The sequence below is a fragment of the Mustela nivalis genome, assembly GCF_964662115.1.
Source record: "Mustela nivalis genome assembly, chromosome: 11".
Classification (NCBI taxonomy): Eukaryota; Metazoa; Chordata; class Mammalia; order Carnivora; family Mustelidae; genus Mustela; species Mustela nivalis.
Window position 1 is genome coordinate 101,135,121 of NC_139030.1, and position 288,358 is coordinate 101,423,478.

A 288,358-nucleotide genomic window follows, 5' to 3' on the forward strand; every position below is an offset into this window, starting at 1 on the left:
ATGACCTTGGAAGTGGATGCTACAGACGTAACCATGTTCTTTACTTTCTCTATGGATTTATAATCTATATTTAAGATAGAAGCAAAAATAGAGTTCACATAGTATTTGATTTAATGATATTTTCTTTGTGTTATTTTGCTATTAAAATTTCCCTTATTTTTATTTTTTTAAAAAAAGATTGATTTCTTTTAGAGTGTGCACATTTGAGTGCTGGAGGAGGGCAGAGAGAAAGAGAGAGAGAGAATCAACTGAATGCAGAGCTTGACATGGGGCTCAGTCCCATGACCCTGTGGTCATGACCTGAGCTGAAATCAAGAGTCGGACACTCAATGGACTGAGCCATCCAGGCAACCCTAAAATTTCTTTTATTGTAATATATTGGTGTAGCATAATAACAGCAAAATGTTGGACTGAATTATCTTTTTAAAGATGTTGCTGATTTATAAAATCTGAATATATGAGAACCACTGCATTATAAAGTGGTGTAATTGGGGCACCTGGTTGGCTCTGTTGGTGTAGTGTCTGCCTTTAGTTCAGGTCATGATCCTGCAGTCCTCTGATCAAGCCTGGCATTGGCGGGGGGGGGGGGTCTCTGCTCAGTGAGGAGTCTGCTTCTCCCTCTCCCTCTGCCTGCTGTTTCCCCTACTTGTGCTCTCTCTCTGTCAAATAAATGAATACAATCTTTTTTTAAAAAGCTATGTGATCGGGGCACCTGGATGGCTCAGTGGGTTAAGCCTCTGCCTTCCGCTCAGGTCATGATCCCAGGGTCCTGGAGTCGAGCCCCACATCGGGCTCTGTGCTCAGAAGGAAACCTGCTTCCTCCTCTCTCTCTGCCTGCTTCTCTGCCTACTTGTGATTTCTCTCTGTCAAATAAATAAGATCTTAAAAAAAAAAAAAGCTGTGTGATCATTTTAATGAATAATATTCTATAGTCCATGGTTTTGTGCAAGTGAAGAGTTTAACTCTTTCAATAAGGAATGTAATAACTGACAGATATTGAGGGTCACTTTTTATGATAAAGGATAAGGGTACAAATTATTTTTTAAGTCCAGTTTTCTTAGTTTTAAATATTTTCTAGTCAGTAGTGATTAATTGGTAGCTTGCTTTATTGATATATTTTCTAGTTGCTGGATAATGATGATAAGAAAAGCCTGACTCTACCAACTCTGATCCCGTCAAATCAAGATAATTCAAGGGCTGTTGCTTCTGAAAGTGATGAGTCAACAAAGCAAACAGATGAATCAACAAAGCAAACAGACGAGTCAACAAAGCAAACAGACGAGTCAACAAAGCAAACAGACGAGTCAACAAAGCAAACAGATGAATCAACAAAGCAAAATGAACCAACAAAGCAAACTCCATGGCCTGTCATTCCTATCCTGACAATAACAGACCAGAACCAAACATCACCTCTAGAAGAATACCAATCAGAAGCTGCACCAGAGGGGGGGGAAAATATGTTCTTAACACCAGATGTAAAATGGAAAGATAGATATCCAAAGCTTTTAAAAACAGACTCATCTTCATCAGAGGTAAAATTGAAAACTAGCTATATATATCCAGGTAAAATAAAGTGGAGGAACTTAGAGTCATCACCAACAGAACTTAGATGGCAAAGCAACAATTTAAGCTTAGCTAGAAAGAAGAGCACAAGCTTAGTTTCCCCAGATTCAAAATCCAAAGGTAGGTCTCAAACCCAAGATCCAGAGGAAGACCTTGTATTAAAAGTATAAGACTAGGGAAAACAAAATAATTCATTTAAAAACAACAAATAAATCGAAAGTGCATTCAAAAGTCCCCAAGTGGAAGTGTGTCTAAGTATACTAAACATTCCTACCCTACTTAGATTCAAGTAAGGAGGGAAAAAAACCCTTGAAGGAAAAGCAGAGTGATGTGAGATACCCGTAGTACAGACTACTCTCATGGATGGGTATAAAATTCAGCTGAAAGTGTAACAATAGGGAGATGTAAATTCAAAGGAAATTCAAAATCTGGGGAAATTATTTCAGTGGAAATTTTTAATAAAACTGTTAGAGAAAGTAACATTCTTATTACAAATAATTTTATAGTTTAAAATGAGAATGCTTTGAATATAAATTCAAAGGGTTAAACCACTTTTCAAAATGACAGTTATTCTACTTAGATCTTTACTTCTTATTTGAATTACTATTATACGTAGCTCCTAAAGCAGTGTAAAAATGTATACTAGTCAATGGGTAAACAATCTGAATTCTAAGTAAGGTTCTACCTCCAAATACTTAAGCAAACTTGGGCATCTAAACCTCTAAACCTATTTCCTCATTGTTGAATGGTAGATCATATCAGGTCATTTCTAAATCCTCTTCCAAATTGTAAGATGATTTCATTAAATATCTCTAGTTGGGGAATTATTCTTTTTTAAATTTAATTAGTTTGATAGAGTGTCTGTACAAGCAAGGGACTCGAGTGACAGGCAGAGGGAGAGTGAGAAACAGGTTCCCTGCTGAGCAAGGAGCCCAGTGCAGGCCTGGAGCCCAACATGGGGCTGGAGCCCCATGTGGGGCTCAGTGCCACACCCCAGAGATCATCAGCTCAGGTCATGATCTCAGGGTCCTGGGATCAGGCCCTGAGACGGGTTCTCTGCTTGGCAGGGAGCCTTCTTCCCCCTCTCTCTCTGCCTCCCTCTCTGACTACTTGTGAACTCTGTCAAATTAAAAAAAAAAAAAAAGAGCTAGGCATGGAACAAACACAGGGTCATTTCTACTGAATTCTGTTAGTTAAAGCAAGTCTCATGCTCAAGCCTGATTCAGTATGGGAAGGGACTGCAGAAGGGCAGGAATCTTAGAAAGTGATGTTCATTGGGGCTCACATTTAGAGAGATAACTGCCACAAATTATCTCTACCCACAAATCATTCATGTGCCTCCCACATGCAAACTATATTTACTCCCCTTCTAAGATCCTTGCCTCATACTATTGCTGCATCAGGCTTGGCCTTGAAGTACAGAATTTGAGCATCTCAATCAGATCCAGGTGGATGAGGCTGCTTAAGTATGGCACCTCTCAGTCTTAAAATCTGAATTGAAGAGACCAGTTATCTGTGTCCTGTGTACACGGTGAGTAAGGAACAGGAAAACACATAGGCACTTATATTCCAAAGGTGGAAAAAGGGGAAAGTGAAGCGTACAGCAGTGAGTGAGTGAGTCATGGTAATTTTGAAGCTCTTGCCTCTACCCTCGTGACTTGGCTTTACCTTCTCTTTTCATGAGAAAGAGCTTATATTGGTAACTGAGTAACTTTTCAGCCTCTGTCTTCTCTGTAGAAAGCCGAGGGCCCAGGGTTCAGAAACCTCTTTCCATTTAAATTGTCTCTGTTCCTGTCCCAGATGCTATGATTCTTAAAGAATTTGTGATTTCCTGTATTATCAAGTTATGATCTTAGCCAACTGTTACACTTCTGAATATCTTTAAGACAAGCTGTAGCTGTAGTTTACCTTTGGTTGAGAGCCAAGGTGCTGTAGTACAATATCCTTAAGAATCATAGAGGCTCAGGGTGCCTGGGTGGCTCAGTGGGTTAAGCCTCTGCCTTCAGCTCAGGTCATGATCTCAGGGTCCTGGGATTGAGGTCCTGCCCGGGGTGGGGGGGTGGGGAGCCTGCTTCTCTGCCTGCCTCTCTGCCTACTTGTGATCTCTCTCTCTCTCTCAAATAAATAAATAAAATCTTTAAAAAAAAAATAAAAAAGAATCACAGAGGCTGTCCTAACCAGCCGAGAGGATCTAACAGGCTATCCTAAGATACTTAGAATATATTTTGTTTAGTTGAGTGGGTCTGTGAAACATTATCTTAAAACATTTTGAGATCTGGGGGCACCTGGGTGGCTCAGTCAGTTAAGCGGCTGCCTTCAGCTCAGGTCGTGACCTTACAGTCCTGGGATCAAGACCCATGTCAGGCCCCCTGCTCAGCAGAGAGCCTCCTTCCTCTTCCTGCACCTCTGCCCACTTGTGCTCTCTCTATCAAATAAATAAAAATATTTACTAAAAAAACCTTTCTGAGATCTGAACAAGAGAACTTACAGTCACACCCTTGTGATCTTGACTCTGAAACCACATTTTCCTGATTGGAACCCAATCAGTGAAGTCAGGAGGCAAGGATTTCTGTCATTGGTTCAATGGCTTAACAATGTCTTTAAAGACCAGGAACAGGCTCTTACCTTTCCTCTTTTTCATGTTCATGCTTGTCACTTTATGATCACAAGATGTTTGCTCTAGTCCTAGGCATCATATGTAAATCAAGGGAGGTGAAAGAATGGGAGGTTGAGCAATCATGTTCTAGTGCCTACGGAAAACTAGGATTAAGGAAGATGAAATTGGGTAATGTGATACCACTAACCTTTTATTAATTTGTTGAATTTAACTGCCTTCCTTATGCTATCAATTTCATTCATGAAATGTAAACCCTTGCATGATGATTGATGGAACTGGTGGGAAATATTCCATGATCTCTCAAATTCATTATCTTTGCTAATTCTTCTCTTTGAATCAACCCAACTCATGCATATATGAAATGCACCTTTACAATTAGTTTATCCGGTTTCTTTTTTAACTCAGTAATTTTTTTCACCTAGAAGTTTGTCTAATCTAATTCATCTGTGAATTCTTCAAACTAATTAAGACTATAAAAATAGAGATAAAAAATAGTTTCCATGATTTTTGGAGTAGGAGAACTTTTCCAATTAATCAAAGTAGACCTTCTTTTGAAACAGGTAATTTTAAAATTTCTCATCATTTTTCTCTGCTTTTATTGTTCTCTGGAAGATCTGTTTGTCCAGTAGTATCTGAGATGGATTTTGTCAGAGGTAGTTGACTTAAATCCTTCCTTTCCAGAAAAAGAAAAAGGAGTCATTTTATATTTTTAATGGCTTTAATATTGCTTAGGCTTTTATTTGCCTATGAGGAACAGAAATATATATATAAAATTAGAAACAATACATATCAGAGAACATCACTAAATTTTCAGTGTTTTCATATTCATTGAGCCAACATTCCTTGACTTAGCTGGGCACCCTAGACTAATTGCATGTACTACGAGCTTGAAGAAATGTGTGTCTCTACTGAGGAGCAGAAGGTTCTGTCCACTTTCTTCCAAGTCAGTCTTCACTTGAATATGGTAAATTACAGTTTCGTTAGTCTTTTAATCTGTTTTCATCTTGACCATAATAGAAACACTTTTGGACAGTTGAGCACCCGTGCTTATTTTCTGTCTGGTCCCCACCTAGGTCTGCTGTCTGCCCTTCTTTGTTTTATGCCCCAAGATGACGACTGCTATGGAATGCCTTATGAGACTGTCATCCTGGCTGATTTCTTGTTAGGTCCGGGAAATGGCAAACACTGGCAGAACATTGGAGGTCGATAGGGAAAGAAAGGTTGAGTTTTTCCGTCCTACTGTTTACCTGCCTTGCTGCTGTGGTTCTGACAACAAATTTTCCTTCATATCTACATCTTCAGCTGAGTGGCCCCAGCTCCATGACTACAGCTATTACCAGACTTTGCCTGGAGTGGTAACATCTTTTCAGTGTTTCCCTCAACATTCATTATTGGTTCCTTATCCATAAATACACTTTCATTAATAGTAGGTCTTTTTTGGTTGAACCATTTTAGAGGAATACTAATTCCTGCCCTAACTCTAACTAGTAATATTCCCAGTTTTCTGGTATGCATGCATATTTTCCTCTATTTTTTTAGCTCTGAAATTTTTTTTTAATTTGCAGTATAGTTGATACACAGTTTCCCGCGTTTTTGTTTTTTTGCTCATTTCACAGCAGCTTTGTATTGAAACGTTCATTTTGATCTGAATGTTCATTATGCATTTTTAAAGTACAAAATTGAAAATGATGTGTGCTTATTATTAAAATTCAAGCAATCCCCCCCCTCAAATGTAAGAAAGAGCCATAATTCTACCATCCAGAAATTACCAGTTTTAATATTTGGTGGCATCATTTCATAAATCTTTGCATATTTTTGGGAGACATTCTCCATGGTGCTTCTGAGAGGTATAGGATTCTTTTCCTGTAACAGTCAGTTGCATGTGATCTTGTTATCTGGCTCACTTTGCATTACTTTGGGAATCAGGCTTAGGGAACTGATGCAAGAATGCTTATACTCTGGCTGCTGTGATTGCTCTGAGTAATAAACTTTTGTTTCTGATCCAGGAAACTCATTTCTTCTATCAGCCTCCATGAAACTGTGGCAAGCTAAATAGTTAGCTTACAAGCATGGTACATTCTTGACAGCTTTGGTGACAATATGGGATACTGAATGAAGGACCAGAACCTTGTGGTCTGATCAGTTGCATTTGGGGGAAGCCCACAGGAATTGGTGGAAAGTGATGATCAAGTTGTATGATCAGTCAGTCAATAAATAGTCCTTAACTCTAGACTATTGAAGAGATGGTTGCAAGTTAAGTGTTGGAAATTAGGCTTAAAAACAGCTGCCTGAACAGTTCCCTGGATATTGCTAATTATCCTCAAGTAGGGAGACTTCCTTGCCAGTCTGATGATCCACCTCAATATCTGTCCCATTTTAACAATTAGTCCTAAGGTTAATCCTGAGTGAGCAGAGGATTCTGCTCTTAGACAACAGTTACAGAGTTGCATTCCTACACTCAGGATCATTGAGTAGAAATTCATGACTGTTATGGACAGAAACCAAGCGAATCATTAAAACTTTGGCTGGTTTTCTTGGGAGATGAGGATGTAGGCTATATAATATCTATAACAGAAGGATGGCAATGGCTGGGCCATCTTAGGAGGGTAAGTATTCCTGAAGTATATGGTGATAATCTTGTACCCATTCCGAAATAACAGTGAGAGATCTCAGTTTTTTGTCTTGAGTTCTGGCTGCTAAAAGATTTGTCTATCTTGAGACAGACAAACCCTGGTGGGAAATCATAATAGGCATTGACTAGTGCTTGGGCACTTACTACCTCAAATTGTGTACACAACACTGATGACGATGATCCACTGCCTCAAAGCAACAGACCCAAAGAAATAGAAATTCTTGAAGTCAGCTCTGGTGCTGTGGACAGCTCCCTCAACCCTTATGTTGAAGCCAGGGAAGAATTTGAGATGTCATCATGGTAAAGGGACCGCAGATGCCCTCGACTGAAGTGGACTTCACACAGTGCATCATTACTGTGCAAGCCAAGCAAGCTTAAGTCATCTGAGGACATACACACCTCATGGACCTATCCAGAAAGCAGTGTGGCTACAGCTCTCAAATAAAATAATTCCCAAAGGCAAAGTAGATGGTGTCAACTATGAAGACCTTGTTGCCTTATATAGACTGTTCGACAGACCAGCAACATTAGAAGTTCATTTGATTGAACCGCGAGTTGCTATTACACCACTCCAAACCGAAAGTAAACGTTGAGTCTTATTAGATGGCATGAAGTGGCCTCCTACTTCTGAATACCTTGTGTAGTAGATAGCTTTCCTCTTAACCTGATCCCAGATGCGTTAAAGAGAAACATGATTTAAGGTGGAGCCAAGATCTTCCTGTCCCTAAAGGGGATAGAAGGTTCTATGCAGCCACTGCACTGGGGGAATTTCAGAGAGGTTAGGGACCCAATGTTTTATGGGTTTGTTGGTTATGAATGTTCAAGTCTCTATCTTATCCAGATCTATGGAAGAAAAAAATAAGCTGGATTCAACTTACAGGGTTGGGGCAGTGTTTACCATAGAGAAGGAAATTAATATTGCCTTCTGGATGGGTCTCTGTAGGCCAATTGAATGTACTGTTGTTTCCACATCTGAATTTGTGGTAGGAATTATGTTATATACTTGTCTGTCTCCATCTTATAGAGCCACATGTAGAGAAGTGCTGGTGGGACATGTAAATTGCTACCCAACTCCTCTCCCTGTGCCCTTTCAGATGGTCCAACAGAAAGACTAAAATCCTAGAAGGAATAGGGAAATCACAACCTTCGTTAAGAATTTAAAGGCAGCAGGGAAAGTAAGTGCTGCATTATCTCAATACCCCATCCCTGTATGGCTAGTGAATTCGCATTGAAGTTGGAGACTTAGAGTTATCACCAGCTGAATCCACTTGTTGCATCTGTGTCCCAGCTGTTTCAGATATCGTGATTATAGCTATCTACTACACAAAAGTGATGGCACTTGGTATGCTGTGTTGTACACTGCCAACACCACCGTTGCCATACCACTGACATTTGAGGGTCAAGCTAGTTTGCATGTGATTTTCATACTTAGCCAGGATACCTACTTACCTGCTACTTTCTACTGGTGAGTGGGTCTGAGCTCCTGAGCACAGACGCACTCTGAAAGCAGGATGGTGCATGAGGGAGGTGGGGGTTCTGATGTTGAGATAAGATAAAGGGCCTAATAGAAACAAAAGCCTTCTAGGAACAACTGGGTAGCCTAGACAGATAAACATTTACTCTTGATCTCAGCTCAGGTCTTGATCTCTGGGTGGTGAGTTCAAGCCCCACTTTGGGCTCCTACTTGGAGCCTACTTAAAAAAACAAGAAACAAAAAACCTTCTAGTTGCTCTAGATGTCCTCCATAGGCTAGCCTCCCTCACACCCTTTTTCTTCCAGTGCTCCCAATCTGGAAATAATAATTTTCTGATGGCTATTCTAACTGTTGGTAGCCCCTAACATGAAGGAAAGTCTGTATTACAGGAGGGGAAAAAAATACCTGAAATCAGCTGAGTTTGGGCAAAACTTGCAATGGGGGAAATAGTTAAAGTGACCTAATGGGCAGGACCCTCTCTGCTGATCCAATGTACTGTTATAGTGCTCACCACTAACCATATAATGAAATTAATGTGTTGCATGCATAGCATAGACACTCACAGATTGTCAGAAGACATTCTCCCATTCAGGATTACTGCCACAGATATAGAAGTCCTTGTCATTTGCCACAATGGTGGATCAGGATATATGTGAGTGCCTCCACCCTCTGATTTCTAATGATGTTCTGCTGGTTAGCAAGTCAAAAGTCTCTGTCTCAGTGGCTCAGTTCTCACCCATGGCTGCCTACAGGGGTGGCTGATAAACCCTGAAAAATTCAAGGACCTGCTTTCCAAATAGATCTTTTTTGGGACTATGTGGACAGATTCACAGTTCTCAATTCTTTTGGCAGTCAAAGAAAAAGTGCTGTTGTCCAACCACCTATCACCCAAAAGGAGGCCCACCATATTTTTAAATTATGGGTATGAGACACTCTATATACATCATTAAGCATTCAGCATGCTTTGAGTGGGGCCTATAAACCAGTTGGTTTTACTGGCCAAGTGGTAGTAGTATGTTAGAGGGGTGCATCTGACTTGGTCCTAGCATCATTCTGGTTTTGCATGAAAAAGTAGAAGCTACTGGTTTTGACCCCAAACTTACCCTCCATTTGCCACCTGAAGCAAAGCCAATGACTCAGGGGAGCCCTGGGATTCACAGAGGTACCCCCATATACCTAGGCAAAGTTCAGGGGTGGCTGATGGGTCAGCTAATCTGAAACCTGATGGTGTCAATTAGCTACTATGGCTATTTAAGGGTCAGCTATGCAGAAGCAAAAATGGATGTGGATACTTGACTCAGTTGGGCAGAACTCTGGCCAGTACAACCCTTAAGAACCTTGTTATATTTTTACTTACTTCTTGGCTATGCCAATGGCTTAGCTGCCTGGTTCATCATTTGGAAAATCACATACTGCCAGATTGAAGATACTTTTCTTGGGACTGCAAACTACAGAACTAAATTACTACTATGAAAAGAACCACTTAGGTCACTTATGCAGATGTATACAGTAAGGGCATGTTCTTGATGAGACTGACCGGAGTCAAGCTGCTGATTGAACCTTTACTCCCCAAGTTGCCACCTTTGTTGCCTGGAGTTATTGTTATACTGGATACAGCAACATATCCACCTTCATAGCTGGGAACAAAGTAAAGAAGTCAACTTTGGTGAAGTTTCTGATGTGTAGACTAGGCTACCACTGAATGCCCAACTTGATTCCTTCCAAATGTTGACCCATTTGTCTTATGGTAGGAGAGCTTACATTGCAAGTATCCTACCTCCTCTCAGCATTGGACTTTGAGATACCTTTGGTGGTAATTGGTTGATAATTTTTCAGGCTATGATATTACTTTCAGTCCAGTCAGATGACTCCAGCTACATCCACATCATTGTAAGTGGCAAGATTTCATTCTTTTTTCCTGAAGAATAATCCATTGTGTATGTGTGTGTGTGTGTGTGTGTGTGTATTTTGTGTGTCTGTGTATATACATATATATGTAGGTACATATATATGTGTGTGTGTACACCACATCTTTTTTGTCCATTCATCAGTCAGTGGACGCTTGGGCTACTTCCATAATTTGGCTACTGTCGACAGTGCTGCTGTAAACTTCATGTATCCCTTTGAATTAGTATTTTTGTATTCTTTGGATAAATATCTTGTAGTAAAATTGCTAGATCATAGGGTAGTTCTATTTTTAACTTCCTGAGGAGACTCCATACTGTTTTCCATAGATGTTGCATCAGTTTGCATTCCCACCAAGACGGTACAAGTGTTCCTTTTTCTTTGCATACTTGCCAACAAGTGTTGTTTCATGTGTTGTTGATTTGAGCCATTCTAAAAGGTGTGAGATGATATCTCATTGTAGTTTTGATTTTGTATTTTGCGTGATGTTGAGCATCTTTTCATGTGTCAGCCATCTGTATGTCTCCTTTGGAAAAATATCTATTCATGAAGTCTGCCCATTTTTAATTGGATTATTTATTTTTAGGACATTGAGTTTTATAAGTTCTTTATATATTTTGGATACCAGCCCTTTATCAGATGTGTCATTTACAAATATCTTCTCCCATTCTATAGGTTGCCTTTTGGTTTTGTTGATTGTTTCCTTTGCTACACAAGAGCTTTTTATTTTGATGTAATCCAAATAGTGTAGTTTGTATTTGTTTTCCTTGCCTCTAGACACTTATCTAGAAAGAAGCTGCTATGGCTAATGTCATAGAAATCACTGCCTGTGCTCTCTTACAGGACTTTTTTTTTGGTTTAAGGTCTCACATTTAGGTCTTTAGTCCATTTTGAATTTATTTTTGTGTATGGTGTACACACAAAAAAATTTATTTTGTGTATGGTCCAGTTTCATTCTTTGCCACATTTTAGGTTTTTGCCACAATTTACCTCTTCTAATATTGTGAATCCATTCATAGATTATTATATAGTTATTTTTAATACTTTGTCCCTTAACCTTTAAACTAAAGTTAAGTGATAATATACCTTCATATTATAATGTTAGACTGTTTCAGTTTTGGCTGTATACTTACCATTACCATGGTTTTATATTTTCATTTGTTTTTTATGTTATTAATTAGCATCCTTTCATTTTGAAGAACTACTTTCAGCATTTTTTGTAAGGCAGATCTATTGATGATGAACTCCTTCAGCTTCTGTTTCTCTGGGAAAGTGTTTATTTCTTTCATTGCTGAAGGACAGTTTTTCTGAGTAAAATATTCTTGGTTGGCAAATTTTTGTTCTTTCAGCACTTCGGTTGGCAAGGTCTCTGCTTATAGCCTTATGGGGATTCCTTTGTATGTAAGGAATTATTTTTCTTTTCCTGCTTTTAAAATAGCCTCTTTGTCTTTGATAATGGACAGTTTTATACTCCCCAGATCCATCCATGTTGTGGCAAATGGCGAGATTTCATTCTTTTTTATGGCTGAATAATATTCCATACATATAAATATATATACGTTACCCCTTTATCCATTCATCAATTGATGGACACTTGGGTTACTTCCATTATTTGGCTATTGTGAATAATGTTGCAATAAATATAAGAATGCTTAAATCTTTCTGAATTAGTGTTGCCATGTTCTTTGGGCAGATACCCAGCAGTGTGATTACTGGATCACAGAGTAGTTTTATTTTTAACTTTCTGAGGAACCTTCATACTGTCTTCCATGGTGACTGTACCAGTTTGCATTTCCACCAACAGTGCACAAGGGTACCCTCTTCATCACATCCTTGCCAACACTACTTGTTTCTTGTGCTTTTTTAATTTTAGCTATTTTGACAGGTATGAGGTGATTTCTCATTGTGGTTTTGATTTGTATGTCCCTAATGATGAGTGATGTTGAGCATCTTTTTATGTGTCTGTTGGCCATCCATGTGTTTTCTTTGGAGAAATGTCTTATGTCTGCTGCCCACTTTTTAACTGGATTATTTGGTTTTTGGACATTGAGTTTTATAAATTGTTTATATATTTTGAATACTAAGCCTGTATTGATTTTGCCATTTGCAAATATATTCCCTTTCTGTAGGTTGTCTTTTAGTTTTGTTGATTGTTTCCATTGCTGTACAAGCTTTTTATTTTATTATATTTTTAATTAAAGATTTTATTTATATAGTTAAGAGAGTGCACGAAGGGAAAGGGAGAAGCAGACTCCCTGCTGAGCAGAAAGCCCAATGTGGAGCTCAATCCTAGACCCTGAGATCATGACCTGAGCCAAAGGCAGATGCTAAACTGACTGAGCTGTGTAGCACCCCAAGAAGCTTTTTATTTTGCTTGTAGTCCCAGTAGTGTATTTTTGCATTTGTTTCCCTAGCCTCAGGAGACATATCTAGAAAAATGTTGCTACAGCTGATGTCAAGAGAGATTAGTGCCTGTGTTATCTTCTAGGATTTTTATGACTTTGGGTCTCACATTTAAGTTCTTAATCCATTTGAGTTTATTTTTGTGTACGGGGTAAAAAAGTGGTCCAATTTCATTCTTTTGCATGTAGCTGTCCGGTTTTCTCAGTACCATTTGTTGAAGAGACTGTCATTTTCCCATGGGATATGCTTGCCTCCTTTGTTGAAGATTAAGTGACCGTATAATTGTGGCTTTATTTCTTGATTTTCTATTCTATTCTGTTGATTTATGTTCTATTTTTGTGTCATAGCTAATTACAAATTATCTGAGTTCACAGATTCCATGTTCTCTACTGCATTTTTCATTTCACTTATTCTTCAGCTTCCGAATTTATTTGGTTCTTTTTTATGACCTATTTCTCTATGAAACTTACCATTTTGTTTTTATATTGTTTTCCTGACTTTGTTGAATTGTTTGTCTGTGTTTTCTTGCTGTTTGCTGATCTTTCTTAAAGCAACTATTTTGAATTCTTTATTTGGAAGATTGCAGATCTCCATTTTTTTGGCCAGTTACTGAGCCATTATTGTTTTCCTTTGGTGTATAGTGTCACATTTCTGTGATTTTTCATGTTCTTTGATGTCTTGCATTGCTGTCTTAAAAAAAAAAAAAGATTTATTTACTTGAGAGAGAATACAAGTAGGGGAAGGGGTGGGGGAAGGAAGACTCCCCACTGATCAGGAAGCCAAATGCAGGGCTCACTCCCAGGATGCCAAGGTCATGACCTGAGCTGAAGTCAGACACTTAATGGACTGAGCCACCCAAGTGCCCCTGCCTTAGTTTACTTTTGATATCCAATTTAGACTAGTTTTATAGAATGAGATGAGATATAGTCTTACCAAAAAGCAGCAGCAGAAGGAGGAAATAGAGGTGAAGACAGAGAAGAAGAAAAAGGGAAAGGAAAAAAAAAGGTGGATGCAGGAGAGGAAATTAACATACACTGAAAAAAGAAAAAGAGATCTACAATTTAATCCAATTAAACTTGTGATAAATGCCTATATTAAGAAAAAAGAGAAATTGCAAGTAAAACACCTAACTTTACACCTCAAGGAACTAGCAAAACAAAGAACAAACTAAGGCCAAAGCAGAAAAAGGAAATAAGAAAGATCAAAAAGAAATAAGTTAAATAGAAACCAGAAAAGCAATAGAAAAGATAAATGAAACTAAGAGCAGGTTTTTGAAGAGATAAACTAAGAGAAGACTCAAATAAAATTGGAATCAAAAGATGTTACAACTGATATCACAGAAACACATAGACTCATAAGAAACTCTTGTGAACAATTATATGCCAACAAATTGGATTGCCTAGAAGAAATGAACTAATTCCTAGAAACATACAACTTACACTGAATCATGAATAAATAGAAAATCTGAATAGACTAATAATGAGTAAGGGGATTAAAAATAACCAAACCCTCCTGACAAAGAAAAGCCCAGGACCAGTTGGTTTTACTGATGAATTCAACCAAACACTTAAAGAAGAATGAAAAGAAATCCTCCTCAAACTCCTCCAAAAAATTAAATAAGAAGAAACTCCCAAACTCATCTTATAAGGTCAGCATTACCCTGACACCAAAATCAGATAAAGACGCTACAAGATGTGATCCATATACACTATGGAGTATTATGCCTCCATCAGAAAGGATGAATACCCAACTTTTGTAGCAACATGGACAGGACTGGAAGAGATTATGCTGAGTGAAATAAGTCAAGCAGAGAGAGTCAGTTATCATATGGCCTCACTTATTTGTGGAGCATAACAAATAGCATGGAGGACATGGGGAGATAGAAAGGAGAAGGGAGTTGGGGGAAATTGGAAGGGGAGGTGAGCCATGAGAGACTATGGACTCTGAAAAACAATCTGAGGGGTTTGAAGTGGTGGGGGAGTGGGAAATTGGGGGAACCAGGTGATGAGTATTAGAGAGGGCACGGATTGCATGGAGCACTGGGTGTGGTGCAAAAATAATGAATACTGTTAGGCTGAAAATAAATAAAAAATAAAATTTAAAAAAAAAAGATGCTACAAGAAAAGAAAGCTGTAGACTGACATCCCTGATGATTGTGGATGCAAAAATTTCTCAGCAAAATCTTAGCAAACTGAGTTCAATAGCATATTTTAGTGATCATATTACCATGATTATGTGGGATTTATCCTGGGGATGCACAGGTGGTTCAATATAAGCAAATCAGTAAATGTGATATACCACATTAGCAGAATTAGAGATAAAAATTATATGATCATCTCAATAGATGAAAAAAAAATTTCACTAGAAGATCTTCCATGATAAAATATCTTAACAAATTGGGTATGGAAGAAACATACCTCAACATAATAGAAATCAAAATATATCAATCCCATAGTTAACATCATCCTCACTGATGAAAGTTTAAAAGCTTTACTCTAACATCAGGAATAAGATATTTTTACCACCCTTACTCAATTTGTATTGGAAGTCCTATCCAGAGAAATCAAGATAAAGATAAAGAAATAAAAGGTACCTAAATCAGAAAGGAAGAAGAAAAATTGTCTTTATTTATAGATGGTAACATTTCATATGTAGAAAATCCTAGAGTCATCAAAAAAACTGTAATTCAGTAAATTTGGAGGATATAAAATCAGTACACAACATCAATTGTGTCTATATATTAACAATGAAATATCTGAAAAAGAAATAAAAATAATCCTATTCATAATAGCATCAAAAGCAATAAAATACTTAGAAATAAATTTAACAAGGTGAGAGATCTGTGCATTGAAAGCTGTAAGACTCTAATGAAAGAAATTGAAGAAGATGCAAATAAATGGAAAGATATTCTATATTCATTGATCAGATAAATGAATGCTGTTCAAATGTCCTCATTACAAAGCCATCTATTGATTCAGGGCAATACTTATCAAACTTCAAAAACATTTTTCAGAGAAAAATCCTAAAATGCATGAGGAACTACAAAGGACCATAAATAACCAAAGCAAACTTGAGAAAGGACCCAGCTAAAGGGCCCCCACTTAATAATTTAAACTGTATTACAAAGCTATAGTAATCAATATAGTGTGGCTTTGACATAAAAACACATGCATAGACTAAGTGAATAAAACAGAATCCCCAGGATAGGAACCAACACAAATACAGTCAACTAACAATTGGCAGGCAACCAAGAATAGCAGTACTATGACAACCAGATAACCACATGCAGAAAAATGAATTTTATACTAGAGTTAAGTGATAATACACCATCATATTACAGTATTAGACTGTCCTAATTTTGACTGTATACTTACCATTACCAGTATATTTTATATTTTCATATGTTTTTATGTTATTAATTAGTATCCTTTCATTTTGAAGAATATTTTCAGCATTTTTTGGTAAAGCAGGTCTAATGGTGGCAGTTGCTGGCCACATACTGGCAATAGAGATTCTCACAGGCCCTGAGCCTGTGACCCTCCATACTCAGCTGCCCATTATGCCTTGGTCGTGGAATTAGCACCTGGCCAACTCACTCAGCACAACCACCAAAGCCTTCTTGCTAGATGGAACCAAAGGTGGGTCCTCTGTACTCAGTCCCTTGCCAGGTGCCACAGTAATGGAGGAGATCACCCCTCTCCCAAACCATTTGGTTACCTGGGTAGCCCCTTGAGATCAACTTAGTAGTGAAGAATGGTTCTCTCTTTATAACTACTTCTTGATATTTTCATTATTATGTGTGTTGGTGTGGACCACTTTGGATTGATTTTGTTGGGGTTTGCCATGCCTCCTGGATCTGGGTGTTGGTTTACTTCCCCAGATTCTACAAGTGTTTTAGCTTTTATTTCTTCAAGTAAATTTTTCCCTCCTTCTTCTCTTTTTTGGGGCCCCTATAATGTGAATGCTATTATGCCTGATGATGTCGTTGAAATCCCTTAATCCATTTTCATTTTTTATTGTTCTTTTTTTTCTGTTCCATATGGTTGTTTTCTATTACTATTTTTTCCAGCTCATTAAACCTTTTTCTGCTTCCTCTATCTATGATTTATTCCCTCTAGTGTATTTTTAGTTTTAGTTATTGAGCTCTTAATCTCTGAATGGTTCTATTTATATATTTTCTATCTCTTTGTTGAAAGTCTGAGATCCTCTACTCTTTTCTCAAGTCCAGTATCTTTATGGCCAATACTCTGAGTTAGTTCTCTGGCATATTGCCTATAGCCATTTCATTTAGCTCTTTTGCTGACTTTATTCTGTTCTTTCCTTTGGTACATCTTCCTGTCTCCTCATTTATCTCTCTGTATATGTTACCTTGTATTAAGCAAGTCAGCTACATCTCTTGATCTTGAAAGTAGTGACCTTAAGAAGAGGGACTTTGGTGTCCTGTAGTGATGTTCCCTCTTCACCAGAACCAAGAGCTTCAGGGGTGTCTCCTCTTTGTGTTGCATGTGCCCAACTCTTGTGATTGAACCTGTTTGCGTCCAGTCCAGTCAGCTGCAATGGCCACTTAGTCTATTGTGGGCAGTGCTGTTAAGAGGCTATCTCGGGTTGCCTTGGGCTTGTAATTTAGTCAAACCAGATGAGTGCCCTCAGCCCATTTGCCAGGACTGTGGTCACACCAAATGGCAGGGTGTTCTTCCTGAATTGTCCCCTGAGAGTCTTTCATTGTTGGGTGAGTCCGGCACTTAGATCCAATGTCCAACTCTAGTACATATGTTTGGGTTTCAGTCAAATAAGTGTATGTGGTTATCTTCCCCTCTTCCCAGGGTAGGAGTCACTTTGGAGTAGTGTATTAGAAAAAGAAATTAAACCTTCTACTCATGTACCCCATGATCTTTTCAAACTGCTGCTCTAGTGTTGTTATCCAAGTGGGGTTGTTTGTTATACTGGACCTTTAAGGTGGGGCTCAGCTTCCGGTCATCCTCTGGCTTTCTTAGAGAAAAGCCTGCTGATTTTTAAAGTTTCCAAAGTTAAGCCCCACTGACCTTAAAAACTTGTGAAGTTAAGGTCCTCTGGTTTTCAAAGCCAAATGTTATAGGGATTCGTCTTTTAAGTGTCACCCTTGCCTAGGGTGCCTGGGGTGGAATCTGTTCTTCTTCCTTCTCTGTGTTTGTGGTGTCACCCTTTTGTGGTTAATCTCTGTGGGTGTTTGGACCCCCCCCCCCAATGTCTGTCCTTTCTACCCTTCCTCATGTGGACTCCTCTCTATGATTAACTGTAGAGGGTGTATTCTGCCCAATTAATAATAAAATAATGGCACTTTCTTTTATGCTTACCATTTCCTACCTCAACAACCTACTAATACAATGTTTCAGCTATGCAAGTTATCTCACCATCTCCAGTTGCACTGGAGGTTAAATTGTAAATGAATTCTTTTCCTTAATATAGTAAGGCCAAATGGTAACATTAGATCTCATTTTATTACTTATAGCCATCAATAATGCTGTTTAAAAATCATATTGATATTTAGTTACTTTTCATTCACTTTTCTTTGTTTTTTATTTCAGAGTCCTCATTGTTCTACTAGCACAATGAATGAAAATATAAAACTTCCTTATACTGTAGGTAAGTTATTATTTGTATATATATTATTTAGATTTTCAAATATTCAGTGAAATAGAGACTATGAACTCACATAAAGTTATAATTATCAAGACTTTCCTCCAAAATGTAAATTATGCTATGATGCTTTGTGGTTATTTGCATGAAAAAAACCTATGGGAATTACAATATTAAGCAAAGCAAAATAAGGATCACCTTAAAATCCTGGATAATACTTACTTTACATGATTATAATTTACTAAACATTTTACTTGATTTATGTGTATTTACAAACATTTTATCTACCCTGTAAATCTACCTAATGAAGATATTTTTCTTATTGAAGATGTTCAATGATATCATTATGAAGACATATTTAACATATCAATAAACCCAAAGGATACAATCAAAATATTTAACAACCATTACATACATAAGCATCGAACAACCAAATTTGGGTTAGAGTTCTAGAAGGACCCCTACTGTGCTGTACTGGGATTAAGGGAAATGGTAGATTTCTAAGGGAATCAGGTAACCAAAGCAATGAATGTAAGGTGGCATTTGAACATCGTGAGGCAGCAACTTTTATAAATTAGTACAGAATGTTTAAATATTTAACAATTGGAATAGTTATAATTGTGTAGTGATTGAGTATCCATCCAGAGAGATTACAGTAATCTAATTAAAATGAAGAGAAAATAAGATAACAAGAACTCTTGACAGAAAAAATAAGCAAGCAAGCACATTTCTTTGTAACAAGCAAAATTTCTCCAACACTCCATCTTATGGGCTATCTGATGAAAATGTGATTGACAAGTATGTTTTTAGAACAGAGATTTTCCCCAAAAGGGAAACTTTGCTTATTTGAATAGTTGAATATAATGAAATAAAGATGATTAGAAATTAATACTTTAGGCATATATGTTTTTGTGTTTATATATATGTACACTAATGTATATGTATTTATACATTTATTCTATACATCAATAGCAATTCTAAGAATATATGTTGGGGTGCAGGAAGCTATTTTAAAGCATAGGATGTCAGTTTCAGGAACTAATATTTTAAATGTCAGCAAAGTTTTAAAGTACATCTAAATTATTATTTATTCTAGAAGAAAAATGATTTGGATTAACATTCAGGAGTAATAAGACAACTTGGGAGTGCCTGGGTGGCTCAGTCATTAAGCATCTGCTTTTGGCTCAGGACATAATCCCAGGGTCCTGGGATTAAGTCCCACATCAGGCTCCCTGCTCAGTGGGAAGCCTGCTTCTCCCTCTCCTACTCCCCATGCTGTGTTCTCTCTCTCACTATCTTTCTCTGTCAAATAAATAAATAAAATCTTTTTTTTAAAAAAGGACAACTTGGGAGAGTGGGATGCTCGAGTATTCATATTTTGTAGGATTCCCACAAAACTTTCATCCTAATGCCCTTTGGATTCTTCTAATCATAAAGAACCGTTGGGGTAAATCTGATACAATTGCAAACAGGTTCCTTATTCTATTATTTCAAACTATTCTTTGAAAAAAAGAAATACTCTATCAAATAATAGAAAGTATTAATGAGGGGGTAAATTGGACCTTACCTCTGCCTTGGTACTAACTCTGCAACCTTAGGGAATCATTTGTCTCACGAAAAACTTAATTTTCTCATTTTCAAAACAAAAGTGCAGAACTAAATACTAAGAATAAATGTTTTAACACTTTCCTTGCCATTGCCTGATATTGCCTTATTTAATCTTCATAACTTTTAAAAATGCTTTCCATATATTTATTTAATTTTCACACAACTGTGTAGGGTTCACACTACTATCCTAGCTTTACAGATGAGGCAACTGAGGCATGGAAAGGCTGAGTAATTGGAAAATTATGTAAAAGAAGTATATGAGCCAAGTCAGTGATCCAGTTATCTCTGGAGGGTAAATAACCTTTATAAGTAGTGTCAAATCAAATACAGGATTAGAAAGAACATCTGTATCTTTTTTTTTTAGATTTATTTATTTATTTGAGAGAGAGAGAGAGAGAGAGAGAGAGAGAACAAGCTGGTAAAGGAATAGAAGGAGAGGGAGAGGGAGAATCCACAAGAAGACTGCCCACTGTGCATGGAGCCTAATGCGGGGCTCTATCCTAGGACCCTGAGCTCATGACCTAAGCCAAAACCAAAAGTCAACTACTCAACCAAATGAACCACTGAGGTAACCCTATAGTATATCTTTTTTTTTTTTTAATAAGTAAATTCTTAGAAAACAGGACTTATTTCCTTATTGCTGACTTCTGTCTTGCTCTTGGGCAGGTCATTAAGTTTTCTGAATTTTTCTCATTGTTAAAATGGGAGAAATGGTTTTAAGATGATTGGGTCTCCTATTACTCTTTGAGTCTCTATTCCTAAATTCATATTGAATAGAGCCTTTAAGAAAAAACTAAGATTCCTAAATATACATTTTATTTGTTTTTATTTATTTGAGAGAGAAAACAAGTGGAGGGAGATGCAGTAGGAGAAGCAGGCTTCCTACAGAGCAAGGAGCCCAATGTGAGACCCAATCCCAGGACCTTGGGATCATAACCTAAACCAAAGGAAGAAGCTTAACTGACTGAGCCACCCAGGCGCCCCTAAATACATTTTAAATGGTTTTGTTATACTTTCAAAACAAACAAGGATGAGGCACCTGGGTGGCTCAGTGGGTTAAGCCTCTGCCTTCGGCTCAGATCATGGTCTCAGGGTCCTGGGATTGAGCCCCGCATCGGGCTCTCTGTTCAGTGGGGAGCCTGCTTCCCCCTCTCTCTCTGTCTGCCTCTCTGCCTACTTGTGATCTCCCTGTCAAATAAATAAATAAAATCTTTAAAAACAACAACAACAAAAAACAAGGAGGAAAGAAACAAATCAAAGAAGACAGACTCTTAAACATAGAGAACAAACTGGTGGTTACCAGAGGAGAAGAGGGTGGGGAAATAGGTGTAGGTATACTTACTGTAATGAGCACAGAATAACATATAGAATTGTTGAATTGCTATATTGTACACATGAAACTAAAATAATGCTGTATATTAATTATACTGGAATTTTAAAATAAATACATAAATCAAGAAAAAATGGTTTGTTGTACTTTGAACTATAATTTTCAGTTTACTCATGCAGACCAGTCTTACATAATTAACCCAGTACTTTTAAAAATACTTTATATGGTTCCCCTTTCTCCGCATCCTCACCAGCATCTGTCATTTCCTGACTTGTTGATTTTAGCCATTCTGACTGGTGTGAGGTGATATCTCATTGTGGTTTTGATTTGTATTTCCCTGATGCCGAGTGATATGGAGCACTTTTTCATGTGTCTGTTGGCCATCTGGATGTCTTCTTTGCAGAAATGTCTGTTCATGTCCTCTGCCCATTTCTTGATTGGATTATTTGTTCTTTGGGTGTTGAGTTTGCTAAGTTCTTTATAGATTCTGGACACTGGTCCTTTATCTGATATGTCATTTGCAAATATCTTCTCCCATTCTGTCAGTTGTCTTTTGATTTTGTTGGTGGGGGGAGGGGATTTGGGAGAAGGGGGTGGGATTATGGACATTGGGGAGGGTATGTGCTTTGGTGAGTGCTGTGAAGTGTGTAAACCTGGTGATTCACACACCTGTACCCCTGGGGATAAAAATATATGTTTATAAAAAATAAAAAATTAATTAAAAAAAAACTTTATATGAGGGGGGAGCTAAGATGGCGGCTTAAGTATGAGGACCGTAGGCTTGCCTCAGTCCTTGGACACAGCTAGATAACTACCAAATCATTCTGAATACCCAAGAAATCGACCCAAGGACTGACACAACAAAGTGCACATGTAGAGGGAGAGAAGAGGCTACATTGAGGAAGATAGGAAGTGTGGAGACATGATTTGGGGGAGAAATGGATCACAGGTGCTATGGTGGGGAGGGAGCCCTGGTCAAGGAGAAAGGTGAGAGGGAGAGAGGAGCACAATTCCCCCAAAGCCACTGGCTGGGAAAATGAAAGGGACTGTTTTTGTGTTTTAGCAAACAACAAGGCTCAAAGTTTAGAGTTTTAGATGCTAGTTGGCTTGGCTGGAATAGAGACCTGAAGGTGCTCCCCTAACCCTGGAGAGAAGGCAGGCAAGCAATCCCAGGGCAGATGGTATGATCTGAGGATCACCTAAGGCACACAGGGAGAGAGACTTCACTCTACTTGGAGCACATCTGTGAGAGGTGGCATTCACAGAGTTGCCTATCTGAGGACAAATGAATGGGCACCATGTCCCTCCCCCATCCCCAAACATAGGTGCAGAGACACCTGCTGAAGGCAGTGAACTCAGACACTGGCTATCAGCCTGCTTCCTCCAAATCCCATGTCTCTGAACTCTAGCATGACTTCCCTTCTTGGTCAAACTTACATCAGTTCCAGTGCAGTGAGACCTGCCCCCAGAAGACCAGTGCATGTCTCCACCACACCAGGTCCCTAAAATTTGGAGTTTTAAAAGTTGGCAGGTTCGACTGGTATTGAACCCAAAGTGGCTCCAGGAAAGCAAGCAACCCAGAGACAGATAACATGAAAATAGCAATCTGAAAAACATCTGGAACACACATGGGGGAATTATTCCCTCTTCTGGAAGTGCTTTCCTGAGAGAAGCAAGTACAAAATCCCAACTCTGGGGACAAAGCAACTGGCTGGCGCCATTTCCCTCCCCCTTTCAGCATAAACAAACTTCAATAAATAGCACAATGCCAACACTGGTGCCTCACCTGCTTACACCAAGTCCCACCTCCTACACTCTGCTGGTGCTGCTTTTCTTGGATGAGTGTGCCTCAGAATGAGCATAGCAGGCCCCTTCCCCAGAAGATCAGTAGAAACCCCTGCATGCAGCACATCTACCAACCATAGAGTTCCTCAAGACTTCAGTTCCAGTGGAAGTAGCATTAGGTCTCATTTAACAAGCAGATCAGAACACCCCTAATTGAAACTCGCAAAACTCTGCCCAACATCTAAATATTCCCCGCTACAGGCAAGGAGAACCTCTTCAGATGAACTAACCTGTGGAATAGAGAAGCCAAACCACAGCAGCAGAGTGCACACAGCACACACAAGAGACATTCCCTGAAGTGTCAGGTCCTGGACACAATATGACCTCTTTTTCATAAAGCCATTACTCTAAGGAGCAGGAAACATACCTGGCTTTTCTAACACAGGAGAAGACAAGAGACCTAGACAAAATGCCAAAAGGAGGAATTCATCCCAAAAGAAAGAAGAAGAAAAGGTCAAGCCAGAGATCTAATAGAAGCATATGTAAGTTTTATGTCTGATGGAGAATTTAAAGCAACAGTCATAAGGACTGGACTGAGAAAAGCATGGAAGACATCAGGGAGACCCTTACCTCAGAATTAAAAGAATTAAAAAAAAAAAGAAAGAAAGAAAAATGCAGTAACTGAGATTTGAAAAACTGGATGTAATGATCACAAGGATGAAAAAAGCAGAGGAAAGAATAAATAATCTAGAAGATAGAATAATGGAAAATAATGAAACTGAACAAAAGAGAGAAAGAATTATGGATCATGACAGTAGACTTAAGGAAATCAGAGATTCATCAAATGTAGTAACATTTGTACTTTAGGAGTCCCAGAAAAAGGGGAAGAAAGGAGGGGGCAAAAAGGTTTATTTGAGGAAACAATAGCTAAAAGCGTCCGTAAGCTGGGGAAGGAAACATACATCCAAATGCAGACAGCACAGAGAACTTCCATCAAAATCAACAAAAGCAGGCCAACACCAAGACATATACTTTAGTTAAATTTGAAAAATACAGTGATAAACCCTAAAAGCAGCAAAAAACTCCCTAACTTATAAGGAAAGACCAATAAAACCAGCAGATCTATCCACAGAAACTTGGCAAGCTTTAAGAGAGTGGCATGATATATTCAAAATGCTGAATGGGAAAAACCTGCAGCCAAGAATACTCTATCCAGCAAGGCTACCATTCAGAATAGATGGAAAGATAAAGAGTTTCCCAGACAAACAAAAGCTAAAGGAATTCATGACCACTAAACCAGCCCTGCAAGAAATACTAAAGGGGACTCTGGGAAGGAAAAACCAAAAGTGACAAAGACTGGAAAGGAACAGAGAAAATCTCCAGAAACAATGACAAAACAGGCAATAAAATGGTACTAAATACAGAGCTACATGTATTTATTATCAATAATTATCAATAATTACTCTGAATGTAAATAGACTAAATGCTCCAATGAAAAGACATAGGGTGTCAGAATGGATAAAAAACAAAACAAAACTGGGCCCATCTATATACTGCCGAAAGACACCTGCATATTGAAAGTGAGGGAATGGAGAAACATTTATCATGCAAATGGACATCAAAAGAAAGCTGGAGTAGTAATGCTTAAATCAGACAAACTAGATTTTAAACCAAAGACTGTCCAAGAGATGAAGCACACTATATCATAATAAAGGGGACTGTCCAACAAGAACAATTGTAAATATTTATGCCCCCAACATAGAGGTACCAAGTATATGAAATAATAACAAACATAAAGGAACTAATGATACAGTATTAGTAAGGGACTTTTAACACCCCACTTACATCAATGTACAGGTCATATAAGCAAGAAAACAGTGGCTTTGAATGACATGCTAGACCAGATGGATTTAAATGATACATCCAGAACATTTCATCCTAAAGGAGCAAAATACACACCCTTTAAAAAAAAAAAAAAGATTGTATTTTTTTTATTTGTCAGAGAGTGCATGCACAAGCAGGGGAGTGACAGCCAGAGGGAGAAGCAGCTCCCCACTGAGCAGGGAGCCTCATGTGGAACTCCATCCTAGGACCCTGGGATCATGACCTGAGCTGAAGGTACATGCTTAACTGACTGAGCCACCTAGGCATCCTGCAAAGTACACATTCTTTTCAAGTGCACATGGGACATTCTCCAGAATAGATCGCATACTAGGTCACAAATCAGGCCTCAACAAATGCCATAAGTTTGAGATCATGCCATGCATATTTTCTAACTACAACGCTATGAAACTTGCAGTGAACCACAAGAAAAAAAATTGGAGTAATTTGGAATAAACAACATGCTACTAAATAATTAATGGATCAACCAGGAAATCAAAGAAGAAATTTAAAAATACATGGAAACAAGTTAAAATGAAAACACAATGGTCCAAAACTTTGGGGTTACAGCAAACATGGTCATGGAGGGAAGTATATAGCAATACAGGCCCACCTCAAGAAGCAAGAAAAATCTCAAAGAAACAATCTAACCTTATACCTAAAGGAGCTAGACAAAGAACAATAAACAAAGCCTAAAGATAGAAGAAGGAGAGAAATAATAAATATTAGAAAAAATAATTGATGTAGAAGCTAAAAAAAACAAAACAGTAGAACGGGTTCTTTGAAAAAAATAATAAAATAGATAACCCCCAGCCATATTTATCAAAAAGAAAAGAGAAAGAATGCAAATAAAATAATAAATGAGAGGGGAGAAGTAACAACCAACACCACAGAAATACAAACAACTATAGAAGTATATTGTGAAAAATTACATGCCAACAAATTGGATAATCTGAAAGTAATGGATAAATTCCTAGAAACATATAAACTACCAAAACTGAAGCAGGAAGAAAAAGAAAACTTGAACAGACCGATAATTAGCAATAAAATTGAATCAGTAATCAAAAATCTCCCAAAAAACAAGAGACCAGGGCCAGATGGCTTCATAGGCAAATTCTGCAAACGTTTAAAGAAGAGTTAATACCTATTCTTCTCAAACTATTACAAAAGATAGAAATGGAAGGAAAACTTCTAAATTGATTCTGTGAGTCCAGCATTACCTGCTTCCGAAACCAGACAGATACTCCAACTAAAAAAGATAACTACAGGCTAATATCCCTGATGAACACAGATGCAAATATTCTCAACAAAATACTAGTAAATCAAATCCAACAGTACATTAAAAGAATCATTCACCATGATCAAGTGGGTTTTATTCCTGGGCTACCAGCATGGTTCAGTATTCACAAAATAGTCAATGTGATAATACCATATCAGTAAAAGAAAAGATAAGAATCATATGGTCCTCTCAATAGATGCAGGAAAAGCATTTGACAAAGTACAAAATCCGTACACAATAAAAACCCTCAACAAAGTAGGTTTAGAGGAAACATACCTCAACATAATGAAGGCCATATACAAAAACCCCATAGCAAATATCATCAGTGGAGAAAAACAGAGATTTTCCTCTGTCATCAGGAACAAAACAGGGATGTTCATTCTCATCATGTTCATTCATCACACTATTGGAAGTCCTAGCCACAGCAATCAAACAACAAAAAGATATAAAAGGCATTCAAATTGGCATGGGAAAAAAAGAAAACTGTCACTCTATGCAGATGACATGGTACTCTATATATAAAACCAGAGAGACTCCACCAAAAAATGGCTAGAACTGATATAAAAATGCATTAAAGTCATGGGATACAAAATCAGTATATAGAAATCTGTCGCATTTCATCTGAAGCAGCAGAAAGAGAATCAAGGAATCAATCCCATTTATAATCACACCAAAAACCATAAGATACCTAGAAATAAAACCAACCAAACAGGTAAAACATCTGTATTCTGAAAACAATAAAATACTGATGAAACAAATTGACAGCGATACAATCGGATAGACATTCCATGCTCATGGGTTGGAATAACAAATATTGTTAAAATGTCTGTACAACCAAATTGTGGAAGGATCTGAGATGTCCTTCAACAGATGAATGGATAAAGAAGATGTGGTTTGGGCGCCTGGGTGGCTCAGTGGTTAATCCGCTGCCTTCGGCTCAGGTCATGATCTCAGGGTCCTGGGATCGAGTCCCGCATCGGGCTCTCTGCTCAGCAGGGAGCCTGCTTCCTCCTCTCTCTCTGCCTGCCTCTCTGCCTACTTGTGATTTCTCTATGTCAAATAAATAAATAAAATCTTTAAAAAAAAAAAAAGATGTGGTTCATATATTCAATGGAATATTACTCAGCCATCAGAAAAGATGAATATCTACCATTTACATTGACATGGATGGAACTGGAGGGTATTATGCTAAATGAAATAAGTCAATCAGAGAAAGACAGTTATCATATGGTTTCATGCATATGCAGAATAGAAGAAATAGTGCAGAGGACAATAGGGGAAGGGAGGGAAAACTGAAGGGGAAGAAATAAGAGAGGAAGACAAACCATATGTGACCCTTGGCTCTGGGAAACAAACCGAGGGTTATGGAAAGGGAGTTGGGTAGAGGGATGGAATAACTTGGTGATGGGCAAAAGGAGGGCATGTGATGTGATGAGCACTGGGTATTATACGCAACTAACGAATCATTGAACTTTATATCAAAAACTAATGATGTGCTATACACTGGTTAATTGAATATAAATTTTTTTTTAAATGTCTATACTACCAAAACCAATCTACACATTTAATGACAGGGAACAAAATACAACCAGCATTTTTCACAGAGCTGGGACAAACAGTCCTCAAATTTATGTGGAACCACAAAGGACCCCGAATAGTCAAAGAAATCTTGAAAAAAGAAAAATGAAGCTGGAGGCATCACAATTCCAGACTTCAAGTTACATTACAAAACTGTTGTGATCAAAGACAGTATGGTACACACACAAAACAGACCTATAGATTAGTGGAACAGATTAGAAAACTGAGGAATGAAATGACAACTATATGGTGAAACTAACCTTCAACAAAGCAAGAAAGAAGACTGTCTCTTCAACAAATAATGTTGTGAAAACTGGACTGCAACATGCGAAAGATTGAAAATGGACCACTTTCTTACACAATACACAAAAATAAATTCAAAATGGATGAAAGACCTAAATGTGAGACATGAAGCCATTAAAATCCTAGAGGAGAACACAGCCAGTAACCTCTTTGACATTAGCCATAGCAAACTTAGACAATTAAGTAAGTCTCCTGAGGCAAGAGAAACAAAAATAAAAATAAACTGTTGGGACTTCATCAAATTAAAAAACTTCTTTACAGTGAAGGAAACAATCAATGAAAATAATAGGCAACCTATGGAATGAGAGAAGATGTTTGCAAATGACATATTGACATATGGAATAATTGAATAATTTGTATGACATTATGTCATGCAAATGACATACTGACATATTAAATAATATGACATTGACATATGAATACCCATGAATACACTGACATATGAATACAATATGACATATTGAATAATGTCCAAAATATATAAAGAACTTCTACAATTCAATACCCCAAAACCAAATGATCTAGTTAAGAAATGAGCAGAAGACATGAATAGACACTTTTCCAAAGTAGACATGCAGATGGCTAAGACACATGAAAAGATGTGCAAAATCACTCATCAGCAGAGAAATAAATCAAAACTACAATGAGATATCACCTCACACTAGTCAAAAAGGCTAAAATGAACAACACAAGAAACAATAGATGTTGGTGAAGATGCGGTGAAAGGGGAACCGTCTTACACTATTGGTGGGAATGCAGATTGGTGCAGACACTCTGGAAAAAGGTGTGGAGTTTCCTCAGGAATTTAAAAGTAGAGCTGCCCTATGATCCAGTAATTGCACTACTACATATTTACGCAAAGAATAAAAAAATACTGATTCCCAGGGATACATGCACCCTGATATTTATAGAAACATTATCAATAATTATCAATAATACCAAATTATGGAAAGAATATGTACGCACACACACATACACACAACAGACTATTAGTCTTAAAAAAGAATGAGATCTTACCATTTGCAATGACATGGATGGAGCTAGAGAGTATTATACTAAGCAAAATAAGTCAGAAAGTGAAATGTGTATCTCATATGTAGAATTTAAGAAATAAAACAGATGAACACAGCGGGAAAAAGGAGGACAACCAGGAAACAGCCTCAACTAGAGGAAACAGAGTTACTGGAGGGGACATGGCGGGGGGCGGCGGTTAAGGGGGATGGATTAAGCAGATGATGGGTTAAGGAAGGTACTAGTATGAGCACTGGGTGTTATATGTAAGTGATGAATCACTAAATTCTATACCTGATACTAATATTATATTGTATATTAACTAATCAGAATTTAAATAAAAACTTGAAAAATTTTTTAAAAATAAAAACAAAAGCACAGGTTAGTTTTGCTTTCACAAAAATACATATCTATACATACATTATATAAGATGAAAAGCAGTACGTTTAGAGTTTATTCTTTTTGAATTCCTTGATTTATTATTATCTACAAACAAATTAGAGGAATGTGCCTAGCCCCATTACTTTGGAGCTGCTTTTAGTGATACTGTTCATCCTTGAACATGAACATAAATATTTATATATTTCAGTCTAGCAGCATTAATCATTGAAGACCATAGTTGTTCCATTACACACACTTTATACATTTTTTTAGTTTATTTCATAAAATTCTCTTCTATGGTCATGAATTCTTGAGGAAATACAGAATTATCCATGGAAGCTTTCTAGAATGTAAATTGTCAGTCTATACAACTTTATAGAGGTAGATATGTTTAGGAAATGTGTGATGGAAGTTTACCCAAATGACTGCGAGAGGATAGGCTAAAAAGGTGCTCCTAGAAGGATGAGTAAAACCAATCTTTTAAGCATTCAGTAAAGCACCACTTTGAATAATGTGCATAAAATTTAACAGCCACAAAAACACTTAGAACGACTTAGAGTGCAATGATAAGTTGTTTTTTGATTTTTTAGTTTTTACTTTTTGAACTAGCATTAAGAATCACAAAAGTAATACTCCATACAAACATTTACTCTCATATGACTAAAAGACAGTCTTTTATGTACATAAAAATCTAGGTCATGATGACATTTCATTTTAATCACTTAATGTATGTACTTTAACAATACTACTGAAAATCTAATTGGACTTATTAGGTGACAAACCCAAGGGTACAATGTGTCAGGAGTCAGAGTACAGGGAGTAGTAGTGATAGTAACAGAAACAACAAAGCTTGCATTCATTTGGTGCTTATTATGTCCCAGACCCAGCGTTACATGCCTTAGCCCTTTAAGTCACACATTTCTCAGACATAGGATCTTTATCCTTTGACAGATGAGGAAACTGAGACAGAGAGCCAAGATAACTTGTCCAAAGGCAGATCGTTATTTGCAGGGACTATCTGAGTCCAAGCAGTCTGACTCCAGAGCCTATCCTCTTAATTGCTTTGCTATACCATCGTTAGTTAGAGATATGCCTTTGGAACATGTTTGTCAAGTGCCACCTGTGCCAACTTATTTTTATAATCTTTTTTTTTTTCAGATTATCCCTGTGGACAAAAAAATACAAATAAAAAAGGAAAATCAGTAAGTAGATTGATATATCCCTTAAAAATCACTATTCTTTTTTTATTGTTTTGAATTAATTTTTACTGACATTCTTTCATCAAGAAAGCATATACCTTATTATTATGAATTTATTATAAATGAAATTTGTTAGATATTTTATAATAGTTTATTTTAAATTTATAAATTATTATAAAGCAATATAAACATAACATTAACTTTAGCAGGCTACACTTTTGAATTCTTTGGTTCTGCCTCCTCCCATATAGCTATTGCTTAGTGCAACTCACAGTAGCACTAGGGAAGGATAGATTTCTTTGCCCATCTATCTTTTTTTATTAACATATAATGCATTATTTGCTCACAGGCCTGTGAATCATCAGGCTTACATATTTCACAGCACTCACCATAGCATATGCCCTTCCCACTGTCCGTAACCCAGCCACCCTATCCCTATCTCCCCACGCCCCAGCCACCCTCAGTTTGTTTTATGAAATTAAGAGTCTCTTGTGGTTTGTCTCCCTCCCAATCTCATCTTGTTTCCCTTTTCCCTCATACCCCCCAACACCCCCTTCCCTGCCTCTCAAATTTCTCATATCAGAGAGATCATCTGATTGACTTATTTCACTAATCATAATACCCTCTAGCTCCATCCACGTCATTGCAAATGGTAAGATTTCATTTCTTTTGATGGCTGCATAGTATTCCAGTGTGTGTGTGTGTGTGTGTGTGTGTGTGTGTGTGTGTGTGTACCACATCTTTTTTAATCCATTCATCTGTTGATGGATAAGTTCTTTCCATAGTTGGCCATTGTGGACATTCTGGTGCATGTGCCCCTTCAGATCCCTACATTTGTTGCTCATCTATTTTGATATGAGCAATTTTAAAGAATCCATTCTCCTCACCTCATTTGTCCATTAATACTTGAAATTAAGTATACTGGATTCTTTTCTTCTACATCTTGAAAACTTTCAGTTGCTTAAGATTCAGCTGTTTAAATGCCATGCCAGGCTAATAATAAATATTTCAGAAATGGGACAGGGCTTATGTGGCTTGGAATGATTAGCAAGAAAGAAAGACTGACTTCAAAGGTGAAAAGAGAAAGAAAAATTTGGCTTACTTCATATTTTGCACTCAGTAGATAAGAACCATCTCTCACTAAGGGGAGAATTTAAGTGCTTTTCTTTGTAATTTAATGAATAACTGACTCCTTAATCCAAGACATTAGAACCCCATACTAATACTCTTTTGTAGATGGTAGAATTTGATGTATGGATATCTTGAACTCCATGCAAAAAGGTTTAGTTACTTTAAAGGCATCAATCCCAACTGGCCAGGGCATTACTGATTCTAATATTCAATCTGGTTGTTCCAATAAACCATCAAAATATTGGATATTTTAATGATTTGGAATTCAAACTACCTCTTCCGGACTGATTCACGCATCTAAAAATAGCACAAAAATCCCATCTGATTACTGGCCTAAACTTTTATTTAGGAAATAAATGGCATAATATCTACAAGACATCCTACTGTTACAGAAGAACAAGATTTTGAGTCAGAAGACTTGAATTCTGGCAGGAGTCTTTTCACTATTGGCTGAAGGTTAAAAGGGGATTAATTACAAAACATTTATTGAATACCCACTAGATAAAAAGCACCATGGCTAATTAATAATTAATGATAATATGAATGGGCACCTATTAAGCATTTTGTATGCATTATTTTATTTAATCCTCACAATAAAGTAGGCATTGTTATTGTTTATATTTTGCAGATGAGGAAACTGAAGCTCAGTGAGATTAGAGAAATTGTATCAGGTCACATAGTTAGTTAGTAACGCAGTTGGGATATGGCCCAGAGCACATATAATCAACCACCTTCTCCTCTTCCCCTGACTTTGAGTAACCAAAAATATATTAATGAATGTATCAGACATAAAAGTAAAGAGGAATTATAATATAGCATACTAGATTAACACACAGGGTGCATTGGGAATATTCCATGAAAAAATGTACTTTACAGAGACCTGGGGCAGAAAAGGAGGGTAGACATGGGTAATGAAAGGCCTTTTTAACCAAAGTTGTGATTCAGTGAGATAATATATATAAAATACTTTCTAGTGCTTTACACATACACATACAAATGCATTTTTGCATTGTATTGGTTGAAATGAACTGAACCCTCATAGCAGTAGTATTACCAAGTCCATTCAAACAATTCATATTGTGATAAAATCAATGAGCTAAAGAAAGAGAGATTTTATGTCTATCTAACTCAAGGTATTTTGATGAAGATAAATTTTATCAGAAAGATAAATTTTATCAGAAATTTATAGCCATAAGGGTCTCCAAGGGACTCAGAGACTCTTAACCCACTGAGCCACCCAGGCGCCCGGTGCCAAGGGACTCAGAGACTCTTAAAGCAATGTGCAAACCACCTTCTAAATGCCAGGGTAGATAAGATCTTTAACCATAACTGTCCATCTTTTCTACCTGAATGTAAGGATATTGAGAGCTGAGATATTCTGTGTCTTATATTCCTTTCATCTGGAACAGTGTCTGAAACCTAGGCACTTGACAAATACTTTCTGAATGAGTACCTACTATGTACTAGGAACTATGGATACAAAAATGAACAGAATATAGCTCTTGGCTCAAAAGATCTTATAATGAGGTAGTGGGAAAGACTTATTGGGATAAACCATTATATTACAGTAAATAATTGTTTTAAGTGAGATAAATTTACAAAGTACAATAGGCATAAGCAAAGTAGCACTGACAGTTAAAGATGATTTGACAAATAGCTTCAGATTGAGCTTGATTACTTTAAGTGCCATTTTAGCCTAATACCACCAAAAGAAATATCCCATCCTTTATAGCTGATGGTATAACCATAGCCTTTACTACACTGGGATAAAGTATTTAGCGTATCTTTCTTTCTTCTGGCACCTGGCACAGTAATAAAAAGTAGCCACCAACAGATGTTATATTTTGTCTATTTGTCATGTAGGTTTTGGTTTTTTGCTGTTATCACTAATAGCTTCTATCTATTAAATGCTCTGTGACATCCCTCCAAAGGTGTTGGTAGTGTGTTAGGTAAATGACCACAAGCATACTTTATATTTTTTTACTCCCAGGTGTACTATGCTCTTCACCCCCCTCTAGATCACTTGCAGCCAAGGCCAAAGATCACCTGTGGATGTGAGGAACTACATGCCACAATTCCCAAGGATCTAGATTGGAGGAAGTGAAAGTTCATGTGGGGAGAGGGATATTCAACTTGGCTAAAACCCTGCAATTTCTTTGTTAGAAATATGCACAAACACATACACACAAAAAGTTCACCATTTTGAAATATATTCACCAGGCTGGCCCCATTCTACCTCTCAACAGGGTAGAATGAATGAATGAATGAATGAATGAATGAATGATTATATAATCATTTATTCATAATCATTCATATATATAATCATTAATTCATATATATGTATATAATCATTCTTATATATATGTATACAAACACACACACACATCTATCTATCTATCTCTCTCTATATATTTTTTAAAGAATCTAGGGTCTCATAATATAAGATTCCATGCATCCAGGATATGTTTGAAAATTCCTTGGCATACCAAGAACCAGGGAAATCACAACATAAATGAGAAAAGATAAAGAAAAGATGCCAACATCAAAATGAATCAGCTGCTGAAATAACCAGACAAGGATTTTAAGCAACCACCATAAAAATACTTCATCAAACAATCAGAAATTCTCTTGAAACAAATAAAAATTATCAGCAGAGACTCAGAAGTTGTAGAAAAGACCAATGGAAATTATAGAACTGAAAATGACAATAACCAAAATAAAAATCTCACCGTTTGGGCTTCATAATTGAATGGAGATGACAGAGGAAAGAAGCGGTGAACTTAAGAAAATATCAATAGAATTTACACAGTCTGAACAATAAAAAGAAAATAGACTGAAAAAAATTAACAGAGTTTCAGCAAAAGAGTAAACATTCATATTACTGGAACTTCAGAAGGAGTGGAGAGAGACAGGGAAAGAGGGAGAGGAAGGAAAAAGAGAAGAGCGAGAGGAAAAGGAGGAGAAGGGGAAGATGGAAGGGGAGAAGGAGGAGAGGAAAAGGAAAATACATGATAGAGTAAGAGAAGATATTTTAAAAAATAATCGTGAAAACTTCCCAAATTCGGTGGAAGACATAAATCTATAGATTCAAGAAACTATTTCAAGATTTCAAGTTCAAAGAGTATAAATCCAAAAAAATCACCAGGTCACATCATCATTACACATTTGAAAACTGAAAAAAAAAATTTGAAAGCATCTGGAAAGAATGCATGACCTATAGAGTAATGAGTAGGATAATAGGGTAAAGGATGACTGATTTTCTCATCTAAAATCACAGAGGCCAGAAGGATGTGGCACAATATTTTTTCAAGTACTGAAAGAGAAGAACTGACATATGTGAAATTATACCCAACAAAAATTTCCTTCAGGTGTGAAGGAAAAATAAAGACATTCTCAGATAAAGGAAAACCAAGAGAATTTGTTGGTAGCAAACAGATTCTTAATGAATGGCTAAAGGAAAATCTCAAAAAGAAAAAAAAAGAACAGAATGAAGGCTTGGGACTTCAGAAAGAAAAGAGCAAGAGAATGGGCAAATATTACAGACTATCCTGCGTCTCATGAGTTTTAAAATAATATGAGATGGTTAAAGCAAAGATTATAACACCATCTACTGTGATGCACATTGTAAGTAGAGAACATGCTTAAGACAATTATATTTTAGGGACGCCTGGGTGATTCAGTTGGTTAAGCGGCTGCCTTTGGCTCAGGTCATGATCCCAGCATCCTAGGATCGAGTCCCACATCGGGCTCCTTGCTTGGCGGGGAGCCTGCTTCTCCCTCTGCCTCTGCCTGCCACTCTGTCTGCCTGTGCTTGCTCTCGCTTCTCTCTCTATGACAAATAAATAAATAAAACCTTTAAAAAAATTAAAAAAAAATTAAAAAAAAAGACAATTATATTTTAAAGATAAAGGGGCCTCAGGAGTGCCTGGGTGGTGCAGTGGGCTGACCAACTGACTTTTGATTTAGCTCAGATCATGATCTCAGTGTCATGAAATCAAGCCCCATGTCAGGCTCTGCACTCAGCACCTAGGCTGTTTGGGAATCAAATTTTTTCCTCCTGCCCTTGTCTGCCAATCTCTCTTTTTTTCTCTACAATAAACAAATCTTTAAAAAAAAAAAAAAAAAAGGAAGGAGCTTAAATAGAAGTAAGATTTCTGTACCTCACTTGAAGAGGTAAAATATCAATTATCATTGATTGTGATGTTATGTAAATATAATACATAGCACAACCACTAAGGAAACTATAAAAAGCAACATACTAAAAAACAGTATGCATGAATCAGTGTGGGAATTCTAAGAAATATTAACCCACAAAAAGTAAGAAAAAAGAAACATAGGAATGAGAAGTAGAGGGAATAAACAGAAAACAAAATGATAAAATGACAGACTTAAGCTCTAATATGTCAATAACTATTTTAAATGCAAAGGGTCTAAATACATCATTTAAAAGATAGAGTTGGCAGGGTAAATAAAAAATATGATCCAACAATATGGTTTCTATAAAAAATATATAAATAAAATATTTTGTTTTAAATATGAAAGTTAAAACAAAAGAGTGGAAAAAGATATGACATGCAAACATTAATCATAAAAAGCTTTATTAATCAGATATATATTGATTATATAATGGCTGTATTAATATCAGATAAACTAGATAGATTTCAGTACAAAGAAAATCACTAGAGACACAGAAGGATGCTATATGATAATAAAAGTATCAATCCACCAGGAAGACATAATAATCCTAAAGTAAAAGAGCCAAAATACATGAGGCAAAATCTGATAGAGCTTAAAGAGGAAATAAAATCCACAGTTCATTGGGGATGTCAACAGCCCACTCAGTCATTTATAGAAGTGCAAGACAGAAAATCAGCAAGAATGTAGAAGACCTGAACACCACAATCAGGCAACAGGTTCTTGTTTTCAAGTGCCCATGGAATATTTAGATTTTATGGACCACATCTTAGTTCAAAAAACCAAGTTAAGCAAATTAAAAATAATTAAAAATATAAGAAGTTGTATTCTCTGACCACACACAAGTCTTATTTGAGTAACAGTGTAATAGGTTTGCATGTAAGTGAAGTCCCTCACAGCACGAGACCATCTGGAGGCTGAGCACAGCTACTGCCACTCCGAAGGGGAGGACAGCAAGGAAATTTGTGGGGGACAAGGTTTTTAGAAAAGGTGTTGCATGTCTAGGTGATTTCATGCAAATAGCTCAGCAAGGACTCTTTGAGTCAGAGAAGTCCAAAGGCAGCAGAGGTCTTTATGTCCCCAGGGTTTATCTTATCTATGGATAGCATATGGTTGGCACAGTTTCATGTGCTATGCAAAGCAGGCGGGCTATAAATAGTTAAAAATATGCTTTCGTAGTAAAGCTTGAAATCAGGTAACATGATACCCCGTTTTATTTTTGTTTTTCAACATTTCCTTAGAGATTCGGGGTCTCTTCTGATTCCATACAAATTTTAGGATTATTTGCTCCAGCTCTTTGAAGAATACTGGTGGAATTTTGATCAGAATAGCATTAAAAGTATAGATTGCTCTAGGCAGTATAGACATTTTAACAATGTTTATCCTTCCAATCCAAGAGCCTGGAATGGTCTTCCATCTTTCTGTGTCTTCTTCAATTTCTTTCATGAGTGTTCTGTAGTTCCTCGAGTACAGATCCTTTACCTCTTTGGTTAGGTTTATTCCCAGGTATCTTATGGTTCTTGGTGCTATAGTAAATGGAATTGATTCTCTAATTTCCCTTTCTGTATTTTCATTATTAGTGTATAAGAAAGCCACTGATTTCTGTACATTGACTTTGTATCCTGCCACATTGCTGAATTGTTGTATGAGTTCTAGTAGTTTTGGGGTGGAGTCTTTTGGGTTTTCCATATAAAGAATCATGTCATCTGCAAAGAGAGAAAGTTTGACTTCTTCATTACCAATTTGGATTCTCTTTGTTGTCTGATTGCTGTTGCTAGGACTTCTAATACTTTGTTGAACAAGAGTGGTGAGAGTGGGCATCCTTGTGTTCCTGATCTCAACGGGAAGGACGCACAAAGCTGTGATCACCAAGACAGCATGGTACTGGCATAAAAACAGACACATAGACCAGTGGAACAGAGTAGAGAGCCCAGATATGGACCCTCAACTCTATGGTCAAATAATCTTCGACAAAACAAGAAAAAATATACACTGGAAAAAAGACAGTCTCTTCAATAAATGGTGCTGGGAAAACTGGGCAGCTATATGTAGAAGAATGAAACTCGACCATTCTCTTACACTGTACACAAAGATAAACTCAAAATGGATAAAAGACCTCAATGTAAGACAGGAATTCCTCAGAATCCTAGAGGAGAACATAGGCAGTAATCTCTTCAATATCAGCCACAGCAAATTCTTTCAATATATGTCTCCAAAGGCAAAGGAAACAAAAGTGAAGATGAACTTTTGGGACTTCATCAAAATCAAAAGCTTCTGCACAGCAAAGGAAACAGTCAAGAAAACAAAGAGGCAACCCACGGAATGGGAGAAGATATTTGCAAATGACAGTACAGACAAAAGGTTGATATCCAGGATCTATAATGAACTCTTCAAACTCAACACACACAAAACAGATGATCATATCAAAAAATGGGCAGAAGATATGGACAGACACTTCTCCAATGAAGACATACAAATGGCTCTCAGACACATGAAAAAATGTTCATCATCACTAGCCAACAGGGAGTTTCAAATTAAAACCACATTGAGATATCCCCTTACACCAGTTAGAATGGCCAAAATTAGCAAGACAGGAAACAGCATGTGTCAGAGAGGATGTGGAGAAAGGGGAATACACTGTTGGTGGGAATGCAAGTTGGTGTAGCCTCTTTGGAGAACAGTGTGGAGATTCCTCAAGAAATTAAAAATAGAAATTCCCTATGGCCCTGCCATTGCACTCCTGGGTATTTACCCCAAAGATACAGATGTAGTGAAAAGAAGGGCCGTCTGTACCCCAATATTTATAACAGCAATGGCCATGGTCGCCAAACTGTGGAAAGAACCAAGATGCCCTTCAACGGACGAATGGATAAGGAAGATGTGGTCCATATACACTATGGAGTATTATGCCTCCATCAGAAAGGACGAATACCCAACTTTTGTAGCAACATGGACGGGACTGGAAGAGATTATGCTGAGTGAAATAAGTCAAGCAGAGAGAGTCAATTATCATATGGTTTCACTTATTTGTGGAGCATAACAAATAGCATGGAGGACATGGGGAGTTAGGAGAAGGGAGTTGGGGGAAAATGAAAGGGGAGGTGAACCATGAGAGACTATGGACTCTGAAAAACAATCTGAGGAGTTTGAAGGGGCGGGGGTGGGAGGTCGGGGTACCAGGTGGTGGGTATTATAGAAGGCATGGATTGCATGGAGCACTGGGTGTGGTGCAAAAATAATGAATATTGTTATGCTGAAAATAAAAAATAAATTTTAAAAAAGTTAACTTCCTCAATTTGATAAAGCATATCTGCAAAAACCTATAGTTTACATTATACTTAATTATGAAAGCCTGAATGCTCTTCTTCCAAGATCAAGAAAGGATGCATGTTCTTACTACTCTTTTTCAATATAGTACTAGAAATTTTATCCATTGTAATAGGGCAAGAAAAGAAAAGTCACAGATTAGAAAAGAAGAAATAAGACTATATTTTTAGATGGAATGATTGTCTATTTAGAAAATACCAAAGAGTCTACAAACAACAACAATGCATACAAGAACTAGTAAGTGAGTTCCACAAGGTTGGAGGATGCAAATTCAAGATGAAGAAATCAATAACATTTCTGTATACTAGCAATGAACATGTGGAAACAAAAATTTAAAGCACAATAACATTTATATGAACTCCAGAATAAATTAAATACTTTAAAAATGTACAGGATCTGTATGATTAAAAACTACAAAATGTTTGCAGAAGGAATCAAAGGCCTAACTAAATAAATGGTGGGACATACCATGTTCGTGGGTTGAAAGACTCCACATAGTAAAGATGCCAGTTCTCCCAAGACTGACCTGTTTACTTAATATAATTTATATCTTTTAAGTTTTTATTTGAAGTCCACTTAGTTAATATGCAGTGTAATATTAGTTTCAGGTATATAATATAGTGATTCAACAATTCCATATACCTAGTGCTCATCACAACAACTGCACACCCTAATCCCCATCACCTATTTCACCCATCCCCACCCCACCCCACCTCCCCTCTGGTAATCATCAGTTTATTCTCTATAATTAAGAGTCTGTTTATTAGTCTGTCTCTGTTTTTTCCCCTATGCTCATTTGTTTTATCGTTTAAATTCCACATGTGACTGAAATCATATGGTATTTGTCTTTCTCTGAATGACTTATTTGCTTAGCACAATACTCTCTAGCAGCCTTATTCATAATAATCAAAACGAAAAGCAATCTGGTTTGTCCTTCAGCTGGTGATTGGCTAAACAAACTGTGGTACATCCATACTGTGGAATAATAGTAATAGAAAGGAACAAAGTATTGATATATACAACCTGGATGAATTTCTGGAGAATTATGCTGGTTGAAAACAATCAATCCCAAACTGTTATACTCTGTATGACTCCATTTATATAATATTTTTGAAATTATAAAATTACAAAACTGAAGAATAGATTAGTGGTTATTAGGCATTAAATAGGGAGTGGAGGTAGGAAAGTGGATGTGACTATAAAAGGACATTAGGGATTCTTATGGAAATAAGATCTTGACTATACAGTGTCAGTATCCTGTTATGATATTTTACTAGTTTTATAAAATGTTACTATTAAGGGAAACTGGATAAATGATATGTGGGTTCTCTCTTGTTTCTTACAACCCATGGAAAACTGCAGTATTTCAAAATAAAAAGTTTAGTTTTTATAAAGTAAAGAAAAAGAAATCTTACCTTAAGTATTTTCTTTTAGGGTGGTAGTCAGACCTTATATAAAATAGATAAAACTTAATTAAATTGAACAATATAAATCAAGTTGGTGAACCATAAAACATAGGTTATATACAATTTAACAGATTAAAAGTTTGAAAGAATCTATCACCTAGGGCAACAAGCTTGTAAACTGAAGACCTATCAGAATTCTAGAACAAATTCCTTAAAGTCTAAGGTAATTGCTTCACAAAGTCACAAAATCTTCAGAATTCTGTGGGGAAATAAAGTTTGAAGTTGTTTGAAATTAAAAGAAGAGGTTTTTTATAAACCAAGGTAGACAGTGTGTTAAAGAAATGCAGTATTTTGAGACAAACATCTGGAGTGCTAATCTGAATTGGAAAGGACTAACAAACATCTCTTTCAACTCATAGCTGATTCAGGTGACAGTCTTTCAATAGTTCCTTCACATTTTTAGAGCCCCTTCATAAATTAAGACTTTCAAGATATAATTAGTTTCTATTTAAACCCTGACCATGATGGGACGCTAAATCATTTCCCCAAAGGTCAGGGTGAAAGAAAAGTGGGGGAAAAATGGGGATTTTGATCTTACCTACCATTTAAAGGCATTGTTTGGCAATGGTATGAGAATTAGACTAATATAGTAAAAAGACCTTGGATTTTACAGACAGAAATATCTAGGTTCAAATCCAGATTCTTCCACTTCCATGGTCATATAACTATGGGCAATTTACATTTGAGTTTCAGTTTTGTCATCTGCAAAATGATTATACTATCATCTATTTCAAAGAATTTTAAAGGGCTTGGAACATAATAGTCACTTGCTAAATGGTAAGTATTGTCTTTATTCACGTGTACAAATATACCATAGGATAAATATGAGAAGTAGAATTGTTGGATCAAAATGAATGAGGATATTTAATTTTGATATCTATACTGCCAGATTATCCTTTAAACCAGATTTACTAATTTGCATTTTCACCTAAAATATAAGGAAAAATTCAGTATTCCATAACCTATTCATTTTAGTTTTTGTTAATTTTTCACACAAAAATGGTATTCCATTGTTATTTTAATTGGCATTTCTCTGATTATTAATGAGGGAACAATTTTCATGTGTTTATTATCTATTTGTATTTCTGTTATTTAACTGCTCTCATAATCTCTACCTATATATACAAATTGGGTTGTAGGTTTGATTATATGTGAGAATGCTTTATATATTTTGAATAACAATGCTTTGTGATCTAAGCTCTTTATTACCTATGTTTTTTAACTTCTTTGGGGCCCTTATAGCACTTTTAAATATTAATGTTGTCAAATCTGACAACTTTTCCTTTATGGCTGTTAGTTTAAATCTTTTTTAGAAGGTATTTCTCCTCCCCATGATTATGTCAGTATTCTCTTAGGTTTTTCCTAGTATATACTTTAATTCACTTGTATTTTTTTTCTGATATGAAGTAAGAATTTACTGATACTTTTGCTGAAATAGGCAGTTGCTGGGGCACCTGGGTGGCTCAGTGGGTTAAGCCTTTGCCTTCGGCTCAGGTCATGATCCCAGGGTCCTGGGATTGAGCCCTGCATTGGGCTCTCTGCTCGGCAGGGAGCCTGCTTCTCTCTCTCTCTCTCTCTCTGCCTGCCTCTCTGCCTACTTGTGATCTCTGTCTGTCAAATGAATAAATAAAATCTTAAAAAAAAAAAAAAAAAGAAGAAGATAGGCAGCTGTTTCAACACGATCGGCACCCTCAGAGATACTTCAGGTTTGGTTCCAGACCATCATGTGAATATCACAATAAATCAAGTCAAATGCATTTTTTGGTTTCCCAGTGCATATAAAAGTTACACTTACACTATACTGTAGTCCATTAGGTGTGCGATAGCGTTATATCTTTAAGAAGGTACATAACTTAATTTTAAAAATACATTATTGTGGGGGCACCAGGGTGGTTCAGTGGGTTGGGGCCTCTGCTTTCGCTCGGGTCATGATCCCAGGGTCCTGGGATCGAGCCCCGCATCAGGCTCTCTGCTCAGCGGGGAGCCTGATTCCTCCTCTCTCTCTGTCTGCCTCTCTGCCTACTTGTGATCTCTGTCTGTCAAATAAATAAATAAATCTTTAAAAAAAAAACACTTTATTGCTAAAAAATACCAAATATCATATGAGCTTTCAGAATTGTAATAAATGATCACAAATCACAAGTAAACTAATAAGAAGTCTGAAATATTGTGAGAATTATTAAAATGTAACACAGAAACACAAAGTGAGCAAATTCTGTTAGAAAAATGGCACTAATACAATTGCTTAATACAAGATTGCCACAAACTTTCAATTTGTTAAAAAATGCAATATCTGGGAAGTACAATAAAGCAAAACACAATGAGGCATGCCTGTACATTTTAATTGTCCATATACTTAACATATTTTTGTCTATTTTTCCCTTCTGGAGGGTATCATCCCTGTCCCAACTCTAATCCTGGGTGTAACTGGCAAACTTGACACTTCCTCTGTGGCTACAGGGATCACTACATAATTTGATATAAGAATATTAAGAGAAGTCTTTATTCTTTTACATCACGAGCCAGCAGTGATCTAAGAGAGAATAAATAAGAAAACCAACACAGAGGAAGAAACATATGGAGAGATCGTGACTTGGTCACATTGAGTCCCTGGAATCAGATCTCCTAGTTATATTAGCCAATTAATTTCTTTTTTTAATGAAGTATTTTATTTCTAAATAAATATATTTATATTTTTTGTTATAACCCAAAATGATATTGTTTATTTTTTGCATAAAATTTTCCAGCTTTGGCCAATAAGAATTCTTTCAGTATGTTCTTGTCCCCTTTGACATGCTTGCTTCCTTTTGTTTTTTGAGTACTTTCCTACTTTTTGTCTGTAAGATATTCCAGATTTGTCTTGTAACTTTCTTGCCCCAGTCCTAGAATCAATCATTTCTACAAGGAGCCCTGGTTTTTACTGGAGAATGACATTTTTAAACCAGGCTCTGGGAATTGGGTGTATTGTTGCTATTATGCCTAGGCCTTCTCAGCAGACACTTAAATAATATATGTGTGAATACAAACCCATGTATAAACATATATCTATACTTGTTTCTGTATATATCTGTCTCTCTCTATATATTTTGTTAATTATAAGTTTATACTGATATCTCTGAATCGGTTCCAATATCACTGAGTTTATTCTAACCCTCTTTTCTTGCTTGTATCTGTTGAAACTTCTCTTTCCCGCCGTGAGAAACCTGGTTGTCATTATTCCATTATTCATTTATTTATTTATTCCACCCCAGTATAAATACAAAGCAGTGTCAGAATTACTACATTATACTACACTCATGAAGTACAAACTTACCTACTAGCACACATTGTTTATATACAGTTTACTTTGTCTTTAGTCTTATAATTTCCAGTCAAAACATTACTTTCCAAAGTTACTAAGGTCACTCCCTTTTTTCTTCTACCCTTCAGTGTAGTTATAGATCTTACATTTGTTATAAATACAGGTGGATTAATTTGTCAATGTCTACATTATTTCTGGCCTACCGACATTGTTTTTTATTGTTTTAGTTTACACTCATTAGTGTTCATTCTTTGTGAAACACAGAACAATTGATTTTGGCAAATGGATAATCATGTGTTTTAATTATTTAAAATTTTAAAAAAAATCATTGTCTACTGAAGTTTTCCCATTCCATTTAAGTCAGTTTTGCAAAGACTTCCCTATATACCCCTGGCACTTTCCCAGACTGCTTATTACGATCACCTAATCATCTGTACCTTAATTTTTCATTTAATAACACACTGCTTATGCAACCCATATATCAATTTCATTATTTTAAGTGGCATAATGTTTTTATTTTAATAATAACCAGTAGTTTTTTTAAATTAAAGTATAATTAACATTAGTTTCAGATGTACAACATATTGATTCAACAATTCTATATGTTATTCAGTGTTCATTAAGTGTGTGGTCACCATCTATCACCACATGATGCCATTGCAATACCTTTAACTATGTTTTCCACGCTGTTCCCCCCTCTCTCCATGATTACTTATTTTGCAACTGGAAATTTTGTACATCTTAGTCCCTCCTATCTAGTTTGCCCATCCCCCCACCTGCCTCTCTTCTGGCAACCACGAGTTCTCCATATTTAAGAGTCTGGTTTTCTTTTTTTTTGTTTGTTTATTTTGTTTTTTATATTCCATAATTCATTCTTTTTGTAATAATACCCAGTACTTTCATTGCAAGTTCTTATAATAGTATCTTAATACATTAACTCATTTAATCTCCATAACAGTCCTGTGAAATAGCTATTTTTTACTTTATTTTTTATGTGGGAAATTAAGTCATGGAGCACCTAACTGATTTGTCTGGGGACAATCAAGTGGTAAGCCTGAGTCTTGAACTGAGGCAGACTAGCTCTGAAGTCTGTGCTGCAAACAACTGAATTCTACTGCCTCTTATTGTAAGCCTGTACAAAAATTATTTAATCAATGTCCTATTAAGAATATCCTTTGGGGGGGGGAAACGATGCCCTTCATAGTTTTTTGTAAATTTCAAGCTTTTATGTTTTCCCTCCCCCAGTTTTTTTTTTAATTAAAATTATACCTACACAGTACCCCCCCATCAGTCTGTGCAGAAGGGTATAAAATGAAAAGAAAAATGTAACCTTCTCCACCCATAGCTACACTATCAGCTTTGTTTACCCAAAACAACTACTTTTAACTGTTGGTAGTTCTTCTAGTACGTTTTATTATAGTTTTAAATTATGTAGTTCAAATTCTATTTGATTTACCAACTATTCAACTTCAGGTAGAAGTTGTTGTTTTAATGTTGATGTCACAATCTGAAAGATGATTTAGAGCATTTATAATGTTTTAAACCTTCCTTCTACAACTTTTATTCCCAGTTTTATTAATATTAGTTTTTATTTTTCTAATGGCTCTTTGTAAGGCTCCGATTAATATGTTTAAAATATTTCTTGACATGTAAACCAAGAGGTATTATCTACTAACTTCCTACTATGAAATATGAAAAGGTTTTTTAAAAAGTTTCATTTTCCTGTCTTTTCAATTTTGCTTTTGTTGTTGTTATTCCTGTAGTATCATTTCTTTAAGGTTTCTAATATGTTATATGGCTTTAGTTAAATCTCCCATGCTTTGTTTATAGATTGAGTCTATTTTAAACCTAAGAAACGTTAATTAATAACTGTTATAATATATATTATATATCATATTATTATAATTTAAATATAAATCTCTGCTGGAACAAATAATGTATGTGATAGATCCATGAAAAGTAAATGTCCAAATTCTGCTTCTAAATAAGATGGAGCTGGCAGAGATAGGATTTCTCTTTCTTCATTAAACAATAATAAAACCAGAAAAAATTATGGAAAAGTTTTTTTAAACATTGGGAAGATGACAGTATGGGACTGTGATTTCTTAGAAAAAAGCACAAAGTAAACCCTATAGTTGCACCAGTTTTCTGCACAGCAGCACCAGGAGGGAGAACCAAAACAGAGTTTGGAGTTATCACTGAATTTAAGAGATGGAGATTAGAGTTTGGTGGGCAGAGGCAGAATTTGTGGAGTAGAGTACCAGAATGGAAGGAAATGTGGAGCAAGAAAGCTCCAGATAACTGTGAAGGAGGTCCACTTCAGTCTTTGAGATTAATCTAAGTAGTTAAATACTGGAGGCAAGAAAAAGAAAGGAGTGGGTAGAACATTCTAGGAATTCACTGAAAAGGAGTGGGTAGAACATTCTAGGAATTCACATAGCTAGAAATAAACCATTTTCCTGTATGCCAGAGAGGAAAGATTCATAACACATGTGACAGCAAATAGAAGGCCATCATCTTAGTAGAGAGACTAAGTCAGCCCTACATTAAAGGCTTTTGGACAATATCCCCCTCACCGCCAATAAAGCTTAAAAGTAAACTTCGAAGGAGCCTGTTTCCAAGTATCTCAATATGTACCAAAATAAATCAAATACTAGATTAAAGAATAAACCCCAAAATGCAAAATTTATCCTTCTAAGCATCCAATTAGAAATTACAGACATTCAAAAAAAAGCAAAATATGACTCATAATACATGGGAAAATCAGTCAATAGGAATAGACCTAGAAATGACAGAGAAGATGGAAGAAACAGAAAAGAGGTTAAAAGAGCTATTACAAATATATTCTTTATATTCAAAATGGTAGAATAAACATAAACCTAATGAGGGAAGACATGGAAGGTACAGATAGACAAAACAGAATTTTTAGAGATGAAAAAGGATATAACAGCACATTAGGTGCTGCAAAAGATCAATGAACCTGAAGACATAGAAGTTACACAAAACACAATGAGAAAAAAGATATTTTTAAAGTAGAGCATCAGTAACTTGTATGAAAATATCAAGTAGTAAAATGAACATGTAATTGGAGACTTATAGAGAAGGGAAGCTGAAAAATGTATTTGAAGAAATAACGGTCAAAAGTTTTTCATATTTTATGAAAACTGTAAACCCACAGATCCAAGAAACTCAATGAACTCAAAGAGAATAGACCTTTAAAAAATTCTCAGACATATCATAATCACACTGCTGAGAATCAGTGGTAAAGAGAAGACCTTATGGGGAGTGGAAAGGAAGGCACATTTATAACAGAGGAAGAGATAGAAAAACAACAGACTTTTTGTTAGAGACTATGTAAGGCAGAAGACTATGGAATGTCACCTTTAATAGAAGGAAAAGCATCACCAGCCTAGAATACTTTAATCAGTTATAACATTTTTCAAAACAGAAATTAAAATATCCTTTCAGCAAACAAAAGCTGAGAGAATTCATTGCAAGAAGACTCCCAACATAAGAAATGTTAAAGGAAAGTGATATTAAAAAAACAACAAAAACAACAACAACAACAACAAAACGGTGGAAAAAACAGCTCCAAGCTCTTGTTCCTCTGAAAAATACTGAAAAAGCATCCAGAAGCTAGCTGAACCAGCTTCATAGGAGCTCTGGAAGACAAAGTTTTTGGCAACCAAGCAAATACCCAATGAGGAAAAAGTTATCTTCAAAATGGTAGGAAATTTCATGGCATTTTTACTCTTGCTCTACTCCCTCATTGGATGGCAGTGCTCTTGGTCTTGAGCAGTGGCAGTCCAGTTCCCAGTTACCTTCATTGAACTAGATAGAGTGAAGGAAGACCTTATGTGCAAATCATTGTGTATGTATGTTTTAACCTTGCTGGGTGGATATGTGAAAGACTGACCAGTTGATTTCTATCATAGGTAGGCAGATGATTAGGTTCCTGTCAGCTGAGTTTGCCTCTATTTTAAGATACTCCCTCAGAAAATTCTTCCAACAACTTCCAGTTATATGTAGTTGGCCAGAAACTTGTCATATAGTTACTCTTATAGTTACAAGGGTAACTCTTCAATGGAGGCTGGAAAATGTACCTTTTTAAAAAAATTTTTAAAGCAGGGAACATTTCCACCTAAGTGCTAAAAAAAATATGTTCTTGAAATAAAATATATTGTGGGAAGGCAATTATTAGTCTCTGTCACAGAAAACAAGAGACTAGTTAGGAGACTGTTTGGAAAGAGATGATAGTGGCTTGTGCTAGGTGGTAGTGGGGTAGTGGTAGTGGGGTTGTGGGTGAGATGTAATTGATATATTTTGAAGGCAGCAACCAGAAATCTTAATGCTGGATTAGATATGGTAATGAGAAGGAGAGAAATAAAGAGTGATACTTGGGTTACTAGCTAGTAGATGGTAGCACCAATAATTGAGATGAGAAAGGCCAAGGTTTTGTGGGGCTTTGGAAGGAGGGAGGGGAGAAGCATTTGTAATTCAGAACTTTTTTTTGTGATATGTTAAATTTGCAATGACTATTATATAGCTAAGTGGAAATCAATACCTTTTAGAATTTCTCAAGATTCTATTTAGAATCTTTTCCAAGGGTCACCCTCTCCTCACATTCCTCAGAAATCTCTCTATTTACTCTGAAGTTTTCTGTTTGCTTTTACTCATTCTTCATTTGCATATATTGATTTTCCTCATATATCTGGTAAATTTTGTTGGCTCATTTTATATTTGTGAATGAAGAAATATGTCAATTGTATAGGTATGCTCTGTGAGACAGGCAGGCTTCCCAGGAGTGTATATGGCGATGGTAGAGAGTAGGCAGGATGGCTGAGGACCCAACAACATTTCCAAAGAACCTATGTGTTTCTCTCCTGATGGAATTTTCTTTTTAAACCCCTGCTGTTATCTGATGTGGAAATGTCAGTGACAGCAAGCTTTATTCTGCTTCCCTATCAAGGCATGAAATTCACAGGATCTCCACCTGGACAGATGGCACATTTTCTTTGGAAAGCAATTTTTTACTTTCTAAATGATATACTGTATAGTACATCATTAGTTTTTGATGTAGTGTTTAATGATTCATTAGTTATGTATAACACTCAGCACATTACATTAGTTATATATAACACTCAGGACACATGACTTGTGTCCTCCTTAATACCCATCACCCTGTTACTCCCTCCCCTCTGAAACCCTCAGTTTGTTTCCCAGTGTCCATAGTCTCTCATGGTTCAAACTACAATGAAGTTTGATCAGCTAAGTTGAAATAAACTGAAATACTAGGCTGATATTTCACATTTTCCCCTTTTCTGCCCCCTTCAGATTTCCATCCCTTTGCCAATGGTCCTCTGTGCTATTGCTTATGTTCCACATATGAGTGAAACCATAAAATTGTCTTTATGGTTTATGAAACCATAAAATAGGCTTACTTCATTTAGCATAATCCCTTCGGGTTTTTTGTTTTTTTTTTAAATCTTTTGTGTGTCTGATTGGGAAAGACAACGCTGCCAACAGCATGTGCTCTGTGGGCTGAGAAAGAGAAGATCCAGCTGTTCTGAATGTAGCTCTCTAATTAATAACTATGACAACTGCACCATCACCTGATTCTCTTTGTATATGCTGTCCTTGAATTTTTTTGCTTCTCAGGCCCACCTGATTTCTGTAGTTCAAGGCTCTAATTTTCTTGATGCGAGTTTCCATTCAATCAGTCTCATCTGCTTTCATATTTTCTGAATTTTCTCAACTTTCTAAATCCTGGTGTCTCACCTGATTGATTACCAGTATTGCCATGGGACTTTTCTTTTTGAAATCTTGTTTTTTGTTACTTTACTAGAACCTTGGGAAGTGGGAAAGAAGAGAGCCCCATGTTTAGTCCATCATCCTGAAGCTCCTATATTGGTTTGTTTTATTGTTCTTTTCTAGCTTCATGAGAAGAATGCCTAGAGCATTTCTCCTCAGTATAAATGTACTACAGATTTTTATTCATAAAGTGTTCCATGTTCATTTAAATAATAATACAGAGTTAAACAATAAAAGTTAATAGTGTCCTGTTTCCTCTCTTCCAGGGATGTTAGCATTTTATGTCCTTTCACACATTCTTTCAAGCTTATGTTAGGGAAGAATTTTTTTTTTCTTTTGTGTTTTTTACAAAAAAGAGTTCATGTGGTTTTTTTGTTGTTGTTTTGGGTTTTTACTGTTCTTCTACTTCCCATATATATTTCATTTATTTTTAATTTTTATACTCTATTTATTTAAAGTAATGACATTTCAAATGTTAGAGTTAAAATTGTTTTTTAGGGGAAATTCAAGCAAAGAAAAAACAAGCAAAAGAACTGATGTGGAAAAGTCTGAGATGTATTTCAAGAACTCAAAGTTAGACACAGTTTGTCTGAAGGAGAGAAACTCTAATGGGGAAGACTGAGAAACGCATAGAAATTATTTAGTCAATGTGTTAGGGCAATGAATAGCAGCAAAAATGGGAAGCTGCTGAAAATTTAAGAAAAGTCATGTTATTAACTGCTTAATATTAATGTACACTTAAAACCAAAAGTATTACTTATGGAAAGATCATTCATTGAACTGTTATTTTAATTAATATGATATATAATGAACCTTCTGCTGTCTACAGGAGAGAGTATATTTGAAAGTAGTTTATAGTATTATGTACGCTCAGAGAGATGGTATCAAATTTGGTCTAGTTAAGAGGGCAGTGTGCATGCACGTTATGATGCTTCCAAAGCATCATTCTCAGTCACTGCAGTCTTGATTGTGTAGCAAAAGGAATATCAGATGAAAATTGAGGACACTTCGAATTTAGACTACTAATCATCTGGTTAACTTGGGACAACAAACTTGAACTTCAGATTCTTGTATGAAACAAGGAGTAGGATTGAATTATCTCTATACAGCACCTTTTGCCTCCCAAAATTCAGTGGTTCTCTGATTCTCTGATAATTGTTCCTATACACCTCAATCTAGCACCAAGTGTTTCCTTAGGCAGTGTTAAGTACACATTTAGCAATTACAGGTTAAGGAATTATTGAAAATGCTTTCTAGCCCAATACAATATCAAATGCCATTTTTTCCCTAGGGGTGGGAGAGGGGCAGAGGGACAGGAAGAGAGAGTCCCAAGCAGGCTTCACACTCAGCACATGAACCCATTGCAGGACTTGATCTCACAACCCTGAGATCATGAACTGAGCCAAAAATCAAGAGTCAGACGCTTAACCAACTGAGCCACTCAGGGGCCCCTCAAATGTCATTTATTATCTAAAGCATTTTACAACCTTTTAAAATGAGGTTATATTAATTCTGACAATTCCAATTCTTCTTTACTTTTGTTTCTGCTTGCACTCTTTTGATTTTATAAATTCAATAGTGTGAAAATTAGAGTATCAAGGAAACTAAGGTTATATTTGTAAATATATATGTATAGATGTCTTATAATTGGCAAAATAAATTATAGTAGCTATGAGAAAAATATTTAGGTTTTACGTTTTTTATGTCTTTAATAACTATTGAAAGAATAAAGTTACCTTGGGAAATATTCTTGTATTACAAGCAGTCTAAAATTAAAACTTCTTTTTTTATAAGGTGATTTTTTCACCAAAGGAAAACATTATACCGTATTTCAGACCAGAATATATAGAATCCAAACCAAATTATCAGGTGAGTCCTGAATTATCCTATCCCAGTAACAATTATATTTAAATACTAGGGTTCTCTAATACTTTATATAATTCAGTGGTTCCTAAACCAGACTACCCATTAGAAACATATGGCTGTCTTTGAAAAAATACATGTTCTCAGATTCTACCTCTGACCTGATGAATCTTGATCCGGAAATGGAGCCTGGGAATCTGTATTTCTCAGAAGAACCCAGGGGACTCTTATACTGTCATCTGGATATCAACTAACACTTGAAAAACAGATGTAATAAAATGTATCTACTACAATGAAGTTTGATCAGCTAAGTTGAAATAAACTGAAATACTAGGCTGATATTTCACATTTTCCACTTTTCAGCTGATTAATATAGAGGTTGTATGAACAAATATAAGAATATGTTTGAAACATTTGAATAACAGACTTCACCTCAAAGACTATTTCACTTATAGACTTTCTTGATCCCAGAGCTACAAAACTGCCCGTGGATATTACACTGAAATTTCACTATAATCCAGAACTTTTTTGTACTGCTCTCTCATAACCATTGTAAGGCATGTATGGTATTCATCAAAAAGTAAGATTCTACTGTGACATGCTAAGTAGTGGGTGGAACTTATTGTCATTGTTGAAATTCCCAGACTTAAAAGCAAATGATACATGCTCCCAAGTTAGTCTTTAGAAACTATTTGTGATACTTTTAATGGGATATTTACTACTTGCTTTGCATTTTAATTTTTTCTTGTATTGTCGCTAAAATGGTAAATACTTATAAGATAGGACTTAGATCCTGATGTTAGCCATTGTCAAAGTAAGTGTAGCTAACACTGGAAATCAAGTTCTTTAAAAAAAACCACACACACACAACTATGTAGGAAGACTGTTTAAGTATTTTAAATATTCTAGGTTATGAAAAGCTCTTGGACACAAAATAGTATCAGAATTAAGAGTTCTAAAATTTTACATTAAAATTTTCATCATTCCAATTTCAAGTATTTTAAAATAAAGTCAGTTTTCTCTTTGTAGAAGGTGGGTGAATGAATAGATAATTTGACCGATTGCTCAAAGAAAATTAACTAGAAAATTTATTATAAATTCAACTAAATACTACAGAATTTCTTACCTTTTGTTTTTAATATTACAGTTCCAGAAATTCAACCTTAAGAATGGTTTTGATCCTTTTCTAAGGAATATAAGCAACAAAACATCAGTCAGTAAAAGGAAAGACCAAGATATGTCCAAATATAGAAACACTTCAAGTGCAGAGATTATAGAGCATGAAGACCAAGATCCTCCTTACCCAACATACTCAAAAACTGCAACACCTACTAATAAAACCTGGCCCTGTGATCCTGGTATCACCACAGTAAAGACTTTAGACAACAAGACTAAGTTAAAGTCAGCCTGGGATCCTGATTTCATCACAGTAAAGACTTTAGACACTAAGAATAATTTAGCCTGTGATCCTAACATGACCACAATAAAGACTTTAGATACTAAGAATACGTTAGAAGAAAGACTACCAAATGTATCTCTACCTAATTTTGAAGGAGAATCATCAGTGACTGGAAATGTGAATACATATCGCCTCTCAAAATCATTAAGTCTTACTCCCCACCTAGAAAATTTAAAGCAATCAATGGTGCTCAAGTCAATTTTAAGTAAAAATCTGCAAGACCTAGCAGATAAATTATTTTCTGAACCAGAGATTCCTATGGACCCTGAAGCAAGAAAGAAAAGTCATAGTTCTCCACTTCTGAGTATTCCTGATGGATCACAAAGTAGTCTGGAAAGTAAAGTATTTGAAAAAGTCCAAGATTCAAATATCTGTCTTTCAGAAAATGACATGGTACATTCAAAGTCTCTTTTAAGACAAGTAACTAAAGATATTCTTGCAGATTTACTTGAAAGTGGACCATCACTTGAAGATGGACCAAGAAATTCTCCAGAGGTAGAAAGAGCACGTGTTTCACCTCCAGGTGATAAACACCTGGAAGCTGATGAGATCAATTTTCCACTTACAAAAAATAATCTCCAGAAGAAGCATTCAAAAATTGAAGTGTCTAGATCCAAACCAGGTGTAAGTGACATTGTAAATGACTATGTTATAAAGCAAATATTCACAGCACCTATCTTCTCAGAGTTGGAAGTAGGAGAGAAAGAATCGAGTGAGACACCAGTAAATTTGCAGAATCAATTACCCACAGCTTGGGAGAACTTATCTTCAAATATTCTACTTCATTATGAAGAAAATGATGATGAAATAGAATTGCCACAGGCCAAATCTGTCATAAGCCAGATAATACAAGCATTTCCTGTAGATACTCTTTTAGAATCTGGGATAATCAAAGTGATAGAGTTAGATAAAGAATATCAGAAGGGTTCTGTACAGGATACAGAGACAGTCTTTGCTGAAGAAGAGCCAAAGTATTCCACAGAGGATTATTCAGAAACCCAAAGAGGAGCAGAATCTCTTTCAGAGAAGAATACACTCCTCATTTCCAAAGAAACCACTTCTTTTAATAGCAATGAATATATGGATGAAGGTCAAAATATATCCTTACAAGATTCAAAATATCAGTCAACACCAGATAAAAAAACAGATACGCTAAATAATAGTCAGAGGTTGAATAGAGAAGAAAATGATCTAAATTCTGCTTTAGAAAATTTAAGTAACTCATTAATGAGTAAACTTAATGACTCAGATGTAATAATGTTAAAATCCTTTTTAAAACATATGTTTAAAATTTTTTTCAAATATAATCAGTCTGAAAGAAGACAACCAGGGAAAGAATTAGAAAGACTAATTCACCATCCTTTTCCAAATAACACAGAAGACCTGGAAGAAATTAGAGAGAATTTTGATAAAATAGATAAATTAGACAGAAAACCTATGTTGAGTCCAAAGCTGTGTGTATTTCTAGAAGAACTCTCGGAGTCAGAAATTAAAAATTTAAAATCTGAACTAAGTAAACATATCCAACATTACCTTGTAGAAAGACTTTTAGAATCTGGACACATCACCAAAGAAGATTTACCAAAAATCTACCAAAATCTGTATTTGATGAATGAGAAAGTGGAACCAAAAGGGCAAAATATTTTTCTGGAAAAATATTCAGAAACTATAAAAGAAATCATGTCTTTTGTAAATAATTTTAATCATCATTTCATAGATAAACATTTGGAAATAAAGCTAAGATCTTTCTTAAATGAAATTCTCCAAAACTATTTCCTAAAAAACCTTTCAGAAAGCAGTTTATTTAGAGAGACAGAATCTGAGACTGTCAACTCAAACATGTCTCTAAGAACTAAAAGTGCCTCTGTATCATTTCATGAGTTAGGACAAGATATTTCAAGGGGGAGTTTTGGGAAAAGACTTGACTTAAACATGAAATACCCTTTAAATAAATCTCTGCAAAACTATCTTATAGGTTTATCAGAAAATGAACTATTAAATCTAAAAGTTGATTTAAGCAAACACTTCCAGAGCCTTTTTATAGAAAGACTTTCAAAATCAGGACTAATCACAGAAAGGCAATTAGAGGGGCTCAACCAGCGTATAAATTTGATCAATTCTAGTTCCATACCATTAAAATGTATAAAGCCAGATTTATCTTCTAGAAATGAAAACCAATTCATGGAGGAGAATTCAGAAAAGAAAAATAAATATTCAAAAATTATTCAAAAAACTACTCTACAAAAAGTTCCTGAGGGGAGACTTGTAGAAACAGAACTAACCAAAAAGAAAGAAAAGGAATATTTTTCCTTACAGAATATTGAGGAAAATCCATCAATAATTGGGGAACAGAAAAGATACTATCCTAAAGAAGGAGCCAAACCTCTGAGATTAATTAAAGTACAACCTTCTTTCATCAGAAATACCCAAGTGATTCCATTAAATAAGTCATCAGAAAGACTTACAGACAAAGTGCTTAAGAAACAAAGGAAAGAACATGGTTTCATGCAGCTTCCTCGAGCAGAAAACTATTATTTTAAAACAGAAATTCAAGACTCAAAAGCAACTCAGTCAAATATTTGCCTTGAAAGGACACTAAAAATGAAGTCCCTTGAAAAAAGGGAGCATAATCTCTATAAACTGATGGCACAGGAAAAACCGGAAGCAGTACTGTCTTCATATCCAAGAATTCCCAATTACGAAATGTCAAGTGAAAATGAAGAATATATATACAAATATACTTTTCCTTCCAGGCAGAATAACATTTTAAGTTATTTCAGTTTAGAGGTTGGGGAGAAATCAAAGCTAGAAGACCAGTATATTCAGAGGTTGAAAGGAAATAATAATAATAATAAAAAACATCTAGTAACATTGGCACAATACAAAAAATTACATACTCTTTCTGTACAGACAAATGGAATTTGTCATGAAAAGCATGCCAAGTTCCCTGAATCACAGTCGTTTAAATACAAAGGTGTGGATGCTGAGAAAAACTCAAAACCATCCCTCTTCCCAGAAGTATTAAAGAGAGAAAATCTAAAGCTCAAGGTCCGAAAAGAAAGAGACCACGGCAACAAACAAAAAAAGTCCTTCAGCAAGATGGTTAAGATACTACCAGCCTCACTGCCCTCTGCGAGAATTCTAAGGAAATCTGTTCCAAGGACATTGCTTCACTGGACCGCGAGAACAACTATACATGTAATACTGTCTTTCTAAATCTTCTCCTTTTGCATTTGGCAAAGTTTGTCCATCATCTGCTTTAGGGTGTGTATGTCTGTATGCAAGTATGTGTGTAACCTTTGTTGTCCCAAGATACACAGACTGTCAAACTTACAAGAATTCTTTTGACATTCAAATTCACCTCACCCTGATCGAAATGAAGTCACCGAAGCAAGGGACTGCCTTTGTATGAAACAGATAAAGGGCACTCCTTCTGGAGCAGGAATCAGAAAAAGCCACCCTTTCCTCCAGGCAGACTCCGTAGAGGGCCGCAGGCTAGAGCCAAAGCCCTGAGCCCTGTCTATGGAGAACTGGCTGAATCTCAGCTGTGACTCAGCCCTAACCCCTGGGGCTGCTGGGCTAGCACAACCTATACAGCTCTTGGCAGGGGCTCTGTCCCATGGAAACATAGCTGGGATTTTGTTTTCGTGCAGATATAAGTATGAATAGTATTCTTCAGATTGCTAAATTATCTTCGTTTCAGTAAAGATATTATCTGCCGGTCATCCTGATAAGTATTATGGATATGCAAAATTTATAATCTATTGGATTATGAATGGAAAAAAATTTTTTTCAAAGATTTTATTTATTTATTTGACAGAGATCACAAGTAGGCAGAGAGGCAGGCAGAGAGAGAGGAAGGGAAGCAGGCTCCCTGCCAAGCAGAGAGCCTGACACAGGGCTCGATCCCAGGACCCTAGAATCATGACCTGAGCTAAAGGCAGAGGCTATAACTCACTGAGCCACCCAGGCACCCCATGAAATGAAAAAATTTTAATTTGACTTCACAAGTCTCTTCTATTCCCGTTGCCCCTCTGCTCTATGATGGGCTGAGGAACTTAGGAATTTAAACTTATTAACAGAAAACAATTAGGAAGGTAAACCTGCTACCAGACAGGTTAAAAACTAGGAATGGAAGGGACTTATTTTACTTTTCTGGACTACTGCTATTCTCTGTTTGTGTATATAAATAGGCATGCCCCACACCTGGGAGAACTCATAAATCCCAGAATGACATTACATTGATAATTTGATGCGCATAATCCTTTGAATGAGAAAAATAGTTCCAATTTAGAACAGTTGCTTTGAATTTGCTTTCTGTAGTAAAGCAAACATTTAGCTTTAGTAAATAGTAAAATTAGTAGCCGGAAAAATATTATCATTTTAGCTTATGCTCTCAACTTTGGATTTCTCTTTTCTATTTAAATTTGGTAATTTAGTATTGAGTGGTGTGTGTGTGTGTGTGTGTTGTACACATAAATGTGTGTATCCGCTAGGAACAAGAGGTAGAAGGGGGGTTCATAGTTCTGGGAACCGACTTTCTAAAGTTCCTTTAGACAAATTGAATCTTTAATGTCTGTTTTCAAAAAAAACCCAATAAATTGTGTTTGTATTGTATAATACGAGATCATAGAGCATCTCAGAAACTTTATCTGTCCTAAGAGTGGGTAGGAGAGATAGAGTTATCCTTATTTTCCTCTGTTAAACAAACAGTCCCTAAACTTTTCGCCCCAGTGAAGTTGACAAAAGAGAATTGAATGGTAGGAGGGCATTTTTCAGATCCTCAGAAAGACTGGCTCATCTGATTCGTTTCTAAAATCCAGGAATCTCCCAAAGGAATCAAAGTAGAACACAGAGAAACTGAACTGTAGGAGCATCCAGAAAAGTAACCAGTCGTGGGAGGGGTCTCCATGCCCTCCTATTGGTACTCTAGTAATCAGTTATTTCACCTGTGAAACAAGAACTATGTATTACTCACCAAAATAGCAGAAATTCCCTTAATAATGGGGCTTACCTAATTGTTGCCTGTACCTAAAAGGGGAGAGGGAGAATGTTTCCTTGCATTTTTGCAACCCAGGCAAAGATGTAAAGTAGGTACAACTTATCTCTAGATTCTTTATACCTTCATTTTTGTAAATCTTTCTCTTTTTTTAAAGATTTTATTTATTTGTTTGACAGACAGAAATCACAAGTAGGCAGAGAGAGAGAGGGAGAGGCAGGCTCCCCTCTGTGCAGAGAGCCCGATGTGGGGCTCGATCCCAGGACCCTGGGATAATGACCTGAGCTGAAGACAGAGGCTTTAACCCACTGAGCCACCCAGGTGCCCCCATATTTGTAAATCTTTCTTGCTGCCCTAATTCTCAGCCCTGTACAACCTCCCCCCACCCTCCAATTCTATTAATTCATTCTCACCTTCTCTCTAAACAGAGTAGTTTTTTCATTTTGTGTGGTCATCTCTGCAAAGTGTTAAGGGACAAGATGCTCATACTGCAGAATAAACTAGCTTAAACTAGTTTATGAATGATTAATAACTCCATACCCTCGTTGGGGTAATTGTAGGTTATTATAGGTTTACTATAAAACAGAGCCATATTATATAAATTTGAAAAAAGAAAAGGAAAACAAAGCCCATAATCCCACCACCCTAACCCAACCATCTTCTTTAAAAATTTAAAAAATTTCTTCTTTAAATTTTTTGGTGTACATCCTTCCAGTTATTTTCCTAAATGTTTTACTTCTTTACTCTCAGATTGTACATAACAATTTTTATTACTTTAATATGAATATTAGATTCCAGGCTCTCTATGAGTGTGTGAAAGTGTATTAAAGATGTTTATTAACTTTAAAAGAATGAAACTTTGGATGATATGAAGTATGAATCATGATTTATATTGAGTGTTGCAGAAAATATAATTTGGAGAATTCTAGAATAGGCAGACTGCCTTTAGGCGTCTGACCCTTAAGGACCCCTCTCCTAAGTGTTTCTGGTTTCCAGCTTCATATCTTCTATCCCTTGTAAAATAACAGATCCATTGAAACAACAAGACTTTTTTTTTTTTTTAAGCATGGTTTCTATGATAGTATCTAATAGGGAGCATTAGGTGTTGGGTCTGAATTTGGGGACTGCCTATAAAATATTTAATGCTCTCATTCTTTGTCTTTAACTATTGATATTCTACACTTGAGTTCTTGTAAATTTAAAATGTACTTTTAAGAAAACTAACTCACCAACCTGATCTTTTATTTTACTATTTAGGATTGTTCGGATAGATTTGAGGATATACCCGTGACCTCATTTAAGCATGTTGAGCAAGCAAAATCAAGAGCAAGGCTTTTAGGAAAAAGCCCGGATGATAACCATAATCACTTAAAACACTTTGCAAGACCAAATACCGCTCCAGAGGTTCACAAACGGCGAGAGAACTACCACGGAAAATTAACAAGTCCTCGAATAATTTCAGCAGGCTTAGTTCACATAAATGATGCAATCCCAGATTATGAAATCCAGAAAATGAGGCAAAAAAAGAAATTAAAAGAGAATATTGAAAAGTGTTCGCTCATTTGTGATATTATACAAATGTTAAAAGTTCAGAATAATATGTAAGGCCAACCGTCAATTTCTCTAATGAACAAAATGGTTTGGAGATCTGTCCTTCTGTGTGATAGATGTCAACAACCAAATTTCACCTTGTTAGAACCATTTTGTTTTAATTAAAATGAAAAAGAAGCACTTTTGATGTAAATGTGTTTTTGTTTATGAACCTTAGGGAACAGAGCAAGAAATATATATTCAGTTCATATCTATTAAGTTTTATTTCCCAGCTTTTCCCCCTTTTCACTATATAGCAGTATCACTCCAGTTGATAGTTCTCTGATTTCCCAAATCTTTGTTATTTTCTAAATTATTCCTGTCCACCCAGTTCTCAGAGTCTTTATTTGCCATTACTTATGTTTAGCCATTTGTTATGAATATACTCTTATACTTCAGCTCTAATTATACTATAAGACCCAACAGTATGTCATTTTCTGGGCTTGGAGAACATCTCTTAATTTTAGTTTCTGATAGTACAACTTTTACACTATAAATAAAGCTAATCAGATTTTTATAGTAATTCCTGAGACGACTCCTATACTGAACACTTTGAACTTACTCAAAACACTATGAAAGGGCCTCTTTAATAGCACAAAACATAGGAAACTACATAAAATGGTAGAAACTACATAAAAATTAGCAAAATCAACAGAGGATTTAAATCAGAGACCTCCTGGGACACCTGAGTGGCTCATTCGGTTAAGTGACCCAACTCTTGATTTTGGCTCTGATCGTTAAGGTGAGGATTATGAGATTAAGCCCTGCATTGGGATCTGCGCTGGGAGAATCTGTCTCCTTCTGCTGCTTCTGCCCACCCCACTATCCCTCTCTTTAAAAAAAAAAAATCAGAGAATTAATTGGTTCTACTCTTTTTTTTTTAATTCAAGTGTAATTAACATAGTGTTATATTAGTTTCAGGTGTATAATATAGTGACTCAACAATTGTATGTGTTATCAGTGCCCATCAAGGTAAGTGTACTCTTAATCCCCTTCACCTGTTTCACCCATCCCCCTGACCCACCTCCCTTCCGGTAACATTTGTTCTCTATATTTATGAGTCTGTTATTTTTTTTGTCTCTCTTTTGTTGTTTATTTCTTTTGTTTCTTAAATTCTACGTGAGTAAAATCATATGTTATTTGTCTTTCTCTGACTGACTTCTTTCCCTTAGCATTATACCCTCTAGATCCATTCATGTTGTTGCAAATGGCAAGATTTCACTCTTTTTTATGGCTGAATAATATTCCTCTGTGTGCGAATCTGTGTATCTTCTCTATCCATTCATCTATTGATGCACACTTGAGTTACTGGCAGATCTTGACTATTGTAAATGATGCTGCAATAAACATAAGGATGCATATATATTTTCAAATTAGTGTTTTTGTATTCTTTGGGTAAATACTCAATAATAGAATTACTGGATCCCATGATAATATTTTCAATTTTTGAAAAACCTCCACACTCTTTTCCACAGTGGCTGCACTGGTTTGCATTCCCCACAGTGCACGAAGGTTCCTTTTTCTCTACATCCTCACTTGTTATTTCTTGTGTTTTTTATTTTAGTCATTCTGACAGGTGTAAGGTGATTTCTCATTGTGATTTTGAATTGTACTTCCCTAATGATGGGTGATGTTGAGCATCTTTTCATGTGTCTATCTTTGGAGAAATGTCTATTCATCTCCTCTGTCCATTTTTAAATTGGATTATTTGTTTCTTTTGGGGCTGAGTTTTATAAATTCTTTATATATATTTTGGATATTATTACATATATCGTTTGTAAATACCTTCTTGCATTCAATTGGTTTTTGTTTTGCTGACAGTTTCCTTTGCTATGCAAAAACTTGTTATTTTGGTGTAGTCCCAATATTTTAATTTTGTTTATTTCCCTAGCCATAGGAAACATATTAGAAAAATATTTCTACAGCTGGTAGAAGTAATTTCAAAGAAATTACTGCCTATGTTTTCTTCCAGGAATTTGGTTTCTTACAGGTCTTACCGTTAGATAATTAATCCATTTGGGGTTTTTTTTGTACTATGTAAGAAAATAGTCCAACTTCACTCTTTTGCATGTAGCTTTCCAGTTTTCCCAACCCCATTTATTGAGGAAACTGTTATTTTTCTCATTGGATATTCTTCCCTCCTTTGTTGTAGATTAAATGACCTTTAAAGTATGGGTTTATTTCTGGGCCCTCTATTCTGTTCCATTGATCCTTTTTTTTCCTTTCAAATTTTTATTTAAATTCAAGTTGGTTCACATATAGTGTAGTATTTGTTTCAGGAATAGAATTTAGTGATTCATCAGTTGCATATAACACCCAGTGCGCATTACACCAACCCCCTACCTTAATGCCCTTCAACCAATTTCCCCTTTCTCCCACCCCTATATTTAAGAGTCTCTTATGGTTTGCCTCTCTCTCTGTTTTTAATCTTATTTTTTATTCCCTTCCCCTGTGTTCATCAGTTTTGTTTCTTAAATTCCACCTATGAGTGAAATCATATGGTATTTGTTCACTGACTCATTTCGCTTAGCATAATACACTCTAGTTCTTTCCACATCATTGCAAATGGTAAGATTTCATTCTTTTTGATGACTGAGTAATATTCCATCACATGTGTACGCGCGCGCACGCGCACACACACACACACACACACACACACACCACTTCTTTATCTATTCATCAGCTGATAGACATTTGTTCTCCTTCCAGGTTTTGGCTGCTCCACTGATTTATGTGTCTGTATTTGTGCCAGCACCATACCATTTTGATTACTACAGTTTTGTAGTATACCTTGAAACCTGGGATTGTGATTCTTTCAGGTTTGTTTTTATTTTTCAAGACTGGTTAGCTATTCAAGGTCTTCTGTGGTTCCATATAAATTTTTGGATTATCTGTTCTAGTTTTGTGAAAAATGCTGTTGGTATTTTGATAGGGATTGCCTTAAGTTTGTAGATTGCATTGGGTAGTATGAACATTTTAACAATATTGCTTCTTCCAGTCCATGAGCAAGGAATATCTTTCCATTTATTTGTGTCATTTCCAGTTTCTTTCATTGATGTTTTACAGTTTTCAGAGTAGAGAGCTTTTACCTCCTGGGTTAAGTATATTTCTACATCTATTTGGTTCTTTTTGGTACAATTGTAAGTGGAATTGTTTTCTTAGTTTCTCTTTCTGCTACTTCTTTATTAGTGCATGGAAATACAACTGATTTCTGATATGAATTTTTATCCCATGACCTTACTCAATTCATTTGTCAGTTCTAGTAGTTTTTTGGTGGATTCTTTAGGCTTTTCTTTTTTTATCTTATTTATTTTTTTATAATTTTTTAAGAATTTTGATAAACAGGGGACACCTGGGTGGCTCAGTGGTTTAAAGCCACTGCCTTCGGCTCAGGACATGATCCCAGGATCCTGGGATCAATCCCCACATCGGGCTCTCTGCTCAGCAGGGAGCCTGCTTCTCTCTCTCTCTCTGCCTGTCTCTCTGCCTACTTGTGATCTCTGTCTGTCAAATACATAAATAAAATCTTTTAAAAAAATTAAATAAATAAATAAATAAATAAACAAATAAAATTAAATAAAGAATCTTTATAAACATATAATGCATTATTAGCCCCAGGGGTACAGGTCTAGGAATCACCAGATTTACACACTTCACAGCACTTACCATAGCACATATGGGGTTTTCTATGTATAATACCATGTCATCTGAAAATAGTGAAAGTTTGACTTCTTTACCAATTTGGGTGCCTTTTATTTCTTTTTGTTGTCTGATTGCTGTGGCTAGGATTTCCAGTACCATGTTGAATAAAAGTAGTGAGGATGGACATCCTTGTTAAGTTCCTGACATTAGAGGGAAAACTTAGAATTGAGTGTGATATTAGCTGTGGGTTTTTCATACATGGCCTTTATTATGTTGAAATATGTTTCTCTGATATTAATTTGTTGACAATTTTTATCATGAATGGATATTGTACTTTGTCAAATGCTTTTTCTGCATGTATTGAAGTGATCATATGGTTTTTATCCTTTTTCATTTTAATGTGATGTGTTGATTTGCAAATATTGAACCACCCTTGCATCCCAGGAATAAATCCCACTTGATTGTGGTGAATGATTTTTTTAAATGTATTGTTGGATTCCATTTGTTAATATTTTATTGAGAATTTTTGGGTCTATGTTCATCAGAGAAATTGGGTTTTGGGTTTTTTTTTTAATACTGTCTTTATCTGGTTTTGATATCAGGGTAATTCTGACTTCATAGAACAAATTTGGAAACTTTCCTTGCTCTTTTTTTTTTTTTTTAAATAGTTAGAGAAGAATAGGTATTAACTCTTCTTTAAATGTTTGGTAGACTTCCCCTATAAAGCCATCTGGTCCTGGTCTTCTGTTTCTTGCGAGTTTTTTGATTAGTGATTCAATTTCTTTGCTAGTAACTACAGTGTTCAAATTTTCTATTTTTTTCCCAATATAGCTTTGGAAATTTTTATGGTTCTAGGACTTTGTTTATTTCTTCTAGGTTGTCTAATTTGTTGGCATATAATTTTTCATAATATTTTCTTATAATCCTTTGTATTTCTAGGTATAAGGTTAGGTACTTTGAAACTTTTCTTACTTGTTCAGGTAGGCCTATATTCTATAATATTCCCTCTTAGAATAGCTTTTGGTGCATCCCAAAGATTTTTGAACCATTGTGTTTTCATTTACATTTGTCTCCAAGTATATTTTCATTTCTTCTTTGATTTCTTTGTTGACTCATTCATTGTTTAGTAGCATGTTAATTAATCTCCATGTATATGGGTTTTTTTTTAAAGATTTTATTTATTTATTTGACAGATCACAAGTAGTCAGAGAGGTAGGCGGGGGGTGGGTAAGTAGGCTCCCTGCTGAGCAGAGAACCCAATGTGGGGCTCTATCCCAGGACCCTGGGATCATGACCTGAGCCGAGGGCAGAGGCTTTAACCCACTGAGCCACCCAGGCACCCCCATATATATGTTTTCTTTACAGATTTTTTCCTGTGATTGATTTCTACCTTCATAGTGTTGTGGTCAGAAAGATGTATGATATGATTTCAGTCTTTTAAATATGTTGACATTATGGCCTAACATCTATTCTGGAGAATGTTCCATGTACATTTGCAAAGAATTTTTAGAAAGAAATGTTCTGAATATATCTGTTAGATCCATCTGGTCCAATGTGTCATTTAAATCAACTGTTTCTTATTGATTTTCTATTTGGATAATCTCTCCATTTACTTAAGTGGGATGTTTAGGTCCCCTGCTATTATTGTATTACTATCTATTTCTTCCTTTATGAATATTAATAGTTGCTTTATGTATTTAGATGCTCCCATGTTTGGTGCATAAATGTTTACAATCATTTTATCTTCTTGTTGAGTGATTCCCTTTATAATTATATAGTATTCTTCTTTCTTGTTAGTCATCTTTTTTAAGTCTATTTTGTCTGATAGAATATTGTTACCCAGGAGGTTGGGGTATCAGGTGGTGGGTATTAGAGAGGGCACGGATTGCATGGAGCACTGGGTGTGGTGAAAAAATAATGAATACTGTTTTTCTGAAAATAAATAAATTGAAAAAATTAAAAAAAATATTGTTACCCCAGATTTCTTTTCACTTCCATTTGTATGATAAATGTTTTTCCATCTCTTCACTTTCAATTGCATGTCTTTAGCTCTGAAATGAATCTCTTGTAGGCAGCATATAGATGGATCTTGCTTTTATCCACCATTCAGTCATCCTGCTTTTTGATTGCAGCATTTCGTCCATTTACATTGAGTAATTATTAATACATATGTACTTGTTGCCATTTTGTTACTTGTTTTAGGGTTCTTTTTTTGTAGTTCTCTATTCTATTCTTGCTCTATTTTGTGGTTTGATGGCTTTCTTTGTGATATGCTTGGATTCCTGTTTATTTTTTGCTTACCTAGTATTGGTTTTGGGTTTGTGGTTACCATTAGGTTTATATATAATATCCTATGCATATAGCAATCTATATTAAGTGATGGTCCCTCAAGTTTGAACACAAATTAAAAGCACTAAATATTTATTCCCCCCTTCCATGCATGTTTTGTGTATATGGTGGCATATATTACATCCTTTTATCCTGTGAATCCCTTGACTGATTTTTATGGATGTAATTGACATTACTGCTTTTGTGCTTTGATTTCCATTCCAGTATCATTAATATACAGTGTTATATTCATTTCAGTTGTACAATACAGTGATTCAACAATTCCATATATATTTCAGTGCTCCTCAAGATCAGTGTACTCTTGCTTACTTCACCTATTTCACTCCTCCCACCCACCTTCTCCCACCTGCTCCCTTCTGGTATCCATCTGTTTGTTCACTATAGTTGATAATCTGGTTTTTACTTTGTCTTGCTCTTTTTTCCTTTGTTTGTTGTTTCTTAAATGCCGCATATGAGTGAAATTTTATTGCATTTGTCTTTCTCTTACTGGCTTATTTTGCTTAGCATTATACTCTCTAGCTCCCTCCATGTTACTGCAAATGGCATGATTTCATTATTTTTTTATGGCTGAATACTATTTAATTACATATATGTACCATATCTTTTTTATCCATTCACCTATCAATGGATTCTTTTTTTTAAATTTTTTAAATTTATTTTCAGCATAACAGCATTCATTGTTTTTGTACCACACCCAGTGCTCCATGCAATCCGTGCCCTCTATAATACCCACCACCTGGTACCTCGACCTCCCACCCCCCACCCCTTCAAAACCCTCAGATTGTTTTTCACAGTCCATAGTTTTCACTTCTTTGTGGAGCATAACAAATAGCATGGAGGACATGGGGAGATAGAGAGGAGAAGGAAGTTGGGGGAAATTGGAAGGGGAGGTGAACCATGAGAGACTATCAATGGATTCTTGGGCTGTTTCCATAATTTGGTTACTGTAAATAATACTGTGATAAACATATGTATCCCTTTAAATTAATGTTTTTATATTCTTTGATTAAATACCTAGTACTGAGATTACTTGATCATAAGGTAGTTCTATTTTTAATTTTTTGGGAAACCTCCATACTGTCTTCCACAGTTGCTGCTCTGGTTTGAATTCCCAAAAATAGTGCACTAGGATTCCTATTTCTCCACGTCCTTGCCAACATTTACTATTTCTTGTGTTTTTTTATTTTAGCCATTCTGACAGGTGTGAGGTAATACCTCATTGTCGTTTTGATTTGCATTTCCCTGATGATGAGTGATGTTGAGCATCTTCTCATGTATCTGTTGGCCCTCTGTATGTCTTCCTTGGAGAAATGTCTGTTCATATCTTCTGTCCATTTTTAATTGGATTATTTGGTTTGGGGATATTGCGTTTCATCAGTTGTCTATATATTTTAGATGCTAACCCTTTATTGGCTATATCTTTCGTAAATATCTTCTCCCATTCACTATGTTGTATTTTAATTTTGTTAATTGTTTCCTTTGCTGTGCAGAAGACTTTTATTTTGGTATAGTCCAAAGAGTTTGTTTTTTACTTTTATTTTCCTTGTCTTGGGAGACCTATCTAGAAAGATGTTTTATTGCAGTGTCAGAGAAATTATTGCTTGTGCTCCCTTCTAAAATTTTTATGGTTACAGTTCTCACCTTTAAGTGTTTAATCCATTTTGAGTTTATTTTTGTGTATGGTGGAAAGTGGTCCAGTTTCCTTCTTTTGCATGCAGCTGTCCAGTTTTCTCAACAATATTTCTTGTAGAGAGTGTCATTTTCCCATTGCATATCCTTCCTCCATTGTCAAAGATAAGTTGACCATATAATCATGAGTTTATTTCTGGACTTTCTATTCTGATCCATTGATCTATGTATCTATTCTTATGCCAACATCATGTTTTGATTTCTGCAGTTTTGGGGTATAGCTTGGAAGTCTAGAATCCTGCTACCTCCAGTTTTGTTTTTCTTTTTCAAGATTGTTTTGGCTATTTAGGGTCCTTTGTGGTTCCATACAAATTTGGGGATTGTCTGTTCTAGTTCTATTTTGATAGATATTGCACTACATCTGTAGATTGCTATGGGTAGGATGGATACTTTAATATTCTTTCAATCCATGAGCATGGAATGTCTTTCCATTTCTTTGAGTTATTTTCAACTTCTTTCATCAATGTTTTATGGTTTTCAGAGTAGAGATCTTTCACTTCTTTGGGTAAGTTTATGTCTAGATATTTTATTCTTGGTGCAATTATAAATGGGATTATTTTCTTAATTTCTCCTGCTGATGTTTCATTATTAGTAAATAGAAATGGAAGAGATTATGTACATTTATGTACCAGTTGAGACCTGATTTGTGATCCAGGATTTGATCTATTCTGGAGAATGTTCCATGTGCACTGAGGACAATATGTATTCTGTTGCTTTGGCATGGAATGTTCTGAATATATCTGTGATGGCCATCTGGTTCACTGTATCATTTAAAGCCTTTATTTCCTTGTTGATCTTCTGCTTAGATGATCTGTCCACTGCAGTGAGGGAGATGTTAAAGTTCCTATGAGTATTGCATTATTATCAATATGTTATTTTGATTCTGTTATTAGCTGGCTTATATAATTGACTGCCTCCATGTTAGGGGCATAAATATTTACAATTGTTAGATATTCTTATTGGATACACCCTTTAATTATGGTATAGTGTCCTTCATCATCTCTTATTACAGTCTTATTACAGATTGCCACCCCAGCTTTCTTTTGATGTCCATTAGGATGATAAATGGTTTTCCATTCCCTCACTTTCAATCTGGAGGTGTCTTTGGGTCTAAAGTGAGTCTCTTGAAGACAGCCTATTGATGGGTCTTGCTTTTTTATCTAATCTGATACCCTATGTCTTTTGATTGGGGACATTTAGCCCATTTATATTTAGGATAACTATTAAAATATATGAATTCAGTGCTATTGTATTACCTGTAAAGTGATTATTACTGTATATTGTCTCTGTTCCATTCTTTTCTGTGTTACTTTTGGGCTCTTTCTTTGCTTAGAGGACCCCTTTCACTATTTCTTCTAAGGTAACAAATTCTTTTAGTTTGTTTGTCTTGGAAGATTATCTCTCTTCCTATTTTGAATGACATCCTAGCTGGATAAAGTATTCTTGGAGGTGTATTTTTCTCCTTTAGCATCCTGAATATATCATGCCAGTCCTTTTTGGCCTACCAGGTCTCAGTGGAGAGGTCTGCTGCCAATCTAATATTCCTATCCTTGTAGATTACACATCTCTTGTCCCAAGCTGCTTTCAGGATTTTCTCTTTGTTTCTGAGATTTGTAAGTTTCACTATTAAATGTCGGGGTGTTGTCCTGTTTTTATTTATTTTGAAGAGGGTTCTCTCTGCTTCCTGGATTTTGATGCCTGTTTCCTCCCTCAGTTTAGGGAAGTTCTCTGCTATAATTTGCTCCAATATACCATCTACCCCCCTCTCTCTTTCCTCTTCTTCTAGGATCCTAATTATTGTAATGTGTTTTGCTTTATGGTATCACTTATCTCTCAAATTCTCCCCTTGTGATCCAATAATTGTTTATCTCTTGCTCAGCTTCTTTATTCACCATCATTTGGTCTTCTATATCACTAATTTTCTTTTCTGCTTTATTTGTCCTAGCAGTTAGAGCTTCCTTTTTTTTATTGCATTTTGATAGCCTTTTTGTTTTCTACTTGGTTAGATTTTAGTTCTTTTATTTCTCCAGAAAGGGATTCTCTAGTGTCTTCTATGTTTTTGGCAAGCCCAGCTGGGATCTTTATAATCATTATTCTGAACTCTAGTTCTGACATCTTACTAATGTCTGTATTGATTAGGTCCCTGGCAGTCAGTGCTGCCTCTTGTTCTCCTTTTTGAGGTGAGTTTTTCCATCTTGTCATTCTTCCCAGAAAACAATAGAGGAATGAGAGAACAAAATACTAAAATGGCAACAATGACCCCAGAGAAATATACACTAAACACATCAGAAGAGACCCGAAACAGGGAAAAAATAAAAATAGAATATTTTAAAAATCAGGCAAGTGAGCAGAATAGAATAATACACTGGATTCTGTGTGTATTTTTTCCTGCTTTTTAAAAATTTTTTTAAGAAAACTAGATTCCTAAAATTGTAAAGAAAGAAAAAACTATATGTACAAAAATAAATACAGTGAAATGATAGAATATAACTGTAAATATGGGAAATCAAAAACCAAGAAAAAACAAAAGAGAAAGAAACAACAACAACCAAAAGAGGGGATATAAACAGATTAGTGAACAGAACAGAGCAATACACTATCTCATACGTGTATTTTGGTCAGTTTGTTAGAAGAAATTACATCTCAAAATTGTAAAGGAAAAAAAAACTTACATGTACAAAAATAAAATTATGTGCACTGAAAGAATAGACTGTAACTTAAAGATGAAAATTATAAAACACTAATAAAACAAAAAAAAGAAGAAAAAGAATATGATCAGGCAAGTGAATAGAACAGAGTCAGTCATACATTAGATTTGGGGTATATTTTGGTCTGTTAGAAGAAACTACATCCCAAAATTTTAAAGAATTAAATAAATAAATAAATATGATTAAATATAATAAAGGGATAGAATGTGACTAAAAATGAAAACAAAAATTATTTTTAAAAAGGAGTTGATAGAATAAGGTTGAAAAAGGAAAGAAAAAAATTTTTAAAAATTAAAAAATTAAAGCTGAAAGTATCATAGAGAAAAAGCTATGAGTTCTATGTGCTGCATTTCCCTAGTGCTGGAGTTTTTCAGTTCTCATTGATCAGTAAACTTGGTCTTGGCTGGATGTTCTTGCTGATCTTCTGGGGGAGGGGCCTGTTTCATTGATTCTCAATTGTCTTTGCCCCAGGTGGAACTGTATTGCCCTTGTCAGGGCCCAGGCTAAGTAATCTGCTCGGGTTTGCTCTCAGTAGCTTTTGTTCCCTGAAGGCTCTCTCCGCAGCTTTAGAGGATGAGAATGAAAATGGTGGCATCCCAATATTGGCCAGGGCCGATTGCTTGGGGCCCCAATCCTCAGTGAGCCCTCAGAGAAAAGGAGTCAATCAATCCTATCTCCCTGGTCTCCATCTGCACTCTGTGCTCACCCTACCCATGACCAAGCATTTCTCTTTCAGGCACATGACCCCTTTTGGAGTTTCCAAACCCAGCAGACTCCTACAGCATGCTCCCATGTTGCTCCTCCCAGGGGATGAGGGGATCTCCCCAGTTCTGCCACTTCTTGGGCCCCTATTAGAGAACAATGCCCTGACTGTGCTGCAGATCATGGTTATGGCAAACCCAAGCTGAGACCCCACTCCCAGGCTTATTCTTTGCAGCTGGCTTCCCCATGCCAATACCTGGGAGCTCTGCTGCACTCAGGCACCCTATCTTCCTGTGACTCTGAAGATCCTGTAACCACAGAGTTCCAGGGAGGGTTCTACTCCCTGCTTAGCCACCTGAGCAAGGTCCCTCACTGGAACAAACTTCTAAAATTTCTGGTTTTGTGCTCTGGTGCTGTATCACTTGCCAGTAGCCAGCTGAGGGAGGCTCCCTCCTATGGTCTATCTTCCTATATAGCACTTCAGATTCACTTCACACCTCCTACCTTGCAGAAAGTGGTTGCTTTTCTATTCACAGAGTTACAGTTATTCTTTTCTTTGATTTCTGGTTGAGTTTGCAGATGTTCCCTATGGTTTGATATCTATCTGGCTGAATTCCTGGGACTACACAAAATTAAGGTCTCCTACTCCTCTGCCATCTTGGGACTCCCTCCTCCATGGTTTTTTGTTGTTGTTGTTGTTTTATACGTTCTGATTTATTTTTGTTGACCTATTCATCATTTAGTAGCATGTTAACCTCCATATATTGGTGCTCTTTCCAGATTTTTTTCTTGTGATTTCTAATTTCATTGCATTGTGGTCAGAAAAGATGCATGGTGTAACTCTGATCTTTTTGAAATTGTTGAGACTTATTTTGTCACCTTATATGTGATCTAATCTAGAGAATATTCCATGTGCACTGGAAAGAATGTGTATTATGCTGTTTTAGGATGAAATGTTCTGAGTGTATCTACTAAGTTTATCTTTTCCAGTATGTCATTCAAAGCCACTCTTTCCTTGTTGATTTTCTGTTGAGATGATCTGCCCATTGATGTAAGTGGGGTGTCCTCTACTATTATTGTATTGTTGTCAGTTCCTTTATATTATTAACTGTTTTATGTGTTTTGGTGCTCCCATGTTGTTTGCATAAATATTTACAATTGTATGTCTTCTTGTTGGATTGTCCCCTTAGTGTTCTTTGTCTCTTGTTACAGTCTTTGTTTTGAAGTCAATTTTGTCTAAGTATTGCTACCCCAACTTTCTTTTCATATCCATTTGCATGATAAATGTTTCTCCATCCCCTCACTTTCAATTGCATGTGTCTTTAGGTACGAAGTGATTGTCTTGTAGGCAACATAAATGGTCTTGTGTTTTTATCTATTTTATCACCCTATGTCTTTTGATTGTGTAGTCCATTTACCATCAAAGTAATTATTGATATGTATTAATTGCCATTTTGTTATTTGTTTTATGTTTGTTTTTATGGATCTTCTTTATTCCTTTCTTCTCTTGCTCTCTTTTTTAACTGTAAGTTGGCTTTCTTTAGTGATAAACTTGGATTCCTTTCTCTCTTGCATATTTGTTATTGGTTTTTTATTTGTGGTTACCATGAGGTTTGTAAATCACATCTACATATAGCAGTCTATCTACATATAGCATATTAAGCAATGGTTGCTTAAATTTGAATCCATTTTTTTAACTCTTCTCTTTGTATTTTAGGCATATGGTACCATACTTCATTTTGTGATTTTTACAGATTTACTTATTTTTACAGATTTACTTATTTTTCCTGCTTTTGTGCTTCTTTTTCTTACTCTTACATATGGTCTTTCCTTTCCACCCAAAAGGGTTCCCTTTAACACTTCTTGTAGGGCTGGCTTAGTGATCATGAACTCCTTTAACATTTGTTTGTCTGGGACACTCCATATTCTGAATGGTAGCCTTGCTGGATAGAGTATTCTTGGCTGCAGATTTTTTCCTTTCAGCACTTTGAATATATCATGCCCATTCCCTTCTGGCCTGCAAAATTTCTATTGAAAAACCACTGATAGCCTTATGGTGTTCCCATTGTATGTAGCTGTTTTCTTTTCTCTTTCTGCTTTCAAATTCTTTATCCCTGCTTTTTTGCCATTTTAATTACTATGTGTTTTTAGTGTAGACCTCTTAGGGTTGATTTTGTTGAGGGTGGGCATCTCTGTGCCTCCTGAATCTGAATTTCTGTTTCCTTCCCCAAATTTGGGAAGTTTCCAGGTGTTATTTCTTCAAACAAATATTCTGCTCCCTTTTCTGTTTCTTCTTCTTCTGGGATCACTATAATCCCTATAATGTTGTTATGCTTGAGAGAGTCATTGAGTTCCCTAAGTCTGTTCTCATTTTGCATAATTTTTTTCTTACCTGCTTAGCTTGATTTCTTTCCATAACTCTGTCCTCCAGGTTACTCATTTGTTCTGGGTCTTCTAGCTTGCTATTTATTCCATCTAGTATATTTTAAATTTCAATTATTGTGTTCTTCATCTCTTTTTAAAAAATCTGTATGTTAAGGGTCTCATTGATGTCCTCTACTCTTCTCAAGTCCCATGAGTACCTTTATGATCATTACTTTAAATTTAAAGGCATATTACTTATATCTGTTTCACTTAGGCCTTTTGCTGTGATTTTTCCTATTCTTTCACTTGGAGCATATTCTTCTGTCTCCTCATTTTGCATAACTCTCTGTGTCTATTTTTGTGTAGTAGGAGACTCAGCTATATCTTCTGTTCTTCAAGGGATTAGGTAGTATATGCACTTTTAACAAGATGGCACTCGTCCTCTTCCATAGGGGACATGCAGGTGTTGCAGAAATAAGGACACCCAAGACTGCTCTGTAAAGCATGCATGGGAGTGGGTGCACTTTTAACAAGGTATGTGCATCTTCCCTGGAAGTTGACAAGCTGCTGCCACCAGGTTAAAGGCCCTGCAAAGGGCACAGTCAGGAGATATGATGTTGGCAAGGTTTGTATGCTGGTCTTGTTGGGGAGGGCAACTGCAACACCAGGGCTGAGGTAGGCCTTGGTGGAAGGGGCAGATCCACAGAAGCACAAGGGAGGGTGATGCAGTTCAAGCAATTTAGGTAGTGAAGGCTCATTCCCATAGGTGGCTGTGGGTTTATGCTGGGGGACAGGGGAGGGAAAGGGTGCTTCCCTGCTCCTTTGTTAATGAAAAAGTCCCCCAGTAGACTCTGACATTAGCCAATAACTTTCCCTCTTATATGTTCCAGGCATTTTTCAAACTACTGGTTCTAAACTGTGTCTCTGCAGGCTGTGTGTCATGCTATCTCTTTAAGTGTAGGTTCTCAGCTTTCTATCACCTTCAGGGCTGTCCCAGAGCTAAAACCACTGATTTCTTAACTTGCAGCTTTTAAGTCTCACTGGTTTTAACAACTCACAGAATTTGGCTCCTCTAATTTTTGAAGCCAATTGCTTGGGCATTTTTTTTTCTCTGTGCAGCTTCCTCTGGGTGTAGTCTGTTTCTTGCCCTGGTCTGCACCTGTGGCTCCCTACCTCTGGCAGGCAGGCAGACCTGCAGTGTTTAACTCCCCACCCTATCTCTGGTAAGAATATGACCTCTTCTATACATTTAGTTGTGGAGTTATTCTCAGTGTTTTGGTCTTTTTCTGGGTTATAGTGACGAGTGTTATCTAATTGTATCCATGGGAAAGGTGAGTTTAGGGACCTCATACTCCCCCATCTTTGCCAGAAGTCCTCTGTCCTGATCTTATAAGTGATTTATCTACTACCTTTATTATGTTTGTATGTACCGATGGAGTTTTTACCTTTTCTAATTTTCTTACTCCTGTTTATGTTTTTTTCTTTCCCCTGAAATAATTACTTCCTTATAACATTTCTAATTAGGCTGCTTTAGTGAGAATTCCTTTCTCTTTCTGTTCTGAATGATAATCTTATTGGATAGAGTATTTTTGGTTGCAGGTTTTTTTTCTTTCAGCACTTTCAATATATCATTCTACTCTCTTGTGGTTGTAAAGTTCCTGCTGAAAAATCAGAAGTTAGCCTTATGGAGTTTCCCTTGTATGTAACTGTTTTCTTTTGTTTTTAAATTCTCTATCACTACTTTGTCCTTTTATTGTGTCTTGGTGTGGCCCTCTTTGGGTTGATTTTATAGGGGGCTCCCTGTGCCTCCTGTTTCTGGATGTGTTTCCTTCCATAGATTAGGGAGGTTTTCAGCAATTTTTCAAATAAATTTTCTTCCCTCTTTTCTCTTCTCCTTCTAGGATCCCTACAATGCAAATGTTATACTTGATGGTGTTATTGAGCTCCTTATTTTCATTTTTTATGACTCTATTTTCTTTTTGCTATTCAGCTTGATCACTTTCCATTACTTTGTCTTCCAACTTGCTGATCTGTTTTGCATCCTCTAGTCTACTATTTTTCTCTTCTATTTTTTAGTTTTTTGAGTTCATCTCCAACTGTTTTCTGTTTTGTTTTGTTTTTTGTTTTTTTTTCCTCTTTGTTGAGGTTCTCATTGAGATCCTCCTCTCTTTTTGCATGTCAATTATCTTTATGACCATTCCCTTGAATTCTCTATCTGGCATATTGCTTATATCCATCTCATTTAGCTCTTTGGTTGTGAGTTTGTCCCATTCCTTCATTTGGGGCACAGTCCTCTCCCCACTGACCCCCCACTCCACCCCATTTTGTCTCTCTCTCTCTCTCTGTTCTATGTATTGGGAAGGTCAGCGTCATCTCTTTATCTTCGAAGTAGTGGCCTTTGAAGAAGAGGTCCTGAGTGCAATGTCCCCTATTCATCAGAACAAGGAGTTCAAGGTTTTCTCCTCTGTGTGATTGTATGCATTCTACTGTTATGATTAAGCCACATTTGCCTTCTGCAATGGCTCTCTTTGCTTGTTGTGGGCGGGGTTTGGTCCCTGTGCTGTTAAGGGGCCAATCTGGGGCTGCATTGGGCATATAGTTGGGTTGGACCAGATGCTTGCCCTCAGCCCATTTGCTGGGGTTAAGGGTTGCATGAAACTGTGGGGCATTCTCCGAGTTGTCCCCTATTTGTGGGTGGTGATGGCATTCAGATTAGATGTCTGGCTCCAGCTACAAACTGGTGTGTATGGTTAACTTCCCCTCTCCCCAGGGTAGAAATAACTTTGAATGGCACTGGTCACTGTGGGGGCTGCTTGCAGGATGTGACATTGCGGGAGCCATTTTGGAGAGACTTTTCCCAGGTGGCATAGGTTGAATGAGGGCACATCCACAGCAGAAAGTAAAGGCAGGGTGTGGTGCGTTAGCAAGCTAGGTGGAGAGTGTTCATGATGTTTCCTGCAGATGTCCAACTATCTAGGCTGGCGGGCAATGAACAAATACTCCTGCCAGCTCTTTTGCCCTTGAACAAGTCTTCTCAAGATTCTTACCTCCCCAGCACATGTTCTGAGATTAGTAAATAAATCTCTTTCCTATGTACCCAGGCACTTTTCAAACTGCTGCTTCTAGGCTGTATCTCAGCAGGGTTGTTTGTTATGGCATACCTTAAGGGTGGGGACTCAAGTCTCCTACCACCCTCTTGCTCTCCCAGGTCTAAGCCCACTGATCTGTAAAGTACCAGGAGTTAAGCCCTGCTGATTGTAAACTCATCAAGTTAAGCCCCACGGCTTTTCAAAGCCATATGTTGTGGTAACTCATCTTCCTAGTGCAGGGCCCCGGTGTCTGGGTGCCTGAAGTGCGGTCCATTCCTCTCCTTTCTCTATGCCTGTGGTGTCCCTCCCTTTTGTGGTTAGTCTTGCTGAGAGTTTGGGTACTGACTTCATCTCTGCCCCTTCTACACTTTTCCTTGTGGCCTCCTCTCTACATTAACTATGGAGGGCCTGTTCTACCAGCCTGGGCTATTTTGGAGGTTAGGTGGACTTATGTGGCTGTTATCTAGATGTATCTGTGGGAAAAGCTGAGCTTAGGATCCTTCTAGTCCACCATCTTCCCAGGTTCCTATATGTTCTATTCTTATCAAGTATAATATTTGTATCTTGTCAAACTTTGGTTCACTCTTGAGAAAAACTTTGATTTATAGAATTTTGGTCAGTTTCTAATTTTCTACCATAAATTGTAAAGACTATGGGGCTTAAATAGAATTGGAAAATGGATTCTTGATCATTCATTTAATGGTATAATCAAGAGGTAGTAATTATTTTTTGGAGACCAGGAATTTCTGGTAGTCTTCAAGGTTTTCAGTATGTGTATTAATCAGAGTGTAATTGGGAAAGTAACTGTGCATCTTTCAAGTAGAAGGAACACAGGGAACTACTTTCATTGGTGATGGAACTAAGGCTGAGAAACCAAAAGGGATGGTGAGGCAATCCAAAGATTAGCAAGAGCAGGAAGTGACACCAGCCCTCAGATGGAAGGGACAGCAAGAAGTGTGACGAGAGTCCTAAAGTCAGAAGACAAGGAAGTTACAGCTGCTGCCAGAGACACCACAAAAAACAAAAACAAAAACAAAAAAACCAAAAAACCACAACAGGGAATTGGGACCAAAGGTAAGAAATAAATACATTTCTCCTGTTTCCTCTTATATTCTGATCTTCCAATGGTGCCTCCCTGGAAACCAGAGAGTGAGGGTGCATGGGAAATGTAGTTCTCAATGAAGCAGAGGAGGAGAAGAATGAATAAATGGATTTGAGAACTAACAGGCAATTGACCAGCAGTACTTGAGGAAAACTACCGACCTGGCTTATAGTAAAGGACATATTTACTAAATGAAAACTGAAGTCCCTTTACCTTACTAAACTTCTAAAGGCAATATTTTAACAGTGGCAATATTATAACATAGTGGCAATAATATAACATATTTAATAGTGGCAATATTATAACATATCAAGAATCAAAAATTTCCATAGAAATCAAAATTACCATGGACATCCCTCAGATTTTTTCAAGACCTTCTTTTTAAAACAAAAAACCCTCATAACCTTTATTCAAGGAAGAATTCCTTAAATAGATATTAAATGTCTACAATATGCCAAACACTTTGCTGAACACTAGGAATATAGTAGTGAATCAGACAATATTCCCAAGGAGTCCACAGTCTACTGGGGACATAAATATACAAGTATTTGTTCTGCAAGTGCTGTCCGGTGGAAGTATTATAGAAGCCAAGGTTACTGTACTAGTGTGGTCCTTCAGAAAGCAGACAGCAAGATGAATTTAGACACATGCGGTTAGGCAGAATAATGACTCTCTTCCCCCCTCCTCCCAAATATATCCACATCCTAATTCCTGGAACCTGTGATTATGTTACCTTACATGGCAAAAGAGACTTTGATGCTGTGATTAAACTAAGGATCTTGAGTTGGGGAGATTATCTTGCATTTTTGGAGTAGGCCCAAAGAAGAGTCAGTACAAGAGAGAGGCAGAAGGGTCAGTCAGAGATGTGATCACTGAAACAAAAGCTGTAATAATGTTGGTCCAAAGGCATGCAGGCAGTTTCTAGAAATTGGCAAAGGCAGATTTCTCCCTCGGGCTCCTAAAAGGAATCTGACCCTCTCAAGCCATTTGAAATTTCTGATGCTTAGAACTGTAAGAAAATAAATTTCTATTGTTTTAGGCCACTAAATTTGTAGGTAATTTGTTACATCAGAGATAGAAAATGAACACAACAAGCAAAGAGCCTAAAATTTAAGGCAAGTGATCTCAGGATAAAGCTATCAATATCTACAGTGATGGTCTATTTCATGTGTCAATTTAACTGGGCCACAGGAAGTCCATTTATTTGGTCAAACATTATTCCGGCTATTTCTGTGAGGAAGTTTTTTTGAGGAAAGTGACAAAATATGCAGACTGAATAGAGCAGACTGCCTTCCTTGATGTGGGTGGGCCTCATCAGTAAGACCTGAATAGAACAGAGACGTTGTTCTGACTCTCAAAGACTAGGCTGACTTTTGCCCGAGTATGACATAATTCCCTTCTGCCTGACTGTCTTCAAATGGGGCATCAGCTTTTTCCTGCCTTTGCACTCAAACATCAGCTCTTTCTGAGTTTCTAGTGTGCCAGCCTTTGGACTGGAACTATATCATTCATTCCCCCGGGTCTCCAGGATGCCCATTCACCTTCAGATCTTGTGACTTGTTAGTCTCCATAATAGTGTGAGCCAAATTTATTCCTAATAAAAAGTATCTTATTGGTTCTTATTTAACCAAAGAACTGTTTCTTTTGAGAACTCTAATACTCCTCTAATATACAGGAGATCTGAGCGGCACTGCTTTGTGGCTTCCAGACTCCATCTTTGTAACTAACTCTCCACCTAGGTTTTATGGTTCCTGTTAGCTCTCTTGCTTAGAGGAAACAGGAGGAGGTTAGTGGAATGAACTACAGCACCCACCACTACGGGTGATCTCAGGGCCTCAAACAGTATTCATGTCCTCTCCCTCTTCCACCTTGGCATGGCTTACTTGATGGAGTAACTTAAACATTCTTGAGGAGAGCTGGCCAATAAACATGAAAAGGTTTGTGTTTCAAATTGTCTATTCATTTTTGCATTATTTGTCTCATTGGTTTAATTCTTTAGTCAAGACAATAATCTGAATTTTTGTAATGCTCAATAAGACAATTCATTAACTGAGGTAGGCCCCAATTTACCACAGTTTAAACTATATATTCTTTGAGATACAACTCTCTTTTTTGCTAATAAGGTATATCCTTAAATTTTGTATCCCCTACAGGAGCAAGAATAATCATATGAAGTGCCAGAACATCTTCTGCCTCATTGAATACATACCAGGTTGTCTCCGATTCATGTATGTTATATAAATAAATCTATTTGAGAAGGGGCTTTCCTTGGCAAAACAAATTAGAATTTTGTGTTTTAGCTTTGTCAAATCGCAAAAAAATAAAAGTATAACTTCAATTCAATAAATCTTTATTGAGCTCCCACGGGGTGCATGAATTTAGAATCTATAATTTACAGAAGTAGAAAAGTGTCACTTTAGCCTCTTTTATGAAAAAAAAAAAAAAAAAAAAAAAGCAAATTACAACATCCCTATATATTTCAAGTGAATCATTTAATGTGAGGCTCAGTTTTATATTACCATAAATCAACAGACTAAAATGAAAAAGTATAAACATTTTTTCCCTCTATCAAAAAAGTGTTTTGATGCCAGGATAAACTAGCCTGTTGGTCTAACAACAGCTGATCAAAAAGGCTAGAGAATCTGGAAGTAAAAAATGTACTTGGAAGCACTGTCCTCTGAGGGCTCTTTCCCCTGAGGGCAACAAAATGCTGAAAAAATTAACTGGCTCAAAAATTATATTGAAAGATCAAGAAGGGGAGTTAGTCACAGCTTGGGGAAAAAACAATTGAGAACAGATGACAAAATGTAGCTAGATTCATAATTATGAAGTTTTCCTGGAGTTATTCTAGAACTCTGAGTTAACCAAATAGGCTATGAACTCATGTTCCTTTGAACAGAGTGGTTTTAAACAATGGAATCTCCAGTGCACCAACTGTATTTTCAAGTATAATTCTAGTATTTGTACCTAGCAATACAGAAGAAAAGCAGCAGGGAGAAAGTATCAAGTATCTAGGACATAAAGGATTTGGCAGCCCTAGAATTCCCAGCTTAAGTCTTTTTCATCAGGAAAATCACATTCTGGCTCAGTCCAAGGTGACACTGGAGACAGTGCTATTGATGGCTTAGGAGGCAACAGTGAAAGTATTGAATCCTGGCTTTCTTCTTTCATCTGTTAAAGAAACTCAGAATAAGGGTGTTGGCACATAAATTCAATACAGTAGCTATGTTAGAAATAAATGACTTTTTAAAATGTAAAAAGTGTTTAAAATTGTTTTGGGGCATTTTCACTAAAAATGCCTTTGATCATCTGAAAACAGGAGAAGTAATAACCAAATGAACTAACTTTTATCAGAATTATTTTGCCCCTTCATCATCTCTAGCCAATAGAAAACACTAAAATGTCTCTAATCAAAAACATTAATTAAGGACATAGTAGCATTTAATGATATTCTGTTTGTTTTTACTCATTTTGTTTTGCAGAATGGACGTATTTTAGAAAGTCAATAATTGCACTACCAAAAAAGTTTTCTTGTTTTTAACTTTACTTCGTGAAGGAATAATTATTAAGAATCTTGGTTATCAAACTGTCCCATTTAGCGAACAAAATGAAATGAATTTTTAATAGTACTGAAAAACATCTAGACAACAGAAGACAGATCAGCTTACCTGTTTGAAGAAAACATGGGACAATAAACTGCTTGCAGATGGTCTGAAATTTTTTTAAAAGTCATAAAAAAAAACCCTTGTATTAGAATGTATATTTTTAGGTATAAAAATATCTTAGAAATTAGTTTTAGAGCTATAAAACCCAATACTAAAAAACTGAAGTCCAATTCTTAGCTTCAACCTTGACTAATGGGAAGAATTAATTTGAGAAATAACATTTATTGGGCACTTACTAATTATAAGGAAGTATGCTAGGCATTACGAGGTTAAAAAAAGATAAATAAGACACATTTTATTTCTGAAATACTAATATGTAGCTATATAATAATTTATACTATTATTATGGCAACAACTAACATTTTTGTACTACTTGGAAGTTTCTAAAATGTATTAACATAAATGCATTAATTAATGTTCAGAAAGATGAAGTGATTTTTACAAGATAACTAGGTTAAGAAATGATACAGCTGAGACCAGAGACCACGTCTTCTGATTTCAGATCCAGTACTCTTTCTGTTTGCTCTTTGCCTCTACTTGTTTTTAGCATTGCTATTTTCTGGATTAGACTGTAATTTTTTTTATCAGAAGACTGACAGAAGAGATTTAAGTTTGGTGGGAGGGGAACACCACAAAGCTTCTATAAAATATAGAACTTTGATGCGATTAACAAGTGGCCAATATTACCTTTTCTCAGGATCTTGTTGCAAACAGAGCTGGACCAAGCTAAAGAAGGCAGGAGAGAAAGTTTTTGAGGATGGAGTTTGCAATCTGTCACTATTTCCTGTGCGAGTTCCACTGGAGACAAGTACACTTTCTCCAATCCCAGAGTCTACACCTGATCGGGAATTCTTCATTCTGGATTCTGACTGAGGGAAGATACTAACATCCAATGGACTATATGGAGGACCTTTCAGTTTCTGTAACAACATCTAAAAGAAAGAAAAAATTCCTTCAACCCTTTTCAGAGAAAACATTAAAACAACAACAACAAAGATTCTAAGAGCAAAGATGTTTAACAGAAATTCTCTAGATTGAATATAAGGGATCTTATGAAAGAAAGGTAGTTTAGGGCTTTTAGTAGCATTTACCTGAGTCCTATGCATGTCCTGGAAAGGTACCTGCCCACTGGCCAATTCGCATGCTGTAATCCCAACACTGTAAATATCTGACTTTACGTTATATCCATGTAAATCCTGTAGAACAATTAATTTGAAGTCCTTTAGTGAAATTAACTTAATAAAAAGTTATATAAATGTGTTTGAGAAAGGATGTTGAACAATGGAAAAAACTCGTAAGTGAGAAATCAAGATATACCTATGTGGTATAAACATTTTAAAATCCCTAACATAATAATTTTGACAAGAAAGAGGAAAAAAGTTTCGCAGTAGGCCATTCACCAATCCAATCTAAGGGCACAATTGTCTTTTAGTCAAGCTCAGAAGACACTCAAGATGCACAGACAACCCAATACGAAGGCCACACCTGACCTGTCTTAGTAGTTCTGGGCTCAGCCACGGCTGCACTGATGTGCTGAACTGTGGGAAATCATACACAGCCCTATGCCTCTGTCCGTGCTTAACCAAACTATGCAGGTGGGACAGGCCAGAGAGGGTCACTAGGCCATCACCAGAAATGAGGATATGGCTGGCTTTAATACTCCTAGAACAAAAAGAAACAATCCTAAATACTAGGAAATTGGCCAATGAAGAATAAAAAATCTGGTCAGAACAAATCCATGTATTCTCTTGGATAATAAATACTCTATAAAAAGTTATAAAATAGCACATTTATAAGTAAGTGTGCTTACACAAACACATACATACATATATATGTATACATCCACATATGAAATGTTTGGGAAATTAAGGAATCCTTTTCAAGTATTTAATACAGCATTAGAACAAGGGGAAATAAAGCTAGCTACATTTGGAAGGGATAATATTTTTTTTCAAACTAGGAATGGAATCAAATTATTAATTTCACTATTTTAGGATACTGTTGCAAAATACCCAAAGAGAAGTCTAAAAAACCAAGTAATATTTGAAGTATAAAGTTAGACTTTAAAGTTAAATTATTATTATTATCCAATTAAGGGCAGCCTCTCATGGTACTACCATCATTTACACAAGATGTCTTATATAAAAATTTCCTTTGTCAGATAAATTATACAAGAGCCTTGTTTTTCATCCAAAATAGTGAATTTGGAAACTAACAGAGTAGGATGGCCAACAGTTTGGTTAATTATAATAAAACCTCGATTAATTAGAATACAGTTTGTTGAAACTCCTCAGTTAACCAGTATGTTCCTAAAAATGAATAGTAAGAAAAAAGCTTTGAAGAGATTGAAATGAACAGTAAAAAAAAAAAAAAAAAAAAAAAAACAAGTTTATTTAAAAATAATTAAAAGGGAAAAAGTCCCAGTATATCATAGAACAATGTTTTTAACATTCAGCCAATTATTTCTGCTTCTATAGTTTAAAAATAAGAGAACTGATACTTAATATGATAGTTTTAAGGTGCTACAAAATATTTAAGAAATCAAAGAAAGGTTTAGTTCCAATTTGTACATGATATAAATATGACATAGAGCTGAAAAGCAGATAAAGAAAAACAAACGAGACAACCAGGATCCCCACCTATAGCTTATTCCCCAGGGTTCCACGAGGGCAGGTGCTCCACCAGAAACTGAGCACAGAATTTGGTAAAGACAATGTGGTCTGAACATTTTTGGTGAATGAACATAAAGTATAAACAATTACTGTAGCTACTAGCCCATTCCTTCCTCAACTTCCATTTACGAGTTTCCTATCTCTCCTAACACTCGACTTTTCTTCTTAAAATCTCCTTAAATGATTTATTCCACTTAAATCCTTCATTCTGTAAAATACAAATAAGTAAATACCTGTGAATACAGCCATTTTGATGCAGATAGCTCAACCCTCTCACTGCTCCAAAGAGAATGTTTCTTATTAAAGTTTCACTCATTCCTTCAGGAAAGTAAGTCTTCAAGATTTGACTTGCTGAACCTAAAGAAACACCTGAAATCTTTAATTGAACACTGCAAGTGATTTTGCTTCTAGCTAAGTTTTAAATGTTCTTTCAACCATAAACTAACACACACACTCCCTCTCTCTCTCACACACACACCCCCATTATGTTTGAGTCTAACCACTATCCTAAGATGCAAAGGTAATTTTCCTTCAAGAATCTGCAAAAACACCTTTCTAATGATAATCTAGAGATCAGAAAATTAACAATTTTCAGTATTACTAGAAAAATGTTGTGTGGCTTTATTTTTGAATCCAGAGGCAATTCACAAAAGTTGTCCCAAAAATCAAAGCTCTAGAATCCATTCATATTTATTGAATACACTTATTGAACACTTTGTGGGAGGAAATATATGAGCACCAAAAAGAAAAATACATGATTCTGGCCTCAAGAAGCTCAAGTCCAGTGAAATGAGACAGGAACACACACAGGTGTTTACCATATAGTAAAATAAGTAATTTACAATGAGAGAAATTGGGAGAGAGATTAGTATGCATAGGTGAAGAAACATTCTGCTTGAAGACCTATAGTGGCTTTCCATTGATAGAGAGCCAGGAAACTGAAGGAAAGAGATAGTTTGTTCAAAGGCATGGACTTCTTAGGGAAGCAGTAGTAGTTTAACTGATGATCAGACCCATTCTGCTTTTTTCCAAAGCCTAAATTCAACATGAACCTGATAGAGAAATTTATCATGAAATCTAGATGGCCACTAGATTTAGAAATTAAAAGTAGTGACTCATAAACCTAAGATCCCATTCACCCTTACAATTATAGCTTCCAGGCTAAACTAGGAGTTATTTTATCTAAGGTGAGTTTTCTTACCATAAGCCATAAATGGAGAAATAACCCAAAGCCAGCTGCCAACAGTGAAAACAGTCCAATAAGTTGTAATATTGGGGTGCTGGAAAAAGTGGGACAGAATCACTGCTTTCTAGGATAAACACACAAGAAACAAGACATTTAAAAACTTTGTCCCTCTTATGAAGAAAATAAAAGCAGAGGTGGCAGGAACGCTCGGCACAGCTTATTAGTACTGAGCGCTGTTCTCAGTGCTGCCGACTCTTTAAATGTCACCACCATGACAAGATGTATGTTATATGATCATTCCTATTTTACAGGAGAAAAATAGGATATAAGAAACTTAAAAGTCAGTCAAAAAGCACAAAATAAAGGAGTGGAAGTGAGATGTGAACTTGGTCTGACTCCTGAAGTCATACTTTTAATAACTCTATTATGTTCTTATTACAGAAACATTGAAAAATAGATAAAACTATGAAGATAATCACTTCTAACATTAAATCACAGAGACAACCACTGTTAACATTTCACTGTAATTTCTTTCAATCTTCTTTTCTGAGTAATATATACGTGTACATGAAAATACTTAAAAAATTGGGACAATATCAAAACAAAATGCCTTCCCTCTTTATATCGAAAATGATTAGTGACAATGAAGATGGTATTATAATATTCCCAAAATGCAATTCTGTTAAAATTCATCAATTCAAAAGTTGATTTTATTTAGCTGGATGAAAAAGAAACTGTTTTTGTTTTTTTCTATTTCCCTATATGACTATTTGTGATTAGACTAGGAGCACTGTAAATCTCCAGACCAGCATTTTGAAGATGATATTCATTTGAGGAAATTTATACTAGTTACCAAAGTTTGAATATATTTGTTCTTTCATGAATCTGGCTTCCAGCTATTATTTCTGACTCTGTTACTGTGTGTTTATTAGAATAAAGAAATCTAACTTTAACAGAAGAACTATAATTTGGGGGGGAAAAAATTCCTACAGATGTAATCCTGTCAAAAGACATTAAATATATCATTTTTCTCACATTGTTACCTGTAATGCTTTCAGGCGTTCATCAGTGCAGTTTTCTAGATTTGTAATTTTTATAGTCACCAGTGTTCCTGTAGGCGTATGACGGGCAAGATGGACAGTTGTCAAGTTGTCAAATCCTCTTCCTATAATCAGATGTAAAACTCACATTAGCAAACAAAGAAGAAAAAAAACTGGTAACTGGGACATCATCAAGAAGGAAAAAAACCTGGTAACTTGGATTCATCAAAATTAAAACCTCTGCTCTTCAAGAAGACACTGTTAAGAAAATGAAAAGATAAGCCACTGAATGAAAACATTAATGATACTTTTATCTGACAAGTTTACATCCAGCAAATATAAAAAATTCTTACAACTCTATAGAATTCTTAGAATTCTACACAACCCTATACTAAATTCAAAAATATGCAGATTAAATAGGCAATCCACAAAAGAAGATACAGGAATGTCTAATAAGCACATGAAAAATCCTCAGGGTAGAGAAATGCAAATTAAAACCACCATTACATATACTATTAACATACCATTGATATACTATTACATATCTATCATAATGGCTCAAATTGGGACTTGATAAACTAATTATGGCAAATTCAAACAATGGAAATTATTCAGCAATCCCTGGCCCACTGACGTGATCTAAAAGGCAGTCCTGAAAGGCTTCTTTCACTTAGCATAATGCTTCGGAGATTGTTCCCTATTGCTGTGTTTCAGTAGCTTCTATTACTCAGCAATAACCCACTGTATGAATATACCACAATTTATCCAACCTCAAATTGATAGATATTTGGGTTGTTTTCAGCTTTTGGTAACTATAAATAAGGCTGCCAAAATATTCTTTAAGTAGACATGTTTTCATTTCTCTTTGGCAAATACTTACAAATGCAAGGGCTGGGTCATGCATATTTAACCTTGTAACAAATTGCCAAACTGACTTGGAAAGCGGCTAAACTATTTTTATTCCCACATACAGTGTATAAGAGCCACAACATACTCATCAGCATTTAATGTCATCAATTTTTAAAATGTAAAACACCTGGAGTGGCACTTACCAATAAGCACCTAATAAATGTTAGTCCCTCCCTCTCTCCACAGTCACCAAATTGTGCCATTTATCTTTGAAAAGAAGTTAATCCCAAAGTGTCTCCAGTGTCTGCATGACTGCCGTAGTTCAAGTCTTATCCTCTGTCGCTGGTGGCATGCAGTGACTTCGTCACCGTGCCCTGCATTCTCAACGAATTACTGGGAAAACAATACTTCAAAAGCCTATACCTAAGTCCCATTCACCAGAAATTCTGACTCCACAGCTCTGTGATGGGATACAGGCACTGCAATTTTTAAAGATTCGGGTGCTCCGGATGGTCCTTCCGGGTGTAAATGACTGATCTTTATCTTCCACACTGCTGCCTGGAGATGCTGCCTGCTTTCCCTCTAACTTCAGCATTTTATCCATAGAAAGGTACTACAGTGCAGCACCTCTCCAATCAGAAAGGTTTGCTTTCAAATCACTAGCTGTAGCACTGTTACTTAAGTTCTCAGAGCCTCAGTATCCTCGTCAGACGAATGGCGAGCGGTAAAAGGCTGACATGAGAAAGTGCCCATGAAATATTCAGCACAGTGCCCGTTAGATGGGATTATTACCATTAGCACCACTCCACAATGCATCTCAAACATGGACAGGGTAAACCAAAATTGCTTTGAGAAATGAAGTGGGTAAGTTGTCAGAGTCTGAACTTCTAAATACACTGTAAGAAATCTTTCACAATGTGTTACAGACCTCCCTTTCCAGATTTGTCTCCTACCACTGCCTACACTCCCTCTGTTCCCACGGCCAGGCAAAGAGCATCTATGGGGTAGTTCCCTTCTAACCAGCATTCCTCAGTCATCTACTGAAGTAATTTTTTTTAACCTTTTGTAAATTGACGCCATGTGAACACCCTTTCTAATTCGGGGGCGCTATCCACCAGTGCTATTTAGAAGTGTGAGATCCTTATTTCTCTTGGTCTCCTGGACACTGGCATGGGAAGGTCAATGACGTAAGCTTAGCCAAATGAAGGCTGGAATTAGTGATAAACAGAAGCGGAGGCAGGCAGAACTCACGGCAGTGGGTTCCAGTATCTGGGATGTAAGTGATCTAACAGGTAGTACACTAACTAGGCTGTTCCTATGCCATGGTCCGGTCTCTGGTTCTAGTTATTTGGCTTTTCTTAGTTTCTTCCAAGTCTCTCTCTCTAGCCAACAATTGTGTCAGTTAGCAATACTGTTCAATACTGTCAGTTAGCAATTCCTCTCTTAATCTAGTCAGGATTGTTTTCTGTTATTGCAGCAAAAACCCTGAATAGAATATTTAGCAAACTTTTCCTCTTTTTTCAGGCTCCTGCTTAATTTTGTGACTTTTCTTGATTCTCAGTGCAGTCAAGATGGACGGTCCGATGTGCCATCTTTTCTATTCCCATAACAACACACCTCTACTATAGTACCCTCTAGCACATAAATAGGACTATCTTGCCTGTTCATCTTCCCAGAGAGAATATGGATTCCTCAAGTGTTTTACATGGTTTTATATCCCTAGACTCCAACACAGTATCTGTTTGCAGTGTGTAATAGCTATTTGTGATTACTCACAGCAAGTGTTTCACACGTGTATGGCTATTAATAGATCTGTCAGACACAATTAACATCTAGTTTTATGCTACAGGTGACAAAAGAAAAAGACCTGCCCACAAAACAATCTTTTTTTTTTTTTAACATTTTATTGATTTATTTGATAGAGATCACAAGTAGGCAGAGAGGCAGGCACAGAGAGAGGAAGGGAAGCAGGCTCCCTGCTGAGCAGAGAGCCGGATGCGGGGCTCGATCCCAGGACCCTGGGATCCTGACCTGAGCTGAAGGCAGAGGCTTTAACCCACTGAGCCACCCAGGCACCCCCAAAATAATCTTTTTGTCATCAATTTCATTTCTAATTATGAAGGGTCAATCCAAGATAATTACCTATTTCCACTTGGAGTTCATAGTGAGAAACGTTGGTGGAACAGATCACATCCTTTGCTCTAGTGGATGGAGGCAATTGGGAAAAGGTTGGCGCATCAACCTGCATTATTTTAAAAAGATGAGAAAAAATAAACTTTTTTTGGTCCCCCATTTTAGTCCTCTACCCTAATATAAAAGACTGATATTTTATTTTTAAACATGCAAGTGCTCATTAGGAAGGCACTAGAAGGTGGCTTAAGACACTGTTTCAAGATCTAGAAAGAGTTTAAAATTGCTAATACGTGGTTAAAAAGCTATCAGCATGTAAAGGGGGAGAGTGTGGGAAAAGCAGATTTATAGATAGCAAAGAATACTTTCCTGCACAATCTCTAGTAAGCATTTTTAGGAGTTGCTAGAAACAGCTATTAATTCTTCAGGGTACCTAATAAATACATCTACTACACATATAAGTACCTGCTCAGCTAAGGAAGGTGTTAATAAATCAAAGAAAAATTTCCACATTGCAGCCTATTAAAATTACTGATGTTTTTCACCAGATGAAATCAATCAGAAGGGAGGTAAGAAAGAAAAACCTCAAGAGATGGGAGAATAGGGTTCAGACTTCTGCAACGATCCAAGGTCTCACGGGGGTGCTTTAGCATCAAAGTCTTAGGTTTGCAGCAGATCCCAGGCCCAGTGAAATAACACGCCCACAGAAGAAAGAAGAGGCCGATACCACCAGTGTCGTCCGATAGCCAGGAGGGCCTCCTAAAAGACAGCCGTTCTCCAAAAGACACTTGGGAGGCTTTACAGGCACCAGCAGGTGGCAAGAATCTTGTTACTGCCTCCAAGGTAGAAGGAAGAAAGGGATTAGAAATGATATTACTGGGTAGTAGGAGTTGTGCTGCTTTTTATATTCTTGATTCTACATGGTCCCTAAACTTTTAAAAGAGCCAAAAAAATATAAGCTCACAGTTAAGGATGAATAAAGGTAAATATTATTCAAGAGGGGTGAAAGACTATAAAAAGAAACCCTACTATTACAATCGGAAATAATCCCAGTGAAGAAAAGAAATCCAAATAAGTCATTTCTTCAGAACAGGTAGTCTTAAAATTACCTCAGATTTAAAGAATACAAATAAGAGAAAGAAGAAAATATAACAATTTTTAAAAATCTTAAAGTGATAAACTACAAGCCTGTCAGGAAGGCTAGAGCACCAAATGAACTGAGGTTTACAGCTCACTGCTAGAGAAAAATGGAATAGGTTACCCAATAATGGACTGAAATCAGGCTAATCAACCTTTTCTTTGCTTCCATATACTCCATTAGGGAAATAGTTGTCCTTTTTTTTTTTTTAAATATGCTCCATGCCCAACATGGATGGGGCTTTAATTCACAACCCTGAGATTAAGAGTCATATGCTCTACCAACTGAGCCAGCCAGGCACTCCAGGAAATAGTTTTCTTTAAAACAGAAGGGGCACAACGCCTGTGTGGCTCAGTTGGTTGAGCAACTGACTCTTGGTTTTGGTTCAGGTCATGGTCTCAGGGTCACGGGATCAAGCCTCATGTTGGGCTCTGTGCTTAGCACAGAGTCTACTTGGGATTCTTTCCCTCTTCCTCCCCCTCTGCCCCTCCCCCGACTTGCAAGCACATGCATGCTCTCTCTCAAATAAATAAAATATTTAAAAAGAAAAAAATAAAGTAAGACAAATAGAAGGGGCAAATATATTGGAAATAAGCAACTGAAGTCTAAAACAAAGTGTTTTACATAGGTTCAAAGTTACAGGCCAAAGACAATTATACGTAGGATATTAAGTTTGCAAATATAGTAGAACTGAAAAGAGAAACCAGAATGAAAATAATCAAATACTGACCCGATTTTCAAAAAGTGTGAAAACTACAAAGAGGTAAGGCTTGATATACTTGCCCAGTAAAGTCTAAAATCAAACTACTAGATAGATGAATTACAGACACTTAAGAAAACAACATGGTAATTACAAGAAGACAACAAAGGTTTACTAAGAGTGAATCATCCTAAACTAAGCTCACTTCTCTCTTTGATTTGATGACTAGAGAATTAGAAAGCAAAAATCATGGCAGGGTCAGACTTCTAAGGAAGATGGTGGAGTAGGAGGAGCCTAAGCTCACTTCATACCATAGATACACCTAAGTAACACCCACATCAGTGTAAATAACCCAGAAAACAACCTGAAGACTAGCAGACTCTCTACAGTTAATCCTACAGAAGATACATCCAAAAAATGGTAGGAAGGGCAGACCTGAGATCTGGAACCAATGACCCACAAGACTGCAGGAGGGACAGACAGTACAAGCATGGAGAAGGGAGAGGAGCAGACCCCGTGCCAGGCAACACAATCATGGAGACCCGCAGTGGGAAGATAAATCCCCATAACATTGGACTATGAAAACCAGAGGGGACCTAATGCCTAGTAATTTAAAAAATAATGGGCTCAGCTCTGGGAGAGCCAGAGCATAACAAACAATCCTGCTAAGATAAAGTACTGAAGCAGTAGTTTGGAAAACACCTGGGGTTGTATACAAAACAAACAAAAACTCTAAGAAGAGACAAAGAAGAACACTACACAATAACAAAGGGGGATACTCCCGACAAGAAGACGTAATAATTGTAAATATTTATGCAAACAAAGGAGCACCCAAATACACGAAACAGTTAATAATATAAAAGAATTAACTGACAGTAATATAATAATAGTAGAGAATTTTAACACCCCACTTAGAACAATGGGCAGATCATCTAAATGGAAAAGCAACAAGAAAACAGTGGCTTTACATGACACACTGGTCCAGACGGATTGAACAGACATATTCAAAACAGTCCATCCTAACAGAATACACATTCTTTTCAAGTGCCCATGAAACATACTCCAGAACAGATCACATGTTAAGCCACAAAACGGGCTTCTACAAATAGAAGAAGATGAAAGTCATACTACTGACTTTTTCTAGCCACAACACTGTAAAACTACAAGTCAAGCACAGGAAAGTATCTGGGAAGAACACAAACACATGGAGATTAATTAACATGCTACTAAACAATGAATGGATCAATAAGGAAATCAAAGAGGAAATGAAAAAAATACATGGAGACAAAAAAAATACATGGAGACAAATGAAAAAACACAGTGGTTGAAAATCTTGGGGATGCAGCAACAGCAGTTTAAGAGGGAAGTTTACAGCAATATATAAACTCAGGAAGCAAGGAAAATCTCAAATAACCTCAAATAACCTAACCTTACACCTAAAAGAGCTAAAAAAAAAAGAACAAACAAAACCCAAATCCAGCAGAAGGAAGGAAATAATAAAGACTAGAACAGGAATAAATTACATAGAAACTAAAAAAGTAATAGAACAAATCAACAAAACCAGGAGCTGGTTCTTCGAAAAGTCAACAAAATTGATAAGCCTCTAGCCAGAGTTATCAAAAAGAGAAAGGACCCAAAAATCACAAGTGAGAGAGGAGAAAATGATAACCCATACCACAGAAATACAACTAGAGGAAATATAAAAATCTATATGCCAAAAAACTGAACAACCTGTAAGAAATGGATAAATTGCTAGAAACACATAATCTGCCAAAACAGAAGAAGGAAGAAATACAAAAATTTGAACAGACCAATTACCAGCAAATAAATTACCAAAAAACTCTCAAGAAACATAAGTCTAAGGCCAGATGGCTTCGAAGATGAATTCTACCAAACATTTAGAGAATTGTTTCTTCTCAAGCAATTCCAAAGAAAAAAGGAAGCATTTGACAAAGTACAACATCCATTCATGATAAAAAATCCTCAACAAAGTAGGTGTGGAGGAAACATACCTCAACATAACAAAGGCCATAATAAAGACCCATTGCTAATATCATTCTCAATGGGGAAAAACTGAGAGATTTTCCTGTGTGGTCAGGAACAAGATAGGGATGTCCACTCTCAGCACTTTTATTCTTTACAGTACTGGAATTCCTAGCCACAGCAATCGGACAAGACTAAAGAATTAAAAGGCAACCATATCAGTAAGAAAGAAAGAAAACTTTCACGATTTGCAGATGATATGATACTATATATAGAAAAGCCAAAAGACTCCACCAAAAAACTGGTAGAATTAATAAACGAAATCATTAAAGATGCAGGACACAAAATCAACATACAGAAATCTGTTGCATATCTATACACCAAATGAAGCAGCAGAAAGAGAAATTAAGGAATCAATCCCATTTACAATTGCACCAAAAATAATAAGATACCTAGGAATAAACCTAACCAAAGAGGTGAAAGACCTGTACTCTGAAAACTACAAAATACTGATAAAAGAAATTGAAGATAGAAGAAATGAAAAGACATTCCAAGATTATGGACAAATAGTGTTAAGAACAAATGTTGTTAAAATGTCTGTACTATCCAAAGCAATCTATACATTTAACACAATCCCTATCAAAATGGTAACAGCATTTTTCACACAACTAGTACAATCTTCAAATTTGTACAGAACTGCAAAAGACCCCAAATAGCCAAAGCAATTTTGGTAAAGAAAAGCAAAGCAAAGCTGGAGACATCACAGTTCTGAACTTATTGTATTACAAGTTGTATTACAAAGCTGTAGTGATCAAGACAGTATGGTACTGGCACAAAAACAGACACATAGATCAACAGAACAGAATAAAAACCCAGAAATGAACCCACAAATATACAATCAATCTCTGACAAAGCAGGAAAGAATATCCAATGAGAAAAATACTGTCTCTTCAACAAATGGTGCTGGGAAAACTAGACTGCAGCATACAAAAGAATGAAACTGGATGATTTCCTTACACCACACACAAAAATAAATTCAAAATGGATTAAAAACCTAAATGTGAGACCTGAAATTATAGAAACCCTAGAAGAGAACATGCACAGTAACTTCTTTGACATTGTCCAAAACAATCCTAGAATGGAGCACAGGTAGTAATTTCTCTGACATCAACCATAGCAACATTTCTCTAGATATGTCTCTGGAGGCAAGGAAAACAAAAACAAAAATAAACTACTGAGACTACATCCAAATAAAAAGCTTCTGCATGGCAAAGGTAATAATCAACAAAACAAATAAGTGACCTACTGAATGCGAAAATATATTTGAAAAGATGTATCTGTTAAGGAGCTAAGATCCAAAAATATAAAGAACTTATACAACTCAACACCCAAAAAACAAATAATCCAATTTAAAAATGGGCAGAAGAAATGAACAGACATTTCTTCAAAGAAGACTTAAGATCGCCAACAGATACATGAAAAGATGCTCAACGTCACCAATCATCAGGAGCTATAAGTCAAAACCACGAGATATCACTCCTATCAGAATGTCAGAATGGCTAAAATAAAAAACACAAGAAATGACAAATGTTGGCAAGGTTGTGGAGAAAAAGGAACACTCTCACACTCTTGGTAGGAATGCAAATTGTACAGCCACTGTGGAAAATAGTATGGAGGTTCCTCAAAAAATTAACAAAGAATTACCATATGATCCAATAATTCTACTACTGGGTATTTACCCAAGAGTATGAAAACACTAATTTGAGAAGATGTATGCACCCCTATGTTTATTGCAGCATTATATACAATAGCCAAAATATGGAAACAACCCAAGTGTCCATCGATAGATGAATGGATAAAGAAGATGTGATATAGGGGCACGTAGGTGGCTCAGTGGATTAAAGCCTGTGTCTCTGGCTCAGGTCGTGATCCCAGAGTCCTGGGATCAAGCCCCGCATCGGGCTTTCTGCTGGGCGGGGAACCTGCTTCCCTTCCTTTCTCTCTGCCTGCCTCTCTGCCTGCTTGTGATCTCTGTCAAATAAATAAATAAAATCTTAATAAAAAAAAAATCTTAAAAAAAAAAAGATGTGAGATATATATATATATATATATATATATATATATATATATTTTTTGTGATATATATATATTTGTGATATATATCACAAATATATATAATCACAATGTTTATTGTAGTATTATATACAATAGCCAAAATATGGAAGCCACCCAAGTGTTCATCGATAGATGAATGGATAAAGATGTGACATATATATATATATTGTTCAGTCATAAGAAATAATGAAATCCTGCCATTTGCAACATGGATGGATCTAGAGGGAATGATGCTAAGTGAAATAAGTCAGTCAGTCAGTCTTATATTCCACTCATATGTGGAATATAAGAAACAAAGCAAATAAACAAAGAAGAGACAGACAAAAAAACCGAACTTAAATATAAAGAACAAATTAGTGTTTACCAGAGGGGGAGGACTGGGGAGGGGTGAAATAGGTAAAGGGGACAAACAGCATACTTACCATGATGTATACTGAGTAATGTACAGAATTGCTGAATCACTACAGTGTACAAATGAAATATAACATTTTATTTTAAATATACTGGAATTTTAAAAAACTCAGGGCACAGTTCTGTTCCTATCAAACCTTTTAGAAATTCTAAAAATTCAGAAGACCTATTTAATGGAAAATCTGCCAAGATAATCATTAAAACATCAATCAAATACTTAGAAGTTAAACTAACCAAGGAAGTTAAAAAGGTATATAATGAAAACTATAAAACATAGCTAACCGAAATTTAGGAAGACATAAATAAATGGAGGCACATTTCATGTTCACTGATTGGAAGACTTAATATTGTTAAAAGCTCAAGGAACCCACAGTAATTCAAATCATTTTGAAAAAGAACAAAATTGGAGAACTCACTCTTCCTCATTTTGAAACCTATTACAAAGCAATGGTAATCAAAATGGCATGGCACTGAAATAAAGACAGAAATATAGACCAATGGAAGAGAATAAGAGCCCAGAAATAAACTGCCACATATATGGTCAAATGGCATTTGACGAGGGTGTCAAGACCATTCAATAAAGCAAGGACAGTATATTCAGCAAATGGTGCTAGGAATAGTGTATATCCACGTGCAAAGGAATGAAGTTGGACTCTTAACAAACATCATATACAATACTTAAATCAAAATGGATCAAGGGCCTAAATTTAATATCTAAAACAATAAAACTCTTGGAAGAAAAAATGGGACAAAGGCTTTGACATTGGATTTGGAGATGATTTCTTGGATATGACAGCAAAAGTATAAGAAACAAAAGAAAAACAAAGCCCACTTCATGTAAATTTTCACATTTTGTGCATCAAAAAATAACTAACAACAAAGTAAAAAGGTAACACACAGAATGGGAGAAAACATTTATAAGTATCTGGTAAGGTGTTAATATCCAGAAAATATACAGAACTCCTAAAACTCAACAACAAAAAAGGCAAATAGCCCAATTAAGAAAAGGGCAAAGGACTTGAATAGACATTTCTCCACAGAAGAGGTAAAAGTGGCCAGTAAGCACATGAAAAGATGCTCAATGTCACTAGTCATTAGGGAAATGTAAATCAAAATTACAATAGATATCACTTCATACACATTAGGTTGGCTACTATCAAAAAAAAAAACAGAAAATAAAGAGGTGCTGGCTAGGATGTAGAGAAACTGGAATTCTTGTGCAATATTGGTAGAAATACAAAATGGCAAAGCCGATGTAGAAAACAGTATGGCGGTTTACCCCCAAATTAAAATATCATTTCCATATGATGCATTAATTCCACTTCTGGATATATCCGAAGAAATGAAATCAGGTCCTAAAGAGATATTTGCACACCCATGTTCATAGCAGGATTATTCACAATAGCCACAAAGTGAAAGCAACCCAGTGTCCATCAAGAGATGACTAGATAAGCAAAATGTGCTATATACATATAATGGAACTTTTAGCCTTAAATAATAAGGAAATTCTGCAAAACGCTACAACACAAATGGACCTTGAGGACATTAAATGAAATATAACTCAGTCACAAAAAGACAAATACAGTGATTCTACTTATATGAGGCAGAGTAGTTAAAAATCATAGAAAATAGAATGGTGGTTGACAGAGGCTAGTGAGGGAAGGAGAACAGGGAGTTATTGTTTAGTGGATACACAGTTTCAATTTTACATGAATAAAAGAGTTACAGAGATGGATGGTGGTGACAGCTGCACAATACTATGAATGTATTTGATACCACTGAACTGTACACTTAAAAATGGCTAAGATGATGGGGCGCCTATGGCTCAGCAGGTTAAGCCTCTGCCTTCGACTCAGGTCATGGTCTCATGGTCCTGGGATGGAGACCCGCATCGGGCTCTCTGCTCAGTGGGGAGCCTGCTTACCCCTCTCTGCCTGCTTCTCTGCCTACTTATGATATCTCTCTCTCTCTCTCTCTGTCAAATTAAAAAAAAAAAATGGCTAAGATGGTAAGTTTTATGTTATGTGTATTTTAGCATGAGGCCAAACAAAACAAAATAGAAACACACACACACACACACACACACACACACACACAAACAGGCAGCAGCACGTGTGGAAGTTTCCTGAAGTTTAAGACCTCTCTCTTGGCAACAGCAAGGAGACAACAGCAGACATTTTACCTCAATCTGAAGGGTAATACTTGAATGAAAATTAGCACTGGATAATATATTCTATTGCATAAAAGAAAGAAGATTAAAAGACTTCAGAATATTAGTGAGTAAAAAGTAAAATGAGAAAAATGAAGACAAGTGAATATAGGATGAAGATAAACTTATAAGCAGGAATAATTGGGATTACCTTGTTCTGTAGGAAACAAGGAATTTGCAAGGCAGGTTCCGTTTTGTAGTAAGGATTGCAGAATAAAGTAAGGATTAAGAAAGGGAGGACCCCAGAGAAATATTTATTCCCTAGCATGTTTTTTAAAATATTACTTAATATATCATGCATTACCCCGGAGAAATACAGAAGAAAAACACAGGATGCCTATTTTATGGGAATCATGTTATAGTCAGAGAGACACGTATATCAATCATTGTGAGATAATACATACCAATTTCTGGGAATGTCTAAGATTTGTAGGAGAATAATAAACAAAAAGTACAAGAGGAAAGGCTTCAGATATGCAATATTTGAGCCCACTCTTCATGAATGAAGAAAAATTTTGTTGGAGGCAGAAAAAAAGAGTATATTCTAAGATTCAGTAGCAAGAAATGAAACTCAAAAATTAGACTTATTCCACACCACCAGGAGTCCTTATATTATGCGAAGAAGTTTAGGCTTTCCCACAGGCTGCAGGAAACCAATGAGAGTTTTAAAGCTGGAAAGTGACACAAACAGTCCCGTACTGGTAACAGGGCTGAATTCTGATCTGAGTGTGAGAGGAGGTTTATCAAGGAAACCAGAGGCAATGTGTCCTCCTCCAATTGTCCCAGGTAAGAAATGAGATTTGGGTAGCAGCAGTGTTGAGGTGAAGGAGGGTATGCACTCAACCGCATTTCAGAAACAGATACAAAAGACCATGTGAATAATAAAGACCAGGTGAATAATTAGATGTGGGGGGTAGAGGTAAGTGTCAGGATAACTTCAGAGTTTCTAGTTAAGGTGACTTAGTAGATGGGTTTTCATTAGTCAAAGAAAGAAATATAAGGGGTAAGAGAAGTTTGACAGATTAAGGTTTTACTCAAACTACATAGAAATGCCTTTGAAAAGTCTAATTGGAGGCATTCTGTAGATACTTCCAGTGCCCAGGAAAGAGTGTGGGCTTATGGGTAGAAATCAGGATCACCAGTCCTGTTGGATGCCAGAGTCCCCTCATGACCTGAAGGAAAACCCAAGGTAGCTACGGGACAGTCTGACATCTGAGCAACTGAAGCCTAGGAACAGGTGCCGCTTAGGGGCAGCCTGTTTGGGCAGAAGAGGTCTACTGTAGATTTCTGGAGAATAATCAAAGTGGAGGGAGAAACAATAAAAGATACTGTAAGAAAAAGAGATATGGAAGAACCAGCAATTACTTTCTGTACTATGAAACTTTGCTTTCTATACTACAGAAAGCAAAGGAGGAATATTAATTGTACTTAACCATTTTCTTACCAAGTGTTGATGGATACTGGTTTCAGATTGTTTTTCAGGTCTGAGTGATTCAACTTGTGTTCGTGAAGTGCAGAAACAATCCTGGAAATTCAGAAATGCATTTAATAAGTGAAAAATAAATCACAAGATAAGTAGGGGTGATGTGTGAATACAAAGGTCTGGTGACGGGGGTGAGGTACAGAGGGAAAAGGCAGCATGCAGGAACCTGGAATTACCAGGATTCACAGCACGGAGGTAGTATGTCAGGGAGAGAAGAAGAAGAACAAATTTCCTATCTGGTATAATTTACTTGGTATTGTCTATGATCCTTATCCTATCCTCTGAAAGTCATAGTATCAATTCACTTTCACTGCTGGTGTTAATTTGTAACACTTTAATCATCTTTGCGGTTTTGTTTTGAATATTTAGCTAAAGATTACTCTGCTGTACTCATTATAATCAATTTTAATCTTCAGATTCTGTTTCTTAAATGTAGGAACCATGTTTAACCACGTTAAAACTACACAATGAGTGTATCTGGAACCAGTTTTGTTTCTTAAAATGATAAACATCTTACTTCAACTGGAAGCAAATTAAAAGTAGGTAACTTGGGGCACCTGGGTGGTTCAGTCAATTAAGTGTTTGCTCTTGGCTCAGGTCATGATCCTGGGTCCTGGGATCCAGCCTCATGTCTCCTGCTCAGTGGGGAGTCTGCTTCTCCCTCCCCCTCTGCTCTTGCTCTCTCTCTCACTACTTCTCTCTAATAAATAAAATCTAAAAAAAAAAAAAGAGTAGGAGACTTAGTTTCATTATCGAAGTTTACATTTTCCTGCATTTTAACCCATGGTCCTATTATTATCACATATTGCCAATAATGAAATGTAACACCTCCCTGTGATTTATCATGTGGGGTAAAGCTGACCTTATTCTACTTAGGAAGAAAAGGTGTATCTAATGTATAAACAAATTGTATGAAAGAGACTTTTGTAATAAATTTTTTGAAGCATCTCATGAACTATTTATTTGTATATAAACAGTAAAGACACTAATATCAAATGAGTCTTAGATAAGCTTAGATAAGCTCACCCATATCTACCTAATGCCATAGTCACTTAAAAGTAATCACACTTCATTTAAAACAATGCCAGAATTTCTCACTAATCTAATCTGTCCTTTTTCAGCCTAAATCAGCCTACTGATTATTTTAAGATGAATTCCTGCAGTTTGTATACCTTTCCAATCTTATCACAATAATTTGATCTAAATCTCCACTGTCTTATGTAGAACTCGCCCTTGAAGAAGAGAAGCTAACAATGTCATGATAGCTATCGAATCATTTCCTTTGCAAAATTTTTATAGGTTTGTCTAGAGTGAAAAAAACAGACAGTGAAAAGTTTTTGAAGATACTTATTACTGCTGCTCATGGTGGTTGAAAACCACCAGTTAGGTCACTTACATACTATATTGGATATTTACCTATATTTTGTAACATTTACTCTGGATCATTCTATACAATGGTACTGCACAGGAAAGAGTTAACATGGCAGACTTAAAACTGCTATGCTTAGAAAAGGCTTGCCTGCCAAGCTGACCCTTCCTTGGCTGGTAACTGGGAACTAGGATTTGGGGAGGGTTCCCACCCTTCCCTGGTAAGAATAGATCATGTTCCTAAACATCGTAAACAATGTGGTTTCTGCTGAACCTCTGCTTTTTTTCCTGAAAGTCTGAAATTTTGTTACCTGTTAACAGAAGGTACCTACTTGACCAATCCCCAATAATGAAACTGAGAAGGAGTCTCCAATGAGCTTCCTTGGCAGGCAACATTTACATTTACACATGCTGCCATTCCCTGGGAGAATTAAGCACATCCTATGTGACCCCACTGGGAAAGGATTCTTAAAAAGTTTGAGCCCAGTTGCCTCTGAACTTTACTCCATGTACCCTTTTGCCTTACTGATTTTTCTCTGTGTTCTTCGGCAATGATAAATCTTAGTTATGACTACATGACTAAGTTTTGCAACTCCTAGTTTTGCAAATCATCAAACCTGGAGGTGGTCTTGGCGGGACCTCTAATACAGTTATCAAAATATGTTCAAACATAAAAAAGTCTTTCTAAAGAATGCCCATAACTTTTTTTTTGATGTAAGAGAAGTTAATTTAAGACATATTAGGCATATTTTTAGAGACACCAGATGCCAGCGTGGCACAGTCATTGAGCATCTGACTCAGGTTTCAGCTCAGGTTGCGGTCTCAGTGTCTGTGGGACTGAGCCCAGCGAGAGAGCACGCTCAGCTCTCAGTCTGCTTAGGACTCTCTCCCTCTGCCCCTCCTCCCTGTGCATGCACTTTCTCTCTCTCTCAAATAAATAAATAAATCTTAAAAAGAAAAAAAGACATATTGGACATATTTTTAAAAACTTATATTAAACCTAACTTATTCTCAAAATAAGAGAAGTGATCCATGTTTTTTGGTTTATAGAAATAGAGAAAACATTTTATAAGATAATATGATAGATCTCCATTTCATTATCTTTATATAGAACTTTCACAGTTCAAGAAAGTGATCACTAATGTGAAGACAGCTAAAACCAGCCAAGTTATAAGGCAAAATGTTTTTGCTGACCTCTCCTAAAAAATGTTAGTATGTTCATTAGCTGCTCAAGTTATAAAAATCATAAAACACTCATAGCTTATACTTCAAAACATTTCTATATCCACATTGAATCAATTATATGCTGGTGAATAATAGCTTATGAAAAATACACACATTAAGGTCTTCTAGGCAGCACAAATTATTTCAAACCATCCAGAAGATGCCCTAAAATATTTTTAGTGTAATTTTTTAATCCACTATCATAACAGCCAAATAAAAAATTATACCTAAAAAAGAATCTAAAGGAAAATATTTTACGTATGCTGCTCCTTTGTAAACACCATTTCTTAACTCTCCAACAGAGGGTAAAACTTGAATGGGGAGGAATCCTTCATAGGTATAAACATCAACTTTATCTCAGTTGTACAGATATCTCATTTAGGAAAATATTCAAAGAATTCTAAATATTTCATCATTACAGGAAGAGTAAAATTAAAATTATTAATGAACTGAATAAATTTAAATCACCCATTATTAAATTCTATTGTTTTTCACAAAATCCATAATTATAGAATAAAAGAATAAGATATTCTTTTTCCAAAATTCAGAAGCCCTGGGAATCCACACAGCCCTCTAAATCTCAGGATCTTCATCTATCAAATGCCCTTTTACATCTCATCCAATTTACAAACTGATATAAAATTGTTAATCTTAAGTAATCCTTTAGAAGAGGGTCCACAAGTCAGTCTGAGACACTACCTGTTGTAGTGAATAAGGTTTTACTTGAACACTAACTTACTCACTTTTATTTATGTATTGCTTATGCTTTCACACAACAGAAGAGTAATTTATTACAGGGACCATATAGCACACAAATACTATCTGACTTTTACAGAAAATGTTTGTTCATCTCTGCGTTAGAAAATGAGATGGGGGGACACCTGGGTGGCTCAGTTGGTTGAACGACTGCCTTTGGCTCAGGTCATGATCCCGGAGTCCTGGGATCGAGTCCCGCATCGGGCTCCCAGCTCCATGGGGAGTCTGCTTCTCCCTCTGACCTTCTCCTCACTCTCTCTCTCAAATAAATAAATAAAATCTTTAAAAGAAAAAAAAAAAAAAGAAAAGAAAATGAGGTGGGTATTTCATAACAACTATCTAGATAGATAAAGCTCCCCACCATTTTTTTTAAGGTTTTATTTTTTTATATAATGTCTACACCCAACATGGTGCTTGAACTTATAACCTTGGGATCAAGAGTCATATGCTGTACTGACTAAGTCAGCCAGGAGACCCTAAAGCTCCCTTTTTAAGTAGAAAAGCATTACTTTAAAAATAAAGTAAATGCATTCTGTATTTTTCATATACCAAACAAATCATACAATAAATCCAACGAACACATTCTGTATTTCCTCACTTTGTAGTTCTGTCTCTCAGACTTGGCAAATGATGGAGCAAATTGGCAGATACGAGTTTGAATCTGGCAATTCTTTGCCATCTTGGGCCAAACTCAAAATAAGGATTAAACCACCTGCCCTGCCATCACTTACACTTTGAAGGCTGAAAGAGATATAATATCTGAAAGTATTTATAAACTGAAAATCATCATACAAATACACCCATCACTTTTTAGAAGATAAGAATATAAAGTCAGATATTATATTATGGTCTATACAAGACATGACAGAAGACCTGAAACTACTTAATCTAAATAATATTTTCTGTAGGCTGAATATTTTTTTTACCATATGATTCTTGGTTCTCCATCTAGATACCATGGATCTAATATAAACACAAAACAAACTGGAATCTATACATCATATTATACATTGATCCAAATTTTTTTGTCTTATAAGAGGTTTATTTTTATATTATTTTGTTTGCCTTTGGTCTAATGGAAACTTGTGAAAGGGACTTTTGAAAGATTTAAGTATAAGGCATAGCTAACTAGATGGGAGAGGCATATATAAGTACAGTAAATGTATGAAAATGAGTGGGTATGGGACAAAGAAAAAGAATAATGAATGTATCAGAAAAGTAAAGGAGAAGCTCTTTTTTAAAGCAACAAAAACTCGGTGAAAATTTAACTCATTTCTTAAGACCAGAAGCCATTCAGGTCAAAATAACATCTCAGCATAACAATATCCCATCAGAACACACTTTCAATTATGGCTCTGCACTAACATCTAACTACTCTGATGGCACAAAATTAGATCTGTGCTCTTTTTTGTTTTTTACAGATTTATGTACTTATGCTATTTCATTTTATAGATTTTATTTATTTATTTGAGAAAGAGCGCACGAGAGCGAGTGCACAGAGGGAGAATGAGAGGGAGACGTAGACTCCCCACTAACAGAAGAGCCCAATGCAGGGCTCGATCCCAGGACCCTGAGATTGTAACCTGACCTGAAGGGAGACACTTAACTGACTGAGCCACCCAGGAGCCCCTTATTTATTTGAGAGAGACTGAGAGAGAGAGAGAAAGAGAGAGCCTGCGGTGGGGAGAGGGAGCCAGAGAGAGAATCCCAAGCCGACTCCTCACAGAACATGGAACATGACATGGGGCTTGATCTGACGAGCCTGAGATTATGACCTGAACGAAAACCAAGAGTCAGAGACTTAACTGACAGTGCCACCCAAGTGCCCTGAAACTAAATCTATGTTAACACACTTACCAAGAGAGACATTGAATCGTTTTAGTTCACAGAAAGTGTCAAAAATCCATCTACTCCAAAAAAGATTTTTGCTTTATCTTCAAGATGAAGAAATATCCTATTATAAAAAAGAAAAGTAAAATAATTAGATTTAATAAAAGTTCCTGGAAGAACTAGTTATCAACCCTTATGATATTTAGGCAGCTGTTCTTGGACGCAAGGATTAGAGACATTTCTGAAAAGTGTCTATAGAGAGCATTTCTGTTTACCGAACACTATTTGGGAACTGACATCACAACAGAAAAGCAGATTCTGAATTATTTCCAAAGACCAATATACCTGCATCTCTCTTTATCTTTTCTGTACTTTAAAGAAACTTAAGCAAATGTGAAAGCAATACAGAAAATTAGTGTTGGACCCACCTATAAATATACTCCAATAATTTCCAATTATTCTAGTTATAAGTAAATGTTCTATAGCTTCCTAATTGCATTAATTGCCTATTAAATCATTTGGGGTCCATGACTAAAAAATTTGGGAAAGAATCTGGATTAGTAACACACTAGGAATAACATTTTCTTGTTACCATATTTTTTTTTAATTTTTAAGATTTTATTTATTTATTTGAGACAGAGTGAGCGTGCAAGAGTGGGGGAAAGGGCAGAGGGAGAAGGAGAAGCAGACACCCCACCCCATCGCTAGCAGGGAGCCAGACTGGGGCTCAATGCCAGGACACCAGGATCATGACCTGAGCTGAAGGCAGGTGCTTAACCCACTGAGCCACCCAGGTACCCCTCGTTGTCATGTGTTTTTTAAAAAGAGAAATGTTTTCAGTTTTCACATAAAAATAATATTTTAGGCTGAATATTTTTTACCTCATGATTCTTAGTTCTCAATTCTATTCTCCCTAGAATTTGACAAGTATGAGATATAGAGATTATTATACAAATAATTCCTGCCCACTTTCACTAGTAGAGTATTAATCTCAATAGTTTATGAAGACACTGCAACAGATTCATAAGTTTAAAATAGCAACTTCTTCAGATTCAAGGAACTACAAAGGCACCACCAAAACATTCCAGATTTTTCCTAACAGAAAGAGTAGCAATGTTCTAAACTTTCTAGTACTGGGTGTTTTGTTATACCTAACCAATATCATCTCTTCCTTATTAATTGTGGTTTATTATTTCATTTTAATGAAACCCCCAAGTTTAATCAAGGTAAATATCTAAGCAAAATGAAAACGAAAAGGAAGACTTTGTAAGCAGTAGATATTATAGAGCAGTATCCAATTTTACTGCTAAGGAAAGATACGAATTTATTCAGGATATTCACTATAAACCCAAAGTAGAGAACAGGAGGAAGGAAAACCTGAAAGGTTATGATTATTTTGTCTCCTGCCATTCATTATAATCAATTTAAGGCAGTGCAGTGGCATTTGCTGTATTACAAAAGGAGGAAGCAATACCCGCCCTGCCCAACTTCCAGGGTGGTTGAGATCAAATGAGATACTTCATCTGAAAGGGCTCATAACCACCAAACACTGTACCAATATAAGAGCTTGAGTGGATGCTCTGAAAGGTACATTCAGCTGGAAAAGGTAAGGTTCAATCGGAAAGCAAGTTGGCAATGTTTCAATAACCATGAAAATACTCATACCTTTTGATGCAGTAAAATTCTCACCTCCCCTACCCAACTCTAAGGAAATGTCCAAATAAATGAAGAAACCATACACATGTAGAAAGTCTTTACACTGTTAATCTGAAGCAACCGAGTGTTCATTCCACCACGTGTTTAATAATGAATGACTACCATGGTCGGCACTGGGGACACTCACCGGTGATCAGGGTAGACAAGGCCCTAACTAGTTGCAGTTTACACTCCCACAAACAGAACGGTTAGGGAGGTCATGATTAACACAGTTTTCTGGTTTCTTTCTTTTTCCACTTCATATCAGTAAGTTCTTAAATAACAATAAAAAACTTTAAATTCCCTTACATTATCTGTATTTCTGAAAAACTCAGAAGGAACTGACACCATTTATGAGACTTGTTAGTCTAAAGAAGTTGTCCCACTGGGGTGATTTAATCCCACAGGTTTCTGCTTTAGATATACCAGACGATTAAGAGATAATTTTACCAGACATTTTGAGGTCAAGGGAGCAGCTGTACCTTGGGTTGAAGGGACAGATTCACTGTCATAATTTTCTCCTGCTTGCTCTTTCACTAGATACGAAGATACAATCTTTTTAAAGAAATCATACATGGGATCTATATTTTTAAATATATTACATCAGTGTGGTCCCTTGCATTTGTGTCTAACAAGCTAATTAGGGTAAAGCTTTGTAAATAATTTAAATTTACTCCATTATAGAATGGTTCGTCCAAAGGCCTCAACAGCAAAGATTAACAACGTCTGTGAAAATCATAGGGCGCATTTATTTACAGTACAGAATGGTTCGTACAAAGGCTTTAATATCAAAGGTTAACAATGTCTGTGAAAATCATAGGGCGGCATTTATTTTGCCGGATTTTGAATTAATTCAGGCATCCCACAGAGGCCATTGTTACAGGGAATGCAAAAAAACAAAAAACAAACAAACAAAAAAAAACGATTTAACTCTGCTGAGCCTTAAAATTACTGTAATTTTCAAAGGAATCTTGAGAAGCCATAGAGTCTTAAAAATTATAGCGACGCACAACTCCGTAAGATTTTCCAAACTTAGTATCGTGACTCACGCTTTCAAAACACGTTTACTGAGCGCCTACTGTGCGCCGGGCGGACTCTGTGCTGGGCAGACGCTGTGTCACAAAATCCTGACCAAGTTTTGAGGAAAAGGGTTATTTGACACAACAAATCCACGAGGAAAAAACACAACGCTGCGTCTAAATACCGAGAACAAAACAAAGCCGGACCATTTAATTTTGTAAGAGGTTCCTTCCGAGTCCTGCTTTGGGAGATCGCGACAGCGAACTCGCAGAAGGTGGGACACGGAGCCGCGGCCGGGGGTGTCCTCTGTCTGGAAACTGCTCCGGGACCCGGAGCGCTGCCAAAGGTGAGAGGTGGGGGCGGAGAGGACTCGGCGGAGCCCGCGCCCCGCGCACCTGGCAAGCCCCGCCTACCCCGAACGCAGGTGCCTCCGCCACCGGGCGGCCCGGGCTCAGGGGCCGCTCGCCCCGTCGCGCCACGCGGGACTCCAGCCACCGCTCCGCCGGCTCCCCGGGCTTGAGTTCGAGGCTGAGCGTCGAGTTCCAGCTGAGGCTTCCCGAGGCGGGCGCGGACCCAGCCGCGCTCCCTCACGTCCCCGACCCGGCCCTACACCTCCCCCCACCCCCGACCCCAAACGGCCTCCCCTCATTACCCTGGCGGCGACCACGACCAGCACCTCTCCTCAGGCGGCCAACGGTGCGGGGCCTATGGGCCCCGAGAGCCCAGCCCGCCGAGGGGCACCGCGAGCGCACAAGACCCGCTCCCAGCGCGGGCCGCGGGGCGCAGCAAGGCGGCGCGACCCGGACTGGGACTGCGGGCCTGGAACTCTGCCCCAGCCCCAGGCAGTCCGCCGGGACTGGACTCGCCCCAGGCTGGCGGCCCCGCCTCCCGCCCCGGGGCCAGGCGGCTAGAGGGCGGGGCCTTCTAGCTTGAGGGCGGGACCAACGCGCAACCACTCGGAAGGGTGAGGGGGCGGACGGACGCAAAACCACAATTCCCGGCAGGTCGCGCGCTGGCGCCGCGGAGACTGCCGGGAGAGTGGGTCTCGGTTCTTCTCCAATGTGCGGGGCTGCGAGGGAGCCGGCCGTGCTGCAAAACCGAAGTCGCCGAATGATGATGTTGTGAAGTCGCCTGGCCGTCCCTGCCACGCCCGGGCGGTTACTGCCAGCCGCGGCCGCTTCGGCTGCGGCTCTCGGGCTGCCGCCGCTTTAGATCCTATTCCCTGAGGGAGAGCGGGCGGAGGACGTCGGGCCATTCCCGTGAGTAACATTCCCGCGCGTGACTCGAACTTGCCCTTGCCAACTTCTCTTGAAAGCCGTGGAGCCTCCCCGCCCCGAGCTCCTCCCGGTCCTCGGAGGTCACGCGCGGACATCGGAGCCGGAGGCTGGGTATGGCAGGCCCGGGTCTTCGCCGGCTCGGCGCCCCGCGGTGGGGAGCGGTTTGTATCCCAAGTGTGGGTGCGAAGTGATGGGCGCTGGGCTCTGGTCTCCGGGGTCATCTCAGTTGCATCTTTGAGGATTGGCAGTATCTCATTCTTTGCCGGAGAGCATCCACCTGGAACCCCATCCCTGAGCGATGAGCGTCTTTAGTGTCTGGGCATTAAACCTTAAACCTCGGTCACCATCTGTGATGTGAGCGAAAGGAGAGGATATTGCAAAGAGCTCTTTCTATGCTGAGTTGGGCTTTTCTTGCGATTGATTTTGAGCCAGATACAGAAACGGTTAACTTTAGTTTCAAGCGTAAATAATAGATGTTGGCAGATGTCCTTGTTAGTATCAGCGTAAAGATAATCTCCTAAACACTTACAAGTGTTCTGGGTCATAATAATAATGGTGAACTCAGTTCATTGCCCACGAATCTTAGATTTAAAACCTGAAATTTCTGAGCCAGGAAAAAAAAAAAAAAAAGGAAAAGAAAGAAAAAAGAAGAAAACCCCAAAGCAGTAACTTTTCACTGGAAATTCATCAAGCTAGAATAGACCGTGGAAATAAAATGACATGTACTCTTCCAGTTTTTTTAAAAGGAAAATTTGTTCTGACCTTCAAATCTTTGCTGTAGAATTGGAAGTCCGAGTTACAGTGATCTCCAAATAGCATGGTAATAGCGTTGACATGACACTTCAGAACAAACTGTGAAGGACATTTGGTGGTGGGAAAGGGCAGGGATGAAGACACTTTATCATCTCAGCAGTTTTTCCAGCTTTCTATTTTTAAAATTAATGTTCAACAAGTCTCAGACATTCAGCAATCACATGTATGAATGATAGTGTCTTGTTATTTTACAGATTTGTATTCATATGTTGAAGAAGTCATAAGAAAGAACAAACATTTGAGTACATTTGACCCTGGAACAACAGGGGGGTCGGGGCACATACAGTTGAAAATGCAAGCTAGAAAAAAGAAAATGATAAGAAAATTATAAGGAAAACAAAATAACATTTATTGTACTGTATCAAAAAAAAATCTGTGTATAAGTGGACCCTTACAGTTCAAACCCATGTTCAAGACAGCTGTACTGTTAATCAGCCAGACACACTGGTCATGAGCTCTATATATGTTCACTCGATTAATCACCATAATAACCCTGTTGTGCTAATCTGATGCTCAGAGGTTTTGCTGAAGTTATCAGGGGAGATTCAAACCTAGATCTGTCTTGGGTCAAAGTTACAGGTCAGGTAAGTTGTACCTATGTAAGAAATTACTTACCTTAAAGTTTGGATGATTGAAAACTATTTTCCAGCATTATTTCCTAATAACTGGTTCCTTATACACCTTGACTATCTGGAGGTTCTGAACCCTTGCTTTAGTACTTTTGAACAAAGTGTTCTCTCTGCTTGCCATTCCTTTACCCAACAGAGCTGCTCATTATGACCCCAAAAGGCCATTCCAGATCCACCTCAGTTTACTTAAGGTCCTTTCTAGTTCAAAGGTTTAGTGATTCTGCAATTGAAAATATGAGCCAAAGATATGATTCTCCACTGGAAACTGGAAATCATGGTTAACATCAGTAGTCACGAAGAGTAGAAAAACTAGTTCCTTAAATATTTTACATCAGTACTCAAAATATGTTAAACACCAATATAAGGAATGAGACAGATAGTAGTATATAATTTCATGATTATTTTGAGCTCTTTATATTATTTGTAACAGTTTTTGAACCTCTTAGTTACAATCTTACTTAGTTGCTAAGAAATTTGAGGCATTAAGGTAATGCATTTAAAATGACTTAGTAAATGAAGGGACTAAATTATTCATGGCTTCCAGTCATATTTGCTCAGACCTGCAGTGTTCATGTAGTAATAGCAAACATTTACGTAATACTTACTACATTTAGATACTTACCTGTCTTAACATTTTACCTATATTACCCTCACAATAGCACTATGACATATTTTTGTAGATAGGCAGCTAAAGCGGAGGGTGAATTTACATGTCCAGGGTAATTCATGTACAAAGTGGTGGAACTGGGGTCAAACCCAGGCGCACTCAGAATTTTTAACATTTACTGAGCATCTGCTGTGAACCAGCCCCACTTCTAAATGTTTTTATTATAATTAGATCATTTATCAGTACAACTGCCTTAAATAGAATATAAGTTCAGGGGCGCCTGGGTGGCTCAGTGGGTTAAGCCTCTGCCTTTGGCTCAGGTCATGGTCTCAGGGTCCTGGGATCGAGTCCCGCATCGGGCTCTCTGCTCAGCAGGGGGCCTGCATCCCTCTCTCTCTGCCTCTCTGCCTACTTGTGATCTCTCTCTCTCTCTCTCTCTGTCAAATGAATAAATAAAATCTTTATAAAAAAAAAAAAAAGAATATAAGTTCAGCATTTAGTGACTGCCCAAAGCTACAAGTGAATGGTTGAACCAAGGTTTGAACCTACTCTTGCCTTTCTTCAAAGCCCTTCTTCTTTCTCCTACTTTCCCTTAATAACCAGATCTTTATTAAATATCTTTGATGGGCCAGACACTGTGCTAAGTGCTAGGGATTTAGCCCCTGCTCTTAAGAAATACAGTCTGAAGAGGGAGAGACAGTTATTAATAGTGTATTAATAGGATAGCAGTATCCAGAATGCAGCCTACAGAGGTAGAAACAGAGAAAGGGCAGTGAACTCTGTCTATAGGGTGGAAAGGCTTAGTCCAGTCTTAGAAAAACAAATGGGAATTAGCCTGGGCAAAGAAAAAGAGAAGGGGCTGTTTGGGATAGAATTGTGCCCACCAAAATTTTATGTTAAGGTCCTAACCCCTCTAACTTCAGAGTATGACTATATTTGGAGACAGGGCCTTTGAGGAGGTGATTGACTTAAATGGGGCATTTAGGGTAGGTCATAATTCATTCTGACTTGTATCTTTATAAAAACAACTGTAGAAACAAAAAGACACCAAGGATGTGTGCACAGAGGAAAAAATGATGTGAGAGCACATTGAGAAGGTGGGCATCTACAAACCTCAGGAGAAACCAAGCCTGCCAACACTTTGATATTCAACTTCTAGCCTCCACAACTGTGAGGAAATACATTTCTTTCACTTAAGCTACTCGGTCTGTGGTATTTTGTTATGGCAGTCCTTGCAAAGTAATTCAGGGATGTTCTAGCGAAAACGAATGACATACAAAAAGCCTTTGAGGTGTGCCAGGTGATTAGGTTTCACTGTAAGAAGTGTTGAGAGATAAAGCTGGAGATTCGGCTGGGCTCTGTTAGGACAGTTTTGTATGAAACACTAAGGAGCTGAACTTTACCTTAAGGGGATGGAATGGAGAGGGTTTCTAGCAGAGGAAAAATATTGAATATTCATTTTAGAAAGAGTACTCTGACCTTTGTGTAGGACGGATTAAAAGGAGTAAGACTGGAAGCAAGAAGATCAATTAGGTGGAAGCTGAACTAAATATGTTCTCAGAATATTGAAATGTCAAACTAAGACAGAACTATTGTTAACATAAGGGAGATTTTAAAGGGCACAGCTAACCCTGAGGGTAAACATGGAGAATTTAGGAGGAATTTCTGTGTACCTCTTAGTTCCTAGAAATTGGCTTTACTTTTGACATTTTGCTTTCCGTAAGTAAAGATTCAACTGTCATAGAATAATCAGTATTTTCCCATTAACAGACACTTTCATGGTGCTTACAGTGTTCTAAGCCAAATCCTTTGACAACCTTATGAAATATCTGCTATTTCCATTTTATACATAAAGATACTGAAGCGCAGAGAGGTTAAGTAACTCACCTGTGGTCGCACAGCTAATGACACTGTTACATTCAATCTTAAGCAGTCTGTCCTCAGAGTCTGTGCTCGTAGCCATTATATCACATGTTGCCATATATTATTTATCAAGATCTTCAACTACCTATGAGAGGAGGAGGGAGTGATACAAAAATAAATTGGGTATGTATGCTGTAGGGAGTATGTAATTTATCAGAGGAGATGAGGAATAGTTACATCGTTAAAAAATGTTTTAGAAAAAAGTGGAGAATATTGGGAACTAATCTTACTTCTGGGGCTTCTGGAAAATCTGGCATTGGGAAAAAGTAGCATTTGAACTAGGGTGTAAAGAATGGCTATACTGACTGAGGTAGCCAGGTGCCCCTCAGGTGTTAGAAACTTGTTTATTGTGGGGTTAAGTTCAGACTTTTTAACCGGAACTTGTCATATTCAAAGCTCCAAGTACTTTCCCAGTAATCATTCCCACTTAAATTGGTCTGTACATTGTTGCCAAACTGGCTCTGTCACCTCTTTGCTTGGGGGTTTCTTTTTCTTCCTTTGTCCTTGACCTACTGGTTATTCCCCTTCTCACTCTCCCAATCATTCCATCCTTGAGGAACGCACTTAAATCTTAACTGCTGTGTGAAACCAGACCATGTCAGCTAGAAAAGAACTTTCCCTCCGCCTGACTGTATAATTTAATACTCATGAAATATTTATTATCTAGTGGTGTTATCTTCTTCTCTTAGATATCCTAGACCATCAGATCTTAGATTTAATCTAGATCATGGAACTCGTTAGAGCTCTCCCTAATAGATCTTAGATTTCTTCGGTCTTTAACTTCCCTTAAGGCAGATTGTATACTGTTGTATGCTGTTGTATACTACTTTTAAATCTCTTTTCAGTTTATTGGACAGTTTTCAATAAATGCCTCTTGAATTAAACTGAAAGGGCCACCTTTGTGGCTCAGTCATTAAGCGGCACCCCTTTCAGTTTAATTCAAGGGGCATTTATTGAAAACTGTCCAGTGAGTAGCTGATTGACCAGTTATTAGCTCAGGTAATTTTATTGAAATTTCTTAGGTAACAGGCTTCTTAATATGTGATGTTCTAGCTATACTACTGACTCACATAACCTTGGGGATATCCTGTTTACACTGCATTATGATTTATTTGTGCTAGAAAATGAACGTACTCGAAGTATATAGGTATAACTAATCCATTTGTTAAGATCATTGAGGTCTTGGAAGCTTATCCATATATATCTGTCAGTGTTTGCCAAACTTCAAATTTTTTCTCTTTAGAAAGCTTTCTGGCAATAAGGAATAGCTCAAATAAAATTGGCTCTAATTTAAGAGTGTTACACTATTTGTGTAACAGTAGTGTTGATATATGTGTTAATGGTGAAAGAATTCACCCACCAATTCAGTTAATACTTCATTTAACAATAAATATGTGTTGAGTTGCTTAAACTCCTGCCATTATATTCTCATTCTGATCAGCAAGAAAGAAAAAAGGGAGAAGGTAGCACTTCCCCTTTGTTCCTGGAAGTAAGTTGTAATATATGTTGTGAAAGAAACAACTTAGATGCTGAGTTAGAAAATAAAGATGGCAGGGGAGGCTACTTTAGATCAGGTGGACTGGTAACTTCTCCCTGAGGATAATTTTTCAGCTGAGATTGGAATGGGGGAGAAATAGTTACCATATAAAGAACAAGAGAGAAGACTATTCCAGATACAGTGAACAGTTACAAAGATCCAGAGAGTGTGATGAGGAAGTTAAAAAGCCTGACACAAGACTGTGACTCTATGGCTGAGTCTGAGCAAAGAGAGGGGCAAGATGGAGAAAGAGAAATAGTCAGGGGCTAGACTACAGCAGATGTTTGGATTTTATCCTAGGTTTTTCATTTGTGGATTTTATTCTAGGTTTGTTTGTTTGTTTGTTTTTAAGGAGTTTGTTTTTATGTTTAGTTTTTTTAAAACATTTTCTTATCTTACAGAGAAGAGAGAAACCTAGAAATTGAGCACAGAGGCCTGTTAAGAGGTTGGTTCGTAGACTAAGAGACAATGTTGGGTAGAATTAGGATGATAGAAGAGGGGCTGAGGAGAAGTGGGTAAATCTGAGGTATTAGACTGTGCAATATTTACTAATAAGGATCAAGGGAAGGGAGCTGGGTGATCCAACGAAGGGATTTGAGAAAGTGCATTCACTGTTAAGATGTAGGTTTCAGGAGAGCCATTAGGGAAGTAGGAAGTAGGAAGTAGTCAACAGTATTGAACCAGAGATACTTAAGAGAACAACTAAGAAAGTACCACTGGGTTGGTTAGCAGGGCCTATTATTGACTGAAGAGAAGGTGTTTTTAGGAGAAACTAGGTTGTAGTAGGGTTGTGGTATGAATAAAAGAGGAGGAAAAGGGAGAGTAAATACTCTGAAGATGCTTGACTGAGGACAGAGGGCAGTAGCTAGCGGGGAACCTGGAGTTTCAAGGAAGTGAGATTTTTAAATTTTAATTTTATCCGTTTTTAATAAACTAGAAGATTTTGAGCATTGTAATAGGCCAAGGAAGAGGGTATGGCTAGTGGATAGGGATAACTGGTAGAGCAAAATTTAGAGAAGTAAGTAAGTCAGGAATAGAGACTTTTTTTTTTTTTTTTAAGATTTTATTTATTTATCTGACACAGAGAGAGAGATCACAAGTAGGCAGAGAGGCAGGCAGAGAGAGAGGGGGGGAAACAGGCTCCCCACCGAGCAGAGAGCCCGATGTGGGCCTCGATCCCAGGACTCTGGTATCATGACCTGAGCTGAAGACAGAGGTTTAATCCACTGAGCCACCCAGGCGCCCTGGGAATAGAGACTTTTGAGTAACATATTTCATTATTTTTTCACTGGATGGACATACACATGTAGACAAATTGAAAAATGATGAAAAATAAGCTGATCTTCCTCTTCTGTCTTCCAGCCACCTAGTTCTTCTAAGAGGATTGCTAAATTACACTCCCATTGAGTGTGCACATACGTGATTGAGGTTAATCTTATACTTAATTTTAATTCTCAGAGTTTGGAGAGAAAGCTAGCTCTAGACTATGTGGATTTATTGGTGGGAGGAATAAAAGTGAGAGAGACAGAGAACAGATGGGAGTTCAGAGATGAGTATGAAAGACATGGTATGGCATTGTCTCAGAAAAGGACTAAATTTAAGAGGCTAATGGAGGGCATGCCTATGGTGTGAGGCCCACCGGAGATGACCCATTTCCCATGGTTTTGTGACCTTTCCAGGAGAACTTAACTACTTCTTTATATTTAAAATGTGTGTCAACTTAGAAAATGAACTTTTCAAAAATTCATCACTTAAGTAAATACGTGTTAGAGGTCCAAGTGCCAAAGCTCTGCTTTCTATTCTTACTACTTTCAGTCATAGGCATGTTGTGTGTGGTACTTTGAGGTTATTCAGGCCAGTGGTATAAATCAAAACAAAGGGAAACTTGTTAGTTAAGAAAGAGCCTTCTCTGTCTGAAGGAAGAAAGGAAGAGGAGGAGACTAGAAATCAACTAAGATGTCTCTGAGATGGTACTGTTGTTCCTGAAGCACATAACAACTTAACAAAATTTTTTCAAGCATTTTTATCTCTTTAGCTAGTATGAAGCTAAACCACTGTCTTTTCCTTTGTTTTATTTTTAGTTGGCAGTTCAGAAGACTACAGAGGAGACTTAACAGTTGTGCGTTTTTTAAGAAGATATTTGATCATTTTCATTTGATGTGGGGCTTATTTTATTTTTTATGAGTTTATTTTGTCACTATATTTTTTTCCAAGTTTTTATTTAAATTCAAGTTAACATATAGTGTAGTATTGATTTCAGGAGTAGAATTTGGTGATTCATCACTTACATAGAACACCCAGTGCTCATCCCAAGTGCCCTCCTTTAGTGCCCGACCCCCATTTAGCCCATCCCCCACCTCCCATCCAACAACCCTCACTTTGTTCTCTATAGTTGAGAGTCTCTTATAGTTTGCTCCTCTCTCTCTTTTTATCTTTTATTTTTCCTTCCCTTTCCCTATGTTCATCTATTATGTTTCTTAGATTAACGTGGGCCTTATTTTAAATGTACCCATAAACAGCTGCAAATGCTGCTAGTAGAAAATGTGGTAAAACTAAGCAAAAGGCAAAGATTGCAATTTAGCCTTCCTATGACACTGACTAGTTCCTTTTAGTTTCTACAAGAAAAGTGGGTACTGTGTTATTGCTTTAGAAATAATAAAGCACCCTTTTAACAGAAAACTCGTAGCATTTTTCATAAATAAAATAATTGTTTTCTTTCAAATGTTCAATCTTTGCTTAATTTTCCAAGGCAATTCATTTAATTGATGTTGGACTGAAATATATTAGTAACCAGTTTTGTTCATTAAATTACTTCTGTAATTCAGTGTATTGACATTTTTCACATTTATGCTTATATTAGGCATGTATTGCAAGCCTACTGCACATCTGTTGCTTTTAGCTTTGGGGCATACAAAAATAAAATACCTTCATTCAGAGAGCTTACAGTGTTGTAACAAGAAAGTGAGCACATAGTCTTCTGATAACACCCAAGATGAGGAGTCAGTATGTACTGATTAAGGAATAAAATCATAATGAAAAATTTTAAGATTTCACTAAGCCATTTTTTCCCATGTTTGTAATCCACTATGTATTTCTCTGTAGCAATTAACATTAAAATTCTCACCAAGAGAGAAAAACCTATACTTTTCTTTGGAGACAGTAAAGAAGGGACAGAGTGTATTCTCATAGCCAGCCTACGGAAAAGAAAAAAGAACACCAGGTGAGAAAAGCACTTGACAAGATTGCTAAAGGAAGAGAAGCAAGCCAGCTAAATCCCATGTGCTGGAGGCATGAAAGAAAGAGGTACTAGAGGAACCAGCCAAGGGCAGAAAAACAGGTCCTAGGGTTCAGTCTCATGCCGACACCTTCTGGGTTCTCTGATAACCTGGTTATCTGGTTTCTCAGCCAACAGCAGGGCAGGAAGCAGAGAAGCACAGTGCATTAGCCAAGTGTCATCGCTGATAGCCTCCTGGTAAGGGGGAGAACAAAATGAGAAGTAGACTTAAAATCTCCCCCAAAGTAGCATTTCACACCATTTATTGTAGGAAAAAAGTACTGTGTAAGAACTTATAATCCTGGAGGTTACAGCTGTAGTCACTATGTTACAATGCAGTGATTGCTAGTCATAGTAATGACCCTGAGTCATCAGATTCTTTTCAGTCTGTTCTATCTAGGGGCTTTTTTCCCCCTCCCATAGCAGTTGGACTTTTCTCCTTCAACGTCTTAACTTGAGGGGGAAAATATCTTACTACCAATGTTTTTAAAATAAGAAAGCATGGGGGGGGGTTGCTATTAAATATTTTGTGGGTTTTGCCAATGTGTCAAACCCATCTCTAGGGAATGTTTGCAGCTTCTTTGTAACTGGTGGGCTTCATTGCCATAGCTCTGCCCATAACGAACATCTTCTATTGAAATGCATAAGAAGCCTATATAGCTTTTTATAAATTGGGCTAAGAAAGCCATCAATTTTCAAATGCTCTGACAGTCTTAGGTTTCTAATGTAGTTTCATTTTTCTCCCTACTACAGACTGCAAGGATGTAACTTGACGAGAGATTGATTCATTCATTTGCTAAATATTGAAGGGCTGGCATTTGTAAGATACTAAGGTACACGTGGACTTAATTTATTGGGATAAGGATATATTTTGGTCTATATTCTACTAATTTTAGCAGCTCAGAATACATAACAGAATTATTCCCAATTTACGGTAATACGTCTGCATTATTTTCTTGATACTGTAGAGCAGCCCTTTTAAAGCCTGGGTGGCTAAGGTTGTGATCCCAGGATCCTGGGATCAATTCCACATCTGGCTCCCTGCTCATCAGGGAGTCTGCTTCTCCCTCTCCCTTTGCCCCTCCTCACTGCTCGTGGGCATGTATACTTGTGTGCTCTCTCTCTCTCTTTCAAATAAATACATAAAATCTTTTTTAAAAAAGACAAAATCAAACTCAGATGTGGAGTTCTTATGGCATATGATATACATAAAAACACATATTATTTTGCTTCATTGTTAATACAGCCAACTTTGGGATCAGATGACTTTTTTCTAAAAGCAAGTTATAAACCATCTAAGAAAAAATTGGTGATTAAAAAAAATTTGGAGACCTGTCGTTTTTCTTTATTCATTAATCAGGATGTGTTTTTACAAAGCGATGTGGAGAGAGAGAATTTCTCAAACTACCCACATTCACTGTCCTTCACATTTCTAGTCTCTTACCAGCAGAGCTCAGAGGTTGGAGGTCCCAGCTTTGGAAAAACATAGTCATGGGTTTGATTCTGGGGCCTTCCTACCTTGGGCCAGTTAATTAACCACTAAGCTTCAGTTTTCTTATCTCTTAAATAATGACAATAATAATACATTGTGGGGTTGTTATAAGGATTAAAAAGGATCATATGCGCAAAGCATTTATTCCAATGCCTAGCACATAGTAAGTGCTCTGTCATCGTTAGCTATTATTGTTAGAAAAGACTGAATTTGGAACAGAATGGAGAATATATTTCTTTATCATATATTTTTCATTTGAAAAACAGAAGGTTCTTGTGTCTTTATTATCAATTGTTCAGCATTATAAACTGATCTTAGAAAACTATAGTGCTAGTTTTCTTGGTATATTTACAGTAAAATCATGAATTTAACAAAGAAGTTTGGGTTGTTTTCATTGTCAAAAGATATTGTCTGCTCAGGGCAAGTGTCACAGGACAGTGAGGCCTCCTATTCCATTGTTCACATCTAGAAGCTGAAGTTTTCTCGTGTACTCTATGAGTTGATAAGTCTGGAGGAAAATACACACTAAACAAACTCACTAAAGAAGAATCAATATCCAGGATGCCTGCCCTTAATATATCATAGAACAATCAAGTGAGCTGCATGTTTTGGTTTCCATAGTTACTATATTCTTTTCCCCTATAGGAAAATCTTGGGGAGAAACCAAGTTAATGAAAGGGGTGTGTGTGTGTGTGTGTGTTTGTGTGTGTGTAAGTGCGCACACACATTTAGACACGGAGGGCATCTGAAGCATGAGGAACAGTATCCTAAGTGAATGGGGAGGGGAGGGCTGAGTAGCAGTAGGCATTCCTGGAGACTCCCTGGCTCAGAGTAGAATAGAAAAGGTCTGAGGCTGAAAAGGTCTTTGGCTCAGGCAGCCAAAGAGAAGGGCTTGAACTAAGGCCATAGCAACAGGCTTGGAGTATACTTTGACAGGAATACGTGGAAAGCAAGTACTGAGAAGAAAGTTGTCTCTTGGAATTTTGGCTCTGCTGATCAGGTGACTGATAATAAACAATTAGTAAAGGAGGAAAAAACATTTCATGGGAGAAGGATATAATTTCAGTTTGGAAAGTGATGAATTTGTGGGGTTGATTGCAGGCTGATTTTGAGTTTCCATTTTAAAGTCATATGCCAATTCCGGCTCAAGGTAAAGACTGGGGAAGTAATTATAATATAATTGGAAGTTAAGGCCTTTGAAGTAGATGAGATTCCTTAAGAGAGAAAGGAGAAGGCCCATGATAAAATGCTGAGGAACTGGGACTACGAGCTATTAATAAGGCAGGTGGAGAAAGAGGGTTCCTAAATGTTCTCAGCTGCCTATTACTGTGCCCATCAAGTTCAGATTCTTCATTGTCTCCTGAGTGGCAGATAGTAGCCAGAGCTCAAAAAATAGATCTGTTCTTGCTTTGTTCCTGAATTTCACTGAAAAGCCAGAATCTCCATTACATGTCAGTTCTCCCCTTTATCTTGAAGTCCTGGAGTTAATTGTGACAACTGATTTGAAAAACAATGACTAATATTTAAACCTCAATGTAACTTGAACGTCTTTTTGCTTTGTAGAGTTATAGTACTGAAATGGTTATATGTATAGAAATGAAGAATTTTAGAAATCATTCTAGAGGACACCTAGATGGCTCAGTATGTTAAGTATCTGCTTTTGGCTCAGGTCATAATCTCAGGGTCCTGGGATCGAGTCCCATATCAGGTTCTCTGCTCAGTTTCTCTCTCTCACTCTTCCTCTGTGCGTACTCTCTTTCTACAAGAAATAAATACAATCTTTTTTTAAAAAAAGAAATCATTCTAGAAATATATATGTTTATAAATATGTTAATAATATTCTGTCTTAGGGCTCCTGGGTGGCTCAGTGGGTGAAAGCCTCTGTCTTTGGTTCAGGTCCTGATCCAGGGTCCTGGGATAGAGCCCCACATCGGGCTCTCTGCTCCACGAGAGCCTGCTTCCTCCTCTCTCTCTCTGCCTGCCTCTCTGCCTACTTGTGATCTCTGCCACTCAAATAAATAAATAAAATCTTTAAAAATAAAAATAATAATATTCTGTCCTGAGCACTCACCCCCATTTTATGTTATACCCTGTTCCTGGTCGTATAAGATTGCATGTCCTGGTGCCACTGATTACTTTGTTGATCTACTAGTAGTAGCTGTACTACTTTACAGTTTTCTTTTGGCATCTTTTAGAAACTTCTACTTTGAAAGGCTTTTAAGTATTACAAGTTTAAAATAACTGAAGGATTTAGGATCATCTTAAACCACCAAAAGCAAGTTTCCATTTGATTGTTAGAAGGGTCAAGAAGAAAGGAAGACACAGGTTCTCTAACTTTTATTATTTCTGTTTTTAAACTTTGTATTTATCCTCCTGCTGTGTTCAAATGGTGTTTCAATGGGTCTTATCTATTTTACTCCAAGGTAAGCTCTGAAGAGCAGATTATACAGTAATACACTTAAGTCTGCCGGCATGATTACATCTGTTCAGTTTATTCCTAATCTCCCGTGAACTCTGTAGGTTTTCAGGTGATGAAGTCTCTTGATTTTATCTACTACCTAAATTTTGCCAGTCAACATTGGAAGAAAATACTTTCTGATGTGTTGGGGAAGGATTTATTCGGTTCTAGAAATAGAGTACTTACCCTTTTGTGGAATCTGTTGTATAAAGTGTCTGTGCTCAAGATGCTTCCCCCTATTTTTTGTTAAGAGAACAGGAAATCCCAAACACTCTAATGCCATTTACTCTGCATTACTCATTTTGAAGACCTATAATTTTTTTCCTTTTTTTTTTTAATCAAAAGGACGTAAATTTCTGTTTTAAAAAAAGATTTTAAAATACAATAGCTCTGCTGATTCTATTAATTCTCAGAATATAGATTCTTGACATCAGTTGCTCTCGTGAACAAATATTTTAGTATGTCTATAACCCAAATATCAGCTGAGTGTCCAGACAGGCTCTTTAAAAGCTAAATGGTTGGTTTGAACCTCCAGTTTCCTCCATGTTATGGGGAAACCAAAACCCTCCCTAAGATTTCTGCAAATTCCTGGTGTTCTTGTGGCTTCTGAGCTACTGTCATCTAGATGGGGTTTCTTTCCCTTGCCTTCTCCCTCCCTCTCCAGAGAAAGAAAGAACAACTATTTCCCTAGTCTTATGCAGAACATCTTAGCCTTCCTTTTGATGCTGCAGGGCCTCCCCTTCCACAAGTGGCTTTTCTGTGTATTTTCTCAAACAAAAACATTTGATTCCTAAGAGGAACTTTGCTGTCATATATTAAGATGATGAAATGTGTACCTTCTTCGGTATAATATGATGATAATAACGCTTTTAGTCAATCTTAGTTTCTCCATTTATCAAATTTCCAAATATTTAAATAACTTATACTAAACTTAGTCTCCACTCATTAGAAATTCTAAGAAAACCCTATCCTGAAAAAGCTTTTGCAATATTGCAACTGAATGTACCGTATAACATCATGTAGCTCTTTTGCTAGATCATACAGAGAAGAGGGTGCTCTCCTAAAAGGATATAGGATTTCAGACAGAGTTTAAGTGTCAAGTTGTTTTTTTTCTTGGAGAAGTAAATCAACACTGGTTTGTGAATGTGAGACTGAAGTGTACCCTTTTGAGGTTTGCATTTATTTAGTATCTTTGAGCTATTTTCTATCCTGTTTTCTTTGACTAGACTGCCATATGACATCACTAAATTATTTTTGACTTCCAGATAATAATTTGCTTTGTTTTTTCATATTTCTAAGCCAGTTTTTTGTAGTTTTTTTTTTTTGTTTGTTTTGTTTTGTTTATTTTTGTTTTTGGTAGAAGTGAGTTTGAAAAAAAGAAAGGGTGATGGAAAGAGGCATAAAACTAGGGATGTGTAATTAGAAGGTGATTCTATCTTGAGGATTTTATATATATGCTATTTCCTCTGATACTTACTGTCATGCTGGAATATCAAGTAAAAGATGGGATTCCTGCCTAGTAGTAGAATTTTTAAAAGATGATGTTGTTAATGCTTATTCAGCTGTTTATTGCATTTTCAATAAAAGTTTGGGGTCATTACAGTTTTTTATTCTGGGGTACAAAATACCATGATTTAAGGTGTAGACCAGAGGTCAACCAACTAGAGCCTATGGATCAAATTTAGCCAGTTACATGAGCTAAAAATGGTTTTTACATTGTTAAAGGGTTGAAAAAAAACAACAAAGATAATTGGTGATAGAAGCTTTATATGGCTGCAAAGCCTAAAATATTTCCTATCTGGCTTTTTACAGAAAAAGTTTGCTGACCCATGGAATGTAGTTTATTCACTACTTTTAAACACTTGTCTTTGAACTTAAATGTTTTCCCCTCAAAGTTTTACCAGATAACCAAGCACCTGAAAATGCCAATATTGAGGCCCACTCTCACTTAAAAAAAAAAATTTCCTTAGTTGAAATTTAATTGCTTTAGAGTAGGTAGGTAGTATTATATAAAGCAAATGTTTCCTATTCAGGCACATGTTCAAACTTTAAGAATTGAAGAGACACAATAATAATTATATAGGTAGGGTTTCCATAGGTTTTTTTTGTTTTGTTTTGTTTTTTGTTTTGTTTTTTAAAGATTTTATTTATTTATTTGACAGAGAGAGAGATCACAAATAGGTAGAGAGACAGACAGAGAGAGAGATGAGGAGAAGCAGGCTCCCTCCTGAGAAGAGAGCCCAATGCGGGACTCGATCCCAGGCCCCTGGGATCATGACCTGAGCCGAAGGCAGAGGCCCAACCCACTGAGCCACCCAGGCAACCCCATAGGTTTTTTTTTTTAATTTCCCCTTTTATCCCATACCTTGCTCCAAATATCCCTCACTTTCCAGCCCACAAGGCAAGCATTTTGATGTGTCAATAAATTTAATGCAGAAAAAAATTTAATTTATTGTGGCAATGTCATTATGGTAGCTCTCTAATTTTGCTTCTTGCTTTATACCCTCAGCACTGTATTTCTAGGGCTGTGTTGCTCCATGTGTGTATCCACCACATTTTACCAATCTGCTCTTTTTTTTTTTTTAATGGAGATTTTATTTATTTATTTGACAGACAGCGATCACAAGTAGACAGAGAGGCAGGCATAGGGGCAGGCAGAGAGAGGGGGAAGCAGGCTCCCTGCTGAGCAGATAGCCCAATGAGGGGCTCAATCCCAGGACTCCAAGACCATGACCTGAGCCGAAGGCAGAGGCTTTAACCCACTGAGCCACCCAGGCGCCCCTACCAATCTGCTCTTTAGGAAGTAGGCCCTCACCTTACTATCACTAATAGCAATACAGGAGACAGTCTCCTACATGTCTCTTTATAGGCTGATAGGAGAATTTCTTTGACATAGGTAATTACCAGGAGCACAATTGCTGGATCTTAGGGTATGTATATACTTAATTTGACTACGTAGTTTTTGTTGGTTCCTTTGAATGGCTCTACTCCCATCATGCAATCTCACTGTGGGCTTTTTGAGGAAATTTTTGTAAGAGTTTGCCTAACACCAGTGGTTAGTGACAAGAAAGGACTACCTTAGGTTAGAATAATTGTTAGAACTGCAGTTCCAGGTGAGATACATAGCCATGCTTTTTATAAGAGCATGTGCTGTTTTGAGAGTAGAGCTGTTAACAATGTGGAAGGGTAGGAACTAATCTGAACTTGAATCTTCTATGTCTGGATAACCAGGTATCATGAAATGGTATTGGTTGTATTTTTTTAATTAATTAATTTATTTATGAGTGAGAGAGCAAGGGGTAGGGGCAGAGGAAGATGGAGAGAGAGAACCTCAAGCAGACTCCTCACTAAACGCGGAGGACAAATCCGGACGTGATCTTACGACCTGAGATCATGACCTGAGCTGAAATCAAGAGTCAGATACTTAACTGACTGAGTCACTCAGGTGCCCCGGTATTGTTTGTATTTTATAATTCTACCTCTTTATCTACTTAACTTTTAAATTATATTTAACACATAAATAATGTTTACTGTTCAAGTACTATTATAAATGCTTATAAATATTAACTCATTTAATCCACGTAACCTAGAAGAAATGTACTGTGATTGTCCCTATTTTATAAATGAGGTAACTGAGGCATAGAGGGATTAAGTTATCTAAGTATAGATTTCTCAGTTTTAATATTATTCATTAAAGTATATGGAGAAGGAAATAAGAATCTGTCAAAAATAAATGGGTTATCTAGTATGTGTTACATCATAGTCCATTACAAATACAAAGGTGCTAATCAACTTTTGAATACCAATATATGTAATTCATCATAAGGCCAAATAGGAAAGAGAAACATATCTACTATACATGTTTAATATTGTTAATATCATACTTCTAAGATTCAAAAATAAAATGCACCGATAATGATAACCTTTTATTAGATGCCATTGCTGGTACTCCAGCATATTGGATGTGTGAATTTGCCAGATGGGTGAAATTTGATTATTTAAGCACCATAAAATACTATCTTTTAATATTTTATTTCAAATCCCGTTTTTATAACTTCCCAAAGAGTAGTTATAGAGGTATGATTTAACATTTTCCTTGTAATTGGGGTGGTATTTTGCTAACTGTCATTGTACTTTGATGAGGATATAAATGCAAAATATGAAACAAAACGGCTTTTGATAATGATTAGACCTTGCTTCTTGAAAAAGCCTGTAATATTGTTTTGCTTTTGGATTATCTGCCTAACTTTATAAAAGGTAAAGTATGGAATGTGCAGCCACAGTTGTATAATGTGGCTGCTTTTCTGTGAAATTGATCATTGACTCACAAGTGTTTCCTTACCTAGAAAACCTTCTTCAGTGTTGCTGCAGTAGTTTTAGTTCTTAGTGATTTGAAGACCCTGATGAATCACAAAGACCTATTAACTGTGACATATTCTCTCACCATTCACTATTTGTTTAGGAAAGTACAGAGAAACAGTATCCCTTTCCACTTCAGTAGTTTGGGCCAGATTATTCAGAGGATATAAATTCATTATCCTTTGCAAACAAGACTCACTGAAATTTTCTTGAGACCTTTAATATTTGGCTTGAAATAAAATGCCAAGCATAAGACATCTAAAGTTCTGTCTTTAAATGTATAGGACAAAAAGCCCTGTTCTTGAACGATGTCTTATAAATCTCTTTAAATGCAAACTCCTCTGCTTAAAATGTATAATTTATAGGAACTTTCTGGCTAGGAACAGAGTATGCTCCAGAGCAGATTCAGCTCTGCTGATTGCTGTCAGATGGTCGTTTGCGATTCAGCCGTTATTGTTATTTGTAGCATGTTTGTTTTATGTATATGGTTTTGAGGTGTTTTATAAATATTACAAACCCCATTTTGTCCCTAAAAGCAGCGTTAGTGATTGACTGATGGACACAAAAGTGGAAATAGTGTAAAAAATTTAAAGTGAGGGGCGCCTGGGTGGCTCAGTGGGTTAAGCCGCTGCCTTCGGCTCAGGTCATGATCTCAGGGTCCTGGGATCGAGTCCCACATCGGGCTCTCTGCTCAGCAGGGAGCCTGCTTCCCTCTCTCTCTCTCTGCCTGCCTCTCTGCCTGCTTGTGATCTCTCTCTGTCAAATAAATAAATAAATCTTTATAAAAAAAAATTTTAAGTGAGAAAATTACACATGTTAAATAAAGGATGATTTTGAAGGACAAGTCCATGAAATACGACATACCTGTGCAAGTGACAGGCACATGTGAAGAAATGTGAATGTTTGAAATGGTTTGGGCAGAGAATCATTGTTAACGTGGGATGCCTATTTAGTCAAAGATTCAGTTAAAGTGAGGAGTTCAAGAATTTAAAGACTAAACATGGTGAATGCAAGGGTGGTTATGGAAACTTATCAAAAACCACAGATGGCACCGTGGTTCACCGTTTTCCCTAATCTGCAGGCGAAGCTCTGGTGTAGGTTCCTTTGCCGCCAAAGGTTCACTCCCTTCTGTTGGTAGAGATTGTGGCAGGGAAGGGTTCCCTTCCTCAGCAGATGTTTTTTGTAAACAAAACAGGGCAGTTTTTAAAAATGCTCAAAATACACAGTTAGGAGGAAACGCGGAACCCATAAGCCTAAATCTCACTCATGGTTTTGGACCTTTAAACTAATGGATTTAACAGCATTTTGGAATCCAACCTGTTTGTAAGTAGAGTTGCCTCCATATATTTCATATTCTGAAACCCTGATTTTTTTTTAAGATGTGTGTATGTACATATGTATGTATTTAAGAGAGAGAGCAGGAAGGAGAGACAGGGAGAGAGAATCCGAAGCAGATGCGACACTGATCACAGAGGCCAGCCTGGGTCTGTTCTCATGCCCCTGAGATCATGACCCGAGCAGAAACCAAAAGTTGGATGCTTAACTGACTGTGCCCTCCCGGTGCCCCAACACTACTGATCTTTAAAAAAGATCACTAAAAAAGAGGGACAAAGTATCTGCAGGGCATAATTCCTATTTCCTAAGGGTGAACGTTACAACTGCTGGGAGACCAGCTGTGCTGAATAGCCGTGTCATATGTTAGGGCACGTTAGTGCAGCTACACTTGGTGTTGTGGTCTCTGTCTTTGTGAGCTCTGCTTCTCACTCCTCAGGTTGGATTTTGGTGGTGACACACACACACACATACACCCTTTTTCCCCAACTTTCTTCTTCCTTTTCTTCTCCTCCTTCTTCCTCTTCTCCCTCTCCTTCCCCTCCCCCCTTCCTTCTCCTCCTCCTCCCCCTCCCCCTCCGCTCTTCCTCCTCCTTCTCCTCCTCCTCCTCCTCTTTCTTTTTCTTCAAGATTTTATTTAGGGACACCTGCGTGGTTCAGTTGCTTAAGCATCTGCATATGGCTCAGGTCATGATCCCAGGGTCCTGGGATTGAGTCCTGCATTGGGCTCCCTGCTCAGCAGAGAGTCTGCTTCTCCCTCTGCCTGCCAGTCCCCCTACTTGTGTGCTTTCTTACTGTCTCTCTGTGACAAATAAATAAAATCTTTTTAAAAAATCCTATGTTTACTTTAATTCTAGGTCTTGTGCTTCTGTTAAGATGAAGTTTCTCTTATTGTTTTAGCCTTTTCTGTAAGGCTGTTTTGGCCATAGCATGCTATTTTAAGGAAGTAGTAAGATTCTTTTTAAGGCACAGGGCCTATATTTTGGCACCCACTGTTGACCACTTTGTTCCCATGGCTAGGCTAAGCTAACTCATTAGACATGTTTTCTTCAGCAATATTTCTACCAATGACATGTTTTGGTTGTTCTTTTTAAGTCTTATTCTTATTTAAATAAGTCACTTGGCTGTTTTACTCTATTTTCTCCTACATGTGCATGACTTATAAAGGCTGGCTTCTTGTTAAAGAATGCATGCTTGGTTGATTGAAGAAAAGCAGTGAAGTTGTTCCTGAAAAGAGTGAATAAAGATCCAGCATAGAAAATAGTTGGTGCTCAAAGAAGTACTAAGAATATGTTGTACAAACTAGGAGGGGCACGGAAAATGTGTCGGTTGTGTTTGTCAGAGTTTGCCAGCAGTTTCTACTACATTTAGGACTCTGGCTCTGCAAGCTTTCTGTTTTATTCATGCTTCAAGAGGTAGAAAGAAAAATGATTCGTGGCACTAAACTAACATCCCTTGTTACAAGGCAGGAAATAAATGGGATTTCTTATGTTAAGAGAAGATGCCATTAAGTGGTTTACATTGCTCCCAACTTTGTATGAGGCACAAAAACAGTAAAGATAATGAAATAGTACTATTTGGTGGTGATAGAAATAATAACTAATATTTGCATAGCACTTACTGTAATGGAAGCATGTTGTTCTAAGAGCTTTTCACGTGTTAACTCATGTAATTCCCTCAGCGACCCTCTGAGGTAGGTGTTCCTGTGATTCTCCCATAACTCACTTACTCAAGTAAGTAAACCTTGTTATTAGTCCCGTTTTACAGATGAAAAATGAGATTAAGTAATTTGCCCAGCCCTACAACTAGTAAGTGGTGGAACTGGGACTCAGATATGGGCAGTCTAACTCCAGTGTCCATGTTCTTAACCACTATAGTAGGCTGACTAATGGCTGCCAAAGACTCCTAGATTCGAATCCCCTGGAACCTATGAGTATTACCTTATATGGCATAAGGATTTTGCAGAAGGGACTAAATTAAGGATTTTGAGATGGGGAGATTATCCTGGATTATCTAGTTGGACCTTAAGTGTAATCATAGATGTCCTTATGAGGGAGGTAGATGGTGATTTGGCAGAAGGTTACATAGCAATGAAGGCGGAGAGATTTGAAGATGCTGTGCTGCTACTGGCTTTGAAGGTGAAGGAAAGAGCTCTGAGCCGAGGAGTGCAGCCTCAGAAGAAACCAGGAAGTGTACTCTTCTCAGAGCCTTCAGAGGAAGCACTGTCCTGCCAGTACCTTGTTTGGACCCATTAAAACCACTTCATCCTTTGATGTCCAGAACTGTAAGATAATGAATTGGTGTTGGTTTAAACCACTAAATTTGTGGTAGTGTGTTGCAGCAGCAACAGGGAACTAATACAACTACTGTGCTACGAATAAAGGTACTAGTTATGGTTAAAGCTTCTATTATAGTAGCTCTTCCCCCGAATCCTTGAAGGAATAAGCTTCAGTAATAATGTCCCTCAAATTCTTGCTTTATAAGGCACTTGTCACTTTATTGCTTTGTCCTTTCCTCTTTCAATACGAAGACTTTTCAATCTTTAGCCTACATCTATTACATAAACAGGGTAGCTATTCTGAGCTTAGAGTTGGCTGTTGAGCCAGAAATTTAAGAAATATTAGACAGAAGATATTATCTGTTCTTCAGGCCTAAACAAAAGGGGGAAGCTGAAGGGAATAAGCATGTCAGTGTCTACTGTAATGTCAGGTACCAAACTAGGATTTTTTTTTTTTTTTTTTTTTTTTTTTTTTTAGTTCTCATACTTGACTCTCCCTCTCAAGAGTAGTTAATTAACGGGACGCCTAGGTGGCTCAGTTGGTTAAGCAGCTGCCTTCGGCTCAGGTCATGATCCCAGCGTCCTGGGATCGAGTCCCACATCGGGCTCCTTGCTCAGCGGGGAGCCTGCTTCTCCCTCTGCCTCTGCCTGCCATTCTGTCTGCCTGTGCTCGCTCTCTCCCCTTCTCTCTCTCTGATAAATAAATAAAATCTTTAAAAAAAAAAAAAGAGTAGTTAATTATCATTCCAACCTTTACAATGAAGAACCATTAATAATGTGGTCAGAGTCAGAAAACCAGTCAGTAAGATGAAAATTTAAGCTTGTCTAATGCCAAGGTGCATACATTGTTTTATACTCAGCATTGTTACTTCACACTAATCCTGCTGAGGAGCTCAGATCCAGACCAGGGCATATCCCAAGGGTTTACTGAGTTCTAAAGAGTCACTAGGAAGAGCATATCATTTGCAGATCATCCCTGATCTGGTGCACAGTTGTCTTGTAAGTCAGGTTCCTGGATTATCCTGGAGGTCCAGATTGTTTCTACGTGACTCTGAAGATGGACTTGGTTTTCTTTATTCTTGCCTTTAGAGTTAACACTAAACAGTTAATACTACCTCCAGAACTAATTAAAAAGCAATCCTCTAGAGTAAAGATCTAGAGTCCATAGTTTTTGTTTCTGTGTAATACATATAAATATTAAAAAAAGAAAAAATATGAATGCTAATGTAAATATTAAAGATTAAGCCAGCTAATGGGTAAGTGGCCGGCAGGAAGAATGTCCCAAGGCTATCATTATATTTTCACAATGGTCTTTGGTTAGAATATGGTTAGTTCTGTTTAAAAACCACTTTGGACCTGTAGGAGAAGCACTTGGCTTCTGTTCTCTCCCTTTACATCCCCTTCCTCCTCCCTCTACATCCCCTTCCTCCTCCCTCTCTTCTTTCTTCTTTACCTTCTTCGCTCTACTTCTTTCTTCATAAGCAAATTTGTAACTTGGTGCTTTTTAAAAAATGCTTTCTTAGAAATTGAAACAACTTTAAATACAGTTATAGGTATAGAAAGTAGAATTTTGTTCTTTACTGAACTTCCTCAAGAGGTAGTGATCTAATTTTAAGTATCTAAAAGGGTGAATTCCGTGTTTAAAAGTTGACCTAGGAAATCACTGATTTAGACAGATGAATTATTTTGTTACTAGATCAGTTGGCCAACTTTTTCTATAAAAGGTCAGATAGGAAATATATTAGGCTTTGCCTAACTGCAAGTTCTCTGTTAACAATTACCAAGCTCACCCACTGTACCATGAAAACAATGGATGGTATTTCAACAAATGAGTCTGGCTGTGTTCTCATTTATGACACTGAAATTTGAATTTCATATAATTGTCACATATTAGGAAACATTTTAACTTGGGTTTTTTTCAACTATTTAAAAATATAAAACTATTCTTAGCTCACAGATTGTACAGAAACAGGTGACAGGCCAAATTCAGTGTTCAGGCAGTAGTTTACTGACCCTGCACTAGGCCTGTTATACACTAGCATATTTATTCTTATATTTGTGTCACCATTCTGTATTTCAGGATACACTGCTGGGCTTATCTATAAATCCGGGTCTCTGGAGTGTGATAATTTTAAAGATCATGTGTGACATAAAGACTTGGGTAGTAGATGGTTTTGGTTGCCTACTCAAGAATTATCCCCGCCCTCACTTCTTTGATGGCAGAACCCCAAGTTGAGATTTTGTTCGAATACCTGGTGGTCATAAACTTCCGGGGAGGTTGTTTTCTTCCTCCTCCCAGTTCCTGGGTGTGGGGGTGGGCAGAGAAATCTCTATTGGTCTGATCCAATTTTAGTTCCATTCCCTTTGCAGTGGTTGATTTAAGAATGGCAATTTGGGAAATAAGGTACGTGGGGAAGACTTCAGTTGTATACACTAGACTGATTGTGGCTGTGAAAATGAATTTTTGACAACTGGAGGTAAAGTACCTAAAAAAATACTTTTGAGTATCACTTCATTTTGCACTGGCTAGTGCAGATTGCTGTTTTGACAGCAATCCTGACAATTTTATGTTTTACTTAAAAAATAGAATTTTTAAAAGTTTTTATTTATATTCTAGTTAACATACGGTGTTGTATTAGTTTCAAGTATACAATATAGTGATTCAACACTTCCATCCAGCACCTGGTGTTCGTTACCAGTGCACTCCTTAATGCACATCACCTATTTCACACGTTACCCCCACCCCACTAACCTCTGGTCACCCTCAGTTTCTTCTCTGTATTTAAGAGTCTGTTTCTTGATTTGCCTCCTCTCCCTCTCTTTCTCTCTCTCTCTTTTCCCCATTGTTCATTTGTTTTGTTTCTTAAATTCCACATGTAAGTAAAATCATATGGTGTTTGTTTTTCTCTAAATGATGTATTTTGCTTAGCATAATGCTCTAGATTCATCCATGTCATTGCAAATGGCAAGATTTCAGTCTTTTTTACAGCTGAGTTATATTCCTGTGTGTGTGTGTGTGTGTGTGTGTGTGTGTGTGTGTGTACATACCACATCTTCTTTACCCATCCATCTGTCGATGGACACTTAGGCTGTTTTCATAATTTGGCTATTATGGATAATGCTACTATAAACATCAGGTTCGTGTATCCCTTTGAATTAGTATTTTTGTATTCTTTGGGTAAAAACCTGGAGTGCAATTGCTGGATCATAGGGTAGTTCTATTTTTAACTTATCAAGGAACCTCCATGCTGTTTTCTGCTATGAGTGAGCACACCAGTCTGTATCCCCACCACCAGTGCACGAAGCTTCCTTTCTCTGTACGTCCTTGCTAATACCGGCTGTTTCTTGTATTGTTGATTTTAGCCGTTTGATAGGTATGAGGTGACATCTCATTATAATTTTGGTTTGCATTTCCCTGATGATGAGTGATATTGAGCATCTTTTCATGTGTCTATTGGCCATCTGTATGTCTTCTTGGAAAAATACCTATTTATGTCTTCTGCCCACTTTTTAATTGGATTATTTGTTTTTTGGGGTGTTGAGTTTCTTAAGTTCTTTATGTATTTTGGATACTAACCCTTTTACAGATATATCATTTGCAAACATCTTCTCCAATTCCTTATGTTGCCTTTAGTATAGAATTTAAAATTTTTTATTTATTAAAATTTTCTGAATTCAAATATAGAAAAATTAAATTTCTGTTATGTCAACATAAAATTACAAACTCCTTTTTTGGGAAGAACTGTTGTTTATTCCATTATGTCTTTTTCCTTACAAAAATGTATTTAAAAAAAAAAAAAGGCAACCCTGTGTCAATAACCTCAGAAGTTTTTGAAATTTTACTGGTCCATGTAAACCTGAAAGTTGGTATTGGAAATCCTGGGCTGTACTCAGTAAACTCCATTCTTACTGTCTTACTTCCTTACTCCTTGCAGCTTAGCTTTGGGCCTAACTTCTTGGCTGAATTGGTTTCTAGGAGGTTAATATTGATTTTAGGGTCCTAGTACCCCCTTTTTAAAATAAATCTCTCCTTTGCCTTTTCTGTAGTATTTAATTCTCTTGCCCATTTCATCTCTGAAACTGTCTTTCATAGTATTTACGGAGAGTGCTTTTCTCTTCTACCTCAGTGACCATATTTCAGTTGCTTTTAATGCCTTTATTTTGTTCCCTTCCATTTGGTGGGGGTGACTTTTGTAAAACACTGAATGTTTACAATGCCTATAAATAGTATGCATGGGAATGAGTTAGCCACAAATAGAAGCTGCAAGTTGCTAAGTAGAGACTATTTGGTAGAGACTGTCTTTTGATATAAAGCCAGACTTATAATTAGTATTAAACAGTTCTCCTAACTGGTAACAGTTTTTATCAAGTACACACACACATTTTATGCATTACATTTGTTTGTGTACCATTATTAAACCATTTCTTTGTGGATATTTTCTCTTCAGTCGTGTGTTTATGGTTTAAAAAAACACCATATGGGCATTCTTGTGCCTATATTTTGTCATACTTTGTGAGCATATTCATATTATAAATTGTTAGTGGTAGAATTGTTGAATTATTGTGTATGCACACTTTTAAAGTTTGGTAGACATTGCCAAATAGCCTTTCAAAAAGTTTGTACCAGTTTGCACTTTTATCAACAGTATGAGTGCTGCTTCTCCATACCCTCCCCAACAATGAATGTAATAAAACTCAATGTTTGCTGATCGAATAGGTGAAAAGTAGTTTCTTTCCATTTTTATTTAGTCGTAGGTGAGGTTGAACATCTTTTATATCAGTGGTTTTCAACTGGGGGTGATTTTGCCTACCAGGGGACATTTGGCAATGTCTGAAGATGTTTCTGGTTTTACATCTGGGAGAGGGTCTGGGGAGAGAGTTCTGCTGGCAGACTGCTGAACTTCTGCAGTGCACTTGACCAAGCATTATCCCCAAATACTAGTAGTGCCAGAGTGGGGAAACTATACCATTCATTATCATCTCCTTTGTTGGTTTATTATCTGTAATTCTTGAGTTATTTTATTGGTTGCTTTAGGGTTTATAGTATACATCTTTAACTTATCACGGTTTACCTTCAAGAGATATTTTACTATTTCGTGTGTAATGTAAAAGCCTTATAACAGTATATTTCCATTTTTCTCTTTCTGGCCTTTGTGCTGATATTGTATACATTTTACTTCTACATATGTTACAGACTCTGTATTTTTTGATTATTATTATTATTATTTTACTTTAAACATTGATTATCTTTAAATTTTTAAATATTATATAATTTATTTATTAGATTGCACCTATACGTTCTGACATGTATATAATTGTGAAACCACCACCACTTACCACAACAATGAATCTACTCCTCATCCCCGAAACATTTCTCCTGCGCCTTGGGACTCCCCTCCCCCAGCCCCAGGAAGCCACTGATCTGCTTTCTGTTACTGTAGATCGGTGTACATTTTTGCAATTTTATGTACATGGAATTAGACACTATGTATTTTCGTATTGTCTGACATCTTTCACCCAACATGATTATTTTGATATTTATCCATGTTGTAAGTATCACTAGGAAAACATTCTTAATGACACTTGATGTGTTCTTTGTTTTAGGTCATGACTCTCCAGGGTATGATAATCACATGAGAACACTCATTGCTGCAGATGTCATTTGACTCATCCAAAAAAAGCTGTTTTAAAGAAAATAGCAGTACAACCAGATCCATTTTGTTATTGAATGGCTTGATGGATTTCCTTTACTCTGATTCATACCAAAGCTGCCCTTGTCAACCAAAGCAAGAAAGGATCCTGCATGAATCAATCACAGAATGCCATTTTTACATCACCAACAGGTGAAGAAACCCTCATGAATAGCAATCACAGAGACTCAGAGAGTATCACTGGTGAGTCTGGTTTAATAAATTTTGAAGTGCAATTCCCAGCATGTAAGACCCACCAGGATGAAACCCTGGCCTCGCTTTCCAGCCTGATCTCCTGAGAGACTAACTGAATTAATCTTTCCTTCTCCCGGTCTCCAACTGAATTATCAAAATCAGCCTTACGTGTTGTGTGTTGTCTCTGTCAGATTGTCCTGCACCACGTGAGCCCTGGTCAGCAGGACCTCTTTGTCTTTCTTTTTTTTTTTTTTTAAGATTTTATTTATTTATTTGAGAGAGAGAGATCACAAGTAGGCAGAGAGGCAGGCAGAGAGAGAGGAGGAAGCAGACTCCCTGCTGAGCAGAGAGCCCGATGCGGGACTCGATCCCAGGACCCTGAGATCATGACCTGAGCCGAAGGCAGCAGCTTAACCCACTGAGCCACCCAGGCGCCCCCTCTTTGTCTTTCTATTTGTATCTTTGACAAGGCTTTTTCATACACCCTGCAAACACCGGACAACAGTTTGTGACACTTAAGAAGCTCCCAGGACACACAGGCTATTCAGACATAGCTGTAGAGCCCTTATCTATAAGACGAAATCAAAAACACTCTGTACACCCAAAGTTTGTTTCTAAACTTTGGTTCTAAAATTCATTGCACAAAACCTGACCTGTGTAGCTATTTCTAGACTTCTTTTACTTAGTGCTAGTATTTGTTTGCTGAAAATGTATTAATGTATTTAAATATGGGGTGCTGCTACTAAACCAGTTGGAGTTGTTATAGATCCTACGGTACACACATAGCCTTACACACATTTTCTAAAACTCCGAAAAAATCTGAAATCCGTCCAAACCCAAAGTTTTTTCCATCTTTTATTCAGCTTTATTGTAATCTCTTTATTAAGATAAAATAAAAGGTGCCCATTTCAGGTGCACAGTTTGGTTTTGACAAATATATACGCTCATGTAACCACTAGTACAGTCAAGTTGTAGGACATTTTTATTGTCCCTCCAAAAGTTCCTTGTACCCAGAGCACCCCCTCTCTCAACCACTGGCCCCTGGCAACCATTGATCTGCTCTCTGTCACTATAGATAAAATTTGCTTGTTCATACAGTTTCATACAAATTAATTTCAGAATTTCATACAAATTAATCTATGTCTTTTATGTCTGGCTTTCTTGTACAGCAAAATGTTTTTGAGATTTATGCACATGGCGGTATGTATCCGTAGTTCAGTCATTTTTATTGCTGAATTGCAAATCCTTACCTCTGCTATTGTAGCAGAAAAACAGCCACAGGCAAAATATAAAAGAACAAGTATGATTGTGATCCAGCAGAACTGGATTCACAAAATCAGGCAGAGGCAGCTGGCTAGAGCCTCCTGCTCTGCTGACCTCTGTCCTACAGCACTAGCACTTGGTAATGTCCGGTGTTTTTGATTGAAGCCACTCTAGTAGGTATGCCCTGGTATCTCTTTGTGGGTTTAGTTTTCCCTGATTGGACTAATGATGTCGACCATCTATTCACATGCTTATTGGCCATTTCTAGATCTTATTTTGAGTTGTCTATTCAAATCATTTGCCCATTATAAAATTTTTCTTACCATTGAATTGTAAATGTCTTCATTATATTCTAGATGTAAATCCTTTGTTAGATAAATGGGTTGCATATATTTTCTCCCATACCAGCTTGCCTTTTCATCTTTGCTGTTGTTGTTATTTTAAAATAATTTCCACACCCAGTGTAGGGCTCCAACTCACAACCCTGAGATCAAGAATCCTATGCTCTACCAACTGAGCCAGCCACGTTCTCCTGCCTTTTCATCTTCTTGATAATGCCTTTTGAAGAGCAAAAGTTTATATTTTGGTGGAGTCTAGTTTTCAGTTTTTGCTTTCATAATAGTTTGATTTTTGTGTGTGTGTTTCTAAAAAAAATCTTCACTTACTTCAAGATCACAAAGATACTCTCCTTTGTTCTCTTTTATTTTTTAATAAAGATTTTTTATTTATTTACTTGAAAGAGAAAGAGAGGACACACAGGGAGAGGGAGAAGCAGACTCCCTGCTGAGGAGGGAGTCTGACAGATTCTGGGCTTGATCCCAGAACACTTGGATTTTATTTATTTTTTTGAGAGAGATAGTGAGTTAGAGAGAGCATGAGCAGAGGGAGGGTCAGAGGGACTGGAGAGAAAATGGGAGCCGATGTGGGGCTGAATCCCAGGACCCTGATACCATGACCTAAACGGAAGGCAGATGCTCAAACTACTGAGCAACCCAGGCTCCCTGCTTTGTTTTCTTTTAGAAGTTTCCTATGTTTTGTTTTTACATTTAGGTGAATGGTCCATTTTATAGTTAATTTTGCACGTGGAATGAGGTTAGGGTCCAGATTTTTTTTCTCCATTGAATGTTTAGTTGTTTCTGCACCACTTATTGAAAACACTGTCTTTCACCCTATTGAATTACCTTAGTAATTTCATTGAAAAATCACTTGCATATGCATGTGTGGTTCTATTTCTGGACACTTCACTGCATTCCTTTAATCCCTAAGGCTATCTTTATATAAATACTACATTGTCTTGATTTCTGTAACTCTGTAGTAAATCTCAAAATCAGATAGTATAAATTGCCTTTGCTCTTTTTTTTTTCCCAAAAATTGTTTTGGCCATTCTAGGTTTTTCACATCTTTACATAAATTTTAGAATCAGCTTGTCAGTTTCCAGTTGAATGGAATTACATAGACTCTAGAGAATTGACATGTTAAGACAATTTAGTCTTCCAGTCCGTGAACATGATACATTTCTCCATTTATTTAGGTCTTTTTAAATTTCTTTTAACAGTATTTTGTAATTTTTATTATATAGGTCTTACACATATTTAATTTTAAAAATTGTAATTATTTCTCCTACTGTATGGCATTTTTTATTTAGTTTTATTCTACAGGTGTTTACTGCTGGTGTATAGAAACGAAATTGATTATATGTTGACCTTGTATTCTGGAACTCTACTTAGTTTTATTTTTTTATTAAAAAAAAATTTTTTTTAGAGAGCGAGAACACACCAGCAGAGGGGGCAGGTGCATGAAAGGGGCAGAGAGAGAGAGAGAGAGAATCTTAAGAAAGCTCCATGTTTTGCACAGAGCCCAGTGTGGGGCTCGATCTTATGACCCTGAGGTCAAGACCTGAGCTGAAATCAAGAGTCAGATGCTTAACTGACTGAGCCATCTGGGTGGCCCTTAGTTTTATTAACTTTCTTATAGATGCCTTAGAATTCCATCTGTAAACCACAATGTTGTCTACAAATGGAGACAGTTTTACATGTTCTTTTCATTCTGGATGTGTTTTATTTCTTTTTCTTGCCTTCTTGAATAAGACAGGATCTCAGTATATTTTTAATAAAAGTGATGAGAATATACATCCTTGCCATATTTCCGATATTAGAGAAAAGTTACAGTCTTGCCATTAATTTCCTTTAGAATGGCCTTTTTCAAATTGGAGAATTGTTTTTCTTTTCCTAGTTGGATAAGAGATTTTTGTCATGAATGGGTGTTGAATTTTGTCAAATGCCTGTTTTCCATTACTGAGATGGTTTTTCTTTCTTAGTCTGTCAATGTGGTGAATTCTGTTGATTTTCAGTTTTTTCTACTTTTGAATTTTTAAACCAACCTTGTGGGGGGAAACCGACACTTACCATGATGTATTATCCTTCTGACAGATTGTGGATTTGATTTATTAATGTTTTGTGTATATGTGCATGTGACCCATTCAAGAAAAGTATTAATTTGTACATTTTTTTCCTTGCAATGTCTTTGTTTGATTTTGGTATTACAGTAATGCAGGCCTCATAAAATATTCCTGCCTCTATTTTTGAAAAGACTTTGTATAGAATTAGTATGATAGCATTTTTCATCCTTTTACTTTTAACTTACCTGAATATTTAAAGGACATCTCCTGTAGAGAGCTTATGGTTAGATCATTTTATTTTTAACTCAGTTTGACTATCTCTACTTTATAATTGGGGTGTTTAGACGTTTTACATGTATATAATTATCAGTCTGGTTGAGTCAGTAGACTCTGTACTATCATTTCTTTTCTCTTTGTTCCATTTAATGGTTCTTTGTTTTTCCCTCATTCCTTCATTCTTTTGAACTGAGTTTTGGAGTTTTGTTTGGCTTGGTTTGGTTTGGTTTAGGATTCCATTTTAATTCCACTATTGACTGAGTAGGTACACCTCTCATTTTTCTAAGTGGTTGCTCTGTGTTTGCAGTTTGCATTTTTAACTTACTACATTGCATCCTCAGATAACATTATACTTGTTCATAAAGTGACATCCTTGCAACAGTATTCTGTTTCCCTCATCATCCTATGTGTTATTGTTGCCCTGTCTCTTACATCTACATGTTATACACATAATTAATTGTTATTATTTTTACTTTAGTCACTTATAGATTAAATAACAAGAATAAAGGTTTTATATAGTTACATACAGATTTGCCAGTTTTGTGGGGTTTTATTTCTTTTTATAGATCAAACTTTCCATTTTGTATCATTTTTGCCTGAGGAAGCAACATTTCTTGTAACAGAGGTTGGCTGGCAATGAATAGTTGCGCTTTTATGCTTGTCTGAAAAAAGTCTTTATTTCACCTTTTATGTGAGGTGTTTTCACTGGTACAGAATTCGGAGTTCACTTTTTATGCGCTTTAAGACATAAAAAGTGTTTGCTTATTCTTGTCTTTGTTCCCTCGAATGTAATGTTTCCTTTTTTCTTTCTCTCTGCTTTTAAGATTTTCTGTTTGGATTTTCTTTGTGTTATTCTGCTTAGAGTCGAACTTCTTTGAATGATGGATTTATAGTTTTAATTAAATTTACAAGATTTCAGCCATTATTTCTTCCAATATTCTTTCTGCTCTGCCTCTCTCCTTGTCTGTGACTCCAGTTGCGTGTATGTTAGACAGTTTGATACTATATGAAAAAAATCACTAATGATTTGTTTTTTCCCCAGTTGTTTGTTTTTCTTTATGCTTCATTTTAGATAGTTTCCATTGCTATGCCTTTGAGTCTACTACTTTTTTTTTTCTTCTGGGGAATATCTAATCTGTTAATGTTACCCAGTGAATTTTTCAACTTAGATATTATACTCTATTTCTACTTGGGTTTTATAAAGATTGATACAGCTCCTGTTTCTCTTTTCATCAAGTTTATGTTTTCCTTTTAAATCTTGGAGCATATTAATAATCACTGTTTTTAAATTGTTGTTTACTAATTTTATCATCTTTGTTGTTATTGGGCCTGTTTCTGTTGACTCATTTTCCAACTGGTAATGGATTACAATTTGCTTATTCTTTGCATATCAAATAATCTTTTATCAAATGCTTAATATTTTGAATGTTACATCATTAGAAGCTTAGATTTTGTTGCCTTCCTTGGAAAACTTAAAGTTCGTTCTGATGGGTCCTGAAGTTACTTGCTAATAAGGTCCATCCTTTTGAGGCTTGTTTTTAATCTTTGTTATGTGGGTCTCTAGATCACACTTTAGATCATATTGTAATGTGCTTTATTCTAGCATTAATTTAATCCTACTAAGAATAGGCCTGGCCTTTCTAAGATCTTTATTGATTATCCCAGATGTTCATAAGGTGTTTCTCCAATGACTAGATGAAATTCAGACCTCTTTTAGCATTGTATAGGAGAGTGACATAATTGGATATAAAGATACGGAGGAAAATTTTAGTGTTTTGAAGCTCTTCCAGAGAAACAAAAGGAGTCCTTGAATCTAAAGGGACACAATATGGCTAAAATTAAGTGAGCATATGGAGGGGACATTTGGAAGATAAAATGTTAGCAAGGGGGTTGTTAAGTTTGGATAATTAGGAGAGTAGTAAGTAGTACGTTATCAGAAATACAGAAGCAAATGGAGTGAGTCAAGGATATTTAATCTGCTAACCCTTGATCGTATATGCATTTTTTTAAATTTTATTTATTTATTTATTTGACAGACAGAAATCACAGGTAGGCAGAGAGAGAGGAAGGGAAGCAGGCTCCCCACTGAGCAGAGAGGATGTGGGGCTCAATCCCAAGACCCTGGGATAATGACCTGAGTGGAAGGCAGAGGCTTTAACCCACTGAGCCACCCAGGCCACCCTGTATATGCATTTTTTTTTTTTAAAGATTTTTTTTTTTTTAATTTATTTGACAGACAGAGATCACAAGTAGGCAGAGAGGCAGGCAGAGAGAGAGGAAGGAAAGCAGTCTCCTCTGCTGAGCAGGGAGCCCGATGCAGGGCTCGATCCCAGGACCCTGGGATCATGACCTGAGCCGAAAGCAGAGGCTTTAACCCACTGAGCCACCCAGGCGTCCCTGTATATGCATTTTTAAAAGTGCCTTTTGGAAGAAGGGAATTGGTAACCTTGAATTTTCACAGAACCTCATTAATGCATATTAAAAGACAGTTTCTAATTTAGATGGTTAACAATTTTGTTAAACATGTTGTGGGTTGAAGAGGAGGTGACAGGGAAGGAAATTGCAGCAAAGATTTTTAAATGTCATTCACACTAAACATTTGCTAAGCAATTAAAATGAAAGAGCTGTCATCTAAAATAAAACAAAATAAAAGATAGTTTATAGAGAATAAAAGCTCTTTTAATGAATGTTGAATTTTGTTCTTCATTTCCTGAATTGCCCACAAGCCTGTTTATAGCTCAGCATGTATTTATAGTCAACTTCTTTTCTTTCAAGTATTACACTGACAATTTGTATGTGATAAATTTATGGCAGGAAAAATTTGGATGATTGCATGGAATTGGTAGTAATAAAATTTAGTTGTATTTTTAGGGCTTTTAAAAAGATCTCCAAAGAAAAAAAAGGTCTGCTAAGGGTTGAGAGCTTCTTTAGAATCGTATTTAAGATTTTAAATGTACCTTATCTCTGTGATTCTGTGCCTTATCTTTGTGATTATGAAGTCACTGCTTGTCCTGGGTAAAGAGTGGTATGTGACATTGTCAGCTTACTCATGTTTGATTTATGGAAGTGTCATTGTTAAGGTCAAGCAGTAGAAATGTACTCTTTTAAGATATGCTTCCTTAAAATGAACTTCGTTGTTCTTTGACAGAGTTAGAATATGTTTCTTTATACCACCCACAAAGGAAATAGCAGATCTCTTTATAAAGTGTGAGAGTTGATATGACATCCTGTATTTTCTCTATTTTAAGCATGTTAAAAGGGATACATTTACTTTTTTCTGTAAACTGCTAAATTTGGTAAGTGTTAAAGGAGGGGCAGTATTTGGAACAGGAAGCCAGGGGCAAGCACATAAAGTCAGAGAAGCCAAGTGTGTTCAGAGATTATACGCAGGAGGTAGCTAGAGGTGCGTGGGCGAGAGAGTACCATGTGAAGGGTATTCAGGACTTCAAATGTACCACATCTTTCAAGTAAAAATGGTACAGTACTTATTCCAGTACTAGTGCTGGAACACTGTGCTGAAACGTTAGCATTACTGATTAACATTTAACCAATAAATGTTAATTTTTTAAAATATCTAGCTACTGTAAGAGTATACTGAAATGTAATTTTTCCAAATTTTGAAGACTCTTCCACAGCATTCAAATTTTGTTATTAAAGAATATGTCATTTTATTCCTTTCAAACTATTTTCTGCTCATTGTTTTGTATTGCCTTTACCCACCCCCCCACCAAGCATGTATGTTATTTGAGATCAGCTCTCTTTTAAGAAACATTAAATAGACTGATAAGGAGGAAATAAGAAATTTGTTCAAATTCATTTTAGTTTTTAAAAACATAGCTGTAGGGGCACCTGGGTGGCTCAGTGAGTTAAAGCCTCTGCCTTCGGCTCAGGTCATGATCCCAGGGTCCTGGGATCGAGCCCCACATTGGGCTCTCCGCTCAGCAGGGAGCCTGCTTCCTCCTGCCTCTCTGACTACTTGTGACATCTCTCTCTCTCTGTCAAATAAATAAAAAATACCTTTAAAAAATTTTTAAGATAAATAAAAACATAGCTATAGTCACCAAGCAATATATTTTTAAATAAAGTATAATTAAAATTCATGGTATTATCTTTATTATAGAAGTTTTCATATTAAAGAAACCTAGAGAAAGACCAACTGTAGACCAACACATATTAATAAAAATCACTGGAGAAATTATCCTGGCTAGTGTTTCTTTGGTTATCCTACTTTTGCAAACTAATTTCACTGTTTTCTCTGTAGCCTGGTAAGTTGGAATATTTTGGCTTCATTTACATGGACTCTCCTCTTTAGATGTCTGCTCCAATGAGGATCTCCCTGAAGTTGAGCTGGTGAGTCTGCTGGAAGAACAGCTACCGCAGTATAAGCTAAGAGTAGACTCTCTCTTTCTGTACGAAAATCAAGACTGGGCTCAGTCTCCACGCCGGCAGCAGCATGGGCCTGATGCTCTCTCTCCAGTCCTTGCTGAAGAGACTTTCCATTATATGAGTGAGTATTTTTTTTTTTACCCTTTTAGAGTTTGCCCATTGAGATCAAGATCATAAGCATCTCAGTGTTGACTTTTAAAACATTTGGCATCCGTAGACCTTGTTCACTGTGTACCTTCTTTAACTCAAACTGATTTCACAGCACAAAGACATGATTCTGTGTTATGTCTGAATGCTAGAGTTTGTCATTCTTGTGACTCTGAGTGTCTGGGGTTGGAAGCAATAATCAGATGTTTCCTGATATTTCACTTGATACTTTTATTTGATACTTTTCTCAGGCTGAATAGAGAAAGGAACCTAAAAAAAAAAAAGTAGTTGAAATTTTATTTGAAAATTTTAATGTCCCTTTATATCTCAAAACATTTATTATCCCAGTAGTTTGATATCCAGAGCCATCAGCTATCTTACTTTGTATTTCCTGTTTAACACTGTCACAGGAACGAGGTTAGTCACTAAGAAGCGTGGTTTTTGAATACTTAAGTAGCTTTAATAATTGAAGTAATGGAGACCTTTTTGCTTTTGACCTCATTCCAAACATCTGCTTCAGGATGAGCTGACTTTTTTTAATTCATTCACTATAAAAATGTTTTGTCCATAGTAGCTACTAGGATATATAATAAAAGTCTCTAAGTTCAACATTAGTATGTTGGTAAAATTCTTCTCATTTGGATAGATATGACATTGCATCAGTTCCTAAACCTTTTCACAGTGAGTGCTTCAGTGTCTTTCATGATTGTTGTGAAATACAAATTTTCACAGTAGTCATTAACTTGCTTTTAATAGTAGTTTTCCTAGAACCAGGTTATTTACTGTTCAGGGAAAAAAAAATTGTAAACATTGTTTAAACTTGAATTAGAATATCAAGAAGCTCAAATAAAACTATTTCTTCCTCAGTAATTCTTATAAGTAGCTGAATATTAAAGCTCTTAAGGTTTTCTTAACTTTCAAGCTTGAGAAGTTGCTTGCTTGAGATTTTCTGAGAAATGCTTGTTTTTTATTTCCAAGAAAATTCAAACAAATTTCTTCAGAATAAGTTTCGTTTCTGTCATTATTTTGATAAAGTGTCACAGAAAGTGCCCCTTAGTTTACTTTTTCTTTGTCATAAATGCCATTAGCGGATGGAACTGTAGCCAGAAAGCTGTCTTATCATAATTTCATGGAGTTACTTTTAGGAAGAATTTTAAATAAAAATAAACTTCTTTGGAAAATAAATTATAATCAAATTCTAAAATACTTGGATTTCCAGGACTTTATACAAAGTAAATCATGATGTTCAAGGGAGCAATTGAAAACTTAAGATTAATAGGCTGTTACAGACCCATACTTCCAGGGTCCAGAAAACTATCCTCATCCTTTAGTCTAAAGATACTATTTTCATTTCAACAATTTGAAAATTGAACTATGTATGATATACATAAGATTCTGAAGCAAATAAACTAGGATTGTAATTAGCCCTCTAATTCTTTATCTCTGTACTCTACCCCAATTTCACTGTTAATTTTAAAGATATCAATTCTTTGGGTTACCAGTTCACTCCAATATAAATACACTTCATTTTGAATTTGCATCTTATGAATGCAAAAGATAAGTGGTTTTCTTTATTTAGCAAAGTGATCAATGTTTTAAAAAGCCAAGCTACAAAACATTCTCTGACCCTTTTCAGCAGTTTTCTGTCCCTTTGAGATGCCAAGATCTGTGGTTGTGAATAATCATTATGCACCCTCATAGGCTGTCCTGGGGTTTAGCTCTCTGGTACTACTTCAGCCTCTTCTTATCCGTACTTCCCTCACATACCAGGAGGTACTCTGCTCCATAAAATGCATTTTAACAGCTAATAAAAAGAGGTGGCACAGGCAGAGGCACTTTCTTTTGTAACACAGAGAAGTAGAAAGAGCTGTGAGAAGAAAAATAAGTTTAGGAGGAAGCATGGGCAGGGATTTGCTTTGGGAGCCCACCTCGGATGGCTGCAAGGATACCGGGTGTTCTCTGGAGCCCTCACCAAATCAGAAAGAGATTGTTTACTTTTAAAATAGAACACTTGAGAGCAGTGGGTGGGTCCAAAAAAATAATTCCGTCCTAGTCCCTGCCATGTATAATTTTTAAGGTAATCAGAGAATATTTTACATACAGAACAAGTCATTTCAGGATTTCCTTAATTTTATTAAGAGAGAGACCCAGAGTGAGCTATGAGGGTGAGCAGTGCAGTCAGAGCACATCATTACAGGAAGTGCCATTTGTTCATGGAAAGGCTGAAAATAGAAAGAAGCCCGATCTGCCTTTCAGGGTATTTTTTATTTGAAAAAAGGGGATACCTGTACCACTTTCTAATGCATAAGAAAAAAGGGTTGGGGGGAAATTATTAGTTTTACAAGTTTTATTATTTATTTATTTTTTTTAAAGACTTTATTTATTTGACAGAGAGAGACACAGCGAGAGAGGGGACACAGGCAGAGGGAGTGGAAGAGGGAGAAGCAGGTTTCCTGTGGAGCAGGGAGCCCGATCCCAGGAGTCCGACCGGGATCATGACCTGAGCCGAAGGCAGCAGACATTTAACAACTGAGCTACTCAGGCGCCCTGTAGTCTTGTAAGTTTTAGTTAAGAGCTTGACATCACTTGGGGACTTGTTAGAAATACAAAATCTTGGGCCTCTACCCTAGATCTGCAGAATCAGGAATTCTGGAAGTGGAGAATAGCATAGTCTGTGTTTTAACAAGTCTTCCTAAGAGTCCTCCTGTTTTAACAAGTCCTAACATCTGAGAACTACCAGCACAAAGCATTGTCATCCAAAGCTATATGGCCATTTCATAGTGATTTTCATTGGAGAATTTAAGGAATTAGGAAGGGAGCGCAATTTTGTAGAGAAATACAGTTGTAGAAATAATTACTTCTGGTTATGCTTTTCCTCAAGGTTTGCTCCCAAAAATTATTAATCTATACTGGCAGGAAAAGAAATATAACTGATAACGTTCAGGAAGCAGTAGCTGTAAGTCAGATCATGGAGGTTAACATATTTATATTTCCTCTCAGCCAATTCCACAAAATAATTAAGTCGTATGCCCCAAGACATCTATTGAGTAGTATCTGTGGGAGTATTGAGAAAATTGTCTCACTCATATCATTGTATGTAGGGCTTAATTCTCCCCTGGAACCCTGTTGAGAAAGGCATTCCCAGATGGTGTAAATCACCAGACACTTTCTCTCTGTTCTCAGTGCTTTTGAAGGCCGTTTGTTGCCTTGTAGAAACATTCTCCATATTACAGCAGCAAGAGCGGCATCTTTGGGGTTGAAACCGGAAGTCCTGTCTGTAGTTACCAGGAGCTCTTGTGGCTTTGACTATGCCATGTGGGCCGTTGGTGTTTCATTTTTGGTTTTTGTTGCTTTGTTTTTGATTTTTTGCTGCAAGAGGGTTAGAGAGATTAGAAATCTTCTTAAATTGCAGTAATTGTAAAAACTCTAGACCTTGAAAAGAGACACATGAGAGACCTATCAAGCACCATCTCATGACAGAGAGCTCAAAATGGATTAACATGGGCCCTTCCTATCCTGAAAAATATGTGAGGTTGAATGGTCAATGGGAAATTATGAAGACTTAAAACTTAAAGTGAGGATTGATAAAGAACTTATGTATATCTCCCCCCCCCCATATTTTTTCAGGAACATCAGGTTCTCCAAATCTTGCACCAAAAATGTTGAACATTAATCAACTGCCTTTGAAAACCAACTTGCAAAATTGTTCTGTAAAAATGTTTATCATCTCCCCTAATATATAAAAAATTTTTAAGAATTAGGAGTTTCCTGTCTGTAAACCAGGAAGGTTGCTAATTTCTACCCTATGTAACATTTTTATTTTAACAGCTGAGAACTGATGGGCAGTTAGGATTTGATAGAATTGATTATAATAAAATCAGTCTGCTTGGCTCTCCCGTTTTTGGTTACAGAGTTACAGAGCAGAATTAGTGTCTCACTTTGGCAGCATTTAATTACAATGCTTAAATGCCAAGAGAACACTTAAGAGATTTGCCCTGAGTACTTTTGGAATCTTCCAAGCAACGCATCTACCAAGAGGACTGTGTTAAGGAAGAGAAGACAGAACTGATGGGCCTGCAAGGAGGAATTCATTGCATTTCTCTGTGCTTTGCGACTGACTGACGTTAATTGAGCTGCTCTGTGCAATTGAGGTGGCCCAGCTTTGGGGCTGAGTAGCACAGATAGACACTATTCCACAGACAACAAAAATTGGAGAATTCTGGTTGCCTTATCTAACTTTTTTGCCGTAACAAATATTTAAGCATTTGAAAATTCATTTTTGTTTTTGAAACCTCTGAACAAGAGCTGCTATTTTTTGATTGCAAAGATAATATTTATTCTTCATGGAAAATTTAGCAAAAGATTAAAAAAAGAGAGAGATCAACCATAATCTGTACCCAGAGATAACCACTATGATATTTTAACGTGTATCCTTCTAGCCTCTCTTCTATATCCATATGTATACAAGAGATGCTCACAATTTTAAAACAAAATTGGGATCGGTGTTGTTTTGTAACCTGCATTCATAGATGGATCCTGGTTATTCCATCAGGTAAAGGCCTTCTGGTCCTGGCGGGACTGTGACAGGAACAGCAGCATGGTGCAAAAAGCCCATTACTGAGAATGAGCAGAGCCAGGTTTTTTTTTATGACCCTGTGAGATGGAAGTTGTTACCTCATTATTCTCACTATTATTCATTTCTCTTCATTAAAACACCTTTTAATCTAAACATCTCTTTTCTGTATTACTGTGTCCTTTATTTTCTCTTCCCCTTTCTTCATGTGTGACTTACAACTCACTGGCTCTTTATTACAGCCTTAATTTACTTCCAAATAAATTTACCATTTTACCTTCAACTCTGGTCAGTCTTGTCATATCAACTATATCATACATTGTTCCGGTTAGTTTTATAAAAATTGTTTTTAACTGAGTCTCTAGGATTCCTGGTTCTTGCTTCGAGTGTTAACTTCTGAATTGGGAGTTTTCATTGCTAGCTCCCTGTCAGAACCCCTGGGTGTCTCTCACTTCCTGCATGTGCCCTGGGGCTCCTGCAAATCAATTAAATTAGAATCTAGAGATGAGTCCCACCACCCTAGGTTACATTTAACTTTGCAACCATTGGCTGGTTTTCTGTAATTAATTTAGAACATAGATATGATTTGATGTTTTTGTCTCATCTTACTGAGGCCAGAAATAATGGAGACCTCACACTGTAGGTAAATTGTGAAGATTCCTTTGGCCCAAAAGCCTGTTTCTCTTACTCCTGTGGTTAAAATTGTGGAGCCAGTTTTTCCTACGTATAAATATAGATGCTCTGGGGGTAAAAATGTTTCTACCCAGATCTTTTTAGTTTCCATCTCCTATTACTATTAATCCAGCACTTTGTTTTACTTTTAGCTAGGAATAAGATGTCATTAATAATTAAGTTCTAGGTAAGTCCCAGATTCATTTTAAGGAGTTTTGGTAGAAAGGAAAATAAAAAGCTTAAATAAAAGTAATACATATCCTGGGACGCCCGGGTGGCTCAGTCAGTTAAGCGTCTGCCTTTGGCTCGGGTCATGATCCCAGGGTCCTGGGATTGAGCCACACATCGGGCTCCATGCTCAGTGGGGATACTGCTTCCCCCTATCCTGCTCCCCCTGCTTGTGTTCCTTCTCTTGCTGTATTTCTCTCTGACAAATAAATAAATAAAATCTTAAAAAAAAAAAATCCCTCTTTTAGTATGCATCATTAACTTAAAAGGGTATCGCTTATTGTGACTGTGGAAATCATTGGGGTCATGCTAGTCATTCTCTTTGGAGCTATACTATTCAATGCATTGACAGTTCCTGAATGTAATGCAGAAATCCTGGACTTAAATTATGCAAATAATAATATAATATACAGTTTATCTTAAAGATTTATTTATTTATATGACAGACAGAGATCACAAGTAGGCAGAGAGGCAGGCAGAGAGAGAGAGGTGGTGGGGAAGCAGGCTCCCCGCTGAGCAGAGAGCCCGATGTGGGGCTGGATCTCAGGAACCTGAGAACATGACCTGAGCCAAAGGCAGAGGCTTTAACCCACTGAGCCACCCAGGCACCCCTGTAGTTTATCATATAGTAGAGACCAACATATGGTGGCAATTTTCATAAAGAGTTTTTAATTAAGCTAAAAAAGATTATGCTTCATAATGGAACTACAAAAAGGCCTACTAGTCCGTTCCTTGTTTATTGATATTAGCTCACATAATAGGTGATCACAGATGTTCAACATACAACAGAATTCTAATTAAATATATTTGTAATAACACAACCCCTCACTAACTTACCCCTTGGGAACTTTAGGCCATGACACAATCGGTGATTTAATCCATTCTTCAGGTCCACAGTCTCTAGTGTGAGTGGACCAAAGTTCTTACTGGAGGAGGAGGAGATAGTAAGGAAGAGACTGCCTTATGATAATTTGAGAACTTCATTAATTCATTGTATGATATACATTTTGGTTGTAATTATTGGTCTATTTCCTGAGTGTCTAATACATAAATATTTCTTTTCTTCCTTCACATATATTTTTATTTCCCCTGAATGACATTTTGTAAAAGCCTGGGTTTGTTGTTGTTATCTTTCAACTCTTGCAAATATTTAAAATTTTCTTATATTTCCAAATACTATAAACATTTGTTTTTAACTGTCTTAGTTCTAGGCACAGACAGAGTGGAGCAGATGACCAAAACTTACAATGATATCGACATGGTCACACACCTCCTGGCAGAGGTAAGAATAGATCTTCTCTTTCTCTGGCACTAAAACTGAACAATCATTTAAAATCTGTCAAGTTTGCGAGTCAAATGAAAAACAGTCATGTCTTTGCTCTGGGTTATTTTGTTTAAGGCTGTTATAAGTGGATGGAATAACTGGTATTCCAAAGTAGAATGGCTCCTGGAGTTTATTGTTAGGAAGTTGCAGAGGGTTTAATTTTTGTTGTTGTTATCATGGTGCTGGCTTCCCTATCCCTATCTTAAAAAGGGGGAAGTTTTGTTTTGTTTTGTTTTGTTTAATAAATCCTTGCTATTACCCTGCAGTAGAGGTGCCCATTCAGGGATAATCTCCATTGCAAATCAGTACCAGCAGTTCTTAGCATCTTCCCTTTTTTAAAAATTTATTATTATTATTATTATTTTATTTAAAAGATTTTACTTATTTGACAGAGAGAGAGAGAGAGAGAAAGCGCCCAAGTTGGCAGAGAGGCAGGCAAGGAGGGTGGGGAGCAGACTCCCCGCTGAGCAGAGAGCCTGGTGCAGAGACTCTATCCCAGGACCCTGGGATCATGACCTAAGCCAAAGGCAGATGCTTAACCAACTGAGGCACCCAGGCACCCCAGCATCTTCCCTTTTTTACTTTCAGCTCAGACTATTATTTGAGCTCAGTTTGTCCATGACATTTTTGATATGTACCATGTTTCTCTTCCAGCTGGCATTCTTAGAGGTGTCTCAGTATACGTCACCTTCAGTTGATCTTACAGAAACTTTCTCTTTGAAGTACCCCTTTCCCCTCTCCCTGCAGCCGCCTAGAATGATGTTGTGTATGCCACTTAGCCTATGCTGGCAATGAGATCAATGGGCCTTGAAAGTTTGGAGATAATTCATCCACCTGTTTTCATATGTTTTAGAGCAAAAGGATAGAAGCTGAATTTTATTTACAGTGATTAGTGCAAGTGGAACCCATGCTTGTACATAAGGCAGCTAGATGTGTATTGACAGTTTCCATCACAGAGTACAGTCCTCACCATCACCACGTAGGTGGGATTCCCACATGCTTGCTGTGTATCATGTCTACGTAGGAGTAACTCTTGCTTTGCTTGGCTTTTCTGTAGGCCTCCCTGCATCATTACCATCGACTTCTTTAAACTCCTTTCTTCATGCTTTAGCAGAACCTGTAGCCTCAGAACTTCTACTCTGTCAACTCCTCTTTTATCTCACATTATCATTTTTTGCAGCAATTGACAGTAGGGTTTTTAGTTACGCTTTCCTTTAAGCCTCTAGCTCTGAATACATAGAAACTTTGCCCTCATTGGAACTGTTGTCATCACACATACTATGTCCTTACTGTGCATAATAGGCAAATGCATTCAGTAAATATCTGTTGGACTTTCACTGTGTGCCAGGTCCTGTTTTCATTTTTTAAAGACCCTATTGATTTTTTAATTTCCCCAAGTCATAAGTTTAAAGACTGGGTTGTTTGATTCTAATCGGGTGATGAATAAATCTCACTTGAAAACAAATACATTCTTGCATTTATAACTCTGGTGGCTGCCCATTTGACCAACATATATTAAACACCACCAGTGTGGTCGGGTCCTTATTTGTGATATCTGGGCATTAAAATAAATCTTGATGCTTTCCAGGACATTGTTTTTGAGTTTAGGGAAACTGAAGAATTTCTAAACTACCATTTAATTTTGTTTGTACTCAAAAGATGTGTTTGGTGTTCTAATAGAGAGATCGTGATCTGGAGCTAGCTGCTCGAATTGGACAAGCTCTCTTAAAACGGAACCATGTCTTGTCTGAGCAGAATGAAGCTCTGGAGGAGCAGCTGGGACAAGCCTTTGATCAAGTAAGTCTTTGATCAAGTATTTGTAGCATGAAATAATTACTTCTTGGGCAATGAAGAAATTTATTTTTCTGGGTGCCCCTGAAGTGGTAACAATAGGTAGGTAAATAACACCACTGCACCTTGTCTTTGTTGGCGGCCATTGAACTAACCAGTAGAGAAATGAAGTGTTACTGTGCAGAGGTGAGCTCATGGGACTCGACCTTAGTCAAGGTACCTACCAAACATGAGGCACCCTGCTTAGATTCTAATACTGTTTCCTCCTCCCTTTATGTAGACTTTCTGTGTGATCTTACCTTAAATTTATTTTTTAAATAACCTTGAATAATAGATACCCAAATGAGGTATCTTTATTCAAAAATCCAAACAAAAGGAAAAGGTGAAGAAATTTATTTCATGTAATAAATATTCTTTCGTGAGAACTGATTTATTGTTAACTTGGAGGGTTACATTTAAAATTTCCTGTAATTTGTTATTTTCTGGTTTCATTTATATTTTATAAATGCATTATATTTAATAACATTTGAACCTTTAAGTTGAAAATATTTATTTTCTAAAACTAAAGTTAGGAAGTCATGCAGAGTTATACTTAAAAGCATAAATGAGACTTTGAAGGAAGGGTCTATTGTGACCTTTGAAGGGTTTTTAGTTTTGTTTTGTTTTTAAGTGTGAATGTATCATCTTATGTGAAATTTTCTTCTTACATTCTTATTATATTGAATATAAAAATTGGCTTCTCATCTAGCACAGAAGAAGCTATATTGGTTGAGTTAATGCTCTAACATTGTATCTTAGAAAGTATCTGAAGTTTGTTATTCTCTTTTTAACACTTTAGTCAGGAAAATCTAGCAACTGATTTTATGGATTTTTTTTGTGGTAAGAAACAGTTGCTCCATGAAATAAAAGCAGTGTTACATGGAAACATCTTATAGATCAAACCCTTTGATGTGCAGGTTAATCAACTGCAACATGAGCTGTCCAAGAAAGATGAATTACTTCGAATTGTCTCTATTGCTTCTGAAGAGAGTGAAACCGATTCCAGCTGTTCTACACCCCTCCGGTTCAATGAGTCCTTCAGCTTATCCCAAGGTTTGCTGCAGTTGGACATGCTGCAAGAAAAACTCAAGGAACTGGAAGAGGAGAATATGGCTCTTCGATCCAAGGTACGTACCCACTTTCCCACTAATTCCCACTTTCCTTTACCTTTAGATTTAGGTCCATGTAGTGCTGAGGTAAAATATGGCATAACTAAGGATTTGCTATTGACATTCCAATTAGGGGGTGACAGCCAAAGCGTGTGTATTTGCCTTTCATTGATACTTAGATCCCATTCATTGACGAGTAGATAATAGTAAGCTGATAGATGAAATAGAGAAAGCTACAGCATGGTATATATGTCTTATGGAGTTTACACAAAATAACTAAATAATTACAACTGTGATAAGAACTATGTTGGAAAATTACAGGGTTTCCTGAACTTGTATAACGGGGGGAAAATCAAAGTCCTACTTAATAAGTAAGTGACTTTTTCATGGAGGCTAGGGATTAGTGAGCCTGAAAAGTATGGAAAAGGGGAGCACCAGGGGGGAATGAGTAGTCATGTGCAAAGGCCCTGAGAGGAATAAGGGGAAGGTATTTGTCATATCCTGTCCCATAACTTTATTTTAGATAAAGCTTTTTGGATTTTGTCTTTCATTCAAATGAGAATTAAAGGTTTTTAAAGTTAATACTCTAAAGTCATTGGAAGATATTACCCAGACTGATTTTTTTTTTCTTGAAGGCTTGTCACATAAAGACAGAAACTATTACCTATGAAGAGAAGGAACAACAGCTTGTCAATGACTGTGTTAAAGAACTTCGTATGTATTAACACATTTTATTTCATAGTTTTGGGGCAGTTCTTTGGTGGTATCTCACCAACTCAGAAATTAAATCATTGGTTTCAGTAGAGGCATCTCAAGAAATAATTTTTTAAAAGTTACTGAAAATCTTGGAATATCACATTGAGCCCACAACTCTAAACAAAACATCGTATGTACTTTTAAGAAATATCTTTATTTCAAATTGCCGTCATCATTAAAGAAGGACCTAGATTTCTATCAGTTATAGCACATTAGAGTGAAAGGAACTGAAGCTTTTATTTCGTCAATGAGGAAATAGTCCTATAGACGATACAAAGACTATGGTTTGCCAAAGTTAGAAAACTGGTAAGTGGCAGAGCCAGGGCTTAAATGATGGCATAAAACTTGACATTTAATGAGTATTTAAGTGCCAGCTATATGTTTATAACAATGTATTTTGGTTTGATATTGTTGATTAAAAATAATTTGTAAAAATAAATCAGCTAGAAAAAGGCTTTACTAGAGAACGATACCTAATTTCTCTATAAATATATTACCTTTTATGTTGAAAGAGAAGATATGAAATATCACGTCTGTTCATCTGGGCCGTGGGCGTCAGAATGGGATAGCTTAGAATGACAGTGTTAGAGAACCAGAAAAAATGTCAATTGAATCTTCTCCATCAGAGCTCCATCATGCAACCTTTTTGCTCTAAAAAACCAAAGAGGAAATGACTTGCCCACCAGCTTAGGTCCCAGTCTCCTGCCTCCTTATTGCCCTCCTTTGAAATGTTAGAGACCTTCTGTCAATTTTTAAATAGTTTTATATAACACTGAGAAATAGTTTTGCCACTTGCGTTTGATGTCCGAGTTTTTACAAGCAAAATTTCCTTCTTCCGTGGAATTCTAAAGGTTCTATTTTACGTGCATGTATGCTAGGCTCCAGGGATTGCTTCCGAGGCTTTGCTCGGTTTGAGAGCAATCCTGGAAAGTCTGTCTTGTACAGAAGCATCTCCATAGCTTTAACAGATTGTGACTGATTCGTTTGGAAATGTTCCTTGTTCGATTTGTTAAGTTTAATTTTTGTTGCTTGTGGGAAATTATTGATGTCCCTGAAGAGTTCTCAGACACACATATGAGGTGATGTCGTGGTACTTCAAAATGTATAGAACCCACGTGTTTTCAGCCTTCCGACAAAGACTGCAACCCAAACCGGGAACTTGCTTGCCTTTACGCGTCCTCTCTCTTAGCTTCATCGTCGCCCATCCGGCCCTCCGCACTCGCCTGTTTCAGAAGACCCTTTATCTTCTTCTACTCAATTATCTGGGTTTATTTCTTAAATTTATGTTACAAGTCTATTTGTAATATACTCCAGTGCTTTTTACAAAATAGGATTTCGCCTACAGGACATCATTTGCCAACCCTTACCCTCCATTTATATTGAGTTTTGCATTTCTCTTTTGTTGCCCAGGTGAGACAAATGCTCAGATGTCCAGAATGACTGAAGAATTATCTGGGAAGAGTGATGAACTCATTCGGTACCAGGAAGAGATCTCCTCTCTCTTGTCTCAAATTGTGGATCTTCAACACAAAGTTAAAGAAGTACGTTCATTCATTCATTCAACAGATGTTTGTTCGGCACTGGCCTCATACCGTGCCCTCTGCTAAGTGCTAGATACATTAAGCAAAGTCAGTGTGCTCCCTACCCCTTTACAGTGCTGTAGTCCAACTGCTGGTGTAGGCTTTCTCATCAAGAAATGTATGAATAACTTCTTCTAAGTTACTATTTCTCTCTCTCAAGTGGGGTTATATTTTCCTTAGAAAGCTATGATATGAATTAGTGACTCATGCTTATTGACCTCTGAACATGTTAATTAAGATTTTATATTCTGCGCATTTATTGCTTTTATTTGGATTTTGAAAGGTTGGCTTTTTATAGGCCTCTAGACCTTACCGCTGAGATTTACTCTTAAGATGTCTTTAAAAAAGGTAGAGTAGGGTGCCTGGGTGGCTCAGTGGGTTAAGCCGCTGCCTTCGCCTCAGGTCATGATCTCAGGGTCCTGGGATCGAGTCCCGCATCGGGCTCTCTGCTCAGCAGGGAGCCTGCTTCCTCCTCTCTCTCTCTGCCTGCTTGTAATCTCTCTCTGTCAAATAAATAAATAAAATCTTAAAAAAAATAAAAAATAAAAAATAAAAATAAAAAAGGTAGAGTAGCCCATATGTTATATGGGAAGGCTCATTTTTCTCTTTTAATATGTTATTAGCATGTGATTGAGAAGGAGGAACTGAGACTTCACCTACAAGCTTCCAAAGATGCCCAAAGACAGCTGACAATGGAGGTAAGCAGCTCTTCCTTGGTTTTGTGCAATTTGGGGGCAGGGGGGGGGGGATAGTTTCTTTCATCTTAATGACCAAGAATGATTAAAGGTGATTACCAGATTTTAAATAACAACGAAAGAATAAGATTAAATTTTGAGATCTAAGAAGTAAAGCAGTTTAAAGGTTCTGTCCCTAAAATTAATGACGACACCTTTCCTGATTAATAGAGAAAATCTTGTCTTTTGTAAGATTCTTTAGGCATATGTGACCCTTTTACTAATCTACCTTAATCCAACAGTTTTTAAAATAATTTCTTATGATGAGTGTTTTTTCAGATATGTCAGGAGAAACACCAAAACTCTTTTACTTTTTATCTATATAAAAATTCTGTGTATTAGATATAATTTGGTGGTTCCCTAGGATACACTAAGAATAAGAATCACCTGGCAAAATTGGTTATAAATGAGATTCCCAGGTAGAGCCGCCAAAAGCTTCCAATAGAGTAGTTTCATAGTAAAGGTCTAGAATCTGCATGATCCACTCCACATACCACACTCGAAGAAATTTTTGAAGTTAAAATGTTCTCTGAAAAGGGCAGCTGGGTGGCTCAGTCACCTGAGTGTCTGCTTTTGGCTCTGGTCATGATCCCAGGGTCCTGAGATCCAGCCCCACATTGGGATCCCTACTCGGTGGAGAGTCTGCTTCTCTCTTTCCTTCTGCCCCTCCCCACTGCTTGTGCTCTCTCTCATTCTCTCTCTCTCTCTCAAAAAAAAAAAAAAAAAAAAAATCTTTAAAAATATATGTAAAATTCTGAAAGTTATATACTCTTTTACCATGCTCGTGTACCTAGCTATATAAAGAAGATTCTGAAACAAGGGAGGAGAAACTACTTGTTTGGGATGACTAGATCTTGTCATTTCGGAGTGTCATTTCAGAGCGACATATAAAAATATGCACATCTAACATTATGCTAAACCTAACTTGACCCATAGCTATTATTCCTCTGTAAGGTTGTGTGTGTGTGTGTGTGTGTGTACACAAACTGCTTAGTTTGTTTTAGGGCTTTTCAACAGAAATATAATTTCTGTTGAAATTATATTCATGAAGTTATCTAGCCCTCTGGATAAAATTAATCCCAGTGGGGTTTATTTTCAACATTGTCATGTTGAGAATATAATGAAGTACACCAATTACCATCCTTTTTTTCAGCTGCACGAGTTACAGGACAGGAACATGGAGTGTCTGGGAATGTTACATGAATCCCAAGAGGAAATAAAGGAACTTCGAAGTAGATCCGGCCCTGCTGCTCATCTCTACTTCTCACAGTCATATGGAGCTTTTTCTGGGGTGAGTTTTATGGGGTATATGTTCCTTGCTTAAGGAAGCTTGCTTAAGTTTAGATTGTTCTGAGAGTGATGTGGTTTCTGGTGTTATAAAGTATCTTGAGAAGAAATAACATGGTTTATCTTTGTTTCTGGAATTCATTTATTGATTTAGGCCTTGATTTACATATTTACATCTACCTTAATACTCTTATTTATTGCAACCTTTCTTCTAACAGACAACCATCCAGTTTATTGTAATGTATAAGATATACCCTAAGGCAACTAGGTTTAGGTCTGTGTACCAAAGAGCTACTTAAACTTGGGTCATCCTTACCCTAGGCCCACTGATTCAAATAGAACTCTGAACATCTAAAACCTCTTTCCACAGATCTTGAGTTTCTTAGTATATTTAACTCCAGTTAGAGTGTAAGCACCATCAGAGCAGGATTCATGTTTATTTAATTCATCACTATATAGTATTTTTTGAATTAAAGAAATTAATGAGGGCACCTGGGTAGCTCAGTGGGTTAAGCCGCTGCCTTCGGCTTAGGTCATGATCTTAGGGTCCTGGGATCGAGTCCCGCATCGGGCTCTCTGCTCAGCAGGGAGCCTGCTTCCTCCTCTCTCTCTCTGCCTGCCTCTATGCCTACTTGTGATCTCTCTCTGTCAAATAAATAAATAAAATCTAAAAAAAAAAAAGAAATTAATGAAAACTTGTGAGTTTATGCCAAAATCTGTTCAAAGAATTATTTTAACAATCTAGTTCATAAATACTTATAAGCAATACTGTAAAATTTTCTAAAAGACAAACTATATAGTAGGTTTTTTGAAAGATATAGGAGCAGGATTTTTGTTTTTTAGCTTTTTATTTTGAAATAATTTTAAACTTAGACTGATACTGCAACAATAGTACAAAAATATATCCTCTTATATATCCTTTACCTAGGTTCCTCAGTTTTTAACATTTTACTACATTTGCCATATCATTCTCTTATTTTTTTTTTCTGGGCCATTTCACATAAGTTACAGATAGACCCTATTAACTCCTAATTCTTCAGTGTGTATTTACTAAGAATAAGGACACTCTCTTACATAACCATACAACTGTCAAAGTCAGGAAATTGTCACTGATACTATCATCTCCTCCATGGAGCCCATTTAAATTTTCCAGTGGTCCCAACAGTGTCCTTTGAAGGATATGTTGCATTTCGTTGTTTCAACTGGGAACACTTGTTCTGTCTTTGCTTGCCTTTCGTGACCTTTATAGAATGTCCTCAGTTTGAGTTTATCTGATGTTTCCTCATGATTAGATTCAAGCATTGTATTTTGGCAGAAATACTGCCATGTTCTTCTCAGTACACTGTAATAGGAGGCTCACATTGTCTGTTTATCCCATTACTGATGATGTTAATTAATTTTGATCACTAGGTTAATGTTAGCATCTGCCAACTTTTCCCACTCTAAAATTAATCAATGCTAATTGATAGTTAATTAAATTAATTTTACTAATTAACTTTACAATGATGAAAATTGACAGATGCTACTCTAGCCAGGTGGTCAAAGTTACTCTTTTATGGGAAGATACTATACTTTGAGACTATTTAAATATCCTGTTTTTCTCAGCAAACATTTATCCACTAGTTTTAACACTCAGTCATGGTTTATATCTAACTCAGTTATTACTATGATGATTGCCAAATGGTGATTTTCCAATTCCATCATTCTTTTGACATTAATCGACATTCTTTTGTCAGAGCCTTTCTGTGTCATTTATTTATTTATTTATTTATTTGTTGGTGTTGGGGGTTGCATAGAGAAAAGCTTAAGCAGACTCTACCATCCATCATGGAGCCCGACACAGGGCTTGATCTCACAACCCTGAGATCATGGCCTGAGCCAAAATCGAGTCAGACGCTCAACCGACTGAGCTACCAAGGCCCCCATTTCTGCCTCATTTATTTATTCATTTGTTCATTTAGTTATGTCCATGTGGACTCTTGGATTCCTATTTTAGTTAGTAGATTATAATCTGTTATTACTGTTTTTTTATTTTGATACTTGTTATTCAAATTATTCCAGATATGGAGCAAATTGTTCCCATGTGGCCAGGGATATCCTTTAAAACTTATTGTATCTTTTCTTGTACCAGTCCTGGAATCAGCCATTTCTCCAGGGAGGTCTGGTTAGTTTTAATGAGAAATGATACTTAGAATTCAAGATCTGGTCCTATGTATCCATTGCCACTAGAGTGTTATTAGGTCTAGGCCCGCTCAGCAGATAGAGCTAGGAAATATATGTGCATTCATACATATATACCCACTCAAACACATCAATATCTATGTCTCCATCCATATTTATGTTCTTCTATCTCTGTATATTTAAAAGCACGAGTTCACACCAGTGTCTCCAGTTCTAGCCCTTGTCAGCTCAGCTTCACTGAGCATGGCACCCATGCTAGCTGAATCCTCATCTCTGACCAGGGAAAGGGGGAACTTGCTTATTTTTCCTTGGATGTTTTTTCTACATTTTAAAGCTAGGAAAGTTAGAAATTAAAAGAAGCAAAAAGAAGTTATGAAGTACCATCAAATCCTAAGTTCCAAAGAATCATTATTGGCAGTTTGGTTTATAGCTTTTCAGACCTTTTGTTTTTTTGTGTCTCCCTATGTAATATTTTCTATTTATCATGTTGGTTTCTCCACTGTTCTCCTAAAAATACATCATGAAAAAGAAGTTGGTTCTTGTTAAAAGTTACTCTTGTAAAAAGTAATATCCAAAATATCTCTTTTTTCCTTGCATTTTGGCCTGTGACTATTTTCTTGTGTTTTCTTTTATTCTAACACCAGATGTATTGGATTCTGGAGTCTCTAATAATTAATTGAAGGAGAATTCATTTCTCCTAACAGGCTTCTTACATAATCATTATAGGAATCTCAAACTCTTTTTCTTAGGAATCTTTGGCAGCTGAGATTGAAGGGACCATGCGTAAAAAGTTGAGTCTGGATGAGGAATCTTCTCTCTTTAAACAAAAGTAAGTACAGATCACATGCATTATTCCCCAAGCATTGGGATGCAATTAAAAAGAAGCCACAGTCCGAAGTGATAGGTATTTTGAGATTCGGTTGTGAATCTGCTTAGTATTAAGGTTTCTTTCATAATGCTCACATCTGTAAGAGCACTCTCTTGTCCTGAAGTTTACTTTCTAATAATTTCTCCTAAAGTTTAGAGGCTAGTCAAGGTGGCTTCATTTTTAATGAGTTGCATATACAGGTCTCTTCTAAAGCACCCCAGTGACGGGCAGTGGCAATAATGAACGCTTCTCTTTTGACAGAGCCCAACAGAAACGGGTATTTGACACTGTCAAGGTTGCCAATGACACCCGGGGCCGCTCCGTCCCATTTCCAGCTCTGCTCCCCATTCCAGGCTCCAACCGTTCAAGTGTCATCATGACAGCAAAGCCTTTTGAGTCCGGCTTACAACAAACAGAGGACAAAACCCTCCTGAATCAGGGGAGCAACTCAGAAGAGGTTTCAGAGTAAGAAACATAGATCATGGCAGTGATTCTATAATTTTTATAGCATTGACATACCAGATTCACATACTTACATTCCAGCATTGTTCTGTGCTATTCTAAGGAGGTTCTAGAACTGTCCGTTTTTCATTCAGTAATGATGTCCTATGGCATTATTTGTAGGACAGATCATTGACTTCATAAAAGTTTTTAGAGTGAAAAGGCTGCATTTAATTAAGTACATTCAATATGGAACTTGCATTGAACTATAAAATTCTTTACTACTTTTTTCTTTAGTGTGAGTCTAAATCTTCATGTTCTGAGTCAGATTTGTTTGAATCTTTAGGTCATTGGCAGTCACGCATAGCATCAGATGACACTGATGACCCATTCTCATTATCTCAAGTGCTTTGGTGCCTTTAGGGTAAATCAAAAGCTTGAGTAACGATTGAGGAAAACTAGGTCGCTCTTAACTTCCTCTTTGTTTAAGCTTAGATTTTTTTCCAGTTTTCATTAATTCGTCTTACTGAATTACGTACATGTAACTAGAGTTAAACAGGATCACTGGAAAGTCAGCAGAAGACTTTTGAAAGGTAGATGTTTGGCATCTGAGAGAAATCTTCCCTAATGCAGAAATTGATCCTAGAACATACCAAATACATATGAAGTACTAGCTGTTATCAGTAGTACATGGGGTAGAGTTCTTAGCATTAGTGAACACTTAATTGTGGACTAGGAGCTAAATATTAGTTAATCCTGGCAACAGTCACCTTGTAGTATAGGTACTATATCTTTTCAATGTATAGTTTGAGGGAAGTCATTTTGTAGCTTGCCGATTATCACTTCACAGAAGGGTATTGGTCACACTTCTGTAAACTACAGGTTTGGTCCATGGGTGCAATTTGTTTGGTTCAAAAATAAAAATAGCTTGTGTTGCAAAAAAAAAAGAAGAAACAGAGAAAATGACCCATCACCCTGGATTTTTCTTTTTGTCTTTCAGTTTGTACCTACAGTAGCTTTAAGTGTCAATGTCAATACTGTGTCATTGTACACAATTACTTTAGGAGATCAGCGAACAGTTCTTTGTGAATTCATGTCTAGTAGCCAGGAGCTCCTGCAGCTTGGCTTGGTACTTTTTCTTTTGATATCAATTGTAAGAAACCTCTAATTTCAAAAATATTAAAAAGTGAGCAAATGTGTTCACAGAACTATGAAAGTATAGTATTTACAAATCTTGGTTTTTTTTTTTAATGTTCTGCAATATTCATAGAGGATGGCATATCATAGTTTACTGGGTAGAATTTTTTTCTCTCTTATAGTACATAAAATAAAGTAATAGTACCTCTTAGAATCAGTGGTATTGTAGATTCACTGCAATATATAGTTTACTTTTCTGGCTGCCTAAAATAAATTTATAGATAGTCATAGCTGTAGTTTCATAAATTAAGTGGCTATACTTATCATGGTGATCACTGAGGAATGTTTACAATTCTCAGATCAGTACATTATACCCTGAAACTAATGTAACATTGTGTGTTAATTATACTTCAATATAAAAATTAAATGAAATAGAAAACTTAGTAAACATAAAGTAAGTATATATTTGCTTGTCAGAAGTTGCTTGAAATGATTTGTAAAAAATTATGTATAGCGTTAGTGATTTTGGTTTGTTATTATTTCTGTATTCTTAAGCTCCAAGAAAAAAACACTATGGCTTTAAGATCAGTCTCTTGAACATTCACCATTTTAGAAAAGAGATGTCTAGGTTGTGCTTATCACCCTTACAGATCTAGTCAGTGAATGATTTTCCCATAGGAACATACAGAAGGTGGGTCAACCAGGACCATCTGGAGATACTGATTTGGCTACAGCACTGCATCGCCTTAGTCTGCGGCGACAGAACTACTTAAGCGAGAAGCAGTTCTTTGCTGAGGAATGGGAGCGGAAGATCCAGGTTCTGGCAGACCAGAAAGAAGCGGCTAGTGGCTGTGGTACCCCCACGGAGAGCCTTGCCTCTCTCTGCACTGACCAGTCGGAGATCACAGACCTCAGCAGTGCCAGTTGCCTTCGAGGTTTTATGCCTGAAAAACTACAAATTGTCAAGCCCCTTGAAGGTAATAAATCAGTAGGGGCCATTCTTTTTTTTTTTTCTTCTTTTTAATTTATTTGACAGAGAAAGAGAGAGAGACATCACAAGTAGGCAGAGAGGCAGGCAGAGGGAGAGGGGGAAGCAGGCTCCCCGCAGAGCAGAGAGCCCCATGTGGGACTGGATCCCAAGACCCTGAGATCAGGACCTGAGCCGAAGGCAGAGGCTTAACCCACTGAGCCACCCAGGCGCCCCAGTAAGGGCCATTCTTAAGCCACGTTGCTTATTAGCCTTTCCCTTTCCTGGAATTGAACTTGTAATTATAAGAAGACTATGTGCAGGAGATACCTTTATTACCCCTAAACCTCATTTGTGTGGTTTAAGTCCATTAGGGTACTTTGTAGAAAAAGAATGAAGAGATCTGCTTTCTCCAAGTCATCAGCCATCAGTGTTTTTTTAACATAAATGTGAGGAAGGAGGAGCATCCTTTCCTGTCCTTACCTGAGATACATCATTGATACAGTTTTCATGGTAAAAGAAATGGGATATGATAAATAAAGAAAAATAATATAGATGTAAGACTTCATCTCTACCTTCCTTTTCAAAAAAGAGTTCTTTACCCAGAAGTGTCATTTACTTCAAGACATATAGGTCTTGGTTGGTTTGGTGTTTTGTTTTGGTTTTTTGGCCAGTTTTGATCATTTCCTTTCAGTTCCTTTTCCCTTCTAAGACAGAACTTGAATTCAAAATAAATTTGTTTTAAGGAACCCTGATTACCTTCAAATGATTCTGTTATGATCATAAAGGAATCTGCCTTAGACGAATTTGAGTAGGTAATCGCTGAAGACCCTTCAGACTCAAGGGTTCTGTAAGTTAGTTTCACTCACTAATGATCAGGGCAGATACTTGTCAGAGCTGCCCACTGCAGGGTGAAATACGTGTAGTGACATAACTGGATGGTGTGGGTGCAGATGCTAGGCCTTTCGCCAGGTTTCTTAGACAGGAACCACAGGGATATATCCTGCTTTTAGCATCTCCTTCACTTCCCTACTGTCCCTGGAGAGCCTGGGGAAAGGAGAGTCATGGGCAGGGTGGGGAAGAATACAAAACAAAACACCGAAATTCAGGTGTCTTTCAATCTCGAAGCCTGGCTTTTGACTTCGAAGTTCATAAGCACAGATTTCAAGCCAAGGAAGTATTGATTTTTGTCACCTGGGACAATCCAACCCCACCTCCAGGGGACCTGTCTTCCTTCTCCTCACTGCTTCAGCATCCTAGTTCCCACTAAGGCTGTTGTCTTGGCTTTTTCACCCCTCCTTTTTTTTTTTGAAACAGAAAGATTATTATCCATACCTTCAGCATCTTGTCACGGAGAACTTCATATAAATTTTACTGAAATATTAAGACTAAATAAGTCGTTTTATTATTATCCTTACTTTTTGGCACATACGATTTTAGCCTCTGTTTCGAGATCGAATATTTGTGGGAAATTTAAAACGTGCCTTATAAGGTTTTGTTGTTGTTGTTGTTTGTTTTTTGGTTTTGGTCTTGCACATTCAGGGTCACAAACTTTGCACCACTGGCAGCAGCTCGCCCAACCAAATTTAGGAACCATTCTTGACCCACGACCAGGAGTCATCACTAAAGGTTTTACGCAGTTGCCCAAGGACGCCGTCTATCACCTCTCAGATTTAGAAGAGGATGAAGAGGAAGGTATCACTTTCCAAGTGGAACAGAAACCTTCAGCATCCACGCCAGTAACAGGAATCTTCCTTCCAGCCATCACTTCAGCTGGTGGTCCAGTGACAGGTAAGAACCGTGCTCAGTGGGGCGGGGTCCGGGAAGTCTACATTCTGACCTCCAGGAGGGCCACTGGACCACTTCTACTTAATTAACCAATTATTAATGATTAATTATTAGTTAATTAATAATGGTTGATTAATTAATAATTAATGAGATCTAACTGGAATGCACTCATTCTTTAAAGAGAAGAAAGATCTGTAGCATCAGCAGCCTTTCTCATCCCACCTCTTAGCCAGCCTGAGTCAGAGAAAGATCAATTCAGTCAGTGGTTCCTAAGCCCTTTGGGCCAGGATCTCTTTATACCCTTAAAAATCATTGAGAATTCTAGACAGCTTCTCTTTGTGGGTTGTATCTATTGATATTTACCATACTGGGAATCAAAACTGAGGAAGAACCAAAATATTTATTAACTGATTTAAAAATAATAATTACATGTTAACATAAAGTGATTTATGAAAAATAGCTGTTTTCTTTGAGAAGAATGGTTTTGTTTTATAGTTTTGCAAGTCACTGATTTATAGCTTAAAAGAAGATGGCTAGATTTTCGTACAGCTTCTGCATTAAGTTTGTTGTCATTTGTTGCTTCACTTAAAGAGTGTGAAGGAAATGCAGACTCACTCAGATCTGTAGTTGTAAAAGGACAGAGTATTTTAATAGCCTCCTCAGGTATTTGTGGATAATTCTTTGATATTACACCAAAACTTGGTAGGTGGTAGTTTCTTTAAGCTTTATAGCAATGTGGAATCCAAAAACCTACCAGTGAACTTTTCATGCTTAGTTACAAAATCTGTGGGTCTGTCCTACACTCCGAATGTCTCTTTTACCCATGCATGATTTTATAATATCATGCACTTGTCATTTGGAAAATACTGGTTCACTGAGTTATGCAGATCTTCCAAATCTTAATGTATTTCATTATATAATATATTAAAATTATATTAATATCACCACGTAGCTCATCAGATAAATCTTTTTAGTATTAGGAAGCTTTAAAGCTCTCAACGGTGGATAGGAGTGCTCCAGAACTCCACTTGAAAGATGAAATTTTGTCACTGACAGCAAATCCTGTAATCTATTTTTGTTGAAAAGATAGGCTCACTACCTTCATTTCCAAAATTTCTGCCAGACAGTCAAGTCTGAATAACCATAGTTTGTTAGCTGTTCTTTCAAGTAAAACTGGTGTTGGAAGAGAAAATTTCAACTCCATTGCCCATGTGCGTTTCCTTTAGATAACCATTGTTATCTTGGTATGCAGCGGAGTGCTTAATGCTCACTTCCCCTTTAATCACACAGAATATTATGATGCAGGGTCAAGATTTAGTAAGTCCTTCATCAAGGACATCCTTACGTGAGTCTGGCTTTTTTTTTTTTTTTTCAACTGTTGTGGGTGGGCAGCCATGAAGGATATTAGCAGAGCTCGCTATAGCTTGGTGCCATTGCCTTGATTGGTGCTAAGGAGGGAGCAGTTTCTCTCAGCATTGCTTCTGCACTAACAGTGCAATGCCAGCCCAGTCAAAACGGCAGATAACATCTCAGCATCGCTGTGAAGGTTTTGACCTATGACCTGTGGATTCCCACAGGGTCTGCAGACCACACTTTGAGAACTGTTAGAAGTAGAGGGTTTGGCTAGAAAGACTGAATGACTAGATCTTGTTGGGGATAGGGTGGGGGGAGGGGAGATTAATGTATTTTTTTCAGAATATGTTTTTCTCTTATTTCTAACCTATTTTTAATCCTTTTGAATTATAGTTTTAAAGTGTATTGAAGGATTCAGCTATATACTAGCCAGCTGATACTAATACAGTATTTATGTATATTTCATTTCCAAATTTGGTGATTTTTGTACAGAAGTCCCTTGACTAATGCTTAATTAATAAATAATGATGAATGTTTTACATCATTAACCTAGTCTTTCAATTTTGTTTGATTCCATTAAAATCTCTACTTCAGTTGCAACCTCAAACCCAGGCAAGTGTCTGTCATGCACAAACTCGACCTTCACCTTCACCACCTGTAGGATATTGCATCCCTCTGATATCACTCAGGTTACCCCCAGGTAAGGGGTCTGTGCAATTTGAGGCCTAAAACTTATTTCCTTAATATGTGTTCGTGAATTGATTTCAAAAATTACTTTCATTTTAACTCCCAGAATTTTAATTCATGTTCTGCGATCATTTGTCTTTAGGATATTTTCGCACTGTATCTTCTCCTTTGATCATTGTAACTCTTTGAAGTTGGCAGGGCAAGTGAGAATGTGTTGTGTAAGTGAAAAATGGAGGCCTAGATAGTTTAGGTGACTGGTCCAAAGGCAGAGGTACCAAATGACCCAGCTGCACCTGAACCCAGAGGAAGCTAAACCACAAGAGTTGAGGGAACAGTCCTCAACACAAGACTGCCCGCACTTGTTTTTTGTGGGGTTTTTTTTTTTGTTTTCTTTTTTATTTTTTATTTTTTTATTTATTTTTTTTTTTAAAGATTTTATTTATTTATTTGACACAGGGAGAGAGAGAGAGAGAGAGGCAGAAGCAGGCTCCCTGCTGAGCAAAGAGCCCGATGCGGGGCTCGATCCCAGGACCCTGAGATCACGACCTGGGCTGAAGGCAGAGGCTTAACCCACTGAGCCACCCAGGCGCCCCTTGTTTTCTTTTTTAAAGATTTTATTTATTTATTTGTCAGAGAGAAAGAGAGAGCACATAGGCAGGGGGATCGGCAGGCAGAGGGGGAAGGAGGAGGCTCCCCACTGAGTAAAGAGCCCAATGTGGGACTCGATCCCAGGATCCTAGGATCATGACCTGAGCCAAATGCAGACGCTTAACTGACTGAGCCACCCAGACTTCCCAGACTGGCCTCACTTCTGACACTACTTGCAAGTTCTGCAAGTTCAAGGTGTTCCCAAAACCACTGTCTGGTTTGATAATTTGCTAGAAAGATTCACGGAACTCACTGAAAACCATTATGCTCGTGGATGCTGTTTATTTTAGGAAATGGTTACAAGTTAAAGTTAGTCACAAAGAGACATAGGTCAGAGTCTGGGAGGGTTCCTTATTCTTAGGATTCATTACTTTCTTAGCACCGATGTGTGATGGCACATGCAGAGTATTGCCAGCTGGGAAAGCTCAGGCGAGCCTCAGTGTCCAGATTTTTTATCGAGGTTTCAGAGCATAGTCATGATTGATTGATTGATTGACTGACTGATTGACTGATTGCCTGTATAGTTGAGCTCCCCTCCAGGTCCACTGACCTAAAGCCCCCACCCTAAATCACATGGCTGTTCTCTTGGGCATGACTGACCCCTACCCTAAAACTGTTGGATGTGGCCAGGCTCACCCCAAGATCTAGTATGGCCTGCCTTCATCCTAAACAAATACGTGTGTATCAGACACAACATAGATTATCTCCCAGAAACTGAGGGCAAAGGCCAGAACCCTCTGCTATTTCTGTCCTACCGATTCCCAAAAGAATTTAAGGTGGTTTTCAAAGGTACATGTGACATTGGGATAATGTTAACTAGGCGTAGCAAAGAAAAACGAAGCATAGAGGAATCAAGAGTAAGGATATAAAATGGGTAAAAGAATAAAGTTAGTATACAGATTGTAACATAAAGTCTTAGATACTTGCTAGTGTGAGCCATATATTCGAGTCTTAACTTTCTCGCTGCCCATGTGGAGGGAAATAAGATTTCATAATCTTATGAATAATATATGTAAGAGCAAATCAGTTACTTAGGGAAGCATTTGGGTTTCATCCAGTAAAGATCTCAATAAAGTCTGTAATGAACAGGCATATTTTTAGTTTTTCTACATTGTTCTTATGTCAACAAGATTGCAAGTTCTTGGGAGGACTCAATACAGGTTGATACCATACGAAGTGTACATTTTGGGAAAAGACAGTCTGTTCCACAGTTAAGTAGGAAATGGGGGTGGAAACCTGGGAGTAGAGCTGTAGGCTGCATCACATTGGACATTCTTACTTGGATTTCTTTAACCACAGAGTCAAACTTGTTTGTTCTTTGTTTCTTTCATACAAATTGGTACTTCAGAAAGTTTATTTATTGGGGTGCCTGGTGGCTCAGTGGGTTAGGGCCTCTGCCTTCAGCTCAGGTCATGATCCCAGGGTCCGGGGATTGAGCACCGCATCGGGCTCTCTGCTCAGTGGGGAGCCTGCTTCCTCCTCTCTCTCTACCTGCCTTTCTGCCTACTTGTGATCTCTGTCTGTCAAATAAATAAATAAAATCTTTTTTAAAAAAAAAAGTTTATTTATTAATGTTTTCATAATAACTTTGTTAATAATCATTAAAAAATTTGTTATCTTGATATACTGAGTATTCTGTGTTAAAATTAAAGTTTATCTATTAAATACTGGTAACATTTGCTCAAGGGAGGGAAATTGGCGAAAGAAGTTCCTTCTCTGCTCTGTCACCATTTCCTTGAGTGCGTGGTTTCTTAGGTTTTTTTTTCTTTCTAACAAAACACAGAATAAGGAAGTTTCTAATGGTTGTCAAAGCTTTTAATTATTTTTATTTTCCTACAAACACATGTTCGAAGTCAAGAAACATTTGTCAAGTTAAGAAAAATTTGTTTCATGGATATTCTTATACTACAACTGTTTGCAATTAACATTCTTGAAAATGGAAGTTTTAACAATTTCAACTTTTATGAGTTCTTAATAATATAAAATTGAAAGATTAAAAAAATTTCTCCTTACAAGAGCATCTTAGGTTTAATATAAAGATGATATTTTCTAAAAAAAAAAAAAAAAAGTTGGACAATTATTTACTCTTGGATTATTGTCTCTGATATATTTCACTTTTTGGAATGAATATATAAAAATAAAAATTTCCAGCTATTTTCTGTATTATTTTCATTTCTTTGATTTCTATCATAAAATTTATTCATATTCCCAAAGACATATATTTTAAGTTATAATTTAAGAAGTTTTCTTAGAGTAAACTTTCTATAGCCTATGAAAAGAAGTATGTTTCAATGAGTTTAGTGACTTAGTTACAAATTACAGAAAATTAACCAATCAAATCACTGAAGTAACATATCAAAATGCTCATTCAGATCTCTCCACAGAGGACACTTACTGATGGATTGCCTGTTTCTCTATATTTACTACAGATAACTAATGTAGTTACTTTAAATGCTGACTTGGAAATGACTTTTTATTTTTAAACACTCTCTCCTGCTTTCTTTCTTTCTTTTTCCCCCAAAGCTCTGGGTTCCCTTCATTATCCTGTGGAAGTAGTGGGAGCAGTTCATCAAACACAGCGGTGAATTCTCCTGCTATGTCCTATAGACTCAGCATTGGTGAATCTGTTACCAACCGACGAGATTCCACTATAACCTTCAGTAGCACCACGAGCTTGGCCAAACTTCTACAAGAGCGAGGCATTTCTGCTAAAGTGTATCACAGCCCAGTTTCAGAGAGCCCCCTCCTCCAGCCTATCCCTAAAGCCCTGGCTATTCCTTCGACGCCACCAAATTCACCATCTCACTCACCTTGCCCTTCTCCTTTGCCCTTTGAGCCTCGAGTGCATCTCTCCGAAAATTTTTTGGCCTCCCGACCAGCTGAAACAGTCCTCCAGGAGATGTATGGTTTGAGACCTACCCGGAACCCACCTGATGTTGGCCAGTTGAAGATGAACTTAGTGGACAGGCTCAAGAGACTGGGGATTGCCAGAGTGATCAAGACCCCTGATGCACAGGAAAATGGAAGAAGCCAAGAGGCAGAGATTGGTCTTCGAAGACCGGACTCTGCTGTTTATTTAAATTCAGGGAGCAATTTATTGAGTGGACTGAGGAGGAATCAGAGTCTTCCAGTCATGATGGGGAGCTTGGGCACCCCAGTTTGCACAACCTCGCCGAAAATGGACATCCTGAAGGAAGACTGAGGTTCAGCAGTTAACTGACCTCTTCGACAAATTAACACATGAAGGGTGGATTTGCATGGATACCTGTAGTCTGGTCTGACGGAGAGACAAGGAATGTTGCAGACGGGTTGTGAATGTGGAAAGGGGAAAGTGGGAGAATGGAAACAGAATTGGGACGAGGCCCTAATGAATGAGGTCTAATTAACTGAAAGCATAAATGAATGGGTCATGAACGTTTGGAGGCAGATACAGAGGAAGGGTTTAGTATACTTCTTCAGTTGGGTGTTCCTATCTTGAGAATAAAAAGTGACTGGACAATAAATTCAGTAATATCAAAATCTACCAGTTACACTGAACTTGCTAGCACATTTACTTCTAGTAAGCAAAAGCAGCAAGAACCCCGGTTAGGAGATGGGAAGAAAAAGGGAGCAGCTTCAACCACTGCCTATAAAAAGCTGAACTGCAGGGTTGCTGAGCTAAGCCCCATCTGTTACTGAGACAAATGAGATGGCTCTTATGTTTTACCCTGTTAAGTTCTGCTTGAATTACATATCCATCAAGTGGTATGTACACAGCAGTAGCAAACAAGGAATTTTATCTTTTTCATAAAACCAGAGTAGTGGAAACTCCCTTTTGCTTTCTGTTTTCAAGCCTCTGAGCCACTGGGAGCCCAAATACAACCCAAATTCCTTTTGTATTTGTGATAATAAAAGATCATTTTTAAATGTGTATTTTTATACAACACCTCCAAAAAAACAACATGAATTGGGGGTAGGAAGGATTTACTTTAAGAAGGAAAATATGGTTAATTTGGAACCAAGGATACTTGTTTTGAGAATATTTCTTTTAGATAAAGACAGTGGCCAAGGCGTGTGAACACAATTACATGTCTTTATGTCCTTGGAGGCTGGAAGGGGTTAAACCCGAAGTGCAATCAATAGGATTTAGGGAATGTTGTGTATTTATGTCTGTACGTTTTTTTGTAGGGAGAGTTAGTTGCAACTAAACTTTTTCCAAAGTGCTATGCATATTTTTTCATTGAAGATGATGTGTATTTGCACAAAAATTCTCAGGCATATTAAATTATTATAAGCTAAAGTAAAACCCAGGTGCTTGCTTTCAGATTGTGGTTTTTTTAATGTAAAATTAAAGCACATCAGCCTTTTTCTTGACCTCTGTAGAATTAGAGAATGAACTTTTTTAATGGGAAAGTCAAAGCTTTTGCTTTTTTTTCTGGGATTCCTCCTTTTTTTTTTTTTTTTAAACAAATTCTGTGAAGTGGCAAAGTGAAACTCTAGGTTTCCTCATTCAGCATTGTGACACAAGGCCGTGAACTGGGAAGAAACAGATCTGTTTCACAGCATTGCCGATCAATGTCTGTTCATCAGACGACATGGCTTTCTCTGCACAGTACAGTTCAGAAAAAAATACCATTATATGAAAGGCATGATGGAGAAGAAATGAGGGAGCGGGCTAATTACTTTGTTTTTGAAAGTGGGAGGCAAACTGATCTTTTTGGAGCTTAATTTGCAAATGTTTGGCTCATTTCTTCTGACTTAACTAGAAGGCAGTTTTCTGGAGAACTTTTTTTTTTTAACATTTTATTTATTTATTTGACAGAGAGAGATCACAAGTAGGCAGAGAGGCAGGCAGAGAGAGAGAGGAGGTAGCAGGCTCTCCACAGAGCAGAGAGCCCGATGTGGGGCTCGATCCCAGGACCCTGGGATCATGACCTGAGCCGAAGGCAGAGGCTTTAACCCACTGAGCCACCCAGGTGCCTCTTTCTGGAGAATTCTTGATAAGAGCCTTGCCCCTTTTGTCCCATTGATACACCTGTTCTCATATTTAAGAGGGTTCTTCCTTTCCCCTCCTCCACGAGGATGCCGCTCCTACATGTAGAGCTGTGTGCCCAAAGGGGTAGAAGAACCAACATGCATACAGTAGTAAGAATGAGTGAGTTTACCATGCTTTGTAGAAGCTTAAGTAAAACTTTCCTAAATTTCTTAAAAACAAAAAGTGAAAGTGTCCTCTCCCCTTCTGTCAGTCGTGCTGACGTCAGCCCACCTTCCACATACCACGTTCAGAAGGATTCCAGCAGGTCCATAAGTGAATGTTAAGTGTCCCTGACTATGGTAGGCACTAACCAGAAGAATTCCTTGTTTAAAGATGTTTAAATTTCCAGAATATTCCAATTCATTTTTTTAAAAAATTGTATTTGAGTCTCTACTTCCTAAAGTGACTCTGGGATGCTTGCTTTAGCCAATTCTTAAAGCTTTTTATTTATTCTCTAAGAAAGTAATCTTCCTGTTGCCAGTTTCCAAGAAACATCAGGAAGTAGAAAAATATAGGGCCAGAGAGTAGTACAAAGTGTTAAATTATCAGATTTGTATATCTTAACGTAAATAGCTGTAAACTAAGGTAGATTTTGGAGTATTCTATATAATTACTACACTTTTTTTTTTTTTTTTTTTTTAAATAACTGATGCTAAAGTGATCTGGAGGCAGGCTGAGGGCATATTCACAGCCAAATAAGCACATCTAATTGAAGAGACCCAGACTTAAGTTTTCGAAAATTGGACTGATGTTCCTATTCTGTCAGAAACATAATGATTGTATACTGGTGCATGCTTGTCTCTAGAAATGAATCTTTGAATTTGGGGTTTGCTGTTTTTAAAGCTTCCACCTAAAATCATTTTTGGTATGGCCTGAGAATCTCTCTGTTATAACAAAGCTGTGCAAAGTGTAGTACACGACCTGGAGCCCCATAGGAAGTTTCTCCTCAGCTTATCTGTTAAACTTTAGTCCTGTCATATTTTAGTGTTTCAGTATCAACTGCGTATGTACTTTTATGCCAGTATAGGAAACTCTGATCTTTTTTTTTTCTCCTTCAGGAAGGTTCTCAGTGATTATACCTCAGGGATTCCTGAGTATCCTGCTTTCTACAGGAGGGATACCTTTGTGAGCTCAGAATGAAAAGTTTTCCTGAATTAATGATGATCCCAAATCTTATGTAAATAGCCTTAGGCATGGGTCTTAGGGAGAACTTCATGACCATCGTTAAAGTAGTTTTTTAAGACATTTTATACTTTATGTCCTTGATTTGACAGGAATGAACAGACTTGGGCAAAGGGAGGAAATCAAGAGACAGCTCACAACGAGAGCTTATTCTCTAGAAAAGGTATATTTTATACAGTATTCAAAGTCTGTTCTTCTTTTCTGGCCGCTCTAGTGCATAATTAGTACTTGCTGGTTGCTTACACGGACTTTCAGCCTCTGGAAGGGGAGCTCGCAAGTGTGTAGTAGTGACTCCTTTGATGTCAGAGGCCCACAGGCCTGTACTCCAAGTGCAACACCCATGTCTACAACCTGGGGGTTACGGGCAGAGGGTAGCTGCCGAGAGCCGGTGTTTCAGTGCCCTCAGGGGCAGCCAGGGAAACACTCTTGTTGGCTGTCTAGGGCTTGACTTGTCAAACAGCTCTTTGTGCACCTACCTTTGCTTTGTCAAATGTAAATCAGATAATAAACATGAGTATCTTCGTAAGTTTTTACTTGTCTTTCTGTGTTCCCGTCCTAGTTCTTTTCACAGATTATCCTGCACGGAGTCTTTCCATTACATTGGTTTTGCTAGAGAAAACAACCTCTCTTTGCCAAACCAATACACAACAAACCCCTGGTAGTCATGAGTAGTGAACAGATCTTACTACAGAGGGCATGGAGTGTATCTGCCACATTGTGTCCTTAGCAAAATGACAGCAGCAAAAAGTCATTGCAGATCTCTAATTGGAAAAGACAAAATGTGCAACAACTTTTTCCCTACACTCCACCATGTAGTGCTGATGCTCTGGGCTCTCCGGAAACTGCTCAGCAGACCGGTCTCCCCTTTGCTGTCCTGCCTGCTGCTCGCCTGTGGCGTGTTCAGTAAACTTCTGTCTCTTTTGTGCTGCCTTGGGTGAGTTCTTTTACCACCCACTCCGCTGGCCCCTCCCCAACTGGAGCGCCCCACCTTTGGTGTCCCATATGGGAACCTCTGCTGGTCTGGACTCTTCCCAGATTCTCCGGAAATATCTTGGGACTTTCCCTCAGTGGACTGACTCTAGTACCCCTGGGGAAACTGAGGGTCCAAAACCCCAGGAGGAACCTACCAGACAGCCTGAAAAGGGTGAGTGATTTGTTTCCTCTTGCCCTTCAGAGGAACCCTTCCCCTCCTCCCCTTTCTCTTCTCAGCCTTTTGGCGCCCTAACCCTAACCCTAGTACGGGAGATCTGAAGATCTCGGGCAAGGGCGACTCCCTGGTGTGGTCTACAGGTGTGAAGGTAAGCAGGTTGGACTGCTGGTGCCTGAAAGAGCAAAGGAGCCCTTCCCCTTCCTCTCCCCCTCCGTCTCTGAGGTCTCCCTTCGCATTGTGCTTCTTTTGGAACTCCCCCCCCCCCTTTCCTTTGTTCGCATGGATCCAGCAGCCATCTTGATCTGTAGGCAAACCGCATTCCTGTGCATCCGAGAGGTGCATCCTTTCTGCTCCTATTTCCAATCTGGTCTGGCCACCCAGTGTCCAGCTTTTCCTGCTGCAGAGGAAGCCCCAGCAGGGATTACTATGGCCATTTGCGGCAGCCCTCTCCTTGGTAGGATGCCCCAGTAGAGACAGTCACCCCATGTAAGGTCCAGCCCTTTTTCAGGTCCGTGGGACACACTGACCGAAATTGCAACAAGTCAGAGCTCCATTCCCTTTGGTGGGATGCCCCTTTGGGAATCAGCAGCTGGTCTTTCCTCTATGGGACATCCCCTCTATTCCTTTGGACTCACCCTTGGGTCATTCCTTGGACTCACCTTAGTTCCATTTCTTTTTTTTTTTTTTTTAAAGATTTTATTTATTTATTTGTCAGAGAGAGAGGGAGAGAGAGCGAGTACAGGCGGACAGAATGGCAGGCAGAGGCAGAGGGAGAAGCAGGCTCCCTGCTGAGCAAGGAGCCCGATGCGGGACTCGATCCCAGGACGCTGGGATCATGACCTGAGCCGAAGGCAGCTGCTTAACCAACTGAGCCACCCAGGCGTCCCTGGTTCCATGATGCCCAAGGCCCGAAAAAAAAGTCTCATCTTTTTTATGTAATGTTTCCTAGCCTCAGTACAAACTCCCAGGTCAAGAGGTAAGTTCCCTCAATGGAACCCTTTCTTATAATATTGTCTTCCTACCTTGACCTCTTTTATCGGAATTCTTCCAAAGGGTCGAAAGTCCCATATGTGCAAGCTTTCGTGGCATTGTCTCCAAATCCTGACCTCTGCAAAAATTGTAGAATGTGTCTTGCTAGGTTTCATGGCCATCTGACCCTGCAGATAGCTGTCAAACCTAAAACTTTGAGGTTTTTGCTAAGTTAAATGATAAGTTGGATTGAATTCATCAGATATCTAAGTCATTTCCAAATAAGATAGACTCCTAAAGCATTGGTTAATGACATAGGTCTGTTTGCTTTTGACTTTTTACCGCAGAGAAACTAAAAATACTTGGGTCTGTTGGAAAACATGCTATGTGCTTTATTGAAAGATTGTACTTTGGGGGCACCTGGGTGGCTCAGTGGGTTAAAACATCTGCCTTCGGCTCAGGTCATGGTCCCAGCGTCCTGGGATCGAGCCCTGCATCGGGCTCTCTGCTTGCCAGGGAGCCTGCTTCCCCCTCTCTCTCTGCCTGCTTGTGATCTCTGTCTGTCAAATAAATAAATAAAATCTTAAAAAAAAAAAAAAAGAAAGAAAGAAAGATTGTACTTTGAAAACTGCATGTGCCTAAAAATTAAGAAATGTATTCATAAATTTGCCAATCTAAAGAATTTTGGTATAATAGTTCACAATTTGCTACTACTTAGTCAAAACTAAGTAGTAGCAAATCCTCCTTTTTAGAAATGAGAAAGGATTTAAATACAAAACTTCACACAAACAGACTCGAAATTATATCCAGTCTCTGGACAGAGATGGATTTAACCAAATTAATCAGATCTATTCACTGTTCTCTTTGTGAATTTTGCCTCCCTTTTAGTTTTTTTTTTTTTTTTTAAGATTTTATTTATTTATTTGACAGAGAGAGATCACAAGTAGATGGAGAGGCAGGTAGAGAGAGAGAGGGGGAAGCCGGCTCCCTGCTGAGCAGAGAGCCCGATGCGGGACTTGATCCCAGGACCCTGAGATCATGACCCGAAGGCAGCAGCTTAACCCACTGAGCCACCCGGGCGCCCCTCCCTTTTCGTTTTTGAAGTTGGTCTTCATCTAGTCCGCCCATGGTGCTTGGGAGTTGGGGCAGCCAGAGTGTAACTATGAGGCTCCCCTCAGCTGATGCCCTGAGATGGGCACAAGAGAAAGATGGAAAAAACTCAATTTTCCAATGGCATTCCTGAGTCTGCATAAATCTGGTACCACTACTTCCAGACTCCATATTTCATAAAACTAATGAACTTTTTTTTATCCAAGCCATTTTCATTCAAGTGATGGTTGTACATATTTGAGCTATGACATGGTCCACCCTTTAAGGAATACTGCCATAAATATTGGTGGCATTCCTCAGGGCACTGTTCTAGACCATATTGTCTTCTTACACTTTTCCCTGTGTGAGCTCATCCATTCCTTGGCCTTGAAATATTATCTATCCTGAAGACTCCTAAAGCGTTTCTGGCCCAGACTCTTCCTTTGAACCCCAAATCATGGAACAAACTCTGTAATAGATATCACCACTTGGGTCTCTCTCTGGAACCTCAAACTCAACATGTCCAAGCTTGAAGTTAATCTGCTCCTTTGAGCCTGTCTATCCTCCAGACCTTATCATCTCAATAAAATGGCACCGCCATCTACTCAATTGCTTGAGCTAGAAACCCATGAATTGACATTACTTCTTCCTTTTCCCTCATTGTGACATCTGACCCATCGCCAAATCTTACTATGTCCTGTCCTCTCCATCCCTACTGCTGCTCCGTCAGCCAAGGCTACTGCTGTGTCTCTTTTGACCACCGCCATAGACTCCTAACAGGTTTCCCTGCCTCCTGACTTGGCCTCTCTGGTTGCTTCTCTACACTGCAGTCAACGTGATCTCTCTACTATTCAAAACTAGTCAAATCCTTTCTCTCTGAATCATAAGAAGTCCCTGTTGTCCATCCCCCCTGCATCTGGTAAGGCTCATAATGTAAGCTTCATTGTGCTTTTCCTGAATCTCTAAGCTCTTTGAGAGTCTCTAAGCTCTTTGGAGCACGAGAACTGATGCATATCCCCCCACCTGTGCCTGGTACACAGTAGATAATAAATGTGAAGTCAAATGAATGGCTGAATTTACAGCATTGTTTTGTAAACTGTGGCTTGTGATCCATCAGCACATCATAGAATCAACAAGTGGATTTATAATGAGCTTTCATTTTAAATAGAAGAAAAAAATAGATGAGAGTAGTATGTAATAAAGGTATTATTTCATGCAACTTTTTATTATAAAATGTAAAATGTGTTTCCTATAGTGAGTTGCAATGGAATAAAAATGAAAGCCTCTGGTTTTCACAAGCAAGCATTTTTTTTTTTAATGAGAAAAAAGCAAAACTTAAAGGAAAACTTTAAAAAAAAAACTTTAAACTTTAAAACTTTTAAGTTTTCCTTTAAGGGAAAACTCCTTTAAGGGTCAAACTCCTTCGTGACTGAGAAAAACTCTGCCCTAGGGGCTTTGCACTTTAACAAATTTCAAGGCCTGAAGTTCAAAGAGGAAATGGCCTACTTCAGAGTTTTAGGTTTCTGTAAGCAAGTGACAAAAGACCTTAAAATCCTCCAAAGATCCCACCTGGCATCTACAACCACAAGTCGGGCTGTTTAATTCTATTTCCTCTAAAGTATATCGAAAGCATATTTTGTCTTATGTCTTGGAGAATTTATGAACCAGCTGCTTCTCCAGACTTCTCTGTTGGAGAGTGAGGGCCTGAGCCAATGAGGTGCTGCCATTCTGTTTCCATAGCAATGAAAGAAACAAACCTTTGCCTGCCACCTCCCAGGGACAAACCTCACAAATCAAGGCCCGAGTCAAGAGAGTCTGAATGGAAGTTTGGTTTTTTCCTCCAGTTTGACTTTCGTTGCAATATTGAAAGACTCAAACTGGACCATCCTTAGACAGGACATTTGTCCTCATGTCTGTTCAGCCTTTGTAAAAGCCTTTGACAGGATTCACTGGAAGTCTTTCTCTCCGCCCCACACATACCGTGGATTTTCTGCTTTGTCATTTCGGTCATTTGGAATGACCACTAACATCTCAAGTTCTGGAATCTCTGGATTTGATCTAAAAGAAATACTGATCTTATGTTGATGAGAAAATGAAAAACATTTTCTCTATAAAATTATGGTGTCTTTAAGACTCTTGATGTGGAGAAGAACCACATGAGAGAAACAAATCTTTGAGCAGTGCAAGGTAAGCTCTTTGGAAAAGATGTTTTATGTAACTTTTTCGTGTGGTTATTAGTACGAACCTGTGACCTTTCTGAAGGCTCGGCTGGCTCACTCACTGGTAACTACAGTGTCGCCACCTGACACATTCAGTCCACTGAGCCTCAGGTAAAATCATCGGGAAGAAACAGAGGAAAGGAAAAGAGTAGGGAGAAAGAATCTTAAATCACAAATGGGTGTGCGTGCAAAGACACACACACACACACACACACACACGTACACCTCTATTTTCTTAAAGCCATACAATGTAACCTCAAGCCACTGAATGCAGCAGATTTATCTATGCTGATGTGGAAATAATTTACCAGATATCCTGTTATGTAAAAAGAACAGGACATAGCATAGTGTATAAATGTACTCTCATTTATGTAAAAAAATTTTAAGAATTATATATATATACACACACACACACATATATATACATACACATGTATATATGTACGTATATGAACATATATATTCGTAGAACATATCTGGAAACATACCCTCAGTAAAAGCCCGTTAATGGTGGTTCCCTCGTGGGAGAATACTGGAAGGGCTGCTGTTTAGCTGGTATATAGTCATTGAAATATTGAAATATTGCCATACAGGTTGTATATACAGTTGACCCTGGAATAATAACCTTGAACAATGGCAGGGGTTGGGGCATTGATCCCCGTGCAGTCAAAAATCCTATTTAACTTTTGATTCCTCAAAAATATAACTACTACTGTTGACCTACTGGCCTACTGCTGATCAGAAGACTTACCCATAACATACAGTCAATTAACACATATTATTTTTAAGATATTTATTTATTTATTTGAGAGAGAGAGAGAGTGTGTGTGTAGGGGGTTGGGAGGGAGGGGCAGAGGGAGAGGAAGAGAGAATCTTAAAGCAGACTCGATGCTGAATGCAGTGCTGGACATAGACCATGATCTCACCACCCTGAGATCACAACCTTGAGATCATGACCTGAGCTGAAACCAAGAGTCAGACACCTAACCGACTGTGCCACCCAGGTGCTCCTATTTTTTTTTTTTTTGAGACTTATTTATTAATTTTAGAAAGAGAGAATGCATATTTTTATCTTATATGTATTATATAGTATAGTCTTGTGTTAATATCTAACGTTCTTAATTTTTTCAGTATTCCTGGGCTACATGGTTCCTCTGTAAGTTTTCCCATATTGTTGCAAATTTCCAAAAAATTTTCCAATATACTTTATGAGAAAATCAGTATATGAGTGGAACTGTGTAGTTCAAGCTGGTATCGTTCAAGGATCAACTGTATACATTGTCCAAAGCCCTCAAATGACCTCCCTGCTACCTTGGTTGCCCCAGCTCCTCCCCTGGGACCCCCAGACTGCTATGATTAAGCAACTAAGGGTGTAATGCCCGGCACAAACTGGCACAAAGCTGGGAGTGGGGTCCTGCAGGGCCCCAATCCAGCTATGGCCCACGTCTATTCTGGTGGTTCAACAGCCGTGTCTTACTAGTTGCTAAATATTTTGAGTATTTATCCCCATCAGTGTTCAGAAGGAGGGGCCTTCACTTTTTAAAAGCAAAAGAATATACACCAAGGAATTGTTTACAACAGGAAAAAAAAAAAAGGAAACAACCAAATGTTCCTCAGTACACAACTGGCTAAAAATACAATGCAGACGGTTGTAGGATAGAAATGTATACAGTTATGATAAAGAAACAAATCTTAGACTTGTTTTGTAGATTTGCCTTAAGTATAATTTAAATTATGGATTTGCTTTAAATTTGTTTTAAAATGTTTTTGAAACCAATCTAGCATTAGAGGAGTGGGCTGGGCACAGAGGAGTGAGGTGAGCCACCGTTGCTCATTGCTGAAGACAGATGACAGGTGAGCGCATTATACTGTTTTTCTCTACTTTTATACATTTTAAAAAATTATCCACAGTAAACAAGTTTAAAAAATGATGATACGTCTATAGTTACCAACATTAAAAGAAGCTCATAACACTGGTTGATAAAAACTATATGTAGAATATATGTGTAGTTTCTTCCAACTTATGGAAAACTCTATAAATCTCTTTTAGACTAGAGAGAATTCTAGAAGTTATTAACCAAAATATTTCCAGTGGTCATCATGTTAGTATTTCAGATCATTTTTACTTCCTTAGACTTCCCTGTATTGTATTGTATACAAAAATATCACTAGGGTTTGTAATATTCCTAACCTCAGTTACCAGTTTTTGAGAACCTAACGTGTACAAGGCAGTGTGCTGAGAGCTTTTCTGACAGGGTCTCATCTCATGTGCATGGCCACCCAGTGAGGAGGAAACTTCCATGTCCCTATTTTGCAGATGAAGAAACTGAGACCCAGAAAAATAAAAATAAATGTCTTGAGGTCCCGTAGCTATTAAGTAGATCAGCTATTGTGCAAAATCAGGCCCACCTGACTCCAGAACCCAAGGAAAATCTTAATAAAGAATGTTGTAGAAGAAGAAAAAAAAACCCATAATCCTAATATTCTTGCTCAATTTTCATTTTTACCATATTCTTTTCTAACTTTTATGCATCTCGGTCCATACTTTTACATAATTGTGTCCATTGCCTATATACCATTTTATATCTTTGTTCTTAACCATTTCTTCATGTTCCCACAGGCTGTCAAATAATCCATTAAAATCTATGTAAAACTCCCACTAAGTGACTGTACAATCATTTACCAGTCATTTTGGTTTTTTGAACTCTAATTTTTCATATTATCTATAACGTTGTGACAATGATGACATTTTTGCAGCCCCTCGGTGGAGCTCCTTCCTCCTTGCTGAGTCAGTCCCCATGGTGAGAGCCACTCAGTTTATCAGTCAGGGAACAAATATTTATCCAGGATCCATTGTGGACAAGTCACTGTGCCAGTCTCCGTGGAGACCCAGAGAATGACTTGGTGGAGTCCCGCCCTTCAGGAACCGCACAGTACGGGTGGTCAGGCAAGAAATGGAGTAAAGAAGGCAGCGCTGAGCGCCGGTCTCCTTGGCCTCTCACTGTCTACACCAGGGACTCCTGTCAAGCTGCCCAAGTTCAGGACTGGTTCCTGTCCTTGCAGGAAGCAGACACCAGGTCTGAAGCAGCAGCAGAGCTCCCTTATTGCCATGGCTATATCCTCCTTCCAGGCTCATCTGAGTTCTAGCCCCCGTGGCATCACCTTCTCGGCCTGGGTTGTCCACCCCAGCTGCCTCCCTGGCCCGGTCTCCTTGAGATCTTCTGAGTGGCCCCCAAGCACAACAGAACACAGTTAGATGTGAGGGGCCCTGTCACCAGTCTTAAGGCTCGAGCTGTTTACCCAGTCTCTTGGCTGCACAGCACCCTGAGCCAGCCCATCCTGCAGGCCTACCTCCACCTGCACATCTTGCCTTTCTCCCAAGGCCGCTCTCCTACCCTGGTTCCACAGCCCCCTCAGCTCCATTTCTGATGGCTGCCTTTGGGACGACAAGTTCCCCAAGGGCAGGGTGCAGGCATACAGTATCCCACAGCAGCTAGCATTGTCCTGATGACGAGAGCGTGTAAGTATTTTTGCTGTTATATTTTTTTAAGATTTTATTCATTTATTTGAAAGAGACAGAGACAGTGAGAGCACAAGCAGGGGGAGAAGAAGAGGGAGAGGGAGAAGCAGACTCCCCGCTGGGCTGGGAACCTGATGTGGGAGTTGATCCCAGGACCTGGGGATCATGACCTGACCAGAAGGCAGATGCCTAACCATCTGAGCCACCCAGTATTTTTGCTCTTAAAGGAACATTTACAGGCAGCCCAGGAGTCACCCCTTTTGAGTTTGTTTCCTCATCTGTAAAATGGACTCAATGTTATGGTTGCCTTTTGCTCTGAAAGTCATTAAACCATGAAATGGTTTCTCAGGCATTGGTCACATTACACAAAAAGGTTAGTTTCATTTTTCAGTTGATTCGTAAATTTATTCCAGTGTCCTATGGGAAACCAGCCTTTGACACCTGAGTTAAATCTGCTGTCGTAATCCTTCGGTGGGTCTGTTGGTGCTCCTAACATTTTTTGGCAGTGGTTTTTATTTTCTATCGACTAATCCACTGATATCATTGAAAAAGTAAATTGTGTTACAAGTTTATTAATGAAAAGTTAGAGTTTCTGCCCCCTCCCCCCACCCTACATCTCACTTCTCGGTTCCACTCCTCGGCACGCTGCTTAGGGGCAACTAGTTTCAACCCTTGAAGCTATTTCTTTCTGAATTTAACTTCACACTTCTGAATAATTTGCCTCCACTCCATTTGTTAATTCTTCAGTCTTAGCCATTGTCTACTGACTTCCTGGTGTGGTAGATGAGGATTCGGCCCTAAAGTGGCCGCCCCCCGTCGCCCTCCCCGACTCTTCCAATGTAGTCCCAATTCACTTTTTGGTTAAATCACTGTTAAGTGGGGTGCCTGGGTGGCTCAGTGGGTTAAAGCCTCTGCTTTCGGCTCAGGTCATGATCCCAGGGTCCTGGGATCGAGCCCCTCATCGGGATCTCTGCTCAGCGAGGAGCCTGCTTCCTCCTCTCTCTCTCTCTGCCTGCCTCTCTGCCTACTTGTGATCTCTGTCTGTCAAATAAATAAAAATCTTTAAAAAAAAAATCACTGTTAAGTGTTTGCATTAACATATATGAGTGAGGACCTTACTACAACCACATTGATCTTCTTCCATAGTATTTTGTAACTTGGGATCATTAGGAAATTTTTATTTTCTTGGGTTTCTTCTATGTTTCTATTATTAATTTCACCCCAGTGGCTCTGTTTCCTCTTACAACTGCTCTGTAAAAAATGACCACAAATTTAGTGGTTTAAAACAACACCAATTTATTCTCCTATAGTTCTGAGGTCAGATGTCTGAAATGGATCTCCCTGTGCTAAAATCAAGGTGTTGACGGGACTTGGTTCCTTCTGGAGGCTTCAGCGGAGAATCATTTCCTTGCCTTATCCAGCTTCCAGAGGTGCCCACATTCCTTGGCTTGTGGCCCTTCCTTGATCACTCTATCTTCTCTTCCATCATCACATTTTCTTCTCTGACTCTGACTCTTCCTCTTATGAGGAGGTTTGTGATGACCTTGGGCCCACACAGATAATCTGGTGTCTTCTCCCTTCTCAAGATCCTCAGCTAAATCACAGCTGTACGTCTTCTTTTTGCATGTAAGGTGACTATTCACAGGTTCCAGGGATGGGTGCTTGAACATGTTTGCAGGGAGGGCCCAACCCCTGGCCTACTACGTGCTCTAACAGATCTGCCAGAGGCCTGTCTGTAGTATCCAACAATCCACCAGTTCCAAGCCCTGAGTCTTTTGGGGGCCTTCAGTGTGGGAATTAGCCCCTTCTGGTTTGCGCCCACGTTGCAGGCCTGTAGGCTTCAGCTTCCAATGGTGTGCCAAGGAATGTGTGAGGGAGTGACTGTATCAAACTTGCATGGACAACCCTTGTACAGTTCTGTTTCCTCTCCCACTCTCCCTACTCTAGTTGAATGAAAGCTCTTTTCGTCCTTGAATTCGGAAGAAAGCCAGTCCTTCCTCCTACCTGTCCCCTTTGCTCTCACACGGCTACCACACTCACGGCACTTATGACACCGGATGTCTGTGGGTTTTCCCCCACCAAGCAACACCAGCTGGGAGTCCTATAGTTTCCCTCGATTCTGACGCTCTCCAGCTGGAGGTAGCTCTAGATCCGACAGGTAAGGGCTCAGTCCACCGAGACCGCGCCCCTCGCCCTGCCCCGGCTGCCAGAGATGCCGATCCCAGACTGTGCTATTGCTGCCTCCTGGGCTTTGGACCATCAGCTACAAACCAGAGGTTCCCATGACCCCATCCTTAGTTTCAAATAATTTGCTGCAACAGCTCACAGAACTCAGGAAAACGGTTACTTGGATTTACTGGTTTATTAAAGGATCAGCTCGAGGACGCAGATGGACAACACATGAATCAAACAAGCAGTGGGGGCTGGGAGGGTCCCAAGTGCAGGAGTTTCCATCATCACGGAGTCTGGGTGAGTCACCCTCCCGGTGTGGACGTGTTTGCCAACCCGGAAGCTCACCGCATCCCATGCCGCTGGGAGTTTCATGGAGGTTTCCTCATGATATGATCAGTTACGAACTCCATTTCCAGCCCCTCTCCCCCTCTTGCTGCATGGGAACAGGGACTGAGGCTGAAAACTCTGAATTTTTTAATCATGTCTTGTTTTTCTGGTGACCAGCCTGCATCCTGGAGCCCACACACAACTGCCTCATTAGAACGATGCTTCTAGTGCTCTTATCACTTGGGATTCACAAGTATTTCAAGACCCCTGTGTTGGGAACAGGGAGCAGAGAGAGACCAATATATATTTTTTTATATTATCACAATCCTATACTATCATTTTAGTGGTGTTCTGGAAAACCAAGAAAATAAGCAAATGAGTCAAGTCTCCCTGTTTATCTGTGAGTTGTCTTCTATGCATATAATAGGGATTTTGCTTTTTTCACAGAGCCAAGAAGGAAGAGTTTTGATTTATAATAGGGCAGGTGAACAGGAATGAGAAACTGAGACATTTACTTGCACTGTAATTTGAGTAACAGAGTTAATTTTCCAGGAAATTCAGTGCAAGACCTACTGTAGGAACTTCTCATTTCAGTGAGAACTAATGTAGCCAGACAGAGTACGGGCTTGGGATTCTGGTCGACTTGTACTCATTCCCAGCCCTGCAACTTGCTACCCTTGTGATCATTCTGAGCCTCAGGTTTCTCTTCTGTAAAATCGGGATAACAATAATCGATCATTTCTTGTGTACCTGGCTCTCAGTAAGCACTCAAGGGTGGCAAATTTTAAATTGCTTTCAGGTCAAGTCTCCGAGGTGCCAAAGGGTGGGATGTTACTCTGTAGTCAAGACCTTGCACCAGATCAACAGGTTCCAGAATCTACCATCCTACCTTCTGTGCTTTGGGCCTTTGCTAGGTCCTTTCTAATTGGTTTCTAGGTGTTGCTGCTTTGACTCTTAATGGTGTAACTCTGCTGTTACTTTCCCACTTCAGCAAGAGCCTCCTGATCTAGCAGCCAAGAGTCCCTCGGAGCTCCTGCCATGTACCCCAACCCTCTCATCTACTGCACCTGCTGGGACCCCTGGAACCTGGGACCACGGAAGCTAATCAAGACCCCTCGGCCACCAACCAAGACCTCCATAGGGAAACCCAAGTAAGGAATATAAGGATGAAATCGAACCCGGGGACTAGGTTTCCATTTGCAGGCTTCTTTCTCTTTCAATATGTCCAGTCAACTAGGCAACAAAATCCCAAGAAGGCCAGAAAGCCTACGTTCACACAGCGCTCCCAGCCCACCTGTCGGCAGCACGTGGCTCCTGCCAGTCCTGCTTAGGCTCAGTGTTATTTTATTTTATTTTATTTTTTAAGATTTTATTTATTTGAGAGAGAGAGAGAGCACACAGAGGGAGAGGAAGCGACAGACTTCCCTCTGAGCAGGGAGCCTGATGCAGGGCTCGATCTCAGGACCGCTCAGGGTCATTTGAAATGAGGAAATCTCAGAGTGAGTGCAGCAGGGAAAGGGCGGCTTCTAACCAAAGGGCCCTATAATCCCCATGGGGGACAAGCTGTGCTGCCGACCCAGGGTCCCCTGGGAAGTGAACCTCAACTAAACCTCCTTCCACTAGAGATTCCCCAAGACCTTCCTGACTTTCAAGATTTCAGCAGTTGGAGCACATATTCTGATTCTGAGTCATCGCAGCAGCCACCGGCCTCATCTGAGAGTGCTGACACAGGTTTCTGCATTTCTAATTTTCTCTCTTCCATCACTTCTTTTTCACTTGCAGGCTAGCTCCTCTTCCTCCAGCTGCAAAAAAACAAAGTTATGTTCAACCAACAACAAAACCTTTTGTTGGCCCGAAGTGAGTATTTTTATGTCCCTGGGGGCAGGAATTGCTAGAATCCACTAGAATTTCCCCCATACCTCCGATCTACATGCAAATTGTGTGGCCCTCTGCACCCACAGCTTTCAAAGTCACAACAAATGAGCTCTGGGTTAGGGTGGCCCTGAGAGCCGCTATTTCCTGCCCTACAATGAAAAATATGCAATGCTTGTCATAGACAAAGCGCCTGGGGAGGCTCCCTGGTATTTATGGAGGTGACTCATTCTTTTACTGATTATTTTTCTATGTCTAAGTTTTTCTGTAGCTTGTAGATCTGTTTTCACTCAAAAATCAAATTGTTATCCATCATTTATAAACTTGGAAGTATGACTTAGTTTTAGGCCTTGGCATGAATCTTGTTATTCAATATATTTATTTATTTGGAAAATATTTGTTGAGCCCCTATTATTTGCTGGGCATTGTTTCAGTTGCAAGGAAACAGCCACGCATATAGCAGAGACTCTGATCCTGGAGCTTACATTCTAGCGGGGAGAGTAGATAGAAACAAGTGAAAACAGCCAGTGCGTCCCAGTGCCACGGAGAAAAGAACACAGACAAGGGAGAAGGAGATGGAGAGGGTGGGCTTGTGATTTTCTATCGGGAGCTCAGGGCACTCCTGTATAAAAGGGACAGCAGAACTGGGACTAGCACTCCTGGCAGAGGGAACAGCAAGTACGAAGGCCCGGAGTGGGGACCCATTTGGCCCATTTGGTCTTTTCCAGAAAAGCAAAGAGGCCTGGGTGGCAGGCATGGAGGGTGTATGTGTGGCAGGCGTGGAGGGTGTAAGGAGACAGCGGTGGGAGATGAGGGGAGAGAAGTAGCAGAGATGACGAATGTCGTTGGCAGAATAATGACCCCCCAAAGATGCCCACACTTAAACCCTGGAAACTGTGATTATGCTCTGTTACTCACCAAGGGGAAAGTAAGGTTACATATGGAATGAGGTTTGCTAATCACTGACTCTGAGATGGACAGATCATCCCGGATTAGCCGGGTGGGCCCAAAGTCATCACCAAGCTCCTTCTGCGTGAAAGAGGAGATGTGAGGCAATCGTTGGCTCTGATGGAGAAAGAAGGCCGCTAGGAACATGGGAAGCATCTAGGAGCTGGGAAGGGCAAGGAAACAAATTTTCCTGCGGAGTCTCTGAGAGGAATATAACCTTGTCAACACCTGGAATTTTTTTAGCCCAGTGAGACCCATTTCAGACTTTGACACCTAGAACTGTGAGGTAATGTATTGGCTTTGTTTCAAGCCACTGAGCTTGTAGTAACTTTTGGAGCAGCAATAAGAAGCTCGTGCAGTATGGGGCACCTGGGTGGCTCAGTGGGTTAAGCCTCTGCCTTCAGCTCAGGTCATGATCCCAGGGTCCTAGGATCGAGCCCTTCATCAGGCTCTCTGCTCAGCAGGGAGCCTGCTACCTCAGCCCTCTCTCTCTGCCGGCCTGTCTGCCTACTTTTGATCTCTTGTCAAATAAATAAATAAAATCTTAAAAAAAAAAAAGAAAAGAAAAGAAACTCGTAGAGTAAAGTTTGCTGGACAGTGTAAGGACTTTGGCTTTTACTTCGAAAGGGACAGTGTATTAGCTGCTAGGCCTGCCATAGCAAAACAAACAAACAACAACAACAACATAAAACCCACAGACTGTGTGACTTACACAACAGAAGTTTATTTTCTCACAGTTCTAGAGGCTGGAAGTCAAAGACCAAGTGCCCACAGGGTTGGTTTCCTCTCCAGACTCTCTCCTTGTCTTGTAAATAGCCACCTACTTGCTGCCTCTTCATATGGTCTTTTCTTTGCGGCTGCCTGTCCCTTGTGTCTCTGTGTGTGTCCTGACTCTCTTACAAGGACACCAGTAAGGTTGGATTCGTGCCCACCCCAGTGGCCTCATTTGACTTAATCTCCCTTTAAAGGCCCTAGAAGGTACCAGGGATTAGCACAGCCACATATGACATTTCAGAGGACCCAGTCCAGCCCATTATAGACAGAAAGGCATCAGAGGATTCTGAGAAGAGTGACCTGATCCAACTTGCATTTTCAAAGGACTGCTCTGGCTACTGTGTTGAGAATGGACTACAGTGACCAAGGGTAGAATCAGGGAGGCCCGATAAGATGTAATTGTAGGGACAGAAACAAGAGAAGATGGTGCTTGGACCTGGTGGAAACACCACAGGTGGAGAGAAGTAGTTGCCTTGAGATACATTCTGAAGATAGAAACTGGTAGAACCTGCTAATGGGAAAGGTGTTAAGTACGAGAGAAAAGCAAAAGGAAGAGTCAATGATGACTTCAAAACTTGGGAGCTGAGCAACAGGAAGGATGGAATTACCATTTTCTGCAATTGGGGAAGACTGCAGGAGGTGCATATTTATAGGCGTTTGAGCGTAGAAAGTTCTAGATGCCTCACACTATCCAAGTGACAATGTCAAGTAAGCAGTTGGATATATGGGTCTGGAGAGAGGTCTGGGCTGCAGATACCCATTTGACAGTCACCGACATACACAGAAGACCTAGAGCCCTGGCCTTGATGAGATCTCCCCGGCAGGGAGTGGAGCCAGAAGTAAGAAGAGCAGGAGAACAGAAACTGGGAGCACTCTGGGGTTGAGAGGTCAGAAAGACCCCAAAAGAAGACTGACAAAGAGTGGCCAGTGAGGTAGATGAAGGATCATCTACTTGGTGTCCTAGAAGCAAAATGACAAACATGTTCTAAGAAGGAGGGTCTAATTATCTGTGTCAAATACTGCTGATAAGTAATTGAGATGAAGGCTAAGAAATACTGTCGGGTTGAATGGCCTGAAGGTCCTTGGTGACAGTGAAGAGGATTGTTTCAATGGTGGAGGTGATCAAGTCCGATTGGAGTGGGATCCATTCATAGCAAGGGATCAACTGAATGGTCATGTAGATGAGCTGGTTCCTAGATCCTGCCTTCTGTGTGCTAGGACTCCTGGCTTGATCACCCCTGTAGGTCTTATCTGACCCCAATTCATAGGCAAGCTCAAGGCCTCAGTCTCCCCATACCTCTTGCTGGGAGCGACCTAACTCATACCCACAGCTCCACTCTGCCCACCAGTTAGCCCCAGCTAACACTGTCCTAGTCCTGCTTTGCAATATGGTGAGGGACAATTTGTGGGTACTTTTAAAATTCAAAGACCTATTCACTGTATTTATAACTTTCCAGTGAGACCCTACTCACTGAGCTTCACATCAGCCAGTCTCCAAGCCCTACTAAGTCAGCACTGAGTGAGGCTGGGCAATGGAGCAGCTGGGAGCAGGAGGGTTCACAGGAAGGGGCTCAGGTAGACATTGACATGACCTACAAATGGGGACATGAAGAATCTGTTCACCCGTCAATCTTTAACTTGGACCTCCAGCCTCAGACACACATCTCTGTGAATTACATTTTTTGCTAATTCTATAATTTCCTTGCAAACCTACAATATACTTTTTGTATTTCAAAAGTTTTTTTTTTAAAGATGTTATTTATTTATTTGACAGAGAGAGATCACAAGTAGGCAGAGAGGCAGGCAGAGAGAGAGGGGGAAGCAGGCTCCCCACTGTGTAGAGAGCCTGATGCAGGGCTCGATCCCAGGACCCTGAGACCCTGACCTGGGCTGAAGGCAGAGGCTTTAACCCACTGAGCCACCCAGGCGCCCCTGTATTTCAAAAGTTTTAATTCTCACATATGAACTACAACATAATTGTCCTCACCTTGCTTCAGCAATTCTTTTTTTTTTTTTTTTTAAACATATCAGGACCCTTGAAAAATGGCAGTAGGCTGATTGCTCTGAACTACTGGGAGACACAGTTGGCAAATGGCTTTATCTGTAATTCTTCATAGCACTTAACTTTTTCTTCTTCTGTTTTCAGTATTTATGTGCCCCCCCTTTTTTTCTCTTCTTAAATATAAGCTATCACATCTCATTCCATTTCTCTTGGAAAGGAGCACTGTGGTTTGCATACATTAACCACTCCTTGAATTCATCAAATGAGAAAATGTGAGGCTCTTTGGCATCAGTATAATTTCAGGATTCGGTTAGTGTATTCGGAGTCATCTGAGTAGGTTGACAAGGAAAAACAAGAGTCAAAGAGAGGCATTCTGGATCGACCACTCTTTTTACTTTTCAGAGATGTGAAACACAATCCCAACAAAATAAGTGCCCATAAGCCATACTCTGACCCTTAGAGCAGCTCTGAATTGAGTGCAATGCTGTGGAAGGTCTCTGTGCTCAAGGATATCTACCAAGAACAACAACAACAAAAAGACATAAACTCAATCCATGCTCAGCTTTTTAAAGAGACCCAGGCTACTCAATGATTTCCCAGCCCACCCCACCACCATCACCCCAAGGCTTTCCTAAATTCAGAGTAAGCAAACAAAATAGCTTTGTAAAGGGTTCTGGTTTATGGATGGGAGTATAAGGTTGATAGAGGAGTTTAGTTGTATTTTAAGTGGTTTTAAGTATTTTAAAAATGATTTTATTTATTTATTTGAAATAGCAGGAGCTCACAAGCAGGAGTGAGGGGCAGAGGGAGAAGCAGGCTCCTCACTGAACAGGGAGCCCGACAGGGGCTCAGGACCCTGAGATCATGAACTGAGCTGAAGGCTGATGCTTAACTGACTGAGTCACCCCCGCGTCCCAAAAATTTAGAGAAAAAGAGAGAGAGCATGGCAGGGGGTGATAGAAAAGGCAGACAGAGATTGAGAATCCCAAGCAGACTCCCCACTGAGTGTGGAGCCCAACTCGGGGCTTTGATCTCACAACCCTGAGATGAAACCCAAGAGTCAGACACTTAACAAACTGAGCCACCCAGTTGCCCCAGTAGTTTTAAATCTTTTAAATTGCCTGTGAGCCCTGTTATATTATTAATGTATATTGTGCACTCATGCCCATTTTTTACAAGGAGTCATGTTTTTGCCAACTAAAATAAAAGTTTGGTGGTCATGTCTAGAGTAGATAAATCCTTGGGTTGTTTTTCTCAAGAGAGTCACCAGGGCCTCTCTGGAGGCCCCTTTCCAGGGTGGGAGATGTGGGATCCAAACCAGACTTTATTAAACCCGGAGGAACTGCCTCCACCAGGAAAAATCCTCCCAACCGCATACCCACACCCGGCACACTTGGAAACAGTCACACATCATGGTGACCAGTCCACAGCCCTTAGAGATACAGTGTTTGCGTTGATTGTGGAGGGAGACGGAACTCCTAGAGCAGGCTTCCGTTGTCTCTCTTCACAGCGGTTGCCTGAAGGTGTGTGTAGGTGGGTGTGTGTGGTGTGTGGTGTGTGTGTACGTGTGTGTTGAGGCAGAGGGGAGAGGGCCTGGCTCTCACTGTTCTCCGAGCACATCAGAAGCTCGTTACACTTGTTCCAGTCTTTCAGCCTCCTGGTGAGCTCCCTTACAGCTCGATGCGGGGCGCCTGTTAGCTCATGTTCCTGCCCCTGAATACAACAGCCATTATGACAAGGATTAACACCGGATCTCAGAATAGTAGCCATTTGCTTATGCGGAATTCTCTTCCCTGACTGTTTCAGGTCCCATATCATTCATTTCTGGGGCAGATAATGTAAGTGTCCTTAACGTGTGCCTCTGAGATTACACGCCATGGGAGCCCTTTGGAGTCTCAGCGGAGCCTCCGGGCTCCTATCCCAGGAGTGGTTCTAGTAGGCATCACTAGTCAACTCCCCATTTTTTACTACCTGCGTTTTGATCAGTGTGTATACCAATCCCTGGACCGTTGAACATCCCCTAGTCCCCTGAGTGGAACATTTTGAGAGCTGAAAGGGGCCTCAGAGATCATTCTGGCCCTGTCACTTTTTACAGATGGGTGGGGTCAGGATGTAGCTTCTAAGCTTTGAACTTTTCCTTGTTCCTGGATGATTTTTGAGCACGCCTTTCTCTTGCAGAGTGACAGACCATTTAGGAAAACAAGAGGAGAGCACTGCATTACCTACTGTGAGTAAAAACACCCAGAGGGCAGTGGGACTAACATTTATGGAGTGCCTGCTGTATGCAGGCATAGGCCTTTTACACGTACCTACCTCATCAGTCTTTGCAACGATCCTCTGAGGAGGGGCTGTCATTTTGTATATAGGACTGGAACTGGAACATTATTGTATAGAGGACTGGAAAAGGACTGGAACTCATCTCAGCCAGACCCAAGAGAGAGCGTCTAATTACCACTCCCTACTGCCTTGTGTAGGGCAAGGAGAGTGTTCCCAGGAACCCAGACAGGCAACTGGTCCAGGCTCATGCCCACATGTCAGAATCCTGCTGCCACACTTGGGAGCCCACAGATGCAGGAGGAGGTGCACCAGGGCACTTGAGGGGGGCAGGGCCAGGACCCTGCTGGAGAAAGAGGTGGGAACTAAACCCAGAAGGATCTCTGTGGCTGCCCAGGAGTTTGGGCCTCATCCTTTCAGTGTCTGGGAGCCTTTGCAGGTCTGACATAGGCCCAGCACCAGATAAGATTTACCTTCTAGAAACAAGCATTAGCGGATGGGATATTATTGATGCTTTTTATACGTACTTTCTGGTTTTATCTATTTTCTTTTTTCTCTCCTTAAACAAAAATCATGCAGTTCCTTAATAGTGAGGAAAAAATAATAAAAATGTAATTGTCCTCCAGGTGGAGAGGATGAATGTTAGGGGACCTAGAATGAAGGCAGAGAGGCCAGCTGGGAAGGTATGGCCAAAGCCACAGAGAAGGATGAAGGTGGCCCCGGGCTCTGCCAGGGCAGGAGTGCAGAGAGGAGAAAAGGAAGCTGGGGTACATTTAAGAGAGAACAATGACAGGGGGGTGGGGTGGCTAGGGCTGTCCTGTACAACTTGAGAAGCTACAGTCTTATCCTGGTCCCTGCTGGCTGGGAACCCTGCCGGATTCCTGACTTTGGTCTAGTGGAGAACAGAAGAAGAACAGACTAAAATAAGCATGTTTGTTTGTTTTCATGACTCTGCTAGACATTTTCTCGTGTTACCTTGGCATTCCTCACAAAAGTCCTTTGAGGAAGAGTTATATTTTCCTCATCCTTTTCTGATGAGGAAACTGAGGCACACAGATAACTATGGTTGGGGGCAGAGCCAGGATTTGAACACAGACCTGTCTAGTTCCAAAAAGTGAGCAATCTCCAGGGCACCTGACAGCCTCCTGGCCTCCAGCCGTGTGGAGAACACAGACGAAGCACGGGGGTGGGGCAGTGCCAAGTGGGGCGTCCTCAGTAGGGCTGTGCCCATGTTGGATCTCTGGGGACATCCACAAACCACTTGAGTCTTGCAGCTGGATCTCGGGAGAGACATCCGGGCTGGAGGCATGAGGGGGAGGGGTATCGGGAGAAGGGTGCAGGAGGGACGTGGGCGCAGGAATCCCACGTCCTGTCTCTAGCTTGAGATGTGAGTAGCACTCTAGTGGAAGCTTTGGAGGCATCTCCGCACTCCAAGTCTACAATATTATCTCACCTTCCACCTTGATGCCCAGGAAGTGATAAATGTGTCACCTGGCTATCGCCTCATTCGAAATAGGGAGCAGATTTCTGTCACCTTGGGAGATGAAATGTTCGAGAAGAAAAAGCAGCTGAAATCAGAGATCATGGACAAAATCAAAATTTCCAGGTAGGGGTGCCTGGGTGGCTCTGTGGGCTGAGGCCTCTGCCTTCGGCTTGGGTTGTGGTCCCAGGGTCCTGGGATGGGGCCCTGCATCGGGCTCTCTGCTCAGCGGGGAGCCTGCTTCCCTTCTCTCTCTGCCTGCCTCTCTGCCTACTTGTGATCTCCGTCTGTCGAAAAAATAAATTAAAAATCTTTAAAAAAATTTTTTTTTCCTAGTAATATCCTTGGATCAATATATTTCCAGTTTCTCAGGGCTTTCCCTGCTGGGCTTGGCCGGGCCTCAGGGAGAAGCCCCTAACTTCCACCGTGTACCCAGCCCCTGTTCTGAAGGTAGTGCAAGGTCACTTCACTCCCCATCCCTGCGAGCTCGTCTCCACGCCCCACCTCTCTGCCTGATCCCATTCAAGTCAGGATGAAGCTCAAATCAGGAAACTGATCTGAAAAATGACTGGCTGTAGGATAATTTGTCTCAAAGGAAATCACTTGTTCCTAGAAAGACAAGCAGATGACATATTCATAAAACAGTCTGAATTTGGAAAGGGAAAAAGTAAGAGTTAAGTCAGGGTTTCAGAGGGGCTGAGATGCATCTCTTTCTTATCGTGCCTGAAGATCTCACTCAGTTCATGCCTCCGTGAGGCACCGCGTGGAAGACTTGGGCTGGGTCCACCCCCGTTGAGTGTGGTGCTGTCCGCTCTGTCATTCAGACCCTTCCCACTCTATCCTCCAGTGCTGTGGGAAATCAGCTCCCACAGCCGCTCCACCTCCTGGATCTCATCCATGTCTCTCCTTCCCTGTCTCCTCCCACACACACACCCCCCTCCCGGAGGACCTCCTCTCTGCCACCCTGCGCACAGCACTGCCCACTGTCGTCTACTCCAGCTCAACCAGAGATAAATAACTTCCCGACATCATGGAGGCTTCAGACTCAGACACAGAACATAGTTCTCTATCATGAAGGCCGTGCCCTGAAATCACCTCTTTGTCCCATGGGCGAACCACTCCTTGTCTGTGACTCCGGCAGCATCGGCCCCATCCCCCACCTTCCCATTTCCCAAGCCTCTGAATTCTTCCTCCTCCATTTCAACTGTCATTACTGAATCAAGGTCAAACCCTCACAGACTTCTGACATTCTCCTTTCTAGTCAACAGGTAACCAACCCACTCCTCCCCATCCCTTCTCCCCATGCCCCCCTGCTTTAGGCTAGCTTACCCGAAAGAGCTGGGTCTGAGGCTCAACCGCCATGTTGCCCAATGTCCTCCCCACTGGACTGCCTTTCCGCCTCTGCCCCCGGCCCCATGATGAGGCAGCCAGTGCACAACACGGCCTGGCTCTCACCAGGGCAGACAGTCACAGACAGGGAGGTGCCTGACTGGCATGGAATGGAAACTCTGTGGGTAATGGACGGACGATTTGTCCTGTAGGGCTGATATCATTACCGACCTAGAAGAGCAGATCTCAGAGCTGACCGTGATCATTGAGCAAATGAACAGAGACCATCAGTCTGCCCAGAAACTGGTGAGTGAGCCTTGAGTTAGGCGACATCTCGATGGGAAAGGGGAAGACCCACTTTTTCAGATCAGCTGCCCTGGTCCCAGCCAGACGCCAAGCACTGCACTCGTGGGAGCTAACTCAATCTCCAGGACCTCTTCAGATGCCTCCAGTGTGTTCATTGCCACTAAAACCACATCAGGGGGTGCTGGCTGAGTCCCCTCAGGCTTGCTGTGGCTAGTGCAACGTCAGGGCATGCTAAGTCTCTTCCTTGTGCCAACCGTGCCACTAATGCATCCACTGTGGTCCCATATTGGCCCAGAAGCCTCCAGTTCCTACTTCCTGCTGCTGTTAAAATTGCCAAACCCCCTTCAGAATCTGCGGATGTCAGCTTGCGCTCTCCGTGTTTCCCGGGACTTTGGTGACTCTTCCTGTAGATTTTACCATCCGTTATACCAGGCTTGTCTTCCCCACCTCCAGCAGGGGTGCCTGCTGACCTGGGCTGGAGGGAGAAACCTGACAATGCTCGAAAGCAGCCTCCCCCACACCCTACTTGCTGGTGGTCATTGAAACCCGCTTATGAAGGTTGACTGCCCAGCAGGCCGGCCCTTCAGTAGCGCCCTGCTGTCTGGGATGGCCCCACACAATCAGGGGAGGCAGAGGGGTACAGCCAACCCCCATGGACTGGAAGGGTTCTCCAAAATTGCAGATTGCATGGGAGTGGGGTCCTCGATCCTGCATCATTAATGCCAGCCTTGTTTGCAGCTCTCGGATGAAATGGCTCTCCGCTGCGCGGAGATGAAGGAGAACTTCGAAAACAAGAACAGGTATGCTGTCTGGCACAAGCCCTCTGGGCTGGAGGCTCTAAGCCTTCTGCTTCCCTGCAGGATGTCAGCTCACTGAGATTTCAGACATCGCCCCATGGAGCTGGGCAGGTGGAGGTGGGGGGAAAGGGGCAGGATGGTTTGATTTGAAGCCACCAAATGCAGCACAAAGAAAGTTGTTCCTGGTGTCGCACTTTCTCATCCCATGACTTCCTTTCAATCATCTCCCTTTCTGTTGCTTGCTGAGGAGTGTCATTTTTTGTTCTCCTTGAGACTTCTGTGGCCAACAACGGCTACTCTCAGCTTAGGCACCGCCTCCTATTTCCCCCACGCCTCTTGCTTCCTCCCCCTCTTTCTCTCTTTCTCTCTCTCTCTCTCTCTCTCTCTCTTTTTTTTTTTTTTTTTTTTGGTCCTGTCATCTCTACTGTTCTTGGCTATTCCCAGGCTGTGGGCAGAACAGGAAGAAGGTATACGAGGGAGAGGAACTAGAGCCTCAAAGACAAGCCAAGGGAAAGTAAAAGAAGGTGTGTCATCTGTGTGGGTGAGGAAACCTGCAAAGCGCCCACGCGCTGGGTCCCAGAGCCGCCAGCTCAACACATGGTTGAGTCATAGATTGACTTTCAAAAAATAATAAGTAACTTATTTGTTTTAGAATAGATTTCATTATTTTTTAGAGCAGTTTTAGGTTCATAGTAAAATAGGACCTAAAGGACAACCAATTCCCATGGACAGCCTAAGCCCACAGCCCCACAACCTGAGTAATCTCCCCGCACCCCTGGAGTGCGTTTGTTACAGCTGATGAACCTGCACGGACACACGATGATCAGCCAGAGTCTGGAGCTGACGTTAGAGTTCACTCCTGGTGTGTTTTCTATAGGTTTTGACAAATGTATATTGACAGCGTCCACCATTATTGGACCATTAGAGTAGTTTCACTGCCTCTGAAGATCCTCTGTGCTCTGCGCATTCATCACTCCCTCCCCACCAGCCCCTGGCTACAGCTGATCTTTTCACTGTCTCCCTAGCTGTGCTTTTTCCAGAATGTCATCCAGCTGGAATTGTACAGCATGTGGGCTTCATGGGTTGGCTTTGGTCACTTACTAAGGTGCATTTAATGTTCGTCCACGTCTTCTCTTGGCTTGACAGCTCATATAGCCTTTCACTTTAATAATCACCTTGACCACTGCCAACTTATGCCTCTGGAATGAAGGTTAAAGAGACCTTGGGCTCAGGGCACCTGGGTGGCTCAGTCAGTTAAGCAACCTGACTCTTGCTCTCAGCTGGGGTCATGCTCTTGGGGTGGTGAGTTCAAACCCTGCCCTGAGCTCTGTGCTCAGTGGGGAGTCTGCTTGGAATTCTCTCTCTCCCTCTTCCACGCCCTCTCCTCCCGAATCAAATAAATAAATCTTTTTTAAAAAGAGAGAGAGAGACCGAGAGACCCTGAGCTCTAAGATTATCCTGGATGCTAATGCAGTCCACAGTTTCCCAAGACAGCCATAAACAAAGACTGAGCTGTTGGCAGGGAGTCATGGCCCCCACTGGCTCCATTCAAAATAATGGTCCGTAAAAACTGGCCACCTCACCTTTTTCTGGGTGGATGCCAGGAGAAGGGCTTCAGGAAGTGAGGGCCCTGCAGGCTGCCCACAGCTTCCTGTGTGAGGGAGGGAAGCTAGGATTCCCCGAGTGGAACAGCTCAGCTGCAGACTGCTTTTCACTGGTTAATGACTATAGCCCTTTCCCCGGTTCACACAGGGAACTCAAAGAAGCTCACGCAGCAGAGCTCAGTCAATTGGAGAACAGCTACAAAGCATCGTTGAAGGCAGAGAAGCTGGCTGCCCAGGAAAAACTAGGTACTGTCTGGACAGGGGACAATGACCCTGGTGAGGGGCAAGAGGGTGAGCAGGGCCATGGATGGGTTGTGGCTAGGCTTTCCAGACACCCTCCTACAGCTCTGAGAGGGCGAGTGACTGAGAATGAAACTGGAAAGAGGGAAACCACATCACCAGTGTCCTTCTCCCACCCAGGACATAGACTGGCTTGTGACCAAGTGCTGGGATCTGAGCAAGTTCCTTAATTTCATTTATCCCATCTAGGAATTGAGGACAATAGTACCTGCCTTCATCAGAGAGATAAGAATGTGAAATCACTTTTTAAAATATATTTTTTAATTCTATAAATATACTATTATAATTCAGCAAGTGACCTCACCTGTAAAATGATAGTGTTTCATTATATTTTAACAGACACACTATGATTTGTATGGCCTTACAGTACATAAGGGTCATGTTGGCCATTTATCCCATGATTTCTGCTGCCCTTAGGAAGGGCAAAATATATATCCTTCAGAATTCTGAGGCTGTAGACTAATCTCCACAGGGAGAAGGAGAAATGCTAGAATCTCTCTTTCCTTTGCCTTACATTTTTAAAAGGGGATATTTATAGCTCGCTGGCTTTCCAGTTTTCTAAAGAGAACATTTATCATTTTCAAAAGCAATGTACACTAGGAAACATTATTTTAAAAAGGGAGAAGCAGATGCATACTACAAAGTTTTGCTCCCCCACCCCCACCCCACGATGTTGGTTTACCCCTGGGGATTAGTTCTCATGATTGGTTTGGATCAGTATTACCTGAGTAGCATATTATCCACAGGTGGCCTCTCCTCTGAGACCTCAATTCTATAGGTTTGGCTGGAGTTGGGGGGGTGGGGTGGGTGGTTCAGGCCCCTGGATTTCTAATAAGCTTCCAGAGGGATTCCTAGGTACAAGATGGTTTTAACACATAGAGGATGAGTTTGAGGTGGAGAAGGTGTACAAGAGAGCTCCTACTTGAATTTGAAAACATGTGTTTCAGAGGACTGACGATGACCCTGTTGTTTTCCTTTTGTCCAGATGAGATGGGAAAGGAATATAAGTATTTGAAGAATATGTTTCATATGTATCAGGTGAGATTCAGAGCTCCTTGGTGGATTATGAGAGGAACAGAGGCAAGGCTCATTCCTGGCTGATGACAGCAGGCTAAGTCTAGAACTCTGGCCCAGAAAATCATGTCCCGAGATCCCCAGCGTCCTTGGACTTTGGTGACACTGAGTACACCCAGGGAGAGGAGGGAACTGTGGACTGTGGTGGTTTCCATGGGTGACAAGTCAGTCTCTCAGACCCTAAGGAAGCCCACGGAAAAATCTGTTTGTAATTACAAAAGTCATACCTGCTCATTATTAGAAAATGGAAATACAAAAGACCAACTACAACAACAAAAAAGAATTATCACCACCCCAAGACAACCGCTCTTCCTGTTTGTACTTGGTAATAGCTTTGGTTTTAGTAGAGTGCTGGGTCAAAAAGGATAAACATTTTAAAGGCCTCTGATACATTTGGCCAAATTGCCATCCAAAAAGACTCTATCACGGCACCCCACCCCCGCCACGAGCAGAAGATGGAATGCTCTAGCCATCTCAGAATGTAACTCTCTCATTTAAATCGGCTAATCTGATGGAGCCGTGGGGAAGCAGGCCGTGATTTCTTCCTAGGAGGATGAGAGCGTGGAGGGGTGAGGAGTGGACAGGACAGGCCGAGGCAGCAAACCGCCATTTTATCATGACCAGCTGGTCATGGTTTCCCCGGGACTTTCCAGATTGTAGCATTGAAAGCTCAGAGACCTGGGACACAACTTAGTCTCAAACAAACAAGGACAGTTAACCACTCTATATAAAAAAAAGAACCAAGTTAACCACCAGCGCCACCTCTGAAATTCTATTTACCATTCAGTTTCACTTTTGAGCTTCTATGTAAAACTTGTTTTTCAAGATGTATCTTGGTACAGGCGGGAAAGACATCATAGAGGAAGGCCTAGGAAAGCGTCAGGTTGATTCCCCAATTTCCTAGGCCTTATGTTTGCTTCAGTCTGGACCTCACCAGAGAACTTGACCTCTATGGAAACTGAGCTGCCCACCAGTCTTGAAAATGATGAGAGAGAACCTTTATCAAAATGGCCACAAATAATTACAAATAGGCTCTGATGCCTGGTCCCAGTGTGATTCGTACCACTAACCTGGAGAAAAGGGGGCCTCAGGGTCCTGAGACCTTACTGGCAACATCAATGTTCTAGGCCTTCTTCCTCCTGAAGTCCCAATACCATGAAGTCTGCGCCAGCCAATAGGACTGGCATCAGGTTTGGCTTATTTTAACCTCAACCACGAAGGAAGTTAGATTTGCTGAGGAAAAATAAACACACTCTGAAAAACATGCCACTGTTTTCTAAGTGTTCAAATTAACTCTTGGGCATTTCCCCTGCTTACTCATGGGCTACTGATGGGTGATTCATGGCTCAGAGGGAGCTGACGTGAATCTTTGACAGGAGAATCCTACCTGTCTTCAAAGAAAAGTCAGTTCCAGTGGGACAGACACCATGCAGAACTTGCCCTTGACTTCAGGGGTTCTGCAGGCTCCCAGATGGGCTAAAATTTGCTGCCACCAGCCACCCATAGAGGGACTCCTAGCAAGCATTCCAGGTGAGGGAAGCTGCAAAGGACCCTGGTGTGCAGCATTTCTCAGGACACTTTTCTTCATGGTGCCTTTGTGCCTCCACAGGACAGCATCTATGATGAAATGGAGGACAGGTGGTCAAAGAAGAAGGCGGACTGGGAGAGGGAGGAGAAGTTGGAGCGGGAAAAGATCCTGCTACAGCAGAGTGAGTATAGAAACTTCTATCTTTTGGATGGCACATGTACCCAAAAGCCTGCCATTAAGTTTGGTCTCAACTTGAGAAAGGCAGCCTCAGATCCACTAAGAGTGACGGCCACATGGCTGTGCATAGAGTTTTCAAGAAAGTGACAACAAGGATAGAGTCTTTATAAAGTCCAGTCCGGAATTTCTATTATCTTCAAACATTTTGAGTTTCTCTCTGCGTCTGCTTTCCCCACATTTACTCAAGCATGTAATTTCTTCTCACCTCTGCAGAACATAAAATGACAAAAAAGTTTGAGTTAGAGTCAATAGAAGAAAAGAAGAAAATAAATGACTCCTACACTGCTGTCTTTGAGAACTTCATTCGAGAGAAGGAGGTAAGTTGGGCCCAAAGCACATGAGGAGTTGAAGGTGCAGCTTCAGTGAGACATCCAGTTCCGGGGATGCCTCTGGAATTAGTCGAGCTTTTGGTCTTTATGGACGTATTCCTCCTTTCCCAGCTTCCCTAGAAATATATGCAAGTAGACCGGCAGTCTTGCTGTCCTTATATAGACGGTCTTACCATCATCAATGGTGGTCAATCACCATTGAATGATGAATATTCATCGAGGATGAATGTTCTTCCTCATCCTTGGCTGGAGATGAAGAGAAAGGGCAGTGGAGCAAGTTAAACTAAGCAAGTTTGGTTCAGGTACAGCTCGGAGTAAAGAGGAGCTACCTCAAAGTCACAGGGGGTGAGGGTGAGCCACTGCTGCTCATTACTCCTCCACTACCTTGATACTGCTGTTGGGTCATGGTGAAAGCAGGCCCCAGACAGGCAGACATTTACTAAACAAACCTGCATTAGCAAGTAGGCTCCAAGCCATGATACCACCATCTCTTGAGCTTTTAGGTCAGAGAGGTGACCTAGGTGAAAGATTCATTGGAGCTATTTGCAAAGGCATGACAAGGATAGGATTCTGCAACTCCTGGAGTCAGCCTCAGGCAGCCAGAGCACCTCCTAAGCAGACAGAGGACCAGCTAGGGGTCAAGACTTAGACGCCATGTCTGAGGGTATAGCTGAAAGGTTTTGTTAGATTCCTATACTCTTTTCCTGCAAAGTGAACCATGCCTCTAAAATAATACCTACCCAGAATATTCCATTTTTAAGAGTCCATTTCCAATCATCATGCTAATTAAAAAGCCACTAATTTCACCAGTCAAAGCCCATTTCTGGCATTCACTGTAACAGCAAAAACAGTAATTGGGTTCCAGGATATACTGTGCAGGATATACTGTCCAGGATATTCTGGGGTCTGGAGAGCTCAGACATCGGAAGAAGAGGAGCAAGTCCTCGAGTGGGGAGAGATTTGATTCTCTGCATGCCTCCTCTCCTCTCCTGTTTTCTCTCCAGTAATGCTAACGATAAGTCTATAAATTCCGCGTGTGCTCTCTCTCTCGCTCTCTTTCTCTCTCTCATGAAAGTATAGTTTACACTTAACAAAACACAGAGATCCTAACTATATAATTTGGTGAGTTTTGACAAATGTACACATCCATGTAACCAACAACTATATAAAGATATAGAGCATTTTATCAACCCAGAAATTGCTCTTGTATTCCTCTCCACTTAAACCCGGTCTCCCTCAACACTTGCCCCAAGGCAACCACTATTTTGATTCCTACTACCATAGTTTTACCTGCTTTTAAGCTTTATATAGATGGAATCATGCAGTATATACTCTTTGGTATATAGCTTCTTTTTTTCTCAACACACTGTCTGTGAAATTTATCCATTTGTTATTTCTATCAGTAATTTCTTACCTTTTATTGCCCATTCTCTTTCCTTTGTAGGAATACCCCACAATGTGTTTACCATTTTCCTGTTTTGGGAGGTTTAGGTTGTTTCCATTGGCTGTCCTCCCTATTTTTTTTTTTAAGATTTTATTTATTTATTTGACAGAGAGGAAGAGATCACAAGTAGGCAGAGACAGGCAGAGAGAGGTGGGGGGAGGGGGAGCAGGCTCCCTGCTGAGCAGAGAGCCTGATGCAGGGCTCTATCCCAGGACCCTGAGACCATGACCTGAGCTGAAAGCAGAGGCTTAACCCACTGAGCCACCCTGGCACCCTGTCCTCCCTATTTTATAAAGGTTTTATAAACATCCTTGTACAAGTATTTCCATAGACACATTTTTTTCTTTTCTTTTGGGTATATACCTAGCACTGTTATTATTGGTTTCTAGGGTAGTTATAGATTTAACTTTATAAGAAATTGCCAAGCCATTTGCCAGAGTAGTTGTGTCATTTTACTCTTATATCTTAAGCATACGAGAGTTCCAGTTGCTCTACATCATCAGCAACTAATATTGGCATCCCATAACCCTTCCAATGGGTGTGAAGTGATAGTCCATTAGAGTTTTAGTTTCCCTGGGGACTATGTTCGGTGATTTTTTAAATTATACTTATCAAACAATTTATATGTCTTCTTTTGTGAAATGTTGGTTCAAGTCTTTTGCCATTTGAAAAAACTTGGGTTGTTTATCTTTTTATTATTGACATGTAGGAGTACTTTATATAATGTGGATACAAGTTCCTTGTCAGATATGCATTACAAACATTGTCTTCTACACTGTGGTTTGCCTTTTCATTTTGTTCATGTTATCTTTTCATGTGCAGAAGTTTTTTATTTTGATGAAAACCAAATTATTAATCACACCCTTTTTATGGAAAGTTACAGCTTTTTGTGTCCTTTCTATGAAATTGTTGCCTAGTCCAAGGATACAAAGATCTTCTCTTTTTTAAAAAAAGCTTTGTAATTTTAGTTTTTATGATTCTATGATCTATTTTGTTTTGTTTCCTTTTTAAAGATTTTATTTATTTATTTATTTATTTATTTATTTATTTATTTAAGAGAGAGAGAGAGAACATGAATTGGGGGGGGGGGCGAGGGAGAGAGACAAACAGACCCTCTACTGAGCAGGGAGCCCAATGCAGGGCTCAGTCCCAGGACCCTGGGATCATGAGCTGAAGGCAGACACTTAACTGACTGAGCCACCCAGGTACCCCTCTGTGATCTATTTTGAATAATTTTTATGTATGGAGTGAGATAGAGGTCATAGGTCATTTTTTTCTCTATAAATATTTAGTTGTTCCATTCTGTCCCATTGAACTATTTATTAGTCCATACCTAGGCCAAGACAACCATTGTCTCAATTACTGTAGCTTAAAATCAGGGAGTAAAAATCTAATTTTGCTCTTGTTTTTCAAGGTAATTTTGGCCCTTCTATATAAATTTCAGAGTCAGTTTGTCAAGAAAGTATTCTGACTGGGATTGTACTGAATATAAAGATCAATTTGTGATAGAACAAAATATTTAACAATATTAATAATATTCAACAATAGTAACCCTATCAAGGTTGCACATAAGTAAGATTTTAAAAATTTAACTTCAGTGTGTCATGTCATTAGTCTATAAAGTGTGCTTCATTATAACGATATCTAAACCTTGGTGAATATATTCCAGAACCCTATTCTGACTTTCTTAATTCTCTGAAAGAAGTCCTAGGAACCGGGGCACCTGAGTGGCTTAGTGTGTTGAACTTCTGCCTTCGGCTCGAGTCATGATCTCAGGGTCCTGGGATGGAGCCCCAGGCTCTCTGCTCAGCAGGGAGCCTTCTTCTCCCCCCCCCCGCCCCCACCCTCCGCCTGCCTCTCTGCCTACTTGTGATCTCTCTCCCTGCCAAGTAAATAAATAAAATCTTTTAAAAAAACAAGAAGAAGAAGAAGAGGTCCTAGAAACCCCAGGGCTGACCTTTCCAAATAAAATTATTTTTAGGAGCTGTTGAAACAGCATGAAAATGACACCTTACAATTAGCGGAGCTGAGAAAGACCAAACAGGTAAGTTTTTTCATTTTTCCTGTGGAATTAGGATCTTAGAAATGCATCAATAAAATTATGTACTCTCAATAAAATGGAATCTATGATAATTTTCCAAAACCAAAAACAAAGGGTAGGGGAGCAGAGACCTAGAGCTGAGTTTGCTGGATTCAACAGGTCAAAAAGAACTTTGGAACTATAATACAAAGTCATCTGTAAAACAAAGCTCTTAGCGTCTTTTTAGAGCAATTTGAAGAAATGTATAAGCAGTGTGCTGTGTGATCTTCAGTGTCAAATGCCCTCCATTTCTAGTGAGGCTCAAACCACCAGAGTCGTGACTTCTGAATACCAAACTCTTCCTTTAAACTCTAAAAAATACAATACTGCCCCTAGGAACTTTAACTGCAAGCCTCTCCTTAAAATTCTGAGTGGACCTCACATCCAACAATTTCTTCAAAGAATTCTGTTCTTCTGGGGCAAATTATGGCACTTCCAGGTGGGAGACACTTGAAGAGAAACTGTTCAAACCCATGAACCCCCTTGTAGTTCTTCTTTCACAGAGAATTTAACTTGGATCTGGAATGGAGAAGTTTGGGGAAAGATGAGCCCTTATAAAATCAGGGAATGATCTCTCTGAGCTTAGGCAAGGCCTCATCATTGTTGGGTAAACAGACCTCAATGTCCTGCATGGTAGAGGAATAGGTTTTGGAACAAGAAAGACCCAGTGTATTATAATAACTGCTTTATCGACCTTGTCTACTAATTCGAAATCATTAATTGATTTCGCTCCTCATTTGTGGTCATATTTTCTCCCTTATTTGCATGTCTGGTAATTTCTTATTGGACACCCACCATTGGAATGTTTACCTCGTTGGGTGCTAAATATTTTTGTATTCCTTTAAATATGGTTGTGCTTCGTTCTGGGATGCAGTTTAGTTACTTAGAAACAGTTTGGTATGTTCAAGCCTTACCTTTAAGCTTTGTTATAGGCAGAATTAAAGCAGTCTATAGTCTAAGATTAGTCCCTCTCCCCCGCCCACACACACAGATTATACCCTTCTGAGTAGTCTGCCCAATACTCTGTGTACTCTGGCTAGTGGGAATGAACTATTCCCAGTCCTGTGCTGACCCTGGGGATTGTTCTACCTACTCCATGCTTGTGGTTCTTTCCCCAACCTCATGTCCTTCTCTAGCTTGCCCTCCACTGTGCCGCCACAGTGGCACTGGACCCATTACTCTCTCTTTAACATGTCAGGATCCTCTACCTTGAGGTCTTTGCACTTGACATTCTCTCTTCCTACGAAGCTGTCTCCCAGATATCCACGACTAACTTTCTTACCTTTCTGGTCTCTGCTTAAATGCCACTTCCAAGGGGCCACTCTATTTATAGGCTTAACAACCCACCCAACCCTTCCTTTCTCCTGTTTTATTTTCTATGCAGATTTATAACTGTCTAACCTGATAAACTCAATGAAGGCAGAGATTTTTGTCTGTTTTCTCTGCCACTTATCTCTAGTCGCTAGAACAGTGCCTGGCACATCGAGATACCCAGTAAATACCAACTGATTTTTTGAATGAATAAGTGAATAAAAAAATTCTAAATGTGCTGGTACAGTGCTTTACACAATGTGTAAGGGTTGGAGTAAGTAAGTAATGGAAGCTCTCTAGTCTATAAATCTTGGGAGGAGGCTTAGTCCACGGGAAGAGCTCTGAGGACATGTAGGAGTTGAACGGAGCTGACACCTGAAAGCAAGGACCCATCGGGTTCACTTTTATAGTCTCTCCAGCATCTACCTAATGTAGATTCCACATTTGTCTTTTCCCTAAACTTACACTGCATATTCTGTCTTATCCTTGGTTTGTTTTAAATTTATTATTGTAATTATTTTATTAACTAATTTTTTACATCTCTTTCGCTAGAATGTACATCCCTAAGAGTAGGGATTATATTTGTCTTGTTCCTCACAATACTTCTGTTGTCTACAACAGGAGGGTTTTTTCCTAATTAAAAGACTGGTTTTTTAGAGCAATGTGAGGTTTACTGAAAAATTCAGCAGAAAGTGCAGAGATACCTCTTATCCTCCCCCAACACAAACATACAATTTTCTCTATTATTAACATCTTGCTTTAGTGTGGTCCTTTTGTTACAGTTGATGAACCATTATTGATACATCCCTTTTAACTGAAGTCCATAATTGACATTAGGGTTCTCTTTGTGTTACCGATTCTGTAGGTTTTGTCAAATGTCATCAAATGCAGAATGCATGTACCATTGCAGTATCATACAGTGCAGTTGCTTTGCCTAAACGTCCTCTGTCCTCCACCTGTTTATCCCTTGCTTCCTCTCCCAACCCCCGGCAATCACTCATCTTTTTACTGACTCTGTAGTTTTGCCTTTTCCGTTAATAAATACTTGTTTGGGAGCTATTTTGACAACCCACACGGGCTCCGGTGAGGGCTGCATCTGAGACAGTGGTAGTGAGACTGCAGAGGGGAGTATAGATGGGCAAGACATAGAGGAGATAGATTTAACAGGATGAAATGACTGAACCATATAAGAGAAGGAGTAGTTAAAAGTTGATGCTTCACCTTCTCATCCAGGTGCCCTGCAGAAGAGAGTAAATGGGTAGACATGTTGTCCTGAAACCGTTTCTTCTTACATAGGTCATGGAGGAAGAGTTGAATACACAAGCTGTTATCCTGGAAACACTTAACACAACCCTCTACCAAACCCAGATGGAACTTCAGAAAGAGGCGAGTCCTGGCTGGAGTGGGGTTAGGGGTCGTGAGGCATCCAGGTCTCTGGGAAGCTCTATCATATAGCTCTGTTTTGGATGCTATTAAAATTTATATGTCCAGGGCACCTGGGTGGCTCAGTCAGTTACGGTCCTGCCTTCAGCTCAGGTCATGATCCCGAGTCCTGAGATCGAGTCCCGCATCAGCCTCTCTGCCTCCATTCCCCCTGCTTGTGTTCTCTCTCTCTCCTTGTCAGTTAAATAAATAAATAAGGACTCTTTAAAAAAATAAATAAATAAATAAAATTTACATGTCCTTCAGAAAGCCACAGTGGGAAATCTGGAGAAAATGTTCCAGATCAAGCTTGCCGAAGCTGAAGAAAAGTTTAAATATACCATACAGCTTCTGACAGAAGAGAACATTCATCTAAGGTATGAAAGATGCTGCTTGAAAAGATTTGGCTGAGTTTTCTTTGGAAAGCGAGAGGGAGTTTGGGTGAGGAATAGAGGAAGATGAACCCAGGTGTTCCCTAATAAGGTCAAGGCACAGGCACTTCCCCGAGGGAGATACGGACTCAGAGCCTGGACAGAGAACTCACCTGCTAAGGTCACGCAGTTCACAAGTGGTTTGGGGAATGTGTCTAGACTCCTCTCTCTTACCTACATCTTCGTTTTAATGCAGAATGACACATGAAATTTAGCTGAGGGTCTCTGAGTTTATTCAGTTTTGTGGATACATTTTTTTTTTTCTTTTTAAACTCATTTATTTTTTTTTAATTTTTTTTTCAGTGTTCCAAAATTCATTGTTTATGCACCACACCCAGTGCTCCATGCAATACGTGCCCTCCTTAATACCCACCACCAGGTTCACCTGACCCCCCTCCACCTCCTCCAAAACCCTGATTGTGTCTCAGAGCCCACAGTCTCTCATGGTTTGTCTCTTTTAAATCCCTAAAGTCCTCTGCCATCCACCGATTCATTCTTGGCTTCCCCTCCCAACTCCTGGCAATTACTGATCTTTCCACTGTCTGTCTGTAGTCTTGCCCCTTCCAGAACGTCATAGAGTTGGAATCCATAGTAGATGTTTTGTAAATATTTGTTTAATGAATGAATGACTAGAAACTGTCATGACAACCCATGGAAGCTCTGAGTTTTTACCACATCCCCTGAGAGTTTAGGGGTATCGGTGTCAGTGGTTTACACTTAGATACAGCTGCATTTAGTTCCTGTGAAAGTCAACTTCAGGTCAGAAATTACACTATTACCCGAAGATGCATTTTTAAATTCTGGTCAATATTTTAGTAAAAGGAAGTTATTCATTGCCTTGATTTGGTAGTATAGGAGAGTAAAGCTTTTCCCTTTTTCCCTTATAGGTTGCTTGGCTGGTCTAATAGTTAAATTGACATGAGACAGATTAACAGGAGAAAAAAAATTTTAATTTTGAATGTATAGGAGCTCATAAAAATATGAGACTCAAAGAAGAGACCGAAGTGGGCAGCTTTTATGCCTTTTAGACAAAGAGACAATTCTGTAAAGAATTGACAGGACAAAGCAGTTTGGGTTCGGGGTGGTAAATTAGTGAGGAAGTACGAAGGTATGTTCATACAGCCTCCTCAGCCCTAAATTCCCTATTTCTGGTGAGAAGGATGTCTCTCTACCTTCTGGTACAGGGAAGATATTTTTCTTTCCTACTTTCAGGGGGACGAAGGAGGGCCAGAGAATCTTTCGTGTATTGGTGGTTGCTGAAGTAAATTTAATTCAAACTAATCAATATGCAAGGTGGCGTATTTTGGGATGGCATACTCTGTTTCCCCTCAGCAGAATATTCCTCATTTGGGAATTTGGTAACATAAATATCGTATCTCACTAAATTCAAAACCACTGCAAGTAATGTGTGCAACTGCCCCCAGTGAAGGAACAAAACCATATTCCCCCCCCCCCCCCATATATGCTCAATGCCCTTCTACCCTTTGAGTCTGTAGTGATATGTCTTCTCTTTCTTTACAGGCAAAAAATAATTGCCAAGAATGAAGAAATTTATGAAGAACGATGTGGGAGGTCTACCTCTATTTATGAGAATGATTCTGACATTTTAGAAGATGACAGCAATGAAAAACAAGAATTATGAGCCCAAAAGTTGCTCTCCCATACAAAAGATGACAGGAACACTGACTCTCTAGGCTTAGAGAACTCTGGTGAGGTTTTCTGGAAAAAGTGTATTATGAGTTTAGTTGCTGGATTGCCTTGGTTCTACTTTTGTCTTTTCACAATCTGCTTTCTTCTAAGTGATTGGGAATGTTTGAATTCTCATCTCAATTATACAGATTTTCCAGACTCTTCATTGAAAGGTGATGTTCTCTATATCTGGATTTGCTCTTTCTCTGGGCAAGGTACTATTTTCTCTTCCATATTTCTGGATTTCATTACAAAAACACTGATCTGAAGAAATTCCTATTAAATATTGACTACATTTTGAAGTTTAGCTTTTGTCCCCCTGGGGCACTTTGCTAGCAAGAATAATTAATTGATTTAATTCCAAAAACCTTTTCTCTTACGTGTGTCTCCACTGCTCCATTTCTCAGTCATCTTTCCTGTAACTATGATTTAGGAAAAGTTTCTGATGATTGTTGCCACCTTCTCTAAATAATCACCAGAATTCAAATCCCCACAGGGCAGGCAACATAAATAAGAGAAGTGGACTGGACATAAGGAAAAATAATCACAAAAACAACCACAGTGGTAAATGGTAATTGGCAGGAGCCTAATGTAGGGGATGGGAAGCGGGGGGATGGGGGAGTGGGTGAACCCATCTTCTTGTGTGGCACCATTGGAATGGGATCGATGTGGTCAGATATTCTGATTTTTTTTTAAAGGTATTGTGGTTTTTATGTGACACTGTCCCAATTTTTACATATGGGCAACACATTTTTTAAGAAAATACAACCGTGTGAGCCAACATCAGGAGGCTAAAGTGAAACATACCTGTGATCCCAATGTTTTCCACCTGTGAGATGCCAATGGCAAACAACAGAAACAAAACGAACAAACCAATCTATAGCCAACAGTAAGTTAAATTCTATTTTACTCTATTAAAAATATTATTGAAAAAATACTATTGAAAAAATCTTTTTAAAAAGACTTTCTTATAAATTTAGAATTATTAAAATAAATTTAGAATAAACTAAAGAAAAAAAGGAAAAAAGAAAGCAGTGGGGAGAAAAAGAAAGCAAGGAAATTATGCATGAATGGAGAAAGTACCATTTGCAAAAAAAAAAAAAAAAAACCAAATAAGGTATAGATAGATATAGAGATCTTAGAAGCGATAAGAGAAAAGGAGTTAAAATTATTCACATTATAATATTTTTAAAAACTGTAAAGTAGTGTAGAGGATGGCTTGGAAAGGGAGGGACTGGCCGTACAAAAAGTTCACCTGCTGTCAATGTCATTCCTTTCAAATATGGATTAAAGTTACTAACAAATAATAAGAACAAGGAAAATAACTCCTAGATTTTGTGAAATCCAAATCTAACCAGAGTTACAGTGTCTTTTGTCCCTGAAGCAGGGTCTCCCCGTAGCTCAAGGGGGCGCAGCTCTGGGGTTTCTGGGACTGCCCGTCCCACGCATCAGAACAGATCAGGTTGGATGTGGGAGCATTACACGCGAGGGGCTTTTTAGCTAAGTCGGATCCCAAAAATCTCCCTCAGTGACCTCTGAGAGGGGGTCACTGGCAGCCCTCAGCATATGCTGTCCGACAACAGAAATCCAGCTGAGGAAAGGTAAGGATCAAATCGGATCACACTGCATTGGGTCTCTTTCCTGAGGGGAATGGGAGGAGTTGATCCCGCCGGTCAGCCCTGGTGACCCAGGTAATTCCACGCTGGCCACCTGAACATTACATTCCCGGGGACCCGTAACTGCGTCTCCGTTAGCTGTTCAGTCTGGGTTTGCTGACGTGGGGGTTAGCCCAAGTGACTGCTCGTGGGCTGCTGTTTCCTTGTAACAATAACTTTCAGGGGTGCGCGGCTGACTCAGATGGTAGAGCGTGTGACTCTTGGCCTTAGTGTTGTGTGTTCAAGCCCCAGGTCGTGGAATGGGGGGATGGGGGGGTGGGGGGATTAGAGTTCCTTCAGAAAATAAAAAGAGGGCGCCTGGGTGGCTCAGTGGGTTAAGCCACTGCCTTCGGCTCAGGTCATGATCTCAGGGTCATGGGATCGAGTCCCGCATCGGGCTCTCTGCTCAGCAGGGAGCCTGCTTCCCTTCCTCTCTCTCTACCTGCCTCTCCATCTACTTGTGATTTCTCTCTGTCAAATAAATAAATAAATAATCTTTAAAAAAAAAAAAGAAAAGAAAAGAAAAGAAAAAGAAAGTAAAATAAAAAGAAAATAAAATGTAAATCTAAAAAAATTCTCACAGAAAGGAGGATTATGGTTTTCTTGACTTTGTTTCCCAGGACTTGAACAACATTCACTTATTCTGAGGCCTCGAGTGAGAAATTGCTTTCCCCGTTCCCCATCTTCTGACGCCTTCGAAGATCTCTGCACCGCCCTTAACTCTGTGCCCAGACTGAACCTCTGGAATGACATCGTTAACTTCTTTTTTTGAATGCTTCACTGCAGGGAATCAAACGATTCCAGGCTGAAAGCAGATGAGCCATGTGCAAAGACCGTTCATTCTGCCATGGTTTTTGAACCTCAAGTTACGATGTTACATTTCTTTTAAACTTTCTATATTTTCTTATCTACTCTAGGCTTTCTAAAAACTTTTTCATCAAATCAAAAATAAAAGTAAAATCATACCTACGACGATAAATCTCTAGCTATTACTGCAAAGCCCGAGAGTTGGGCTTAAATTTGAATGAGAATTAGGTTGTACTGAATCCCATTCTCGCCCCTTCCCGCCATCCAAAAGAAAGGAAAAAAAAGAAAAGCAATAGCAGCACTTTTATCAGAATTAAATTAAGCATAGTGTTATGCAGTTAAAGCATCAGTCACAAGGGAAAATGAGCTTTTTCCGCAGCGTGAAGGTCGGCTGTGGCATCTGTTTGCCCATGTTTCTCCTGTCATCCTTATTGCTCACTTCAAAATTCACTTCAGTAAGGATGCTGAGAATATCTTCTCCCCTGAAAAACAACAGCACTGTGACCATCTGTGGGGAAACACCACCAGCTGTCCTCAGGGTCAGGTCCCTTCCCTCAAACATCAGGCATTTGAAATCCTAAGTTGCTAAACTAAGACATATCAAAGCTTTCCAGGTAAAGGAGGAGCTTTGGAACTTAATAACTTAACTTTGGTTTACTCAAGATCTCGAATGATCATCAGAAACTTCAGGGTCAACATCCAGATTTGGGCTCTTTCCCCCTAACCTGTTTCTACCTTACTCTTCCACGTACGATGTCACTTACCCCGTAATGACCTCAGTGCCCCCCCCAAAACATCAGCACCAGCAGTCCTGATGATTAAAATCAACCTACATTAATTTCCTGAACTCAATTCAGTTAAAAAAATAAGTCCTTACCTGATGTTGTATCTCATACAACATGTGTGACCACTGATCACATCGGGCAAGAGAAACCCGGTGTCTCCTGCAGCCGCTCTCCCCTTCCTCACCAGCCTCCCCTAGCAGGTGAGCTGGACAACCTGTTCCTCTACCTTTGTAGGATTCAAGGTCTAACTTACAAACGGAAAACATGGTACTGATGTTACGGTTCACTTCTTGCTCGGCCGTGGGAAGTTCTCACTCTTCATACCCCTACACCACGAAGAGCTACAGAGCTAGAAGAGGTCTTGCTATTCACCTGTTGGTCATGTGTGCCTTTGGGTGAACTATGACTACAAAACCATCATTTAACTAAAGGAAGCAGCATAAGGTATAATAAGTGAGGGAAGGATATTTTCCTCACATTTTGTGGCTTCACATCAGGCCAAATTACTGGGAAAACAAAGGGTTTCTACTCTTCAGTACTCATCTCCCACAACACATCACGAGGACTGATTAGCTATGATAGAACTTTAAGAGCTGGAGGATGTTAAACACTGAAATGGGTTATTACCTCGTTGGAAGACTTCCGAAACTAGTTGAGTTGGCTCAGTCGTGTTTCTGCCTAGAAACAGAGCTGGACTGACTTTACCATCATTCCCTACTTTAGGACACCCCAACTGTCCTTTCGGGCACTGAATAAAAGAAACTGTGCAGTAAGTGTCTCTGATTTTTCCAGCTATGAACTGAAGATGTTAACACTTGCCCGCCCCCCCTCCCACTTCGCAACTGAGCTGGGAAGTACAGCTGCGTCATCAATAACTAGAAATTTAGAAAAAAATGAAGGCCAGAGGAGGCAAAAATTACCTAGGACATCTTTCTCTCAGGCTCTGGCAAAGTGTCTGGATATACCACGTTCCCTCCACGGGGTTTCGGTAGGAAACACAATTATTCACAGTGGCCATCCCCAGCAGAAAGTCAGCCTCGTCTGGGATATATCTCTTCTGACAGGAGTCTGATTCATAACACGCTTCATTCTGTTCAGAGTCGGTCTCAACAGCGATCCCCTTCTGGTAGTTATCCCCTTGACAAGCCTGAATAAAAAAGATCTTGGGCTTCCCTGCAAGGGAAGGGCACTTAGAACCAGTGAAGTAAGAGGTGAGCTCACAGATGGGGACTCCCTGTCCATCACAGCCGTAGATGATGCCCTTGTCTCCATGGGAGAGGATGCAGCAGATGAAGCAGTCCCTGGTAGTGTGGTCCATGCTTTGGTAGGATTTGAGAACGTCACAGATTTCCTTAGCTGTAGAGTCTCTGAAAGGCACGATCTCAAAATGAAGCTCACTAAAGGTCTGATGCAAAGCATCTGAAAAGAGAAATGAGACAAGTCCTATTACACCACAGTAAGTCTCAAATGACAGTCCAGAGCTAGAGAGAACATTGATCAGATTAAGAATCTGAATCGGAACTAAAGTACTGGCTGATATCCATAGTTTTCTAATATTTATCGCCCTAGCTGAAAACACTTCCAGTCCTGAGGCAAATGAGAAAGGGGAGAATGCTACTGTTGGCCTTCTTTCTTTCCTCAACTGGTCTATAAGATGGGTGAGCTATTATTTAGGCTTACGATTAAGCCAATCTAAATAGTAATACTACTGACATAATCAGAATAAAAAGCAAAAAAAAATTAAGAGAAGATTCATACTTTACCTTGAACTCTCTCAAAATTGTGTAACAAAATAAAAAATATGAGGGGCGCCTGAGTGGCTCAGTCAGTTGAGCGTCTGACTCTTGCTTTCAGCTCAGGTCCTGATCTCAGGGTCATGAGATTGAGCCCCACATCAGGGTCCACACTCAGCACGGAGTCCGCGTGTCCATCTCCCTCTTCTCCCCCCGCCCACTTGCACTTGCTCCCTCAAATCAATCAATCTTTAAAAAAAATACAACATGTGAATGTTCAAAAAACTAAAAGGCCTATTACAAAAAAGCTATCCCTTCTCTAACTCTCCCTATGACCCCGTCATATTTTATGAAGGCAACCACTTTCAACTTTTAACAACTATTTTTCGGTATTTACCTCCATTCTGTAATGAATTTGAGCACTTTGCTATTGATGTTTTTATATAGTTATTTACAACTTTTAGTTGAATCATTAGTACTATGTAAACATAATATTCTTTTATTATGCTTCCTTTCTTGTTAAATTTTTTGTCTTTCCTGGAATTAGTAAGTGCATTATTTTTTCATTGCTTTGTTTCCATATGCATAACCTTATTTTTTGTTCAGGTTCTCTAAGCTCTAGTCAAAGTCCTTCAACATTTTCAGGGTGCCTGATTTTAACTAAAAATTGTATATATTTAAGGCGTACAGCTAATTACACAATGAAGTGATTACCACGGTCAAGCTAATAACATATCTCCTCACGTACTTAATTACCTTTTTTGTGTGTGTATGTGGGGCATATATAAGAGCACCTGAGTACCTGAGCACTCTCTGAGCATATTTCTAGTATCCAATACAGTATTAACTATAGTCATTATTGTGTACATTAGATCTCTAGATTGATTCATCCTCCATATCTGCAACTTTCACCTACCCTTTAACCAAAAGACCAGAAATGCAATAAAATATATTTTTTAATATCTTTTTAATAAACATTTTTTGATAGTGGGGCACTTGGGTGGCTCAGTCAGTTAAATATGCAACTTGATTTCAGCTCAGGTCATGATGCCAAGGTTGTGACCTGGAGCCCCACATTGGGCTCTACACTGGATGTGGAGCCTGCTTAGGAGTCTCTCTGTTCCTGTCTCTCTGCCCCTCCCCCATTTGTTCATATTCTCTAAAATAATAATAATAATAATAATTAATAAATAACCTGTTTTGATAGTAAATGAATGGAAATCAAAGGCCTGAAGTCTCTTCTTCAAGACCAAGGTATATGACTATGAGTGATATAGTCAATGGGCTTAAGCTCTGTGGCATCTGAAATCTTAGATCTGCCTGAATAAACTGTTAAGAGACCATCAGCGGAGTCTTGATGATTAAAGTCAACCTATATTAATTTTATGAACTTTATGTGGTTAAAAAAAAAAAGTCATTACCTGATGTTATAACTCATAAACACCATTTACAAAAATATATTGGTTGGGCTGGGTTATTTCTTTCACTTTTAGTAGTAGCCATTTCTATGTTCACATGCTAAAAATTACTTTTTCATCTAATTTTTAAGTTCTCATAAGTTTTCATTGAACTTGTAAGTTCTTGTAAGTTCTAAGTTGCTCCTCCTAAAGAGGCTGAGCAAAAGAATTTCTGGCTAGTTTAATATTAGAAAGTGCTATATCTGTTAAAGGCAATTTCATCTACCCAACTTTTATAAATGCAACTTCTGTATGTGGTCTTGATCCCAAGGCAATGTTTCACCTAATTTTTCATCTAATTCTACAGATGCACTATTCATTAAATTGAATTAAAAGCAAAGCTTAGGGATGCCTGGGTGGCTCAGTGGGTTAAAGACTCTGCCTTTGGGTCAGGTCATGATCCCAGGGTCCGGGGATCGAGCCCGGCATCAGGCTTTCTGCTCAGCGGGGAGCCTGCTTCCTCCTCTCTCTGTGCCTGCCTCTCTGCCTACTTGTGATCTCTGTCTGTCAAATAAATAAATAAAATCTTTAAAAAATAAAAATAAAAGCAAAACTTATTGCTGTGGCTTTTTAACATAAATCTTTTAATAAGATTTGATATTTTATCTCATATACATTACTTTGATGAAAAAATTAACTTAAAAAAATAGGAGCAGAAAATTAGCAAATATATAAGAATGTTCCTCACTTCTACAAGGAAATATGGTTACATCCATTTTTTTTCTGAAATATGAGGCCCTGTTGGTACAATTTTTGTTCTCCCCTTTTGATACAAAAAACTTAGGTATTAGAAATATTTCACTTATTTTCAGGGTTCTACTGTACCTGCATCCAAGTCTGTTCCATTCCTATCCTTAATGCTGTGAAGTTTGGGCATTTCCTTCCGTGCTATGCTAAAGTCATAATTGTTAAAGATCAAACAATATCCTCGAGGTTTGCTTTCCATTTGGTAAACTTTGTCCGATGTCTGGAAAACAAAAATCCAACCCAGGAGCTGACTCTGAGGGTCAAGCACGTGAGATGTGAACAATCAACTTCCTAGGAAACAGTCAAGCTGTCCCCTTAGCCAAACTGGGATGCAAGGGCCCTTCAGCGGGCCTCCCCCGACTTGACGTCGTTTCTCTGGTAAACTAGATTCCACCCGTTCCCTTGACACAGGATCCCCAGACTTCGGCCTCACAGTTAGTGCGTAAAATCAGGGTCCTGATACTTGTGCCTCTTGAACCCTTGGCACGTGTATTAATACTGTTGTCATCGTAACATACTTTCATGACTTGTTCTTGTTTCTGCTCAAGGCAGCTAACACCTACAGCAGGAGCTAGAATTTAGTAATCTGTGAGCGCTCAATCAGGAGTTGCTGAATGATGAATGAATGTATTCATGCTGTCTTTGGGCTGCCTGTCTGTCACCTTGTGATTCCGTTGGCCATCTAGTCAACTCATCTAGCTATCTGGGCTAACAGCTGAGGGTCTGCCCTTCACACATGACACAGCACGGTCCCAGGACTTTGAGAGCCGATGACTTAATTTGGCTCTCAGGACCACAGTGACGAGGAGAGAGACGGCCTCATCTGGCGGGGCTGGCTCTGTTGCAGGTTACAGTATCCAGACACTAGGACCTGACAGTATCAGTCAGAGACGGTCCCATGTCCTGATTTTCCCAGGGCTGTTTCAGTGCTGAGATACTCAGCATCTATTGGGAAATCCATGCAGCTCCTCAAGGTAGAGACAAGGGCTCCACACTAAGGCCTCAGATTCCTAGCTCTGCTACATCATAACTTTAGGACTCTAATCTCTCTGCTACTCCATACAGTTAGCTGCTCAGTGGGACAACATTCGGTAGGGTCCTTTGTTACTTGCAAAGAGCCACGTGACTTTGGCAAATCCTTAGTTTTCACACCTAGAAAGGTCTGGTAATCTGCTCAGGAGCCCACCTGTAACTGGTCTCTCTCAGCTTAATTTCAAGTCTCCCCCTGGACTGAGAACATTCAGGGTTTCCTCTGCTTCCCGCCACAGAGACGAGTGGATAGGCTAATGAATCAGAATGTGGTTGGTCAATCTTTGAAGGTTAATAAATCAAAGTGATCGTCTAGAAAGGCAATTTTTGCATGGCTCATCGAGATGAGAACAAAGAGACCACTATATCAGGAGCCTTTGCTGCTTACTCCTAAATCAGCATGGAGAAACGGTTTCAAAATGTCAGCCTAAAAGAAAAGGCTTTGCTTTTCCCAGGCCTGCTAGACTTTTCTCCCAAAGTCTTCTCCCACTTCAGCTGAGGCAGCTGCTGAAAAGAGGCTTCTTGCTTTCTCGGCCCTCCAATTACTCCAAGGCTTTTGTCTTTGGTTTTAAAATAAAATTTTAGGAATGCCTGGGTGGTGCCATCAGTTAAGCTCTGACTCCTGATTTGTGGTAAGGTCATGGGATTGAGCCTCACGTGGAGCCTCACGTCGGCCTCTGTACTCAGCGAGAGTCTGCCTGAGATTCTCTCTCTCTCTCTGCCCCTCCCCTACTCACATGCTCTCTCTCATATGTAAATAAATCTTTAAAAAATAAAATGTTAACATTTTTTACTTCTGAAACTTAAAAAGTCACATTTTAAATTTGTCCGTTTCCAAACATTTTCTATAGTTCTCGAAATTTCCAGTAAGCTTCTGCCCCTTACTAGTTTATCTGGATGCTTACAAGCTGAGGAATGCAAGAACCAGAATCTGCAATGCAAAGAGAAAAAGGAGTCCGAACTTCCACACACCTCTGATCCACAGTTCTGTTCCCTTGGAGAGTCTGACATTGGCGGTACCCTCAGCGATTTCTCTCCTACAAGCAACTGAGACATATCTGGAATGAAACATAGCAGAGAAGGGATTTGGGTAAAGAAACACAAAGCCCCCAGGATACCATAAGGTCCCTTTTAAAAAGAAAACTCACAGACTACCTTGAACATAATATCCTTGCAGTCCACAGGAAAAAAAAAAAATCTTTTGACTGGCAGACTCCTCACCTATTTTAAACTTGCCAGCCCAGGGCTGCAACGTTTAGGTCTTTTGACAACAGGCGTATATATCTCTCAATGTGTAAAGAAGGTAACAACAAGTAAGCACTGAGCCTTCCTGATTTTAGGACAGCAAGGCCATTAAGATGGGGATGTGTGAGAAAGTTGTGAGAAGAGGAGGCCATGGGGTATCAGTCAGTAAAGGAACTGAAAAGTCTTAAATACGTATTATGCATATTACCATTTGAAATTTCATCTAGACTTCTTTGCGGGATCATTGTTTGCTCTGAATTAAAAAAAAAAAACATATCTGATTAGAAACGATCACGACATACAGGGATCTGTCAATTTAAGAATATATTTTGCTAATTCACAGCTGTCAAGTTATTTCTACCTTGGCTTAATTCTTCGTAATCCGTGATTTTCTTCAGCAGGCTCCTGTTTATTAGGTCACAGATTCTTTTCAGGGTGTCCAAATTTCTTTCCCCGAGGATGACCCTCTTCTCCATCTCTATGAAAATATCAAACAAGTTCTAGAAGAAAGAGAAATAAAGAAATAAAGATTGAGCCACCCTGGCTTTTCGATGAGATTTTCTCTCTCTCTCTCTCTCTTTTTTTTTTTTAAAGCCCACTTTCTCCTAACAGTGGGCGCACCCTCCCTTCCGAAGCTGACCCTCCTGACAGGCCATCCTGGTCCTCTAAAGCCAAGAGAGCACTAGAGGAGCAATTCTGTCTTTGCTGGCCCAGGAAGACAGAAATGAGAAGATAGAGGAAGAGTGACATCCGTTGTCACCCAGACCCCAAGCCCTGTGCTGCAAGCCCCCGGGGCCACCTTTAAGTGACGTCTGGGAAACAGCCTGGGGTGCACGGCTGAGACACAGTAGCCTCCAGGGACCACGTCTCTCCAGACCTGATGCATCTCCAGCCCGGCGCTCTCGCACGTAAGCACGCACGCACGCACGCACGCACGCACACGCGCATGCGCATGCGCATGCACAGAGTTCCAGGCCCCACGTGATCTCAGAGCCTGCAGAAGTGGGGAGAGGCGTCCAGCTCAGCACCATGTCACCCGCTTTGGTGGGGTCCCGCAGTGGGCTGTGCCTCCACCACGTCTTCCCTAGCTACTGACTCCGCCGTGAGTCTCACCATTAATGTGACCAGCACTTCACGGTGTACGAAGGAACACCCTCTTTTCTTCTCTCCCCCCCCAACCCCCGCTGAAAAGTGAGGGTCCAGGTTACTTTTGCTGGAGGAGCCCTCTCCGCAGTCGCAGCGGTCCCCAGCGGCTGACTCAGCCTCAGGACCCAATCTGGGTGAAACACCAGGTCTTACCGAATCATCGCCTACTTTACATCTAGGGATCTCCTGGCTCAAAAAAAACTTAAAGGACTTCAATTCCAGTTTGCTTACATCTTCTGAAATCTGAAAAAGCATGACCCTGTGGTGGGAAATGGAGACATTTTAGAAATGGTTTCCCAAATAATTTCCCAGTTGATAAAAGGAGTGGCAGTGGAAACTTGATTCCGGTCCCCTCCCCTTGAGATAGACAGCTAATGACATAATTTGGGAGTTGAATCCTTGGAGAGAGGCTGCTGCGGTGCGGTGACAGGCTACTGATTCATGCCCCGCTACTCCACCCTTAACAGAATTAAGATCCACTATGACGTTCATCTCATTTCAGTTAAGTGAATTGTGTTTTTCCTTGGTCTTTCACTATAAAATCAAGAGCTTGTTGCAGTAGGAAAAAAAAAAAAAAAAACACTTTGTTTTGGAAATCATGCTTTTCAAAATGCAAACTAGATCATCACTTCCTGTGGGTTTTTTTTTTTTAAAGATTTATTTATTTATTTATTTGAAAAAGAGAGCGTGTGTCTATGCACAAGCAGAGGGAGCAACAGGCAGAGGGAGAGGGAGAAGCAGGCGCCACCCTGAGCAGGAGAGAGTTGGATTGCAGGACCACGGGGGTTCATGACCTGAGCTAAAGGCAGACACTTAACCAACTGAGACGCCTTAGTGTCCTGGATCCTCACTTCCTTAATTACAACTTATCAGTGCTCTCCTGGCCATCAACTTTAGTATGAAGGCCCAACACTTCGTTCTAGAATACAGACCATTGTGCACTGAGCCCAGCCCACCTCCTCAGCTTCTCTAGCCACTCCTCACCACCGGCCCCCATCTCCTCTCCAAACACACCCAGCTGCCCTGCCCCAACCCCTTTATGCTGTGGTCCTCACAACCCATCCCCTGTCCATCTGCAGATACAAACTCGCCCACTAACAGCTCAAGTACCTCTGTAAACTTGTAGGTAATAAATACACCATTGGGACATGTTAAGAATAATATGAATAAGTTTATCTAAAGTGCTTAAACCAACCTTTGGCAACACACTGACTGTTCAATATACAACAGGCATTATTATTTCTTAATCCATAATAGATTCTTGGGATATGTCTGTAGAAGGAACAAAGGAATGTTTAATAAGTCAGCAAAAACTTCCACTATTGTGGTGTTAAGGAAAATAACACAAAAACATGCTAACTCCAAAGTCAATTAGAATATTAAAATTCTGAAAATAAAAATAGTATAGAAACAGAAGTTTCTCAGTATTATCATCTGCTTCATCCTTCCTCTCATGGAATCTCCACCCTAGAAGTATTTTTCCAAAGTTTTCTCAGTTTGGCCAAGATTGGGTCCAGCCAAAAGTTACCCGCCTTTTTAACTTTATTACAAGGTATTTTGTCCTATCACTTTCCTCATTACTAGAACCTACTGGCTTTTTTGTACCATCACTGTCTAGAAATAAACCTGGATAGTTTATAAGATACTGACTTTATAGGTAGCAATTATAATTTGAAAATAAACATGTCTAGTGCTTTCTCGTAAATTCAAAGGGTCCACTCTAGCATACTTTTTATTTCCTGGCTAATACCCAACATGATGAATAATGGTAGCTTGTACTTGTGCTGACCCTTTTGTTTCCAAGCTAATGTGTTACATATTTAACAGACGGGGCCACCTGGGTGGTTCAGTCAGTTAAGCCTCTGCCTTCAGCTCCGGTCATGATCCCAGGGTCCTGGGATTGCGTTCCACATTGGGCTCCTTGCTCAGCAGAAAGCCTACTTCTCCCTCTGCCTGCCATTCTCCCTGCTTGTACCCCCCAACCTGGACAAATAAATAAATAAAATCTTTTTTTTTTTTTAATGTTTTAACAGACAGATCCTCCCTTCTTATGGACTCAACCTTCCAACAGAGAGGTACAGGTCATTGTCTGGCATTGACAATTTGCTTTAGCCTTGCTTACAGGACAGAAGAAGTGCAACCTTCAGAAGACCAAGATGGCGGACACAAGATGAGACCCTCCGGCTTTCCTAGTTCTAGGGTTGTTGTTTTTAAGGATTAATTGCTGTCTTAATGAAAAGAATCATTAGGAATGTGTCACAATTGCATTAAAACAAAGTTATCCAATATTGAATAATATCTTCCCCGACTCTCCTCCCCCATTCATGTCCACCGTGGATGGGCGAATATGACTTTATTTGGGAAAAGGATTTTTGATGAGATAATCTTGTTAAGATGAGGTCACACTAGAACAAGGCTGGTCCTAATCCAATGACTGGTAGCTTTCAAAAAAGAGGAAACTTGGACAAACAGGCACAAAGAAGAGACTGGGGTGATGTATCTAAAAGCTAAGGAAGACCAGGGATTGCCTGCAAGCCCCCAAAGCGAGGGGAGGAAGGAACAAGAAACAAACTCTCCCTCAGAGTTCCAGAGGAAGCAGCCCTGTTGACACCTTCATTTCGAACATCTAGCCCGCAGAACTGTGAGAGAATGAAGGTCTCCACTGCGGCAAGCCACCCAGTTTGTCGGACGCTATCACAGAAGCCTTAGGAAACTCCTACACCCAGCAGATCTCTTCTGTCACTTAAAATGCTCAAGCTTCAAGCAGAGAAATGTACAGTAAGGAACATGCTAGAATCTCTGGTCTCTGACACTGAGGACCAGGGCAGTCATAAATAGGCCGAGTAAGTGGGGTACAGTGGCCTCCAGCCCTGGCTGTGAGGACTCACCGTCACACATGCCATCATCACTGGCCAGAGAGACAAGGCCGTAAAACGGACCACAGCTAAGACTTGAGGAGAAGCTTTCCGAAGGGAAGCTACAAACAACGTTGAGGAGTGTCTGGCAACAGGGCATGTTGGAAGACAGAATTTGGTACTGTGTGCCTGTTTTTAAAGTCTGTTACCTCTATCATCAGTCCTCCCTCGCAACCCCAGTGCTGGTCTCTCTGCCCGTGTTGTAACAAAATCACCTTTTGCACCAAAAAAAAAAAACCCAAAAAACAAAAAAACAAAAAACCCTGAAGGTGTAACAGTGAACATGACTCATTATCAGCCCTGGGGACCCACAGTCCCACAGGGAGGGAGGGGCCCAGCTTCAAGGCGTGCGGCAGGACACACGACTGAGGTGACCACTGTTCTCCTGGCCGCCGCTGGGCTCAGCAGTCTTAGTGGGGTCCCGCCTGGGCGGCCTGGACCGACAGGCAGCACACAACCCCTCACTGGAGAACTTTGTGATGCAAGTGTTTCAGGATGGAATAAAAAAGCCCAGAACCCCACTGAGAATTCCCGCAGTCCTCCATGAGCAGGTGGGAGAGGGTTTTCGGAGAAGCAGCAGTGGGCAAAGCAATGACCTGATGTGGACCTCAGCAGAGCAGAGGCAAACAGAAGCGGACAGAACGGAGGGAGAGAACGTTCAGCAGACGGCTGTTTTCCTGTCAGCAACCTACAGGTTGTGTTTCACTTTGGAAACAAAATTTCCTGCAAGAAAAACCATAAAGTAAAATTTACGGTTTAACTTTTTTTTCTTATTTGTATACAAGATCTCTAAATTTCTTAATCTGGCCCTGGTGAGACATCTTCGAGGCACTTCTAAGGTTCTACGACACCGACACCGGCCATCGGCCCCGCCCACAAAGATGTGTCCTTCGCACCCGCGCCTCCCAGGGCCTGAACTGTGAAGGCTGTCCCCACCTGTAAGCAGAGATCTGGGCTCTGCCCGGGATCTGAAGCTCTTGCTCCATCTCCTGCTTGCTGGTGTCCAGGTAGGTGACCAGCAGGTCCAGTCTGTTGATTCTGAAAAGCAGCTCCTTCAAGAAGGACAGGTTGTTTTCCTCCAACAGTCTCTTTTCCTGGAGTCTCTGGAATAACATCAGGGGATCCTTGATGGGCTCCTGCTTCTTCTGGGGGATGTAGTCCATGCTCAGGAATTTGAGGGAAGCCAGCTCATCACTGTCCAGCTGTTCTCCAATATTATAGAGGCATTTACTGAAATTCATGTTGTCCAAGTGTCAGGAGAGGGTTGTGGTAGCCTAGGTCAAAATACAATCAATATTACTTTCAGCCGAGGAAGAGAAGTACCGCTCACAAGTGTGTTCCTTCATGAAGTGTTATTATCTCTGCTCTACACCAGACATTTTACTGAGGACACCGGGAAGACAAAAACAAACAGGACACGTTCCTGCTCTCAACTAGCTCACTATTTGAGGAGGTAGATGCACAGATTAGCCAACGGTCAGAGAGTTGTGACCAGGGCACCGCAGGAATAGAGAGGAAGGAACCCTACCTCATCCAGGGAGAAGGGTTTCCTGGAAGGAAGGCCCCTTTGGGAAGGCGTGGGAAAGGACAGTTCCTGCAGGAAGTAATTTATGCAGAAGAGGGGGGCGAGAATGTTCAAGTCAATTCAGGCAGGTGCAAGGAGCTCAGTAAAGTAACCACGAAGGGTCCGGGATGGTGGGAGAAGGGGTGAAGCTGTGGCCAGGAACCATTTACACAGGGCTTCGTACTCTGGGGGCAAGGGCTCAGGCTTTGTCCTAGAGGTGATGGGGAACTAAGGACTGTAATGTCATCCAGTTTGGGACTTTTTTTTTTTTTTTTTAAGATTTTATGTATTTATTTGACAGAGACAGCAACAGTGGGAACACAAGCACAGGGGAGCTGGAGAGGGAGAAGCAGACTCCCCGCTGAGTGGGGAGCCCGACCCCGGGATTCCCACCCTCGTGGAAGGCAGATGTTTAGTGACTGAGCCACCCAGGCATCCCCTGAGATTAGCATTTCAAGTGTGGAGGATGGGGGCTCCTGGGTGGCTCAGTCGGTTAAGCATCTGCCATGGGCTCAGGTCATGATCCCAGGGGCCTGGCTGGGCTTCCTGCTCAGTGGGGAGCCTGCTTCTCCCTCTGCCCCTCCCCCATGCACACATTCTCTCATACTCTCTCTTTCTCAAATTTTTTTTTTTTTTTTAAAGTATGGGGGATAGATTGGAAGGGCAGGAGGCTAGGGAAGTGATGGGGTCTGACTGAAAGCATGGTGCCAGGAAGCCAGGATGCAGTGCCGTCCCCCCAAGGCCTCGGGATCAGCACCCACGGCAGATCAAGGCCCCACGACTGGAAATGAAACCGAGTGAATTTTGTCAGCCTTCCAATTCAAACTGTCTCCAAATCAGGTGACATAATACCTGCACACACATGTTCGGGCAGGTAGAAAAGGAGAGTGCAGGGCTTCAGGAAATCCCGGACACCCTTCACGCAAACGGCCCAGGACCTGTTCCTCCTCCCATGAGCCCCCTGAGTCACACCCAACCCTCCCTGCTCTGATGGGCCCATGTCTGTGATAAAACAAGCCCCTGGTGCCGGGTTTGTACTGGATTCTTCATAGGAACAGGCGTGGGACCCAGCTCCCTAAGGCCAGTGCCGTATCACGGTCAAAGCCAGGAAGCTTGCCAGCAGCTGACTGTCGGGAAGGGGCGGGAGTGCAACGGTTCAGAGTAGGGGCGTTAGGGTCTGACAAAAGTTAGATCAGAGCCCCTCTGGGGCATGGGCCCCAGGCCTAGGCTGCTCAGGTCCTCTGAGGGTTAGGGGCTCCCTCTGTAAAATGGGGACCACAACACCCACCTCCTAGGTGTTTGACTAAAGTAAGTCCTATAAGGCATGTGCAGGGATGACGAAAAATGAATGAACAAATGAGGGTTAACCCAAAAGAAGGAAACAGATCCTGGCTGTGGGGACCCAACAGGAACTGGGCAGCTGAGAACTTCCCTCGCCCTCCTGGCTTCCCACTTCCCCGGTGGGACACTCATGAGGAAGCAGTGTTTTTCCAAACTCTGCAAAGTTGAAAAACACTTGGTTGACGCTATACTTTAGGAGGTGCTCCCAGAAAGCGGCAGTTTGAGAACCTTGAATTAGAAAACCTTTAACTTCCTGTCCAGTTCCACCATTTCCTGGACCCCACAGAGTCCGTGCTCCTGGGCACTTTCCTTAACCTCAAACGACCTTAACCTGTTTGTACCTCTTTCCTCCCGGAAGCAAAATGGCGAGGTTTGGGGTCCTTAAGCTCCTTGCACTGGCTAACATTCTTGGATGAAAACACAAATCCTGATTCTATTACTTGACATAATGAGCAAGTGAACCAGGATCCATGTATTTTCTGTATCTGACGTTAAGATGTAAGTATTTTGGGGGCACCTGGGTGGCTTAGTGGGTTAAGGGTTCAACTCTTGATTTCGGCTTAGGTCAAGATCTCAGGGTCATGAAATCGAGCCCTGGATAGGACTCTGCACTGGCAGGGAGCCGACTTAAGATTCCCTCCCTGCCTCTCCCTCTGCTTCTCCCAACTCCCACCATCCCCTGTGGACACAGCGCTCGCTCTCTCTCTCTCTCTCTCTCTCTCTCAAAATACATTAATTAAATAACAGAAACATTTTAATTTGCCCCATAAGGTTAAGTTTTAATATTTTTATAAAGTGCTTTGAGAGACTTCGAAATTTTTAGTTTTTCTTTTAAGAACGCCTTTCCCGTCCCTCACCCACTCTGGTTATGGAAGTAGTGTTTTTTGTGTGCGTGAAAATTGAAAATATAATAAATCATAAAGTGGTCACAGTTATCATTATCATACACACACACACACACACAAGATAGCACACATCACATATACATTTATATAAAAATCAGAATCGGGCTGCATATCCAGGTATATACACCTATTTTTTCCCCCACTTAATATTTAGAATGAACTATTACCCCACCATTAAATATTCTTTTTTGGAATATTTTTCATGTTTCTTTTTTTAAAAGATTTTATTTATTCATTTGAGAAAGAGAGAGAATGAGAGAGGGAGAGAGAGAGAGAGCATGAGAGGTGCAAGGGTCAGAGGGAGAAGCAGACCCACCGCTGAGCAGGGAGCCTGGGACTCCAGGATCATGACCTGAGTGGAAGACAATCACTCAAGCAACTGAACCACCCAGAGACCCCCATTTTTAGTGTTTCTTGATCTCCAGCATGCAGATATATCAAAATTTATTTTAAGGAATTTTCAATTTCTTTACTCTTAAAAATAATATTGTATTGAGAAGCTTTTTCATACATCCTGTGCATATCTCTGATGGTTTCTCTCTTAGAATTGGAATTATAGAGCAAAACCTTTTTTCTCCTTTTTACTCTAGAATGTACACCCTTGTCTAGACAAGTTTTCATGACTCGAAACTAGAAGGAAGTATTCTGGACAGATACACTTTGCGTTGGATTCCCAAAGGCTGCAGATCTTTCACAAAAGCAATCAATTATCATGAAAATACTTCTATTTAGAAAACACATCTTAATATGTGGCTCACACCTAACAGCATATGTTCAAAATGTAGCAAACAAAACTGACTGAACAAACTCACAAGTTCATTGCCTAAATCACACCCCATAGCAACACACGTGTGCTAAACAGGATATGAGCACGGACTGTCACCACAACACAATGTGCAGCCCGAAACAACTGGAAACATCCCTAATGTCCATCAGTATAGAAACGGCTAAATAAACGAAGATACAGTCAGAATACTGTGCAGCAGTTCAGAATGCACTCCATCTTCTGAAATAAAAACAAGAGCAATCCAAGATGTGTTAGGACACTAGAAAAAAGTAGAAAAAGCAATTGCAATATTTTTAAAAATGTGTCTACTTTTTAAAAAATACTCAAAGCAATTCGATTTTCAGTGGTTACAGAAACATACGCAAAAGTAGAAAATAAAAAGGTAACGGGGTTCTGGGAAGAGACATAGCAAATTCAAAATTTTCTTCTGGGGAATGAAGGAGAAAATTAGAACTTGGCGGCAAAGGAGTGAAGAAAGAATAGCCCTTTTCCTGTAATACGGTAAGAAGAATGTATGCAGATATTCTTAGGTAGATGAAACTACTGTTAAAATACTTAAATGTGTTCTTGGGTTTGAAGTTGTGTAAGAGAGTAAGTGAAGGAGGAACAGGAAATGACATACCAAGGGCATAATAACCAGGAAAGGAGACTAGATCAGAGGAGGAAGCAACACAACCACAACTGTGTTTTGTTTTGTTTTGTTTTTCAAGTAGGCTCCCCACCCAGCGCCCAGCTTGAGGCCCAATGCAGACTTGAACTCACCATCTTGAGAACAAGACCTCAGCTGGTATCAAGAGTCAGGAGCTTACTGCGGGTTGCTGAGGGGTGGGGGGTTATCGAGAGGGTGGCTGAGTGATGGACACTGGGGAGAGCATGTGCTATGGTGAGTGCAGTGAAGTGTGTAAGCTGATGATTCACAGACCTGTACCTCTGGAGCAAATAATACATTATATGTTAATAAAAAAGATACATAAAAACTGAAAAAAATAAAAATAAATTTGCAATTAAAAACATTCCCACAGAGAAAACTGTAGCCCTCCACAGCTTCATTGATGATTTCCATTACATATTCAAGGAAGAAAAAAAGGGGGTCAGTAGCTTAACCAACTGAGCCCCCCAGGCACCCCTATATTTGCGTTCTTAAAAGAAAAGAAAGTATTAGAAGAACTTAAACTTTAAAAAAGAACTTAAGAAAACTCAGAGAACCTATTTGCCCCCAAAATAGCAGGAAATTTCCACATACCTTTCTCAGAAAATAGAAAATCTAGTAGACTAAGTAGGAGACTCGTAGATCGAAGTGACCCAGGTGAAAACTCTAACCGTATTTCATCCCAGTAGCAAATACACGTCCTTTCAAACACATACCAAATAGTCACAAAAATTGTCCACAAAGAAAATCTTAGTATGAGATTTCCAAAGAATACAAATAGTACAGTCCATTGTCTCTTTTAGAAGGTTAACAGTGAAACTAAAAAGTAGCATTTTGATTAGAAGTTAACAATGAAAAATAGCCAAAGTGAACCCACCTACACAAAGGGCTATCCACCTTGAGGTGTTAACACACCGTACATGGGATTAGAGCGATCGGGCAGACTTCTAGAACAAACTGAAATGGATTGTAACTTAATTCTTTACATTAAAATAAGCTGCAGATGAGTCAGAGACTCAAAGCTGAACATTAAAATATGAAGAAAAGAAACTTTGGAGAATTGTTTAAAATAATCATGCAGTGATTTAAAAAAAAAAAGTGATACTTTCTAAGTATGACAAAAAAAACTGGAAACCATTTCTGAAAGGATGATGAATGTCCTTAAATAACGACTAAAATATTCTGCCAAAATAAGCCAGACAAAAATCTAAAACTAAATAAATCTTGCACTTGGGGGGAAAGTGGAAAAAGGATTGATTTTCTTAAAGTCAATTAAAAAAAAAAGGAGAGAGAGAGAGATAAAGACCAACGATCCAATGCATAAACACACAGTTCAGAGAAAAGTAAGTACTGGTGGCTTTATTTTTTAAAAACCGATGGCTTTTAAACATTTGAAAAGATGGTCAACTTCATTCGCTGCAAAAAAATAAAAAAAGGCAAACTGAAATTACAAAAGACCACTTTTCAACTACCAAATTGGCGAAGCACAAAACTTGCAATACAGAGTTTTGAAACCGTGAAAATGAAAACAGGAACAGGTGAGTGATTTGGCCGAAGAGGTCAGAATATGAAAGAACCCCACACTTAACTTCCAGGAGTTTCTCCTACATTAGTGATGTACTTAAAAACATGTACAGAGCTCTTCATAGCAGCACTGCTTGACAGAACAAAGGGGCAGAAACCACTGTTTATCCATATCAGAAGTTCAATGAAACCTGACGGCAATATTTAAAAAGAAGAGGAAGACCACCGTGATCAGGTTTGTGGGATTCATACAACGATGTGGCTTTGTGTAATCACAGAAGGTCCTTGAACAGAACCAATCCTCAGAAGGCTGCTTCGCTGATTGTGTGGGAGAAGAGGGACTAGAAGCCCACCAGGCCAGAGCCGCCAAAGTCAGGCTTCCTGCTTGACTTTTTAGGGTGTGTATGTATTACTTATTCTACGTGGACTTACATGTAGATGAAAATCACCACTTCCTTTTTTTTAAGATTTCATTCATTTATTTGACAGAGAAAGAGAGCAGGAGAGCATGAGCATTGGGCGAGGCAGAAGCAGAGAGCCAGCCCGGGTTTAATTCCAGCACCCTGGGATCATGATCTGAGCCAACGGCAGTCGCGAAACTGACTGAGCCACCCAGGCGCCCTGAAAATCACTACTTAAAAAACCCATTTTTATTCACAAGCTGGAAAGGAGCTAACCTAGGTCCCGTGGTGTCTAGCACCATTAGCTCCAACGTCCTTAAAATTTTTAAATAAGTTCTAACCTCTATTAAAATCTCCATTTACAGAATCAAATGAACCAAAGAACCAAACGAAAGTGGAATCTTTTTTTTCCTCCATATTTTTTTCTGAAAATGTGGTTATTGTATCCATTTTAGAAAGTACAGAAAAGAAAATAAGAATTACCTATAGTAAAAAAAACAAAATAAAAAGATTTAAAATTTTTTTAATTAAAAAAAATTATAAATTAAAAAAAAGAATTACCTATAGTTCCACCATCCAACAATAATCACCTAATAAAATTTTACTATATTTTCTACCAAGCATTTTATATACATACTTATATTTTCCCTCATATTTTATCATATCATACTTCTGAGGTATAAGTGGAATTTTCATTGGTAATATTGTAAGTATATCTTGATATCTTCAATTTTCTCTTCTATGGCACAGATTTTTTTTTTTATGGCACAGATTTTAAAATTTGTAAAGTACAGAATCATAGGATTGGACATGATTTACATAACCAGTCTCTGCTTACAGTTAGAATAAGATCTTAAGGTGCAAATCTCCATGTATATACCTCTGATTATTTTCTTAGAATAATTTCTGAGAAGTAAGAGCTACAGAGCCCAAAGGAATAAAGCTTCTTTAAGGCTTCTGTTACATATTCAATAGCATTTTCTGACAGTATATAGTAATAATAATAATAATAATAATAAAACAATCCAAGGCCAGGATGACATGAGTTTGGTTAGAACACAATTGGCACTCGGCTCCTGTCCTCTGTAGCTGGCTCATCTCATTCACTTTATTATCTTTGCAATAATTAGTGCTTTCTCAATGACTTTTGCATCACATCAAAATGGAGATCTGGCAAGGCCTCATTTCTGGTCCAGGTTTTACCAGACACCTATGGCATAACGTCAGTCTTGGTTTGTTTAGCTCACACATCTCTGTAGTCATAGTGCCTGGAAAGCAATTATCTGCAACAGAATTTCACAACTTTGATAACGGGCCGCCTCTGGGCACTGTGACCCACAGGTACACGGACCGTGGCAGGGTTCTTGTTTTATGGGACTGAGGTTTACTGTGTAAGACCACGGGCTAGAAACTTTGTTACAGTAATATTTTTCAAAGAACGTTTGCTGTTGTATTTTTCTGATCCTAAAATATGTAAAAGTCACACTTATTCCTCAGAGAAAGTCCAGAAAAGTATAAAAAAAGTATAAAAGGTATAAAAAGAAAAAGAAAGTCACCATTCAGAAGTAATGCTTTGGTTACATTTAGTGGTTTCCTTCCACTTGTATCTGTGTGTGTGAACACATACATATAATGTGTTTATATACATATATAAAAGATATAAATTCGGGCACCTGGATGGCTCAGTCATTAAGCATCTGCCTTTGGCTCAGGTCATGATCCCAGGGTCCTGGGATCAAGCCCCGCATCAGGCTCCCTGCTCAGCGGGGAGCCTGCTTCTCCCTCTCCCTACCCACCCCCACCCCCACCCCGCTTCTTGTGTTCCTGCTTTCGCTGTCCCTCTCTGTCACATAAATAAATAAAATCTTTAAAAAATAAATATATAGGGCCACCTGGGTGGCTCAGTTGGTTGAGGCCTCTGCCCTCAGCTCGGGTCATGATCCCAGGGTCCTGAGATCGAGCCCCACATCGGGCTCTCTGCTCAGCATGGAGCCTGCTTCCTCCTCTCTCTCTGCCTGCCTCTCTGCCTACTTGCGATCTCTGTCTGTCAAATAAATGAATAAAATCTTTAAAAATATATATATATATTTGAATATTTTCATATATAGTGCACACAAGGCAGAAGAAAGGGATGGGGATATAATACCGCCAGGAAATTTTCTTTCACTTTCAATTATATGGTATCTATTAAATCATAACTCCATATAAATAGATTTATATTAGACTATATATATATCTTTAATATTTGTAATAATAAATTTATGCCCCAAAGTATTTGATATATATAAATGTTTATATTATGATATACAAATATTTATATCTCTCTATTATCATTGTCATATTACTACCGTGAAAAATCAGTTTAGAAACAAGCTCGTAGGAGAGGTGGCAGGCTCAGATTTGAGCATCTCCCTTGAGGGTTTCAACGACAGGCCCTGCAAAGATTCAGATTGTATTTTAGTTGCAAATGGAAGTCGGTGAAGGAATTTAACCAAAAAAATAGACATGTAATCATAATATTTTCAAAGACTAAAATATAAAAAATTTTTTGAAAGACAAAAATACTCCCCAAACTCAAAACCAGGAATTCTTAATAAACCCACTGCGGTAGAGAGAGGGACCCCACAGAAAGTGACAATCAGACCGGTATGTGCCGGGGCCTGGATTTAGACGGTGTCACCTCTTTCCGGAGTCCCAACTCTACCCCTTGCTTAGGCCATGATTTAATTAAGGATAAGGTTTCTGTACAGACAGGCGAACTTGGAGCATTCCAGAAAAACCTCACCTACGCTGGAGAGGGCCTTGAGATCTAGAGTCTACGGGGCTCTCGCCATGGCTCTCAGAGGGACGACTAACTCTTACAGTTTACACACCCTCCACAGCCTAGAAAATTCTAAAATTAAAGGTCTTTCTTCCGGAAGGCCCAACCAACCTTACCAAAGAAGCCAGTCCTGGGACCCTCACAGTACAGAGGCAGCAGCTTCTTCACAGGCCTGTTTTCTCCTGAAGTGAATAAAACAAGAGTGAAGAGCCGAGAGAGAACAGGAACTGCTCAGTCTACTTCCTGTTTACGAAATGACTGACTCATTTAGGAGCAGCACCTCCTCCCAGAACTCAACAATCTGACCTCCAGAACTTAACAATCTGAGAGGAACAGGGGACAGGGTTCTGGGTGGAAAACTGGGCACCTGAGCTTTGGCTCTGGCTGTGAGACTTGGGATGGGTCGTTCTGCTTTTGCAAACTCATTACCACGTTCCAAAATTAGAAAGTTGGATTGGATGGTAACTAAGAACCCCCTCTCTTCCTATTTCAAGAATTTACAGATTTTTCTGGGTTCATTATGAAGACCTGAATGTTTTAATTCAGTAAATATTGACCGAGAACTTCTGAGAGATCTGAAAACTGTGGGGCCCACATCATGGCTCTCAGAGGGTCTGCTAAGCCCCACAGCTAACTCTCAGGGTTTCCCATCTACATTAGAATATGAGGGTCACCCCCTTGGGCTCCAGGACCACCAGATCCCACGCTCAGCAGACTGGAAACGTCTGGCATCAAAGGCCTTTCTTGAGAGGCCCAGATGACCTTACCCAAGAGAAAAACAAATCCTAGGGTCTTTAGCATGGTCTGGGCCCTAGAGATGGAACTGCACAAAACACATTAAGCCTTTTTGCTGTGTAACAACTGAAATGTTTTCAGATGTAAAGAAATTTTAAAAAATCAAACACTGCCCTTTTTAGAAACTGTCTTTTTTCTTTCCCCAAATAGAATAAGAGTTTCAGAGGGCTGAGAGCATCTTAGAGCCAAGCGGATTAAAGGAGGTGTCTAGGAAGTGCCTTTCTACCAGTAGAGAGCTGGGTAACGAACCCTCCATGACCTTCACTCCCATTAGATTCTGCCCGTGAAGTCCAAGTGAGAACACAGCAACAGAAGGAAATCCTGTTAGGAGGGAAATCCTAACCTAGGAGGGGTTCCCTGATTCTTGATGCTTCCTGAGTCTCCCCTCCCCCCACCCAGCATTCATTCCACTATTTGGTGGCCAGTTCCTGTGCGGGGCTGTGTGCTTCACAAGGGCAGGAGTACACCACACCCTTCACGTGTGTGTTCCCAGAACCTGCCACGGGGGAGCGATATTCACAAGCTACCAATGTTTCCCTCAAATCCACGAGAAGAAGAAAGTAGAAGAAAGTCCGTGGAGGGACAACGGGTCTAAACGGGGAGCTCCTTGACAGGGATGCTTACAAAGCCAAAGCATGTACAAGGTGATGCTCAGAAACTTTAATAATCTGAGAAAGACAAGATGAAACGACATGGTACCTACTTTCTACCCATCAGATTGGCCAAGGTTTGCAGGTGGGATCCAGACCAAGGATGTGTGGACAAGTTCTTAGTTCTTCCTTATAGAGGATTGTGACGTCTGCCCGGCATGTAATACCATGTAGGGCAGAAACTGGGACCTGGCAAAACAGGGAATTTCAAGTGCCAGAGCTCTCCCTTTAAAAAAAGAAGCAGAGGTGCCTGGGTGGCTCAGTGGGTTAAAGCCTCTGCCTTCAGCTCAGGTCATGATCCCAGGGTCCTGGGATCAAGCCCCACATTGGGCTCTCTGCTCGGCAGGAAGCCTGCTTCCTCCTCTCTTTCTCTCTCTGCCTACTTGTGATCTCTGTCAAATAAATAAATAAAATCTTTAAAAAGAAAGAAAGAAAGAAGCAGAATGAGCAAAATGCAATCCAAATAATACCAATATATAGGAACAATCACTAATACTTACTGAGAACTTAGTAGCACCAGGCACAGCCTCAAGCAGTTACCATGTATTATCTCATTAAATCCGCAGTACCACCTCACGAGGTAGTACGAACCCCATTTAATGCTGAGGAAACAGAAGCACAGAGAAATGACTTACTTGTTCCGGTTCATAGTAAAAAAATAGTGTGTACACACAAAACAATGATAGACTTTGCAAAGATACAGACCAATTCAGGGATAGTATCGAACGTTTTAAAGAGCTATCTTTTGGGAGGCAGCAGGGAGGGTAGGAAGGATGGGGGGTTGCTGCGGAGATGGCAGAAGGCGGTGGGCGGGCTCTCAACCCTCTGCCCACATGGTAAAGAAAACAAAGGAAGTAGGTAAACAGTGTCTTTTGGGATCTCCAAACTGATCAGGCAGAAAGAGAGACACTGTGTCTGTATTTGAGGCGGCAGGGGAGACACTGCGGGAATGTAGCAGAGTACTGGAGATCCCTCAGATTCCATGTAGCAAGGCCCAAGGCTGCAGGGCAGAGAGAAAGCCCACTCAGAGATGTGGGGCCCCGGCAGGACCCTGACGTGTCCCCACTCCGCCTGCTGAATGAGTCTGGGAAACACGCTATCAGAAGCCACTCTGCACCAGGCACTCACCTGGTCCCCCTGTCCCAGCGACATCCACAGAGCACCCGATGCCAAGACCCCCGAACGGCCTAACGTCACAGACTCCTAAGGCCTGTCCACCCAGCCCGAGAAAAATCCCTTGAAAGAAGGTGGGGATGAGGAGAGTGTGGATGGAAACACCTCCAGGAAGAAGTTTTCTTTTACTTTCGATAAGGCCACCTTCTGCCTCCCTCAGTGGACTCACTTCCTGTTCTTCACATTCAAAATTTACTAGTGAATTCAGCCGGGCTTTAAAAAAAAAAAAAAAAAAAAAAAAGTCCCAAGAGACAAGAGCAGAATCTGGTCTTCCGTTAGCAAGAAAAAAAAATTCCTCAACAGAAACCTCTAGAAACTAAATCTGATTCCTAAAGCAAAAGGACAAGGATGACTCACTCAAACAAGAAATGCTTCTTAAAGGAACCGACGTCCAATTTCCAACCATTCAGAAGAGGAACTTTGGCCACTTGTCAACATGTAAACTAGCTGGTTAGTGAAGGGGGCAGAGTATGCCCCCCCAAATAAACCACTTTGCATATGGATTATTTTTAATTAGAGTTTCTTGAGAAGTAACCAGTGCAAGAAGGACAGTTTGAACCTTCTTTTCCTCCTGCAAGCAGGAAATAAATCTCGGATGTAAAAGTTCCCGTCCTGTACCAGGAGTTAGACATCCTCACCACCAAAGATAGGGAAGTTAGAGCTGAGGAAACTATCCAAGCAAACCTTGTAACTTCCTCACTAATTTACTGCCCCAAGCCCAAACTAATTTCTCTTGTCCATTTTTCACAAATTGATTATTTGTCTAAAAGGTATAAAAGCTGCCTGCTTGGGAGTCACCTGGGTGGATCAGTGGGTTAAGCCTTTGACTCGTTTTTAAAGATTTTATTTATTTATTTATTTGAGAAAGAGAGAATCAGAGAGAGCAACAGAGAGCATGAGTAAGGAGGAGAGGGAGAAGCAGGGAGCCTGCTCAGCAGGGGGCCCCAAGAGGGGCCCTATCCCGGGACCCTGGGATCATAACCTGAGCTGAAGGCAGAGGCTTACCCGACTGAGCCACCCAGGCGCCGCTAAGCCTCTGCTCCTGAATTCAGGTCAGGTCATGATCTCAAGGCCATTGGATAGAGTGGTAAGAGGGCGGAGATTTGTCCTCCAGGACTCTGAGCCCTAGGCCCTCTCTAGCTTTCCCTCCTCTTCTAACTCCTCCACACCCTCCGTCTCTGTTTCCTGGGTGAATGTGTTTAAAGGCTTTCTTCCCTTTCGCCTTCACATCTTGCACCTTTTAGAACTAAAACACGCAATAATATAATTCCTATATGTTGTACATTTACCTGGATTATCTCTTAATTTGCCCCACAGTGCGGGGGTTGGGGGAGAATTATTCACCCGCCTTACAGATGAGGAAACCGAGGCTCAAACACTCAAACAGATACATAGACTCAAACTCAATCCTGTCGGGACCAAAGACAAGGATATTTCTGCTCTAACACACTAGTCTCCCTTCCCTAGGCAATTTGAAACGACCATTGTGGACAGAAGAGCCATACATTTAAGCAGCTGGTCATTGTCTATACATTAAAACACAGCCATGATTTTCAAGGTGACTTACCTGAGAACTAACTGGGGAAGTTGAAAAAAATACCCAATCTGCAGACCCCAGCTTTGGAATTCCAACCTGAGCAGAATTTTAAGAGACAGACCAGCTGGGACACTTAGGAGCAGTGCCTGGGCCTTCAACATTTGTCAGCACATATTTGCTGCCATCGTGACACGAGTTGACGACATCTCTAGGATGGCTATGAATTATTAGACATATTGTACGGATAAGCAAACAATTCAGTGTCGTTGAGCTGATAAATGGCAGGACCAGCGCACAAACCCAGGAAGGTCTCACTTGAGATGCCCGTTTCCCCGTCTGCACCCACGCCCAGCCCGGCTGAAACAGACGAATTGCTGGAGGCGGCACGGGGGCTGTACTTAGAGTGGACGGAGGGGTCTCACGGCTTCAGCGGGGGTTGTTTGTAAAGTATGGCTCCTGGGCTCTTTCTAAAGAAGGAAGATGAATAATTAACAAGGGAAATGTGAACCTCAAGCTTGTTAAACTCTTTTTGTGATCTGCAAGGATTAATATTAATTCCCTTGCTTTATCCAGTTTCTTACTTCCATCTTGAGACACATATATCTGAGGATTTGTGTCGAAATGAATGATGTCCGTGGTCCTCTGTGCTAGGGGAACCGGCCGACTCATATCTATTCATCCACTGAAAGCAAGTTGGGATCTGTACATCTCCCTGAGAAAGCCTGGAAGGTTTAAACCTTCCAACCACCCATGGCACACCCTTCGCATTGATCTAGACTTGCACCAGAGGACTTAGTCCAAGACAAACATTCTGCACAAAACAAAAATCTCAGAACATGCTTATTCTTTTGATAGTTGTTTCCTTATTAAGTCATGCATACCTGACCCACGGGCCAGGTGGTCTGGTTTGTGGATTTAATCGGACTCCTCTTCGTCCTTCTTTGGCTCTGGCAGCCAGCCTTGGCTCTGGCCCTACTCCTTTTAGGGAGTGGAAAGAGAAAAGAAAAGAGATGGCATTCCAATCAGTCCATTTCATTCCCTCCTGAGCTTGCAGGGAGAGACTCAATTAGTTATCTACAAGTTTTTTTGTTTTTTTTTTTAATTAACATATAATGTATTCTTTGCTTCAGGGGTACAGGTCTGTGAATCATCAGTCTTACACAATTCACAGCAGTCTTTTGATTTTTGTTTCAATAGTGAGTTGATTAGACAGACAGTCACAGACAGGAGAGTTTAGAGTCACTGATCTGAATTCATATATTCTATAATATGCTGGTTGCCAATCCTTGCTTCCTCTACTTTCAGAAAGAAACTGCTGCAGACAAAATACATACCACGGGGGGCGCCTGGGTGGCTCAGTGGGTTAAGCCTCTGCCTTGGGCTCAGGTCATGATCTCAGGGTCCTGGGATCTCAGCAGGGAGCCTGCTTCCTCCCCTCTCTCTCTCTGCCTGCCTCTCTGCCTATTTGTGATCTCTCTCTGTCAAATAAATAAATAAATAAAATCTTAAAAAAAAAAAAAAAAAAGAACACACACCATTGATCTAGAAAGGAGGAAACTGAGGCCATGGTTGGGCTGTGATGCTAATACCAATGTCACCAACCAAATTTCTTCCATATTTCTTAGAGGCCTGGGAATAAACAAGGTGAGAATCTTCCGTGTTCTGGCTTCACTATATGCCCATACCCAAGAAATGGAGCACCTCAAAGCCTACAGACAAGTGCCAAGAGTCATTTTAAAAATTGTTTTATATAGTAAAATATATATAACATAAACCTTACCAGTCTGACCATTTTTCAGTGACATAAGTACATTGCATGCCTACACATCTATTACCACACTCCAAGAGCCACACTTTTAATGATATAACAACATATCCATTAGTAACAATGCAATTTCCTGGTTGGTTTTTTTTTTTTAAGAATTATTTTTTTATTTGAGATGGGGAGAGAGAGAGAGAGAGCGTGGGTGGAGAAGGAGAGAATCTTCAAGCAGATCCCGGCTGAGCATGGGGCCCAATGTGGGGCTCGATCTTGCAACCCTAAGATCATGACCCGAGCCAAAGCCGAGTCAGATGCTTAATAGACTGAGCCACCCGGGTGCCCCAATGTGGTTTCCTTTAAACTTAAACTCAGATTTCTCTTCATTTAAAGTGTTTTTCTTAGTTTATGTCATTTGATCCTTGTCTATAACCATACTTCCTAGTCTAAGGCTGGAAGGGCAGGTATTATAAAAACATTTAGGAAACCAGAGCTCAGACAGGTGCAGTGACTGGGTGAGACACACAGTTCCCTCAGCTATAACCAGCACCAGTGACCACTTCTTAAAGAAAAGATGGGTAGACTAGTCTCGAAAACAAGTATTTTCTCTATTTTAAAAGAATTCACTCCTCATTTTCTGCAAAGGACATTCATTTTACGTGTTCTCCACATAGAAGGATTTCAAGCATGTCTGTGATAGTAATAATTACAAAGCCTTCAATTAAAAATAAGCAATGAATTTTTTTTCCTGCAAAACTATTAGGAAAAATGATAATATACACACCCTCAGTAGGGCGGCAGGTACGCAGGCACTGGCAAGCCCCAGGGGAGACGGCGAAGAAGGCAAAGTGTGTACTTGGTGTCTTTCCTACACAGGACACTGTTTCTTCCCCCAGAGTGTCCTCTCGGGCTCACAGTCCATATCCCATCCCTACCAAATCCTTCTCTCGATAGACATTCAACTAAAATGACAACTCACCTGCATATTAGAAGGGTTAATGCAGTTTCTTATTCACCTTTCTTGAGATAGTCTATACAAAGCCACAAGTGAACATATATTTGCCTTAACTTAATTTCAGTGCAAATGATTTGCATATTTATATAAAGATGTGCGTTCTGCAATTTTTTCATCTAACTCCATCCTGGAGCTCTTTCCGCATCAGTACCTATGAACCATTTCAATCCTTTCTCTGTGCTTCTGGGCTAGCTAGAGTTTAGCACTGCGTGGGATAGCACACAGTTAAGTTTGAGTCTCTGAGAGCCCATTTGGGCTCCTTAGTACAACAGTAAAAATGCTGTGTGGACCCTGAGCCTGACCTTGGGCGTCAGTGGCTGTTTGATTCCCTCATAGTCAGTGACAGTTGGTTAGTGAGCAAAAGGGCCAAATCTTAGAAATGGGTCTTCCGCCACCAGGGTTGGGCATGTTATGAACTCTCCGAATTAGAATTTTTATTTTCTCTAAAGCTGCTCAGAAGGAGATTAAATGAGAGAATCCTGATGATAGTCATTCCAAATAACATGTTAGGAGTGTCAATAGAATTCATATTCACTCTTTATTAAGCAAGCATTAATTAAATGCCCAGTAATTGTCTGGGCACCTGGGTGGCTCAGTTGGTTGAGCGACTGCCTTCGGCTCAGGTCATGATCCCAGACTTCCAGGATCAAGTCCCACCTCAGGCTCCCAGCTCGAGTCTGGGAGTCTGGGAGAAGGTCAAAGGGAGTCTGCTTCTCCCTCTGAACTTCTCCTCTCTCATGCTCTCTCTCACTCATTCTCTCTCAAATAAATAAATAAAATCTTTTTTTAAAAATTTCTTAAATGCTCAATAATTGTTCATTGTTTCCCAAAATAAAAAGAAAAGGTCATGAGTAGGCATAGAAGTTAGGTTATAGAGTTAACTCTTTCTGACTTGCCATATTGTTTTGCAGACTTCCAATATCTGAGAGAATGAGTCATCTCTCACCTGATACAACATAGAGGGGACCAGAATATGCCATCCCCAAATATGCCAGTTGGGCACAAAGATTTTTTTTTGAGCTAGAGGCAAATGAGAAGCCTTCTGGAGCATCCTTTATCTGACTAAAAGTAGAAACTTCCGAGAAATTAGAACTTCCATAAATCCCTCTCTCAGGGAATTTTTAGGACCATGAAAAAGAAGGAAAGTTGGCACCAGCTTAGCTTGCCCCAGATACTTACCTTCCTACAGTCTGCTGCTCTTGGAAGCCTAAAACCCTTTGCTTTCACTTCTGTACATATTGTTCTTTGCAAAGATTTTACAAAAGCCCTGGTTTCAACCACCCTTTTGAGTTACCAATCACTCAGCTTTCTCCTACGTGATGTGCTCTCCTGCATTTATAAACTGTTTTTCTCTTGTTCATCTGTCTTTTGTTGGTCTAGTTTTCTGGGCCCCAGACAGAGAACCTAGTAGGGTAGAGGGAAAAAGTTTCCCCTTCTCTACAGTGTCAACAATCATCCCACCTACAGAGCAGAGGAGAGGCAAAGTATCACGGCCAGGCCTGTTGTCTCTCCATCTTGTTTCTTTCATTTATGCAAGGGCAGTAAATGAAATTTCCCTGGTGGTTCAGACTTTCATCTAAATATCCATAGGTAAGGACAGCTGTATCCCCAAATACTCGAGGATATGCTAGACATAGCCTCATAGTAATAATAAAAGGCAGTGTATTAGTCATGTCTTCTATTTTGCATTTTTGATGCTTTAACAGTTTGAGGCTTGGCTGATCCTGGAGAGACTACCCTTCCCAGAGTTAGTTAATTCCTAGAGAAAGCTTGCATATCTTTCATATGCAAATCAACTAATCCAATGTCCATATTCTCCAGTCACTTCTTTTATGAGACCTCTTACTCCTCTGCCCTGAGTCACTGTAGGCCAGGTACCAGATGACTGGGGACAGCCCCTACATCCTGAAGGGACAACCCCGACATCCAGCCCTACATCCCCTTTCAGTTCACTGAGAGTATGCAAGCTAACCCACCCACGGAAGCCTGATTGGCCTGTCTTACCCGCTCCTTCCTATAACAGCTCTTGCCCACATTTTCCCTCACTCCCTCTGCCTGCCCAGCAGACTGGTGCTTTCCCACGTGGACCTGCATGGTATGCCCCTCCTCCTGGGATCTGTGAATATAAACTCCTTCCTCAAGACAGTCCTTTCCATGTCTGCTTTTCTTCCCATACCTGACTAAAACAAATCCCAGGTGCCCTTACCACAGACAGCCACACTGGTTTAACATTTTCAACCCCACTCTGTACAGTCTAGAGGAGCAGAAGATGAAGTTCCTTGAGAGAGAATCATGGCAGAAGTTGTGAGAATTAATAAAAGGAAACCTCATGCAGAATGGAGTCAGGAGGCTGGAAGGGAGTGCTCTCAGCCCTGCCACTCGTTGTCGGTGGCAAATCCTACAGCAAGAGAAAGATCTTATACATGGGTACTACGTTATTATCCCAGCAGGAGGAAGGAAGGCTTTCCTCTTCCCCCAGCAACAGCCCAGCCAATGGGAGACTGTCACACTCAGCCAATGAGAAGTCATACTCCGAACTCCCGAGTTACTGCACTGGATTTTCTGTTGAAACTGTCCTTCCTCACTCCTCTCCCTTCTTTCTTCTATGACTGGGCCTCTCCTTTGTTCTGTGGACTTGCCCATGGTTTTGTCACAGCTTTGCTTGTTCTAGATTGCAACTCTCTGCTATTCCCAAATAAACCCATCTTTTGCTGCTAAAATAACTGGCAGTTTTGCTTTTAAGGTTAACAAAGGACAACTGAGGTGTGGGTAAAAAGGGGTCCAGTGGAAGAGAAAGGACTTGCACTTGTCCACAGTGTCCTAGTGAGGAGGGAGATGGGGGAAAATGCTTAGTGTAAAGTGATGTTGTGATTTTTAATAAATATATGGTTTGGTCTTCATTCGGTGTTCCTGGCTCACAACTCCCAAAACTCCCAAAACATAAGAGCAGTAAGAGCTTATTTTGTCATAATATTTGGGCCTTTGTTCTGAAATTACTTCAGAGCCATGAAGGTGAAAGGGTTGTCTTGTTATTCATAACAAGCCCCTTTCCACCACAACTGAGTTTATGTTAATCAGGTGACTTTTGGAAATCCCCTAAGGGATTTCCCCTAAGGAAATTTCCCTTATACGAGGATGGGGTTGCTGGTTGCCAGTGGATCCAACCATGAATACAAGGTTGGAATTTTGAGTGCCATCTCTTGACCTCTGAGGAGGAGAGAGAGGCTAGGGTTTGGATCAATCACCAATGGTCAATGATCTAATCGTGTATACCTATGTAATGGATCCTCCTTAAAAACCAAAAGGACAGGGTTAAGATAGCTGTCAGGTTGGTGACCAGAATTCTATCCATATGCCAGGCCCCAAACTCTGCAGAGACAGAAGCGCTGGTGTTTAGGACCCTTCTGGACCTTACCCTGTGTATCTCTATATCTGGCTGTTCATTTATTTCCTTTAATATCCTATGTAATAAACTGGCAATCTAGTGAGCAAAAATGTTTCTCTGAGTTTCATAAGCTGCTCTAATGTGTCAGTTGAACCTAAAGAAGGGATTATAGGAACTTCCAGTTTATAACCAGTCAGAAGCACAGGTAACAACCAGAACTTGCTATCGGCATCTGAAGTGGGGGGTGGAAGGAGCAGTCTTGTGGAACTGAGCCCTCTTAACCTGTGGGATCTGACTGTATCTCCAGGTAGTGTCAGAATTGAGTTAAATTTGTGGGACATCCAGTCAGTATCCATAGAAAATTGAGTTAATGGCTTGGTGGTATGGAGAAACACACACACACACACACACACACACACACACACACACACACACACCAGAGTTAGGGAACTGTCCACAAACTACCCTTACTTCTGACACTAATTGCTAGTTGAGAGGGTTCCCCAAAACACCCTCAGTTTTGATCATTGAAAGCTTTTATACTCGTGATTGTGTTATTACATGGTTGTGGCTGTGTGTATCTTATAGAAGATACAGATTAAAACTGACCAAGGGAACAGATAGATGGGGCGGAGTCCAGAAAGATTCCAAAAACGGAGCTTCAGTTGTCCCCTCCCTATGGAGTCACAGAGTGCATTAAATCCTCTCAGCAACGAGGTACAACAATGAAGCTTATCTGAGCCTTGATGTCCAGAGTCTTGACTGGGAATCTGTGGCCATCAGTCTCCAGTCCTTCTGAGAAGTTGAACCGGTACCCAGAGCCCCTACCATAAATCAAACTTTTGAACTTTCTGGCTTAGTTCAATCCCCTAGGCAACACTCCAGAGGCCAAAGACAAAGGCCAGGCTTCTCTTTGGGCAAAGTTCAACTCTTTATTATATACTTAAGTTGATCAGGGTGCTTGAAAGAAGATAAGATTGTGCCTCACTCCCCAGCAGGATGCTTGATGAATCACAGAATCTCAGAGGACCATTATAGGAAGTCCACTGAAGTGGACTACTCTGAGGAAGTTGCTGGAAGACCCCCTCTTGCAATTCCTGGTTTTGGGGGGAATGTGAGCGTGAAGACTGGTGCCTGAATCCCATTTGGAACACAAAGAAGGTAAGACAATTATTGACGTTATCACTACTCAGCAGAGGGAAGCCAGGGAGGAAATGAGGTACAATTGAGGATTTTCTTATGGGACAAAAGTTGTGTGGCTCAAAATCTCTGGTTGGATCGCAACAGAATAACTTCTTCCCAGGGCCTTGATGTTGTGGAGTTCATCCCCAGGGCTGAGAGCTTGGGTAGGATGAGCACGATTCTGTGTTCCCTCTCAAAAACTCCATCGTAACTGGGGAAAGCTAGAATTCCTCACACGTCTGTGCGTGACATTGTCACAAGTCAGGCACCTGTCATGACAGTAGACTTGGACTGATGAGAGAGATCTACAGCTAAGTGGAAGGACTCCTGCCTGCTTACCTTCTTCCCATGCACTGCTCTGAGGGTGCCAGAGACCACAGCATGGGTGGAGAGTGAAATGACAAAGAAAATAGTCCCCTCCCCAACTGAAGGTCCCCTAGCTAGGATTCGCCCCTGAGGGTAATGGAGATCCTTTGACTTCTACTGAGATAAAAATCTTGAAATAGCGAAACCGAATTTCTAATGGGTGAAAATGAGTCATAATTACGAAGTATTACTAAATAATATCCTTCTTAGAACCAGAAGAAAACGGAAAGCTGTGGGATCAGCCCAGTGTCAGAGCTGTCACAGAAGGTATCTCATACCAACACTGAAAGTAATGATAGGAGATATAACATTGTGTGTCAACTATCCTTTGATTAAAAGTGAATAAATAAATAGATAAATAGATAGATACAGTGATGGGAGAAAAATAAGGGCAGTTCCTCTTGGTACACCAGTGAGTTCAGGCCAATCAATAAAATAAACATTAGTTTTGGAGAATAGGGGTTGGTGTAAAAAGATCAGCATCTACTAGAGCTTAAGGGAAGGAGGGCAAGTAGGTGGGGTACAGGGGATTTTCAGGGCAGTGAAACTGAATGATACTGTGATGTAATTGACATTTTGCATTTGACAAAACCACTGGAAGTGTACGATGAAAATGCATAGACTAAACCCTAATGTGAAATATGGACTTCAGTTAATAATAAGAGTAATAGTAATAATGTGTCGATACCGGTTCATCAGTGTAACAAATGTACCACATGGCAGATGTTACTAATAGAAGAAAGTATGTGGAGAGAGAAAGGCTGGGGAAATATATATAGGAATCCCGTACTTTCTGCTCAGTTTTTCTGTAAATCTAAAATTTTTAATTTTTTTTATTTTTAAAGATTTTATTTATTTATTTATTTGACAGAGAGAGAGATCACAAGTAGGCAGAACAGCAGGCAGAGAGGGGGAAGCAGGCTCCCCACTGAGCAGAGACCCCGAAGCAGAGACCCCTGAGCTGAAGACAGAGGCTTAGCCCACTGAGCCACCCAATCACCCCCTAAAAAAAATTTTTTTAAAGCCTCAGGGCACCTGCGGAGCTCAGTTGGCTAAGTATCTGACTCTTGATCTCAGCACAGGGTCTTGATGATCACAACGTCGTGAGTTCGAGCCCCACATTGGGCTCCATGCCGAGTATGGAGACTACTTTAAAAAAATAAAAATGAAAAAATTAAATTTATTCCTTAATTTTAAAAAAAAGTCTCACAGATTCATGATTCCTGGATTCATAGATAAAGATGACACTGCAGTGAAGTGAAAAAAAAAAAGATTGTCTAAATAATAAATATATAATAAATATAAGATTGTCAGATCAACTGGATCGAGCCATATAAAAATAAAAGGAGCCTTTATCTCCCACCTACAGAAAACACATCCACATGGATCATAAGCCTAAATAAGAAACACTAAGAGAAGGTCTTCATGATACTGAAGTAAAGGAAGGCTCTTACATAGGATCCAGAAAGTACTGCACCATCAAGGACAACCCGGTCAGCAAGAGTGTTTAGAATTACAAGCTTCTGTTTGGAAGCATGAAGGCCGGCCAGATGCTAGGGGAAGAAATGTTGGGAAAGGGAGCGATCTTCCAGACACTTCGGTAAGTGAAAGCAGTGTTGCAGAGCGGTGTAGCTAGACCAAGCTGATCACCAGAAAACACATAATGACGTCTCCCCTGCCTTCCAGCCCCTTTGATGTCATAGCTCGGAAGTGTAAAACTCTTCAAATGATTTTCTGAGGGGAAATTTGCATCCTGCCTCGAGGGGAGGATTCACTGACAGATTTGCTCAAGCTGAAAACCTGAGCCGATCATGTTGCCACTTGTGATCATTTAGCAGCCACCTCAGTCAGCCATGTCCCCGTCTGTGAAACGACAGAAATAGACATGCTGGTCTCTACCCCGGTTTTGGGCACAGAGCCCCTAAGCCCTTATCGATCCCAAGGCCTATGAGCATTAGGAGCGTCTTTCGTTCTAATGAGGTGACCTTAGGTGGGCTGCTGGGTGAAGGCTGGTCACCAGAAAGACTAAGCTGTGATTAGAAGCTTGGAGTTTTCAGCTTCACCCCCTCGCCCATCCTCCAGAAAAGGGTGGGGGGAGGGGCTGGAAATGGAGTAACGATTGAGCATGCTCTGAGGAAGCCTCCATAAAATCCTGATAGTGGGGGTTCTGGAAACTTCCAGGCTGGCAAACACATCCAGCCGAGGAGTGTGACGCACCCTAGTGCCGTGAGGACAAGCTCCAGGGCCTGGGACCCTCCCAGATCTCACTCTCTGATGTCTTCATCCCACTGTCGTTTGCATCCTCTGGTATAGCCTTGAACTAACTGGTAAACCAGTTGAAAGTGCTTCCCTGAGGTCTGTGAGCCAGTCTAGCAAAGTAATTGAACCCAATTGTTCTGGATATATGTCTTTATCTTGTTAATTATTTAAATAGCAGGGAAAGAGAGAAATAATTACTATGACTCAGGAAGTAGGGCATTTGGACCTCAAAAATTGAAGCTGTTACTCCTTGATTGTGCAAAGGAATTCTGAGAAATCCAGCAACCGCTGGGAAAGTAGAGCTGAGGGTAAAGGACAAAGCCAGGAAGAAGGACGTCCAACCTGAGACTGGCAAGGACTCAACTGGGTTCTCGGTTGTTTACAAAAGCAACTTGCACTTAACATATACTCAGTTTAGAAGAAAGTATCATCTGGACATCCCAGTGGCTACTGGCCTAGAAAATTCTAGAATAAATGAGCTCTTTCCTAACATCCTAAATAAGGGGCACCTGAGTGGCTCAGTGGGTTAAGTGTCTGATCCCAGGATACTGTGCTCGAGTCCCACCTCGGGCTCCCTACTCAGTGAGAAGGCTGCTTCTCCCTCTGCCTCTACCTACCCCTCCCTCTGCTCGTGTCCAAGCTCTCTCTATCTCTGTCAAATAAATAAATAAATAAAATCTTAAAAAAAAAAAAAAAAAAAAAAAAAAAACCTTGCCAGAGGGCAAAGACCAGTGCTTCTTTCTGGGATGTGTTCCAAGAAACGCCTCCAAAAATGTAATGAAAGTCTAATAAAGAACATTTGACCAGTGTTCCCTGTGAACACAACTTCTGGAATTTCTGCAGGCAGAACAGACCCAGCAAATCAACATGAGAGGGTGAGAATCTGAACAGGAAATGAGACACTCCTTTTTCCATGTCACGGTGGCAGGACAGGCCTCACTGCAGAGGGGAGAGAGCACAGGCCAGCAAGTGAGGTACCCGAACTGCACAATTGAGCTCTCAGTCCAATGTCTAGCTTCCCAAATAAGGGAGTGAGGGAGTTAGACTAGACAATCTTTAAGGATACTTTCAATCCAAACATTTAGTGAATACATAACAATATGCTTTTTTCTCATTTAGTGTCTTAATTTTCTTCTAGGATTCATCCCCCCCCCCCACCTCCCTTCTGGTAACCCTCAGTTCTCCACAATTAAGTCTTTTTCTTGGTTTCCCTCTCTGTCTCTTTTTCCTTTGTTCATTTGTTTTATTTCTTAAATTCCACATGTGAGTGAAATCACATGATACTTGTCTATTTCTGACTGAATTATTTCACTTAGCATAATGCCCTCTAGAGTGTTACAGATTCGTGTTGTTGCAAATGGCAAGATTTCTTTTTTTTATGAATGACTTATATTCCATTGTGTATATATACCACGTCCTCTTTGTCCATTCATCAATCAACAGACCCTGGAGCTGTTTCTAATTTAGCTGTTGTAAATAACGCTGCAGTAAACATCGGAGTGCATGTATCCCTTTGAACTTATATTTTTGTATCTTTTGGGTAAATACCCAGTAGTGCAATTACTGAGTCAAAGGGTAGTTCTATTTTTAAGTTTCTGAGGAAACTCCATACTACTTTCCTCAGGGGTCGTGTACCAGCTTGCATTCCCCCCAATGGTGCACGAGGGCTCCCCTTTCTCCACATCCTCGCGGACACCTGGGGCTTCTTGTGTTGTTGATTTTGGCCATTCTGACAGGTGTGAAATGATACCTCATTGTGGTTTTGATTTGTTTCCCTGATGATGAGTGATGTTGAGCAGCTTTTTCATGTGTCTGCTGGATTTGACAGTTATTTTTCAAGTTAGGGACTCTTCCTTCCAACGGAAGCTTCCTGGCATTTTTTTTTTTTTTTTAAATCAGGAAGGGGTGTTAAATTATCAAGAAAAAATTTTCAGGATGTTTGATGTTGAAATATAGGATTTTCCTACCTCGGTTTCCTATTAATAAATTGCTTGTATTGTGTTTATAGATTCAGGGCTATGTGTGTACCTTACAAAATGAGTTGAAAAAAAATCTCTTTTTCCATATCCTGTGATTACCTCAACAACAGGAATTTTCTTGTATATAAATTCACTGTTCATCTACTTTTGTCACTTATTAAATGGATGTGAGGTATTGGCTTTGTTAGGCATATGAAATCTTTTTTTTTTCTTTTAAAGATTTTATTTATTTATTTGACAGAGACAGAGAGCACAAGTAGGCAGAGAGGCAGGCAGAGAGTGAGGGAGAAGCAGGCTCTCCGCTGAGCAGAAAGCCTGATGCGGAGCTTGATCCCAGGACCCTGAGATCATGACCTGAGCCGAAGGCAGATGCTTAACAACAGGGCCACCCAGGTGCCCCGCAAATGAATTCTTAATATGGATTTATTAAGCTTTTCTTTTCATTATCATATTTTTCCAATTTTGTTGTTTTCTTTTGCTTTATTTGTGAGAGGGAGAGAGTTTTTTTTTTTTTTAAGATTTTATTTATTTATTTGACAGACAGAGATCACAAGCAGGCAGAGAGGCAGGCAGAGAGAGAGGAAGGGAAGCAGACGCCCTGCTGAGCAGAGAGCCCGATGCAGGCTTGATCCCAGGATCCTGAGATCATGACCTGAGCCGAAGGCTGAGCCTTTAACCCATTTAGCCACCCATGCGCCCTGAGAGGGAGAGAGTTTAAATTTTTAGCTATTGAAACCTGTTTACTTTATCTCTGGTACTGATCTCTAATTGGTGGCTCATGAAGATTTTTAGGGATACCAAAATGCTTTGTGTTTACGAAATTATAGCTATTGTAAGTTCAGAAAACCTTTCCCTTTCTCCCTTCTAGGTTCTTTGGCCTAAAAATTAAACTGACATAAGATAGATGAACAGTAAAAGAGCACATTTCTTTTTTCTTTTTCCAAGATTTTATTTATTTATTGGAGAGAGAGGGAGAGCTATCGAGAGAGCACAAGTAGGGGAAGAAGGAGCGGGAGCAGCAGACTCCCCATTGAGGAAGGAGCCCATTGCGGAGCTAGATCTCAGGACTCGGAGACCATGAGCTGAGCTGAAGGCAGACGCTCAACCTACTGAGCCACCCAGACACCCTGAGAAGAGCCCATTTCTTACATATGGGCGCCCATAGAAACATGAGACTCCTCGGCAGTCAGGTAATTGAGGTTGATATATCATCCTGAGCTAAGGAGAACCAGGAAAGGGGTCTGGGAGCTTCAAAGTGGAGGAAGACCGTTCCCAGGAAAATGAGCAAAGCAAATGTTTGGTAAAGAAATGTTTGCTTACCATGCAGGTAAGTCTTTCTGATAGAAAAAGCTATTTCTGGTATTAGCTCTCTTCCTGGTACAGGCTCCCTCTCTAACGTCTTTTAGGCAGTTAAGGAGGAGGTGAAAAAGAACAAAACAAAACGAAACAGAAGAAAGCCTCCTCTTGAGTCCGCTGGGCCCCGGCTGTCTTCCGCTGGAAATAATCCCCGAGCCAGAGTGGCACATTTTGGAATGGCTTATTCCACTCCCCTCAGTACATTCCGTTGTCAATTTCTCTAGCTGCGTTCAAGCCTAGGTAGATCTTACTACACAGAGATAAGAAATTCAATCAAAATTTTAATTGATTTTTTTATTTAAAAAATTTTTTTTAATTTTATTTATTTGTCAGAGAGAAAGAGGGCACAGCAGGGGAGCAGCAGGCAGAGGAAGAAACAGGCTCTCCACTGAGTAGGGAGCCCGATTCAGGAATCGATCAGAGCACCCCGAGATCATGACCTGAGCCAAAGGCAGACACTTAACTGACTGAGCCACCCAGGTGCCCTTGTATTTTAAATTTAAATATCCAGTTCAGTGATTTGATTTTGATATACAATGGAAAGTGAGAGTCTAGCTTGACTTTTTGTCCAAGTGGTTAACTAGTTGCCTAATACCACTTACTTAGTATTCCCGTATTCACCGTGGATTTGTGCTACCCCTTTGCCTTTATGATACCTTTGCATATTTTAGGGATTATTTCTGGACTATCTACTCTGTTCTATTTTTCTCTTCATGTAGTTCTTCTCTTAGCCTTTTCATTACTATAAGTCTGTATTTTATCTGGTCAATGGAGAGTGTAAGTTTACTTTTTTCCCTATGTTGTTTTTCTTTCTTCTCCTCTCACAGGGCCAGCATAAGCTGTTTCACAGGGGGAAATAAGACGGAGGCCAGGAGGCATCATCTCATGTCTGTCCTTCTCAGGGAGAATGACTCTGATGTTTCTCTGGGAGTAGAGGAGAAAAGGAAGAAGCAGGAAAATAACAGATCATGTGAGATGGTAAACAGGCTTTAAAATTCTTCTCTGTTCTTGAAGGTGATGGGTCTGAAGGAGAAGAGTATGATTTCAGATCCACTTGTTTATGGCAAAAAAAAAAAAAAAGAGAGAGAGAGAGAGAGAGAGAAGTAAGCTGTATCAGGATATCCTATCTTATCTGTTGTTGTTGATAAGGACTCAATAGCTCAGCTCCCACAGGGTGCTGCTGGGGACTTATCAATAAAAACAGGGAAGGAGAGGCACTTGGATGGCCCTGTTAATTTAGCAACTGACTTGATTTTGGCTCAGGTCGTGATTTCACAATCATGGTGACATCAAGCCCCATGTCGGGCTCCACATATCGAGTGTGGAGCCTGTTTCATTAAGATTCTTCTCAGGGAGGGCGCCTGGGTGGCTCAGTGGGTTAAGCCGCTGCCTTCGGCTCAGGTCATGATCTCAGGGTCCTGGGATCGAGTCCCGCATCAGGCTCCTTGCTCGGTGGGGAGCCCTCTTCTCTCCTTCCCTCTGCCTGCCACTCTGCCTGCTTGTGTTCTTGCTCTCTGTCGGATAAATAAATAAAATCTTATAAAATAAAATAACTAAAAATTCTCAATCTCCCTCTGCCTCTCCCCTGCCCCACCCTGTACACACTCGTTCTCTCTTCTAAAAAAAAAAAGTTTAGAGGAATTAACTATGGCCAGGGGACATTGAGTTTAAATACTGAGAGTTTTTAAGGTCTAGGAGTGTTTAGTTTATGTGAGGCAATTCTGCTAATCTAGACAGTGCTCCAAAAACCTTGGGGCATTAGATCCTGCCACAGAAAAGGCAACTTTTAGCTGCAGGGGTGAGAACCTTGCAGGGGTGAGAACCTTGCAGCAGCCCAGCAGCACAAGGCACATTGCTTTCTCTCTTTCAACTCCTCTTGACTGAAGCAATAATGTGACCAAGCTATTAATTTGGAGTATGTTGTTTCCTTTTTGACTTATTAAGAGATATCATCCTGTATGATATATCGGCTTGTAAAAATTTCCACAGGAAACCTATGTTAAATGAACTATTGACAAAGACAGTGTCAGTCTCTGAGCATTAGTTTGTCCCCCAGACAAAACAGGGGAATGGCGTACTTGGTGGAAAAAAGGAGACTCTAGGTTTGGAGAAGAAAAAAGTAAGTGGGCAAAAAAGAAAACCCACGTAAAGATCAAAATGATTTAAGCTGTAGTTTATGACTTTTGGGCCTCTTCACTATGGACAGAATATTTCCATTGGAGGTTTACATTAAAAAAAAAAAAACCGGCATGACTCACGTCTAGTCCCCTGATTCTCTGTTTTGGCTCCTAGGCCCTGCTAGATGTTTTCATAAAGCTAGAGAAAGGGATTCTACTGGAGAAAAGAAATCAGATACACCGAAAAGACTCCAAATAGTTAAGAACCTGACGGTAATGAGTGCCTGGGTGACTCAGTGGGTTAAAGCCTCTGCCTTTGGCTCAGGTCATGATCCCAGGGTCCTGGGGTCGAGCCCCACATCGGGCTCTTTGCCCGGCGGGGAGCCTGCTTCCCCCTCTTTCTCTGCCTGCTTCTCTGCCTACTTGTGATCTCTGTCTGTCAAATAAATTAAAAAAAAATCTTAAAAAAAAAAAAAAAAAAAAGGAACCTGATGATGGAAGTTGAAGACTATCAAGATTTAAGTAGAGACTGGAAATAACTGATGCTTTTTCAACTTTTTCAGGAATGAAATTCATTCTTTCATTGAAAAAATCATGTCACACTATTTTTACTCATTTTATGTTGTTTTCATGCTTCGATTCAGAGAGTAGAATGTGCCTTGAAAGAGATCCAGGTGAGTGTTTAAAATTTTTGTTTTCTTCATTCCCTCATCTCTATCCCTCCTCATTCCACCATTCACTTCTTTTTAACTGAGATACAACTGACTTGTAATAACTAATGTTAGTTCTTGTAATAACTTGTAATAACTAATGTTAGTTTTGAGTGTATGACATAATGATTCAATGTCTGCACAGATTGTGAAATGATCACAGTAAGTCTAGTTTACATCATTCACTTTTGCTAGACATGCCTTACAAAGTAGAAGCTCAGTAGTTATTTTTTATATTTTTGCCATGTGAAGGAAAGCTTGGGATTTGTTGAAAAACAAAGGCCCACCAGCATAATTTAGGTTAATTTAAATAGTCATTCCTCAGGGTGATGGGAGGACAGTGATGCGCACTGGCTGTTCCGTAACTAATGAATCATTGAGCATTACATCGAAAACTAATGCTATACTATACACTGGCTAGCTGAATGTAATAAAAAATAAAAATAAAGAAAGTAAATAAATAGGTATTCCTCCCTTCCCATATAGGGGCTTGCTAAATTCCTTTATGTTGTCAAGTAATTAAAACTCAGAGGGTTGTTTTGGTCATGAGTGTCCTTATTCTGCTCTACATCGCTTGCATTTATGAACCAAATATGCCAGTTCAAAATATAATTCAAAATGGCTAGTTAACTCAGAAAAAAAAAAATCTGCCATTTGGGTCTGAGTCCCTTTGACTAGGGTGCATAATTCTTCCCTGGCCCCCTTACCAAATAAGGGGGGGTGGGTGCTCCTCACTTCTGCTGGATCTCAGCTCCCCGTCGGTCTGCCTACCCCATGTCTGATGCTCCAGTCAAACCAAAGGCAGTCACTGTCCCCGCCTGAGAACCGTGTCCAGATTCCTGCCCTTTTCCCACCCGCTATAGACAATTAAATTTTAAGGACCTCATTCAAAATTCTGATCAGTGAAGGTTTTTTTTTTTTCCTGACTATCAAAATATTATGTACTCACCACTGATAATTTTGAAAATGCCCAATAAATAAATAACATAAGAGTTCAGCAGCCATCCCTTTACCCATAGGTATCAACTTTGCGTAGCTGTGTAGGTGTAAAGTCTAATGGATCATACTGAGTATAGCTTTTTGGTCAACTTTCTCCGTGAATTTCACCCCAGCCTCCTTTCCCTCGGCTCTCCTTAAAAAGACTAGCCCTGACCAGAGTCTGTTCCCCAAGTTTCTTCCTTCTCTCCTCACATGCTTGGTCCTCATCTGCTTGACTGGATCACAGGCCATGTCTGAATGGAATTCTCATGTTGACTTGCTGCCCTCTGGTGAGTTTATTAAAGCATTTATCACAAACGCTGGGACGTTCACTCTGGCAATGAACACTGACCAATGAGACGCCCCTGTTTCTTGGGTATAATTCTTCTGAGGAATAGGATCTCTGATTTCAAGTGCTAGGAATTTGTTATTGGCCTGGACAATGGGAAAATACTGGGGAAATTCCCAAATATTTGGAAACTAAGTAACATATTTCTAAATAATCCGTAGGTCAAAAAAGAAATCAAAAGGAAATTAGGTCGTATTTCTGAATTGAATTAAAATAAAAACAAAATGTATCAAAATTTGTGGGATGCTGCTAAAGCAGTAATTAGGGGGAAATTTATAGCACCAAATGCATATAGTACCAAATGCATATAGGAAGCAGGGGTGGGGAGGAGCAGGGCAGGATGAAAAGGAGCACATAGAATAGTTTGGAGGTGATGGATATGTTCACTCTCTTACCGTGGCAATGATCTCACATATATGCATAGATATGTTAAAATTTATCAAATAATATACTTCAAGTATGTGCTATTTGTTATTTATCAATACATCTCAGTAAAACTGTTTTAAACAGAGGTGGGGAGGGTGACTGGGTGGCTTAGTCGCTTAAGCATGCAACTCTTGATTTCGGCTCAGTCATGTCTCAAGGTCGTGAGTTTGAGCCCTGCTTGAGACTATTCACTTGGTGTGGTGTCTGCTTGAGATTCTCTCCTCCTTCTCCCTCTGCTCATCTCCCTGCACATGCTCTCTCTCTCTCTCTCTCTCTCTCTCATAAATAAATAAAATCTTAAAAAAAAACATGTGGGTAGTGCCTACACTATCAGACAGTGCAGATCAAAAGCAACCACTAAAAGAAAACCAAAAGAAAAGATAATTAACAAGCTAGTAAAAGAGTAGTATAGACTTTTTTAAAAATTACTTAAGTTACCTAAAGGAAGTCAAGAAAGTAGAGAAAAGTGAACGGGTGACACAAATAGAAAACAACTAGAAAAATAGGAGATTTAAACCCAATTATATCAATAATTACAGTAAATGAAAATGAACGAAATCTTTTAACTTTAAGAAGATCCCTGATTGAGGGCGCCTGGGTGGCTCAGTGGGTTAAGCTGCTGCCTTCGGCTCAGGTCGTGATCTCAGGGTCCTGGGATCAAGTCCCGAGTCGGGCTCTCTGCTCGGCAGGGAGCCTGCTTCCCTCTCTCTCTCTCTCTGCCTGCCTCTCCATCTACTTGTGATTTCTCTCTGTCAAATAAATAAATAAAATCTTTAAAAAAATTTAAAAAAAGAAGATCCCAGATTATATTTTGAAAGCAAAAACAAAGCAAAAATTTTAAAACCTGGCAATACATCATGAGGAAGGGCAAAATATACCATCCCAAAATATACCATTTAGCATATTAGTTATTTTAAATTAAAGTTACTTAAGAAACAGCCAGTACAAGAAAGATACTCTGAACCTCCTTTGTCCCTGTGACAGCAAAAACCAAATCTCTGATGTGAAAGTTACTCTTCCCTGTACCAGCAAGTAGAGAGACATCCTTCTCACTAGAAATAGAGAACTCAGGGCCAAAAAGAGTATATAAACAAACCTTGCTACTTTCTCACTAATCTTCTACCTCATTCCCAAACTTCTTTGTTTTGTCAATTTTTCTTTTTTTCTTTTTTTTTTAACAGTTTTTTGGGAAATTTCTTTTTTTTTTCTTTTTTCTTTTTTTTTTTTTTTTTAAGATTTATTTGTCAGAGAGAGAGAGGGAGAGAGAGCAAGCATAGGCAGACAGAATGGCAGGCTGAGGCAGAGGGAGAAGCAGGCTCCCTGCCGAGCAAGGAGCCCAGTGTGGGATTCGATCCCAGGACACTGGGATCATGACCTGAGCCGAAGGCAGCTGCTTAACCAACTGAGCCACCCAGGCATCCCTGTTTTGTCAATTTTTCACAAACTTATTGTTTCTTTGTCTAACAGGTGTAAAACATGTTTGCTTTGGTCACTCCTTTTTGAGTCTGACATTTTCATGAGCTCCCGTTCAAAAAAAATTAACTTTTTTTTTTTTCCTGTTAGCCTGTCCTGTGTCGATTTAATTATTAGGCCAGTCAAAGAACCCAGAAGGACAAAAGGGAAAATTTTTCCTCCCCTACAACAGCTTACAACAGACACATTTCAAGTGTAAAGACACTGAAATCCTGAAAATGTAAGGATGGAAAAACTGGTATCATTACACTAATATCAAACCAAGCTGACCTAGAACACAGAGATCAGAACTAAAATGAGAACTAGACAATCCACAGTTATAGTAGGAGGTACCTGTGTGCCTCTCAGTAATTGACAAGTCAGAGGAAAAAGCAGTAGAGCCATTGGCAACTTAAATAACACAGTTAACAGCCTTGACCTAAATGACAAAATTGGTTGATTGGAAGCTAGAAAGATAAGCATGTGGCATATACATGTGGAATTAAATAACAGGAGAATGAAGTGTCCAAAGTAGATGCCACAGGGAGAAGGGCTGGAGGGTGGGGGCTGTGGCCTTTCTCACCGGTGAAAAGATGCTGCTGTGTCCTTGTCTTTCCCAACGAGGATATTTGCTAATTCCCACTCCTTGTGTTCAACTAGAAAAACCACCAACTTCCTGCCAGTATTTCATAGTCTGGTCCATTCCACACTTCCCAATTTTCCCAAAATGAGAAAGCACATGGCCAGCAAGACTCAGATATGAAAGAACTCCTTAATATTATCCTAAAATCACTGATCTCTACACAAGGCTTATTCTAGAACTTTCCATCAAGAGTCTGGGCTTCTGTAGCCGAATCACCACCTGGGCAGTTGAGATGCTCTCTGTCACCGCAGGCTGGCCTTCATCGTGAATGGCACCAAGTTGCTCCCTTCAGTCACTTCGGAATGACTTCGTCAATTTTTGTCATATTCCCTATTTATTTATTCTTTTGTTTACATCATTTTTAACTGACTCGCTTTCTTTCCTTATATAAAATTTTACATAAATAAGTGCTATTAAAAATAAAGTTTTATATCACTACCATAAATGGAAAAGCATTGCATTTGCTACAGAAGAGGAACTATAAGCATAAATAAAACGGAAATGTTACTATAACTAAGTTTCTAGATAGATACTGCTGACCTCTCCTCCTTTGTCAAAAAGGTAAGTTAGCATGTTTTCAAATACATTAACGATAGATTAGCACTGACAGTGGATTTTTTTTTCCCTGAGGTAAGGGAACTATAAAGGGAATGACTTTTCACTCCGTTATCTACTGCTGTTTAATGCGTAATGACTGTGCACCACCCAGTATCACCAGCGGGCCCCAAGCTAGAAGGGAATGCTGCGTGAGCTCCTTGACAAGGTATCAAGAATGCGGCTAACTCGCGCCCCCCCCCATGCATTCCCAGGTCGTGGGTAACCGTGGGGGACCCCAGTGAGTCAGAGAGTGGGTGGGTCCCGACGACACCTTTCTCCGTCAGCGCATCGGGCAGCAGTGCCTGCCGCTTCTCTTAAGCCCACTTGGAATTTCCATGCTCGTCCCAGGGGTCCCAAGGTTCAAGTGCCAGCTGTGCTTGGCTGCCCAGGCCCAGTCCCACAGTCTGAAAGGGACCACTCCTAGAGAGAGAGGGTTGAAAGTGAGTTGAAAGCCAGTATGTACCTGCATTTCAGCTGGGCTCTCTCCTAACACTGTCCCCTGTACCCGCCCTCTCTGGGGAAGAATCAAAGGTTGCTAGTTGCCCACAAGGATCAGGGTTCTCGAAGCAGGTGGTTAGAGAAAGGGGCCTCTCTTTCACCGTCTGGGAAGCAGCTGGGTGTGGTGGACTCAGCCAGGACTTTGGAATCAGACCTGGATCTGGAATCCAACCTTGACCTTGTCTTGCTGAGGATCCTGATATGTTCTTTTTTTTTTTTTTTTAAGATTTTTATTTATTTATTTGATAGAGAGAGATCACAAGTAGGCAGAGAGGCAGGCAGAGAGAGAGGAGGAAGCAGGCTCCCCGTTGAGCAGAGAGCCTGATGTGGGACTCTATCACAGGACCCCGAGATCATGACCTGAGCTGAAGGCAGAGGCTTAAACCACTGAGCCACCCAGGCGCCCCCGGATGTGTTCTTTTGCTTCACTCTGCCTCATTCTTTTCCTGTGGAAAATGGGGATTGATGGGGCACCTGGGTTGTCCCGCTGGTTAAGCATCTGCGTCCGGCTGGTGGACTCAGCCAGGGGGTCATGAGACCAGGATGCCCGGATGGAGCCCCACCTCGGGCTCCCAGCTCAGCAAGGAATCTGCTGCTTCTCTCCCCCGCCTCTCCCCCAGCTTGTGCTTGCTCTCGCTCTCTCTCACAAATGAATAAATAAAATCCTTTTTAAAAATAGGAATAACAGGGGCACCTGGGTGGCTCAATGGGTTAAAGCCTCTGCCTTCGGCTCAGGTCATGGTCTCGGGATCCTGGGATCGAGCCCCGCATCAGGCTCTCTGCTCAGCAGGGAGCCTACTTCTTCCTTTCTCTCTCGGTCTGCCTCTCTGCCTACTTGTGATCTCTGTCAAATAAAATGAGTAAAATCTTTAAAAAAAAAAAAAAATAGGAATAACAATGACTTCTCCGTGAGGTTGCTGCGTGTTGGGGAGGGCGTGGTGAGAAAAGCAGCGGCTGTGGTGTTTGCATCTATTGCCTCTCAGAGAGCAGATGCCCCAGACATGCTCATTCCTTTGCCCTCCGGCATCCCGCAGGCAGCTACTAGCCACCTTTTCCCCCAGAAGCTGTGGAGAGGAGGAGGGCAGAGGGCTCGGGGTGGGTAACCTGCCCGGATCAGACCTGACGTCACGTGGCTGGAACTGTGGGACTTGGCTCAGGCCGTGCCAGGAACGCCCTCCTCCCACCGAGAGTTCTCTCTGCTTGCGGGCACAGTTGTCGTTTATCAGTTATTTTTGTTTCTTTGGAAAATAGCCCACTCCCCGAAGAAGCCCACTCACATATACAAAAAGAAAAAGCAGTCATTTATCACGGTAGCTATGTACTGAAGCACTGATAAAAATAAATGAGTAAATAAATAAATGAATAAATGAACGAACGAATGAATGAATGAATGAACAAAAGCATCTTCCCTTGACCTCTTCAATACGGACTTGAGAGCTCACACTCTGATGCTCTGCATCTGTATCTCTCCCTCTAAAGCCATCACGATTCTTTTTTTTTTTTAATTTTTTTTATTAGCGTATAATGTATTATTAGCCCCAAGGGTACAGGTCTGTGAATCACCGGGTTTACACACTTCACAGCACTCACCATAGCACATACCCTCCCCAATGTCCATAACCCCCCCTTTCTCCCAACCCCTCCCCCCAGCAACCCTCAGTTTGTTTTGTGAGATTAAGAGTCTCTTAGGGTTTGTCTCCCTCCCCATCCCATCTTGTTTCATTCATTCTTTTCCTACCCCCCAACCCCCCCATGTTGCCTCTCAACTTCCTCATATCAGGGAGATCATATGTTAGTTGTCTTTCTCCGATTGACTTATTTCACTCAGCGTAATACCCTCTGGTTTCAAACGTCGCAAAAGCCATCACGATTCTTGATCGGCCACATACCAGTCGTGTGACCTTGGGCAGGTCACATTCACAGCTTGGCACTTCCGTGTCCTGACATTAACATTAATGGTTACTATTAATTCCTTTGAGGAACTTGAGGGTTATTGCAAAAATCAAATAAGTTAATACACGCAAAGGACTTAGAACAACCCCTGGTGTACAGAGTCAATACATAAGAAGTGTGAACAGGCGCATAAATCATATATGCTATTTTGTTGGCAAAAGCAGGGTCAGTATACCATGCCAGAATCAGTCCATGCACTGCCTCTCAGCTCCAAAGCCATTCTCCTGCCACCTGCTTGGTGACCCTGCAGCCACACCCGGTGAAAATGGCGCCTTTGCCGGCGGGTACAAGCTTCGGTGTTGCTCCTAGAGAACACTTAGAGAGCAGAGGAAGGGCTTCTTGTCCAAGTTCAGCATGATTTTCTTCCTGCTTCTAAGGCACAGTTGCAGCAGCTTGCAGAAGACCCAGAGGGGCTCGCTCCCGGGAATTTTGTCAGCGCGCCAGCAGGAAGCCTGCTCACCAGCCTCCGTTTGCACGCGGCTGAGGACCCCTGGCCCGCGTGGGAATGGCCACGTCCTCAACCAGTTCTGACTCCCAGCCTTACTGGGGTGGGGAGGAGTCTCCCAAATGTGTTCCTTCCAGCGGTACTCTCCCGCAACCCTAAAGGGATTTTACTTTCGGTAGTTGACTTTCTTTTACTGGTTAATAATGCTTCCTATTAAATTTTTTATTTTAAATTACAAGTGTGGTTTCTGTCTCTGAACTCTGAATATTTATGTCAGTATATATATGGCTTATAGTTTATAAGCCATAAACTATATAGCTTATAGTATCCTTTTTAGTTATTAGGATACAAGGGGCAGCTTTCTCGTCTTCCCGAAGGTTATTGTCTCTCTTTTAAAGCAGTTTTTGTGGCAGTTTTACACTTTGATGTAGTCAAATGTATGTCTTTTCCTTTGTGACTTCCAGCTTCTGTGTATTGCTTAGAGAAACCTCTGGTCTTTTTTTTTTTTTTTTTTTTTGCCTATATGTCTCTTAATGCCTTTATAGTTTTATTTTAACATTTATATTTTTGGAGTTTTGTGTATTTCGAGTTTCGTGTATGGTCTGAGGTACGCATCTAATTTCATTTTCTGGATGATGGAGAATCCGTTGTCCTAATACAGTTTTTTAAATGTATGTATCCTTTCTTGGTCATTTTGTTATGTCATTTTTGCCAAAAAGTTGCCTTTCTTCTCTCCCGAACCAGATTACAATTTCCCAGAGGGCAGGGACATTCCTTGCCTCTGCACGTTCTCGAACCACCTGAGACCAGGCAGAGCCAGGTACCTGTTAGTTGACCGTGTGGCCAGTGAGAAAGCTGAACAGGAACTAGCATATTTCTAGTGCAGCAAAGCTGCAAATGCAGAGCTCAGAGCTAAGAATGAATAAGGGCTGTTCCCCCAGTTTCATGAATGAATGTGTTTGTGGTCTGTGTGTTAATTACTGAAGAATTCTGGCAGAGCACTATTTTAGGGTGGAGCATAGGAAACAAAGGAAGGGTAAGATCCCGTTCCCACCCTCACGAAGTCTGCGATCCCTAAAAGCCCGTCAGCAGGGGGCTCTTTAGATGGCCCTGACGTGCGTGTAATGGCACACAGGCAGCCGTAAAAAGAACAAGGAGACCTATGTGTTCAGATATAGAAGAGGCTCTCTGAGCTATCTTAAATTTAAAAACCCAAGCGCAGAACAGTCTGCTAGCATTTGGGAAGGGTGAAATGAGAGAAGGACACAGACACATATGTGTTCGTGTAAGAAAAAAGTATCTCTGTAGGATACTCCACACACTGGAAACAGTGTCGGGGGCACCTGGCTGGGTCAGCCGGAAGACCATGCGACTCTGGATCTCAGGGTCGTGAGGTGGAGCCCCCTATGCGGTGCTGAGATTACTTACACAAAATTGTAAAACAACAATGACCTCTGTGGAAGGAACTGAGGATTTGGGGAACGGGGATCCGTGTGAAATCTACTTTTCCCTGTGTATCCTTCTGCACTGTATAAATGTTTTACTACAGGCTTGTATTATATTCCCAAATTTTTTTAAAAATGGAGTTTTTAAAAGAGGAAATGCAATAAACACATAGACCCATGAAACAAAAGCGTGAGCAGTAAGAGGGAAGAAGGGTGACAGGTTTGAGATTCTCTACTCCGCGGTCCACAACAGACAGGCGATCCTGGCAAAGGGCCGGGCACGTGTCTTGCTCTGGGGCACAGCAGATCGCAGGTCCTGCGGCTAATGGGTGGCCAGAGGAGCAGGCCTCTGGAAAAAACTTGACATCAACCACTTCCCTGTTTGTAGGGGAGGGGGTGTCGAGACATCTGCGCAAAGGCCGACCGAGGCAAGGAAGTGGTTGAGATCTGTCTGTTCAGGCCCCGACATGTGTTCTGTGACTGCCACTGAATTCACTTCCTTGTCCTTCCCAGATATTATAACCTCGGACCGAACACGCACCGAAAGAGGTGGGGAAGCTTGCTGAGTGCACTCATCCCACGGAGGGACAGTGCCGGAGCCCGAGGAGGTTGGACCCGCCTAACATCTACACGCAGCTGTGCTTTCGATTACTGGAAGAATGAATCAGCTTTCTTGTAAGTTATAGAGCTCTTTTAAGATTTGATCGTAATCTTTAACTTAGGCCAAACCCATTTTTTTTACAGGCCCGAAACTGTTGATAAAATTGTCTTCTCCTGCACATTTCTCAAGCAGAGAGGACAGCCTCCCGTCTCCAAGACCCGAGATGGGGTGCTGACGACTCTCACAGGCCTGCCCCCTGTCTCTCAGGAAGTATTCACAAGAGCGGTGTGGCACAGACAGGAAGGACAGGCCCCGGGACGTGGAGATCAGCCACAGGGAGTTCAAGTTTGGTTCTTCCACATTTCGAGTCGTGTGATCTTGTTTCTTGCTTCGCTTCTCTGAGCCTTGACTTTCTGATCCATACAATGGGCCCAGGAACACCTCTCTGTCACTCTCCCACAGTCATTTATTTTCAGCATTGGCAGGCGACTAGAGCCAAGGGCTGAAGCTGCTAATTGGGCGGCAGCGAGAAACAGCCCACCAAACCTGGCTCCGGGTCTTCTCGACGGGTGGCCGGAGCTGGAGGTCCAGGCGGGTGCGGGCAGAGGGACCGGGATGATTTCAGGTGGTCGGATAAGCAGAAATGTAGGACGACCCGATATAGTCTGGAGCTGCACACGGAGTTTCTGCCACCCTGTGCCCGTCTGTGTTTTTGGTGGTGGTTATTTCTGTGGCAGCAGTAGAATTCATGTTGCCAAGGCAGGAACGGGCGTCCGCCTTTTAGAGCCATCGCTGCCGCCTGTCTGTTCTGGAAAAGGAAGCAAGCCTGCAGGTAGGGAAGCCCATTGTGATGCCTCCTAACCTGGCCTTTCAGGCCATTCCAAAGCCAGGGTAGGAGAGGACAACGGTGTTGGTATTTCTGTTTCGACATAGACGGTGTGTGCCTCCAATGTAAACGTCGCCCACCCCCTGCCAAAGCTGGATGAGGCTGAGGCTGGGGGGGGTGAGGATATGGGGTCCCCAGGGGGGTAGGGGTGTGGTCCTGCTTCACGCAGATCTCTTCTGATCCATCTTAAGCCCCCTCTGCCTCCCCTGACCCCATCTTACCTGTCAGCCAGTCTGGCCAACTTGCTGGACTGTAGAGGGGTTTGCTTCCGAAGGGTCCCACCTTTAGAAGGTGATCGGGGAGCAGGAGGCAAGCTGAGCACAGCGCACCAGCTGACACCCCGCAAACCGCCTCCCCCCGCCCCCCCCTTCCCAGGTGGGACATGTGTGACATTCCTCGGGCGCTCCTGGCTGCCCTAAAGCTAAGGGGCGGGAAAACCCAATGATTAACTGAGAGGGATCCCAGTCCCAAGAGACAGGGGTCTCCCTCAGTTTACAAAAGGTCTTAGTGATTTAGAAGAGAACAGCATTCTTATCCGGAGCCTAATTTCCAGAGACCCACAGACTCAATTTCCTGGAGCCCTAACATCACCCACCCACCTGATGGGGTTTTGGAGCATAGGTGAGGATCAGTAGCATGTGGCCCAGAGCCCAGGGCCAAGAAAGAATTCTTGAGACGTCTTTGGAGCAAAATGGTGGTTTATCAAAGCCCGGGGACAGGACCCATGGGCAGAGAGAGCTGGGTCCGGGGGTTGGGGGGGGTGGATTATATACTATGGGGTTGGTGAGCTCACACTCTACTAAGGAAAAGGGGGGTTTTAAAAGGATTTTTCTATGCTAAAGAAGACTCCCAGGATACCCGGAGGCCTTGGCATTGTCAAGTTAAGGTTGTTTTTCCCTCTAGCAAGGCAGTAACTGGAAGGTTGGGGAGGTTCCTGGCAGAACGTTACACTCTGCCCCGCCCACTTCAAGTATCTGCCAATGGGCTGCAGGTTATGCGGACTTTTCATTGCACCTACATTTCCTTCTGGAAGCTCCGCTATTGGTAGAAGTGCTTTGTTCCTGCAGATTGCTAAGACATCTGTAACCTGCGGGAGACTCGTGAGTGCAGGATCGTGATCTGTATACGTTATTTGTTTTTCCTTTCCTTGTCTTCAGGGCAGCCAGGAGTCTGAGGAATGTCACAGGTATCCCATCTGGGGGAGGGGGTTGTGGGGCATCCGCTTCTGCTCTGTCCTCAGCTTGCCTCCTGCTCCCTCATCACATCCACAGTGATGTGGGAACAAAGGTAGATGGAAATGTAAATAGAATAAAATTTCCTCATAAACAGCAGCCCACTGACAAGGACCCGTGATAGGGTACAACATTCCTCCGGGAAACTCCAGCTGTCTTAGGGTTAATACTTCACTAGAGGGGAAACAGCCCTAACCTGACAATGGCAAGGCCTCGAATATCTTGTAGGTCCTCGTGAGCCTACAAAACTTATTTTGAAAACCTCCCTCTTCCCTATGTCCCCCAATTCCCCTCACAACCCCCGGACAGCTCTCTCTGCCTGCAGGTCCTGTCCCCGGGCTTTCATAAAACCACCATTTTGCACCAAAGACGTCTCAAGAATTCTTTCTTGGCTGTTGGCTCTGGACCTCACCCCACCGAACCTCACTTATATCCCAAAACTATATCAAGACCACAGGAAGGGCCTGAAAGTTTGAGGTCTCCCACCTGGGAGGTGGGCCGAGGGCTGGAGGGCTGAGGGAGGTTGGGAGCCCGGTTTTCTCGCTCCCTTTGACCCGAGAGCCATTCCTGCACGCGTCGCTCGCACACGAATGCTCCGCTCCGGGTCTGATTCTGAGCACGTGACACGAGATCTGCACGATTCAGGGGTTTTGGTTCTGTTTTCATTTTGGCTCTGAAGGAAGAGAAGCTCCAGCATATTTTGGGCGCTGAGGGGAAGGATTTGGGCAAGAAGGGAGAGTTGATAGAGCAGGAAAGGGAGGAAGGCCTCCGAGAGTGGCGTCCTCGAGTGAGCGGGGTGCGACAGTCCTGCACGTGACAGAAACACGGACTCTTGGGAGAGGCACAGACTGGACTGTGCAGCCGCTGTTGACAGGGGAGCAGGCAGCAAACAGGGTCAGGGTGCGATCCAAAGCTCGGTGGTGGAAGGTGGACTCCTATCAGATTCCCTCCCTTATGGGGCGCCTGAGTGGCTCAGTGGGTTAAGCCTCTGCTGTCAGCTCAGTCATGATCTCAGGTCCTGGGATCGAGCCCCGCATCAGGCTCTCTGCTCAGCAGGAAGTCTGCTCCCCACCCCCCGCCCCCGCCTACTTGTGATCTCTCTCTCTCTCTGTCAAATTTAAAAAAAAAAAAAAAAAGATTATCTCCCTTAGTGAAGCCACTGAGACCGTCAACGTAAAGTGAGGTGAATGGAGGGTGACAGAGGTCTGAAAATTCCTCTAAAGAAAGTGTCAAAGAGACGGAGGAAGCAGAGGGGGACATAACCAGGAAATGTTACAGGATTGCTGAGAACCACCGAAAGCCTGTTTGAAGTCTATGGTCATTGGTTTTCAATGAAACCGGTCTGCAACACTTACATTTTTTACATCAACCTCAACCAGGAATTCTAGCACAAACTGGGGGTAAGCAGGCATATGAGATCACCCAGAGCTTGGATCCGGGCCCACGAGGAGGATTGCAGGAAAGGCAAGGGTGTCAAGGTGGGTGTGACAGAGTTGAAATGAGTTGAATGAGGACTTGGATGGATAAAGAGGAAGGGAAGTAGTGAGCGGTGGTGTTGACATTGGAGAAATGGCAGATAGGATCGATGGACTAACAGAGGTCCCAGGGGCCCTGAAGACTGTTGGGGGCAGGGTCCTAGAGAAAGTGAGATGGGGGGGGAGGGCGCCTAGGTGGCTCAGTGGTTAAAGCCTCTGCCTTCAGCTCAGGTCATGATCTCAGGGTCCTGGGATCGAGCCCCACGTGGGGGTCTCTGCTCAGCAGGGAGCCTGATTCCTCCTCTCTCTCTGCCTGCTTTTCTGCCTACTTGTGATCTCTGTCTATCAAATAAATAATAAATAAAATCTTTTTAAAAAAGTGAGATGGAATGGCAGCAGGTAGCTATGAAAAATGTCTGCAGCTGAGGTTGTGGGTGGAGGTACAGATACTGGTAATGACAGGGTTTACTGGATGCAGCACTGGAAGGACATGGTGGTGGCTGATTGAAAGGTGGTGGGGAAGCTCGAGGACAAATGCAGAGTGAGATCATGGGAAAGTGTACGCCAAAATGGAATCATAAATGAATTAACTCTTCTTTGAGTGTTCTTCTGCTTTCCAAATACTCCACAATGCGCATATGTTACTACCAATGTATGAATCAAAGATACTACTCAAAGGTAAAAAGGAAAACAAATCCCTTTATTTATTGGCCACACAATTACTACTATTTACAAGGAACCATTCACAAACCTCACAGTTATTCCCATTGTAGTAGGGTTGTACAAATATTTCCAGGCATCTCACAGAATCATTTAAAATGAGACCAAATGAGAGATCTGAGTTTCACAGTGTATGTGCTTTGTTTCAAGAAATGCTTACTTTAAAATACACATGTATTTGTATGTGCTGTATTTGCATCTGCATTAAGAAATCCTTTCAGTTATCTCTGGGATTCAGAGGTGGGAGCAGTGGGCATTTGGTGGACAGAAATGCAGGCAAAAGTTATCCTGAAAACCTCTTTTGTATTCTCTTTGGGCAATGTAAAGATATCACTTGTACAAAAATAGATTTAAAGAGTAAAAATTCATATGATTTCAAAATTTCAACAGAGGAAAAATCCTTTTAAAAATTCACATATGCAAAAGTTATGTTACAAAGTGGTTGTTTATACTGGCAAATCAGTCTTTCTCTAAACAAGGAATTTCTCCTCCTACTTTTAAAAAAGGATTTCATTTTCAGAAATGTAGCTGCTGTTGAAAGATACAAATGTGTCTTGCCCACAAATGTGATATTCTTACCACATCCTTAAAGGCAAACTACAGACTTGTGAGGAGAGCCAGACCCTACCAGAAACAAAGGAACTCGTCACAAGCAGCATGTGCTTTATTGGAAGATTGTTAAGTAGGTTGTAAGCAGGTTCAAATCACATAGGGAAAAGGACAATGAGGGCTGGTCTCACAGTGAAACCAGATGGCAAGGATGCAAAACAGGAGATAAACACGATTCCAAGTCCTTCCATTTGACACCGAAGCCTGGACCGTGGGTTCTCTAGCAAGGGTCCTTCCAAACTCCCAAAGCCATGGCTTTGCGTGTAGTGTGAGTTCCCTCCACTGAGTTAAGCAGGGTCAGAGGGATGGTGGACTAGGTGTCTGTCATGGCTTGAGAAGATAGACTGGAGCTTGTTCCAGACAGATTAACTACTGGTACCTGCCAACAGGTCTGAGGACCTTTGGCCCTGAACCCTAGTCTATGATACATTAGAGAGTTGAAGGTAGAGTTCATCAGTTTCTGGGGGCACTGGGATGCGGGCACAAAAGTTATTTGTCCGTGCTAAAATACAAAGTGATCATACAGAAGAGATAGGATCCACCTAGTAACTGAAGATTATCACCAAAAAGAAATTAGAGCATTTCAAACGGCAGGTGGAAGGCTCATAGACCCTGAGAATAAATCCACAAACCTCCAAGGACCTGAGAATTCCAGGCTAAGAACATGACTAACTCACTCAGAAGGTATCGGTCCAGGAAGATTTTAGGACTCAAGTATGGCACAAAAGTGACCTACAAAACGAGGTCAACTTCTCATTTGGTCTCCCACCATGGAGACCAGGTCGTTGGAAGGGCTGCTGTTCAGTGGTACCCCCCGTAGTGTTATACTGGTCAGTGTCTGCTCTGACGATCAGTAACCACATTGTACCTGCTGCCTGTTTGCACTACCTGAGCCCTGGCTAAGGGGAGCCCTGGTGATATCAAACAGGCCCACGAGCATGGTGAGGCCCCACAGCAAAGGCCAAGAGGATGCTGTGGTGACGAGTATCTCTGATAATAAACACCAGTGGTAGTACTATTAAATAACTAACACTTGCATAAGATTCTATAAAAAGTTTCCACATCTGGAAAGTTCTTCATCTGGTTTGGTCGAAGCCAAACTTTTGAGAGAAAGGGAAAAAAAAAAAAACAGAAAAGAGAGAAAAAAATAATTATAGCACTCGTAGGGTGATCACAACAAGGCAAAATGTACGAAGACCTCACTCAGTCTGCGCATTTCATTCGTCCATGTCTGGGCAGACTGTGTCTATAGCCACTGCCATGTACCTGGGACCAGATTCCCTCCTGTGTTTCGCTCTAAATCCCCAGACACACGACACACAGACACACACACACACACATACAAGGGTCAAGTGTGTACACACTCCATTTAGGAGAAACGCCTGAAGGGTGGGGGTACTCCTGGTGTCCGCATCTGCCCATCTGATTTGCGGTCATCAACGTCTAGTGACTCCTCAAGGGCTTGCCGGAGAGCTCTGAAAAGCAACTTGTGGGCTGAATTTAACCTTGCATTAGGCTCTAAGATCCAGCACAACAGAAATATGGAATAGACCCACGGGACCAGGGGGACCTCAGCATCAAACCCCAAATGTCGCTGCTGAAGGAGAGTTCCTTAGTGGTGTTTTTCCCAGCTGAGGTCAGAGCCAAGAGCTGGCCTGTTGCTGCTGGGGACACTGAATCAGTGAGGGCAGAACCAGTGTTTCCCTCAGAGGACCTCAGTGGGGATCGCTAGAGTGACTTGTTGCAACGATTCAGCTGAAATTAGACGTAAAGGAATTCAGATTCTGCTGTTTCCATTCATGTTACTGTCACCTGAAGGTCTTCTATGTACCTCACGCCAACTGCACATAAGTGGAGAGATACATAATATATTTATTATAATATACATATATTATATATTCTCCTAAATCCCTATCTTAAGTAGGTCATTTGTCTCTACTTCATAGATAAGGCTCGAAAAACCAGCTGGATTTAGTGTCTCCGAGCAAGGGGGTCACAAGACCAAAGGGAAACCCCAGGCTTCCCTGTCCGGATTCTTGGCTTTTTGTTTTGAACCACACCATCCTTCACTCGTGGAGTTTTATGAAATGGCTAAAAACTGCATCTATTCAACTGGGCAAAGATTAATCACCAGCGGTTAGTTCTGACTTGTATGAACACTGGTTCTGGAAGATCATTCTGATCTGATTTGGGCTCCTTTCCATGGCGAAGCTACATTCAAATCCATGTAATGATTTGCTCCGTCCATGTCATTACAAGTATGAAAAACTTATGTGACTATTTCTCCCAGAAAATACCCCACAAATTAATGCGACTTCCACAGGATTCACTACAAAATCGGGCATCACTGAGAGTGATGTGTCCTCATTCCCTGACAGCTTTCACGAACCTCTGCATATCCAAGGAAACATCCCTAAAGCCCTGCTGGGTCCCATGACATCCCAGTTCCCTCCAGTGGGAAATCAGATCCTGTAAACAGTAACAGGGACGGTAGTGGATCTCTTTGGCCTCCTGAGGCCCCAACTTCGTCTGGAAATAAAGGCCTTACGGAGAGGACATTCACCCTCCCTCCTTCAGGAGCTGCAAAAGAAATTCCTCTTGAAATTGAAAAAGAAAAGAAAAGTTCACATAAATAAAGATATTCAACACCTTAATGTAAAAAATATCAGGGCTTCTAAGTAGAACCACACGCCCCAAGGCAGAGCCAGACAAGTCTCTGACTGAGGAGAGAATGACAGCCCCCGTGGACAGCTTTGGACCATCAGGCTGCTGCTCTCCTCCATCCTTTGGGCCAGAGGAACAGAGCACGTGGGTGACGAGGAGGGGCCGTTGACCGCAGTCAGCCCAGCGCAGCCACCAAGACACCCCGGCCAAGATAGTGCAGACTGAGTCCAGATTCAAGCCTCACAGGAAGCTGGCACCACGCATCTGTGTGTTTTTTGACGAATGAGACGAACCCATCCCCTTCTTTGCTTTAGTCGGTTTGACGTGAAGGTTCTGTCATTGGCATCCGAGACATTCTGCCCAACATGGGATTAACCTCACGCTGTAGAGTCTCTGCTCCCAGAGTGGTCGAGTGTGTGTCTCTTCATTCAGGCGGTCAGCACTCTGGAGCCGAACCTGTACCCACGCCGAGGGCAACAGCTCGTGCAGGAACACCTTCCTTACACTAAAGCAGAAAACGGGCATCGTACAGGCCAAATTTCCACCTGGGCAGGTGTGCGGGAGAGGAGCCTTAGGAAGGGGAGAGCCGTGCGTGCTCTCTACCATAATCCAGGGTCCAAAACAAGGCCATGCAGAGAGGTGTCATGTAGATAGTAACCGAGCTCAGCTAAGGCTAAGGACAGTGGTTCTTGGAGCTCAAAGGAATCTTAAAATGTACCTGGTTCCACCTTTTCCCTCACGGATGCACAAACCAAGGCCGAGCTGCCTTCTCTCAGGGCACACAACTAAACCCAAGACTACCATACGAAGCTTCAAGAAAGAAAGTGTTCTAACATTCAGGCTTGTCAAAAAGAAAAAAGAAAAGAAAGAATTTGGCGCGTCAGAAAATAGGGTATTTCCAGTTATTAGAATGACAGACAGAGGTCAGCTCACCGTCTGTCACAGATTCCTGTGAGGGGCAGGAGGCTGGAATGGCTGACCCAAGCTTCCTTTCAAGTCGAAGAGCCAACGGGAACTCTCTCTTACTAAAGTCTTTCCGGAGGCACAGGGAATACTAGCTTCTTCCGTAGGGTGAAGGCCGGTTGGGGCATCTGTTTCCATTTTCCTTTACTGTCTGCTTTTTGACTCACATCACGGTTGACAGCGGTGAGGATGGACAAGATATCTTCATTTCTGCAGGCAGATAAGGAAAAAATATTTGCAATCAGGAGAAATCACATCCTAGGAAGGTCCTAGAAAGAACCCTAAAGCATGGGGCTTCTTCCTAGCTTAACAGGGCAAGATTCTAACCGGCATCCTGCCACATATAAAGCAATGCCTATTTCAACGTTGAAAAAAGAAATGCTAAATTATATGACGTTTTCGGCTCTACATTTAGTATTTAAGAACACTATCACAGTCACATCTTGCATTTTCATACTTTAAGATTTTATTTATTTATGAGAGAAAGCAAGGAGAGGGAGAAAGAGAGAGGGAGAGCACACGCAGGGGAGCGACAGGCAGAGGGAGAGGGAGAAGCAGGCTCTCTGCTGAGTATGGAGCCCAACGTGGGGCTCGATCCCAGGACCCTGGGATCATGACTTGAGTCAAAGGCAGATGTTTTACCGACCGAGTCACTCAGGCGCCCTTTTTTTCTTGTCTCTCTTTTTCTTCAGCAATCTACACCCAATGAGGGGGTTGAACTCACGGCCTTGAGATCAAGAGTCTCATGTACCTCTCACTGAGCCAGCCAGGTGCCTCACACACTACATTTTAAGGCACTTGGTCCACAGAGGAAGTCTGTATATAGTTATATGTATTCTTCCACACATCTCCTCCAAGCTGGTGGATATATATAGAGAGAGATGATACGTAGATAGATGTTAGAAAGATAGATAGATAGATAGACAGACAGACATAAGGATGGATAGGCGGGTGATAGAGAGAGACCCCACTATTAAGAATGCCCTCTCTGGGGGGGCCTGGGTGGCTCAGTCGGTTAAACGTCTGCCTTTGGCTCAGGTCATGATCCCAGGGCCCCAGGATCGCGTCCCCCATTGGGCTACCTGCTCAGTGGGGAGTCTGCTTAGATTTCTCTCTCCTTCTCCCTCTGCCCCTCCCTCTGTTCATGCCCCACCCCACACACACAAATAAATAAATAAAATCTTTTTTAAAAGTTCCACTGCAAGTTCAGAGGAAAAGGCCCACTTCCTGCTGGGAGGAGGAGACACCCCAGAGGAGGTGGCTTTTGAGCCTGGGCTTGTAGGATATTTAGCGTTTCCCAAAATGTTCCAGGGCTGGGCCATTCGTATCCCTGGAAGCAAAGCACAGGCTCTGGAGATAGAGCTCAGGGGTGAATCATGGCTCCATCCCTTGGTGACTGCGCGGCTGCAGGCAAGGCGGCTTACCTCACGCTACATTCCCCGTGCCTCAGTGTTCCCAGCTCTAAACTACGGACTCTGACAGGACCCATTTTAGGTGCTGCATGAGAAGAAACGAGGTGATTTCCAGCACATAGAACCCTGGCCACAATACGCCACTGACCATCCTTTTTACTGTCATTAGTATTATTACTACTTCTCGCACAATCGCTACTTTCAGGTGGGAATGCAGGCCCTGCCCTGTTCTCAGTCCTCACATCCTGTCTCCCACCAGCTGGGCCCCCCTCCCTGACTCGTTCTGCGGCTGACTCCTTCCTGTCACTCGGTCTCACTTACAAGATCACCTCTACCGGGGTGCCTGGGTGGCTCAGAGGGTTAAAGCCTCTGCCTTCGGCTCGGGTCATGATCCCAGGGTCCTGGGATAGAGCCCCGCATCAGGCTCTCTGCTCAGCGGGGAGCCTGCTTCCCTTCCTGCCTCTCTGCCTGTGATTATTGTGATCTCTGTCAAATCAATAAATAAAATCTTAAAAAAAAAAAAAAAAAAAGATCACCTCTACCAAGAAGCCTTGCTCAACAGAGAAAGACAACTATCATATGATCTCCCTGATATGAGGAAGTGGTGATGCAACATGGGGGCTTAAGTGGGTAGGAGAAGAATCAATGAAACAAGATGGGATTGGGAGGGAGACAAACCATAAGTGACTCTTAATCTCACAAAACAAACTGAGGGTTGCTGGGGGGAGGGGGTTTGGGAGAAGGGGGTGGAGTTATGGACATTGGGGAGGGTATGTGCTGTGGTGAATCGCTGTGAAGTGGCAATTCACAGACCTGTACCCCTGGGGATTAAAATATATTATATGTTTATAAAAAAAAATTAAAAATTTTTTTAAAAAGCAGCCTTGCTCAAGAAGCTCGCTACTCCATTCTCCATCTTATCTTCTCTGCTTTCTCCACAGCAGATATCCCTTCCTGAAGTTATCTTATTAATTTAAATAGTCATTGCCTTCCTTTTTTTTTTTTAAGAATTTTTCTTTTATTTATTTGAGAGAGAAAAGAGAGGAAGGGGCAGAAGGAGAGAGAGTCTGAAGCAGACTCCCCACTCAGCACGGAGCCCAGCACGGGGCTCCATCCCATGACCCTGAAATCACGACCTGAGCTGAGACCAAGAGTCGGTTGCTTTACCCACTGAGCCACCCAGGGGCCCCTCCCTCACTTAGGTTTTCATTATCTCTGTTCCTCTCAGCAGACAGTAAGCTCCATGAAGAGAGTCTGTCTCCCTCGTTCATAACCGTACCCCAAGTTCCTAGCTCAGTACCCAGTAGAGTAGGCATATAGTAAGACCTTGATAAATACTGCCCTGTCCCTGAAGTCACAGGACATTGGTCTTCAGTGACTATGGTGGGGATGGAGGGAAGAGCAAAGAAGAAAGAAAAACTAAAGGTGAGTCAAGATTCCAATTCTGAGGGGCGCCTGGGTGGCTCAGTGGGTTAAGCCTCTGCCTTCGGCTCGGGTCATGATCTCAGGGTCCTGGGATCGAGCCCCACATTGGGCTCTCTGCTCAGCGGGGAGCCTGCTTCCCCCTCTCTCTATGCCTGCCTCTCTGCCTACTTGTGATCTCTGTCAAATAAATAAATAAAATATTAAAGAAAAAAAAGATTCCAATTCTGAGTTTCTAGTTCCAAATTCCCAAAAGAGCACAGTGACCGTTCCTAGAAATAGAGATTCAGGAGCAGGAGGCTGCTGGGGAGGAGGGTCGAGCAGATCAACGCAGGACTAGGCATACTGAGTATGAGCTCCAAGGGCCACACGAGGCCGGGATGTGTGGCATGCTGCAACAAAGCAGCTTCCAGGGACAGCTTAAGCTGCCAAGTACTATAGAGAGAGAGAATAGGGTCCAGGTGCTAAACCACGGTGAAGGTCCATTTCCACAGTAGCAGGTAGGAAACACGGGGCAGACCCAGAAGGAAAGCTGTCAGAGTGGCGGCAGATCAAAGGTATTATAATGCAGAAGGCGACACGGAGGCACTCAGTAGAGATGAGTCACTCACAAACGAACAAATGAAAGACCCTCCTGCTTTTACTCACACTGTTCCCTCTGCCCAGCATGCCTCTCATCCCAGTTAGGTACCTGTCATCTCTAGAAGCTTTCCCTGATCCTTCAAATCTGGGTGAGGTCCTAGTTCTGTGTGTCCCGGTAACACCTATGCTTTAGAATGTGCATTGGCCACAGGGAAGGCTCTTCCCCCCATTTATTCTTTCTATCCCTCTAGACCGTGAGCAACTTGAGGGCAGGGACTGTATTTTTTATCTTATTTATTTATTTTTTTTAAATTCTGTATCTTCCTTTCCAGTTATATGCTGGTGCTCAAGCCAGGTTTGTTGGATGGACAGATGTTTGGATGGACGCATGGATGAATGGATGGACAGATGGATGAATGGATGATGGATGATGAGTGGATCAATGGATGGACAGACAGATGGCTGCATGGGTGGGTGTGTGAATAGACAGACGAATGGACAGATAAAGAGGTAAGTGGATGGAACAACTCCGAACTCTCACCTTGGGACCAAGCTCTTCAGATGATGACACAGAGACTGGATATACCAGCTGCCATCCACCACATGCCGAAGGGCCAGGTAGCCAGGGACAGTGGCCAGGCCAAGAAGAAAGTCCGCCTCATTGGGAATACTCTTCCGAAGGGAAGGGGCCACATGCTCAGGATTTACAGCATCTGCTTCAATGTACACAGGAGGTTGTATCTCTTCCCCCTGGCAGGCCTGGATGAAAAAGAGTTTGGGCTTATGAGCCAGACTGGGACATTTCTGGGCTGTGAAGTGAGACGTGATCTCCTGAATGGGAACGAGGATCTCATCCGAAGAGTAGACAGCTCCGTATTCCCCATGGCTCAGAACACAGAACACAAAGCAGTCTCCGTCAGCATGGCCTGGATGGCACTTGTATTCCTGCAGAACCTCGTCCAGACGTCCTTTGGTCACATTGTCATACACACATACGCTGAACCCAAGCCACTCAAACACATGCTTCAAGTGCTCTGTAAAAAAAAAAAAAAGAGGAGAGAAAGGGGAAATGATGAAATGAAATCGAGTGGAATGAAATAAAACGAAGGGACAAAACAATGTGGGTAATTTTATAAAACTGCACAGCAAAGAGCCTGAAGCTTGGAGTTTTTTGTTTCCATAAGAGTAAAATTTTACAACTTACCATCTGCCTCTTTATAGTACCCATGGGGCTACTGCAATGGTCCTGAGAGTAAGCAGAAGCACGGGTTTCACCCTATGTCCCAGATAAGGAAGCCAAGGCCCGGGATTCTCCCACAGTCACCAAGGGGTTCGTGGAGGAGCCAGGGCTCAAAAAGGTTTTCTCCAGCAGACACACCATGCTTTCCCCCCAGCCATGGAGTCCTACGTGGTCAGGGACTCTTGTGTCTTTCAGCAGGTTGGTGACACCCCTGCTATGGTCCAGATGTTTGTAGCCCATTTAAAGATGCTCAACATCGCTCAGCATCAGGGAAATAGAAATTGAAACCACACTGAGATACGATCTCGCACCTGTCAAAATGGCTAAAACACAAGAAAAAGACGTGCTGGCAAGGATGCAGAGAACGGGGAACCCTCCTACCCTGCTGGTGGGGACGCAAACCGGGCAGCCACTCTGCAGAACAGCATGGAGCTCCCTCAAAATGTTAGAAATAGAACTACCCTGGGTCGCCTGGGGGGGCTCAGTCGGTTAAGCATCTGTCTTCGGCTCAGGTCTTGATCCCAGGGTCCTGGAATCAGAGTCCCACATTGGATTCTCTGCTCAGCAGGGAGTCTGCTTCTCTCTCTATCCCTTCCCCTGCTCCTACTCTCTCTCGCGCTCTCGCTCTCTCAAATAAATAAATAAATAAATAAGGCCACCCTATGATCCAGCAATTGCACTACTGGGTATTTACCCAAAGGAGACAAAAATACAGATTCAAAGAGATACATGTACCCCAATGTTCATAGCAGCGTTATCAACTATAGCCAAACTATAGAGAGAATCCAAACGTCCATCAGCTGAAGAATGGATAACAAAGATGTGGGGAGGGGGGGTGCGCGCACATGCGCCCATATATACCCGCAATGGAAAATTGCTCAGCCATCAAAAAGAATGAAATCTTGCCATTTGCAAAAACACGGATGGAGCTAGAGGGTATGATACTAAGTGAAGACAGTCAGAGAAAGATAAATACCATTTGATCTCACGCATAGGTGGAATTTAAGAAAGAAAGCAGATGAACATAAGGGAAGGGAGAAAAGACAAAAAGGAGAGAGGGAAACAAGCCAACAAGCCATAGGAGACTCTTAACACAGAGAATAAACTGAGGGTTGGCGGAAGGAGGTGGGCGGGGGATGGGGAGATGGGAGATGGGAGGGCATTTGTTATGGTGAGCACTGGGTGGGGTTTTTTTGGTTTTGTTTTTAAAGATTTTATTCATTTATTTATTTGAGTGAGAGAGCATGAGAGGGGAGAAGGTCAGAGGGAGAAGCGGACTCCCTACTGAGCTGGGAGCCTGATTCGAGACTCCGTCCTGGGACCCCGGGATCACAACCTGAGCCAAAGGCAGTCGCTTAACCAACTGAGCCACTCAGGTGCCCCTGAGCACCAGGTGTTGTATGTAAGTGATGAACCACTAAATTCTACTCCAGAAACCAATACTGCACGGTATGTTAATTACCTAAGATTTAAATGACAAAAAGTCTGTGTCCCCCAAAATTCATAGGTTCAAAGCCTAACCCCCAAGGTTAGGGGATGAGGAAGCAGGGCTTTTGGGAGGTGATGAGGTTGTGAAGGTAGAGCCCACAGGAAGACTCCAGAAAGCTCTCTCACCCCTTCTTGCCAAGTGAGGTTGCAGCACAAAGACTGCCATCTATGAAGCAGGCTCTCACCGGGCATCAAAATGTCAGAGCCTTGATCTTGGACTTCCCAGCCTCCAGAACTGTTAGAAATAAGTGTTCATTGTTTATAAGCCATCTCATTTATGGTATTTCGTTAGTGCAGCCCAGGTGAACTATGGCACCAGGGACATACAAGAGGCCAGAGACATTTACAATATTTATAATATCACCCTTACATTTAAATGGAAGATTAAAAGTACAGAATGAAAATGTGAAAATAAAAAAGTGATTGTAAGATCCCCAACTTGCATTTGATAAACTATTCCAGAGGTTCTTACCAGCGTCTTTATCAGTCCCTGGTCTGTCGTCCATTGAGGTAAATGTGTGGTTATTGACAACCACACAGTGGCCTCTATGTTTCCGATTCATCCTGTACACACCTGTCTCCTTGAAAGAAGAAGAGACAGAACCGCTTATTAGGAAATCCGCATTTTAAGGGTTCCATGTTTCTAACCAGCCAAGCCAACTATCAGTACCAAAGGCTGAGCATTCTCCAGGGTTCTGATCCTGGCCTGGAATTAATCACGTAAGTCTAAGGGAGAATGCCAGATACTGATTAAAATTCAGACTTCATTTGGTTTGACCCCAGACTGTCAACTAGCACGTCAAATAACAGAATATGTGTTTTAACTTTGGCAAATCAAGAGCTTATGCAAAACATCTTCCTTTCCGGATCAGCCAAGTGAAGAAAGAGTAAGTAAGGATCTAACGAGATAACAAATCTATCAGATGCTTATCGCTTGTCCCACTGCTAAGATCCTGGAGTAGTCTGACTCCTCTGAAAAGGGAGAGATCACAGTGAGAAGTTGGGAATACACGCCATGATGTTCGAAGGCTGTCCACTTAACAGCCTGTGACGACAGATAAGCTGAGCAGGCTTCGGGGGGGTGGGGGGGCTCTGTGCCGCTAACATGATCTCCTAAAAACATGGCATGTCTCTGATCCAAGCAGAAAAGAATCAGCTTCAGTCGACAGAAAAGAAAATTCCACCCGGAAGTAATTCAAAGGCTCTATGGGGCTGTGATGGTGACAGCACTGCCTCCGCGGCCAAAGGTGAACTCACAAAGACAGGAAGAACAGTGACGGGCACAGCCCTGAGCCCTCAGAGTCATTAAGGGATGGACCCTCGGGTAGAGAAGACCCAAAGAAACCCTCTAAAACCTCTGTTTCAGAAGGGAGAGCGTTGGCAGATGCTCCCAACATCTCCGTGGAGACCAGGTTGCTCTGTCGCCTGGAAAGGGAAGTTCTCAGACTCTTCAAATATCTGTCCCCAAACATTTAGATTTCCTGACAGAGGATGGGCTGGGAGTCGAGATCCCATGAATCCACTCAAGTGTTTCCAGTCGAAAGTTTGGGTGGACGACAGCATGGATACCGAGAAGCTGCTCGAACACCAAGAAGTTCAGAAAGAGGGGAGGCAAGGGAAGTGCAGAGACCCAGTCTGGGCAGCTCGAAAATCAGTCCACAGCCCAGGGATTAATAGAGTCACATCTTGGGCACTGGCTAAGCATTGCACTGTTTTGAAGTGTTCCTGGAACCTCCTTGGTTCCTCTAAATAAGAATCCACCCAAGAGATGAGGCCAGTGACGGGTTGTCACATGACAGGACAGGAAAATGAAACTTGAAGCTTTTCTTCTCCCACACCCTGCAAGTTTTGAGTAGAATCCAGCAAGCTCTGCCCCGTCCTCTGGGGCCAGGGTTAGTTATTAACTACAGTTGAGGGTCAGTCCTCGGTGCACAGCTCAGGCTGCATGAATTCAGTTTACCTGAACCATAGAACACACCAGAAGGGAGCCAACCTGTGCTTGTACAGAGCACCTATGAACTCCTCCTCACATTAGGAGAAGGTAATACTCCAGGGATATCCCAACTTCCAAACCACAGAATTGCAAAACTGAAAGAAACTTTCACTTTTCAGAGAAGGGACGCCATTGTCTGACCTCCTGGAGCTAGACAGAGGGAGAGCTGGGTCTTCGGAGCGGGGAGCCTTGGAGTCAGACTGCTGGGGTCAGACCCCAGCTTCAGTCCTTTCCAGTTGTAGGACCTTTGAGGAAAGTACTAGACCTCTTGAGTCTCCACTTCCTCATCATTAAGCGATAATCACCATGGGACCTGTCTCCAGGGGACTAAAGGATTCAATGAGGTAAGCCCTAGAAAGTTCTTATCAGGGCTGGCACATGACAAGTTCTCAGTAATGGTAACTCCCATCGAGACTGTACCATGCAATCTCCTGCTTAGGCAGAAAGCAGAGATTCCTAGGAAAGCCAAGGGTTTGGACTCTGAAGTTTACATTTCCAGAAAAAATAAAATAAAACAAAATAAAAAATTGCCTCTGATCATCAGTACATATCACAGAGAGACTACACCAAAAACCTGTTCATAAGCCATTCATCCCTGTAGCCGATTCTGGAATATCTTCCCTGAGATCATGGTTTTGGGGCAAGGATTCAAGGCACTAAAGACACCAAGGACCTCTCTCCCTCTGAAAAACACAAAGCAGCATCTGGAGCCACATGCCAGATGTTTCCACGGAGTCAGCATCCTGCTCTGTCATGCGGGCCTGTGGGTCTCAGCCCTAGTAGGGTTTTCCATCCCTCATTCCAGAGGGTGAGTTCACTGTGAGGGGTGGACGGAGAGCAATCGCCTGCATTCCCCAGATGTTATTGCGCAAGGTCTCAGACCCCAAACCACCCTGCCCCCACCCCATCCTCCGCAGAAAAGCCTGAATTGACTTAAGAAATGATTCCTCGACTCATTTGTTAACTCTCTCCCAAGTCACCTCACATTGCTTGGTATATATCGGATGTTTCTATTCCTGCCATTCTGATCCAACTTTCGTGAAGTGTATTAGAAACACCTACCATTACTCTTTGAAGGCTGATCTTGCCGGGAACCCTTCTGTTCAGGAAAACAGGAAATGAATGAGACGCAGGAAATCTACAGCTAGGACGAAGGCCTCAAAGCCGGACTCGATGCAGAGAAGGAAGAATACCTTATCCCCAGCCCCAGAAAAGGTCAGCAGCGGGTGACAAAAAGAGAGTTGATGCTCTTGCTTTCAAAGGAGGGGGTTCACAAAGACACGGTGCCCAAAATACGATGTACGGCACATGCACAAGGATATTTATTCACTGCAGTATTTGGAACAACTAAAGACTAGAGAGAAGCCGAATGTCCAGCAGTAGAAAGTGCAGGAGAGAGCTGTGGTCCATCCGCACAGTGGAGCAGGAGAGACTATCATGTGAAGAAAGTGAAGCAAGGAATAGTATTTTCATGGGCTAAGGAAGGGGAGACATGGTTGGTTTTGTTTTGTTTTGTTTTTGTTTTTGTTTTTTTTCAGAAGTAACAGTAAGATAACTTAAAAAAACAAAAGGCAATCTTGGGGAGGGGAAGGGGGGCAGGAATAGAATGTAGCCTCCTATGAGTTTAGGCTCCTGACAGTTCTGCCCTAAGTCCTATGTCATGTTCTCGATCTGGCTCAGTGAGTTAAGCCTTTGCCTTCGGCTGGGTCATGATCTCAGGGTCCCCTGAGGATCGAGCCCTGCATCAGTCTCTCTGCTCAGCAGGGAGCCTGCTTCCCACCCCCCACCGCCTGCCTCTCTGCCTACTTGTAATCTCTCTGTCAAATAAATAAATAAAATCTTTTTAAAAAAAAATCAATCATTAGATACAAAATGGAAACACACTGAGGGCCCTCACCGTTGGTGTGTGATCTTCCCCACCCACTCCACCCCAAGCCCCTTGCCCTCAGCCTGCAACAGAAACCCCAGAGGTGCTCTGGGGAGGGGCCAACGCTGTCACTGGCCGTGTGGTGGGCAGCCCTAGGAGACTGTCTGAGGTGACCGGCAAGTCACCCCCAAGTCTCTCAGGCTGCCTCCCTCCTGGAGCCCTCCGGGCTTTTGGCTGCAAGAGGGGAATTTAGCTTCAAGCCAGACCGGAGAGCTGCACATCTCCCTCCCAGACTGCACAATACCAGAATCCCCTGACTCTGAGGAACAAAACTGCAAAAAAACTCAGTTTCACTTTCCAAAACACGTCCGGCCATTCTTTCTCCAATCCGCGTTTTCCTTCCTGAAAAATGCGAGAGTTTCTCTCGGCCACATCCGGGGCCAAACAGGCTGCTTACTGGCCTTGCCCACTTGGTTGTGAAAGCCCTGAATGGACTTTCTGGGATTCGGGGCAACACAGATGCCGCCCCAGGTTCTGTCCCAGGTTTTCTGGATTTGTCTCCTGCCTTGTGCTCATAAAATCAGCCAGAACAGGGGCGAGAGACAAGCTTTAAGGTCTGCCTGGCTAATTTCTCTGACAATGTCACCCCTTCTGCTGACACCCCCAAACCTCTGTGTCAGAGAGGAAGGAGTGACCTGTGGCCTGGCCACATTCACGCTTCTTTCCACTGTTTACAAATAATAAGGGTCCAATAAAGCCTTAAAAGGAAGCTGCTGTTAGGTCTCAACAGAGAGATGTGCCTCCCCAAGAAGATCCTATGCCACATGCAAAAATAGTGATTTGGGGGCGCCTGGGTGGCTCAGTGGGTTAAGCCGCTGCCTTCGACTCAGGTCATGATCTCAGGGTCCTGGGATCAAGTCCCGCATCGGGCTCTCTGCTCAGCAGGGGGCCTGCTTCCCTTCCTCTCTCTCTGCCTACTTGTGATCTCTCTGTGTCAAATAAATAAATAAAATCTTTAAAAAAAAATAGGGATTTGGTTTTTTAATGTTCAAGTCATTAATTGGGAGATGTTATTGAAATACACTGATTTGGTTTTTAATGTTAAATTCATCGATTAGGGGATGTGATGTCCTCATTAAATGCAATGGTTGGCAGTGCTCTTTTACATAAGAAAACCGGCCAGGTGCAAGTGAAACTTGGTATGAGTCACCAAGTTCCATTTTATCCAGGGGCAGGAATGCCTAGATAATTTTTAAGACAGCTTTCAACCCCGAGAGTCTAGGAAAAGGTCTGTAATGTGAGGTGCTGCCTCTCCCAGCACCTCCAACACTCCCAGCTCCAACGTGGGCTAGTTCCCTTCATCATGCTGACGCCAGAGTCCAAGGTCAGCAAAACAGCTGCATTTTAGATACCAAGGTTGAGCCACACCCTTACAAACGACTGAATCTCTAAGGCAAACAGCAAAGTCCTGTGCGTGCATGCGTGTGTGTGTTTTCTACACTCACATAAGTATCTGAGCATACACAAAACTAGTTGAAAAAATAGGTGGGAAGAAGGATTAAATTTCATGAGCAGAATAAAAACTTCTGGGGGAGAAAGGAGGGCTCTTATAAAGTGGAGAAAATACTAGAATTTGAAAATCATTGCTTTGCAACCACCAAGGTAAATATTGACTCACACCAGAACCACCAATGGATACTCAATCTAGCAGAATGACTTTTTTTTTTTTTAAAGATTTTATTTATTTGACAGAGATCACAAGAAGGCAGAAAGGCAAGCAGGATTGGAAGCAGGCTCCCCACTAAGCAGAGAGTCTGATGCGGGGCTCGATCCCAGGACCCTGAGATCATGACCCCAGCTGAATGCAGAGGCTTAACCCACTGAGCCACCCAGGCGCCCCAATCTAGCAGAAATTCCTAATGCTGAGTGGGATATTTGTATGGTCTCAAAATGTCTCCCCACCACTTGCTTATTAGTTGCAAGGGAAAATTAGTAGCTATAAAAAACTAACCGTACACAGAAGAAATCAGACAACTTCTTGACCAAATAATCAAAATGGGGGAGGGGGGGCAGATGGACACCACTGCCTCCAGATGAGACGGGTGCATCATTTAGGTAATATCCTGGGGAGAATATATAGCTTGAAACAAATCATGGGCAAACCACACACCAAAAATGAGGAAAATTCCATTTTTTAAAAATAAAAGATGGTAGTGGGGGTGACTGTATTCTTCAAAAATGTTAATGTCATAAAGAAAATTTGTATAAATGTTTAAGATTAAGGGAGACTACAGAGACATGATAATACCATAATGATCCCAGATGAATTACATACTAGAGGGGGAAAAAGCTACAAAGGATATTACTGGATAACAGACAAAATTGGAACATGGCACCTGAATGTGATGAAAATATTGTATTAAGTAAACCTTCCTGGCATCAAGAACTATACTACAGTTTTGTACAAAAATATCCTTATTCTTAGGATATAACGCCAGAAAGTATTCAGCAGTAAAAAGCCATGATGTGGGCAAGTTACTCAAAAAGTTTGGAAAAAAAATTATGTGTTTACATAAATAGATGACAGAGAAAGAGAAAGCACCACAAAGGTTAAGGCACATGGGGTAAAAGTCAACAACGGGTAGGCAAATCTGGTAAAACTGTACACATAGTGTCCTTAGTCACATTCTTTCAACGTTTCCATATGATTGAAATTATTTCCAAATTTAAAGGTTAAAAATGGTCAATGTAAAAATATGAAATCATGGAAGACATAAAAAGGCTATCAAAGAATTTTTTAAAGAATAAAAAAGGGGCACCTAGGTGGCTCAGTGGGTTAAGCCTCTGCCTTCAGCTCAGGTCATGATCCCAGGGTCCTGAGATCAAGCCCCACATCAGGCTCTCTGCTTAGCAGGGAGCCTGCTTCCTCCTCTCTCTCTGCCTATCTCTGCCTACTTGTGATCTCTTGTCTGTCAAATAAATAAATAAAATCATAAAAAAAAAGAATAAAAAAGAAAACTTCCACAAACCACCCAATTAAAAAATTGGCGAAGGGCTTGAACACACATTTCTCCAAGAAAGATAATACAAATGGTCACCAAGCACACGTAAAGCCGCTCAACATCACTAATCATTAAGGAAATGCAAATGAAAACCACCGTGAGATACCATCTCACACCCACGAGGATGGCGACCATTAAAAGAAGAAGAGCACGTGTTGGCAAGGATGTGGAGCAACTGGAATTCTTATGCATTACTGGCAGAAATGGGAAAAAATGCTGCTGCTGTGAGAAACGGTATGGCGGTTCCTCAAAAACTCAAATAGAGGGGCCCCGGGGTGGCTTCCTCATTAGGCGTCTGCCTCCGGCTCAGGTCGTGATCCCGGGGGTCCTGGGATCCAGCCCCACATCGGGCTCCCTGCTCGGCAGGAAGCCTGCTTCTCCCTCTCCAGCTTCCCCTGCTTGTGTTCCCTCTCTCACTGACTCTCTCTCTCTCTGGCAAATAAACATATAAAATCTTTTTTAAAAAAATGACATAGAGAATTACCATATGATCCAGCAATTCCACTTCTAGGTATGTACACACGAGAACAGAGAGCACGATCTCAAAGAGATATGTGCACGCGCATGTCCACAGCAGCATTATTCACAAGAGCCAAAAGATGGAAGCAACCCACGTGTTCAGCGAAGGATAAAGGGATGAACAAAACACAGCACAGACACACAATGAAATATGAGTCCGCCTTAAAAAGGAAGAAAATTCTGTCATGGATGAACTATAATGAGGACGTTATAGGAAGTGAAATACGCCAATCACAAGAAGACAAATACTGTATGAATTCACTCCTACGAGGTAAACAGAGTAGCCAAATTTAGAGAGATAAAAAGTTGAAGGCTGTTCCCCAGGGGCTGGTGGGGGGCGGGGATGGGGAGTTATTGTTTAATAGAGAGAGCGGTTCAATTTTGCGAGACAGAGTTCTGGATATTGGTCATACGACAACATAAATGTACTTAACAGTATTGAATTGCACACTTAAAAACAATGACGATGGTAAATTTTATGTTGTCTTTTACCACAATTAAAAACAACAAAAAAATTCGAAGGCCAAGATAATTTCCTTGAGGCTAACTGATGTTAGCAAAAGAAAACTGCCCAAAACTGCTGAGAAGAAACGTAAATCCCAGGGAAGACCGTCATATGTGTCTCTCAAGGATCGTGATCACGTTGTTAGGAAACAGACTGCAAATCTCGCCTTGTTTCCCCTGTACTCACCCTTCTACTGCCGGGCACTACAGGAACCCGAATCTTGTCCTCTGGAAAGGACAGACTACGTTAATTTGTGGAGCTCTGTGCAAGATAAAATGTGAGGCCCCTTATTCAAACATTATTAAGAATTTTAAAACCTTGACCGCTGATTATTAAAAAAGCATGGGCCGAGCGGGGATCACACAGGCTATAAGTTCAGGACACTGGCCTTGATCGAGTGGCACAGATAAGAACAGAACCATTTCACAACAATCTGGTGGTGTCCCGGAGTCCATTCAAACCAGCTAGCCAAAGCCATTGTCAGATTTTCAGAAATTCTGGCATCGAATTGATGTCATGTGAGTAACATGGAATCAGCCGTGGTGGGAACATTTACACCAAATAGTACACATCAGGGTCTGTCTCTCTCCCTTTTTTGGGGGGGGGGTAGGGGTGTGGAGGGTGGAGAGAAGAGTTGGTCATTTGCGTTGACCAGACACCAATGAACCTACCGGTAAGGCTTCTAACAACGGTTCCATGTTATAACAGGGGAACGTTTCTTCCTCTCCTTGGGGCAATGACACAAGTTCCTTGTCTCCCACACGTGTGGGAGGAGCCCGGGAGGCTGCAAACAGAACCACAGATATTAAGACAAAATTCAACACCTGACTAGGAGCAATCCAAATAACCAAGCAGCAACAGAAATTATTTTATAGGGACCTGAAGATTTAATTTAATCTTATTGTAATTATGATACATTATTTTTATTTTTATTTTTTTATTTTTATTTTATTTTATTTATGTATTGTATGTTTTATTTTATTTATTTATTTGACAGGAGATCACAAGTAGGCAGAGAGGCAGGCAGAGAGAGAGAAGGAAGCAGGCTCCCTGCTGAGCAGAGATCCCAATATGGGGCTCGATCCCAGGACCCAGGGATCATGGCCCGAGCTAAGGCAGAGGCTTTAATCCACTGAGCCACCCAGGCGCCCCAATCTTTTCAGTTCTTTAGTCCTTCATCCTCAATGGAAGAATTAAGGCCAAGCTCTTAGGACTATACTAAAGTCAATACTGAAATATTACTTGATATCTAGGATATAGTAATAAACATATATTTGATCTCTGGCCTCTTTTTCCTGGCACAGAGCTCTTAGAACTCTTGGAATCTCTGAAGTGCTAAGTGTCTCTTGCTAATAAGAGGCTAAGGAGATGACTGGGGCTCCTGGGTAGCCTCTGGAGGGGGACAGGCGGGGTGTCAGAGGAATGAACAGGGGTCAGGGAGTTGGAACTTTCGACCCCACACTCAGACCTCAGGGAAGGCAAGCAGGGCTGAGGCTGAATTAATCATAACGGCCAATGATTTAATCAGTCGTGCCTCTGCATGAGGCCTCCGTGTAAGAACCCCTACCTGAAGGGGCTTGGAGAGCTTCCAGATTGGGGAGTATGTGAAGACGCCAGGAGGGAAAGCTGGAGGCGGCCTGAAAGCTTTACGCTCCTTCTCTCACACCTTGCCCTATGCATTCAGCAACATCTGCTGTTGCTGAATCCGATCTTTTTAATAATAAATAATTTATGGGGCACCTGGGTGGCTCAGTGGGTTAAGCCTCTGCCGTCGGTTCAGGTCATGATTTCAGGGTCCTGGGATCGAGTCCCGCATTGGGCTCTCTGCTCAGAGGACAGCCTGCTTCCCCCTCTCTCTCTGCCTGCCTCTCTGCCTACTTGTGATCTCTGTCAAACAAATAAATAAAATCTTTAAAAAAAATTAATTCCGTAAGTATACAGTTTTCCTGAGTTCTGTGAGCTGTTCTAGCAAATGACTGAACCTGAGCAGGGGGTCATGGGAACCCTCAGTTTGTAGACAGATCAGACAGAAGCCACGGATGTTCTGGGGACACTAACTTGCGACTGTCTGAAGTCGGGGGGGTGCAGCCTTAGGGCACGGAGCCCTTAACCTAACTTAGTTAAGGTCTGTGCTAACTCTGGTTAGTGTCAGAATTAGATTAAATCACAGGACGCCCAGCTGGTGTCTGCCGAGACTTAGAGAATTGGCTTGGTATGGAAAAATCCTAGCCATCTATGTCAGAAGTGCTCCGGAAGTGTTGGTGTAAATAGTAGCAGAGGAAAACAAATTTGTTCGTAGAAAGAAAGAAAGAAAGAAAGAGAGAGAAAGAAAAAGATGAAAAG

The 288,358-nt window shown here is 40.0% G+C and overlaps 6 protein-coding genes and 1 long non-coding RNA gene across 27 annotated transcripts in view; 3 read left to right on the forward strand and 4 right to left on the reverse strand.

Annotated features, from left to right (window-relative positions):
- The window catches only part of C2CD6 (C2 calcium dependent domain containing 6), a 109,801-nt gene extending 49,960 nt beyond the window's left edge, over nt 1-59,841 (forward strand). For 5 of the 7 annotated variants that reach the window (XM_082691190.1, XM_082691186.1, XM_082691188.1 and 2 more), the window contains 6 exons: nt 1,125-1,532; nt 18,159-18,216; nt 30,525-30,568; nt 51,590-51,664; nt 52,806-56,315; nt 59,374-59,841. In XM_082691190.1, the coding sequence (XP_082547316.1) occupies nt 1,125-1,532; nt 18,159-18,216; nt 30,525-30,568; nt 51,590-51,664; nt 52,806-56,315; nt 59,374-59,721 (4,443 nt within the window). In that variant the 3' untranslated portion in view covers nt 59,722-59,841. The remainder of the gene's footprint in view (nt 1-1,124; nt 1,533-18,158; nt 18,217-30,524; nt 30,569-51,589; nt 51,665-52,805; nt 56,316-59,373) is intronic. The other 2 variants (XM_082691187.1, XM_082691191.1) reach the window with 2 other exon arrangements.
- A 19,843-nt stretch (nt 59,842-79,684) lies between these two features.
- Nucleotides 79,685-107,751, reverse strand: STRADB (STE20 related adaptor beta). 2 transcript variants are annotated; one of them, XM_082688935.1, is made up of 12 exons: nt 107,478-107,751; nt 104,138-104,234; nt 98,894-98,974; nt 88,906-89,005; nt 85,918-86,039; nt 84,890-84,998; nt 83,922-84,045; nt 82,507-82,678; nt 82,108-82,212; nt 81,704-81,948; nt 81,020-81,062; nt 79,685-80,522 (listed from the first exon to the last, which is right to left on the reverse strand). In XM_082688935.1, the coding sequence occupies exons 2-12, from the start codon at nt 104,147-104,149 to the stop codon at nt 80,388-80,390; spliced, it is 1,248 nt and encodes a 415-aa protein (XP_082545061.1). In that variant the 5' UTR covers nt 104,150-104,234; nt 107,478-107,751; the 3' UTR covers nt 79,685-80,387. The 2 variants fall into 2 exon arrangements, with proteins under 2 accessions (XP_082545061.1, XP_082545062.1); XM_082688936.1 differs by having other exon boundaries at nt 84,890-84,968; nt 107,478-107,715.
- Nucleotides 107,752-107,791: 40 nt separating this feature from the next.
- TRAK2 (trafficking kinesin protein 2) lies at nt 107,792-174,044 on the forward strand. 3 transcript variants are annotated; one of them, XM_082688922.1, is made up of 16 exons: nt 107,792-108,084; nt 134,409-134,698; nt 142,939-143,133; nt 149,838-149,914; nt 151,637-151,753; nt 152,704-152,913; nt 153,531-153,609; nt 155,062-155,192; nt 155,855-155,929; nt 157,119-157,256; nt 160,183-160,262; nt 160,563-160,766; nt 162,558-162,856; nt 164,389-164,637; nt 166,582-166,687; nt 169,846-174,044. In XM_082688922.1, exons 2-16 carry the CDS (start codon nt 134,608-134,610, stop codon nt 170,522-170,524), a joined length of 2,730 nt encoding a protein of 909 aa, XP_082545048.1. In that variant the 5' UTR covers nt 107,792-108,084; nt 134,409-134,607; the 3' UTR covers nt 170,525-174,044. The 3 variants fall into 3 exon arrangements, with proteins under 3 accessions (XP_082545048.1, XP_082545049.1, XP_082545050.1); XM_082688923.1 differs by lacking the exon at nt 107,792-108,084 and adding an exon at nt 126,279-126,517; XM_082688924.1 differs by lacking the exons at nt 107,792-108,084; nt 134,409-134,698; nt 142,939-143,133 and adding an exon at nt 145,635-145,716.
- Nucleotides 174,045-178,491: 4,447 nt separating this feature from the next.
- On the forward strand, nt 178,492-211,339 carry FLACC1 (flagellum associated containing coiled-coil domains 1). Of its 8 annotated transcripts, XM_082690069.1 has the most exons (18): nt 178,492-178,913; nt 180,728-180,799; nt 184,413-184,623; nt 184,836-185,023; nt 185,955-186,115; nt 186,747-186,821; nt 192,739-192,787; nt 194,307-194,440; nt 195,856-195,949; nt 196,688-196,749; nt 198,499-198,596; nt 199,636-199,688; nt 201,334-201,433; nt 201,703-201,806; nt 205,244-205,306; nt 207,950-208,039; nt 208,343-208,452; nt 210,028-211,339. In XM_082690069.1, exons 5-18 carry the CDS (start codon nt 186,003-186,005, stop codon nt 210,146-210,148), a joined length of 1,266 nt encoding a protein of 421 aa, XP_082546195.1. In that variant the 5' UTR covers nt 178,492-178,913; nt 180,728-180,799; nt 184,413-184,623; nt 184,836-185,023; nt 185,955-186,002; the 3' UTR covers nt 210,149-211,339. The 8 variants fall into 8 exon arrangements, 7 of the variants coding, with proteins under 7 accessions (XP_082546195.1, XP_082546194.1, XP_082546193.1 ...); XR_014300442.1 differs by lacking the exons at nt 184,413-184,623; nt 184,836-185,023 and having other exon boundaries at nt 185,956-186,115; nt 210,028-210,766; nt 210,894-211,339; XM_082690068.1 differs by lacking the exon at nt 184,413-184,623.
- Nucleotides 186,292-201,273, reverse strand: LOC309843967. The gene is made up of 2 exons (XR_014300443.1): nt 200,832-201,273; nt 186,292-186,766 (listed from the first exon to the last, which is right to left on the reverse strand). It is a non-coding gene; the product is annotated as an uncharacterized lncRNA (long non-coding RNA).
- A 1,410-nt stretch (nt 211,340-212,749) lies between the features above and the next one.
- CASP8 (caspase 8) lies at nt 212,750-236,643 on the reverse strand. 5 transcript variants are annotated; one of them, XM_082690062.1, is made up of 11 exons: nt 236,280-236,643; nt 235,652-235,753; nt 233,823-233,888; nt 224,651-224,988; nt 220,953-221,058; nt 220,015-220,153; nt 219,862-219,906; nt 219,381-219,466; nt 217,458-217,599; nt 214,363-214,861; nt 212,750-213,139 (listed from the first exon to the last, which is right to left on the reverse strand). In XM_082690062.1, the coding sequence occupies exons 4-11, from the start codon at nt 224,953-224,955 to the stop codon at nt 213,004-213,006; spliced, it is 1,458 nt and encodes a 485-aa protein (XP_082546188.1). In that variant the 5' UTR covers nt 224,956-224,988; nt 233,823-233,888; nt 235,652-235,753; nt 236,280-236,643; the 3' UTR covers nt 212,750-213,003. The 5 variants fall into 5 exon arrangements, with proteins under 5 accessions (XP_082546188.1, XP_082546189.1, XP_082546190.1 ...); XM_082690063.1 differs by lacking the exon at nt 233,823-233,888; XM_082690064.1 differs by lacking the exons at nt 233,823-233,888; nt 235,652-235,753 and having other exon boundaries at nt 236,280-236,608.
- A 31,005-nt stretch (nt 236,644-267,648) lies between these two features.
- Nucleotides 267,649-286,827, reverse strand: CASP10 (caspase 10). Its single transcript, XM_082688946.1, has 4 exons — nt 286,687-286,827; nt 278,542-278,650; nt 275,883-276,375; nt 267,649-272,135 (listed from the first exon to the last, which is right to left on the reverse strand). The coding sequence occupies exons 1-4, from the start codon at nt 286,711-286,713 to the stop codon at nt 271,988-271,990; spliced, it is 777 nt and encodes a 258-aa protein (XP_082545072.1). The 5' UTR covers nt 286,714-286,827; the 3' UTR covers nt 267,649-271,987.
- Between the last annotated feature and the right edge of the window lie 1,531 nt (nt 286,828-288,358).

Excerpts from the sequence above, each read along its gene's own strand:
- STRADB (XM_082688935.1), bottom strand. Across the intron at positions 84,046-84,889 it reads TTCTCCATTTATGGCTTATG|GTTCAGCAAGTCAAATCTTG; the intron begins GTAAGAAAACTC and ends GTGTTTCTTTAG. Across the intron at positions 82,679-83,921 it reads CAAAATGGCTGTATTCACAG|GAGTATTAAAGCCAGCCATA; the intron begins GTATTTACTTAT and ends TTTTTGTTCTAG.
- CASP8 (XM_082690063.1), bottom strand. The coding sequence starts at position 224,955 with ATGAATTTCAGTAAATGCCTCTATAATATTGGAGAACAGCTGGACAGT. Across the intron at positions 219,467-219,861 it reads TCTAGATGAAATTTCAAATG|ATATGTCTCAGTTGCTTGTA; the intron begins GTAATATGCATA and ends GTTTCATTCCAG. Across the intron at positions 217,600-219,380 it reads AACAGAACTGTGGATCAGAG|ACATCGGACAAAGTTTACCA; the intron begins GTGTGTGGAAGT and ends TTTGTTTTCCAG.
- TRAK2 (XM_082688922.1), top strand. The coding sequence starts at position 134,608 with ATGAATCAATCACAGAATGCCATTTTTACATCACCAACAGGTGAAGAA. Across the intron at positions 153,610-155,061 it reads TGACTGTGTTAAAGAACTTC|GTGAGACAAATGCTCAGATG; the intron begins GTATGTATTAAC and ends TTTGTTGCCCAG. Across the intron at positions 155,193-155,854 it reads TTCAACACAAAGTTAAAGAA|CATGTGATTGAGAAGGAGGA; the intron begins GTACGTTCATTC and ends ATATGTTATTAG.
- FLACC1 (XM_082690069.1), top strand. The coding sequence starts at position 186,003 with ATGTACCCCAACCCTCTCATCTACTGCACCTGCTGGGACCCCTGGAAC. Across the intron at positions 195,950-196,687 it reads ATCAGTCTGCCCAGAAACTG|CTCTCGGATGAAATGGCTCT; the intron begins GTGAGTGAGCCT and ends CCTTGTTTGCAG. Across the intron at positions 198,597-199,635 it reads GGCTGCCCAGGAAAAACTAG|ATGAGATGGGAAAGGAATAT; the intron begins GTACTGTCTGGA and ends CCTTTTGTCCAG.
- CASP10 (XM_082688946.1), bottom strand. The coding sequence starts at position 286,713 with ATGGAACCGTTGTTAGAAGCCTTACCG. Across the intron at positions 276,376-278,541 it reads AGGGACTGATAAAGACGCTG|AGCACTTGAAGCATGTGTTT; the intron begins GTAAGAACCTCT and ends TTTTTTTTACAG. Across the intron at positions 272,136-275,882 it reads CTGAAGAGCTTGGTCCCAAG|AAATGAAGATATCTTGTCCA; the intron begins GTGAGAGTTCGG and ends ATCTGCCTGCAG.